The sequence below is a fragment of the Aulonocara sp. 'chitande type north' Nkhata Bay genome, linkage group LG10 (assembly GCF_057382095.1).
Source record: "Aulonocara sp. 'chitande type north' Nkhata Bay isolate Kocher_YH1m ecotype deep benthic linkage group LG10, A_spYH_male_GT1.1, whole genome shotgun sequence".
Taxonomy (NCBI): domain Eukaryota; kingdom Metazoa; phylum Chordata; class Actinopteri; order Cichliformes; family Cichlidae; genus Aulonocara; species Aulonocara sp. 'chitande type north' Nkhata Bay.
This window is the reverse complement of record NC_141353.1, coordinates 30,001,868-30,248,212: the sequence shown is the minus strand read 5'-3', so window position 1 is coordinate 30,248,212 and position 246,345 is coordinate 30,001,868. Positions and strand designations below refer to the sequence as shown.

Genomic DNA, 246,345 nt, shown 5'->3' with positions numbered 1-246,345 from the left:
TGATAGTTATGCTGTAGTGAGGATGGCCTAGGAGCTACAGTCTGTAACTGATAATGGTGGTGTTTTTGGTGCTGTGCAGAAAGCACTCGATGTTGTACTGAAGTCGGCAGGATCGGTGACGTGATGGAGCACAGTCTGCACACGCTGAAGCAGAAAGGGTAAAATCCTGAATCTCTAACTGCTCAAATATCTGATCGGTAATCATCTTTATAAAATCTGTCTGCAGTAGTTTGCTTAGGAAAAAAAACTACTACATTTTATTACAATCCCTCCTGTGATGGCGTGATGAAGTGAAGAGCTCCATCTGCTCATAAATACATACTAAAAAGAGGAATCCTTTCTCTAGGGCCTGAATGCAACATAATGCATAAAAGTATGGAGGTAAAATGAAGGAAGGCGTCTAATAGAAGATGAATGATGGCAAGATATCTAAGCGAAAAAAAAAATCACCTGTGTGGAAAAGATATGAAGGCACGGTATGATAACTTTAAACCTGAGCACTGGAGGAACTGCGCCTCTCCAAATACGAACCACCGTCTTATCTTTTGGCATTGTCCACAGATGCTGAGTCACTGGAAACAAATATTATTAGTATACCAGTAAGAATGATTAGATTTCAGGAGAGTTGACCAGACCTGCGCAGCAGGATAGGGGCTGGGTTTGAATCCACGAGTCATTTGGGGTCTTTAAGTGTGGATTTGCATCCACCATTCTTCCTGTGTCGGAGTGAGCTCTCTCTGGGCCTCCTGCCACAGTCTAAAGACGTGCATGTCTTTAGACTTTATTAGTTACAGCTTGCCAAGTTAAACCTCATTTTGCTCTCATGGCTGCCTTAATTTCTTATGGCACAGATTCAAGAAGGTGCCGGACACATTCCTCATCATATTGACATGATGACATCACACTTGCTGCACATCCATGACGTGAATCTTCTGTTTCACCACATCCCAGAGGTGCTCCAACAGATTGAGAGCTGATGGCTGCGGAGGCTGTTTGAATACACAAAACTCAGTGTTATGTTCAAGAAACTAGTTTTAGGTGATTTGAGCTTTGTGACACAGTACTTTGTCTTGCTGAAAGCAACTATCAGAAGAAGGGTGCACTGTGCTCATAAAGGGATTGATTGGGTCAGATACATGCCAAATTCTGACCCATCCATCCAAATGTTGCAGCAGAAATTGAGCCTCATCAGATCATGCAATGTTTCTCAAGAATCTTCTATGATCTAATTTTGGTGAGCCCGTGTGACCTGTAGTTCCAATTTCCTGTTCTTAGCAGACAGTAGTGGCACCCGGCGTGGTCTTCTGCTGCCGTAGCCCATCTGCTTCAAGATTCAGCCTGCAGAGATGCTCTTCTACATACCACAGTTTTTAAAAGTGGTTATTTGAGTTACCGTTGCCTTCCTATTAGCTTGAAGCAGTCACACTGGATGCTGGATATTTTCTCTTTCTCGAATCAGTCTCTGTAAACCCTACAAATGGTTTTGTAGCAATCCATGAAGTACTCAGACCAGCCAGTCTGTCACTTAAAGCCACTTGAATCACCTTTCTTCCTCATTCTGATGCTCAGTAGGTCGTGTACATGCCTACATGCACTGACTTCCTGCCGTGGGATTGGCTGATTAAATATTTGTGCTAACTAGCACTTCAACAGGTGTACCTAACAAAGTGGACAGTATTTTATTTCAGCTTACTAAAACATTGATGACAAACGTTGTACCTACTGTAAATAACTGGGTGGATGTAACGATGTAAACTAGATGTTTATCAAAGCTCTGATTCCAGACCTTTAAAGAATTAAGGGACTTTTCTGCCTTCTCTATTTTCATTTATTTATTTCCCATTTATTTTTCTCATATATGCAAGTATGAAATCTCACTTCCCCCTCTGGATCCACGTGGTTATGAGAGGATTTTCCGATTGTTTTCTGCAGGGAGAGACCGTGATTTAACTTAAATGAAAGTAAACTGAGATTTAATGTTTCGGGTGCAAAGCCTCGTCTCCTTTTTCTCGTTCTCCAGGAAAATAACAAGAAAATAAAAGCTCAAACTGTGCACTTGAGTCAGTTTTTAGTGGCTAATTGAGAGAAAAGTGCAAGAATAAAACCTCTGTCATCATATATGAGTCATCACTTGTTTAGTTTGTAAAATGTTATACAGCTGCTGTAAAAACTGGTTACAAAAATGACCCAAAATCCAATTTTTTAAATTAAGCATCATTAAATTTAGCAGTAAAAATTCAAAATTAAAGTGCACTTTGAGTAATTAGTTATTATTTACACTAAAAACAAGGTAGCAGTAGGCAGTGAGAGCTTTTAGACCAATTTCATTTAAACATTTACTTATATATCCTTTTCTTTTTTTGACATTAGATTTAATAAATAAAAGTCCAATCTGTGAGGACCAGCTGAAATCTTCAGGGAGAATCATCTCATATTAACGTCATATGACACTATAATATAATAATTGTTATAGACAAGGCGTTTTTTGGTCTTCATAAATAAAATTCAAACACAATAAAGCTTTCAGAGGAAATTATGTCCAGAATTCACTTTGTAAACTCAGTGCATTCATCTCTCACAGGCCTCAGCTCAGGGCTTTCCTTAACCCTCACAGATCCAACGAAACGTGAGGAAATGTTTGACATGCAGGCTGGAAAATACAAAAAAAGTCATCAATATTTCCTCAAACCAACCAAAGCTGCTTCTGCGTGCACTCTTTCGACATCTTTACTTCTTTTACAATGGAAGAAAAGCTGTCCTGCATCATAGTTTCCATGAACGTGAAGCTTTGCGTCCAGCCTTTTCATACCAGTCCAGAACATCGCACAGCGAGCCAGCTCCGGGAAAATCATTTGCATCTTTAAAAATAATATGTAGTTGAAGCAGTGCATTCATTTTCTTTGCCAGTAAAGTAAGTAAAAAGTCTCCTTTGAGTCATCTGAGAAAACCAGTTTTTCCACATTTTCAGTTTTAGCCATATTCAAGGCACAAATGCAGACTTAGACACACGTCTTCTGACTCACATGCTGCATTTTTTTATTTTGAAAGAGGCTTGAAGATAAAGAGCAGCACTGTTTTACAGATCAGAGCACTAATAGCTCCTGATTAGCAACTTCTTATGATCAAAAAGTCTGGATTAAAAACGATGAAAAAGAATCTGCAGTCAACTGTGTGACATCTGACAGCTTTATCACCTTCTAATCCGGCCTATATGACAATCCGGGGCATGCAAAACAAAACAGGTTTGAACCAAAGCTTCTACATTTTTATGTAAAAGCTTTATCTTACTTTCTGTGGCTTTCGAGATTGGACTTTTCTCACACTTTTCTCTTCTCTCACTCTGAAAAGTTCTTGTACTTTGTTTTAAATCCTTAATTGATCTTTCCTTGTACTTTTTCAAGCCCTCAGGTCATATGACCAGTTCCTCCAACCTATACAGAAATCTAAGCGCAAGCTCAGCTGGGGGACAGAGCATTCTTGATTGCTGCCCCTCCGTTATGGAATAGATCACCTTTGCACAGTTGTCCATTTTTGAAACTCTGTTTTGATTATAGTTGTTTTTCTTGGTGTTTTCAGAGTTTTTAGTGTATTAATTCATTTTTTTCCTGTGGCTGTTTTAAAGTGCTTTTTAAATAAAGTTGGTAATTTTAGTTTTCTTTATGATTGTTGGTTGTATTTCTAAGGGTCGAGATTTAAGAAGTCTAGAATAAAACTCCTCGTGACGGGAACACATCCACCTCCATTCATCCATCCGTGTAAGAGCCTTTCCAGTTCAAGCTCACCACTCTGGAGTCTATCTCAGCTGTTATAAAGCAAGAGGCGGGGGTACACCTGGATCTGGACAGGTGACGTCCATCACAGCATGAAAATCCCTGTCGTGACAGAAAACACATGAACCAAAGCCTTCTGATGCTTGTTGACAAATTTGAGCAACTTTAGTAAAGTCTCATGTTAGAACTACTTTTACTTCAGTGAGTTAAAATGTTGTCTCACAGCTGGTTTTAGTGTACTAGTCAACTATAATAGCCCTGGTTGGAACCTCATAAACAGAAAGAGACTAACAGTGATGTAGCTGCACACTGCACACTCAGAGCCTGGAATGAGGTGAGTGCTTTATAAGTGAACAGAGCAGCGTGCCGTGTGGGCGGCACATTGATGTAGTGGTTAGCACTGCTGTCTCACATCAGGGTGGTCCTAAGTTTGAATCCACCAGCCAGCGGAGGCCCTTCTGTGTGGAGTTTGGATGTTCTCCCTATGCCTACATGGGTCCAAAGAGCATGGAGACCAGCTACGAAATATACCCACTTGTCCAAAAACCTCTGACTGTCAGTAGTAAATCAACAGTTTGGGTCACATTACAAATTTTGTGGAATGTGTCTGAGATGAGAGGTGTTTGTGGATGTCCCTCCAGGTCGCTTTCAAAGAGAAAACTGAAGGGACGTAGTTTAAATTTGGAAGCGGCGGTGCACAGTTTCTGGCAGTTTGCTCCTGAAAGGCAGTTGAAGTGCTCGCAGTTTGTCGTTCATGTCAAAAAAAATCAACATGACACTCTTTTACAGTGAAGCAAACTGTCACTCGACTTCTCGCCGACTTCTGTCAGTTTTCATGAAAGCAACACGATGAATGTCTTCCAGCAGCAGCTGTCAGAAAGTGTTAGCAAATATACCCGTGTGTGAAAAGCACAAACGGCAACAAGACACAGACTTTAAAGAGAGAAGAGATGCATGCATGACAACCAGACCGTTTTTGAACCACACTCTCATATCTAAAGAGATAGAAGATAAGATAAGATAGAACTTTATTAATCCCTCGGGTGGGTTCCTCTGGGAAATTCGACTTCCAAAAAGCACAGCAACGACCGAAGTTACAGTTACAGAATTGTTTTATATATATATATATATATATATATATATATATATATATATATATATATATATATATACATACATACATACATACATACATACATATACATACATACATACATACACACATACATATACATATATACACACACACACACACACACACACATATATAAATACAGAGACAAATATAAATAAAATATACAAAGGGGATAAATAGAATAAATAGGAATAAAAAATAAAAATACAAGTGAATTGCACATTTCAAGTATTGAGTCTATTGCACTGTTGACTATTTACAAAAAGTATTGCACAAGGTATTGTACAGTGAGGTGAAGAGGCACTACAGCTTAGTTGTTCCCCCCTCCTTTGTCCTCCTGTTTCCCCTCCCTCTCCCCTCCAGAGAGGAGTTAAACAGTTTGATGGCGTGTGGGACAAAGGAGTTTTTAAGTCTGTTAGTTCTTGTCTTTGGGAGAAGCAACCTGTCACTGAACAGACTCTTCTGATTGTTTATGGCCGTGTGCAGAGGATGCCCAGCATTGTTCATAATGTCCATCAGTTTCTTTAATGTCCTTTTCTCTGCCACTGTCACCAGAGTGTCCAGCTTCATGCCGACCACAGAGCTAGCCCTCCTGATCAGTTTCTCCAGCCTGGATGAGTCCTTCTTTGCTGTGCTGCTCCCCCAGCACACCACAGCATAGAAAAGTACTCCAGCAACCACCGACTGGTAAAACATCCTCAGGAGCTTCCTGCAGATGTTAAAAGACCTCAGCCTCCTGAGGAAGTACAGTCGGCTTTGGGCTTTTTTATACAGGTGCTCTGTGTTGCATGACCAGTCCAGTTTATTGTCCACCCACAGCCCGAGGTACTTGTACTTGTTGACCACCTCCACCTCCTCCCCCTCCCCCTCTATCTGAACTGGCAGTGGACCTTCTCTGGACCTCCCGAAGTCCACAACCAGTTCCTTAGTCTTTGAGGTGTTGAGTTGCAGGTGGTTTGTGTGACTCCATGCGACAAAGTTCCTCACCAGACTTCTGTACTCCTCTTCCTGATCATCCCAGATCAGAATGGGTTTATTGCCAGATGTTGAGGTTTACAACATTAGGAAATTGCTGCGGTGCTTCAGTGCAGACAATAAGAATTAAAGTGCTATGTAGAAAGAAAGATAGATAGAAAGATATGTGCATGAGATATACATGAGATATATACATGAGAATAAGAATTATGAGTGCTACGTAGAAAGATATATACATGAGTGCAGGTGGTGATCAGTGCCAAACATGAAATGATGCAGTGACACAGCGTAGGGTCATGTGTTAGTGGCGGGGACAATCATGTAGTTATTATTCATGTGTCCAACAGCAGAGGGGAAGAAACTGTTCTTGTGGCGAGAGGTTCTGGTGCGAATGGACCGGAGCCTCCTGCCTGAGGGGAGCAGGTCAAACAGACTGTGTCCAGGGTGAGAAGGGTCAGCTGAGATCCGGGCTGCACGCCGCAGTGTCCTGGAGGTGTACAGGTCCTGCAGAGATGGGAGTCTGCAGCCAATCACCTTCTCAGCAGAGCGCACAACACGCTGCAGTCTCTGTTTGTCCCTGATAGTGGCTCCAGCGTACCACACGGTGATGGAGGAGGTGAGGATGGACTCGATGATTGCAGTGTAGAACTGCATCATCGTCCGTGTTGGCAGGTTGAATTTCTTCAGCTGCCTCAGGAAGTACATCCTCTGCTGGGCTTTCTTGATGACGGAGGTGATGGTGGGCTCCCACTTCAGGTCCTGGGTGATGGTGGTACCCAGGAAGCGGAATGAGTCCACAGAGGTGATGGGGGTGTCAGTCAGGATGATGGGGGGGAGTGGGGCTGTGTGCTTCCTGAAGTCCACAATAATCTCCACTGTCTTCTGGGCATTCAGCACCATGTTGTTGTGGCTGCACCAAGACACCAGACGTTCAACCTCCCTCCTGTTCAACCCCATGATGGCCGTGTCATCTGCAAACTTCTGAATATGGCATAATTCAGAGTTGTAGCAGAAGTCAGAGGTGTACAGGGTGAAGAGAAGAGGGGACAGCACAGTTCCCTGTGGTGCTCCTGTGCTGCTGACCACCGTGTCAGACGTGATGTCCTTCAGCCTGACGTACTGTGGTCTGTCGGTGAGGTAGTCGGAGATCCAAGCCACCAGGCAGGGGTCCACCTCCATCCTGTTCAGTTTTTCCTGAAGCATACAGGGCCGGATGGTATTAAAGGCACTGGAAAAGTCAAGAAACAGGATCCTGACCGTGCCTTTTCCCCCATCCAGGTGTGAGTGGGCTCTGTGTAGGAGGTACAGGATGGCATCCTCCACTCCGACACCCGCCTTGTATGCAAACTGTAGTGGGTCCTGGGCATGTTGTACCTGTGGTCGGAGGAAGTTGAGGAAGAGCCGCTCTAGAGTCTTCATAAGATGTGACGTCAGTGCCACCGTCAGTGCCACCGGTCGGAAGGGGACCTATTATGCTTTTATTTTCTCTCGTACTGTTATAATGATGGATGCTCATATTAAACACATATTTACAAGCTCTAAACACACCGTTTCTGGCAGATTCGTCTTGTCTTGGCTCGGTCTTATGTCATGGTCAGCCTCACCCACCTGCTGCTCAAAGCTGGCAGCAAATCTGAAGAAACAGTGGCACTAAAAGATCTCATTTCAAACAAATGCAGATAGGCACTGTTTAAGTCGAACAAGTATTATTTTAATCATCCAGTCATGCAAAGCTATCCTACTCGGGCAGAGTAGGTAACCTTTAAATCTGCTACTAATGGTGGGCTGTGAACTTTGTAAATAAATCCAAGTGTTTGTTCTCAGCTTTTCACAGCAGAACTGTGACATTAAGCACATTTGAATGTCAGATACTCAGAAGTGTTGAATAAGGTTTGTCTGAGTCTGAACATTTAGAAACGAGAGTTCATTGGTTGGAGAGTATACTGACTGAGAGGCTGTGTGCTCAAGTCCTTTTTTAATCTGATGGGGACCATAATTTACAAAAAACTAGTGAGTGAAACTGTAAACTCATCAGGAAAGTGTTTACTGAGATGAAAGGGACTGAACGTTTATTTTTCCATTGATTTCAACATTAGGCCTCAGGTTCACGCAGGCCTAGAGACTGATAATGTAACAACCACCAGTTGCTAAAGAAAAGGCTTCCACAACAGGTTGCCGAGTGATTGCAGAAGGTTGGTGGCGGTCTCTCTAGGCCCAGTCATGCAGGCTTAGAGACCAGTGGGTGACGCTCTGCTAAACACTGGGTGCTCTGCAACCTGTTGGAAAATGGTTGCTGGAGATTGCAGGCAGTTGCTAGCCTGAAATTGATCTTAAAAAAAAAAAACAAAAAACAAAAAAAAAAAAAGAACTTCCTTGCGATTGCTTTGGTCGCTAGCAGATTGCCGTGGACGCAGTAGTTTGCATGGATTAACACCGGCTTATCTGCAAATAGTCGTCATTTAAACGTCATCATTTGCAACAAGTAGCAACCTCCAACAACTACTTGCCAACTGGTGTGGAAACACATTTTTACCTAGAGACCAAGTCGCCCCCTGCTGGCCATTATGAAGACTGCAGGTTTTTTTTTTTTTCCTTTGTAGATGTGGCAGCTAGTGCTAGCATTTATACAATTTTGGTCGTGTAGAACCAGCTGAAGTGATTTTTACTGACTGGTTTGGTGTTCTCCATGAACAATTGCAGCACCTTCATTTAGTTATTCTTGTTTTGTTTTTTTTACCCAATTACACATGAACCACAGGCCACTGATGGTTAGCCTCTGGTGCGCTGAAGTCCTTAGAGAGAAAGACCCCGACACTTAAAGGTGATTTAATTTAATTAGTAGCTTCAGAGACAACAGAATCCTCGTAGTGATGAATGAACCGTTTCTTTACGCTTTAGAAAAATCACTCATCGTGGGGACATGTCTGCGTGCCATCCATCCATCACACCTTCAAAAAGCCCGCGATAAATTAAAATCTTCAGATATACATCAAGGAAAGTCAAAAAAAGAAAAGAATACCAGGAACAAAGTGTGTGTTAAAAGCCATTACTTTGCAGTTTTAATTCTGTAATTTCCCTCATCACCTAAACATCCGTTTACCTGACATGACCTGGATTAACTAGTGTTTCTTCTTTTAATTTTTTTAAACATGTTGAGAAACACAAGTTTGAACGTGACTAATGTTTCTTCACTGTATTTCTGCAGCTTTAAAAAAAAAAAAAAAAAAAAGGTTTCTGTGAGACACTAAAGAGCAACAAACAGAGCAAAAACACAGCAGAGGGTGCTGAAGACATGAAGGGTATTGCTCGCATTTTGTTACGTTCCTTATTTTCTTATCCCAGTTAAATTATGTGCAAGTATTTTCCATCCTTCATCGTGCTGCTGTCACAGAGTTAAAAATGACCAGAAGAGGGTTGAAATGTCACAAAGAGAAAAAAAAAAAAAGCAAGAAAACTGGAGGAAAAAGGAAAAAAAAAAAAAAAACCCAAAACAAAACACGGAAAGCACAAGCAAGAGGAGAAAGGAAGCCATTATCAACCGCTTTGAGAACAGACGGAGGAAAATTTATGCATCCAATTATTTTCTATTTACCTGGAAAGAGAAGTCGCAGATGAAAAGTGCTTCAGAGGACGACAAACCTTTTTTTGGTCGAGCTAATACAGACAGTCGTATCTACAGTAGAAACGAGACAGACAGAACCCACAGGGAGAAGCACCTCCGCCCGCTCCCTCCGTCCACATTTAGTTATTTACATTTTATTTTTTTAGTAGTGTTCTTCTTCATTATTCTATCTGTGGTGTGTTCAGAGACTTCTAATGTACACAAAAGGCCATGAGCTCCTCATGCCACGTCTGTCCATGTCTCTCCAAACTCTTCCAAGGTGGTTATGGGGGAGGAGGAGGAGGAAGAAGAAGAGGAAGGGTCGGGTAATATGTTACTGGGTCGGTGAAATAGAAAGAAGGGGAAATGAAAGTGAAGGCAGTTGTCCTTCAGTGGTATCATGTGTCTGGAAGCTGATTGATGTCAGTCAAGTTGGTGTCATTGAGGATTACTTTGATTCGATCCAAGGAGTCCGCCTGTCGTATCCGCTCCAGCTGTACCTGAGGACACGGACAAACGGCGATTAATTCTCTGACACGGGAGGATTTCTCATACAGCACTTTAATGCTTTAATAATCAAATATCATCTGAAGGGAGTTCTCCACATAAAAAATGCAGAAAAGTTACTTTTTAAAAAAAAATTCCCCTCCCCATTTCTTTCTTCTTTCTAATTTTAGTACTTTTACATTTTGTTTTCTTCATTATATGTTATTTTTGTACAAGGTTTATTAGTCTTGTGACCCTTTATTCGCATATATATGGTTCATGTGTCTATTTTATAAGGGTTAGTACCTTGCATAGCCTCTCAGATCTCAGAACATAAATTAATGCAATTCTGTGAAGGTCTTTGGCGTGGATCATTTATGAACAAGTAATCCCTTTGTGGTGGAGCTTGATGTATTTAGTTACATCCTTTTATTGGACAGGACAGAGGACGCAGCAGACAGGACAGAGGGGAGAGAGAAATGGTCTAAGGTAGACTTGCACTGAGGCCTACAGAAGTGCTGCAAGTTGTCATTTTTAAACATGAACAGCAGCTAATGTGAAATAATGTGTTTATTAAAGATTAAAAAACTCTATTTAAGCCTTTAAAATTTAACTGACAAATAAATCAAAAGAAGAGTAAAGTAGCTGGTGAGTGTATATTTGAGTAAACTCAATATTTTGTGTCTTTGAGTAAGTAATGTGTTGTCCAAAGTGTTACAAAGTCACCAGTTCTTCTATAGTTTGCTGTTAAATTGACAGTGACGTCACTAAAACATTTTTTCCCCCCTCTTAGTTTTACCGAAACAAAAATATTTGCATTGTTAAAACTAACAGATGAAGACTGTGACTGAAGCTTGTGTTTTGTTTTTTTAAATAAAAATGATAAAAAATGACTAAAACAGCTCGGTTGCTTGAGGGTTAAATATATAACACAGTGACTCTTTCCATTTCTTTGCATGTAATCTTAAAACCCGGTTAAAAGCAGCTGTGTCCCTTCTCCTTCATAATGCAAAGTCATTTTATGGTTTTACACTTTGGTCACCTCGGCCATCTAAAGCTTTGCCCTACATGTGTTTTATTTATTTTGACTTTTAGTTTTTCCATCCCTCCTGTAGCGCCCTTAAACGTGCTTCTTTTAAATGTTGTGCTACTTTAATAACTCACTCAGCATCTGGCCTGGGACAACAGCTGGAAGGCAAGCATTTGGAATATTTACAGCGGTGTTACAGTTGTGATACTGCAGTGTCTTGTAGCGTGCAATAGACCGCTGGTTGCGACCACAGCTACAGTCACTGCTCCCTCAGTTGTGGCTGCACCGGCTCAAGCCTGCACCGCTGTGTTTAGAAAGATACGTCGAGCAGCTAACTCTCGAGCTCTGTGGCTGACCACAGCCGGGACTGACTGCAGATCTGATTGTGACTGCAGCCAGATGATGACAGCTGTCCCCGCCGCTGTGGCTGCTTTGTTTGTCATGACTCAGGCTGTGACACGCCGACTACATGCAGCATCAGAAGCTGTACTGAAGCTACTGCGCTCATGAGGTCCTGTGGTGTGTTTGTAATACATGTGCTACAGACAAACCACAGTTTACTCAGCAGAAACACACGTTCAGAATACCACAGATTCACACCAAGCTACATTTCAGGCAGGTAGTGTATAAACCCACCAACTGTACACATGAGGTAAAACACAGGAGGGGTCTGCAACAACCATGAAAACATTCCCCGTCATGACCTTTTGGGGGCTCTGAAGATTGTCAGAATATTTGCTGGTAAAAAAAATTTGATGTAAATCGGGTAAACTTCTTAACTACAATATTTTCAAATAAAATCTAAACATCCTGCATTAAAATTAAAGACAGTATTCACTCTTTGTGATACATTTTCATAATGGTTTGGTATATTTACTGGCTTGTTGTGTTTTATTTCTGTGTTTTTGTTTTTAAGACAGTTTTTATTAATAAATGGACGCGTTCCATATATTTCTCCTCTGATTTTTACCTGTTATAGTCGACTGAGAAGCTTCCAATACATATACATAAAGTTGTGGTCAGAAGTTTACAGATGTTATTTATATGCACAAACAAAGAACCTGAAGTCAACAAATAAACTCAGAAATTTTTGGCTTCACGGTTCTTCTGTTTGGTTGAATGTAAGCTGAACAACTCTAACTGGCTCGTTGTTGACCTGGTGGAGGTTAAACAGACAGTCGCTGCTTACCTGAAGGGTCTGAGAAAGTTTCACAAAGTCCTTCTGAACCTGCTCGCTGACGTCCAGCTCGGTCTGCAGCCGCTGGGCTTTGTCTTTCTCGTCGAGGACTTGATTTTCAAGTGCACTCTACAAGGACATGCGCACACAGGTTCGTTCAGAAAAGCTACACAGTCTCAGTATTTAAAATAAAATCCTAAAGTGAAACAGAAACATCACAAAACATCTGCTGAATATTTTTACGGGTGCTTTATTTTATATCAAACAGACAGGGCCTCATAAAGCTGTCAGTAAACTGCTGTCGTGACACGAGGTTGGGATTTTACTGATAAACTGTATAAAATCCCACAACAGCCGGGTTAGATGACGATGATGATGTTACTGATCGAGTTAAAGTGACTTTTTGGACAGGGGTGGTTGTGGTGGATCAGCAGATAAATGTGCGTGCCAAACACGGACCTTTGCAGTGGTGAGCTCTTTGAGCTGCTGCTCCAGGCTGATCCTCAGGCCCTGGAGGCTCCTCAGTGTCTCAGTCTTCTCGGCCAAACTGCTCTCCAGCTACAAAAACGATGTAACGCAAATAATCAGTCGACAAATAAATGAGATGCAGAGATGTTGATAAAAGATCAAGGCAGATTCTATGAGCAGTGGTAAAATTAATAATACGGTTTAAAGGCTTTGTTCATGGATTTTTGCCCACTGTAAACGACATCTGACTATATCATATCAGCACTGCATTTTATTAAGTACGTAAACTTTATAGCTCTTTATCTCAAAAAAGTCCTACATGTGCAATAATTGCAATGACTGAACAAATGATAATTTCAATAAATGCAAAATAATGTGCCACCTACAGGACTTGAGTGTCTCAGTGGGAAAGTACAAAGACATTTGCTGGGTAGATTAGTGGCTTTATGTGTTGAGGCTTTTTTGGTCTCTTTAGGGCAGGGGTGGGGAACTCCAGGCCTCAAGGGCCGGTGTCCTGCAGGTTTTAGCTGTGTCCTTGATCCAACACAGCTGATTTAAATGGCTAAATTACCTCCTCAACATGTCTTGAAGTTCTATAGAGGCCTGGTAATGAACTAATCATTTGATTCAGGTGTGTTGACTCAGGGTGAGATCTAAAACCTGCAGGACACTGGCCTTTGAGGCCTGGAGTTCCACACCCCTGCTTTAGGGGATTCCTATTGGCCTAACATTGGTAGAAAAGAGCTGCTGTGCAGATTTTTTGATTTAAACATGACCGTGCCTGGAGAAAAAAGCCTTTTTTCTTTTCTTTTTAAGAGAGTGCTTCTTTGATGTTTGAAAATATGTGTTTCGCTTGGAAAGAGCAACTCAAACAACAGTTCAAACAACAATTCCTGGAAGCAATCTTATTACAGGAAGCGCTCCTTCTTAAAAAACGGACCCAAAACAAATATTTATCTTCCGTCTGTGTGTGTTATTTCTCAGCTAAGTTTGTTTTGTCTCACGGGGAAAACAACACCAGTTTGCTGCTAACCTCTCTTTGTTGTGTCACCCCATTTGCAAGATTATAGACCAGGGGTGGGCAACTCCAGGCCTCTAGGGCCGGTGTCCCTGCAGGTTTTAGATGTCTCCTTGAACCAACACAGCTGATTTAAATGGCTAAATTAGCTCCTCAACATGTCCTGAAGTTCTCCAGAGGCCTGGTAACAAACTAATCATGTGATTCAGGTGTGTTGACCCAAGGTGAGATCTAAAACCTGCAGGAAACCGGCCCTCGAGGCCTGGAATTGCCCACCCCTGTTATAGACCATATCTGCAGGGTTTCCCCCCTGTGTACGATCTGAGTGGACTAATCGGTCAAAGCCGATTCTCACCATCTGGAAATCTTTTGAAATATGAATTACTGTAAAGTATTTTCTTTTGATATACAGCGATATCCAAAAGTCTTGAGCCACCCCTTATTTCTTTATAGTTTGCTGGGAAAATGAGAAATAGGTGCAAACATACCATGTAAATACAGTAAATACAGTACATAAGGGACATTCTAACTTTCTGATAGCTTCAAAGTCAATACTTGGTGCGACCACCATTATTCTTCAACATAGCTTCAACTCTCTTAATTTCTGTAACTAGTCTTCGGGTGTCTTTCTTTAGGCTTCTTGAAGGACATTTAAAGCTGTTCTTCGAATGTTGTCTTCCTTTTTTTCTATGCAAGATCCTCCATCTTTTTTTAGACTGGCCACAGAAACTTACTGCATATAAAACCTCATCACTGATTCTTAGTCCAGTTCTTTTGTCATTTAGTATTCCTCTGTCTCAAATGCATCTCAGGTCCTGTGTTAAGGTCTTTGCTGGATTTGGATATGACTTTCAGATATAAGACATGCTGTGGAGGTTGTTTTTTTTGGCCTGTCACTTCCTCTCTTGTGCTCCATTTGTCCACTTTCCTTAAATATTTTAAAGTACACACTGCAGACAATCCTGAGATATGCCAAGTTTACAAAAAGTACCATTTTATGTCTGTCAAACTGTTATCTTTGGCATTTTTCAAAGAAAATATGAAATGGAAACAAATTTGTGAAAAGCTCCTTGCAACAAAAGGCTTGAAGACAGAGTAAAACTGGATCTCTGTGAAGTTGTCTGTGCACACAACACTCATTCATCCGTTGATTTAGTTTTAATTAAATTTTTTATACTTTTTTGATTTGATTTTTTAATGAATCAAATCATTCCTTTGAAAATGATCAGGTGCAAAGACAGGACAAAAAGTGGGTGAAAAAGCAGCTAATATCCAACAAAAATTTTGAAAAACCTTCAGAAAGCCCAAAAAACGATTGTGCAAAATCCCTTGAAAAATAATTCAATGGAAGTCTCCATGGAAGCAAAATACAAAGAAACGAGAAAGAAGAAGAAAAGGGAAAGACCATCTCTCAACCATATCTCAATCTTGAGTGACAAGATGCAAAAAATTCAGCTAACGTTTGCTCAGATTGGTTAACTGCAGTAAACTAAGGCATTAATTTTAATCCCACGAGTCCACAGAGTGAAGCAGATTTCCTCAGTCTGCACGCCACGCTGCAGAATCCGAGTTATCTACAGAATCTGAAGACAACGTTCATCTCTGCTAATCCTTCTTGGTCACAGCACCCAGGCTGAATGACTTCATAGTGTAAAACCCCTAAATACCTATTTTATACCTTTCTATTTTTTAAAACGTACTTGTTTATACAACTGTGACGATACACAGTTACATTGCTGCAGTTAAACAAAATGCAACTGATACTAGAAGTCCTATGTACTTTGCAACAGCTAATTTGCAACCTTGACCTTGGTTAGGGTTAGAAGACCTTAACAACAAAAACAATGACAGCAATAATAATAAATAATAACAGTAACAGCAACGACTATAAATAAATAGAGACATTTAAGAAAAAACATTAAGAATGACAAAAAAGCCATTTCAGGGATCACAGATTTGCTTTTCTTTAAGTCATAATTTTGCTTTTGCATTAAAAATGTTAAAATCAGTTAATATTTTTTATTTAAAAGAAGACTGACCAAATGTTTCTTTACATTTTGGTGACGAGGTTTAACTTACAATCCTCATTAATAGTTCCCCTTGTGTTTACTTCCTGTTTGAGATACTCAAACAGGAAGGTCAGTTAAAAGAGAGTTTCTCACAGTTTTTTCACTACACAAGTTACTCCAGTAAAACTGGAAATAACGTTGAGTTTGGTGAGTATGAGTCAAACAGCGAGGAGGCTGGTGCCCCCTTCTATATCATAGTCATTTGATCCAAGTATTGATCAGTGCAGATTTATTTATCAGGATGAGGAGAATGACCTTCTCTGTCCACACACAGGTTAGATTAAAAGAGTTGCAGGTACATGAAAAAATAAAAACCTGTGCATTTCTCCCACATCTACATTAGTATTTTGATTTTTAGCATTATTTGAAGCACATTATCCAAATCTTTTTCCTTCACTGCATGACAATTTCACAGAAGACGTACCTGTTCCTTCTCCGCTTTTATTCGCTCCAGCTCCGTCTTCAAACTGGAGAAAGACGCTGTGGGAAGAAGACATCATTAGAGGATCACACGGCGCTCATCTGAATCTCAAAGCCCGGATATTCTCTCAGGAATTATTACGAGATCCCCTGAAAGTTATGAATAATGCAACAAAGCTGCTTTGCCCGGAGCTGCTGTGTGTGTTGAGCTCAAACGAGCGCACAACTAAAAGAAACAAACAGCACAAGCATGAAACACTCCAGCTGTTAATGACTACACTGACTCACTGGCCACTGACAACAGAACCAGCACCAAAAATCATCCATCAAGTGGAAGCACTTGTGTTTAAATAGAGATAAACCTCCTGGTACGTTGTAAAGAGTGTGTACTTTCTTCAGTCAAAATCTCCCAGAGAGAGAAGTCTAAAGCAGCGCAATGCAAACAGTTCGGTTTTACAACTAAAACAGGACATTTAGTTTTATCAGTCATCAGAAAATGAATTAACGACGAGCCCTTTCATAATGTGTACATGAACCAGCTGTTAATGCAAACAAAATAACATGATTACTGGGTCTCTTGCTCTAAAGCATTAAATCAGATGTTAAATATCTCCTTAACCTCTGAACTTAAGCATGACAAGGGATAAAGGATCCGTTAAAACACACTTGGGGGGGAAAAAGCAGCTGTCATATAAATGTACCGTATTTTTCGGACCATAAGGTGCACCAGATTATAAGGCACATTAAGCGAAACAACAGTCAGATAAGTCAAACTTTACTCAACTTATGATTGTTTTTTTTTAAATGTGCTTATCATTCCTGCACCGTTTCCTTCATCTATGAAAGATATTCTAAAGCCGTGACTTTATACACTCTTTATGTTTATGGAGTTTGTGCAGACAGCTCTACCAGATATTTATCCTGTAGTTGGCTGGTTTAAAAGGGAGGTATTCCCTGAAACTGCATACAGAGTAAAGTATTACGAAATTAAATCAAATGAAAGGAAAAGCAGCAGGTTTGTCCACAGCCTGTCACAGCACATACCTCATGATAACTCTCCTCTTTGCTCAAGGTCTGTTAGTTATGACTCACTGCAAATCATCACAATGCTATGGCTGCAAGTAGAAATCCCGTTCATGATAACATGTATAACTTCTAATGCGTTATCTTGTAAAATGAAAGATATAGCAACACAAGGTGTTTACATTCCCTAGTGCAACAACAAAACAAGCACAGACACATCTGAGAGGGAGAAGAGCCCCTCAGCTCCCAACGGTGACTCCCAAAAAGAGCTGCTTTATCTCTGTGAACGTTTTTTGTAAGAAGAAAATGGTTTCTCTTGAAAGGTGGAAACACAACAAACCTGTCTCACCACTTCAGCCCTAGTGGGAGTCGTCCCTTGAGAGGGTCGTTGATTTATCATGTGCCTCATCACATGAGCCAAGGTGTGGGAAAAACAGGGAGTGGGGCATTATCAGCAGAGGTTTCGGGTGAAACCATTGTGAGATCTCGCCTCACCCTGTTATGTGACTTGTTGAGATCAACTGACACAAGATGTGAGTGGGCGTTAAGTGTAACCAAGGTAACATCCGACCCCACTTTCTGAAATCCATTTATTGTGGCGGGAATGAACTTTGCATAACTTCCGGGTCAATCTGCTGCATCTTCCCTGCGTCACCGCTGCTGCAGTCTCTGTGGTTGGCGTGCTTGTCAGAAGTTGACTAATTACTGACGCCATATTGCTTGACAGTGTGAAATAACCCGGCTGATTCATTCAGCGTTGTGCCTCCACTTGATGGCGAATCGGTTACTTTGTTTGTTTATTATAATAATGAAAATGCGGAGCCGCAGTCGCGCAGTCGAAACACCGGTAAACTAACACTAGGCCAGTGAAGCTCAAGTTTAATTACTGGTTTTATTTATTGAATACCTGTTGTTTTTGGTTTTTCACTATGGGCGAATGTTAAATGAACATTTCCAGAGTTGAGTCAACGATTTGATTTTTGTCCATTTTGGATGTTTTTTGTTACTTTTTTAATTGAATGCCAAAACAGCCTATGGGACTTTTGAATTGACTTAAATTCCTTCTAGATTATTGAACTTGTTGCACAACACTTGAAGGTTAGACATCCTAGTTTCAGTAAACTAGGCGGTGCGCAAGGTCAACACACAGCAAGGTACATTTTTGAAATAGCTTAACAAAACAGATAAGGCCTCAGTCACACAGGCCTGCAGACCTGTCAGCAACCATCTACCAACCATAAATCACAAGGGAAAAATTAGTATCCTCAGACCAGTTGCAAGTGGTTGCAGGAGGTTGTTGGCAGTTGCTATAGGACGTGCACGGTGGACGTGCACGGTGCTCCACCAAAAACCTCCTTGCAAATGCTTTGGTTGTGGTGACAAGGAGTTTGCATAGAATGAAATGCAGACTTGTCTGCAAACCTTTGCAAACTACTTGTCAAGCGGTGGTGAAATTGTGAGAAGTGTGACGCAAACCTTAAGCAGAGAGTATTTGCCTTCAAAATAAAAGCTGCATCTTCTTAAATGTTTTGTTTGGTCAGGCACAAATTTTACGTGAAGGTGGATGTTTTCCGTTTTAGGTTTTTTTGGTACACCACCCAGCACAATCACCAACCTATATCAACCACTTGCCAACCAGTCGGGGGACTGGAGGTTGCTACAAAGAGGCTAACTGGTCTCTAGGCCTGTGAAAACTACATTAAAAACATGTGAGGGGAAAGCATCATGTTAAATGCTGACTGCATCATTAGTCTGCCAACTAAGTCATCAACGCACACACATGCAGGCAGCTAAAGTGAGCTTGTTCAAACTGCTGATCATACCTTCCAGGATGTCTGAATGACAAATGGGGAAAAACAAAAAGCAGAAACGGAAGATCGTTTAAAAAGGTAGCAGTTAAAACACAAATACACACCCTATAGCTGATCAATGATTTAAACACAAGTTGATCGTTCAGAGTCTCACCTATTTCCTCCTTACATCCCTCGATCTCCAGCTGCAGAGTGTCCTCCAGGTTCTCCTTCAGGCACTGCTCCGCCTGGATCTGCTCCTTCAGAAATAAGATCTCAGCCTTCAGCTTCTCCTCCATGTGATCGGCCGACGTCCGTAACGCCACCATGTCCTCACGCAACCGCAGCACCAGGCCCTGGAGCTCCTGAAGAAGAATCAACGAATAACTTTACAACCACCAATGTTGACATCCCCGTCACCTCCGTCGTATACACAACATTTTCTTCTGATGTGATGCGACTGTTCTGCAGGAAATGATCAGAAAACCTTAAATATCCAGGGTACCAGTACGTACTTCCATTCATGTCACAGACATTAAATTAGTGCAGTTTGCTGTTAAAAATATAATATATATATACACTCTGCAATATTGATTCGGCCTTTATATTAAATATGGCTATCGTCTGTATAAATTAAGTTACGAGAGCTTAAAATGCTGGAAAAAATAAAATTTCAGTCACTCTTATGTACGTAAAACATGATATATGTAGGATGAAGGAAACCAACTGCATGGCTTCGCTTAAACTAAAGTTATTGTGTATAAAAAGTGGGCCAATTCTGATTGGGTTAGATGGGAACTTGTTTTTATATTTGGTTGATTTTATATGGAGTTACTCAGCAGTAGCCAGACAGAGGCATACTCTCCAGGGGGCCAATTTGTAACCCGAACACTGTATTTCTACCATACTTTGCTGAGTTATTGTGTTTGAAAGGACTCTATTTCACCATGACAAGTTTTATAAACCTCTTTTGGAGTACTATAAACTGCTGTGGCCTGTTTTGGTTTCTGAGAAATTACTGAACTTCTTGGATCATATTTCTCATTTGACAGGTACCCGAAACAACACCTGTAGAACACAAATTTATCCAAGCACACACGAATGATTAAAACAGATACCTGTACATGGTCATAAGCCATCGCTTGACGTCTAAGACTGTTTACATTTGCAAGTTATGTGACAGCTGGGAGAGAGAACGGGCAGTTAAATGACTCAGAGCAGCGGTCTAGACGTCCAGCTGTCAAAAAAGGAGACTCAGCTGATGTGGCGCTGATGGGGTATGCGCTCAAAAACCACTCAGTTATTGGGTCACTCCTCCCAGCCCCCCTCCGTTAATGGTTTTTGACTGGATGGTGCTACAGATGTTTCTGATTGTCGAGGTTTTTTACGAGATAAGACACGTTTATATTTAAACGATGCGACTGAATCCAACTAGTAGTTAGTGCAAATTAACGATTGCAGTAATGGATATCCACGAGGCTTTTGAATGCATAAATCTGCCTCTGCTCGCATCATGATGAATGCTTAGAAGCACATTTAGAAGTGGAAAACCACTGAATGAATTGCCCATCACATTAACACGATTTCTGGTATCCAACAGTAGCTGAAAAAGAATGCACACCTACTATAACTGGAGGAGTTCTGGCTCTCACAAAGCAGATTTAAACGATTACGTTTTAACCACCAACATGTTGCGAATGTCACAAGATCATCAGCCTCCGCTAAAACATGAGTCCGCTCTCTTTTGTAATGCTGAAGAGTAACTCAGCGTGAGGCTGAGAGTAACAGTGTGGGAGGAGATGTGTGTTTGAGGCGGGAGGGCAGCCCACAGACGTATAATAGATTTATGTGTGCAGCAGACTTTTTTTCCACCTCATCAGATCAGCTCAAAGTAAGCAGCACTGCTGTTAATCACCGAATGTGAGCTGGTGGAGCCACAGAGGTGTTACCACTGAAGCAATTAGCCGAGCGCTTCACTGCAGGGATCAGTCTGTGTCACTTTTATCGCTGTCTGTGGCGTGAGAGCGGACAGAGCTGCTCACGCTGCGACAGCTTTTAAATGAACAGTTGACTCTACTGACCGAGAGCAGCAGGCTGTGAAGGTGCTTTTATATTTAAACCCTGCATCATCTGTATTCTTTACCAGCTCAGGCTGGGTGGAGATGATTTACTTAAAAGTTGGAGAAACCCGGCGTAAATGTGGAGGAACTTTATACAAGGAAAATGCTTGTATAAAGACAGACTTGTCTTCTTAAAACCTGGCACAAAGTTTAGATTTGAACATCAAGCAGCATCATCCAACCTGCTGATGTATTAAGAAGCATCGTCCACTAAAAGCACTTAACAGAAAGGCTTGCATATGGGGCTATCGAAGACAGGCTCAGATTTTTACAAGGTGATTTTTTGGAGGGGATTGTTTTAATTATTTAGTCTTTTGGTTTAATAAGTGCAGTCGAACTAACATTCACCGAGCTATCTGGACTCTTCAGATTTCAACCCAATACTTTTCCTTGCACAGAAACTGTCTTCAGCAAACCAGCAGCGAATGGGAGCAGGTGATAAGGTTGTTCCATCTAAGCACAAGTGCAAACTTCCCTCATCCCGGCCTCCTCTTCTAATCCTCTAGCAAATCCTGGGTTGTCCTCCAGGGTCCTCTCCCAGTAGGACATGCCCGAAACACCTCACGATGAGGCATCCAGGCATCCGGCGCTATTCCCTCTTGAATGCCCGGCTCCTCACCTCATCTCTAAGGAAGAGTTCAGCCACCCTTCAAACTAAACTCATTTCCCCTGCCCCTGCATTTTTCAGTCATCACCCAGAGCTCATGATGGTAGGTGATGGTAGTGATCTCGTTTTAGGAGCCAGAGAAATACTGTTTGTTTGTTTGTTTTTTTACTTAAAGTCTATCCAAGTGTAAAGAACTGCATAAAAGCTATAACCATGAATAATTTCAGAGTAAACAAAACTACAAATCTAGACTTTAAACTGGTCTTTGGACGCCTCCTTTCAGACACATTTCAATAAGTACCACTGAAGTGTTATGGATGGTGCTGAGGCTGCACGTACTTGAAGAGTAGTGGGCATTTGGAAGTCTTCTTGCTGCTGCAGTTCTAAATGCAGCCTGTGCTTCCCCTGCAGACTCTCGTTATCTCTCTGTAGTCGACTTAGCTCATCTGCCACCTGCTCCCTGGACTTCAGCAGCACCGCCTGAAACAAACAAGCACAAAGAATAAATCCTCTCGTCATGTGTCACTTTTTTTTTTTTTATGGCGCCTCCTGCCATATGAAACCATCAGCCCGTGAACATATGTGAAGAGTGACTCACAGGCCAGTGTCTGCTTTTAGAGCCACCTCCACCTAAATCTCCCTGCAGAGCTAATATTCAGCTAGGTGTAGCTCTATAAATTAATTTATGACGCTACGACTTCTGCACATCAAAGCCACCAGAAGCAAAGGGGATGCCTCTCATCAGTCGAAGACAAGACTGTTTGCAAAGTCTTTCAAGTTACTTTGATGCCTGTGCTGATGCAGCTTGCAGAGGCACATTCATTATTGAGAATGCTTCTGTTTCAGGTGCTTCCTGCTTTTCCTTTTGGACAATAAGCTCGGAGAAGAAATGTACCTTGCTTAGAAATGCACTTCACATATTGACACAGAGATTTTTTGCAAAACCTCTGTACAGGAGCTGATATGTAGATTCGGACAGATGTATTTAAATTTCCTTTATAGAAGACTAAATAACTGCATCTCAACTGCAAATACGGAGGTAGGGACGACAACTGATGTTGCATGTTTATTCAAATTTACTTACAAAAAAAAAAAAAAAAGCAATATGGGAAAACATCGGGCTGATTTAATGACTTTTCAGGGTTTCCACTTGTGAATATAATGCTCCAATATGTGGATCGGATATGAGTCTGATCCCGACCTAGAAATCATTGACCATGGGCTAACAGAGCAGAGAGCTAACAACAACTAGACATCAGTGTGGAGATATTTTACACCTGCTACACTTTTTCTTTGTATGTTTTTTTTAATTAACTGCAAACTGTGGTCAAAGTGAATCAACGTGAGTGACAGGCTCGGATGAGACAATGCTTTCTCTCACACTCTCATCACGTTCATGTAACACTTGCAGGAAGCTTTTAGAGCGCTGACAGTAACATAACATGCTGTCAGCACCTCGCACAATATTTCACTTTACTTTCTTGTGTCTCTTGTCATCTCCGCTCCACACACGGTGCATTGATAAGGGCAACGAAAGAAGAAACTAACAAGACTGTAATTAACATCCGGATTCAGTTCATTAAAAGATATTATACTAAGAAATACGCACTGATTCAATTTTATCTGCTGACATGGACTCAGTCAGTCTTAATGTTTAAAGCGACACCAGTCTGAGACTCAGCAATTCTTCATAAAATAAAATCAACCATAAATACATCAAATAATGTAAATTTATTGAGTTGGGTTTTATTAGAGAGAATAAAGTGCAGTAATAAATGACAACGGGCCCAGGATCCATCATAATTCACTGGTTATTGTAAGGTGGGAAATGCAGAGAGACAGTGGTAAGGCTTTTTGTCACTGGTTGGCTGTATTGTCAACAATTAATTCTATCTTGAGCACAGTTTGGGTGATCATTTATGCCAAGGTCTCTAAAATCTGATCGATGCTGTAGGAGGAGCAGCGATTCTTGTGAACTGTGGAGGGTCAGATGGATGCTTTGCCACAGTACAAGCTCATTACGCTCGTTATGCTTTGCAAGTGCTAATTTCACCGGGATTCTACACACTGCTGTTATTTACAGTCACACCAGCGTCTCAGTGTCCTGCACATCCTCACACACACACGCCGGCACGTGGAGCTGACAGAGAGAGCAGAAAATAAATCATGTCAATCAAGACAACGACAACATGTTTGTTACCTAAGTGTCGTAAAAGGTTCCCAGCAAGCAATACACAGAACCAATGTAACCAGAAAGGAAAAAGCGTAATTGTTTTCAGTCTTGTGAGTTCACTGTGACCACAGTTTGCAGTAAAGTAAAAAAAAATGCTGCAAATACACAAATAAAAGCTGCTGGTGCAGCGGATGTGAAATACCACCAAACTGTTGCTGCTTGCGGCAGATTGTCACCTATATCTGATCCAACCTTTTGGATGTCACGTTGGACAAATATCCAGTAAAAGCCTGCTCAATTGTGACCAATTAACACCTTGAATACATAATATTCATGTGCTGACATTTCTTAATCATTCAAGATTAAACTGGTTATTAAATAAGCCATTGGGTAGTTAACTGGTTAGTTTAACTGATAAATGTTGTGCTGTACTTCAAAAACACTAAAACTTTTAATATTTTTGTGTTTTTGACTGTTTTAAATCAAATATTTTGGAGCTTAGCACTGTTTTTGATTGGACAAATATTGGGTCTTCTTAGGATTCAGTGCTGACTTAACACTCTTTAATTTTACTTAGTAATGCAAATAACATTTTCTTCAGCTGTGCACTTTTGCTGCAGACAGGAGCAACTTTTTGACACTGAAGCAAAATATTCTTTAGCCACAAGCTCTGTCACATCAGCAAATATTTGTAGTGTGGGAGGAACAGTGAAGTTACTTCTGTAGAGGCAGAAAAATGCAAATCCAATCATTAGTGCCTCTGAGGTGCAATTCAGTCTGGCAACACGTCGAATAAGTGACCGAGAGTCTGTTATCTGAGCATTTATTTAAATATGTGCAGACTTGCCAGAGCTGATATTAAGATCCAGACACAGCTGGCAGGAACAGGCGATACATAGCTCACAAATGAATATGCTGCTCACCATCTGTTCCTGTGTGTTCCTCTTAGCGTCACTGAAGGCTTGCTGTAGTGTGCTGAGCAGTGTTTCTGATTCCTGGACTCTCTGCATGAGGCCAGATACCTACAACACACATGCACAAAAAAACAACAACCCATCAATAAGACAAAAGCAAGCAGGCCACAGTTACACAGACATGCAATAGTTCTGCATAGGGCACAAATTACTTGAAATAGTGAGATCATAGGTTCAGGAACTAGTACACTAGTTCGAGCCAGCTGTGGGCAGTGCTGCACTAAATTAACTTCTGGTTTTAGAAGTGACAAAATGCATTCACACACTTTATTTTTCTTTTTTTAAGTTGGTGGTCAATGTGACACGTTCTGCAACAAGAAAATAATGAGGTTCATGTAGGGGCAACACAGAAGCAACATGCCGCTCTCAGGTACGCTGCAGGATGGCTGCACAAATGCAATCAGATCTCAAAGAACATAGAAAAAAAAGTATATTTCTCCAGTACTTTCTGCAAGAGAACTGCCTTCCCTACAAACTGCATTTTTTTAGAAGTAAACCCAATAAAACACCTTCATACTGAAGGCAGACAGTGCATTTTCATGACTCTCTGAAAAGTGCATATGAGTGTGCAGAGAGCATGACTGCACAGTTTGTTGAACTGATTTGCTGGAGGCCTGAGCTGCACCCTGGGGTGTGCAGAGCAGCAGCGTTAGATAAGAAAGAATCCGTTATCACACATCATCCTGTGGGCAAGTTAGCAACAACAGTGTGTTCGAGGATATTAACAATGAAGGGCGATCACATCCGCTCCACTCGACACTTAAAAGCTTCCCTTTTCTCATTTGGGCAGAGACAGTTAAGTAATGAAGCAGATTCTGGGAAAGCTTTTCTACATTACCGCTCTCATGTTTTCTTAAAGTGCGAAAATATTTGTCTGAACCAGTGACATCTAGTGATGTGTAAACGTTTTGGACATACTGGATGCTTCATTTCTACAGAGCCTAACTGGTAACACGGGTGGAAAATCTAAGTGTAGAAATTAGTTCAGTCAACGTGTTTGTGAGGCCACAATATGCAGAATATCTGCAGGGCTGTTATTACTCATTAAGCAGGGATGAAAGTTGGAAAACGTGCCGTTCACAGTGACGCTGCAGTTTTAAGTAAACAAAGGAAATGCACTCGATATAACAAGTGTTAAGCCATATCTATCACTTATTTAATTCAAATGTGTGCGAACGCCTCTTTAGATGCATGCAGACATATTTCGATGCAGAGGCTACCCAATCATGTGATCAGTGATGATTCTCAGGCAGAATAGGGAAAAGGATGAGTTGCTGCTTTAACTGGAGGAGTTTAAGTATCTCCCAGGGTGTTCCTCACAAGTGAGGGAGGGATGGAGCAGGTAAGCAGCAGACTGATGGGTGTAGCATTGATGAAGATGTGTTGTGGTGAAGAGAGAGCAGAATAAAGGCGAAGATGTCAGTTGATTCAGTTACACCTGTAGCCACAAGCAATGGATACTGAAGGAATCAGATAGTGGATAAGATTCCTCTTACAGGTGGCTGGGCTCTCACTTACTGAGAGGGGCAAAAAAAGGCCAGTAACCACTGGGTAATTAATATATAATGCAACAGCACAAGCATAAACGCCGGTTACAATGTCGGCCGCTTACGTTGGTTACATCGTAGGCTCTACAAAGACAACCCAGAGTTTGTTTAATATACAGCACCATGAGGCGACTATTCGCAGAAAAAATTAGTGACTGACCGACTGAGGTGTTCCTCAGGGCTCAATAGAGTCATACCAAAAATTTCCCCTATAATTGTAATGTCTGTTAAATTACCCAAGAAAATTATACAGAGAGCAATAAGTGTTAAGAGATGTAACTGCCAGCTCTGCAAACCACCTGTAAACCACCACCTCAGTGTTGTAAAATCAAAGATGCAGTTGTGGTTCTTCTCGTCATCGCACTCACAGGATTGAATAAAGAGGCTAAAAGCTTCAGGCTCACAACTGCTGGCCATGCTGCTGTTGCCCTGGTAACAGATGAGAGAGCTGATGGGACTGGGCATATTGACGTACAGATGTATAGGATTTATTTGGTCAACGGGGCGTCTACAGGTATACAGAAGTTAAATTTAGGACTTTTTTGGATCTTGTACATGAACAGACAAACACGTATGAAACTGACTTTCTGTGGATCTGTGAATGAATATTAATCAACTACAGCGACAGCAACAGTCAGTATGGGTGCCCTGGATTGAGCAGGTGCACGGTGCTAAACTGTTAAAAACTGTGTTTCACCGTTTCATTGCCGGTTATTTCTCCTCCCGCTGTGGCAAGTCATCTAAACATCAAAGCAGTGCTGAGGCAAAGCTGCACCACCTGCACACAGATGGTGCCCATTTTATCACACAGGATGCCAGCACCTTCACATGTATCAACACACTACTGTTCGGAAGTACTAAACTTCCTTTCCACTGAGCCAATGCACTACACCGAGGAAGACGGCCTTAATAATTACACAGTAACAACATTTTTGGTGGTGACACTAAATAATTTGAATAACTAGCTTCACCAAAGGCCACCAGTTGCCTTGTTCACAGTAGACCTTTCGTCTTTCTTATAATAATCACCTAAATCAGGGTCACTAGTTTTTAATTACTTCGGCGAGTTCCTGTTTCCAAAAGTTGCTTTCTGAAGATATTATTAACTTATATTAATACGTATTTATTGAGTAGATCCATAATTTTAATTTAATAATTTGCTTTACTTTTTATACATTTTCTTTCTCCCACTATTCTGAGTGGTAGCCTGTAACCTCTGAGTAGAGCCCTTTGCTCTCACATTGCAGGTTTACTCGTGGTTCAAATGGTGTTTACCTGATAATACAAAGTGTCTAAAAGTGACTGCTGTTGTGATTTGATCCTACTGAATACTTCCCGAGTTGCTCCGGAGGAGATATCGGGGAAAAGCCAAGAGTAGGAGATAAGAAGATAAACTGTTCCAGCCATTGTTAGCTGAGAAAATGGGTCCTTTTACAGTAAGACGGATGGAGAGCTAACACTGTCAAGCGTGTCTGATGTGTTTCATGGAGATGTTGCTAAACTCACACTTCCTGGACAAGCATGTGACTGTACCTGGCTTCAGGGCTTTTTTCGGGTGGACAACGATGTTAATTTGAGCGATGAAGCACACGTCATCTGTGGCTATGGTGAAAGCCTGTGGATAATGAGTGGATCTGACAACTCTCTGCACCACTTACTGGATGTGCAGCAGAGCACACAACGCTCTCTTCTCTTTCCCCTCACCCCTCTAGATGGCTACCCTTCATTGAGCGTGCGTCGTGTCATCTTTGAAGTCTCAAAAAGACAAAAACACAAAACAAACAGCAGCTACGTGTACGCTGAGTGCTGACTGGCTGAAAAGTTGGCTTGAACAGGAAAGAGATTAAAAGTGTTGTTCACCACAAAGAGGAAGAAGTGTGGAAAAACGCTACCAATAAGCTCAGACAGACTGTGCAGTGGGAAGTTTTTGCTAGAAAGAAATTTTTAATCTATTATAACTTAATCTAAAGTTATGTTTTTGGCACTGCCTCCAGCTGACCTCACACAGCCACCGCATGTCGACGTGTGTTTACAAAGCTCGGCACAGCACCAGTGCCATGCTAGGACAACTAAACTGAAGAACTTGCTTGAGCTGTTTTAGATTTTTCTTGAGTATGGCAGCTGGGATAGCCTCCAAGACGATGGCTGGATGGAAATCCAATTAAAGTAACGCGTACGTGAGCGGTTAAGGCATGAATATTTTATTATGTTTATTTGCATATGTGGTAAATGTGGAAACTGGCCAAATCTCTGCTCCGTTGGCTTTGTCTCTGAGAAATAATCCGCCAGACCTCACACCAAATTTAACCAACGAATGAACAAACATAGCTAAAAGCAACTCAAATAAATCCCATTAGACTCCAAACGAATGATTTTTCTACAGTAATTATTCTAATGTCATCAACTCTGACTTGAGTATGACACACTGGAATAAAAAGTGGGGGTTTAAAGTCTTTAAATCCACACGGACATCAGAACCAAGAGAACACGTGGTCCTGACCTTAGCAGCGGTTTCCTCGTTTCCTGCTTTGACTGAATCTTCCAAATTCTGCTTCTCAGTCATCGTCCTCTCCAGCTGATCGTTGGCCTGACGTAGCATCACCTGCAGCTTCTTTACCTGTAGGACAGTAAGAAATGAGAACCCCTCTGATGAACATTACAAGTCAAACCTTAAATATCTGCTTGATGTGATTAAAACGCAATGGCATGAAAAAGAAAAACCCGAACCTGATCTCTCGTCTCAGCCTCCTGTCCTTGGATGGCCTGAAGCTGCTTCTCATAGTTTGAGCACATGTCGCACCTTCGTCCGAGCTTCCTGCCAGCATTTTTCAACTGGCGACAGATAAACAAGAAACCCATGTGATAAAAAACTACTTAATACTCAATAACGATGCTCAGCTCTAGGATGTAACAAATTAAGACTTTGTTATGACTGAAAACATGAAAAAATGAGTCTTGCAGATTTCGCAGAGGGAAAGCGCTAAGAGAAGGAGGCTGATCTCCTGATATCCGTCAGGATGATTCAGTCGGAAGCTGTTTTCAGCTACTCCCTTATTCACGAGGGGTCGCTTCACGGCTGGTAGCTTTCATGTATGACTTGGCAGATTTTTACACCACATGGCCTTCAATGCCCAAAGGGATCTGCCAGGGATCTTTCACTCGTTAGGCGGCTGTGTAAACGACTGCACTATTGAGCCACAACAGACTAAGAAACTTAATTAAGACCATTAAAAATATATCAAGCAGGTGACATGGCCACACTACTCATCTGATATTTGCTGTTCTTGTTTTACTACTACATTTAGTCAGCCATGTTCACTGTGTTTAGCGTTTATTATATTTCTGTATCACCATCATTTTACTTTAAGCCACTTTAAGCTTTCCCAACTTTGGGGAAAAATTTGAAGAAAAAGGAGGAAAATGTGTTTTCTGTTCTAAATGCTGGTAAATAAAAATGAGAAACACTCAAAATTGCACTACAACGTGCATATGCTGCTCTAATGTTGAGGTACAAAGAAGAACTAGTCAGGAAGTAAAGATCCTAAAGCGAAGTAAAAACCTTTTGCGCTGTAAAAATGTTACGTCCAGTCATAACCATTAAACCCTTTGAACCACCTTTGACCCCTGCAGTGCTCAGACCATTAAAGCTGTTGTAAAGCCTTGGTTAAGCACCTCTTGCTGTAGCAGGTTCCACTCGCTGTCACTGACGAGCCGGTAGCCGGCAGGCGGTAAGTAAGCGGTGTCTGGGGCGTGAGAGATGCTGGACAGCAGCGACGCCGTCTCCTCCTGCTCTGGGGTCATGGCTTTGATCGCCTTCTCCTGGTCTTTAGTCAGCAGGAAGTGACTTGTCGGCAGCTTGATTGAGCTAATTGAAGCAGTCTCTCCAAAACTACTGTCTGTCACCCCGCTGTCGGCCCCAACCAAGGGCCCAAAGTCCGACTCGTCCAAGTGGCCTGCTGATTTGGCCTTGTGGTTCTGGCCGCCAAGACCCTGCTGGATGGACAGCGAGGAACCGAGGCTGTCTGTGGACTGAACTCGCCGCAAGTTGTCCTTGTAAGGGTCCATGGGGCTGCCCGTCACCACATCAGTGTCTAAGGAGTGCATAGAGCCGTGGGCGCTGTGGTTCACATGGGGCTGGAGGAAAAAGCGGAAAAAGGCATCCTCAGGAAAAAATCTTTCATAGTATCAGATTTATTTAATAAGTGGGATGAGCAATGGGCAGACAATATTTTTTAATTCACCTTTTAAATATATAATTTACAGTAACACGCCAGTGGTTAATGTGTTAGTCTCCCGAGTCTCTCACAGCGTGGGCCTCTCAGTGCCCACATCCGCACCCAAAGACCTTTCCACGTGGTGGCTGCTGGCTAGCAAAAACAACATGATCCCCGCCTGCCTCCACCTCTTTTGATCCACATTTATTTATTCATTTTCATTTGAATAATAACTCAAGTTCAAGGAAATCCCCTGTAAAAATGTTGCCATTTTTAAAGTTCATTGTTACATGTGCCCAAGTCTGCCACATATTCAGCATCTGGTCATTTTCTATCATTGTTATTAACCTGCTTTCCTTCTCTGGTTCGTTCTTAATGAGAGTTGGCATTGGACGATCACTCGCGTGCATATAAAGCTATAATCATTTTTCTTCTGTAGCTTTGCTGCTTATTAATTATTCACTTTTTAAGGGGGTGAGTGTTTGGTTTTACTGGTTTAGTTTCCCAGTGCAAGATGAAGTGAGAAACCTGATGATCAGAGGTGTGATCTTCCTCTTTTGTTTGTTTTTGCCAGCATTTCCTGTTCCAAAATTTGTGTTCGGCTTTACAAGTTAAAAATAAACCAAAAAAAATTAAGTTCCTTGAACAGCAGCAATGTGGCATTTCACATGCTGAGCAGTTTGGGAAGTAAATAAATAATCATGTTGGAAAAACATGAGACTATTGACAACATCGTGATTTTAAAGTCTGATTTTTGAGCGGCCTTACAACACGGACCAGTCAACTGGCACTTTATCCACCGACAGCTCCAACAATATAAAGATGGCTCAGATGCTGATTTTTATCACGATTCTGTCCTGATTCTGCTGCAAAGTTAATACCATTTTCTTTAAGATCAGCCAGGCTGCAATGTGTAAAACGTTACTAATGCGAAGACAAGTTTCCCGACAATCTGACAGGTCTTTGGAAAACGAGCTCAAGCTGCTCAAACTTTAAACAGTGATCATAAATTTCTGACGTCCAACAGATTCTCTCCAAAAGCAGATCAACTATATATCACAACTCTCGAAAACTGCAAAACGAAATCCAGATTCAAACTTATTCCAGTGTCTGCACAGCTGATGTAGGCCGAAGGCATAAAACCATGACATCGTTACAACAAGACTTACAGCATGTCTCAGTAAACATGTTTTTCAGAAACGGGGATGACTGAAATCGTGCAATCAGATCAAATATTTACACTGAGATTAAACTGAATCATAAATGTATATTTCTCAGAAGATATTGTTGCCATTTCTCCCCAATTTAGGAACGATAGAGACACAACACATAACCTGGTACTTGAATGTGAAGATGGCTCAAAGCGAATATATTACAGACTGATCCAATTACAGACTGCTCAGTGGGGACGTATCAGATTACTCTCTGCTCTTACCTCCTCGACGCTGAGGCCGAGGAATAAGTCCTCCAAAGGCTCGGTGTTGTCTCCTCCGTTGTCCTCCTGCAGGTCCTTCACTTGACTCAGGCGCTCCTTTTCGTCATCCTCCTTGGATGGAGAGACAAAATGTTTGGTCACGTTTTGTTTTACATCGATTAAATTCCCACTCAGTGGACACTTAAATAGATACTCCTTTAAAATCTTAGATTCTACCTTAATAAATAAAATAATACTGAGTTTTACTGACATCATCATCACATTTTATTGTTATAAGGATATATTTGTTTCCTTAGCACAGTCCTAAATCCTATAGTGTGCTACACATGACCACCACAGCCCGGTACGCAGCTAGTCTTTTATGTGGTGCCAAAAGCAGCTCAGTTTTACCAAAGTGTGGACTCCACTACCTCTTTTTCAACAACACGGTGCCCGTGATGGCGCACAACCACTTCTGCTTTCGTGCGTCATGGTGGACAGAATCTGAGACGCGATGGTGAATTTGTTCCTACGGCAACTCGCAACAGTGTTGGCTCAGCAGCTTTGTGGCGTCGTGCCCGCGTAACGTTTTTGTCACCAAAGCCATTTTTCTAGTTGAAACACATGCAACTGGTTCTAGATCTATCTGGACTATTCCTGCTTTAGTGACAAAAGGCACAGAGTGAGGTGAGACATTTAACAGACGCTTGATTTTAAACGTGGAAGCTGCAAGTCGGAGCCAGCTCCTGACCAAGAGCATCCTCAAAACCTTACATCAGCATCCACCCAAACTGCCCAAAACTATTAAAGATGGACTGTTATGATCACTCCCAGTTCCATGTTTTAATTACTGGAGTAGCTTTGCATGATGTAGTACTGGTATTTGGTGCAGACGCTCAGTTTATCTTCTCTCTGAAACAAACTGCCTGAAACTGAGTGTTTAGAGCAATCTGAGCCTCATTATTTGAAATGTTGGCCATGCTTAACATCAGCATGCAGATTTATAAATGTATATATTTAACAGAAAATAAGGAAACACATAAAAGACCTCCTTTAAAAGGTTGTGATTTGGGCTTTTTTTAGTCCTCTGAGCTACAGTTTGTGAACACTCTTGTTCTTGGCAACTTTTTCTGGCCTGTTTGGCCTTTCCCCACTTCCACAGGAGATAAACCCAATAATTCTATTAACTCTAACCACTGCAAAGACGATTATGCTTCCCAAGTGGAAAGCCAAGCCTCTTTAAACTATCTGCAGAGACACTGTTGTTAGGTTATGTTATGTACCTGGTCTTTCTTCTTCATCTCCTCCACCTGGCGGAGCTGTTCTGATGACAGCACGCTCTCGATCCTCTGCATGTCCCTCATAAGGAGGCGGTGAGACTCCAGGAATTGGTCGTTAGCTCGCTGCCATGTGTGCTTCAGCTGGTTGTGCTGCTGCCGCTCCAACTCCAGCTTGTGACAGACTGAGGTCATAAACAGCAGAGAGAAAGGCGAAAGACAAAGTTGGAGCTGCAGACTAAACATGAACACACACACACACGTCCTCCATGGAGTCTGCAGCTATACAAAAGTCATATACAAAACATTTAAAACCCTTTTACTGGCATTTTAAATCAAATTTAAGACCAAATTTGCAATGGAAATGCAAACTGGCATCAGTTCAAAATGAACACAATGGTAAAAGGAGCTTGTGAACGTTTATTAATGTGAAAAGCAAACAAAGGAACACCTTTAAGCTACAACACAGTTTGCTCTGCAAGCGTTTCCAAGCACCAGCTTTAACCAGAGCGTAATCATAACTCTCAAGCAACAACAACAACGAGCAGCCTGGCTAGAAAACCTTTCTGCTTCATCATGTTCAGGGTTTCCATCGTTGTACTGCAAGCACTAAGTCCAGGGGCCAGAACCGGCCTATAAGAGGATCAGAGTTGGCCTTCCAGCTGGATGGCCTTGCTAAGTGTGAAAGTTGCAGTGAAGTTATGAATAAGATCAATTATTGGAGTCATCCAAAAACTCCGCATGGGAAGGTTTTCCACTTTTCCACTCCATCTCTCAGTTGTAATGTGCACATACTTAGAGCAGAGTCACTGAATGTGGAAAAGCTGAAATATATTACTGCGGTTTATTTTTCTAGGGACATCTCAGGCTATTTATCATTTTTTTATAAAGTGGATGACTCAAACATTTTTGAATATTGTTCTTTACGGTAAAAGGAGGAAAAATTAAGAGAGTGTTTTTGTCACCTCTGTCATCAACATGACTGTTCGCTGAATATGAGCACTGGGGAAGTTTGTATTTTTTTGACTTTTTAACAACTCATATTCACTTGCCACTTCATTAGGTACACCTGTTCAACTGTTTGTTAATGAAAATATCTAATCAGCCAATCACACTGTAGTAATTAAATGCATGTAGGCATGCGGACATGGTCAAGATGATCAGCTGAAGTTGAAGCTGAGCATCAGAATAAGGAAGGAAGCTGGCTTAAGTGACTCTGAACCAGATGGGCTGCTCTGAGTACTTGAGAAACTGCTGATCTGCTGGGATTTTTCCCACACAACCATCTTTAGGTTGAAAGAAAATTGTGCAGAAAACAGAGAATATCCAGTGAGTGGTAGTCCTCGGGGCAAAAATATGGGAAAAAACAAAAAACAGATTGCTTCAAGTTGGTAGGAAGGCAACAGTAACTCAAATAACCACTCGTTACAACCAAGGTATGCAGAAATGCATCTCTGAATGCACAATAAATCTGGAGCCTTGAAGCAGATGATCTACAGCAGCAGAAGATGCCACTGCGTGCCTCTCTGAGGAACCTGGGGTTAAAATTTACATGCCTCACCTAAATTGGACGCAGAAGATGGGAGAATGTTGGCTGGTCTGTTGAGATTCGATTTCTGCTGCGACATTTTGATGTTTGGGTCAGGATTTGTAGGAAACAACATGAGGCATGGATGCATCCTGTATTAACAGTTGAGGTTGTTAGTGGTGTAATGGTGTGGGGGATATTTTCTGAGCATCGTTTAAACACCATTGCTGACCATGTTTATCCCTTTTTGACCATACTGTACCCATTACACGTGGTAATGCAGTGAACTTAAAGTAAGTTCGCTGTACTCAAATGAGCTTCACAGTCACCAGCTCTCAATCCAACAGAGCATCTTTGGGATGTGGTGGAATGAGAAATTACCATCTTGGATGTGCAGCAGCTTTGTGATGCTATCATGTCGATATGGACTGAAATCTCTCAGGAGTGTTTCCAACACTGTGTTGCTCTCTGCCACCAAGAATTAAGGCAGTTCTGAAGACAAAAGGGCGTCCAACCCAGAAATAACAAGACGTTCCTAATGAAGTGTCCAGTGAGTGTAGGTTATTAGGCTACAGCTACTGTTTTACATATATAAAAACACATTGACAGAGACAGTCGAACTATTATTTTAACCAGGTAAAGTTCATGAATTTCTTTAATGTTACCTTTAAGTTGTCCAGCTGATATGTCCAGACTCGCACGCTCACTAATTACAGCAGACTAGGGCTGCTCAATTAATCGAATTTTAATCACGATTACGATCTGGGCTTTCAACGATCATTAAAAATGACTGAGCCGATTATTAGCCCCTCCCTCATTTATCCGCGACACCTTAAAGGCCGGTCCGTGAAAATATTGTCGGGCATAAACCGGTCCGTGGCGCAAAAAAGGTTGGAGACCGCTGATTAAGAGGACCCGAGGGAAGCTCGGAAAGCTAAGCAGAAGTTATTTGGAGAGTGACTGCCGTTGGTTGAAAAGAGAGTTTAAAAAAAAAAAAAAAAACTTCAGTGGTGTTGCACACTATTTTATATTATTTTTTTAAAGTCATTGTTAACCCTTTAAAGCCGGTCAGAGCAGCACGCTCCGTTTTGCGTAACTATTTTTAAATCCCTGTAGAACCTGAACCGCTAAGCTAGCGCAATAATTTGTTTTGCATATGAAACCGGAGGAGTTGTACTTACATCTTATGCCATCAGCTTGTCCTCGGTCACGGTTTCGTTCCACATATAGCTTTGCAAAAATTGCATAAAAAGCGCTTGCAGGAACAAAAACATAATATTCCAGAAACACGCTTTGCCGTTCCTATCAGCTGTTCGTAACACTTCCCACAGTGAAATGATGCACATGCTGTTTTCTTTGCAAATTTGCATCATAGGATTGTTTTTTGTTTTTCCTGCAGTGTATATAAAAATTGGTGTATCTCCAAAATAAAACTATGAAGACACTCAAAATAAATTTCCTGTTGTTGTAAACTATTTTTTGCAACTTTATTGTATTTAAAGTTTTGAGGGATAAACCTCTTAAATTTCTCCAAGTAGAAATATATGTAAACAAAACAAAAGCGATTTTCAATTTTTTTTGTAGTTTATTGCACTTTTTTGCAATTTATGTAATTACTATGGACTTAATGCATACATATTATTAAAATATGGGCTATAACAGTTGTATTGATGTATAGCAACTTGAAATGCTCCCACAAATGGCACTACAGCATGTAAAAAAAATAATATAAGCTCTGGTGGACTTGGTTCTATAGTAGGTCTTAAAGGGTTAAATAAATATCGTCAAATAATCGTGATCTCAATTTCAGTGAAAATAATCGTGATTATCATTTTTGCCATAATCGAGCAGCCCTACAGCAGACTAAATCATTCAGCGCTGTTTTTGAGAGAGGTTAATCGTGATTCGGTGCTTTGCTGCTGGAGTTTAGCTCGTTTCCAGAAAAGCACGTTTGTCTTAACGATGCAGTCGCGACTAAAGCGGCACTGCGTGCAGAAAAATAGGCATGAAAGAAAAAAAAAAAACACATTTCCAAAGTTAATCAAAAATAATTAACTATTTTTGAAAGCCTTTTATTAGTAAAGTGTTTTCAGAACATTTTACTGACTGGGGGCCACCCTGCCTTTAGCAGGACCTCTGAGATAAGCTGTTGTGTGACTGCTGGCATGATATGACTTCACAAAGCATCTAATTTTTTTAATTCGTCAAGCAATTTCCACAAGAAATTACCGTCATGAAGCTCCTTCCGTAGTTTCTCCGCATCCTCCTGCAAGACGGACTTCTGCGTGTTCAGCACAGCGACATACATCTCCAGGTCCGTACGACACGACTTCTCAGCCTCCAGAACGTGATTGAGCTCCTTGACCTGTGAAAGACAACGAGAAAAATAATTTATACGATTGAGAGCACATAAAAAAATCCTGGAATATAAACAGGAGCTGAGAGTCTAATAATCTAAGGTTACAACAATTTTAGCTGAACACCAGAAATCAGCTAAAAAGTCCATTTTGTCAAAACAAATTCAAATCTACAAACTGAAGCTACTGTTGTCAGCGGACATATCCAGCAGATATGGAGCTTAATTTCTTCAACTGGGTGAGAAACGTGTTGGTTTTTCAGCATTCTCACCCCCCTTTCAAACACTTTCGAAAGCTATAGGGATTTTTCTTTTTTCTTTATTTGTCCTGAATCAGTAACTTCTGTTCCCTGAATTTCTGTGACAGATGTGAGAAGAGTAAAGCTAGGATGAGCCACAGAGACACAACAGCTGCATCAACGGGAGATAACACAGGCTCAAATAAACTGGAATTACATCGTCTGACCATAAGAAGCTGAAATACTCCATAGACTCAGTGGAAACTGCAGAGCCAGTGATAAGTAAGAGTACAGCAGTCATACAGCAACCACAGCCAACCCTGTGTATGAAAATTTCAACTGGCAGTTGTTGGGTTTTTTTTTTTCCACACCTTTGACTGCTGAGTACTTATTACAGGTGCTGTACAATTTCATTTCTCTTTTTGCTACTGTATACTAAATAAAAATCTCACTTTTTATGTGAGTGCAAATTAGGGACCCTCCAAGGTAAAAACGAAAGAAAACACCAATCAAAATCAATTAGTCTGAAAACACTGAGAAAAGACGAGGTCAAACACTGCCCACATAAAAATGAGCCATTAAGACAATTAATCAAAAGCGTCACTAATCAAACAGTGTTTTAAATGTCGCTGAAATTTGTGATGCCATGTATACGATAGCACACACGCACACAGTCCATGACTGTTTTTTATATAAAAATAATAATAGTTTGGCCTAGGGTAGTCAACATTAGCAGTGCTAGCAGCAGCAGTAGCCGTCCTTCCTTGTATATTAGCGTCCACACATCTGTGCTTTACAGATGGTGCAGGTTATGCATCCCTCCGGTCGAGCAGTTACAGCTGACATACACCCACTCAGGACCTACATCACTTTACTGCAGCACCGCCCTGATTTGCACAGCTGTCTTTCACGCCTCAGGTTTAAAGTATGAATGATTCTTTTAACCACAGAGTATTTCTATTGCCGACTAGTGAGAACAAAAACGCTCAATCGATTAATCAACTGGCCAATATTGAAAACAGTGAAGAACACTCTCAATACTGAATACTGAAGATAAACTGGTTTAAAAAGCAAGCTGTGCTTATTGACATGAGCCATTTCAAATTAAATTCACTTACAGAGTGCTTAATAAGATGTCCAGCTAAGCACATGCAGAGTTTACTTAAAGCAACAATTATCCGTTATCTTACCAAACCAAAGTCTGTGCTTTCCCCCCCCCCAAAAGTTATTTAGAAATTATTTCACAGCTTAAAAATAAACAGTTATTAATGTCTTTATTACAATTTTTGTGATTCTCCCCTTTATGGGGGACTGAAACCTATTTAAATAAAAGCAAAAAACAAAAACAAAACGCAAAAGCATCAATTTCTTGCTGACTAACCTTCGAGGCCTCCAACTCCTTCACCTTCTCCTCGGCTGTGGCCAGTTTGGCCTTCAGGGCTGCGATCTCGTGCTCCATAGGCATCACTACGGAACGCAGCTTCTCTGAATCCTCCTGGGCCTTCAAAATAATTTGCATAAGATAATTATAAATGTGCACACATGGAAACATCTGGAAACATTATTTCCTTTAAACAGCAGATCATTAGTTAGATCTGTACATGTAGATGATAAAAGAAGAACCAGAGATGGAGTGTTGAGAGGCTGGATGATTATTTTTTTTAGTTTTTGTTGTTATTTTGATACATTTTTGTTCAATTTGGTAAATCATGAACCTGTTTCCTAAGACTGTACAAATCCACAGTAATTTCACAGACACTTAACACACACACAAATACACAAAACAATATAGAAAAAATACCCAATCAACAGGAAATACAAAGTACAACACCTAAATTCGTGAACTTCAATGCAAATAAAGCCTAAAACATCAGCTTATTTGTATCACGCTAAAGAACACAGTAATATTTTAGGAAAACATACCTGCCTCCAGGTCATTTAAAATTAGCTTTAATTTGTTCCAATAAATCAGCTCCTTGAGTTTTAGCTATTTTCAGCTCTTCAGCTTTTAGACATTTAAGGGCTCAAAGCAAATGTGTCCATAATCTGATTAATAATCTGATCCAACCAGATGATCAACAATTCAAAGATTTGCATGTTCCTGCAGCTATGTGCTCCTCAGATGATCACGACTCCCAAGTTGGGATGTTATTCCTCTGAAGTCACAAAGATTTGTTGATGAATTTGGACATTACAAATATGATAACATATATTTTAATGTTAAAAAAGAGATTTGAAACACATTCATTTGCACTGTTAACCAAAACCTTGTTACAATAAATGAAGAATTATTACCAACTCTTCACCTCAATGACTGAACTCTCATCACTGGGAGATATTTATCAGATTTCACAGCTTCCTCTGCAGCTACAAATGGCTTAATAAAACTTTTAAATCACAACAGCAGCACAGATCTTGATTACAGAGCTCTTCTTAAAAATGTTTCCCTGTCTTAATTAAGATGTCTCTTAGAACGTGGGTGAGGGAGAGGGCCAGCAGTCCTCACTCCATTTTTACTAAGCATGGGCAGATCTTTAAGACAGCCAGTCAAAACTGCAGCATGTGAAAATAATGCTACCGTTTGGATGAATTTTTCTTCCTGGCAATGAAACACAGTTGAAAATGCATCTGACAACAAATGACACACAGTCCCAGCCATGAGCAGTGTGAAACTTGAAAGCTCTGATATGAATTTTGGAACTGGCCTGCAAGACTCAGTATTGCTTAAGACACAGGAAGGAGTCCAGCTGGCCGAAGCATCTGGGACATTGCGTTCTGTTCTCTGGTATCCATCTTGTATTTTTATTTTTTTATTTTATTTATTTATTTTTGGGGGGGGGGAGAGAGACTTGAGAGGAAACAAACAAACTTCAGAAAGTTAAGATTCCATATTAGCAGAAATTAAGGGAGCAGACAAAACTTTGAAAAATGCACGTAGCAGACATACTTTCTTCATTTCATCCTCCAGGTTCTCCTCCTCCTGACCCTCGGAGAGCCGGCGCCTCAGCTCGCCCAGCTCCCTCTCCACCGCCTCGCGATACTGGTTCCACTGGGCACGCTCCTGCTCCAGGCGTTGGTGGAACTGGACCTCATACTCACACACAGTGTCTGCACAGGGAGAGGAGAGGAAGCAGGCGATGAAACCGAACAATAGCACATCCACATCGAGTCGTGCAGTCAAGCGTGAATACATAAAAACAGGAACAATATTTCTGATATAGGTGGGGGATAATTTTCATTTCAAAATGTTTTTGTGATGGTTATTCATGATAAACGAGTAGACAACAGATTTTTAGGGTTGCATTTATTTTTTTAAATCAGTTAATCTTTCAACTATTTTCTTGGTTTACCGTCTTAAACTAGTTAAAATTTACTTACAAAAAGTCTATAACACCCTTGTTTTGTACAACTCATTTCAAACTGGTTTCTTGAATTTGACAGGGAGTTCACCGTACTCAAATGACCTCTGCAGTCACCAGGTCTAGTCCAATAGAGGACTTTTGGAATGCGGTGGGCATTCACATCCTGGATGTGCAGCCGACAAATCTGCAGCAACTGTGTGATAGCACGTGAATGATCTCCTTTTTACCTACATGTTTAATAGAAAGTTTATCATCTAGCCAAGATTCCCTCCATGCCGAAAAAAATCTTTTCGCTACAGTCCTCTGATCTGACACTGGCCTGGATCAGAGGGCTCAGTATGAGTATGAGCCAGCAGATGAAGACACTACACTACACACAAGCGTCACAGGTAGTTCTCACTGTGAAGTTGAGATAAGTGAGTAAAAGAAAAATTGTCTCAATCTGAAGAGACAATTTTCATATTTGGCTGAATTTATATGGAATGACTCAACTGTTAAATGATTGTTATATGACAATGTCTGTAATACTGCAGTTATTAGAAGTTTTAAGTGTAACCTTTCTAAATTTGTTAATAGCGCACTAAAAATTAACAAATTATGTGTAAATAACATCCTTTTTCTTAGAGTAGCATCCCCAACACTGTCTGAAGATCACTTCCTGTAGTTTCAGGAGTTGTTAGTGCACAGACTTTGGTCATGCTTCCAGTGTGAATGCAGAGCAATGATGACATGATGAAAGACAGGAGGAGATTTCTGATTGGTTTTTACTACTGATGTGCAAATTTGGTTCTATGAGGTGCAATGTCATCATATTTGTTGAATTTTTGTTTGTAAGGACTACCCGGGGTGTTCTTCAGTAAGACACAAGGAACATCAACAGAGGCAGTTACACCTTACTATGACACCCGATTATGCCTACATAACTTTTACAGCCACTTTTAAGGCCACCAGACTCCTTTACAAAAAGTGGAACTTCGCTTGACAGAAAACCAAAACCAGAATACAACTTTCTGGTTTTACCTCATTGATTCAAATGTCAAAAGACGCATAAGAAATCAAGGAAATCAGCTGTGGGGCAACAAATTAAGTGAGCTGAGAATTGTGTTAAATTACTGCTGTAATCCAAGGAGACTGAACAGTATAACAGTTCCCCCTCAAAGAGAGCTGTCTGGCAGCACAAAGATAAAAAATATTTTTTAATCAATAGTTACTTATTCACATTTGTTTATGTTAACCATTTGTTATGGTTTCACTGCGACCTCACAGTTAATGTAGTGAACAAACAGCTGAGACAGCAAGCCTAGTCTAACTGGTTTGTCTGCCTGTGTACAGATGAGCTGCACACATACCACTTCAGTCAGGCTGAGGCGACAGATGAGTTGAAATTGTATGCAGTGTATGGATTGTGTGTGTGTGTGTAGTCTGTGTTTCATAAAAACCCTGGCAGCTTGGGTAACATTAGAAAAGACCACCAAATTTATGGTTGTGTGCATTAGAATTATTCCAAATAAAGTTTGAAAATGAGTTTCCCAGTATAGCGTGTTAAAGTATGGGAAAAACCCTGGAACAACCAGAGTGATGGAGTGTAGTGGTTTAAAATATTCATCTACAAATGCAAAGGTCCCTAGTTCAGTTCCAGGGGTTGACACAAATCCTCTGCGTGTTGCATCAGTAAGGCCACTGGTTATAAAAATCTGCTTGTGAATTAGCAGCTTTTATACGCCACTGTCTTCATGCCTTTACAAATCAAATGATCATTATCTACCTGAAGCCTCGGTCCCTCCCTCTTTAATTACATTAAGCACAACGGGCATAAGTATGCACTGTTTTCACAGTTAACAGCTTTCATTCACACTTTACTGCTGCACAAACAATCAATCACAGGACAGCTTCATTCATAATCACAAATATTCAGAGGATCTACTGGAGCTTATTTCAGCATGTTGATAGTACTGTTCTGGTTCAATTTACTTTAAAATCAAACAAACTTTCAGTGCATCTCACATTGGATCCATCTAGGCGCTAAATTAAAAGTTCTATTGAAGTACAACTAGACGTTCCTCAAATTACATGTTTTTTCTTGGTGTGTACAATGGATTATAGGAACTTGCCTCACTATTAATGACATTTTGATACTTCTGCAGCAGTAACAATTACTGAAAATGAACTGTTAAAAAGGTTAAACATGTATCAGTATTACATTGTATTAAAAGATCTATTCCAACATACATATAATGAATATTTTCAACATTGTTTTATGTTTTAAATCAGTAAAAATCAACAAGTGCTAAAAACAAGAAAACTGGATTAAATCAATTAGATTTACTTCACAACTAAAGAAAAAAGTCGAGTCAAAGATTAAAACGAAAATGTAAATATTCCACAAAACTTTAGGAGTGCTTCTTGTGACCAACAGCACATCGAGACTGAGTTTAAGCACTGATTATATCATCTCATTTTAATTTTGGAGCAGCGGTTAATAACCCCACTGTGACTGCACTACAATCAGGTCATGTTATTCTACATTAATCTTTATTCCTATTACATGCACAGCTCTCATGCACAGGTTGGTCCCTGCACGTTGCCGATATGCTCACTTTAATTTGTTTGAGATATGATCGTAAAATGTCAAAGTCAAAGTCTGACTAAAAGGTGTCTGATGTACCACCAAAGATCACGCTCTAGAACAGGGGTGGGGGAACTCCAGGCCTTGAGCGCCGGTGTCCTGCAGGTTTTAGATGTGACCTTGATCCAATCACAGCTGATTTAAATGGCCAAATTACTTCCTCAGCATGTCTTGAAGTTCTCCAGAGGCCTGGTAATGAACTAAACACTCAGGTGTGTTGACCCAGGGTGATATCTAAAACCTGCAGGTGGTTTACAACAGGGACGCTGGTTTTAATACTCTCAGTGGAAGTCTTGTGTGTGGCCTTGTACTTGTTCCTCTAGTCCAGCTGGTGAGTAAAAATTGTTTTAGTATGGCCAAAAAAAGATTTGTCTGAGCCAGCATTACATGGCATACACGTGAATCATGAACTTGTGGTAGAAGTCCACGTTGACAATCTGAACTTAGAGGATGAATTCACAGAGCATAACCTGATGAACGTTTTTAAAGAACGAACAAGTAGTTTGCAAACTGTGGACTTGTTGACTGAAAATCACAGAGTCATAGGGGGAGACCGAGTCACTTTGAAACATAAGTTGATCCCAGGCTGCACAGCGCCAAGTGGACTTCCAGGGATTGATCTATGAATAGAAGCTGCACTGGAAGCCAACCAGACATGAAGGGGACCTTGAAGGTGAAATCAACAAGCTTTAAATCAGGTAGAGCTTTTGTTTTTGTTTTTTGGACCTGCCTTCAGAAATGTTTTCATCACACCACTTAAATGTAAACAATCTTTTAGAGAATATATTCATAGTGTTATCAATCTAAGTAAATACCCTCCCAAATAATAAGCAAAAGAGCAATGATATTAGGAATAGAGGTTTTCACTGCTCACATAGCGTCAGGCTCCATTTACCTTTCATTATGGCCTGCAGGGAGGCCACCTCCTCCTGCCATTGGCTGCGGACTTGGTCGATGGCTTCCTGTTTGGTGTTTTCCGACACGGTGGCCACAGCTTTGATGGTCTCTATCTCAGCCCGGGCCTGAGAGAGCTGGGTCTGGATGGAGCTCAGCTCGGAATGGGCGTCCTCCAGTGCAGCTGTCTGCCTCTTCAGCTCCTCTGGAGAGAGGTGAGACATGAAATGAATGATGGGAGGAGAGAGGAAAAATGCACAATGTGACACTTGTGTATTTCAGACTTTTTTCCTTATTCAGCACAGTTTATTACAGAAAAAAAATTGTTTATACATTTTAAAAGAAGAACCTCTTTCAGTGTTGCACCTCAGCATGCACGAGTTCAATTCAAACAGACAGTTTAAAAGGCCAAAGATGCTCCACAGCTATGTCCAACAAGACACTTTACATTGTGTAGAGTTTTATGACCATCCACACCTTCCTTGGAGAGGTAAAGCTCTTTGAACTTGGCCCGCTTCTGGTTGAACTCCACCTCCAGCTGCTGCTTGAGTTTGATGAACTCGGCCCTCTCCTGCTCCAGAGCTGCCACTCGCTGCTGTAGCACCGCTGAATGATAATGAAGGAGGAAAAAAAACAAAACAAAATTAGCTGCTGATTACATGTAGCTGAAAAGAAATCATTCAAGTCAAAGGGCAAACATCCACAAAAATCAGTGCACTCATTACGTCGTTTATCTCATTACTAAGGACTCAAATCAGAGGGTGAATAAAAGCTAACAAGCCCTAAAATGATATGAATACAAATTATTATTGATGTTTTTGGGATAAATGTGGTTCTTAGAAATTATTTCAATTTTATGATTAAATATATCTAATATAATCGAACCAATAAGTACAACGATTAAATCCCTGAATTCCTTGTATGGTTCAGCCATAATGGTACGCAAATGTTAAATGTAATTAGGCTGAAATATGTGTTATTACATCCAGTACTATCTAATCTACTGATCATTAATGTAATAATGTGACAAAACAGTACAGACTAAATGTCTCTGGATAGCGATACAGAAATGAAAACATTAACAAATAATTTATTATTACGAAGTAGCAAATCTGCAAAATTTGGGAACTTGAACTACTTGGGAACTAAGACTACTTTTTACTTTAAACAAAAGTTCTAAATGGTGATTTTTGCAGATTCATTTATTAATATAAGAGATCTCATGTGGTTTCATGTGGTCAGTTACTTAACTTTTATTATACCAGCAAGTTTCAGCTCGTGACACCTTTAAAAACAGAGTAAAGTCCACCAGTGGCCTCTTTTACAAGGCTGTCAATAGTCAGCTAAATGGAAACTTTTTCTTAGATAATTTTAAATAACTTCTAGATATATCATATGTAGAAGCTCATAAGAGAAGTGTGAGGAAAAATAAATATAATGTATGTGGCATTAGTCGTTTATAAACATTTCATAAACAATCACATTTACTGATTGTTTTTAACCTTTTAAACTTTCCACGTGACCATCAACAATTTGACTGAAAAAAAATCCATGGGAAAGATACACTTCTTAAATGAAATGATGAAATATTTCAGGTCATTACGGTCACAAGTTTTGTAGTATCGTTTTAAAATTTTCAATATGGAGAAAGCTACTTACTATTTTGGGGGGTAAGGATCTAAAACTATAGCTTTATGAATATGGACTATCACGATACTGTGGACAAATAAGTATTTAAAAAATGTATATGTAGAAAATATTTAGAAAATTTTGAATGTAAAGTTAACAAAAACTTGGTTCTTTCTAATAATAATAATAATGAGTGGTGTCATCCCTGTTTTTCAGATAAATCTGGTTCTTATTAACTATGAAAAACATCTTCACATCATTTTATCATTTAATATATCTAGTATAATAAAACCGATAAGTACTCACCTTTATTACTTACACACTTGCATTTAATGAACCATCATGATAAACACCCACATTTAAATTAAAAACAGCACATCTTATTACATGTGTGCTACAATGCACAGTGGATCTACGAAAGCACAAAACCTTCAGCGTCAAATGAATAACATATTTTACTCCATTATCAAACTTTAACTCAAACTTGACAAGATCTTCAAATGCTTTTTTATTGTTGGCATCACCTCACCGAGCACTGGTACGTGCAGTGCAAGATATTTTAGCCATCCACTGAACTGCTGGGACGATTTTCATGATTGACATGATTAAAAATCTTGCTCTGCTTAACTCGGATGAGCTGGATATTGAAGCGTTACAAACACATGCTGCCATCAGTAAAGTTGCAAAGTGCAGTCTTGTTCTTGTGGGCAAACTATCCAACATCGAGATGCAGAACCTAGTTAAAGGGCCTTTCTCCTCTCTCCTTTGTCGTGTTTGTTTAGCCAGCCATTATAAATAGGTCAATACTAATATCAGCTGATAAATTGTGCCCACCAATATATCAGTCAGGCGACGCATAAAATGAAGTATAAAAACCTCCCGCCAGCAAACACAACCAGACACTGGTTTTCCTACGGTCCTACATTTTCCTACTTCTTCATCTCTTATTTAAAACCGCAGCGATACAGATAAAATCCTTAAAGCCAGACAGCCAAACGGAAACATTTACGAGCAGCCGGACGGTTCAGCTCAATTCCACCATGGTCATGTGACAGCCAAACAAAAGGAAACACTAACTCCATCGCCACGTATTCACAAGTTTGTGTTGTATTCAAGCACAGCATATATCAATCTCCTTTTCTCACACTTACCTCAGCTCAAAAGCTCTGCATCTTTTCCTTCTTGGTATTAAAATAAAAGCTGACTGCTCTGGTGTGTAACCGATCACGTCAGGAAGCCACAAAGATCACATGATAGAGCGCATAAAGAAAGTCAGTAATTAACCAATTTAACAGCAACGCCAGTTCATGATGATGCAAATATAACAGAGGCTCAACCTCACAGCAGCGTTTTTGCCTTTGCTTGATAAAACAGTGACGGTTTGAGACAGAAAAGTGGGGACAGAGTGAGGGAAGGCACACAGCAGAGGGCCCTGGGTTGGACTCAAACACCAAGCCTAGCGGCATAAGATCATCTGTCGAACAAGGTGAGTTAAACCGACGCCCGGCAACAGATTACTATTGTAAAAAGGAAGCACACCCACTTTAAATTCTAAGAGATTAACAACAGCATGTGACATATCACACCATTTCTCTATCTATTTGTTAGTAAGTAAGCCAAAAATGCAGAAGCAGGCATCAGTTAGCACCTTAAATGTTAAAGTTCATAATAACATAATTAGAAAAAAAAACAGGCCAAATATGGCTTAATTGAAAGGGCTGCCAGTAGAAAGTGTCTTCTCACCAAGAAAAAAAAAAAAACATGGCAGAACGGCAAAGTTGTATCTGACCAAACGACAAGACTTCTGGAAATCTGTCCAAGGCTAATAGGACTAAAGTGGAGATGTCCGGTTTCATTTTCAACAGTTTCAGTCAGGTCCACGCCTTGCTTGTCACATCCATGTTCAAAATGCCAAGAAAGCAAAGGCAAAAATGATCAGGGCTTCATAACCAGATCCCACACAGAAGGTGGTTGATATCATGTGACACCGCAAAGGAAGGAGTGTTTAAGAAGCAAGTCTTGATGCAGGGGTACTGGAAAAAAGTGACATTTAATAACAAAAAATGTAATAACACATTACAGGAAGCTGAAATAAAGTCAAAAGACAGCCTTGCAGCAATCCACCACTTCATCTATTTCGTATGTCTCTCCAGCCCAGGGGTGGGCAACTCCAGGCCTCGAGGGCCGGTGTCCCTGCAGGTTTTAGATGTGTCCTTGAACCAACACAGCTGATTTAAATGGCTAAATTAGCTCCTGCAGTTCTCCAGAGGCCTGGTAACGAACTAATCATGTGATTCAGGTGTGTTGACCCAAGGTGAGATCTAAAACCTGCAGGACACCGGCCCTCGAGGCCTGGAATTGCCCACCCCTGCTCCAGCCTCACCTGCATCCTCCTAAATAAGCACAGGTAAACAGGGTGGTAACTTCCTAACCTGTGCTGAGTAACCCAAAATATAAACACACATAAGGCTATAATCCTAGTTCCTGCTGACATACAACTTAAGTTTTCACAGTACTCTAAGCAGTTCTGTGAAAACCTAAGTTTGTCCTTACTGCTCCACAAGTTTAACAGGGTAAGTAGTAGCCAAGTACCGCTAATCAAATGCAGTTGTTTAATTGATCAGCAGCATGTGTGACAACTTCTATAAAAGACTTGGCCGTTTGCTGGTCTGTGGTGTTCAGGTGTGTGTTAATGCCATGACATTCCAAGGGGTGGACGTCCCAGCAAATTCACCAAACGTCAAATGGTGGTGCATTTCTCAGAGAAACTGCAAAAACACCCAAGAAATACATCTCAGACTACAGGGCTCAGTTAGCATGTTAAATGTTAATTCATAACACTACAATTAGAAAAAGACTGAAGAGGTATGGCTTGTTTAGAAGGGTTGCCAGGAGAAAGTCTCTTCCTAGGTTTGCAAAGCTGCAAGAATAATGTCCTTTGGACATACGAGATCAATGTGGAGGTGTCTGACCACAATGAACAGCGCCACATCACGCCACATTACGGTGATGGAGGGGTGATGATTTGGGCTTGCAATCCACCATGATAATCCAGTCTTCTCTGTATTCTAGAGTCAGATGTGATGGCATCTAGCTGAAAGTTCAAACTTGACTTAACTTTCCTGCAACAGGAAAATGATCCCAAAAAAGCAGCAAGTCTGTAAGAGAATGGCTGAAAAAGAAAATAATCAAGGCGCTGCAACGGTCCAGACCTCACAATGAAATGCATTGAATTAATTCCAGCCACCTCAATTCCAACCTCAATGGACTGACGCAACATTGAAAAGGAGAGTGGACCAAAAATCCTCCACACCACAATCAGAGACTGATACAGTCACACCAAAAACAATTACTTCACGTTAATGCTGCTAAAGGTTGTTCTGCAAGCTACTGAATCAGGGTGTGTACTCAGTTTTTCACACACTGCTTCTGCATTTATGCTGTTTCTCTCAAATAAACATGATATGATGTCACATGATTATATTTAAACAATTCTAGAACTTGGTAAATCAGAATAAAAAAAATAGTTGCTAAACCTTTAAAACAAAACTGAGTAAATGCTATCTGTCCTTGACTCACCCTTTGCATACAGTTAGAAAACAGGGCTTCCATTCATATTTTAACTATCCAGACTGTTTAAATGTTAATTTCATGTGAAAATATTTTCTGGTGGGGAAAAAAAAACTAATCATTAGTGAGCCAGTCTGCTTCACAGGTGAACTGATGAGTAGAAACACTGTCATTGGCCAGTCAACTTGCCAAATGTACATTTTTACTGTTCCCATTCCACTAAGCCATTATATCGAACCCTGATACACTTCCACAAAACTTTCTATTATCTTACCCACACTAGTAAACCAGTTAAAGTCACCCGAGGCACCCACATTGGCGGTCAAAGCTATTTTATACCAGTTTCAAGTTAAACAGGCCCTGCATTTTCAGAAGTAAGTAATTCCCTCAAACCTCACGACTGAATGAAGGTAGGCCCGTTACTAATTACTGTTTCAAATATTCAAATCCTCCTCTTTTACTCACTGCAGGCAGCGCTTTGCACTTTGAACAGACACCGTCTTTTCTCTGGCTGCTTTTAATATATATTAAGATAAAAATAAAACCGCCACGAAGCAGTTTCTTTCAGTCTATTTTACCACCACCCTTTGTAACCCACTCCCACAGCAACTTTTGCTCAACAGGTGCCATTGTCAAGAAGTAATGACATGTGTATGACTGCTCAGCTCAAAGCAGCACCATTACTAACACCTGGCTCTCCAAAAATCTACAGGTATCTGCAGCTCAGTGGGTGAGCAGGTGACCATAGCCCTTTGCTGCGTGTCTTTCTCTCTCTCTCTTTGCTTAAAGTCAAATGCCAAAAAAATAATATTGAAAAAAAAAAAACAGCTTTGTTGAGAAGTCATTAACACAACCAAAGCAATACCAACAACACAATTTTGCATCACACCACATGATGCTGAACACAAAGTGCTTGTACGCCAGCGAATATGCAAGAACTTCCCATTATTTGTAGAGGTGCATGTGTGCCAAATTAAATAATAAATAAAAGAGGCACCTTTTTTCAGAGGCTACATTTATGAGTCGTCACAGGAGATCATCTGCCCCCATCTCACCCAGCTCCTAGTACTCTGCTCTGTTACACCAACACTCTTCATGTCCTCCCTCAGTACACCCATGAAACATCTCTTTTTGTCAGTCAGCATGGTCATCTTGTAAATCTTCCCCTTCGCTCTTGCTTTTATCCTTCTGTCAAAATTCACTCCCACCCTCGTCTCCATCGGCACCACCCTTGTTGCACTCTCATCTTCATCTCTCGTGTGTACTGCTCATTGTTTTGGATTGTTGATTCCAGGTAAACTCCTCGACCGCCACTATTTCTACTTGTTGCATTTTCATTGTTACACCTGTCTCCCTCTCATTCACATACAATTTCTATTCCTTTCTCTCCAGAGCATACCTCCACCTCTCCAGGCTGCACCCTATTCTCCTTACAGATCACTATGTTGATCTGTGGCAAACATCACAGTCCATTGAAAATCCTGCCCGACCTCATCTGTCAGCCTGTCCATCATCAGAAGCAGCTCAGAGCATATCCCTGATGTAATCCCACCTTGAACCCATCTGTCACTCCTACCACACACCTCACCCAGTGCCATCTTAAAACATTATGTACAGGTCTATTTATAAGGCATAAAAACAAAGGTAACCACTAGGAGATGCTCCCATCCCTCGATCTCTAATGTGTGTGTGGATTTGTGACAGACTCTCAAGCTACAGAGTGTCTGTAATATTACCTCCGAGGACGCATAAAGCTTAAATTGTTTTGCATGTATTACCGTTGTCGCAGTCTATTTTGTTTAACATAAACCTGGACTGGAATTCTTCACACAGTTTGTAGAAAGTGGGAGCCCCACGTTCAGCTCCTGAAGCTCCAGATGCTCTCAATGCCGCCTCTGGGTCCCTGGACCTCGGCTTGATAACCAAAGGGAAAGCCTCCTGCAGGATTTGTCAGTATCCCGTGCACACCACAGAGCACGGCCACCGATGCGACCCATATGACTGACCCTGTCAGTGCAGGGCCGGACTGCCAGAGGCCAGAGCCGACCTTTAGATCAAATTAGTCAGACTAGCCAGAGCTAGGAGCTAACCAGCTAGGTGTAACATTACTAAAGAGACAACCACGTTAGCTTGGATGTGTCACACATGCACCTCATGTTCAGCTATACAGAGCTTCAGTAAGTTTCCACAAATTTGTGAACCACTGCGCAATGTTAAATGCCCAGCATGAGGCAGTGACACGTCGCATTGAGGATGCTAACTAGCTAATGTTGCCAGTGATGCAGAGGCCGTCGCTGGCTTCGCTGCTCCCAGCCCCTCAACACACCCACCACAAACCGCCAAAGACACAAGAAATTTACCGTCATGTTGGGACGACTGAGGGGATCCCGAGGCCTCCGAGGCCATGGTTTCCTGAGGGGGGCGTGAGGCAATTAGCAGGGCGGTGAGATCAGAGCTAGGAGCGTCCAAGAAAACAAGCTAACATCACAACTAGTGTCAAGCTAGCGACGAAAGAGTGCGACTTCTGGTTTGTCTTTCAAAATAAAATCACCACTTGTGAACTCTCCAAAAGGCCTGCGTTTATTCGTAATGTAAACCAACATAGAAATAAATACAAGACAAAATAATCATATATCTACTTATTTCGAAAGTTACTTTCATATCTGTCCACCACTTAGCAGTTTTGTGCTAATATTTTGAAAGCACAGAGTCATTTTCCTATAAGTAAACAGCGTTAGTTTCCCAATTCCGGTGTCACCTTTTTGAAATAAAATCGACTTGTTTTTTTCCCCCAAACTAAATCTCGCTTTCAACAGTTAATTCTTAACAGAAAACAAAAGAGATATTTATCAACAGATGATATAAATCCCAATTATTGTGAATGTGCAGCTGGACAGGAAAACACCTCCCTAAAGATTACACTATGATAAACTGATGTAAAGTCATGATATATAAGAGGAACTGAAAATGTGAGAGAACTACACAAGAGTCCAGTGTTCAGTGCTGACACTGGCAATGTTTGTAGTTTAAGGAATATGTATTAAAAATGTTAATTTGAACCTGTTTAAAATATCAAAATCTGTCATCTGTGATGACATTTCTATTCTGACCAAATAAATAAAACAAAAACAATTTTCTCCAACTGAAGTATTAACACAGATGTGTAAATTTGTCATGCGTGTCTGACTCTTCTTATAGCCTCACACAAACACCCACATGATTTGGTCACTGGTGCATGACAGGGGGTGGGGATAATCCAGTCTCAGCCTTCATGTTTCTTTGGTTAGGTAAGAAAATTAGACGATGGCATGCAAAGATGCAGCACATGATGAGTCCTGTCATATCTAGACACCATCCGCTTTCACCTTCTGTTTACTGAAACTGCTGTCCTTCTTTAACCAGAGATATGGAAGAAAGGTAAGGCACTTATTTGGAGTATTTGGAAGTTGACATGTATTGAAATAACACTTTAATTGCATTTTTTTGTGATAAAAGTCATTCTATTCTTATCCATAATTAGAGATAATACTTAAAAAGTGGTTATCAGGTCTAACTGCAGTGAAAGGCGTCACGTGTCAAAGCAGACAGTAAACTGTTATGTGCTTTCATGTCCGAATATCACTTTATCTTGCATGGCTGTATTCTGAATCAGCAGTATTTGTAACTGGAAGTTGGCAGGAAGCGGCTGTGTAGAGAGGATGCCGGGCATGAAGATAAACGGGGGAACGAGTATTTATGTCATTCCGTTCACAGCGATAAAGGCACATAAATACATCCGTCCAGCTGGAGTAAACAATTCACTTTAAAGCTGACCTTCTCTTTCAACTTTAAGTAGCTCAGATACTTTGGCTGAGGTTGTCTGAAGTGAGAACAAAAACGGAGACGTTTTGATGGTTGGCAGTGCAGTTGGCTCAGAAGAGTCCCTAGAGGTTATTGAGGTGCCTGTTTGATTCTCAGAATGCTAATCTTAATACAAAAATAACCCCAGGACTTAGTCAACACAGAAAAAAAGAGGAAGTGGTTGAATGGCCTTCTTTCCGATCCCTAGCTCTGTGTATACTGAAAAGCAGCGGCTCAGATGTGCTTCTCGTGGTGAAGTGTTCAGACTTTTTTGTTTCTTTTTTAAATCCTTCAAACAGTGCGATCATGGCGTTTATCCGCAAGTACCTATGGTTATGGGTGGTCGTTGGCATGGTTTTCGTGTCTGTGGTGATCAGCATCATCTTCATGTTCATCTGCAAGTGCATATCAAGAAAAAGAGGTAGGTTTGAATCTCTACAGCGCACCTGCCACTAAGTACTGAACAAGCCTTCATCTGCACATCAACGACATACATTTTTACCGCTTTTTTCCTGTTCTCACACAGATTTATTCTCTTCCCCTTCTTATAGCAGAAATGTTGAATTGAAACCCCGATAAGCGAAATGTCAAAACATTATGCAACAAGTGTTTGGGAGCTTTAGAGAGTGCGTGAAGGTGTTTTCCTGTAAGTTTGTGTAGAAAAGTTCATTTCAGGAATGGTGTTTGTCCATTTGGTTGTGTGAGCTGTCAGACAGCTTTTTTAAGGTGTGGACACACTGAAACTGGTTGCGTGGTTCAGGAACCGATGCCTTTTTTTCTGTATACACTGTGTACACCCTGTAGCCAAACAGTCCAGTATTTTTGTCATTCGTATTTGCTTTTTTTAGGCATGACTGCTATTTTAAGCCATGTATGTTAAGATTTTTACCGGTATTAAAACAACTTAAATAATTTCTTGTTATTCTTTTTAAATTGCTGATAAAGCTCATAAGGTAACACTTAAAAATGATGCATGTGCTTTTAATTTTTTTCCCTGTCACAAGTAGAAAGATCTAATTTCAGATGTGAGCATGTGCAGAACCCCACCATTCTGCAGTGTTAAATCGCTTGAGAGGCTTTAATCTGTGGTGGCCTTAACTCTGCTCGTGAGTCTGGATGTTCACATATGACATTATTTAACTATATATGCACAGCAAAATGAAACTTACTAAAAGTATTTTTTTTAAAGAGAAAAAAGAAAAAATTCCTAGAAGTAAAGCAAGATTGGGAAACAACACCTCAATATATTTTGCATACTGGTGTCATTTCCAGTAATTTTATTTGCACAAAAAGTGTTTTTAAAATATGTTCGTTCAGCAACCTTAGAGCTTAGTTCAGTTTGTGATTTGGAACAAGCCAGAACAAAACAGAATAGAGCTAAACTCACTTTCTAGTCTTAAGATGCTATGTGATGACAGTGAGAGGAAACGTTATATGGCACTTACTGAATTCAAGACTGATACAGTAATAAGATGCCATCATTGCAACATGTCAACCTGTGAAATTTCTTCCCTGCATGATCAGTTGTAGGTCTTATCATTGCAAGTATGACACCATCTAAGAGCCTCAGCAATGCAGCCACAAAGTGGCAGACCACATACATTTATAGAGTGTAGTCACTGAGTGCTGAGGCGTGTGGTGTCTAAAACTCACCAACGCCCTGCTGATGCAGCCTCTTCAGAGTGTCCCAAGAGCTCCATGTCATGGGGGTGTCCATGGCTGAACAGCTCCTGTAGGTGTAACGTGTAGGTAGCCCTCTACTTTTGTCCATATAATGCATCCTAATATGGTCATCTAAGGCACATAGCTCTACACCAGTGCTTTCTGTTTAAGAGGGGCAGTCAATCAGAAGTAGGATAACTTAAAGAGAGAAGAGTTAAAATGCCTTATTTAAACAGAGGAAATAACTAAGGGACCGTAAGACTGGTCGGAATGAGATTATTTTGAGCTGTGACTGGTGCAAAGTTACTCTAGTTCAAAAATAAAAAATATGGAGTTACAGGAATCCCTGTATAATAATGCATACACTATTTTTTTTCTGATACTTTAAATGTGTTTTTGGTAGCACTTTCTATTACAGCATGGTAATAAAGGGGTAATAGTAGGGTAACAAAGGGGAAACGAGAGGGTAATAATGTGGTAATCTCTAAGTTATTGCTATGCAATTACCAAAGTAATAACCATGTAATATCCAAGTAATATTACATGGAAATTTGTGTAATTGGATAATAAGGGCCCCAAAACTGTGGGTAACAATGTGGAAATAGAGCTCGGTAATAAAGTGGTAATAGTAAAGTAAAAAGGAAGTGACAATGATGTAATAATGTGATCATTTATAAATTATTACCACTTTACCTGCGGTAGTTTCTGTGTAATAAGCACAAAACAGAGCTGCAAAATGCAAAACTGTCTGCATCTATTTAATAGCACATCAATAACCTGTTAATAACCTATTAATTAAATGTGTTTGATTGTTACCTGGAATTAATATTATGGAATTATTATGTTATTAAATAGAAACGAGCAGTTTGCATTTTGCAGCTCTGTTTCCTTTTTATTACACAGAAACTACCTGAGATATTTCTAGGTAATAACCACACTTCTTTAAGTTAGCTTTAATAGGTTATTCATATGTTATTAAAGAGAAACAGGCAGTTTTGCATTTTGCAGCTCTGTTTCCTGCTTATTACACAGAAACTACCATGGGTAATTCAGTAGTAATAACGTAGAAATTACCACATTGTTACGTTCTTCTTTCTTCCTTGTTACCCTACTATTACCCCTTTATTACCGAGCTCTATTTCTATATTATTACCCCCAGTTTTGGGGCTCTTATTATACTATTACATACATTTCAGGATAATATTACTCAACTGTAATCACTATTGCTACCATGATATCACTTGAATATTACATAGTTATTACTTTGCTAATTGCATAGTAATAACTTAGAAATTACCACATTATAACCCTCTTGTTCCCACTTGTTACTATTATCCCTTCATTACCGAGCTGTGATAGAAAGTGCTACTGTTTTTTTACTGTAAATATACTGCTTACAGTATATTTACAGTATACTGCTTGTCCTGTGATGGTATTGTACGGTCTCACCTCTGTATTATGCCCTCAGGTAACTGAGGTTATGAGCCCACGAACCTCTCTCAGTGACCTGGGCTTTACTGTTATTTATCCTGGACTTAGGAATAATCTTCCTTCCATATAAGAATCTGCCCACCAACTGGCCGTTTTGAATCACCTTCCTCTTTTTAGTTCCTTTTAGTCACTCATGGTTTGGTATTTTATTTGACTGTTTTTTTTATTTTTATTTTATTTGACTGGCTTGTTTTTTCTTTTTAAATAATTCATTTCTGAAGATCTGGCATTGCAACCATCTCCTGTGGGTGAGAATAAAATGAGTTTGAAATGTACACTCTGTACATTAGGTCATGTTGTGTGCCTGTCTGTTATGTCAGAGACATTCATAAAGTTGCTTCTCAGTGAAGGAAGGTTTTTCTTTATCCAGGTCATGACTCATGTACTGTACAGACTGTAAAGCAAGTCTGGAATTTTTAGGCTTTATGAATAAACACCCGGTTCAGAAAAACGTAGCTCCTTCCAGAGAAAGCTGCAGTCAGATTTGTGGAAGTTAAGAGTTGAAGCCACTCATCTTCAGGCTTGACTCACCAGAATCACGCAGAACATGAGGGCAGCGTTGAGACTTTGCCATTGGAAATGCATTGCATCAGTGTTGAGGCGAGAGATCCAAAGGCAGGACCTTCCACAAATAACAGCAAACCTTTATTCATGCTGAAAAGTCTAACACAAAGTACAAAAAATGTACAGGCAGAAACCAACAAGTCCTCCCTGTAACAAAGACTAAGGAGAAGGACAGGGCTATATATTCAGATACAGTCAGGACGAACTGAGCAGAAGCAGGAAAGGAGACGTTACAAAATGTTTTGCAAAAAAGAAATGATGAAACCAGAAACATACAGAAATTTTTTTTTTAAACAGAAATCACTAGAGTGTATGAAATGTTTATTTAGCTCCACTAAAAGCAGGTGTCAGGGGGTTTGACGCTGGGGAAAATCTTGGACAGATGGACAGTAGTCAAAGAGCTAGACAAACTATTGGTTTCTTTGTCTTTTCTAGTTCTTTGTGGTTTCTAGTGATATTTTGTCTTTTATTTGTGATATGAGGTGATCAGCAAGATTGAAAGAGGCAGTTTACATGACCTGCTGTGATGTGAGGTTTGCCAGGCAGGAGTCAAAGAGGAAGCCCACAGATGAGATTCATGGATGTAGTGAAGGAGGGCATGGGGTGAGGATGTTAGGGATAGGGTGAGATGGAGGCAGATGATCTGCGGTCATGACCTCTAAGGGAGCATCTGAAAAAAGAAGTTTCCTCTGTGTTTCACTGTCTCATCTTTTGTTAGCACCTGTTCCTCTGCCTCTGTGGCTGCTGTGAGCTTCTTGTCCCTGTGTTTAGCGTTGTTTCGTTTCCTGTGTCAGTTATGTTTCGTGCCGTTTGGACCATGCTGATTGCTTTCACAGGTGTGTTATCCCTTTCCCCCCGTGCGTCTCATTTTCAGTATACTGCATGGTTTTTGTACACATCATTGTAAAAGTAACTAAGCTGTTACGTTATTATAAGTGTCAAAATGCAATATTGTTTAAATTCTAAAGCCTAAACCCCCCAGAAATCAGAGAAAGTAGCTTCATAGTATCTAAATCTAGTTTTGCAAGTTCAGTGTCACTAAACGGTCCACCTAATGCTAAGTCCTGTGACCTGACATTGTACTGCAGAGATAACTTTTTTTGTTCTCAGCAGTTTTATGGGGCCCCTCAAGACAGATCAGAGTGGTTATAAGATCTTATAGGAGGTAAATGTTATCTTGACAAGAAGAAAAAATAATGACATCTTTGCATCAAATGTCCTCCATTATTTTATGAATCCTTTCATGTTGTTTTGTTCTGTGATGGGTTTCAAGCTGTTGGCGACCAGCATCATTAAACAGAAATCTGGACACCTGACACACAGGATTGGTTCATTCCACTTATTTACTATACCCTTAGGTGCAAAATAAGTTAGAGCAAACTGAAATGACCGTCAGACACCAGTTTCATTTTTAACTCAACTACCTCTTTTTTTTAAAACTCACTGCTAAACCAACACATGCACGTGTTCACCACAAATCATAAGCCAGAAAGGGAAGAGAAACCAAACCATGACACACTAGAAGCTAAACTACTTACTTTAAGGGTTTGTTGCAAGCCAGAAGAACAACTATTATAATTGTATGAATTACTATTATTAGGGGGTGCCCTCTGGATCTGATTAGCTTAGATGAAACTTTAATGATCCCTGTGGGGAAACTGGGCTGCATCACCACAAAGCGGGGCTTCGTGCTGGTTGAGCGTATGCACATGTATAAAGAGCTAATAAAATACAACACAGACACTAATCATAGGTAACAGCATGTGGAGATAAAAGAACACTGTGCATTTGAAAACAGCAGAGTTGTTTGTTTATTCATTTATGCATTTAAATATGGTTTGTTTAGATGCTTTAAACATACTTAAAAGTACTTTTTTCCCCATTTTATCCTATTTAAATACTCTTATATCATATTTGCATTTATTTTTCTCCTTTGTTTGTAGCAACACAATCCAAATCTGTTCTTGCTGAGCTGTGAATAAATCCATTTAAATGGCCTTTAGGTGCAAATATATTGATCTTTTTTCCTAATTGACTTTGAATTAACTGTGTTTTCTTTTTTCCCCCCCAACAGGCCAACACAAAATCCCCACTGTGAAAAACGAATTCAACTTCAAAACTGAGTAATGCATAAATGTATACTTATCATATAACAGTGAATGTACACAATGGATTGTACTATACTAAAAACAGGCGCAGGTTTACATTTAAAGAATCAGACTTGTTGTTTTTATTGCTATTGTCTGACTTATGCTTCAGTGAGAAGTCTATGTCGCTTCTATGTTTATTGTATTTATTATTAAGCAGTGTTTTTATCAAACGGGGAGCTATTTCTCCCATTTTCATTTGCAATGCTAAGCTAAACTAACCAGAAAAAGGGCTTCAGTGCTGAATCATGAAATTCCCAACACAGCTGATGGTGTTTTCAACAAGCAAAACTAATTTTAAACCAACTTTATTAGCACAAATTGTTATATATTGTGTGTTTAAATTGACTCTGCATAGCTAGCTATAATGCTAACTGTAAGCTGCATTTGTAACAACCACACAGTATATATACAGTCTATAGCAAAAACAAACTTTCAGACATGAGTTCTTACTGAAATACAGCTGTTTTAATATTCCTTGGAAAAAAAATCACAAGCAAATATGATAATACATACAGCAAACATGCTAAAAATAGTGTATTAGCTAAACTACTTCCACCATTCACTCTGTGGGCTGTGATGTTCTGACACATCCAGGATGTAACCAGTATAAAAATATGATACATTATAAATGTAGTTTTTTTTGGGGATGAAAAAACTTGGCTGGGCAAGTATAGTATCAAAATCATTTTCCCTGTTCCCTGACATCTGCGTAACCATTCATGTAGCGTAATAGTAACATACAAAAAGTAACCAGTTCCCCACTGCAGTACCATCCACACATTCTCTTCCTCTTATCCTTGTTAGGGTCGCGGGGGGCAGAGCCTATCCCAGCTGCCATAGGGCTACAAAATATGTCAGCATATGTTACATTTAGACTTTAAAAGTTTATATGTCACATTTATGGTGTTCTGTTACATTTTTACAAAGTTGCAAAAAAATCTCTATGTGGTTTGGTTACTTTCCAAGCACAGCACTGTAAAAGCCAGTAATGTAAGACCCCCCCACCCACCCCCAAAAACAAACAAACAAAAAAAAAAAACAACCCAAAAAACAAAACAAAAAACAGTCTTTTTGTGTTCATAGAGATGAATTTCTTGGGTTTTTTTTTATTGAGCTTGTAACTGATAGATTTCAATTGCGCTTACATGCAAACATTCCTTGAGAGTTGTCATTCATACTAGACATGATACAGTCAGCGGTTGCTAGGGAAGTGTGTGCCTTCTCCAACCGGTTAGCAGTGGTTCTTTGAGGTTTCTGGCTGTCACTGGGTGAAATTGATTGCAAACATGTCACTGAAACCAAAAACCTCCCAGTGATTGTTTTGGTTGCTAGCAGATTTCCATGGTTACCTGTAATTTTTCATGTCAAGGATGACTCTCTAATACCAAGGTACAACGAGTTACAGTAATCCAGCTCAGTTGTAATAAAAGCATACATTACTGTTCTGAATTTATCTTTTGACAGGATGGGTTTTGACCAGTTGCCTCAGATGAAATAAGCTGGATTTCACTGCTGCTCTGACTTGACTGTCAAATCTAAAATCCCTATCCATTTTAAAACCCAAATTGGTGACAGTGGGCATACTGTGCTACACTGTCCATGTCCACAGGAAAGGACTCACTGGTGACACCCAATAGAGCCATGGGGCAGGAGATATAGGGAGAAAACCAGAGGTCAGAATCAGAATACTTTATCAAACCCCAAGGGAATTATGGGGTTATAGTTGCTCCAAGACAATAAGAACAGTAGCAGATTGAACTAAATTACAAAATATAAGAAATAACGGTAATATATACAAATAACACAATTATAAATATCCAGAAAATTACAGCGATTTAATATATATGATTGACATTTTACTCTAAACAGTAAAACTTTGTTATTTTCACCCTAGAGGATGTGTAACTATTACACTGTGTACTGTGCATTAGTTGGAAGTCCACATATTGATCAGCATAGGAGTGTTAGCATAACATGCAGTATATGACATTTATGTTGTACTATTTGGAAACTTTTTTCTGCAAGGCTTCCAAAAAGTCTCTGTGTGTCTGTATATTTTACGACCACAGCAGTGTAACCAGTTGATAATGTTACAAACTTGTGACCAAATGTAACACTGAACTAGCAGCTCACTCTTACCACAAAACTTAAAATGACAGCAAGACTTTGTAACTGATATATTTCAGTAGAAAGTATAATTCATGTCTGCATCATGTATCCAAACCAAGAAAATGTGAAAAAAACAAGGAACCAGAGCTTTAAAAGTACTATTGTGTTAAACATTATATTTTAACCCAAACACTGATTCTTTTCTAAACCTAACCAAATAGGTTTAATAGGCAAAGGTAAGAAAGTTGGTTATATAAGTAAGTTAAAAACAGTTATGTGCTAAATCTCAGCAGTTTTAATGGCTAAAATTTAAAAATGGATAGTTTTTTCACTTAATAATAGATTTAAAAATTAAATGAGTGTGAAAGTCTGTGACATGCAGTATTCAAAGTTGGGTCTCTAGTGTGCACAGCCAATTGGCTTGCTCCGCTACCTATCCCTCCAACCTACAAAATTTGTGCAAGTGAAAAAAAAGTATAATTTTGTTCACATGGATACAAATCAGATTTGGGCCAAACCAGAAAAGTGCTGTTAATTCACAAATAAGTCCAAAACAAAGAATTCTATTGGCTCTTTAACAGCAACTGTACCACAAATCGTGAAGGATCTTTTAAAGCAGCAGCAGCTGGCTTTTCCACAGACAGATGGAAAATCATGTTCAGTGGAAAGTTCATGTCCAAAAGCAGGAATTAAAAGTTGTGACTTCATGAACTACCATCAGACTGTGTTGGGCATTTTGTGTTTTGAGTTTCATTTATAATTTCTAGTTCTTTATGTTATTCACTCAGCTTTCTCTCTGTTGCCACATTTCAGTCCGTACAAGTCATCCCATATACATTATTAATATTAATATTATTATTATCATAATCAATATTCATTTAAACAAATGATGCATTTAAACATTTATGTTTCCCCATATTTTCCATATACTCCATATATATATATTTAAGGGACCATGTAGCTTAAACATGTCTGTTGTACCAAAGTAAGCTCTGCAGACCTTACACTACTGTGTGCTCACATCCAGATTCAGACATTGCAGACTTTACATTCTTTAATGTAGATTTTTTCGCTTGACATTTTCTCTTGTCTGCAAATTTGCAGGAGCAACAAATACCAGCAGAGAAACATTGAAACGGGCACTCCACCTCTACCGCCGCGGACACAGTTTCTCATGGCAGGCAAGACTTTATTATATCTCTCAGTGGCTCCTACAGATTGCCCCTCCTCTTATGAAACCACGCTTCCTTCTCTCACTTTCAGATCTTTGAAATTAAAGCCTCATCCAGTCTGCCATTTGACCATAAACCACAAACTAAAGGGCAGCGCGTGTTCACCAGTTTACATGGCAGTGACAGTTTTATGCACAAGATTCAGATCCAAGACAGCACCACATATTCTGATCCAAGCTAAGGTTTCAAACTTACTAAGAAGTGTTTATGATGTCTGTTTTGTCAAGGATTTGGGCCAAACAAGGAAAGTGCTCCTTATTTTACAAGTCAGACCAAAACGAAGAGTATTTTTGGCTTGATGTAATTGTAACTGTACCACAAACTGTGGAAGGATACACAGCAGTCTGCTCCTTCTCATTTTTAAATTCAGACTTATTAAAAGTAGAATAGGAGTCAGAGCCTTCACCTTTAAGACCTCAGCTCCCAGTTTGGATTTGAGAGACGCTACCTTTAAGATAAGGGTTAAAGCGTTGTTTTTTGATAAAGGGTTCGATCAGGGACCATCTTTACCTTCTTGATAACCCTTTCAGGCGGCTGTTGCTGTGAAATTGAACTGAGCTGAACTGAATAACAGAAAACATTTATGAGTTTTAAAAATGTAAAGTCAAACTGGTGAACTTCACAAAACAAGTAGTAACCTCAAGATGTTTAGCCCAGCCAGCAGCTGACAAACATCAATAATATGACAAGCTCAGGCAAGGAAGAGAGAAAGACTTCTATTTTGACTTGCTATGCCTGCCTTAGCTGTAATGCTAAGCTACAGGAAGCACAGCTGTTTATTACAGTTTTTTCTGAATGCTTAAACCCTAACTGTGATTCCTGTAGCACAATCTCTAAAACTATTCAGACTTATAGCAAAACCACTCACTGAGTTTGCAAAACTAAAAGCACAAAAACTGCTTTGCACTCAGTTTGCAATTTTGTAATACACACTTTGCAAAACTGTAGGCACAATTCACTGCACAACACTCAATTACCAAATTTCCAACACACTCCTAGCAAAAGTATACACATGTATGGCTATCATTAACACTAACTTGCCAACTGTCTGGCACACTTTCACATGTGAAAACTTTTTTAGATAATTAGTTCACTTTGCAATCAGCCTAAGCACTATAATACAGGTAAGCTGTGTGTGCGGAGTACAATGGAGGGAGCAGAAAGAGTGAGAAGTAGAGGAGGCCGAGGAAGAGGACGTGGAGGTGAAGAAGTAGGATGAAGAGGACGACAAGGACAAGGAGGAGCAAGAGGAAGACGAGGAGGAGGGAGAGGAAGATGAGGAGGGGGGAGAGGAAGGGTAGGAAGAGTAAGAAATAGAATTGCTGATGACATCAGAGCTACAATAGTGGACCATGTAATCAACCGTGGAATGACCCTGAGGGTAGCTGGCCAACGGGTCCAGCCTAACTCGAGCCGCTACACTGTAGCAAGTACCATAGGGACATCTTGAAATGAGAATCGGTTAGTACAGTCACTTCGCACAAAGATTTGTAGCACTGCCATATGCCAATGAGAAACACACCAATACCATTGATGTAAAAATACTGAAATTGTTACTTTACAGAATTGCTAGATGACCAGATGCTGGGGCAGAGGAAGCATGTTCACTGCAGACCAAGTAACCCATATAGTCATTATGGCGGTTGCAAATAATCCTATACTTGGAAATGAACACTTGTGTTTGTTTTGATGTGTTTGAATAAACACCAGTACTTGAAGTTTGGATCCCTCTATGCTTATGGATCTATGACAGAAGTATGAGCTCAAACTGACATAGCCTACCTTGTGCACAGAGAAAGCAAAAGCCAGATGTGTTTTGTATTCATACCATCAGTGTGCAGTTGGCGCATTGTGTGCTTAGTAGATGATGGCCTGTGTGTACTGTTTGATACGGAAACACCATTTTTACGAAGGTGTGAAGAGTTAATCTAGCTGTGTTTGCTTTTGCAAGAGAACTACAATGTTTTGATTATTGGGTGACAGGTTTTCTTATTTGTGTGAAGAGTTTTGCAAAATTAGCCACTAGTTACAAAAAATGTGCTTAAGCAATCAGAAAAAACTGTAAGAATGCCCCTTCACCCACAACAGCAGCAAGAGGTGGTGCACAGAAACAGCCGTCTTACAGTTTTTACCGAATGCCTAAACACTAACTGTGAATCCTGTAGCACAATTTCTAAAACTAGTCAGACTTACAGCAAAACCACTCACTGAGTGTGCAAAACTAAAAGCACAAAAACTGCTTTGCACTCAGTTTGCAATTTTGTAACACACACTTTGCAAGACTGTAGGCACAATTCACTGCACAACACTCAATTTCCAAATTTCCAACACACTCCTAGCAAAAGTATACACATGTATGGCTATCATTAACACTAATTTGCCAACTGTCTGGCACACTTTCACATGTGAAAACTTTCTTAGATAATTCGTTCACTTTGCAATCAGCCTAAGCACTATAATACAGGTAAGCTGTGTGTGCGGAGTACAATGGAGGGAGCAGAAAGAGTGAGAAGTAGAGGAGGCCGAGGAAGAGGACGTGGAGGTGAAGAAGTAGGATGAAGAGGACGACAAGGACAAGGAGGAGCAAGAGGAAGACGAGGAGGGGGCAGAGGAAGATGAGGAGGGGGGAGAGGAAGCATATTCACTGCAGACCACGTAACCCATATAGTCATTATGGCGATTGCAAATAATCCTATACTTGGAAATAAACACTTGTGTTTGTTTTGATGTGTTTGAATAAACACCAGTACTTGAAGTTTGGATCCCTCCATGCTTATGGATCTATGACAGAAGTATGAGCTCAAACTGACATAGCCTACCTTGTGCACAGGGAAAGCAAACGCCAGATGTGTTTTGTATTCATACCATCGGTGTGCAGTTGGCGCATTGTGTGCTTAGTAGATGATGGCTTGTGTGTACTGTTTGATACGGAAACACCATTTTTACGAAGGTGTGAAGAGTTAATCTAGCTGTGTTTGCTTTTGCAAGAGAACTACAATGTTTTGATGATTGGGTGACAGGTTTTCTTATTTGTGTGAAGAGTTTTGCAAAATTAGCCAATAGTTACAAAAAATGTGCTTAAGCAATCAGAAAAAACTGTAATCACAGCTCCGCTAACCACATAAAACACAGAACACATACAGCTGCAGTAATGTTATACACTAACACAAAAATGGCTAATCAACACCGGATAACTGTAACTGCCGTATAGCACTAAAGCCTAGAACACATAAACATCACGTATACAGTCCCATAAGTCATCGGGTCATTTATGTGACATCAGCAGTTTACAAGTAGTAATATTTAAGTATTACTAGTATTACAGTTTTTGCCCGTTGCTTGAACACATTTGGCAAAACGTCGCTCATTGTGCCAAAACTCTAAACACAAGTAAACACGACACAACACTGGGAAATATACCATACACATCTGTGCCAAAATGAAACTCCACTCCCAAAACCTAAACTCTGCTGTCAAAACCTAACATTCCTCTGTCAAAATGTAACTCTGTTGACAAAATGACACATACTTGCATCATATGCAAACACTTACAGATCAGGGGGAACACACTAGTCTTCTTTACATAAAACACTGCAGTCCTTGATTTCCATTGTGTATTCAGAAGGCACATTTACAGGAGACACATTTCCAAACAACCAAAAACGCAAATAGACCTACTCAATAGTGTACATCGCAGTACCATGAATTCAGATAAAGCAAAAAAAACAAAAACAAAAAAAAAACCCATAATACAGTAATAGAAAAAACACTATACTGTAAACAAAAAATCATGACAATTGTGCATACGTGGGCTCATGGATCCCGCCGTCTGTTGGGGTCTGGCCACAGGACCTCATCAACATCGCAAGCAATGTCTTCTCCCGCTGGGCACCGGGGAAAATATCCTCTTCCATGTCAAAACCATCCATGGATTGCTGTCACCTGAATGTCGCCGCATTGCTCAGGTCGAATCCAGCTTCATCAATGAAAATGTATTCATGAGGCTGTGCAGCTCCATCCATGGCCAAGATTCTCTGAAAAAAAGGGGAACATATCACTGTACTACAGTGCTACACATACAGCACCCTCACCCCATCACACAGGTACCTGTGTAGCTCTCAGAATAGATCCATGTGGTACTGATATGGTACATATTCAGCTGCTACTGGACTTCACCAATACTCTATTGTAAATGTAAGGGACAGTTACACGTACCCGTACATATTCAGCTCGAAGTCCTTTGACCCTGTCACTGTTCCTCTCGAATGGGACTCTGTAGAGCTGCTTCATGGTGATGCTGTGTTTACCCAAGATGCCTCTGATGGTGGTGATGCTCACATGGTCTATGTTGCTGAACACTCGCCTGTCTGCAAGTATTTTCCGTCATAGCTGGTGGAGACGGATGGCATTGTCTGCCCTCACTAGGTCCACAACAGCAAGTTCCTGCCGTTGTGTGAACAGGCGTTGGCGTCCTCCCCCAGAAGGTCTTCGAGTCATTCTAGAGAAATACAACCACATATTGTCATCGGTTTGCTTATTTTTCTTACAGTACTTCACTGTATATACTGTATCATCCACTGTACAACACTGTACTTCAATATAAGTAATCATGGTATGTTTCACAGAAACTACCACTTTGGCTGCAAAAGGAGCATTAGCACCCTGCAATACCCTGTACACTTGATATGGTAACTGTAGAACAGTACTATGAAAACCATCTGAGTAGAGTAGAAGGCAGTGAGATGAAGACAGACCTGTTTTCTAGTCGGAATTTTCTTATTACAGATGCCACTGTGAAGCGGCTTAGATGTGGGTGGACTCTCTGCCCAGCTTCCCTCATAGTCAGGCCGTGGTTGATGACATGGTCCACCAAAGTTGCTCTTATATCATCAGAAATATGGGTCCGTGCATGGCCTCTTTGACCTCCTCCTCCTCTTCCTCTTGCTCTCTCTCCATCCATGCTTGCAAAGTTCTTGAATTGGCTAAACTGAGGGCTTTTTGTGGTTGGCTAATTGGTGTTCAGTTTTGCAAGTAAGTGCCTTCAGGTGTATATTTGAGTGGTTGCAATTACCCGATGTGTTTTGTATTTTGGATACATGTGTTTTCCAAATGGCACCCTGAAATTTCATTTTTGAACGAAGTGTCTTATGTATGAAATAGAGTGTAGTATGCAGGACCATGTGTGTTGTATAAAGGAGTAAGTGTGTTGCATAAAGGAGTAGGAGTGTTGCATAATTGGTACTGGGGTGCAAAGCAGTGCTTTTGTTTAAGGTATGGGTACATGTGTTTGAGGTATGGTAACAAAAGCTTCACGTTGTGTTACTTTAGTCTGAGCATGGGTTTATAGTGTTCAAGCAACGGGCAAAAACTGTAAAGTATTAACAAGAATTGCACTTAAGAAAAAAACTGAGGGGTCAACAGAAAGTTTTCTCTTTAAACAAGCTGAGAAAGTTGATTCTGTTGATCTGAATGCAGCGTTTTCAGCAGAAGAGTGACTTCTTCAGTCTTGGCTAACTGCAGGTTTCCCCAACCTTATAAAAATTTTCATAACGAACAAAACTAGCACCTTTGACTAACGATGGGCTGTGAGGTCGGTTTCATTATGATTGGTATGCAGTGGCGGTCCTAGCCTGTTTGGTGCCCCGGGCGAACACTCCCCTTGTTATTGATCCCTTTACCCCGAGTCCTAAAGTGTAGATTTATTTTCTTACTCTTCTTATATTTATTGTTTATTTTCTTGCACTGCTGTAACTGGAGCCTCGTCGTCTCGTCTCTCTATATGCTGGACTGTATGTAGTGGAGATGACAATAAAGTTTACTTTGACTTCAGCAGCGAGCAGGCGCACCGAGGGCTCTCGCGCTCACTTTTCGCATATAGAATTTCGAAAAAACATCGGTGCAAATTATAAGTCTGTATCATAATGTCTGGTGTTTTCGTGTTTGTTGTATGTTTTTATTTTATTTTATTTTGCGAGTTGGTTATTAGATGCTCACGGTGGCACGGTGTTTAGCACTGTTGCCGCACAGCAAGAAGGTCCTGAGTTCAATTCCACCATCAGGCCAGGGTCTTTCTGTGTGGAGTTTGCGTGGGTTTCCTCCGGGTACTCCGGCTTCCTCCCACCGTCCAAAGACATGCAGCTTGGGGATAGGTTAATTGGATAAATTACCACTAGATGTGAATGTGCGAGTGAATGTGTGTGCGAATGGTTGTCTGTCCCTGTGTGTGTTGGCCCTGCGACAGACTGGCGACCTGTCCAGGGTGTACCCCGCCTCTCGCCCTATGACAGCTGGGATAGGCAATTTTGGTTTTTTTGCCGATGCCCGTGATGCCGCCCTCCACCACAATGCCGCCCCGGGAAACCGCCCGTGTCGCCCGTATCAAAAACCGCTACTGTTGGTATGCCAGTCGTCATTACCGTTGCTCATGACTTGCTCATCATTGGTCATCAGTACCATTCACAGAGAGTTAGGGAATGACTGCAATCACAGCAGTGTAGGATGGTGAAAGATGAACCCTTCTGTTTTTCTGGTTGCTAAGTCTGTGAAGATGATGTTGTAACATCCTGATGACACGCAGTTTGTCCTCCAGTAGATGATGAGACTCAAACTTTAAATACTGATCAGTATTGTTGGTTTATGGTACACACAGACTTTCAAATGTCCCCCATTGCTGATGGAAAGATCACCATCTAAGAAAACTAGCCTGTCATTTTTTTACTCTGCTCTGGAGAACTTGATATGTTTGTCCACCAAGTTAATGAAATCAGTGAATCCTGATATGTGCTGAGGTTTGGTTTTCAGCCAGGTGTTGTCCACATACCTGAACTAATGGCTCAGTGGTGTTCCAGGAGAGAATAACAGAGCCCTATTTTCTACTTTTTCCATTTACAAGTTAGCTACACTGAGCGAAACTAAGGAATCCATGGTGCACCCATGTTCCTGCCCATAGTACTGGGATTGAAGATGCTGCGTTCAGATGAACAGAATCAACTTAGTGGAGCTTCCTTACCTTGATGATAAAGCATTCATCTTGACAGACTTTACTAGCTTAGTTAATGTTTTATGCAAGCTTGTTTCCACCACTGAAAAAGTCCTTTTTTGGCATTAGCAAGTCAGAAGTTGAGGTTATTTTGTTTAGTGAGCCTAAATTTCAAGATTAAAACCCAAAAATCTATGTTATGTTCTGTTTTGTTTTTTCCAGTGGTGGAAACAAGCTTCCATAAGGAGTCGATGGAAACTCATAGTTTTGGTTTTTAGCCACAAAACCAAACAAACTAGTCAAACATTTTGCTGAGGCTGTCAGTAACTTTGCCCAGCTTTGTTCATATTCAACTAGAAGGGCTTCACTAAATAAAACCATAGGTAGTGGATAAGATGGATGTAGTCACTCTGGCAGTTATTGGTTGATAAAGGAGTGTTGAAATTGGATTTTATGTATGATCTGATATCTTTGTGTTAGTGGTTTTCCTGCATTATTATAATAAATGTTGGTCCCGAATCAACACTGCCATAGACTGGTCAACTGTTTGGAGAACTCAGTTTGCATTAACCAAGAAGTTAGCTAATGCAATTGAAAGGTATCACGAGCAAGCTAACAGCAAGCTAACAGCAAGCTAAACTTTGTAATATATTCATTATAATGCATAAATGAATAAAAATAACACCTGAAATCCTTACTGTTTGCTCCAGAAGAAAGGTCTATGTAGACAACAATTTATTTATTTTTTATTATTAAAACAACAACAACATTTTCCCTACTTTACAAAGCTTTGACATCATGATTGGTCAATTGGATTGTTGATCCTAGACTAATATTAATAATGATTATGCAGGGACAACAGCGCCTGGATATCTGATCTGATTCTGGAACGGTACATGTGTGATTGTTAGCCACTGAGCACATCTTGAATAATCCCTTCTTCTTACTCGTAAGCCTCAGTTATACTGTCCATGTTTGCAAGTCCCAGCGTCCAAGGACCTTTGGAGTTTCCTGCTTTAAACCTTCTTTATCAAATTATCAAAATGCTTTCAAAAGTGTCTCACTTGCCAGCATGAGAGATAAGAAAGCCTCATTACATTAAACCCACGTAGCTTCCTCAGTGAGTTTTTAATATGTCCAAAAGTAGTCAGCTTGTATTTTGGTTTATTTGTTCATATTCTTGATGTGCTTTTAAAATCTAAGAGTAACCCCTGAATATTCAACTACGTGGTCATTTTGTTTGTTTGTTTTCCATTCAACATAAATATTTGCCTTTTGTTTAAACTTCATAGCAACACTGTACGTTTTCTAAATATTCAATCTGAGGCATGAAGGTTTAATCTTCATGCCATCTTCAGGCGAGTTCTTACTGCTGCACTGCCATGTTAAACTCATCTAGTAACTAACTTCTAACACGATCGATCAGACAAAGACTGACTCACTGGTTCCCTGTTTAATCCAGAACTGAATTTAAACTCTTCTTCCCATATGCATAGTACAAAATAAACATATATTAAATATCATATTATCCAACCAGAGCACTTTACTCTCAGACTGCAGTGATACTTTTGGTTACTCAAGTCTTTAAAAATAGAATGGGAGTCAGAGTCCTGAGCTATCAGGCCCCTCTCCTGTGGATGCAGCTCCCTGCTTGGCTTAAAACTTTCCTTTTTGATAAAGTTTACAGTTAGAGCTGAATCAGGTGTCCCTAAACCATCCCTTAGTCGTCACTCACACAGGCCTGGAGATCAGTTGGTATCCTCTGGTTGCTAGGGGAAAATACGTATTTCCTGATTGGAGGTTGGTTGCTGAAGGTTGTAGCTATATTTACTGCAGCAAAAAATAATTTTACCTTGAAGGCTAATAGTCTTTGTTTTCAGTATTTATTGTGCTTTTCAACATTTTACTACTGTTTGGTGAGGAGTTTGTGCGTATTTGCATGCAGGTCTTCCATGCAACTGTGGTAGCCTGCTGGTGGGAGGTTTCCAGTACACCACTGTATAACTCTTTGCAAATAATTCCACTTAGCAACTTCCAGAAACTGCTCATCAGCTGGTTTGGTAACATACTTTTCCCCCTTGTGACCTCTAGTTTCCAATGAGTCACTGACCAGTCCAGTCTAGGCCTGCATGACTAGGGCTGAAGCTAACAATTTTACAGCGACTGTCAGCAACCTCCAGCAACCACCCAGCAATCACTGAGGAATAGCATACTTTTCCCAGTGTGACTGGGGCCTTAGGTATAGCCTCAGGCTGCTGGGAGATGTGCAACAATGCACTGACCATCTCTTCTCCACCCCGTTGTGTTTCTTCTGCCATCACTGTAGGGTAACTTTTATTCTTTTTCTTTCCTTGTTTTTGGTCTCTCTGTGCTCTTCTTTTCTGTCCTCTCTTTCCCCTCACCCCCATTGCTTCCCACAGCCCCTCCCTGAGTATTTTTTTGTTGAGGGTCTCGTCCTGTTAAAGGAACGTTCTTCCTCCCCACTGTTGCCAAGTGCCAAATCTATCTGTAACAATCTTCTACTGACCAGCTACCTATATGCACTGCAACAATAAAATTAACCTTAAATATGGAATTTGCTGTTTCAGAAGCCCAAAGCTACGAGAACCTGGCTGAGGAGAGCCAGAGCATCCACGACTACGAGGATGGCAACTGTGAGCAGAATGTAAGCAACCACGAGGAAAGCATCCACGACTACGAGGATGGCAACTGTGAGCAGAATGTAAGCAACCACGAGGAAAGCATCCACGACTACGAGGATGGCAACTGTGAGGAGAATGTAAGCAACCACGAGGAAAGCATCCACGACTATGAGGAGAGCACAGAACTCCAGGCTGACTACATCAAGATGGAGGGAGACATCATGTTTCCTCCTCCTCCAATCTTCAACAGCATGAGCGGTAGTGTTTTGGAGGCCCAAAGCTACGAGAACCTGGCTGAGGAGTGCCAGAGCATCCACGACTACGAGGATGGCAACTGTGAGCAGAATGTAAGCAACCACGAGGAAAGCATCCACGACTACGAGGAGAGCACAGAACTCCAGGCTGACTACGTCAAGATGGAGGGAGACATAATGTTTCCTCCTCCTCCAGTCGTCAACAGCATGAGCGGTAGTGTTTTGGAGGCCCAAAGCTACGAGAACCTGGCTGAGGAGAACGACTATGTGGAGAGCGTGGACAATCAACCGGACTATCTGAAGATGGACAAGGAAGATCAAGCAGGAGACAACACCTCCACGGAAGACTATGATGACATCGGGGGTGAAGAAGACGATGAGGAGGACTATGATGATGTGGGATAAAACCCAACACAACGAGATGGAGACAGTTTTGAATTCTGCTGAGCAGAGATTATCCTTACTGAAGATTTCTCTTGTCTTTTTGTATTTTTTTAATAACATTCATTGAAAAAAAGAAAATAATTGAAGTACTGAAGACACTGAAATCTGCCGAGTGGTGTCGAGACAACTGGTTTGATCTTTAAGACGGTGATTCTTTTTAATATATCGAAAAAATTCTGTTTTTCATCTGAATGTTGGAATTGTTTGTTTTTTTACTGAATACATTAACAAGCAGTGACTTGCACAGGGTCCCAGATTAGGATGATATCTGGATTTGCAAACTACACATGAAAGCAATCAAACTATATTTCTTTGTCTTCTTCTGACTTAAATGTCAGAAGAAACTCTTTAGTTTTAAACATGAAGCTTTTGCATATATCATGTGTAGATCATTCCCATGGTTTTTGAGAAGGAACAGACTATGTTGCTGGTGGCTTTCGTTATGCTCAGTTTGGTGAGATTTGGTACTTTTTTAATGAGCTGAATCAACTAGATCAACAGTGTAAGTAAGGTTTTTGCTGTATGAAACACAAAAAACTATTGGAGCTTCAAATTTGATTCTAACTAAACATAAGACATGAAATCTGAAAGTCTGTAACTGCAACAGCCTGAGATGTTTTTCTTTCTTTATGTGTTTGTTGATTTATTTATACACATGAACATTGATATAAGATTAATATGTAATTTTTGGGGGGATTTTTGCTTCTTTTCTAAACTAAATATCAGTGTAAAGGGGGTCTCCCCCTGTCCAGATCCCAAACATTATCAGTGAGGCGTCTGACTATCGATCATATGGTGGGTTTGTTTACTTTTGTATATCAGTTGGTCCGTTTGAGTGGTTAATAAGTGGGCAGTGATGACATGTTTGCATGATCAGATCCCGGGCAGTGAGTGAGTGGGGCACAGGGGCAGTGATTACAGTGGTTGGTTATATGTATGCACAGTATCTATACAGTCCTGTGAAAAACTAAGGATTGATTTGTGATTCAGTAGCTTATAGATCCACCTTCAGCAGCAATAACTCAGAGTAACTGTTTTGTGTATGACTTTGTCATGGTTGTGAAAAAACGTTGCTTCACGTCTTTTGTTTACGTACAGCTCTCTTGAGGATGCGCCACAGCATTTCAGTCGGGGTCAGGTCTGCACTTTAATTCTTTTCTTTTATTCACCATGATGTTGTAGATTTACTGCTGTGTTTGGGATCATTGTTCTGCTGAGTCAGCGAATTTGGGCCACGCTTTAACTGCTGGACAGATGGCCTCACATTTGACTCTAGAATACTTTGGAAAATACTTTGGCACACAGAGGAGTTCATGGGAGACTGAAAGGTGTCCTGTGACTGTGAAACAAGCCCAAATCATCATCCCTCCACCACCGTGCTTCACAGTTACTATAGTGTGTTGGTTTTTGCCAGATGTACTTTTGCACAATGTCCTTACATTTGCAAAGACATTGTTCTTGAAACTTTGTAACCGTAATCCATGCCACCATGTTTAATTTAGACAGAAGAGACTTTCTTCTGGCAACTTTTTGAACAAACCATACTTGTTCAGTCTTTTTCAAACTGTAGGCAAGGCAAGGCAAGTTTATTTATATAGCACAATTCAACAGCAAGGCGGTTCAAAGTGCTTTACAGAGACATTAAAAAACAAAAACAAATAAAAAGCATGATTTAACATGAGAAAAAAAAGGAACAGTAGATAAAATCAGTAGTTAAAATGTACGTTTTGAAATTTAAGCTTAAAAGTAAAACAGTGTGGATTTGGTGCTTTATTCAAATGCAGCTGAGAACAGGTGAGTCTTCAACCTGGATTTAAATAAACTGAGTGTTTCAGCTGATCTGAGGCTTTCTGGGAGTTTGTTCCAGATATTTGGAGCATAAAAGCTGAATGCAGCTTCTCCGTGTCTGGTTCTGACTCTGGGAACTGATAAAAAACAGGATCCAGATGACCTGAGGGATCTGGAAGGTTCATACTGGGTCAGGAGGTCACTGATGTATTTTGGTCCTAAACCATTCAGAGCTTTATAGACCAGCATCAGAACTTTAAAGTCTATCCTCTGACGGACAGGCAGCCAGTGTAAAGACCTCAGAGCTGGACTGATGTGGTCCACTTATTTGGTCTTAGTGAGGACTCGAGCAGCAGAGTTCTGAATGAGCTGTAGTTGTCTGACTGATTTTTTAGGTAGACCTGTAAAGATGCTGTTACAGTACTGTACTGTCATGAACTTCAACATTTAACATGCTATCTGTCGCCCGAGATCTGGCACTGGGTTTTTGCGGTTTCATTGAGCATTGCACCGTGTGACCCTGGCTGAATTTCCTGGGACGTTTACTTCTGGGAATATCATGGCGTTATGTTAACACATATCTAAATGCTCCAGATCAACAAACTGCCAAATCGTCTGCTTTTGTAGAGGTGCTCACTCTCTTGGCTGTCTATTAACTGGAGTTTCCCCTGATACATCCAATGGGATGTGAGTGTGTGAATGTTAGACAAGGTGTTTGGGTACAGAAAAAGCATGTGTGTGATTGGGTGAATGAGGTAGCAAAAAAAGCACTTTGAGTGCCCAGTTACAGTAGAAACGTGCTGTATAACTCCATTTACCATTTGATTCATGTGGAAGCAGTAAAGATTTACTCAGTATCTCACAGGACTGCTTAGAGTCCCACATGACTGTGTAATACCTACCCATATTTAAGCTGTATGTCAGCAGGAACCAGGGTTATAACCTTATGTGTATTTATATGAGATGATGATGAGATGAGATAGCCTTTATTTGTCAGTTGCAGGTCTTTTGCCCACAACCGAGGTGACAGACCTTGCCGACCATACATACAATACAAACATCACATTGGGGAGACAGGTCAGGCCAGGTAGCGAGGAAAAAAAACATTGAAATGTGCAACACAAAAGGATAATACAGGAATGCACAGGTATCAACACACCATAACACAATAAACACAGACAAGCAACATGGGAAAGAGTTCCAGTGTGTACATCTGATCTGGGACCGCTACAATCTTTCGACTCCGCCGCCAGCTGACCCGATGTCCACATCATGTCCACACCTAACCCCCGATGTCACATATTTTGGGTGACTCATCACAGATTAGGAAGTTACCAGCTTCTTTACCTGTGCAGGTGGCAAGAGGTGCAGGTGAGGCTGGAGAGACATGAGAAACAATGAGAGGAGGTGGTAGATTGCTCTCCATCCTCGTCGAGAGCTCTTTCTGCTTATGTTGATTCATCTTGTAGATTGCTCTGAGGTTGCCTTTTGTCTTTAATTCATTGTCATTTGTTAATAAGATTTTTGTTAATAAATGTCACTTCTTTGCACACATTCCTGCCTCGAGAACTGCTTCATAAACACTCCTTTAAAAACTTTGTGGTCTCAACCACCTTCTGCGTGGGGTCTGGTCTGTCAAGGCCTATTATGAAATCTCAGGTGTTTTTGACTTTATAATCTTGCTGTTTTGAAACTGGATGTGACGACCGAGCAAGCTGTGGCTCTAACTTTTAAACTGAACCCTCACTGACTAACAAACCTGTCAGCCAATGCCCTGAGTAATCCTCCTTTCTAAAACTTAGAATGACTAAAATGTACAAAATGGACTCAATGTTATATCCGATATGATCTGTAATGACTGAGTTTTTATCATTATTTTGTGCTACGAAGCTTCAGTTTTATCAAAAAACTATTTAAAATAACCAAAATGGTAAGCCACACTGTTACACACACGCTGTGGTTTGCTGCTTTAAATACTCACTTGAACATGAAATAAATACATTTGAAGACCAAAAAAAAAACCCCGCAAAGAAGTTTTGATGAAAAAAAGATGACAATACTGAGCTATTGTTGGCTTAGAGTTATACAGCACAGGGAAACAGCAGCAGTGGTGGCATTTTAACTGACATCAACAAAATAACTTGTAAGTAACAGACACATGATCAACGCAGTGGTCAAAGTGAAACTGTAAGTTTAATTAGAGTTACTTTTACAGATGGTGTCATACTGTGCATGCTGGTTCCCTTTAACCCAGACTTTTGGATAACTAATGCCTGCTGAGGATTGGAGAAAGTCTGTAGGAATTCTGGTGTATGCTTCTCCCCCTGTAGCCACACTGCCCCCTGTGGGGAGGTTTGCCTTAGCACCTAATTGACTGTAAATATAATTTCCTTACAACCCAAAAAGATATAGGGCTGAAGGAAGTAACATAAAACTAGATGTGGGAACACGAGGAGGCTGTTTGGGTCTGTTTGAAAAGCTTTATTGCCAAGATTTTTACATTTTTCAAAGTCATTCAGAGGAATGACCTTGAAAAACTTATTCATGCATTTATCACCACTAGACTGGACTACTGCAACTCTCTCTACTTGGGCCTCAGCCACTCTTCTCTCTGTCATTCGCAGCAAAACGCTGCTGCACACCTTTTAACTGGTACTAGAATGTATGATCACATCACTCCAGTTTTAGCTAACTTGCATCGGCTCCCTGTCAAATATCACATTGATTTTAAAATCCTCTTTCTTGCTTTTAAAATTTTAAACTTGGCACCTAGCTATCTAACTGAACTCCTCTATTTGTATAACCCCAAAAACGCACTAAGATCTTCTAGTCGTGGTCTCGGCTGAAGTCCAGAGGTGATCGTGCCTTTGCAAATGCAGACTCTGGAATAACCTTCCTGTTGATATTTGTACTTCCGAGTCTATTCAGTCTTTTAAATCACGTCTTAAAACTCACTTTTTAACTTTGACTTTTGAATAAAACTGGTTTGACTATCATCCGGCTTGTTTTTTTATGTTTGTTACCTGTGTTGTTTGTTGGTCTGTTTTGTTTGTTAATGGTTTGTTTTATCTTTTCATTCTCTTTTTGGCTGATTGTGAAGCACTTTGGTCAACACTGTTGTTTTTAAAATGTGCTATAGAAATACATTTTGATTTGATTTGTGTTAGGGTGCCTGGGTTGTTGACCCAGTGTTCTGTGTTTTTGGTTCTTTGATTATGTTTATTTCATTATATTCTAGCTTTCTTTGTTTTATGGGTTATTGGATTATTCTAAGTGTAGGTTGTCTGTGTGGGTTTTGTTAGACTTTTAGTCTTCTGGTTTTCTGTCTGTGATCCATAGTTGCTGTCTCCCCTGTCTGATGTCTCCCTGTGTCAAGTCGGCGTCATGTTTCCTGTTTTACTTTGAAGGTCTGTGTCTTATGTCTCTGGTTTTGCTTCCTTGGTCTCGTCAGCCCTGATTTATCCCAGCTGTGTTTCCCTCCTGTCTCTCATTCCCTGATTGCTCCCTCTGTATATTTAAGCCCTGTGTTTTCCTTTGTCTGTGTTGGGATTGCCATCACCCTATGCTGTGTGGGCTGGCCAGCTGCCTGCCAGTTTCTTATCTGTATTTTCAGTTTGTTTAGTTTTCTGTTCGGCCTCTCATCCAGCAATAAAGCTGAGTTTGAGTTCACGTATGCCTCCTGGAGTCTGCACATTGGGTCCTCCATTTCACCTCATTTCACATAACAACCGATTAACAGAAAGATTACAAGCCTACACCTCAATTCCCTATAAACTTCCCCAGGTTACAGTAACAGAAGGCAAAAAAGGGCAAATCAATCAGGTTAACAATGAAAATCAAGCTAGCCAGAAACATAAGCTGAACGAAAAGCAGGCAAGCAAAGCTAAGGTTAAACACTGATACTCTGACAACCATAAAAAAAAATGGCCGAAGGCCCTGAAGTGTAGCTTCAGTCAGCTTATAGAGGCCCTGGAGAGCATCCACTGGCTGCAGGACTCGGACCTCAGCTAATGACATGAAAATCAGGATCAGCAGGAGGGAAGTGTGAAAGCCAGGCGTCAGGACCTGGAAACAGCATGGCTTTACATCGTTTTAAAGGAATGTAGCACAAGGTGGAAGTTTACTTTGTTTTGTAGCTTTTTGCCCCATTTTGCTTTCCTGTTTATTTAAATGAATAATTTGCACACAACTTTTGTTCAAGCTCAGATTTTTAGCACTTAAGTTAAAATCAGTGATGTGTGCCATGATTACTTCAGTGTCTGTGTGATTTGGGGTGTTATTATGAGTAAAACAAGCCACTATTACACAATTTGGCTATTTTCTGTACAAAGCACAGGAACAGGGGACACAGTGAGAGTCAAGTCATCTCACCGAAGGCGTAGTTCATCTCTCCGTCCACGGTCTGAGCTTAAAGCAGTTTGAAACTTTGCAAATTTAACTAAAGCTCTCAACAGACTGTGAACAAATGACATCTGTGGCTGCACGTCCAAAATATCTTTGCACTGTGTTGAGAGACATTCACTGAAGGTGAGCTAAAGCCAAGCTGTACTTTCCAGTAATACCAGTTTGTTCCACAAGATGGTGCAGTGAGTCAGGCAAAATAAAACACACAGTTCTATGCAGAAGTCTTGAACCCAAATTTGAAATATTTCAATATAAACATCATCAGTAAGTACAGAGGAGGAGAAAGCTACAACAGTGAATGTCTACAGCCTTCTGTAAAGCACGGTGGAGGCTCTGTCATTCCGTTCAACCACTGCTGATGGCGATCTTGTCAAAAATGAGCATCAAATTTTGACCCACCATCGAATCGCAAAAGACTTTATATTACTGCATGGCAGCAGTTCCAAACACACTGTCAAAGCAGTAAAAACATACCTGGAAAGAAAAACCTACAATGAAACACTACCAGTTCTGGATTGGCCTCCCCAAAAGCCCAGACCTCAACATTTATATGCATTTGCATATTTAAAGTAAGCATTGCATCTACTTTCCATAGCAAAACATAAAGAAATGAGGGATGGCTCAACACTTTTGGATAGTACAGTATCGTTTCATCACTGAATTAAATTCTTTAATTATTGTGACCCTTAGCTTTTGTTTAATTTTTCCAATGCAAGGAATGAATGGTGAGTGTATGTGATGTGTTGGTTGTCTGTTTGTTTGTTTGTATGGACATACTGCAAATCAATTTCCCGTCAGGGACAATAAAGTTACCATTGACCATTGAATACGTTTTTATGACTCTTGCACCATACCAATATATATATTAATGTAAATGCAATTTATTATACTTTAAAGAAAATAAGTTCATAATAAGGATTCAGCACCTTTTGCGACGAGTTTCCTCATGCAGACAGTTTTCCAGTCTGTTCTTTCGATGATGTATTATGTTCAGTTCACAAAAACTGTCCCTGAAGTGTTTTTAGAACCCACAGGTGTTTGTCAGCAGGTGAAGGAACTTTAGCTGGACTCAAGGAACTGTAACATATTCTCAGGATTTAATAGGAGGTCCAATTAGTTTGCTTGCTCTTCTCCAACCCCTCTCCTTTTATGTTCTGTCTCTATGTAGATGAAAAGTAAAGCAGAAACATAGAATTTAGCAGGCCTCTAACAGGCCTTTGCAACACAGCTGTGAGCTAATTAAACACACAATAAACACACTTCTAAAGCTCAATGATGAGACTCCAATGACAAAGTTACTTGGTTGGAATTATAAAGGACTTGGTCAGCTGAAGGTAATTAGCTTATTAACTTATTAACATCAACTAGACTTTATGTTTTTTTTATTCAGTTCAATTCAATTCAATTTTATTTATACAGCGCCAAATCACAACAACAGTTGCCTCAAGGTGCTTTATATTGTAAGGTAGACCCTACAATAATACATACAGAGAAGACCCAACAATCATATGACCCCCTATGACCAAGCACTTCGGCGACAGTGGGAAGGAAAAACTCCCTTTTAACAGGAAGAAACCTCCGGCAGAACCAGGCTCAGGGAGGGGCCGGGCCATCTGCTGTGATCAGTTGGGGTGAGAGAAGGAAGACAGGATAAAAGACATGCTGTGGAAGAGAGACAGAGATTAATAACAACTACGATTTATATGAGAACCTTTATAAATGATTACACAATTAACCGAATCTATGTATTTTTCATATATTTTCTTCTTTCTTGCATATTAGGACCCCTCAGATTCCTCTTGTGACTCATTGGAGGGGCATGATTCATAGTTTGAGTACACTATGAATCATGTACTCATGTTAAGTGGTTTAATGTCACCCAGATACCTCTGCAACATGCTACATGAACCCTGATCAGTGAGCATTTTTATTTTGATTAAATATCACAAGTCGTAAAATGCCAGCAGCAGTCATGAGTGCTTTTATTTTGACACAGTACCTCAAACAACAGGTTTAAATGCAGTTTTCTTTACGCTGAGTTCTTATTCACTGTCTTATTCTTTGCATTTTATGCAATTTTGATGTAACCCCCCCCCCCACACACACACACACACACACACACACACACACAGAAAAGCCCTCAGTTTGACCACTCTGACAGCACTTTGATATTGATGAGTCAGGAAATGAGTTTGGTTTCACTTTGCTTTCTGACATTACAGTTGGCTGCAGCAGGCTTAGCGTCACCACTTTTGCTGACTGTTGCGCCATTTGTTGCCAAACAGCGGTTTTACGCATAAACTTTGGTTTCAGTGGACAAAGCTCATGCGCTTTTTTTTTGTGGTTTTAAGAAAATGTGTCGAAGACAAGGCAGCCACAGACAGAAAGCAGTTATTGTTTCTCTCAGAAGGATCATAATCAGTGCATCCATGCAGGAGAGCTTGACGATGATGAGCCAGCCAGGTAGATTTGGTCTGCAACAGAGGGTCATCCATCCACACATGCACATTTTCAATAAGATAAACATAATACAATAGACTGAAAACACATCATTAAATAAAATAACAGAGAGGCCACATAGCATTATGCCGCACAACTATGATTTCTTTATTTGACTGATCGCTGCTGGAACAAAACTCTATTTAAAGTTTGTTGTTCTCTACTTTGGGACCACAAAACTTTATCCAAAAGGAAGAAAGTGAAACTCACCATGCAAAGAGTGGCAGCCAGCTACCGTAGCTGTCAGGAGTGCTGGGTTCAGCTGTGACTCTTCAATTTTGTTGTAATTTCTCCTGTTTTGTCATGGCTAACAGACCTAAACTACTGGAAAACATCTGGAAAACAAGGAAGAGGCTCTGTCAAGGTTTAGGGCTGGATTTCAGACAGTGCCGTTGGACAGCTCGTCAGTATTGATGGAAATATGAATACGGAAAAGTACCATCCGATTTTGATCTACTGTGGATCTGGAAAGCTTCAGAGTGGCATCGACTCTATTTTTCAGCATTGACTGGCATCCCCGGAGCCCAGACCTCAACATTATTGAAGCAGTGTGGGATCATTTTGACAGAGAACAGAACAAAGGCAGCCAATATACAAAGAAGAGCTTTTAATGTCTTTCAAGAAGCCTGGAGAACTATTCCTGAACACTACGTGACTATGAGAGTTCAGACTGTGCTGCAGAATAAAGGTGGACATATCAAATATTGACTTTAAAGCACGTTAGAATTGTAAAAACTCTATTTTTGGATTAAGAAATTTATTCTATGTATGTTTGCAGATGTTTCAATGAATCACTGAACTCTCCTAGCAAAATATGAAGAAATTAGGGAAATGAGAGATGGCTCCAGACTTTGCAGAGTACTGTAAAACAAGTAACTTAAAACATCACAATCCAGGCACTAAGGATAGGTTTGTAAAAGTATTGAAAGACCTTTATTTTTCACGAGCTTGCAGAGGTACAAAGAGCTTCTTGATAGCCTCACTCACCATGCCTGTGCTGCACTAATCACATGCGCCATTTTTCTTCAGCCTCTAGGGGCAGTGGTGAGCATAGCATTTTTCTAGCCTTTCAGGAAGCACATAGCCCTCTGATAGGCTGTTTATTTTAACATACAGTACTATCGTAGGGCTTTGTACTTCCTGGGTGAAATACTTACTTTAACCTCAAACGACCCTGGTTTGTGATTTTAGTAAGTAAAGGGTTCGGTCCCTTAAAGGTTGAAAAGCATTTTTAGATCAAACTGTCAGCTCTTCCTGATGATTTAAAGCCTCGCTTTAAAAGTGACTCACAAATGATCTATAACGCACTACTAAATGGTTTACACACAGTTATTAAAGTGACAAATTAAAATGTCTATAAGACAGTGATTACAGTAATTACCAAACAACGCAGACTTACTTTTTGGGCTTCATAGTTTTTTTTAAAGAGTAAGTAATTTTAACCTTGTTTAACCTTCAAGTTTTTATGCAGCTGAAACCACGAAACAAGTTTATCTGCAATGAAACCGCAAACAACACACAGACGCTGATATCTCAGACATCAGTCACTGCTCACTTGTTGTCTCAGATGTTTACAGGATCTTAAAGGATGTGGTGGCACAAACAGTTTATGAAGGGAGTAAAACAAATGCAGAAAAAAAGCTTCTGTATAAAGGCCAAATGCAAGATGCAAGTCTTTCCTGTAAAATCATATTTTGTTTTAGAATCTTACAACTACAATTATTTAAAACACCTGGACTAACACTGCTTTTGCATGCTATAAGCTCCCATATAGGTATTAGTGTTTATTAATGTGTAGTGTTTGTAAATAATTTTAATTTCTAATCTACAGATACATTTTATATCTTTATCACACTTTTTTGAGTTGATATTATTAATTTTTCACTTGTCCTTTCAAAGCAGATGTTATAGCTGTGACGTTAAAAATTCATCTGCTCACATCTAATTTGTAGTGTGATATAAATCCTTTACTAAAAGCTTTGACATAGATTTATAAATCATAAATAGATCTGATTAAATATATGAAACCCAAGTTTAATGATCTGGTCAGAGACGTGTTTGTATTTTATATGAAGTTTGTCATTGTCGTCCATAAACGAGTAGCTTTTATGTTGAAAGGTCTGAAACGGAAGTTAAATCAGAGCTAAACACGCAAGTTTCACACAGATAAATAAGACACAATTTTGGAAGAAAATCATATCAAATTGAGGTTAAAGGTTGTTTTACATTTAAAAAGTATATATTAATATAGTCTGTATACCAGCTCCTGGGAAACACAACCAAGTGAAAATTATTAAAACGTTTAATCAATAACCAATGAAATGGTTTATGCTTCTAAATGTGCAAATGTTTTTTGGCAAAGTGCTGAGTGGACTAGATAAAGTGTTTCTGGATGTTCTCATGTTGCAAAACTTGAGCCAGCTTTCTTTGCAGCAACACTCTGCTTTTCATTTTATTTTCTAACAGAGCCCTTTGCGTCTGCAGCGCTCTGCTGCTCCAATGCAGAGGGTTCATTAAAATGAATGAGGAGGAGGCCATGTTTCTACGTGCAGTGCTTGTGTCTTTTGGAACAAAGTGATAAGGTGGCCTTCAGCTGCCTGATATTCAGGCTGTGTGCCAAAGTGTAGCTTTAATGCCCTCATTATTTCATTACGATTCTACTTTCAATTATTTCAAGGGTTAATTGATTGTTTTTGTATTGATTGTATTGTATTCTGAATGTGTGCTTTTTACGGTATCTGTGCATGCCAGGTGTGCTGTTTGGCTTTGGGAGACTGCACACTCTGGTAAACAAACTCTAGTTTAAGGTGCAACAGGCAGAAATCTATTCAAACCACATCCATCCCACTCTCCCAGGTGAAACACCACTGCTATAAATCCGTCTTATCTGAGCTTTTTCCTCTAATATTGTTTATGCTGCTGGATTCTGCTCCACAGAGTCTCCTGTCATGGATAAATCCTCTAAAGCCTAAAAGCTCACAAGAGGTGCAGGAGTCTAGTTCTCTTTCAGACCACTCGAACAAAAATGAGCTGAAATACTATTAAGGATTTTACCCGAGCAACCACACCTGAGCTGATAATAGGGCTGAAACATGGATGGAGTAAAAGATGGACATAGCCTCCAGCTCTCAAAAAAGCAAAAGCCAGCACGGAAGTGAATTAAACATGCATTCTTTTTAATGGCCAGCATGAGGCGACTCATCTGGTTGCGAAAATGAGTCATATTCAGTAGAGCACAAAGTTCATTATGTTCCTTTGGTTCATTCTACAAGTCAGAAAGGAGGATTATCGAGGGTGGGCTCAACAGTGGTAAAAACTCTCAGCTTCAGGCTCCATAACGAGACGTTATAACAAGTGTGTGATGCTACGTCCATCTTTTATGCCATCTAATGCCAAAATTCTGCCACACTTCCTCCTTTTCTTACAGAACACTCGTGCTACAGCATATGAACTCTGGTCTCCTTTTGATGTACCTTATAGTGGAGACTTCCTATAGGACCTACTTATTAGGGGTGCAACAATACTGGTATCGATATTGAACCGCTCATACAATGCTTTTGGTTCGGTACGCATATGTATCGAACAATACAATTTTTTTAAAATTTATTTTATCAACTTTTCTTCTGACGACGCTGTCTGTGTTGAGCGCTCAGTGGATCTGCGTTCGACTACTCCACCTAGGCTGCACCGTCGAGTGCAGATCCACTGAGCACAGCGCAAGACAGAAGCTAAGCTCATTGCAACATGGCAACTGCCTCAACCTACCCGAAATTGAACCTCCCCCATCCTCATTCAGATTTGGCATTTGGAACTATCTTGGTTTTCATGTGAAGCATGACCCTGTTGGTAAGCGCGCCATGGACAAAAGTAAAACAGTATGTCGGATGTGCCACGCAATGCTCAATTGGTGGGAACTAGTGTGTTAGCGCAGTTAGCTTGTTAACTGTTGACGCTGTCCAGCCCCACGCACGGGGCGATCCGCGGTAGCTCGTTAACTGAGATTTGCCGTGTTGTGGCGTTAACGTCACTTCAACAAGATTACCGCTGACAGCACTAGTGGGAACAACGAATATGACTGCACATTTATGCAAAGACAAGTGGAAGCAGACAAAAACAACAAGCACGCATGCTACAAACTTTACCCGAGACAGCCGTTAGCACATGATTCTCATTATGGGGACTTGATATGTTTAATGTGCTGCTGAGAATATAGCCCAGAAGAAGGGTATAGCTTTTATTTTGGAAAGAGCCATTTCTCTTTTCCAAAGATGAGTGATTTCTCAATCAGATTTATTTATTTTTTATTATTTTGTTGTTTCAGCAACATTAAATTTAAAAACTGTACTTTTGAGTTAAAATATATATTTATAATTTTAATAAATGACAAATTAAAAAGGCATGAACATTTTTTTGTATAGAAAAAATATCAAACTGTGACACCAAAGTATTGAACCGAACTGTGAATTTTGTGTATCGTTGCACCCCTACTACTTATGTGTTGTTAAATTAGTTCATGTTTAATCTGATTAATGATTAAGCTGGTCTACCAAAATTAATCTAATTTTCTTTGGAGGTCCCTTGTGCCACCCCTTGTAAACGCCCCTGATGTCAGTGCGGTGGAGGTGTTTTATTTTGAAGGAATTGACAGGAAGCGTGACGGCTGTCTGGTAGACGCTGTGTGCGGGACGGTCGCTGTAGCGCATTCCAATGTGAGCAGAGATGTAACCGCTGTGCGGACTTTATGTTTCCCAGCCGTGTTCAGCCGCAATTTCAAGGAATAAAATGTCCAACTTGAAGGAGGCCAGCACTTGTCCTGACGGCTACAGGGCTTTAAGCGCGAGTGAGCTGAGGGAGCTTTTACAAAACGACGACAAAATGGACCAAATCATTCGCCTCAATGAGAAGGTAGGGATCCTCCGTGCTCCCCCCAAGAACCAAAGTGCCGAGAGTAATTTGCTCTGTGTTGGCGCTTCGTTAGCAGTACCTCCTATTTTTTAGCACAGTTTTTGGGGGTTTGTTTGTGGTCATTGCTGAATATTCTGCTGTTTGTGGTCCTCATATTTGGTGTGCGGTGTGTGAAACAGCCCAGCTTTCAGTGCACGGCTCATCGATTGTCTGCGTGGCGAGCGGTCGGATTTCCAATTCGTTCTCATTAAACTCCGCGCTATTAATATTTGCGGTGAATGATTAATTACTGAAGCGAATGTAAAACTCTGGGATATCTCTGTGTTTGGTTCGTACAAGTGGTTTATTTCAGTCTGTAAACCTTCTCACTGGACAGGAAGCTTCGTATCGTGGTCTTGAAGCCCCCCCACATACGCGCCGTCATGTGGCTTGAGTCCTCGCTCCGAATTCCCTTTGAGAAATCTCGCATTGCAGATTTTTTTCATTTGCATGTGGGGTTAAACTCGAAGTGGAAGATGACTTTAAGAGAAAAACTAAAGTAATTACATGCTATTAAGTTCGGCGATATTTTAATGTACATAACGTTACACATCCGAGTAAAATTCCCACTTTTAAAACTGGATATGCTTAATCTTTTCGCTCAAGAGACACAATTGTAAGTTAAGCGGCAGTACTTCATTAAAGAGTTGTGTTACTGCAGTAAACTGCATCTTGGTGTATTGCATTCAAGCCGAATTGAGGAGTGGTAGCCAATCTTTAGAAAACGCCCGAAGTCGTGTTTGTAGGTTTTTGTAAATTTGCGTGGAACCGTGGTAAATATAAATTGGACATTTTCTAAAGGGAGTAACCACTCTGCACTTTAGAGAGGCGCATTTCCAGGGGGGTTGCATGGTGATTTTTGTGGTGTCAAGCGACACCACATCTCTCTCTCTCTCTGACACTCACACACAGACGCACGCTCATACTCATCTTTCCATCACTTAGTTATGGTAAACCTCATGTACACCTAGCTAGCGCGTCTTATCTTACCCAAGCTTTCAAGAAATCCGCATATTCAACACAGTTTCGCACCAATTCCTGAAATACTCGTGACCTGTAATGTATTGACCTGTGTTTCTGAACATGCATTTTCCAACATTATTTTTTAAGACATCTGATCAGTCTGGTATGCAATGATTTGTGTCCATCTACATGACATTAACATTTTCCCCTAAAGGTCAAAAAAGTCCACACTCGGAGGCTGGGTGGTTTGGTTGGTTTAGTGAATCATTTACAGCTCACATCAGAGACCACCATTTGAGTCCCACATGTCAGAGTTTAACACTATTAATATATGGAAAAATGAATTATCAAATAAAACATGCTTTTAATTCTCACTGAAAACTACTCTGTTAGGGTTAAAGACTTAAATAAAAATAAACTCTGTAGTTGTTACGGAACAGCTAAAACTGCTGTTACACTCCTTTGAAGTCCACTGCCTGGGGCGGATGCTTATTTGGTGCATTGTAATGTAAATTCACCATGGACAAAACACAGTTACCCTCTGAAGACAAAATTTTCATTGCTCTGACCCAAGCCAACCATTCGATGATTCACATGGCTATTAAAGCTGTTCAGTTTAGGCCTTACACACTAGTAACGTTTAGGATATCAAACCATCTAGGTTTAGAGATGACCAAGCTGCTCATTTTAGTTTAGAATATAAAAGAAACTGGATCTTAATGCCTAAACACACCTATCTCTTAGGTTTAACAGACTAAATACTACTCCTAGAGCTGGTCCCAAGCCCGGATAAATGGATAGGGTTACAAACATGCAGATTGTCAAAAATTAGATTTCTGTACCGGATTGAGGCCTGGGTTAACAACCGCTGGTGCTGCTGTCCAACAGGGTGCCGGTGGAAGCTGTGTTACTGTTGGCTGAAGACAAAGGAAGCGGAAATGGGGAAGCCGTGTTAGAAGGCAGCGAGAGAGATGGGGGTGAAAGTGGGGCTTTAACGGGAAAGAGCTGGCTCATGTGATGAAAGGTAGGTAGATTAGGGTTAGGTGCAGGGACCAGGTGTAAGGAAAGCAAGGTTTGGAGACTTGGTGGCGGAAGGCAGCTTGGTTTATTTTAGGGATTAAACACTAATCAGTTTAGTTTAGAAAAAGAGCATTGGTTGGGTTAAAGCCAGTGGTTGCCATGGAGAGTGTGCATCCATAGCCCAGTTGTTTGGGGTTTTTGTGTGTTTTTCTGTGAGATCAGGCTGATCTACTGAATCAGACACTTGCAGACAGATCTACACCAGTTGTAACCAGACGTCTTTTTCTTGGGCCCCATTCGGATGAGTTTTGCCTTGGGGTTGCTCAAACAGAAAAGGCTCTCAGTTGGGATGCTGCCCTCAGGGAGAAGGTACAGGTCTATACAGGCCAGAACATCCAGACTGGCCAACAGCCTGTATCCACAGGCTGTGAGGCTCCTGAACTCTCTGCCCCCCTCTCACGGACAATAATCATATCCAACTTCTTAATAGCAATGAACTGGTCTGCATTGGTGCATCATATCTTTATTCTCTTCCCCCTCCTGCCCCCCCCCTCTTTCTTAAATAGATAACTATCATATCTGATATCATATCTCACAGTACAATAATATTGAATGGGTTGCATTGTTGTATTTTGTCATGTTTCTCAGGTCTTTGTCTGAATTTCTACGAACATTATTGCTAAGGATTGTCTTATTGCATTGGAGTCACACTGGGTTAAATATGTACACTTGGGTTTTAAGGGGTATTTATTATTTTCTTCTTTTTTTTTGGGTTGTATGGAAGCCCCAAACGCAATTTCATTGTTCTTGACAATGACAATAAATAAATAAATACTAAATACTTGGGATTCAGCAGCTATAGAATTGCAGTGCTTTTTCACAGCCACGGGTAGAGTAACAACAACAGCGTGTTCACTGAAACGTAACCATTGTGGATTAGTCATCCTCAAACACTGCAAGTGTGCTTAAATCGATGGAGCTAAATAATTAAGAAATGCAATTATTTTGCATTTTGTTTGCAACCCTCTGCATTGTAGCAGCATAAAACACAGTATTACTGAGACAGAAGCATGAGAGTCACATCATTAGAAACGACCCTGGCTCTGTGTCGTAGATATAATTAAAACCTGGAGTTTTGAGCAAGTTGGTATAATGAAACTAGACTCGTGCAACAGGTCTTATTTCTGATGCGCTGTTAGACAGTTTGACTTTGGGAGGGCTCTATGAGAGTAGGGTCACTTTGGGAGCAGCCTCAAGTGGACATTAGAGGAACTGCTGTTCGGGGTATTTTTGGGGTTGGCTTGGTTTTTAAGCTCTGAACGTTGCTGCTTCACTGATGTATGGGATTAGTTAATAACAATAATAATGCGGAGCTTAAATTGGTTGAAAAAAAAAAATGAGCAGCTACCAGTCTACCAGTCAGGTTGACATCTGTGAGAGCCATTCATTCCTCTTTTGTTCCTGCTTTTGTTTTGTTGTGATACGTGTTTGAATACCAGCTGTGTAATGCATTACTGCAGGATGCTTAACAGTTTCTGACATATTCAGCAGGAATTAGAGCACCGATGTTGGTAGGCTGAACAAGACCCACGTGTGTCCAACTGTATGACATAAAGGAGAAACGACTGCAAAGATGTTCGGAGCGCACAGCTTGTGGGAACATCAGAAATCGCTCACACGATATGACAACAACACAGCGACCCACTGGAAAGCTGATAAAATGTCAAAACATAAACTGTAGCCTACACATGCCGTAATCACTGCTTGCTGTTTCATTAACCCTTATCAGTGAGGAATGGTATCTGAATCACTCTTCAGACTAAATGTGGGGCGAAGGTGGTGTTTACGTGGAACCTGAGGGGTATGCTGCCAACATAGTTCAACAAAGCCAGGCTTTCTTTGCTTTAGCTGGCTCTAGCTGGACTTTCTGCTTCAGGGTCTGTGTACGCTCACATAAAAAGGGGTGTGTCATGCATCACATGACTCTTCTTCCTCAGAAAATGATCCCCGCGAGAGATGTTATCAGATTATGATGGTGATTTAAAAATCTGTAAAGAACATGAAAAATGTAACAGTGAAAAGCAACAACATAGAAAATGAGACAAGCTATTAATGCTGCAGAAGGTCATTAATCTGGTGATTTAGCACCCAGAGTGATAAAATAAACAAAGAAATCAAGTTTTCTATGTTAATGCTGATTTTTATCAGTGCTGCTGTTTTATTTCTAAGATGACAGCTGCACATTAGAGCTCTGAAACTTGGGACTGGACACATTTAAGCATTGAATGTTACTGTCTCATAGCCTAATAGAGGAGTCATGGAAATAGCTTTTGTTTCCTGGCAGATCAAAGTGAAATTAATTTGAATGATTACACAGGTATTTTCACTGTGTGTCTATGTGTTCTTGTAGCTGCAGTTCAGAAGTGTAAAAGGGACCTCGCAGCAGATTAGAACCGACTATAAAGACTGTTCATACATTTTCTACATCACAAAATTAACACAAACACAATCCTGTGATAATGTTACGGATTTTGCATTTTATCCAGCGGGTTTACTCAGGTACAACTTAGCAGCTTGCACATATAAAACATATTTGCCCAGCAGATTATCCGTATTACACTTAAATCATGTTATAAATAAAAGAATCAGTAAAAAGCGTGACGCGTTCAGCCAAGACTTGCAATGCAACCTGCTCCTAACCAGGTTGGGTGTTCAGCACGAGTTGCCATGGTGATTTAGACACTTTCATGACACAGAACTTAAATAATCGAATCATTAAAAGAAAACAAACATAAATAATCAGTCTGACATTTTATTTTACTGCCATGCATCATCTGTTGAAGCCTTAAAGTGTGAACCTGAGCCAGTCTTTAGTGGTTAGTTCAGAGGAAACTGCTTAAACAAATTCTTTAGAGTCATATCTCAGTTAATGTAATATCTCAGCTGGTGTGAAGATTGTATAGAAACACATTTTAAGCCTGTCTTAGGGGTAGTTTGATCTGTCCAAATAATATAATGTTAAAGATATGGCATTGAGTCTTTATGGTCCCGTGCAAAGACTCAGAACACCTTTTCCCATTTACAGCAGTTATTTTAGTTATGCATGAGAAATGTTCACTTTAAACAAGAGGACACAGGATAAAAATGCCACTCAGTCCCACATGAAATGGGATACCTGACCACTCTATTTATAATCAGCCACACAACAAGCTTCATGCTGTGTTGTATTTTCAGTTGCGCTTCATTACTTCATATTCGGATGTAGTTTTTTGGTGTCTGGAGATCTTTCCACTTTGCTGGGCTCTTTAATCTTGCAGACTGGTAAAAATCATCCTCGGAGGGGAAACCAGGTAGAGACAGACCTCACGTAACCGCTAAACTTCAGATCTAGGTCATCTTCCCAGTGATTCTGTGTGAACATGAGAATCACAACTAGCTGAAGACTTGGGGGAGGGGATGAGAGCGGTACATTAAACATGGGGGGTGGGTTTATGTCGTGGAAGCTGTCAAGTACTGAGCGCTGGCATCCAATAGATTCATTTACCTTCTTTGTCTTTGAGTAAAATTACTCAAAATTTGCTTGACAAAATTTCATGAAAATTGGTGAGGAGGTGGTGTTTGGGTGAAGGAGTAACCCATTACATTTTGGTGCAGACTGGATGACTTGCTCAAGGTGAACTGCTCTCCCTGAGAATCCTCCTAGTTCTTTGATGAGAGAAGGTTTGAATTTTAATCTCCATTTTGCCTTTTTAAAGGCTATTGAGGGTTTTCCTGGCTCAGAGTGGGCCTTCAGTGGAACGTCATTAAACTCGGGTGGTCTGCAGAGAGTCTGCATTGTTGTTCGACAGAAATCTTTGCATTTCCCCTTAAATCAAACCACAAATCCCACATGATAAAGTCTTAGTAAAGGAAAAGCTTCACTGTCAGTACATGAGTCATAGGTTAAAAACAGAGGTGTACAATTGTATTTAAAAATTCAAACGCTTTAGAGCCCTCTTTTGTAAATAAAAGGAGGGCTTTTTAATATCTCGTGTACTTATCATTTACACATTCTTCAGGGTATTTTGGAGAGTGCTGCTAGTGCTGGTTTGAAAGCTTTATTGTTTAATCTAAAAGCTTAGTTTCAGCTCCTCTTCCTCAGAAAGTTGGTATGACGATAATGCTGCATTGCTGGTGTAGACCTCTAAAGTGCCATCAACCGCGAAGCATCAGTGTAGCTGCCACCATGTAGCTTCAAACTTCCATTTAACGCATTAATATAACTGAGAATTTTTTTTTTTTTTATAAAATGCTTTTGTTGGGTGATAAAATCAGGACTTTAGCTATGATTTTACATGACTCTTAATGCCCATGCAGTCATCTGAGTAGGAGCGAGGCAGATAGATGTAACGTTATCCCCTTTATCTGTTTACACCAAACACACACTGGTTTCTCATTTGTTGAGGAGATGTTACTGTTGGGATTGAACCATAATTCACTGCATCATCACTTTTTGGGATACTGGGATACAATCCGGACCTGCACTGGGTATGGTTGGGTTAATGCTTGAACTGATGCTAGTACCTGGAATTCAATGCTAGTACCCTTTAGTATTTAGTATTTTATTTAAGTTCAGACCTCCCGCCCCCAGCCACCTCCTCCAGCTTTATCAGAGGGAATACTGAGGTGTTCCCCAGCCAGCTCAGAGATGTAATCTGACAGCCTGAAGAAGAAGATGCCAATGTTTCACTAGCTGCATCATGTTCATTCATGGATTCACTTTTCAGGCTGTGAAACGCAGTACACTCTTCACCTTTTGGTTAGATTTTGTTTGATCAGGTGTCTGATGTGCTGTCAAGACCAGCTTTGCAGTTTGTGTTACAAATTTTGCAGACGGCATCATGTAACCTCGCGCAAGATTACTTTGGGGTTGCCGCAGCAACGATTGCAGTTTGTTTGTTCGTCAGCACGTTGCAGGAGTGACGTCACTAAAAGCAGTTTTTTGTTGTTGTTTTTTTACGGTTTATTAAATGCATGACATTTGTGAAGTTAATGAATAAATGAGAAAATAACGGTGATTTTTAAAAAAAAAAAAATCAAGCAGCGTTATTTGATATTTTTCTCCTACATGTGGAGATTAGTACAGCTGCCTGCTGTGACCAAGAAGAAAAAAAAAACGCCCGCTGTGAGATAAGTCAGAGTCAAAACAGTTTCAGGCAAGACAGCCAAACAATGAGCTAGAAGAAGATATAAAGCTCTGAGAAGAGTGGGCGAAACTCGCAGTGGGTTCACAAAATCTGCAGGGGGGCGACGCCACATTACACACTGTCGTTTGATCCATTATTGTTTTTATAAAAATATTTTTCTATCTCGTTTATGAAAGTCTTCATAATCATACAAGCTGGCTCCGTGACAGGAGACTGTCAGCGCAACACTGCTTCCTTTCTTGCAGGTACATACTCGGTGTTGCGTGAAGAATTCTTTAATGGAAAAGACTTTTAAGGCCTTCAATTTCTTCACAGACTGAGTTGTTAAATTGGCGGCTTGAGCCTCGTTTAAGACAACAGGAACACCTTTTTTATTGCAGTTTACGTGGCAGAAGAAAACAACAATGCGTCGCCTCGTCTTCTCCAGTGCAGAGTTCCTGACTCTGAAGTGTCATTTGTCTTGGGCGGTAAACACCGCCAGCCTATGCATCGGAATACAGAAAGCACTCCCTCGCTGAAGACTGCAGCAGTTGTTGTTTGGTAAACTGGGCGGACCAGCCGAGGCAGGAAATGCGTCCGTTTGGATTCTTGTTTAAGGAAAGAAAGGAGCTTTATTGGAGTGTGAGTGTGAGTTGATCTGTATTATCTTTTGATTTCTGAGAATGAATGAAAAGAAGATCTGACATCCTGTTTTTCAGCAGCTCAGACAGTCATCCTTCTTTCGACCTCAGGGCAAATTCTGCAAATTTTTTTGAGACTCATCCATCCTTTTGATGACCCGGAAAATGCGAGACAGATGCACCGTGCAGCATGGACTCATTGCAGAGGGCTTCAGGCCCAAAGAGGCTGACCGCTGAAAGTGAGCAATTGAGCAAAAAGAAAGTGGCGGGAATGTGTGAAACTGACTCTTTTAACTTTGTGAAACTCACAAAGTGGCATTGTGTCTGTGTTTGAGACGCCAGCTGCTATTGCTGGGACCAGACTTAAAGGGAGTGGCTTTGAGTTTAATAATTTATGGTGGTCTCATGCTCCAGTGACAATATCACATTTACCACTCCTCCTCCCCATTTACCCAGATCTTACTCCTTTATCAACATTACGGCTGCAAACAACAGCATTTTATAGTTATCACACTTGATGTTTTTTTGTTTTCTTTTAAACCTTGGCATTAGCTTTCTTTTATGTTCCTCTTTCTTTACACAGCAGTTTTTGCTGGTAGCCATTCGTTGTGCTTGCGATTAGTGATAGTGTGAGTGGCTGATCCTCGCTTTTCCCTCATAGCACAAAGAAACTGTAGAGGAAGAAAAACAATATACACTGTTCAATTTAAAAAAACCCAGAAAAACATGAACATTAGAAAAATATCATGTTTTCTTTTTAATGAGAGACAGTGTAACAATATTGTGGTGAAATAATGAACATGTGACTGAAATGCATCACTTTAACTGTTTAGGAATTTGAGGCATTTTTATGCACCGGCCATCATTTTCAGGGACTCAGAAGTAGTCAGACTAATAACTGATAAGCAGCATCATGGCCACAGAAGACCAGTCCCCCCATTCTGTTAATTCATGACAAATTAAGTCGATTTCAGGAGCTGAAATTGCAACAGGAGCGCCAAAGGGATGTGAATATATGTGAAGGTGGCCATCAGGAGACTGAAGAGCCCAAATAATCTAGTTATTTAGAAGGAATCACAGAAGACAAAGTGGATGATCACAGAATTATTATTTAAATTTCTAAGAAAAAAACCTTCACAATATTTAGTGTGTTGTCAAGAACACTTGAGATAATAGGTGTATCATTTTTAAGGTCCACAATCAGTTTCTCTCACTGAAGTGTTAAAAACATCCTTCTAGTTAAATTTTTTGTCCACTTGCTTCTGAGCCTCTGAAAATGAGGCGCTATGTATAAAAATGTCTGTAATTCCTAATGCAGGTGATGCAGTTCTTTCTTGAATTACAGCACAAAGTCTGCAATTAGCGTTTTGATGGTTTATACACACCACAGTCAAAGTCGGAGGCAAAATTGCAAGAGATGTGTCATTGCCCAAATACTTTCACTGTTCTGTGCAGCACTGTGGCTGCACAGCTGTTCATGAGCCGGTTGTCACGAGAGTCTTTGCATGTACGAGGGAAAAATATCAGCTAATTTAACACTAATTGTTTTTCTTTCCCCTCACAGTTTCAGGAGCTCCAGTTTGACAGGGAGATGCTGCTGACCTCTAACCGGAGTTTGGCCGAGGAGAGCCTCGCTCGGCGACCTCGCCTTAATAACGGCAAGCTCCAACTGGCGGAGAAATACCGGGAACTGTCCAACCTGGCAACCACATGCTGGGAAAAACAGAGTCAGCTTGGTAAGTTTGCCCCCACCGCCGAGGAGACAAAGACGGGGAGGGGGGAAGGCCAGTTTTGGGTTTTTCTTTCTTTCTTTTTTTTTTTGGGTGGATGGGGTGCCAGCGCAGAATCACTGTCAAGACATAAGTCAAGACGAGTGTGGTTGTGATGACAGGGTCACTGGTTCAGAGTCCAAAACCGGGTGAGTAAATATGGGCTTTCTAAGTGAGAGTGCGGCACTGAATTTTTCATTTTTCTGATGATAGCCTCAGAGATTTCAAAAGGTTCAACCAAAAGAAAAAATTCCTCAAATCCAAAGGAAAGGTTTCATCCCAACCACTTAAGGTTTAAACTAATTACACACGATAACCCACAGCGGCTCCTCGTTGTCTCTTCCCCATGTGATTGCACTAAGAAACACACACTCGCTGTTGCACACTTTGAGACACAGAAAGCAAAACTAAATGTAAATCACGTTTGACTTGAGGCGACACCCTCGCTGGTTCAGAGGATGAGATGATGGAAGTTTCACGTCGGGAGTGCAGCAACGCTTCAGAGTGTCAGCGAGACGAGCCTTCAACCGCCTCGGCGTGACTGGAGTTCGGTCATGGGAACGAAATGGAGCATATCAAATGCCAGCAGGAAGCTTGCAGCAGTTGTCAAGGAATTTGTGGGGTGAAAGGGGCCTTGTCTTTGTTTAGGGAAGTCATGCTTTTGACGGCGCGGCAGCAGCAGAGGATGTCCTCTAAGCCATGCTCCTAAATTTTTAAGCCTCGTGAACGAGTTTAGACATTCCTCCAAGAACAGTTGATAAAATAAATCCTGCTGCATGAGTTTCCATAGGTAATGGCGGCTGCTGCTGCTTATTTGTAAACCTAATGTGTGAGTTTGTATGGATCAGGTCTAGTGCGTGGTTTCTGACACAGCTGCCGGCCAGCGGTGGAAGTTGGAACTTGGGTGGAATTTTAAACTTCCTGTCAATGTGTTCACGTTATTACACAGATGCTATCCCACCTCCCCTGCAAAGCAGGATGGGCGGGGGTCCGTACTTCCTCTCCAAAACATCTGATTCTCATTTGGTGCTGGAGGAGTGTGTGTGTGGGGGGGGGGGGGATGAATGAGGCGAATAATCGTAGCGGAGACAAACGTCGGAGTGGATCAAGGCAGACAGCTGTATTGTTTAATACATCCTGCAGTTTGGTGTAGGGAACGCTGGCCTGGGTGAGCTGTAGTTGTAGTCCCCGGGTGGAGCTGAGGCCTTGAGTGTTTCTGCTTCAGTTTCTCACAAATATTATTGGCATTGTTTTCCACTGCTGCCTTCTCCTGTTACACTAGAAACCAAGAGCTCTGACTTCCATGGGATGGAAACCCACTAAAAACATGAACATATTGTGGCTTGTTCAGAAATATTTGTTGAAGATGTTCTTTTATGACAACCATCAGGTTTCTAGAGAAAAGGAGGAACAACACTAATGACCGGGGGGAAATAAATGAAGAGAAACTTGAGATCGCTGGAATGTGACACAAAAGAGGACTATGTTGCCAAAAGAGACTCCAAAGCTGGGATTAATGTTCGCAGATCACGCCAACTTAACTGCCTAACCAGACCAGTAAGATTTACTAGTTGGACCTCTTTAAACGGCAATATTTGTAAACATAAAAGTTACCTGTGTGTGTGTGACAGGTGTGGAGGTGAAAACTAATCTCTGGACCAGTCTCCAGTTGCACTGAAAACACAAATTAGCCCAAATAGAAACTAGTGTTGGTGTGACTTTGCACAAACTGGGTAGTGTTTAACTAGTAAACATTGACAAGGTACACAGTACTGATGGGGTACTTATAGATGGCTGCTCACACTCAATCAACAGCCCTGTTTCAAATTTAAAAGTAGTCACCATGAAAGAGAGGGAAAGAGAGAAATTACGGCTACTAGAGACCACTACTCTACATCATCCATTGGTTACTGAGGTCCCATTGTGCAGCCTCAAGCTGTTACTGTGTTAACATCATAGATCAAGTGTGCAGAGGGTCAGTTTACCACTGCCTTTTGTAGCCGGAGGAGTTGCCCCCTGCTGGTCAGTAGAAGTAATACAGCTTTAACCCCTTCATTTAACAAACAATTCAAGCCAAAGGAAACCACAAGGCTTGGTTAGGTTAACACATTTCTGTTATAGAATTTCCTTTTGGGTTTACCAATATAGGTTAAAATTACATATTAATCAGTATACGTGAACCCAACCTTAAACAGGTCACTGGGAAACTTGCAGATATTTAGAGGTTGAGCCACTCATGTGTTAGACTCACTTTTCAGACTGAGAACCTCTGACCTTGAGGCCCAACAATAAGACATTAATGCATTATTTAACAAGTACTCAGCACTCTGTCTGGACCGCAACCGCGTTCGAACTCCGCCTTAGTTTTGATTTCTGTTACTCGATTTCTGCTACTGTATCTGTGCACAGACAGGCAGGCATGTAACTAGAGACTATCTTCTGATGTGATCGCTACAGCTGTGGCGCCACTGACTTCTCATATTTAGATGCCACATAAAGAAACTTTAAACGGACACTTGGATGCATTCAATGTACGTAAGAGTTGGCGACTGCCACCCTCTGCAACCCAGATAAGCAGCAAAGGTTGGATGGATGTATAAAATATGATGTGAAATATAAATAATGTGGATCATGGGCGTAAACACAGACCCCTTGGCTGCCTCCTCCTTCCATACCCATTTACTCACTACTTTAGTAGCCATTTTCACACAAACCTTTATTTTTCCCCAAACTAAAAACCCACCAAATTATTAAAAAACACATTTGTGGCCAGTTTTTCTGAGCGTGTTTTCCATGATGAATTTCTTGTGGCTCAGGAGATGGAGGGAGTTGTCAACTACTCTAAAGGTCAGTGCTTCAGTCGCTCGCACCTCCATATGAACACCTGAGCCGAAAAGGTCTGTTTGCTATTTACAGATAATTAAAATGACAGCAGCTTCAATCGGTCACGATATATGGAAGCCGCTGTAACTGTAAGTTGTTTTTAGTTGGAAGTCGGTCCACAGTTACAGGCGCACGCGTGAAAAGAAGTGGTATCTTTGCTATATTTTACTTTGAAAAGGATTCTTGGACAGCCTATTAGCAAAGCAGAGGAAGTCCAGCTGAGGCAGGTAACTGTACTGAACAGCATTTCAAACTTTGGATTTCTCAGTCAAGTCACATTGAAATCAAGCTCAAACATCAGCTGATAGCATTTCCAATTTCCTGGATTATCGATTGCATCTGAGGGGAACAAATCTCTGAAACTGTCGATCGGCTGTGTTATCAATTCTCTTTGTTTGGGGGTTGGGGAAGAGGCTTCTTGGGCTGAATCTCATAATACTTAAAATTTTTTTACATTTTACAGTCTGGATGCCGCTAGTTTCATGTCACAAATTTGCTCGATTAACTGCATCGTTCTTTCAGTATCCTCATAGTCTTTTGTTAATGAGAAAATAATTACTGCAAGGAAACGCTACCTGGTAGTGATGTTCCCTTCGCCCTGCCTTTGTTTTCTCGGTTTTTCAAATGAGGCATTAAAAGCTTTGCTTGGGTATCACAGCAGGGAAAGATTGAATTATGGGTACAATAACGTGGACGTTTGACAAGAGCTATATTTGTCCTTATTGCTCCATACTGCTCTACATTGAAACACAAGAACAATGCTGTTTTCTTCTTCTGTGTGGGTCGTCAGCTTTTGAGGAGGCTGATGTTTGCCCGAGGCACATTAGCTCCAGTCTTATAGAGTGGTATCATGTATGTAGCCATCGAGTGCATATTTAATTAACCTTTCAGTGGTTTTCCCCTGGGTTGACAGCTTTGCGGTGGGCCTCAGCTAGGGAGTTGGGGGTGGGGTATCTTTTGCCTATCAGCTGCTCTTTTTTCAAATTCAAAGCTGAGCAAGAGTCACCCCCCCATTGATTTATGTGGTTTAACCCATATATGGAAGACTTTATTGCTCTTAGAGCAGTAGTTCTCCTTTTTTATAGATGCCTAAAGAATTCAGACCCAATGATTTTTAAATTTAAATAGTCTAAGTTGAAATTCACATTAAATACAGGTTGTTGCAATTGCCAAACGTCACCAAACTCTTGTTTCACCTTATAGTTTTCATCCAGTTGGCCTTAACTGACCTGCAGTGGCTCAACAGTTTGCTGGTGGGGCCCATGGTTCATTTTGAGAAACACTCTCTCCTACAGTAACTAGGGCTGAACGATTATGGAAAATAATCTAATTGCGATTTTTTGCCCCAATATTGCGATTGCGATGCGATATGCGATTATTTTTTAAGGTCTTTGTCTTCTGTATTATTAAACAAAGACAAGCAATACATCATATAGTATGGCCAATACTATATTACATTAATTTTAAACTGTTCTTTCCTGGAAGACAGACCTCTGTTATGATGACATGAGGTGATGCATGAATTGATGACTGACATTTTTATTTAACTTCTTCAATCACAACAGTATATTTGAACATACACAATAGTTTATTTTTAGCTTACAAACATCTGAGCATAAAGTGCTGACAAGGAACCCTGGTGTAAACATTAAAATGAAAGTCAGTACAATGTGCAGATTGCAGAAATATACATAAACAAAATCAGTGGCTTTACCACACTCAGTTTTTCGACATCTGTGAACTACTAGACAGTCATTCAATTAAAAAATAATATTAAATAAATAAAACTAATAAATAAAAAATACACACATCTTACTGATCTCTGCAGTCAGTAACATTACACATAAAGTGCAAACATAATAGCAATTGTATAAACACACACACAAACACGCCTTTAAAGTTTAAAGGCGTGAAATTGGACGGTCTAGCCTTCTGATTAGCTAATCAGAACTAGCCTTCTGATTAGCTAATCAGAAGGCTAGTTCTGATTAGCGTCACCGCTGTCTCGGTGGAGTTTAATAAACTCGGCCGTCTGCTTCTTGCTATCTAAAATATAACCAGACACTGGTGTAAATTCTCGACTGTCTCATATTTCTGTTTAATAAGTTTTCTGTTTGACGTTTAGTCAGCTGTGTGAAAACCAAGGAGGAACCCACCCGGGGGATTAATAAAGTTTTATTTTATCTAATCTAATAACTTTAATCTCAGCCAAACCGATTTACTCACGAACAAACAAAACACTGAAAAAAGCCCAACAATAACATTTTTAGGTTGTCTAAGTGACTTATATATTACGTTTAACCCGAGCAGCGAAACTCCGCGGTGATCTGAAAATTATGTGCCGGGAGTTGTGCCGTTCTCGGCCGCATCAGTAATCCTCGAGCTCCCGGCTAGCTGTCGAGCTGGTGGGTAGCAGACGCCTCTGAAAACGTCGAAGCACTTTTGCAAATATGGGATATCTTGATAAACCGAGCAGATATTTGATGTTTACACAACTACTTTCTCGCCTGAAAATATGTTAAAAGTTTATTTTGTGACCCAGAAAGATTAGTATGAGTAATTTTAAAACTTAGTAGCGGCCGCCATTGCTGGAAACTGGAGTTTGGCTGGGCTATGAATTCTGGGATATGGTAGTAATTTGGACAGCCTTATAATCGCAGTATAATCGCAGCCTTTGCGGTTAGAAAATTGCACTTGATCATGTCGCGATATTATCGCAAATGCGATATATCGTTCAGCCCTAACAGTAACACAACGAGCTGTCTTCATTTAAAATAACCTTGTCTTTATGTCGGTTGTCTCTGCTTCCTGCTTGCCTCTACTGACTAGAAGCACAGAGTGAAACAGACATGCGGTGAAATCGAGAGCACAGGAGAGACTCTTGTATTGCGGTGAAGTTAAACTAGTACACAAAGAGTATAAACGGTACACATGTAATATGTTATCTTGACTTCCGTGATAAAGACAGAAAGACGGCGATAAAACCGAGAGCAGAGGAGAGAAACTGTAAACGAGGACAAAACACATTAGAGACTCAACCCTGAAACACAATCCTGAAATTAAACTAGTGCACATGTTTAAAAAAACAAACAAAAGTAATGCACAGTCTTCACATGAGAAACGTGGTGAAACCAGAAGCAGAGGAGAGAAACCAACTGTAAAGACTGTACTAGTTTCATTTCAGGACCGTGGAAGCAAAGTGTATATAAAAAAACACAAATCTAACATTTTTGGTGTCTCTATGGAGGGGACAGTCTGTCAGTAGTTGGTGGGAACATTTGTGTGTATATTTCTTTATTTTTCAGTGATTTCTGTTGCGAACATTGGCAGTATGCAAGTATAAATGGTTAGAAGCTGCTTTTGTCCCTTTCTGGAATCAAGGGCCCATTATTTTAATGATTACTGATTGGTTTCACAGTAGATCTGCCACCTTAATTACTGCAAACTGGAAATATGTTGTGTAAGGTGCCAAATCTTGACTTGTAGCAATAGTAAATGAGGAGCACATGAGGACAAAATGGCCCTCTGGAAAGCGATGGATGATCTCATAGTCCTTGCCTGTTGCAACTGGGAACCATTTTACCCACTGTTAAAGCTATAAACTATGTAGACTTCATATGAGGTTTGATTTTGAAGAGATATCAAAACTTTTGCCATAGCTGAAAACATGAAAATGAGGCATGGCAGCTTTGTAACGCCGCTTGTCAGCGCTGCGAGCGGAACGGTTGCTGGCACCAGTTTAATCAAACCGTTGTAGGTAGTCGGATCGTTGCGGATCGTTTGAGGCCATTGAATGTTTCCAGCTGTTTGAATTCTGTGGTTTACTAACAGCGACCTGACTGCACCTTTCTTTTATATCCACGTGCCGATCGCTTTTTTACGTTTTTTAAATTTTACAGAGTAATAAGAATGAAAGTGCAGATATTAATATCCTGTCATAAAGCAATTTATAAAAGCAGTGGCCTCTCAATAAGTTCTCTTTACACCCACATGTTCAGGACAATCAGAGGTCAGCATTAGACGGGACTGTACTTGCTGTGTCTTGTTTCATACTTGTAGCTGGGTGTGGTCATTAAAATGGGATTATTGGCTTTCTTGTTGCTATCATAGCAGATCTAAATGAATGGGAACTGTGAGACGGGGCTTTTATGTTCCCTTCCTTTGTGGACCCAGCTGACTGAGACTATCCAGCACCTCTGCTGCTGGAGAACAAAGTGCCTAACCAAGCTTTTTGTTCGGGACTTTCCATACTCTGATTTAAATAAAAAGGATTACACCCTCTGACTGAAAGTCAACAAGTCACTTGTGGGTTTGAATGATTTAAAAGAGCTGAACGTTTCTTCGGGTTTCTCTGCGTGTGGATTTAGACATTTATGAGGCACTTGGCCTTCTGATATCATTCACTTTTTGACTGTGTTAGTTGGCTCAGTGTCTGTTGCATATTTTAGAGATTCAGAGTGAGTGAAGTGGTGTCAGAGGAGATGCAGAGCAAAGTGAAGATGCTGAGCGTGTTGCACTCAACTTGGGTGCATGTTTCTACCTCCGCTTTCAGCTCGAGGGCTGCACGTGTGAGTATTTAATCCAGGCTATCGGTGTGACCGTTGTTGGCTGCTTCACCACTTGCCCTGTACTGACCGGGTGGTGTTTAAACACTTTCTTTAGCAGCTCAGATATAACTTAATGTGCATATCGATTTTCACAGGGGCAGCACTTTGAGCAGAGATATGCAGACCTCCCTTTTCCAATGCACAAAGCAAACAGCAAACACAATGAGGGAATCTAACTGTCAACAAAAGACAAGTGGGAGCAAATCACAGGTACAGACGATCAACCACAGTTGGAGAACAAATGAGGGCGGAGCAGACGGTCACAAAGGAGGGAAAAGTTAGATTAGACATAAGAGAAAACTAACCTTCAAAGTAGAGCAGGAAATGACGAGGGAACAAATGCCACTAATTTCAAAACAGAAATCATCTCAAACACCCAGGACCCCAGAAATAGGAGCTAAAACCCGTCACCAGGCACCCACCCATGGACCTCGGTATCCTGTCCCAGGATCTGGCCCCTAGGTTATTTGTTCATAGGGTTTTTTATTCTTTTTTTCTTTTTTTCTTCAAACGTGTTCAGTCTGGCCTCTTATCCAAGACACTTTGCTTTGGGCCACTAAGGCTTCTGGGAAAATTCAGCACCACCACATTGTGTCCACCACAGTGAGCTGGTGATTTTTGGATGTATAATGGTGACACTAGTGGGGACAAATCAAAGCAAACATCATCTTGTCTTCACTAAAATTAGAAACTAGTGACCAAGCCCACGAATGCTCATAAGGAAGGTTACTGAGGTCATGAATCATGAAAGCTGATGGGTCAGTTTCTCATAGAGGTCTATATGATTGGACCTTTTTGCTGGTGGGGTTTTTGCTGGCACAGATTGGACCTTTGTGGGGTGACTAGGCACATAAGCACAGTGAGTCTGCAGACAGTAGGAGTCAGAGTTGGCTCATCTGACAGACATTTTGGGCCTATTCAACAAAAGTGATTTAAAAACCTATTTTGTCCTTGCAGGCCATCAAATGCAGTTTTAGATTGTCTGTCTGCAGGTGGATCTGATTCCTGTTGGGTTTGTATTTATTAAAAAAAAAAAGGCATCTGTATCATTGTAACAAGAAAGCAAGTGCACAGCAGCAGGAGTGTTCGAAATGGGCAAAATCGAAAAATAGATTGAATATGAAGCTGCGAGCGGAGGTCTTCAACTTGTCGGGCTCCAGCATTAGAGAGCGGTCTTAAAGCCAAGTTTAATCCCATGAGCTGTGCTGACCGTGGAGGCTGGAGAAACATCGTTAACCCTCAAAAACTCAAAGAGCAGAGAGTGAAGGGGCAGGGAAAAGACGTGATCGAAGGGCCACAGCAGCAGATGGGAAAATCATCTTTACACTTCAAATCTTGTTTCTTTGGCTTTCAGCAAAGTGCTAGTTTCTGTTTTGAGCATTTTTAGAAGAAGCTGTGAAGCTGTTATCACACTTGTGTAGCAGTTTGTTGCATTAGAGAGGACAAACACAAGGCTGATGTGCTGCAGGCGGTCTAATTCACTGCTGCTGACTTGCTAGTTAATTTTCAATCCTCTGATACATGCAAGTCCTGCAAGGGCCCCATCTGCAATACCGTGACCTATTTGTGTGTGATCGGCGACAGATCACTTCCCCGACATCTTGAGCTGCGTTTCTTAACTTGATTTCTTGTGTCAGTGCAGCAAATTTAGCAACCTTCGAGGGGAAAAAGATCGTTTCCAGCTGCTGCTCCATTAGTCGTACTCATTGATATTCCGCAGCCTTCGACCCGAGAGGACATTATCAGCAGGACAGGCGTGCAGTGTGCGAACGTGTCGTGCTTAAAGGCATAAATAGACTCTAATAAAAGCCATTTCTGTTGGTCATACAGAGTAAATCGGTTCACTGCATTCCCAGTTCACTGATCGGCCGAGCTAACGTATCGCTTTTCGGCATGCACACCGGAACTATGAACAAATTTATTTATTTATTTTTAGCATGGTTCACTGGGTTTTATTCATTTATTTCTGGGGATAAAAGCAAAGAAATAAAGGTTAAATAGAAATCATCAAAAGAGAATAAACACTGTAAAGATAAAAATGGAATCTGGCACAGCAAATAAGAAAACTGCATAAATAGGATGATGATAATATTCATTTAACATCAATAGCAGTTACATATATACACGCACATGCATGGACATTAAATCAGCCCTGACAGTCTCACAGAAGTCTCTGTGATGGAGTTGCTTTAAAATCGATCTGAGAACAATCCCTCAAATATGAATCCAGCACTTTTCAACTACTCGATGTGTTTAAATCATCATTAACCATACCAAATATGTGATTGATTGATTGGCAAAATCACGTATAATCACTTTTGATTCTCCAAAAAATGATTTACAGTGCTTAGAATCAAAGATTGCGTTTATGGCATGAATTTAAAATAAAGATCAATCTGCATAAAGATCAGTCTGATCTTTCAGTTGAGCGGACTGACTTAAAGTGTAGGTAAAGCAGCTTGTTTCAGATGGTGACATAGCTGCACTGGTGCTTATTATAAATCAAATTAGGATTGTTTTGTACTGTGAATCATACTAAGCTACTCTGTTAGACGCCCAAGATTAAAAATATGAAGCAGAAAAGGGCAGAATCATGATCTTCCGACTGCACACACACCTCCAGGTTCACTCCCGCCCCCCACACACACCTCTACATGTGTCCGATGGGTAGGTTAGAGGAGCAGGTGGGCTTTTTGACTCACTGCTCTTTCAGAGCCCACGGGTCTTTTGCACTTTGCCCTGGTGCACTTCGTCGACCAAAATAGAAGATGCTAATCGCACCCACAATACCAGAGCCCAGGACCTACCACAGATCACTGTGCTTGTGCAGCAAGAGAAGGGACTTTCTGACTTTTGGTTGCCGCGATGCGTTATATCATACTGGTGTTGCTAACGATGCACACTTGCGGTGTCTCCTTGAAGGCATCCTTTTGTGTCACACTCTGCTGTAGACGTAAAGAGTGTCAGAGAGAAGTGTGAAGTCTAGGTTAAATGTCTGATCGTCTCTTTCAGAGAGTGAAAACAAGTTTCAAGGTGAGGAGAGATAAAACTGATCTCTCATTTTCATGTGCAGCGTTAAGGATGTTTCTGCCTGCCGATCACAGCGGGGACCTGCACTGCAGCAGTGCTTTTTGTGACTGCACACTTGTCTGCAGAGAATTGACTTCACAAACTATACACGCACCCAGCCCGTGGACTTCAAAGATGTATAGCTGCTCTTAAGATCTGTTAATCTGTTTAATTCTGTTAATCTGAACGTTTTCAGTTGGAGAAATGTTCCATCACTCATCTGTGTGACCTTCTCAGTCTCAGCTGAGCGCGACCTTATAGATGGCACAGCTGCAGAACGACCGAAACTAGCACCACCGACTAACCATGTGCGATGAGTCAGTTTCACGATCGGTAATATGGAAACTGTCACGACTATTGATCAGTGGCTGTGAGTGCTATTCACAGAGGTTTGGGCAATGGCGGTTGAATGGTTATTACATTGACTTAGGGCTGGGCGATATATCGAGTTTTTTAAAAATATCGATATATTTTCATACGAGATATAAGATGTGACAATATCGTTTATATCGATATAGTCTATGTTACGTTGTGGAGCCGCAGGTTTGCCTCTCTTTCGTCCACTTTTGTCTCTACGAAACGTTACTCGGCCTCGCCTCTCCTTCACTGAACACAACTCCGCCTCCCCCATAGCTTCACCTGCAGGCAATGACAAGATGAAAGCGGAAAATCTCCGTTAGCGAGTTACCGCAGATCGCCCCGTGCGTGGGGCTGGACGGCGTCAACGTGTTAGCGAGCTAACCGCGCTAATGACATGCAGCCCGAAGGGGCTGCACGGCCTAAAATCCTTTCATTTTCTCAAAACTCGACAGTGCGCCTTATGTATGAATTCTGGTTGTGCTTACTGACCGCGAACCGATTTTATGTGGTGCACAGCGCTCAGCAATCTGTCAAAAAATGTTTTAATATGACTTTGCTAAGCTACGGAGCTGCACCGCTTGATGGAGCCGCCTCGCGGAGTGATACGTACTGTGCTTCAACGTAATATTACCGTACTGTGTGTGTATAAGGACCACAAATGGCACCTGTTCAGAGACGTGGTGCAGCTGTGAAATCTGTCTCTTTGTTATTATGCTCAGCTTCTATTAGTTTACATTTTGACTGCACAATTGTGAGCTTTTTGTTATGCACAAAAACAACATTGTTTTCTTTTATTTATGGACCATGATTATTTAATAAATGCTGATAATTTATTTATGAGTAATTTCTTCATGTACATCTACGCTGTATGTAAAGAAAATGCCCGTGTGACATCTGGGACACAGTGTGACTAAGAACTCTCTTTTTGTTCTTAACTTATGGCTTTTTAAAAAAAAATATTGAGATATATATCTTATATCGCCATGCAGCTAAAAAATATCGAGATATGAATTTTGGGTCATATCGCCCAGCCCTACATTGACTGCCTACTCAAACCAGCATTTCTGTCCAGGATGTGCACACAATGACTGTAAAGAGCCTGTGGGTGTAAATAGAGTCCTGGCCTGATGCTTAGCCAGAGGTTGTTATAATTCACAGAAGTCCTACTTGCACTCAACAGCGTACACTGTATTGCTCTGTTTGCACCGAGGGACCCGATCCCAGGGGTGGTAGCTTGTGTTGGGGTTTGAAAGACACAGAGACACAGTATCTCAGCTGTTCTCATACTCCTGACACATAAAGGATCATCACTGGTTTTCGCCTGGGCAGCAGTTATCCTTCTTCTCTCCTGATTCGCCTCGGGCGTTCGTTAAAAGTGTCCTCCTAGCAGGTTAGGTCTGCAGTATAAGATAACACAGTGAAAAATTAACCACCTTCATTATACTGAAGGTCGAACTTGAAGTTAGCTTACTAATCCTCTAATCCTACTGATTTCAGCTTCTTCCTCCACTTTACGGGAAAGATTTAACTCTGTTTAATGTACCTCAGTGCTCGGCGGTGCCTCAGCGGGGTCTGTTAACATGTTGACATCAGCTGTTTGCTGAGAGCTTGTTTCTTTGCCTTCACGGTAACTGTCACACCGATCAGTGTTCCCGCAGCACCAGGCCGATAACAACACGATGCTGGTTTTGACTGCACATCATCTCAGATCAGTGTAGAGGATTTTAATGCTGACTGCGAACCTGCCCCGACTCCGTGGGCGTCCGTGTAGTCGGAGCTTTAAGGGGCATCGGTGCCTGACGAGTCGAGTCGATCTGGGTAATTTGTTTTGGCTGTTGAACTGCAGACCAGTCCAGACCGAATATAAATAAATAAAACGGTGATTTTTTTTAAAACGTGTTCAATGCTGCGTGTGCAGACGGAGCCGTGACACTGTGTGGAGATGAAATATGATGCTGAGAACAGAAGATTCAGTTAAATGTTAACCTTCATGCGACCAGGAGTCATTTATATCTTTGACCATTAATTCATCAAACCACCTCTCCTACAACTTCCCATAGTTTATTTTACAGGATTTGGCCCATTGATAAGAGGATAAACTTTTTTATGTTTTTATTTCATTGATATTTTCAATTTTCTTTTTTTGTTTCTGCACAACATATTTTAAATATCATGTTTGTTTAGATTTAGTAATTTTGAAATGGACCATTTTGCCACAAGCAGCAGACATGGCTCTATTACACAGTCTTATTCAGCTTTCAAACTAAATCCAAATCACATCAGTTAAAATTGCCCGTTAACATTTTTTCCAGATTCAAAGCTCACTATAAAAATGCTTTTTTTTTTTTTTTCCTCCCCTTGTCTGGCCTGCAGTTTAAAATTCCAACCGTCTAACTTGCTTAACGGAAAAAGAACAAATTATTAACAAATTAGAACTGGAATCAGATATTTTTAGGCATTTTAATTAATGACTGATTGCGTCCTCAGTTAGCGATTAACCCTCAAGCAACAGTCCTTATTTTAAAGGCTCTTGTTTGTATTTATCTTGCCCGCACATATTCAGAAATTATTTGATGTAATAATCGTAGTTTTCAATCATTTTTATGCATAATGGCGTTAACGAGACAAATTCCAACATCAGCTTTGTTGCTTTCGTTCACTTGGGCCATGAAGTGTCTGCCTCAAGGCCTCTGCAGCCATAAAGCTGCCAACTTTAGCTCTGTTAGCCTCGGTTCACTGCAGAATATCGCAATGCACAAGGAGACGTGGAAAATTAAAGGCTAATGTTATAAATGAAATCTGAAATCTTAAAATCTTAATCACAACTCAGCATTGGCGAAAATGAATTTTCTTCAACTTTAATCACCAAGTAGTTTTATCCTTAGTGAAAAGTGTGCTTATTCCTTTTTGTCTATAAGTAGACTGTCTGAGATTTCAGTCGCCTCCCCGATACAGTGGAAGTGAAGGAAGTTTAATCCTGACACCACAGAAAATGACTCCAAGGAAAAATTTTAAATTCTATCTCCTTAATAAATGAAACCAAAATTGCCTTGAATGTGTATTTCTTCCTTTGAAGAAGAGGGGAAGTGTAATCTTTGTGAACTGACCCTTTAACAGCAAAACGCCAAAGCGAGGTCATGCCATCTGTGAGCCCAGTGCTCTGTTCACTCGCCTGTTCCCAGAGGAGGATTTAAAATGTTTTGGTGACCTGCTGAACTGTGTTTACGGTTCAACTAGAGACTCTGCTAAGAAAGAAATGTTTAGTTTAAAGGTTTATCTCACTTTCTGCTGTGTTTAGTCTAATTAGGAAGCAAAACTTGATTTACGTAACATTAAATTCCAGATGGAGCACAGTGTGCTGCACAAAGTGTGAACTACCACTGAGCATGCAGGAAAAAAATAAAAGAAGTGAACCTTTTCAAAGCCTGAACGTTAAAATAATTATTTTTAAAATTTAGTGCTTATTACACCTTCAGACATATTAAAAAATGAAATGAAATTCAATTTGCAAATATTGGCTGAAGTATAAAGGGTAAAGGCAGCTTCACGTTTCCAGAAACAGTTTCAGTAGAGCACAGTCGCAGTGTTGAAGTAAAGAAATCAAAACACAGAGTGATTAAAAATGAGGGTTGGGTTTTTAAATTGATCAAAGGGACCGCGAATAACTTCAAGGAGATCATTTTTAAAGTCTTTTGAGTCTTTTACTTCCTGCTTTTGTCTGCTCCCTCCTTTGATTGTCTGCCTCGCCCTCATAACTCACCTGCGTTTAAGTATTTCCACCTCCGCTTCCTTCCTGTGGATCAGCCCCTCGCGCCTCAGGCTTCTTGTGCCAAAACAAACAAGACGGCTTGTTTCAGACAGGATGAACTGAAGTCCAGGAATAAGACAGACAAGGATTATTTTGAACTCTGAATCATGATCTACTAGAATCCAAGAATTAAAATATGGAGCTGGAAATGAGAGAAGTAGAAGTAGACAGAGGATTAAGAGTTACTATAGCAGAGCAGTCACAGCAAATACACACTGCTGTATTCACATGGTTACATACAGCATCTGTACTGAGGTGAACCCATGCCAGGCGATGCAAATGGATACAAATTTGCAATCTGCATTTGCTTCACGCTGGGTCTTAAAAGCCCATCAGCTTGGATTTTCCCATAGATTGTCCTGACAGCGCGGTTAAGGACAGTCTTGCTGTTTATGGGCAGCTGGGTGTGAATGATTCAACTCCACTTTTTATAGAAACATTAAAAAAGAGTTAGGGCCTAGAGAAACAGAGAGCGACATCGTGGGAGTTCTTGGTAACTTCTCAAAAAATGTTACGGTAACCTGAATTCAGCTTTCAGTTGTACTCCTCTAAATGCTCATCACGCGGTGTTATGAGTGAAGAGTAGAAGCTAAAACGACATCATTTTTGAGTTAAACATACTGCTCCTTTCTTTTTTTCTTTTTAGCTTTGGGAAGAAGATGTTCACCTCTGCGCTTCCCTCTATTAACCAGCCTGACCTCTAGGGCTCTTACATGTTAAATTGCTTTCAGGTTTGTGAGTGGGAGTAGGAGTAAAATGATTTTCACTTTCAGCCTGCACTCCTAAACGTCCCTTTCAGCAGTTTGATTTATCTCAGATGAAGCAGCATCCACAGATGACACTGAAATTCCTGCAAAGTGGCGTTTCATAATTGAGCTGTGCACTGACAGAGGTATGATTCGTATCTCTGCCTTATCGCCATTTTAGCTGGAAGAAATTTGGAGACATCTACTAACAGATGGCATGATGTCGATTTCGGAGGGACTTAATTTTACTGAAAATTGTTTGCGGCATCACACAAGATGAATAGTAGATAGACGGATTCTGTTTGCTTTTAGTGTGAAGCGTCCACAGGAGGGCAAAAAAAAGGGAGGCTTGGGAAAAAGAGTCACAGTGCGACTGCTTCGGCGCCTCATTGTCTCAGATCAGCTCCCAGGCAGGACGTGCGACTCCATCGTCGATAGCATTCACTCTTTAGTACAGCTGACAGCAGCCTCCAGGTCCACTCCCGCCCCCCCCATCAGCTCCTGAATGTAAGCCACATACAGCTGCTCTAAGAGCATTTGTTTGCTTGGCTGTCACCTCTCATTGCACCCCCATCTCCCAGCATCTGCAGCGTGGGGTCAGCTGCAGGGCCATGCCTGCTTTTCACTACACCTGAGCGGATGTTTGTGAGCACTAGAACGTAGCGTGGCGTGATAGATTATTAATGGGGAGGTGACGGTAGTATCCGTCTGTTAAGCGATGGAGTAAAGACCCCGTTTTCAGGTCCAAGTATCTCCGGTGATGTTCAAACAGTTTAAGACTCAAGCGTACTTCATACTTCAGTAGGACATCTTCAGCCTAAAAAGAAAATAGTTGCTCTCGGGCCAACTAGGTTTAGAATCTGGACCTTTTCACTGTGAATAATCCAAAAACATGCCGAAAAACAGTTACTGACTAACCTCATTGTCGATTGGCTCAGACGTCCTCTTGGCCTGAAGTTTCCGGCGTCGTCTTCCTGCCATATGATGGCATCTCTCTGTGCCCATTTGGACTATTTCTAACCATCAGAAGTGCCTCACCATGTGTTTGCTTTTGGGAACTCAAGGAGTGTTTAGACCTGGAATCAGCTAATAGTGCCAGCTTAGCTCTGATGAAGCTTTTCATATCAGAATCCCAGTAACGATGATTATCGCATTTAAAGATGCGTGACTGACTTCACTGCTTGGGTGCTGACATTCAGTAAGAGCAAGCGAAGGGGAAGCGACTGCCTTGAACGCATTGTCTACTACTCCCTCCCCCCCCAATACAACTAGATGGGGGGTAGGATTTTCCCGAGGGGCTCAGAGTTATTACTGTGACTTTTATTTGCCCCTTGGTTTCGACTGAACCCGGTCTGACTTGTGTGGGGGGGGGATTAGCGTGGCTGTCATATCGTCTCTCGGAGGGACAAGACACTTTGCAGTCAGCTGGGTCAGTTTGTTCGCAGTGACGACCGACTGTGATCCCCAGGAGGTGAACACATGCTGCGAGAGCGGCACTACATGCATATTTATGTTTGCACGCTGTACCAGTTTGTGATGATGGCCGGCAGTTGGGTGTACCATTAGGGATACTTTCTCTTTTTTAATTACATAATCAAATTATATTAAATCAAAACTCAAATGGAAACCTCTAATTTGAGAGTTTTTAGACATTTTTGTGTTTATTACTAAAGGCATCTTCAAATAAAACGAGGAGTTTGTCTGTGGGATGCGATCTGAACCTCATTTTGTTTTCATTTGGGCAAATTGGCACCGTTAGAAGTGCGGCAGATTAGCTGTTTGCAGTCCTTGTTTACACTAGGCTCATAGACATGCAAATGGCTTTGATGCCAAAGAGAAATGATTATTCTGAGGCAAGTGCTACAGTTATGAGCCTCTCGTTTTTTTCTTTGATTTCCAGGAGATTTAAGGAGTTTTATTCACAATCGGCTTCAAAGATAATGACATCCTCTGGCAAGTGAGAGTCGCGCCAAATCTAAAAATAAGTGTATCAGTTCTGTGTGTTCAGTTTTGACTGCGAGGAGTGTCGTTTTATGCAGATTTTGGCAGCTACACTCCCAAATTCCTGAATTACCTCCGTCTGTGTCACAACCCCTGCTGTTCAGAGGCAGGGGGAATCATTTGGCACAAACTACAATCAGTAACCAGTAGCTGGTTTTAAAGCGTCTGCATGCACATTTCCTTTTAACCTCTGAGTAACTTTAGCTCATAAGTGTCCATCACAGAAGGAAAATGTGAGCTTTGCCAGCCAAAAGTTGGAAACTGGAGGAAATAAGAAGATTTTATGGACAACACTGTGCAGAATATGTTGTAGTTTTTGGAAGCTCAAGGCAAACAAACCACACAACTGTGTAGCCCTTCAATAACACAAGAGACATTAAAAGAGAAACGGGGGCACTGAGAGATTTATGAGTAGGTTTTCTTGTTAACCAAGAAAAAAGACTTGAATGTTTTACAAGAGTGTCCTGGTCAACAAAGACAGTAGTACAGTCATAAATATTATAAATTAGTAGGATGTATGTCCACATTCAAATCTATACACCACTTAAGTACAGGCAGTAAAAATGAAATACAGCAACTATCAAATTTATGACCTTCAGTGTTGCTTACTAAGTTATTCATTTTTAATCACGACTTTTATTCCAGAAACAACAGTGATAATATTCATGCAAAACATTAAAAGCCTGGAGTAACTACATCCAAGTCACTTAAAATCACCTAAAATTCATTGAGATCAGTTCCTTCAGTTTTATTTCATTCTGCAGCCGTTTTTTCAGATTTAGTGTCAACCTTTGGGACAGAGAGAAGAAATGAGTGAAGGAGTCTTTGGGGGGAGTTCAGCAAAGCAATAGATGCTGCTTTATGAACTCCAAACTGAGAAACGTTTAAGGTGATTGTGATGATGTACTGATTCTCTGGTTTCCTGTTTGTAATGTGGACAAGCATGGCATTTGTTCAAGTCATAAACAGTGCTGTAAAGCTGCATTTTTATTTTATTTATTTATTTATTTTTCAATGGCCACCAAGGAACCAGTCATCTGGATGGAAAAAGACTGCTGTCAGTGGGAAAAGCTTTCTTCATGAGTTTCTTAGTCTTTAATCAGAAAGGAAGAATCCTGGGGGCGTGCTGGTTGGCAAGTAGCTTGTTGGTCACAAGATGTTTGCCCATTAGTTGGGTAGCCGCCTCTGAGAGCCTCTCAGAGCCGCCTCTGACTTGATGTGAGGTGAAAACACCAAAATGGAAATGCAGAAAAAGCACCGCTGGTTTTTAATCACTTTGTTAAACTTTATAACTTTGTTATTCGTTTTTTATGTGCACAAAAAAAAAAACTGGTAATGCCAACCAAATGTAACAGTTGTACATTTGGTCTTGAATATATGCAGACTACTGGCTCCAGTATAACCACCATGCTGGTCTTTGGAAGTCAACGGCGACGTCACCACAGCTGTGTACCATTTATACCAGCACTGGATTATGAATTATGGAGTTTTCAAACTGTTGCAACGTTTCCCGCTGTATAATCTTTAAATCTAAATATCAGAGCTTCTGTGCTGATAGATGATTTAAAATGGCAGCAAAAACTGAACCAACCATACCTTTTGTATATTCAGCGGCAGCAGCACAATGTGTCACGGCGAGTGAGATGAGCCGCGTGGAAGAAATAAAGGAGGATCCGAACGCAGGCACTTGTAAAGGTGTGAGGGTGGTTTATTAAACAGAAAGTAAAAATGGGCAAATGGAACAGAAGGCTATCTAAACTGAGAACAACTAAACTAGTGAACACAAACCAGGACATGAACATGAAGGCGGATGAGCGGCGGAGAATGACGACGGAGAACACACAGACGAACCAGCGACTATAATGACAGAAGACACGACTTAAATACACTCAGAGAAACACAGGTAGATTACACACAGGTGGGGGACACAGCTGGGAGTAATTAACGAGACAAGACAAGGGAGGTAAACAGAACACACTCACATGAGACGCAGACCTTCACAATAAAACAGGAAACAAGAAATCACTACACAAAGACGCAGACTCGACACTGAGAGACAGACAGAATATAACACATGGAACCTTAACTAAACTAAACGTGAGACACAACCGAAGAACAAATCCTTAAACGTGAATAAACAGAAACATGGAATTCAAATAATAACCAACAAATCACAAAGGTAACAAAACGATCATTCAAGAATAAACCAAAAATATAATAAACACAGAATGCTGGGTCGAACCGACCCAGAACCGTGGCAGTATGTGCCAGGTTACAAAAATCCAAGTGGTCGACAAACCCCCAGAACAATACCAAACCGATGGCTAGTGCCAGCAGAGGTTACCCTAACCCGTACAGAAGAACAGCGAGCATAATGAATCTTTCCCTTGGGGAGCAACTTGTCTCTCTTTGCTCTCTGTCCGAAAAAAGGAAGCAGACGTCATCCTTCCACCCACCAGTCTGGTGTTCGTGATAGTTTCACTCGCATGACTGTTGCGCAGTGCTGCTGTGTCATCACAGCACTGTCTCCTTTCATTTTTAAGGTTGTAAACATGGTAATCTTTTCCCATCTCTGCCTTTCAAACGGGTGCACGACGTGAGCGTGGCACCACTGTGGTTCATTAGACACTCGCCTTCACCTTGAAGTCCATATTAGTGATTTAGGCCTACAACCTGTCCGATCATCTGACTTCGTCATTGTTGAGATTTTTCCAGATGTCAAACCATTAAATTAGAGCGTTATTATTAGATTTTTAACATTAAAGGAGTGTTGAGCATTCATCAGCCTCTGACAGTTTGCTGACACGTTAAAATGTCGAAACATAATCTTGTCAGCCATCACGTCGCCGCTTACTCGCTTAGATGCGATGCTGATGTGAGCCGGTTTAAATCCTTTGGTGGCATTTGCATTTATTTGTGATGCAGTTCTTACGATTCTGTGAGCTGCTGTCTTCGTCTTTTTATTTAAGAGTTTCCTGCATTTGTTTTTATCATATTGACAGAGACTTAAATCATTTATGTACTTGTCAATAGTAAATGCAAATGAGAAAATGAGAGACTGGCAAGAATGAGCCCCCGGATCAGCCTGACCTCGTGGTCAAACCAAACTGCAACCGGTTTCCCAAAATAGCTCAAAGTAGAATATTTACAGCCCCTGTTTCCCCTTTTTACTAGCCAGAAAACGCCCACCCCATCACCAGCGTCTCCTCGTCAGCACATACCCTAAAGGCTCTTTGTGATTTGGAAAATAATTTTCTCTACTGTGGTTTCTTGGTTTCTGGATCTTTTTTTTTCTTCTTTTCCAGCTCCCTTTAAAGTAATCTTCATGCATCCATGTTGTTTCTCTTTGTCGTTGCAGAGGCTCATGTGCAGAAGCACAGCCTGCAGACGGCGCAGAACCTCCTGCAGGAAGAGGTGGCACGTGCAGAGGAGCATTCAGAGGTAAAAACACACAGACGCGCAAAAGCTGTGAAAACTGAGCTGGTTTCTCTTGTTCTTGCAGAGAATCAAACAGTCTTTCATCACGTTGGCAGCACTCTTGCGGCTGCCTCTCAAAAGCCTTTAGTCTAGCTGACAGCCCACCCTCTTCTGTACAGTCTGATCTCGAAAGCCACGAGGCATGCTGTACATACAGTGAGCTCTACCCACTTCACCAAAGCAGCCTCAGCAGCGATGCCCCCACGTACACGTGTTTAGTCAGCACTGCATTCAAACTGCTGCCTCTCTGTTAATTGCCCTTTTTCTGCAATAGCTACCAAGTGTCCTTGCACCATTGAATTCTGAAGACAGGGCTCAAATCCATTTAGCTGCAGGCAGAAAGGAGGGAAGAAGCACAATATCCTAGATGAGAAAAGACAGAATTTAGCTCAACATAGATCAATGTGAAGATTAATGTGAGGCTTCAGAAAGCGATTAAGGAAAGACAGAAAATGTTTTTATCTTTCCAGACTTTTCTCCCGACCCTCTTGTTTATCCTAACCTGACTGTCATAGACTAGAATATGCAGTCCATGCCACTGCAAAACAGGCGGTGTCTCGATCCCTTTCTGGAGATTTGCAGAGATTTTTTTTTTAAGTTAAGGATTAAGAAAACAGAGCAGACATGTCTGCAGGAGACGTACAGGTCTGTCTCACCTCAGTCCATCACAAATATACACCTAAACCTATCATGTATGATCACTGGCCACTTTACTGGGTACACCTTTAGCATCTTTTCCAATCACCTCAATGTCAACCCTTGTCGTGTTGTTTGTGTCGCATAAAAATTACATCACAGGACTTTTGGGCCACCCACATCGAGGTGGCACTGTCACTACCCGATCCGTACCGGAAACCCGATCGGTACCCCGCATGCGCAAAAGGTTTCTACTTCCGGTCGTAGCGTTTTACGATAGTTATGGGTCAGAGTATCTGTTAAGATGTTAAGAATAACAAGTATATCTTAAAATGTTTGCAATAATGAAGCATTTCAGTACAATGTAGACAAAAACGAAAAATAAAAAGATAGTTACGGATCAGGACTCTCCGATCCTTACTGCGCATGTGTAAAGTCTGACCGTACAAATCGGGTCTACCCGATCCGTACCGCGCATGTGCAGATGTTTTCTTCTTCTTCTGTTCGTTTAATGGCAGTTTACTCCCCAGTGTACGAGGATACCGCCACCTGCTGACCGAGCGAATAAACCCTATTATAAACTGATTTATCGTCATTACAAACGTGTGTTAAATCTGATTTAGCGATAGTCGAGTGTGTTTATGCTTGTCTGTGAGGAGAGGATTGTTGGAATAGTGATGATGATGTGCGCTATCACTGTCAATTGTCAGTAAACACTTCATCTGGCTGATGAATCTACACGTGAGATATTACAAAGTCTGCATTATTAACTCTGTAATTAGGCGCCATTCTTCTTATTTTACGGCGCTGTTGCTCAATCGGGGGACGCTCTCTGTTGAGGAGAAAAGCATGAATTTCTTTGTATACGGATTATCCATTGTTTAAATGTCCCGGGCAGTCGAAAAGGAGGCAGAGCTGTTGAGAAATGCTAGGAGCTAACTGGGCGCTAACCGCATCATTCAAATATATTGAATGTCGCAAAGAGAGGAAGTGACGTAAGATTTGCGCATGCGGGGTACCGATCGGGTTTCCGGTACGGATCGGGTAGTGACAGGCACTAAATTGTAATGGAAAACATCCAAAACTCAAACACTGCTAGTGGAAAAGAAGCATGTGATAGTAACGTGTTGTCTTCAGAATTGCCTTAATTAAGGCTACGTTCACACTGCAGGCGAAAGCGCATCAAATCCGATTTTTTTTTTGACCCTATGCGACCCATATCTGATCATGGTATGACAGTGTGAACGGCACAAATCCGATATTTTCAAATCCGATCTGGGTCACTTTCGTATGTGGTACTGAATCCGATACATATCCGATGTTTTAGAAAGCGACTGCTGTTTGAATGGTCATGTCGCATTAAATCCGTCTTTTACGTCACTGACACGAGACAGACGCCAATTATCAGCGCCAGAGAAGACATCACGAACGCTTCCTGGCCATCCAGTGTAGATATCAGTGAAACTGTTGGGAAGACAATGTTGGAGAAACATGAACATTTTATTTGTACTGTATAATCTGCAGATTCTGACAGAAATCTACAGCTATCCTTTGAAGCACCACTCCTCTACAACAGCAATAAGGATCATTATTAGGTTATTTACATTATTATGTAAATAACAAAATGACTTAAAGCAAAAATTGGGAAACGTAAAGTCCGAAGTCTTTATATTAACGGCCATTAGTCAAACAATATTGTTTGGTCTGGGTCTAAACAGAGCGCGCTGTGTGTGACGTCTTCTTTTGCGCACGCGGGCCGCTTTGAGCGTTCACACTAGAGCGCGTTTGCTGTCACATTTTATTTGTAGTGTGAACAAGCAGACAAAAAAAATCGGATTTGATCAAAAAATCGGAATTGAGCATCAAGACCTGCAGTGTGAACGTAGCCTTAGATTCAACAAGGTGCTGGTAACATTTCTCAGATTTTGGTCCACATGGACACGATAGCATCGTACAGATTTGTCAGCTGCACATCCATGATGTGAATCTCCTGTTCCCCTACATCCCAGAGGTGCTCTATTGGATTGAGCTCTTGTGACTGTGGAGTCCATTTGAGTACAGACAACTAATTATGATGTTAAGAAACCAATGTGAGATGATCTGAGCTTTATCACATGGCATGCTATCCTGCTGGAAGCAGCCATCGAAGATGGGAACACTGTGGTTAAAAGGTTGGACGTGTTCAGCAGTAGTACTTGAGTAGGCTGTGGTTTTTAAACAATGGTCAACTGATACTGAAGGGCAGAACGTGTGTCAATAAAATATCCCCAGTGTTCTGTCTCCTCCAGTTCTAGTGAGCCTGTGTGAACTGCAGCATCAGCTTTCTGTTCTTCACTGACAGCAGTGGCACTCGTGTGGTCTTCTGCTGCTGTAACCCATCTGCAAGTTTTGACATGTTGTGCATTCAGAGATGCAGTTACTCAAGTGTTTATGAGTTCATGTTGCCTTTCCCTGCACAGAAAGTCCCAGTAAATCAGCCAATCACCAATAACCTTTCTGATGTTCAGTTTAAACTTGAGCAGGTCGCCATGTTATTGGCTGATTAGATATTTGCATGAGCAATGAAGAGATATACCTAATGAAGTGACCAGTGAGTGTACGTCTGTTCCAAACATAAGGGATCAATCTCCTTAATTGCCAAAAAGTTGATGCGCCTTCCTACTTAATTCCTTACTGTGCGTGGCCAAATCCTATGACTCACTAAAATGTAAATAGTTTCCAAATAACTCTAAATTCCCTCTGTGTTGGTGGGGTGATCCCAAACAGCTGCCTGTTGACTTTAAAAGGAGAAATGGGCTGTCTTGTAAATTAAACTTGATAAATATTTGTAAGTAAAAACTTTAGTTTAAAAGATTCGCCACATCCAAACAAACCACACACGCCTGCATGAGCCGCAGAAATGAGACTGACAACAATGATTTTGGACAGTCTGATCACAGCAGCTCAGGACACTCCACAGCCACAACTGTCTGTAATTGACTGTCCACTAGAACAGCGATCCCCAACCTTATTTGCGCCACGGACCGGTTTATGCCCGTCAATATTTTCACGGACCGGCCTTTAAGGTGTCGCGGATAAATACATCAAAATAAAACTAGTACCGGTACCAAAAAAAAGAAAATTTATTCATAACACACGTGAATAGACCCAGGAAAACCGAGTTAACGATAAAAACGATAACAAAATAATGCTGAAAACTATACATTTCACACCTGAGCCTAAACTCTCGCGGCCCGGTACCAAACGACTCACGGACCAGTAACGGTCTGAGGCCCGGGGGTTGGGGACCGCTGCACTAGAATATAATTTAGCCAGTGCCTTTGATTTGTTCTGCAGGAATAAACCAGGCTGTGAATGGATGATCAGGATGAGCTCATCACTGTAGTAAATAATACCTGCATGTAGGCCTGTACTGTGTAATTCCCATCATCCACTGGCATGACAAATATCCACAGCCCAGTGAGCACGTTCAGCTCATCCCATCTTCATGACTGTCCAATTTAAGATGATTACTAAACAGTGGACAGTGCCGTGCATGTGCTGGGTAGATTTTTGGAGTCGTACTTCTCTCGCCTGCCTGGCCGGCTCATCGTGGATTAGTGGAGGATTTTTCACAGGCAGTGTTTATCAACAGCACATCGGTCATTTTTTAAAGCCCAACTGGAATTAAACTGACAGGCTTTTTCTGCTTTACGCACACAATTCGAATGGGGAAGAAATAGCTGGACAATCGGCAGACAGTTTACATAGAGGCAGAGGAAAAGAGAGCTAAAGTGGCTCATTTTAGATGGAGGATATAGCTTGAATACGTAGAATAATATAGTATGGTAAAGAGTGAGAAGCTGCATCAAAGTACAGTATGAGGTAAATAAGGATTAGTTTGAGGTATGAGTTACCAGCTGCACTGGTATACCAGTGATAATCTCATGCATTATAGAAATTTATTCTAATACAGTAATACACCATAAAACCAGCCATGCGTGCATTTTCTGATTCATATCTGGGTCTGGGCTGTGTGGGCAGCAGTCCCAGCAGAAAGGCCCAGACCTCTTCCTCCAGCACTTCGGAGGTATTCCCAAACCAGCCAAGAGACATAATCTCTCCAGTTTAGCCCGGGTTTACCCCGGGTTTCCTCTTGGTACGACATGCCCAAAACACATCAGCTGGCTCCTGTTAGTGTGGAAGGCTTTTCAACAACTTCATATGCACTGCTCAAAGAAACTTAAAGGAACACTTTTTAATCATGTTTCATTTCCATCAAACAATATGGCATCCTTTCCTTCCTAATACATTATCGAGTACGTATCAGTGTAGATATCAGCGTGATTTTTATTTTTTTAATTGCGACGTGATGTTTTCAAAGTGTTCCTTAATTTTTTTGAGCAGTGTATTTGGATTCTCATCTTATTTCACCAAACAGAGTCAAACTGATTTAAAAAAAAAGGTTTTCTAGCTCTTCTGGTTGCTGTTTAGTTGGAGGCTTGTTTTTCCTTTCCCCTTCACTTAGTGTGAAATTAATGACCAAATCTTTGATTATATGACTGGTATTGGTCTTTTCTTTTAAAGATCTTACTTTACTTGTAGCGCCTAAACATTTGCACAATCCTGTATAAACTATGAGTGCTTGGAGTATCCAAAGTGTGCTCTGTGTAAACATAAAACACTTATAAGTAGACTGGAGGAAGGCCTTTGCTGGAATAAAGCATCAGCAGCGATGTTTTGACATTTATCTTTGTCATGGCGGTGTGCAGCACATACACAACGTGCCACGATAACACAGCGGTCCTGTTTAAATCCTGCACGCTCCTCTGGCCTCAATCAGGACTCTGAGGGAGTCTCATCCCCACCTTCAAACCCACACGTCTGCACCCGGCTCAGATTGATCCGCCCAGCACGCCTCCCTCCCCCATCTCGTGTGGCTGCAATCAATACCAGCACGACTCAGTCATTGGATCGGCTGCTCGCTGATTGATTAAGCAACACCCAGCACAAACCAAGCAGCCTCACTGAATGAGAAAGCACACCTGAGAGCAGACACATTGGTAAACATCCCGGTCTGCTGCTTTACAAACAGCCTCAGAACAGCTTCAGCTGACGGGATTTTAAACTATTTGGCGACACATGAAAGAATTTGTAAAAATATTCAAGTCGGCATTTAATAAAAGTTGTACAGTTTACTGGGCTCGAATCCATACACATGAAGCTGTTTTATGTCTCCACGGCTATCTGTGTGGATCTCATTTCAGATTAAGCCCTCACAGAGCGGTCGGTTCAGTGGGAAGCCATCTTGATTTTCATGGTCGTTCGTCAGGAGAGCTGACATCAGATACAGCTGTTTCCCAACATCATCTCTCAGTTTAATTCACACTAGTCTCTCTGTGGCCTTAAAACTTCTCAAAGCTTTTTTTTTTCTTGGCCACCATGACAAACGGATCCCAGCCCTCGAAGACTCTGCACAGCATCATCTTCTTATTTTGTCGCCTTAAGTCAAACATTCTTCCATATAGGGAAGATTCCTCGTCAGGTACCGACATGAAGATGGATATCTGATGAAGGAAACAAAACCCAAACGTGTGTTTGGCTTCCACGCTCGCATAGATTAAATCACCTGTCAGCCTCCGAGCTAACCTTGTTTTACTTGCTGAGCTGAGGGAACACAGCGCACACTGGTTTGGGATTTTTCTTTCAAGTTGACAATGCTAGTTCACAGCTCCATTTTCCTAAAGGCCTGCTGGCAAAGTGTAAAAGCTGTCAGACAAAAGCCCAGAGGGAAACATTGGTTCTTGTCATGTTTAGTCTTTGTCATACAGACCAAGGTTATTATTTTTTACTAAAACAAATGAGAAATAAAAATTACCTAAGCAGTATTGTGCTGTTATAAAGACTAATACATGATAACAACCAAAAACTGTGCATTCTATAAGGAGATGTGGCACCAAGGTTATTACATTAAACTAAAACTCAGTGTGGCAAACATTTTAGACAGGAAAAAGGAGAAAAGTGAGCAAATTCGTAGGATTTGAATTCCAGCTAACCCTTATCATTGGCCCAATGACTACTAGTGGCAAATGTTTGTAGGTTTCCATGTCTTACCACACCATCTGTACTTAAAAAACAAACCATAATTCCTGTCACAGGTACAGATGTTGGATTGAAATGTGTGCCACAAACAAGGGGCACCTTCGTGAAGGTGCAAACTACTGGGCTGAGACCATTAAGAATACGTGATTGTCACTTTCATATAAAACAAACGGCAGCAAGTTAGTCGCACCTGAGAAAAGTAAGAGCAAGAAAGGGAGAAGCGCTGGCTCAGCTATGTTGGGGGTCCGACAGGTGCTCAAAAGAAGACTAAACAAAATTCACATAAAAATGTATACAAGCCTTGTCTGCCTTTGCACGTCTATGATGTCGACCAACTGCAACTATGATGGCTTCAACTCTTCTGGAAAGGCTTTGTGCAAGGTTTTGGAGTGTGTTTGAGAATATTTGTAAGATCAGACACTGATGTTGGACTAGAAGGCCTGGCTCACAGTCTTCCCTCTAATTTGTCCTAGAGGTGTTCTGTTGGGTTGAGGTCAGGACTCTGTGCAGGCCAGTCAAGGTGTTCCACACCAAACTTCCTCAACCATGTCTTTGTGGACCTTGGTTTGTGCATTGCTGCACAGTCAGGTGGGAAGAGTAAGCGGCCATCCTCAAATTGTTCCCACTAAGTTGGACGCATGAGTTCTATTCATTGGATCTAAGGTTCCAGGCCCAACTCCTGAAACCCAACCGTCAAACCCAGACTCGTGCATCAGACTGCCAGACAGAAGTACGATTTGTCTTTCCAGAGAACGCGTCTCCGCTGCTCTAGAGTCCAGTTGCGATGTGCTTTACACCACTGCTTCTGATGCTTTGGATTGCTCTTGCCGATGTAAGGCTTGGAAGCAGCTGCTCGTCCATGGAAACACATTCCATGAATCTCTCTACGTTCAGTTTTTGAGCTAATCTGAAGGCCTCGTGAAGTTTGGAGGTCTGTAGATAACGGCTCTGCACAAAGTCGGCGACCTCTGTGCGCTATGTGCCTGAGCATCCACTGATCCTCCGACTTTTACATGGCCTACCACCTCGTGGCTGAGTTGCTGTCATTTCCAATCGCTTTGACTTTGTTATAAAACCACTAACATGTGACTGTGGAATATTCACTAGCGAATACATTTTATGACTGGACTTGTCGCACAGGTAGCATCCTAGCACGATAGCACGCTTGAATTCACTGAGCTCCTGAGAGCGAACCATTCTTTCACAAATGTTTGTAGAAGCAATCTGTAAGGCTAGGTGCTTGATTTTATATAACTGTGGCCATGGAGGCTGTTCATGTGGTTAGAAATCACCCGTTGTTAGTGTTCAACGGCTAAGAAGCTGGGAACACCAGGAAAGATGCCAGGCTTTATTGTAGATAAGTATGCACTCATACGTGATGTTTGACTTGCGTGTTAGTCAAAGTCGTGGCTCTTCTTCCTGTCCTGACTTTGGTTTCTGGACGTGTGCTGCTCAGTATGAACATTAAACTAAAATGTCACGTATAGTTTGCTCACTCCGGATGAAATTAAAAGCACTCTGCCTGTAGCAGCTGTTGTTTATTGTCAGAAAGGCCAACGTATTCTTGGGGACCGGGGCTCTGTTTGTTTCACGGTGTCCACGCCAGATGGAGAACCTCTCACAAGTCGCAGTGGGGGGAAGACACAGCGGGAGGAAATGTAATAAACCCAAAAATCCACCAGTCACATGACGGTGACTGTTAATGGAGGGTACTCTGCAGGAGTATAAACATCCGCTTTAACAGCTGTTTTTGTGATTTAACCCCTCACTGTCACAAATTCATGCGCCTGTGTATCAAACTCTTCTGACCCACTGAGAAAATCACTGTGAAAATAATCAATTAAATACAGTGTTTATGACCCATTTTTAACCCTCACGTGACCAAGCTGCTCTAGCAACTCAAATCACCAACTTGGGGGTCAATTATGACCCAGTTATATTTCATACAGGAATATTTCTTTAAACGTTGCCTCCATGCTTCAGTTTCTTTCTGCTTTTACATCTTCTATTTCAAATATTTTGTGCAGAGACTCTAAAAGTGAAGACTTCTGCAGCAGTCAATGCTGCATCTCTAACAGCAAAACATTTTAATACAGTGACGGCAAGTGGCAAGTTAGAATAAAATCAAAACCTATGCTATTTTATGATTATAATGATTAAAATAATCCCTTACTGTCTTCACTTTTATCCAGTCAAATAGCAATAATAAAATAAACTTTATTTACACCGTACATTTCTTAACAAAGTACTTCACAGAAGTGTAGGGGTTTATTTTAAGTCCGCAAAAAACTTAAAAGTTAAAAGAAAGAAATAAAATGAACAAAGCATAGAAAACCCTGATGCACATCATTCAAAAATACTATTTTATTACTAAAATGATATTAATGTCTTATAATACACAATTTGCTCCAAAGTACCTTCAGTTTTATTTATTATTATTATTAATCAGATTTAGTTTTGTTTCTTTTTGGGAGTTTTTTAAAGACGAGACAAGGATTTTGTGAATAAATCTGCTTTATTCTGCTACTTTAGGCCTATCAGCCATGGCGTACTACAGAGCATGACAATATAGTGATCAAAAAATGAAAATGAAATTATTCAGCTTGGTCACTTTCAAATTGAACATTTTAAATCTTGAAAAGTTTAAAGTTAGAGTTAATTAGAATAACATCAGCCTCATCTGTCCATCAGTTCACTGGTGACTCCACTTCTTCCCATTCTTAACCTCCTAAGACCCGAACTCTTTCATGGCGTGCGTTTTTAATGTCTCTTTTCTATTTTGGCTGATTAGGGGCTCATGAATGTAAAAACAAAGAATTACCTTTGTTTTTTTGTTTTGTTTTGTTTTTGTTTGTGTTTTTGTTTTTAAACCTGATTTTTGTTTCTGAAAAAAATTACATCCACATATGAGGACATTTGTTTTAAATTTTGATAGAACAGTGGTAGTATAATGTCCTCGTAGGTGCATATCAGGCCCTTGTAGAGCAAAACTTTGTATTTTGGTCTAGACAACCCAAAATGTGATGTCCGCATATGTGGACGCCAGGTCCTAGCAGGTTAATGCAAACCATTTAGGAAAAACCAGGATATCGATAAAGGAGGGAAAGAAATAAAAGCGGGACATAAAGACAATATGAGACAAGAAAAAGAGCCTTCAAAATAAAATTAACCGATAGACAAATATCTAACATTAAAGTATGACAAAACCAACAAATAAAAGAGGAACTAGACAACAAATATATCACAGTATTAAGGATAAAATAATTATACGAACAACAATTAAATTGGCAATTAAAGGCTATAAACACCAGGACCATCATAGCAGTACATAATTGTACTACTTTATTTTCTTAGTCCAATTTTTAATTTTTTTTAATGCACAACATACCAGCAAATAAAGAAGAACATGCAAATACCTGATAATAAAGATTGCAGGTTTTGAATCAAAAATCAGGTTTTATTGAAGGTTTTATTGCTGGTTGATGTCCAGTTAGTCACCCTGTGCTCTCTGCATCACTCTGTGCTTTGACACATGTGGCAGAAACCAGGTCAGTGGTAGAAATCAGGTTATAGGGGACATCAGAGGACACATTTAGACCTGAAAATATCCATCAGCCACCTGACAGCGAAATCTGGCAACAAATTTATTAACAAATTTAGTTTTCAAGCAAAAAAAGCGAAACACTTACCAGATTCAGATCTTCAGATGTGACGATTTCTATTATTATTTAATTCCAGGGGTTTTTTTTGCGGTTTGTTTGTTTGTTTGTTAATTAGTTCACGGTTTTAAAGCCAATTAAAAGAAAACAGGGGATTTATGAGGAGCTTTGTAAGATACAAGGATTATTTTGATCTTTGGATCATACCGAGCCACTCTCGTAGAGTCAAAGAATAAAGACATGTAGCCAAAAATTAGTAATCAGTCCCTGAAAACAGAAGTTCACTGTTCAGTCCTCACCAAGCTGTGAGTTTAACTCTAGTTTCACACTGATCACACTGATCTTCACTATCATCTGACCACACTCCTCACTGCTCATTTGTAGCTTTTGCCATGGACGTGTTTAATTAAAATCCCATTTAGAACCTGATTATTTGTATACGTGACCATGGAAATGACCTCCACCTTTATACCGCTTCTATGAAAATGCAGTTAAAGGACGTGTGCGTGTGTGACAGAGAAGTCTAACAAATGTACAGTATCCGTATTTACATCAACTTTAAACGCTCAAAGCTGCATGGAGCAGGACGGCGTACCAGAGGTATCTGAACGTCTTTAAGCACCTGAAAAACGTATTATGTCCTAGATTACATGCACGAAAGTCGAATATTTTCTCTAGCTTTTCTTAGACAGTGGCGTCTGCTTTGTGTGATTTTTTTTTTTTTTTTTTTTTGTGTGCTCTCAGGAGACAATAAACACCTACAAACAACCGAGCGTGGTTTGACAGTGGATTGTGTGCGCACGCTTTCAGTTTGCACATCAAACACTGTCAGCTGCACAGCCGAATGAGCTCAACAACTTGAAAGGAGGAAGTGTCAATTTTAGCAAAGATTTGAGTCAGTGAATTCTGTGTGTGTGTGGGTGTGTGGAAACCAAACGGGAGTAACTCCAGGCTTGCAAAGAAAGTGGGTAAGCTTGCTTTTAATCGTTAAGTTTTAAACTTAATTTGGTGAACTCTAAAGAAGCTACGTAAGTATTGTGGAATAAATCTGAGTTTTGGTTTCCGGTATGTGTAAAAAAAACCCAAAAAAAACCAAAACCTGACTGTGATTAATTCAGTGATTACTCCATAAATAAAACTTCTATTGTCAGTGCTCGGTTCAGCCAGACGATGCTTGTATGGTGCTGAGAACACACACACAGTCTTTGAAGCTTTGCCAGAAGTAATAGTTGTAGGACATGTGTAGTAGTATTAAATTTAGTTGCAGTGAAATATTGTGTTGGACAAAGTTCACCGGTAAACATCCCTGATCAGATTGAGCTTGTTTGAACGAGTCCCGCTCTGCTTAGTGTGACGTCCTGTCTGCTAATGCCGCTTTATTTGTCTACCCTGCTTCACAGGAGCTCCTGGAGAAGTTCATGGGGGGAAACGTAAGCCTGGACGAGTTCTTGGACTCCTTTCAAAGCTCCAGGAAGACGTATCACATCCGCAGGGCTCAGGCAGAGAAGATGCAAGAGCTCGCTCAGGCCAGGAAGCAGCAGGGGAAAACCAAGAGAGCGGAGGAGTGCAAAGCCCCGGAGGTAAACGACTCGGAAAAGCTGCAGGAGCCTCAGCGGCCGAACGGCTTTTTAGCGCAGGGACCTCTTAGAGTGTTCCAAGTGCGCTATGGCCTCACGCCTGCCATTCTACTCCCTCATTACCCTGTTTCCCCGCCCGCCTCGGCGCCATGCCTTCAAAGTAGCGCCCCCACCACTGAGCCCCAGCTGGGACAGACCCACATCCTCAGCCCCAGCGCCCCACTTCCAGGACACGGCCACGCGGTGGGCCTCAGGGTTATCGGACAGCTATCGGGAGGCTGGCCGGCTAACGGGCGGCCCGTGCGAGTGCAGCAGCTTTACAGGCCGAACCCTCAACAGCCCGAACCGCCGTACCGATAAGCCGGAGGAGGAGGAGCAAGGGGAGGATGAAAAGCCGAGAGGTCTTCCGAGACGTTGGAAGCAAACGGTGGCTGTCACAATCATGTAAGCAAAGACTGATCGAGAGACGGGCAGCGCTGCAGACGTCCGTTTCTGTTCTCCATCCATGACACTCAAACGTAACACATCGAGGGAAGGCGAGCAGAGGGAGCGAGGCGGGGGGGGCTAGGATGGGCTGTGATAGCTGGTAAACAAATCTCTCATTAAGCCTTTTTTTATTAAAGAACAACAAAAGCAGAAAGAGGAGCCGGCTGCAGATTCAGCTGGAGGAAAACTTGATTTGATGGGGGCTGAAATGAAAACTTCGGCGTTTGTTCAAAGTTTTAGCTTCACACTCAAACATTTTCAGGTTCTTATCCAAAACTTCTCGTACTTTGATTTTTTTGTGCCAAACTTTCTAACCCTGTGAGACATAAGTAGCCTAACTCTGTTTTAAAGAAAAAACTAACAATAATTTGTTTTCTGGGTTTTTTTTAAGCGTGTTAGGTGGTATATTTGTTTTCTCCCACCTGCTGGGATAACAATTTTCACAGGCCTTGACGACTTGGAGATCTACCCAAGTCACTTGAGCAACTGCAAAAGTTTGCAAGAAATTGCTAGATTGAAATCGGCGAGCCTAAAACAATTATAAAAATTAATACTGTGCCATCAACAAGCTGTGTTGAAAGGTGGATGATAGGTGCTTCTCCCCTTCACAGCCGTAGCAACGAGTCTTAAACCTGGAAATGACTTTGCACTTCCGGTTCTTTGTAGCTCAAATTAAGGCGCGTGTTTTACGTGAGCTTTACACTTTCTCCTCGTTTTGTTCCACAACATAAAAGATGCCAGTGAATAGTCCACTCGTGGATTCTGTGGAAGGGCACCAAACACCCAGCGAGCTTTAGCGGTGATAGCGTGGTGTTAAATCTTTTATAGCCTAAGATTATGTTGCTCAATAAAACATGAGCTTTTCTCTGTTACAAATCTTATTTTTCTGGCGTTTTTGGTTGTTGAGGCACATACGGCGACATGAACTTCCTGCTTGGCCTGCAAATTATGTCGTCTTTTCAACTTTCTGTAAAAGAAATGTCTGAAAAATAGAGCCAGCAGCAGAGCAGAGGGCGATCGTGGATAGAGACCTGCAGGAAGAACACGGGCACCAGTTAAAGTGTGATATTCGATATTTTAAACTCTGATTCGGGCTGAAGCTTGCAAACAACACCAGTAAAACTACACAGGCATACAGTCCAGTACAGTTTCATGAAAGCTGTGTTAGCATCATGTTGTTATAGTCTCGTATTTACCTGCCGGACTTGTTCAAGTTCAGCTCAGATGAGTGTTTTTATCCCCAGTGATCCGGGCCACTCGTGAATTTCGCTTATAAACAAACATATTTATACGACAGGCCGTTCTCTCACCTCTGCAACGCTCCAGCGTGGAGTCGGTGCTGTTTTTTGCCTCGTTAAATCACCCCGAGCGTTTTAGAGTCGCTGGTGAAGTACAGTAGCCTGCAGCTTTTAATTAAATGTGTCACATACATTTAATTAATATTTCATACTTTATGCTGCTCGGCTCATGTTTATTTAATCAAGCTGCCACTAAAAACAGCAGCTTTTCGTTACTGGAGATCTGACACTTGAAATGCTATCCAACCCCGTCCCTAGTGAGAGTTTTAACTGTTATTTTAATATATTTCAAAGAGATCGAGGTGAAGCACAGAGTTGCGAAGCACATCTACAAGCCGGGCGAGACGGACGAGTATGTCGTCGTTAATTTGTACAGCCGAGGACAGACGGAGACGCTCTGTCACTGACGTGAACGATGACATCAATAAAATGGCGTTTAATATAAACTCTCGTCATCCGTCGCCTCATCGAATAAAGCGACTTTCATTCTTCGCGACCGCCGAGCAAAGTTTGAACAAAGGCGCAGCGCAGACCGGAGCAGGTGGTATTTATTAATAATTCCCAGACTTGAACCTCGCAGTGTTATTTGCAGTGTCATGTGTGTTAGAATCACAGACGATTACCCAAAGCCTTCTGCCTCACATCAGTGAGCGATTTATTTATTCATGTAAATCCTATTTTAAATGGCTGACTTCAAAGCTTCTTGTTTACCGTGCTAAATGAGGAGCTGCTTCTCCTTTTCAAAGCAGCCCGCTGTTTTCATTTTTGTTGTTGTTGTTGTTTTGTTTTTTTTTTCCTCTCTCTCCGTCAAACTGAGCTGCAGAGTGAGGCAGACTTGATCTCTATGAGAATGCGAGCCCTCAGTAAAATGAGAGGAAGTTTCCTTCTTCATTCTCTCATCACGCCATTTTGCATCATTTTTAAAGGAGGGAAAAGCTTTGCATTGTAGTTGTAATGACTCTGCTCTTCAACATACATTTCGCTGATGAATAACTCATAAGTACGTGCTTACTAAAGCCTGACGAAGTACATGAAAATGCCTTTTTACAGCCCAGCGCCCAGTTACATGCAGCGTGTCACAGTATGGGAAGAGTCGTTATATACACTTTGCACTAGAAGTGTGAATGGATTCCAAGGCTCTGAGTTCTTTAACCTTCAAGTGACCGAGTGCTGTGTATTTATACATGTGTGGGAAAACAAGTTCGTCCATCTACTTCTGCAACTTTTCATTGTTCTTTATTGGAACTGGTGCTGCAAAGATGATGTAGAGTTCTGTTTTGCAATGTTATTTGTTAGAATTTTTCACTTTTAATCTCCACATTTTTTTTTCTTCCTCTCTTTTTGTTGTGGCTACTACTAGTGACTTGCATTTTTGTAAGTGGATAAAAGTGATTTAAAACCATAATTATTATTAATTATTAGAAAATTTCATCACAGGTCAAGAAAACCCCACAAACTTGGACAGAGCCGTACAAAATGTGTTCCCATGTAGTTAAGAGCTTGGTTGCTTGAGGGTTAAAGGTTGTGTGTTTTGTTTTTGTTTTTTACATCTTTTACATTATTTTTTGTTTTTTTGCACATCATTTCTGTCCGCTAGCATTCAGTTCAAAAAAGTCGACTCCTAAGATCTGAAAACGGTTTTATCTCACTACAGAGAAGCAGGAATGTTGTGGTGTGTTTGGGGTAAACGCAAAGCAAAGTTTGCACCCTGTAGCGCTCAGAGAGGCGAAAATACGTTCTTGTATGTTTGTAACGGGCATGCTAGCGATTAATCAACTAGATGTGTAAGCGTCGCCACCCTTGCTGTACAACAGGATTTGCCCGCTGGTTCTCGAGGGGCGTCCACCCAGGAAGCGACTAGCAGCAACGTCACTGCGACCAGAAATCATAAAAAGCCACTTAAACTTAGAGATACCAGATCAAAGCTTTTCTAGGCTTTGCAGTCAAGGCAAATTGAAGCAAGTACTAATAAGAGTAAAGGATACTGTTGGTTGACATGAGGAGGTGGTACATGCAACCGGAGCCTGGACCGCACCCTTGCAAGCAGCCCTTCCTGTTTGAAGGCCCCTTAAAACTTAGCAGATCTTTATGATGGCGAAAGTGTAAACAAGTGAGCCAGCGTCAGTTCTGCGGTACTTTAACCCTCAAAGATGAGGACTGTAATCTTAAACACTGTCCATTAAAGCAAATTTTAACCCTATTTGTTCGACCCCTCCCATGTGCTCTCCTGATGCCACAAGTGATCAGAAAAGGAGGAAAATCTAATCGTTTGTGAGCATCTGGAGATTCTCTTTTATATATACAGAAAAAAGGGAGGGATCTGTATCTGCTGCAGTCTGGATAAAAGTAGTTGTCTTGCTTGCTGCTAGTGGCCACATTGTCCACATAAAAAAAATAATAAAAAGTGCTAAAGTGACTTCATTCATGAGGCAAAACCTCGCTTTGCACTTACTCTGAACACACCATTAGACTCAAAATGTCTGGGTAAAAAATACCAGTCATTGATTTAAGAGTGCAAACACCTTTTGTATCCTGAGATCTTAGTTTGTTTGTTTTTTTTAAATGGTTTAAAAGGTTTGCTTTTGTATTCCTGCTATTAAAAGGCAACTTGCAGATGGCGCATTACATCTGATCTAAATGAACCTGCCTTTTCATTTTAATGTTTGCCTTTTATGAACTAATGTGTGTCTGTTTGTTGTTTCCATGTGTCTGTGTTTCTGTTTGTTTTTTATGCTGTTTGTGTTTTTATTTATTGTTGGGAAAACAATAAAGTAAATACAACAAACGAGAAGTCGGAGAAAAACACGAGCAGTCACTCTGTTTTAACCTCACGTGTTCACGGGTCTTATGTTGTTGTTGTTGTTGTTGTTGAAAGATAAAAATCGTGGGAATAACTCAGATTTTTATTTTAAAGTCTGTGTTCAGGTGTTCAAACATCCAGAACGATCTGAAAACAGAAAAACATAAATATTTAAAAGATGGACCCACCTAAAACCAGGATTCTGTTTTGATTGTTGATTGGATGAATCACACCTCGTCTTTCCATTACTTCTTTTTTATTTTTTTTCCACATGTGACTTCATGCCTTGGGCCACACCAACTTAAATGACAAAGTATCCTGTTAATGTGCACAAATAAAAATAATAAATCACAAATTCCTTAATAATTAGAAACTTTTTTAATTACTTTTTAATATGCTGATATGCTTTCGTTTCAAGTTGAGATATTAATCAAATGTCTCTATGATCAGTGTAAAGGAGATGGTTTAATCCCTCTCTGCGGTTTCTCCTGCAGAACTAAGAATATGGAAAAAGCCTGAATTGTTGAAACCTTCCTTTAGCTGCAACATTTACAGAAAATTAACATCTGAAAAACATCTGAGCATAAACTACTGATGTAACTGGGCGCTGGCTTCAACAAACATGCAGTTGTGTGTCCACTCAGGGTCTTTATTGGGGGGCGGGGCAAAGTGGTGCTGCTTGTTGAGCTTTAGCACAGATGGACCCAAGGGTCCCTTTCTACGGCAGTGGTTCTCAAGCTGTGGGGCGTGGATGTCCAGAGGGGACGTATGGAATGAAACTAAATCAGGATGATTTTTGTAGAGAAAATAGAAGTATAGTAGTATAGAGTTTATTCTGATATTCAGATTTCTACTTGAGTTTCTGGACACACATAATTTTGGTTTGGGGGGCGTTTCTTATTTTTATGTTTCTAATTGCAGTTTTTCATGTTTTCTGTTGTTTCAGAATACAAACTTTCACATTTTTTGTTTTGTTTTTTGTTTTTTTACATTTCTGTAGACTTTCACCTTTAATTTTTTTTCCCCCAGTGTGATTCTACCGACAAATTACATAATACAAAACACCAACAATTAATATTTTTCACTTTTAAAGGGTGAAAAACTCAACATTTGAAGTTGTCCGCTGTAGCTTGTGACATGGGGCCGTGGGCATTTTTAAGATGGGCATGCCATAAAAAGTTTGAGAACCACTGCTTTACCAGATCCGTTCCCCCATCCATAACCAGAGCAACGATACCAAATCACCTCCAAGCACATCCCATAGTTGCAGTAAGATTCTGGGGCTTCAGAGGCTTAGAGCCCCCCCCCCCCCCCCCCCTTTTTTTTTTTTTTTTTTTTTTCCCCCTCTCTGTCTGAATCCCCTCAACCCTCCAAATTCACTGGGATTTTATTCATGCTGATGATTTGTGTAAGACTGGCTGCTTAATGTGTTTGGAGAATCCTCAAAAACGATGTAAAGTGCTTGTTTTGTTGTTTCTGAGCCCGTGCTTTTTGTTTGTTTGGTTATTGTGTGTCTCTTTTCTAACTCGGACTCATCCCAGCAGCCTTTCCCAAAAAAAACAACAAAAAAAGAGAGTAATAAAACAGATAAATGAATGTCTCTTTATAATTTAAATTATGAGCCAAACGGCCTCAAAACATTTCAGATGATTTGCATCGCAGCATCCGCGGTGGAGGAGCTGTGGCTGCAGGCGCTTGCACCAGATGATTATGAGTGACGTCAAAGCTGATCAGCGCCACAGTGAGTGAAGATGAGCTAATAATATCCAAGTTGAGTCATTTACATGCCTGTATCAGCTTATGGTACAGTACAGTATGTGTGACTGGATCCACGTGGCTGTCAGAAGCACTCAAAGAGCTGAAAGCTGTGAATGTCACCTTACTGAGGAGAAACAATAAGAGTGTGCTTTAAAAATAACTTCATCCTTTGAGTGATTTCTGAGGGTCTTTTACTTTTCAAAATAAAATGACAGCAGAAGCCTCATATTTAAACTGTGGGAATACACAACAAAGCATGTCAACTCCCACAGCAGGGAAACAGATGATGATTCAGATACTGAATCATTATATTCATGTTAAAGGGCAACATGCCATTAAAAGTCCTGAGTCTGGGAGAAAAGCTGTGCCATTTCTGTAAATACGTTTTGTCATTTGAGTCCGAGCTTGCTTCGTAAAATCTCCAGAGCAGGTTTTGTGGAGCACACCACATGGCTTTAATTTGCTGTGACAGCTACTTTCCAACCCAAAATAATTGAGCCGAACGATCTAAAGACACAATTTTATATTTTCCAGCCTCTCTGGAAGCTTTCAAGTCGCAGCAGCTTGTCAAAGATGGAAACGTTTCAGTCCCCTGCGTGATGGATGGAGCTGTGACGTTTCAACGTTATGTTAAACAGAAATTTCTTGCATGGATGCGGAAACTTGAAATCCAGACTCTTTCTTACAGTTGGAAGTGAGTACTTACTTTGAGTTGTTCACAGAAAGTTAAGTAGGTTACAAGCACACAGGAGAAGTCAAGTATACCTCAGAGCTGCACAGAGGAAACGGGAAAAACATTCAAAAAATGACTAAAAATAAACGAAACAAAAACCCAACTGGGAAGTAGTAGAGTGACAGTGGTTCCCAACATGTAGGTCAGAACCCCACACGTGGCCACAGTTGAAGGGTCCTGAGGTAATAAAAGCCAAACTGTTTTTAAGTGAAAAGAACAATTCTCCCGCTAAACAGTTAGTTTGAAATGCCATATAAACATCAGGTTTCACTTTCTCTCTCTTAAGGGTTTGGTACCAAAACATCCTGTTTTAGAACAGTACAAGGTAATAGTTCAGGTTAAAAAGCACCTGGTTTGTAAGATACCAGGATAGTGGATTCCACACGTGTTCATCTTAGATGTATGTATTGACATAGCCACTTAACATCACCATAATGAACAGTATAAAAAAATGAACATAGCTATGGTGGTATTACCCATCGGTTAATCCAAGCAATTTTGCTGTCGCCATATTGGAGTTTTCAAACCAAGGCATGTCTGAAATTTTATAAAATGTGCTTAATGTTTTAATTATTTTGACCTAAAATGAGCGAGATTAGAGCTGAGGGCTGTTTTCCCAAAAGATATATACAGGACCAGTCTTTGTGCAACCAGAGGAGTCCCCCCTTTGTGGCCATTAAAAAGAAGGCAGATTTGAGGCACCCACTTTGGTTGATGATAATACATCTACACCTTAACTTGTAGTACAATGGAGGAGGATGGTCTCAGAAGAAATGCTTGTATCCTGGGATTAAACTAGGCTCAGAGCTGATCCTGCTAACCAAAGCTGCGGTGTTGGTCACACAGCAGAATAACTATTAATACCTGTGCGACTCATTAAAATATATTTTTCTAAACAACAGGTTTCATAACCCAGAAAACTTTTCAAAGTCTGATCTTTCCATCAGTTGCAGCGACCTCCCACTCGGTGCTTTTTCAACACCAGGTTACAAAAATTTGCAAGGTCTGCAAAAACATTCAAACTGCCCGTAAAGTTTAAAGTTCCACCAAATGCACCACACCATGTTTCAGAAGCAGCTGTACCTTCAGCCCTCGTTTTAGCGACTCAGTCTGTTGTTTTTTTACGGAAATAACGTCATACTGAGCAGAGCAGCTGAGGCGGGAAGGAAGTTGGATGCAAAAACAACATACAGGGACCTGTTAGACTAAACATTTTGCTTTAGAAACGGTTCCAGTGTGATAAGCCAAAACCACATATGAACCCATTGTGTTCCTGGGTGAAGTCCTCCAGAGGGAGCACATGGATGTATTATAGGACCTGGATAATTGACTCAGAAAAGCTTTAACCGTCTGCATTTGCAGAAGCTGTTGTTAAGTGTCTCCAAATCAAACAGCTACTAAATTTTTAAGTTTTATTTTAAAACTAAATTCACCTCACTGAGCAGTTTCAATCTCGCCCTGATGACCATGAAGATCTAAGCGTAATTCCTTTGCAGGGAAGGCAATCTATAAAATGAGAGACTCTGCTCCCCATTAGTTCAAAAGAATAAAGGCACCTATCTTAGTGCCAGCAGGTGTGTGACTGAAAGGTCACTGGTTTATATCACTGGTCCACCTGGGAGAGGAAATACGGGCATTCATAAATCTTTCTGTTAACTGCCGGGCAAAAAAACGAATAAACTAATGCCTCAAACCAAACAATGATGCATTATAGTTCGCTTTTAAATCAGTCTTTATGGCAAAGCTGAGGAAAGTCATAAATTATTTACATCAAATACATTAGGCCATACACAGCCTCTCTGTTCAGTTGAGGAGCTGCTGAAACATGTATGTGATGAATATTTTTGCTGGCAGTACAGCTGGTCGACTGAGAGAGGCTGTCTGCACATCTGATTTGCTGAAACACAGTGAGCAACATCCCTGTTGAATTTGTTTGGTGAAGGCATAATTTTAGGAATGATAGCATAAAAGCTCTGTGCATCATTTTCCTCCACCTGACACTGAGATATCACAATCTCTTCACTGCAGTTGTGACATCTGGATTTAGCACACCAGCCCTCGAGGACAGCTTCTAAAGCAGAAGCAGCTGCTCCACTCATGACTCCTGCATCTTTTTTTGGAGAGAGTGTCACTTAGGTCATATTTAAACTTTGTTTAATCAGTATTTTTAGCACATTAGCCACTCTCACTCTGGGGATCGGTATGTTTGCTGGCTGATCCAGCATTTTTGGTCCAGACTGAAATAATTAGGTTGATGACTTGCAGACTTGCTAATAGTTATACATAAATTCAAGTCCCCTGAAGTGAAATCCTGAATTTTAGCGGTCCCTGACTGCTTCACGAGGTTCACTATGAAGTTTTCTCCTGGTTTAGAGATTCAATTCCCCTTTTGATCTCCTAACTTTCATGTAGCACCACCATCAAGTTTAAATGCAGACAAAAAGTGGATGTTTCCCATGGCTTTAGCTTTGTGTTTGCATACTGAAACAGTGGAATAACATGGTGAGCATGGTAACCATGGTTACCTTGGAAAGTGTCTGCCTTTTAGCAGTGTTATGATGAACAAGTAATTGATAAATGTAGATAACCTACGCTGCCATTCATTCCAGCAGTGTGCCAACCACGGGCTGAAAAATGAATCCACCGCAAAGTATTAAACACTGCAGTTCCTTTTATGGCCACTTGAGGCTGCGTCCAAATAAAGAATTTGCAGAATAAAAGGTTTTGGTCTATATGCACACAAAACACACACACACTCCATCCCCACTGTCTGGGCTTCCAGGGACAATAGCTACAAGATGACAGTAATACAAACGACAATGCAAATAGCAGCTTTATGGAAGGGCAAGCAGGGCCTGTTTTGCTTGCCCTGATGAAATGCCACTGCCTTTGATTGGCAAGATTGTGAAAAAACCTGATGTGGGGTTTAGATAACAGGTTGAGTAGGTAAAGACTGTTTGTCTGTGATGTGTTACTAAAGCTGCTGGGGTCCCCTTTTGCAGCTGCTTTTATTTGTTTTAAAAGAGATTAAAGGTGCTGTAAGCCATGCTGACAATGACAATAATCCAGATGTCACAAGGATGTCCAATTTGTCCGTCCTTGTGGCATATTTCAGTACCAATCCAAATTTATTGTATAGTAATTTCTAAAAAAAAAAAAAAAAAAAAGCTTCCCAGGAAATTGATTAATTTCATAGTATATTCTTTTATTTTACAAACAAAAGGGCTTGTGTGGAGGATTAGGCGTGACTCTCCTGGCCCTCCATAGTCATAGGTGATGAAATGAAAACTTCACTGACAATGTTTTTCAGGAGAGCCAACAGATAGTTTCAAATTATGAACATGTAGCTCTGCTCTCAGTTTTGTTGGAAACTGAAGGTGGCGAAATTAAATCACAGCTGTAATTAAAACGCAGAAATAGGTCCTAAATGAAAGGCAGCTCCATCAGCTTCACTAATTAATTAGTTCTTAAATAGTTAATTAAAAGGAAGCACACTTGCACAGTGGTTGGCACTGATCACATAGCGAGTAGACTGACTAAGGTGTCGGAGTGCAAGTTGCTCATTCTGTTTCCTCCCACAGTTCAAAAGCATCAGATGATGGGGCTTCCTGGTCTCTTTACTGTTTATGAGCTGTATTTACTGACCATATGAGAGTCTCTCAATCGGTGGAAATACATCTATGTCTACAACAGAAATTAATACAGAAGTCAACTCTTTCATTAATTCTTTTTTTAAAAAGCTTACAAACATGGTTGGAAATCAGATTTCTGAGTTTAACAAGAATACTGAGCCTTTTTATCAAATCAGTATCGTGACTGTCCAAATGTGGGTCATCTTGACTTAAACAGTTTAATTATGAGGCTTCTGTTGATTTAAACATAATTAAATAACTAAATGTTCTTTAGTAAAGGCTCAACCATCCATATTTTTTCTCCGACCCAGTTTTTTTCATTTCATCCAGTGAAATAAAGGCTGCTGGGAAAGTTCTTGTGCATGCTGAGCTTTACATAAGAAATCTACTAATACGATCGTGCTGACATACTATTGAAGAATTTCAGTGGGATGACATCTCTTGTTGCTACAGTGTGTTTCCTGCCAACACTCCAACATCCAAGTGACCTTAAACAACATGTTTACATGTGAAATGAATTCCATTTGCTTCCCACATGAATCCAGAGGAGTTGACAATAAAATACATTTAACATTCGGAGTGAATCTGTCCTTCACTTTATTACTGTTTAATTACAGTTTCTTGAATTTCTTTTGTTGTGCTTCATTGACTACAGTCAGAACATTGAATTCTTTTGTGCTAACAGAATCCAGATTGATGGTGGAATATTGGATCTATTGTTTTGCATCACAGCAAATTATAGCATAATTAGAAAAAAAATGCAAATTTTAAAAGAAATAAATCAGGACAAAAGATGAATAAAGCGAGCATTACTTATGGTTGTAGAAAAATGGGTCACATCTGCACATTGTAGCCAGTCTTGAATGTAAATTTGTGATAATTCATATAAATAACATCACTACCGTACTCTCAAAATATTAGGTGCATGTGTTAACTACTAAAATAACGACCCACACACTAAATAAAACCATAATTTATCAAATGAATAGAAAAGAAAAAGTTATTTTAAAAGGTTTTGCCATAGATTTCCATAGAGCTCAACATTGACCTCCCACTTTTTCAAAGGCTACATTCTGGTATTAAATTTTCATGTCATTTTCTTGAGAAAATCCCTATATAAAGTTTTTATAACTTCACTGCTTTCTCAATGCATTTTTTTCTTACTAGTCTGATGTCAGTTAAGCCCCGCCTCCTACTGTATAAATATGACCTATCAAAAATAATTAGGCATCAAAGTACTCTTGGGAACAGCTGCATGTTCTTAATTCTTATACATCATTTAAAAAACCAAAGATTAATGAGAAAATATATAATGAAATACTTAACCTCCTAATTACATTTTTAAATCCACCCTCCAACTTGCATAAGAACTCCAGCAACAGTTAGCCAAATGTATGTTAAGCTGATGCTAACAAGCTAACAGCCCATTGATAACATTAGCATTTTGTGTTACATAACTTTGTGATTTTACAGGTTATATTTGAATGTCTTTGCATGACTTCCTAAGCTTGTAGGAACTGAGACTGTTGTGGAGGACGGCGCCAATGAGATGAGACTGGTAAGAATAAATGTTACAATTAGGCAATGATGAAAATGTGAAACAGCTATTGTTAAAAATGCCAAAATTTTATCACTATTTAATCAACAATTGCAAAAAAATTGTCCACGTTTTGCAAATTTTAATAGACTTTTAACTTTATACAAGTGCTTTTACTATTTTGTCTGTAGTTTAATTGCTTCTGCAGGTCTTCACTTCTTTTTTTCTTGTTCGGTTAGAGAAATGTAGCCTATTTGGCCTTGAACAAGTGCATTAAAGTCAGATTCAGTGTCAGGGACAACCAAAGGGCAGGATGTAGCTGTACAATACCCAGGTCTGGTCTTAAAGCCTTATGTAGGTCTCAGAAGTTCTAGAACTTCAAAGTTCTGTGACCAGAACTTTAAAACAACATCCTCTAAATAAAAACTAGACAAACATAGCAACAGTAACCAAGGAAAGCAGTGCTTTTGTGTAATTATTCCATCTCCATGGCACTGGGGGATAAAGTGCGTCGTTATAAACGAATCAGGCCTCTACCAGATTAACAAAAGCTTCTGCACCTTCCACTCAGCTCTCTCATCTCTGTCTACTTAATTTTTTCTATTCAGCTGCTTCAGACTCACTGTGCCGATCTCTTTCAGCAGTTCTGCTCATTGTTATGCAGATGAAGCCCAGTAAACTTGCCTCTGTAAATCCAAATGGGATGAAAGCCATTTCAGAAGTCTGTCACTTCCTCACTGACAAAAATGTCGAATGCCGGTCTTAAATGAACAGCCTGCCTTGCTGTTGGAACACCTGCAGAGACGCGGTGCTGCCATAACAAGGTCCATCAATCCACCCCGAAACGGTGGATGAATGTTATCAGATGTTGTTTTGTCGGTTCTGTCTTCTGCCATCAGTACACTGTGGGGCATTGGGGAAAAGTGTGAACATCAAAAGTTTGTTGTATGAACCTTTTCAAACATCCCTGAGAATATGAGAGACTGCTGGCAGAACTGGGACAGTTGGGAGAGAAAAAAACAACAAAAAACCGTCTTTATTGCTGAATGAATTCTTTGTAATGTAAGATGGCACTGATCCTAGCCGTGGTCTGATCTTCTTTGGTGGTTCGGCCAGCTGTCTCAGCTTTTTTGGCATCTTTATGTATTGTTGAAAACAGACATCAATTTAGGAGAACATGACTATGTGACGAACATCTTATACAGAGTCATCAGGATGAGTCCTCATTGCCTCTTATGTTTTACATTTCATTTATGTTTCATGAAATCTGGGAAATAATCCTTTATACTCAAGCTAATACTATACTAATACTAATACTAATGCAGAATGACTAGCTGTTGCAATACAAAAAAGCTTTAATTTTTTGTCAGCAAATGATAGACATCCTATATCCATCCAGTTTCTGGCACTTACATGGGTCTGGGTTGTGAAGGGGGAGGCAGTCGACACTCTTCTCGGGGGACACTGAGGTGTTCCAGAGCCAGCCAAGACCTTTCCAGCATGTCCTGGGTCTGCCCAGCGGGCCTCCTCCTGGCTATATGAAAGACCTCACATGGGAGACGCCCCAGTCGGGTACCAGAACTACGTTAGCTTGCTTCTCCTGTGGACCCGTCACTCATAGGAGGGTATAAGGCCTCCTTCAACTGTGGATTGGGGTGGCACTCAGGGGCAAAGGTCCTGGGAGTCCGATCACCAGCTCCCAAACTACTAAGGGTTGTCCTATCTCTGCATGCACAGTACTGCACAATGCATCTACTACATGATACACCCATTTCGCATAAATCAGTCAATTTGAAGTTATATTATCTACATCTTTGTGGTATATTTCAGTTCTGTTTATAGCACACTCTGATGAAATATTCAATGTGTAAAGTACAAATTGTGCAATAAAATCAAATGTAAGTCAGTGAATTGTGAAAAAGCTTTTATTCCAACTAAGGATGTTACTTTCCCTGAGAAGTTAGCGTACAGCGTTACACAGGATGATCTACAAAATGTAGACTGGTCACAGTTAAAATCCCAGTTTCCTAATTATTCAGGCATACAGGATCTGTCAAAATGACAAAAAACACCACAAAGTTAGTGTTGTAATAGAAATAATATGCAAACTCAAAAGGCACTACCTTTTATTTCCTCCTGCAGCCTTTAAGGCACACACTTTTCATTATAACAGGCTCAGGTCCTAATCTTCTCAAGAAGTACCCACTGTGCATCTGCTCTTTTACCCCCTTTCATTTTCTGTGCGTCAGAGCTACAATCCATCTTTCTGACGTTACCTATTCAAAGTCCCAACAGAGGTTTGATTGCAATGAGCAACTCCCACTCTGTCTGATTTTTTTTCAAACAGTTTAACAGCTGTGGATGTTCGTTCTGTTTAAGGAAAAAGAGCTGACAACAATTCAGATGCTGAATGGTTCACCGTGACCAAATATTTATTCGCCGGTGCAGTCTGACTTAGAGTGAAACTGGTTCAAAGGAAGTGATAGGCGCCAGCTTTTACCACTTTACTTCCCACATTCTGATTCACAGTTTCAATGAAAGCGTAGGCTCCTTTTCTACCAGCTCACATTGTAGTGACATCCACAGAGTCATGTATGTCAATCACCTGAAAGCCCGGGTTATCAATCCCCCTCTTTAGCTGGTTATTGTGATTTTCTTGGCTGTGGTTGTTGTGGTTTCTCTGGTCTACGTCGGCCTCAAAGCAGTGGACGCAGTGTGGAGTGGTGACCCGGACGCTCTTGGAAAAGTTAGAAAAATCCACATGGTACTTTCCTGTCTTGGTGCGGGAGATAATCGGCAGAAAGCTGTATCCCCACTGGATCTCCTGTGGGATGTAGGAAGTTCGGACCTGACAGGAGGAGCTGGTGGACTCGGCTGTCCCATCCAAAAAGACCACCAATTCAAAGTCCTGCTGAGGAAGGGTGTCAGCCGACAAATCAAAGAAAGGACTCGATCTGTTAATCACATGGTACAGGGTCAAGGGGCAAACAAAAAACAAGTTATCCTTGCCAGCATCAACCATGAAGTCAATATCCACCTGGTCCAGGATGATGGTCTCGCCATCCGGTGTGGTCGTTGTCCTCAGCAACTTCCCATAGATCTGGCTTCCGATTAGTAAGGTCTTTCGAAGGTTGGCCACTCTGATCAGGAGACACAGACTTCCTTTCTTCAAGCAGATGACAGCTGTGTGGCTGAAGGTCACAGTCTTTGCCCTTTTCTTTGGTAAGGAGATTTTAGCTAGGATGATACCACACATGAAACAGTTGATGAAGACCCCAACTAGAGACTGGATGACAATTAGAGCCACCGTGCCAGCACAGTGGCCAGTCAGTGCCCTGCCTCCATACCCAATGGTGGTCTGGGTCTCTAATGAGTACAGGAATGCCGTTGTGAGCCCGTTAACGTTGTCTATACACTGGATGTGTCCTTCAGTGTGGTTCTGTCCAGCCAGATCCCCGTTGCTCTTTGCAATCCAGTACCACAGCAGGCTGAAAATGAACCAGCTGCCTGTGAACACAGCCACAAACAAAAGGAGAACAAACCGCCAGCGAATCTCCACAAAGGTGGTCCAGAAGTCTACCAGGTACGCAAACTGGTTACTGTACTCGATGTTCCCGAACTCAATGTTGCAGTGCCCGTCTTTGGTGACCAGGCGGGTTCTGTGGTTTCGTTGTCCAGCTGGCTGGTTGTGACCCTGGAGCAGCTGGAACATCCTGGAGCTGGAGGAACAAATACAGTTAAGTATTAGAGAGTACAAACTCTCCTCTAGGGAAGTTAATGCTTGCAAAATCACACATGCAACACCTACACATTCAGAAAAAAAACCCTCTCAGTTTACATATTTCTACCTTTATTACCGCTATGACCTTTAGTACCTTTAGTCTTCTTTCAGATAATTCCACCTTTAGTACCTTTATTCTACTGTTTGATAATTCTACTTTTATTACCTTTGTTTTACGTTTGTCAGGGGTTGTTTTTAGTATTGTCTTTTGTACCTTAAAAGGTCAGACTTGTATTTAAATGAACTAGTTTAAAAATTTGCAAAATCAGGTACATGCTGCCCCTTATTTTATAATATGCTTTTTTTCATCTTACTGATGGCTCAAAGCTCCCACAACTACAAAGCAGATACAGAATGAAACTTGTCAGAGTGTAAAATCTTAAAATCTAAGCATTAAATGTTTTGTATTTGACCAAACAAAGACTCTTTCCTGATATTGCACCTAAAATCTAGAAGAAATGGTACTGTACTAAAAGGTACACACAGTTACTTTAAGGTAAAATAATTAGACCAAGAGAGTAGATTCACGTTCACTGTTCCGCTGGGACAGAAACTGAGTGTACTATCGTTTAACGTTATCGTTAGAATGAGGAGAAAGTTAGCTGAGACCTTACACAGATAATATTAAAAAAAACATTTGACAGATTTAATGTCCACATAGACAAACAGGGCAAAAGTCAGTGTGTTACACTAGTGATCTGTGTTTCCATGCATGTCTAACTACCAAGAAAATCTAATTTAAAGACTAAAACAAATAATGATTCGATTTTGATTAACAAGTATTTTCTGCGCTGGCCTGTTGCTCATTCCCGTGTGACACGGAGCTCCATTATCATTATAAATCTATTAGAAACATCAATTAACCACTCAGTTTATTACCACAAACACACACACTACATTTAATTTAGATTTAATCACACATACACATGCCCTGCTGCTGTAAATACTAATTACAGGAATTTGTAACTGAGAATAGTCCCTCCACAAATCCACATTTACACCTTTAACTGTTTAAAAAAAACTATGATGCACAGCAAACTACTGAACCTTTTTTTAAATAAAAGTGTAATGCATCTTATGGATTTTAGTTTTGTTTATGAAGATTTACAAATAGAGCAATAAAAAAAAACAGGTTTTGAGCAGAAATATATGAGCAATATGATCATACAGTTTTAGCCAGTTTTGTTAATTAAGGCTTTGTGCTCAAATATGAGATATTATAGTATTTTTTTTTTAAATTGTAAAAAGAAAATGTATAGATTCCTGTCAAGTAAGGTGACCCAGACTCATTTCTTGCACTGTAAATTACATTTTGGCCCCCCAATGTTTTCTTCAGTAGAAAAAAAGACCACTCACAGATGCATTGTTCTGGTCTTCTTATAAAACATGTAAAACCTGCACCAGGCTTGTTCAACCTTGACCATACAGCCTCAACCAGTAAACAAATGTCAGAACAAGACAGAAAAGGGGGACTAAAATTTAGAGATCGAGGGTATAACAGGTAGAGAATTTCCTTTCTTATCATTAGAATAGAAGTATTTCCAAGATAATACATAACCTATGTATGCACAAATACATTGTACTTATTAACTGATCTGAATGGTCGTTAAATAGCAGAGTATGTACCGTGCAGCGTGTACCGCGTGGTCCACTTTGAGTGTTGCATAAGACGTACTGAATAGATTGCAAAAAGGACCCAAAACTTTAAAAGTTACATATTTTTGGACTGAAGTTTACCCCAGATTGAAAATAACCACAGGTTGTATCTTAAGAGCTATTTGTTCAACATTTAACCGTTTTAACAACTGTTTTTTTTTCAGTCATTCATGGAGGTGAATGACTGAAAACGGAGGTAATTTTCTTCCAAGCAGCTACAGTCGCCCTAAAAACACTATGGATAATATATATATATATATGTGTGTGTAAAATAAGTAAAGCTTTAGATCTTCAGTTTTGTAGAAAAATAGAAAAGTTTTGTTGGGACATACCTGCTCCGTGAGACCATGGGCCCAAAGTGCTCACTGGATCTCTGCAGGACCTTCAGACTCCTTTCTTTCAGCAAGTGGCCATGGAGGCGTTGGAAAGATTTTAATCCACAGTGAAATTTCCTAATCCCAGCCACATGCCACCATGTACACTGGCTCCATACACTCAGAAGAGCCAGCCAGGGAGCTCCCAGTGGCCGTCAGTCCTCTGAGACCGACAGAAGGACTCTCTTCTTCAACCCATCAAAAAAGTTTAATAACACAACCTCGGGCTTCATCGGGAGTGGGCTCGCCTCGGCTGCAGCAGCTTTTGACAGTGTAGATTTGGGGACCAGCACGAGGAGGGGGGAATGTTCGGGAAGTTTGGTGTAAAAGGCCTCGACGCCTTTGTGTGGCTGAAGGTGCGTCTATTGAAGAGGCCTCAGTGACCGGTGCAAGCACTCATGCTGTTTTGTTTTCAGCCCTGAGAACATTTGAGATTTACGTCAGGCCTCACAAAGAATTCCCTCAGTTGCATTTCCCCTGGTTCCCCTCCCCCTCTTTGAACCTGCAAGGCTGCCTCCCATTTACATCAGAATGAAGAGCTGCAGGGCAAGAGTGTCTGCAATATTCTGCTGGCTGCAGGAGGACCATTTTCATATCTGTGGAGCAGATTACCATGATCTGTGATGCTGAATTGATAAGCCCACCCCAACCCCAGCAGTGATGAATATAAATGCCACAGCTGCATGTAAGTAAAGGGAGAAGGAAGTGGATGCAGAGGGTCTGCAATTCAGATAGAATCTTACAGGCTCCTGTGGCAGCCTAATTTAAAGAAAGTCATCTCACACCCAAGTGTGTTTAGCTCCAGGCGCTGTGCATTTCTAAACGTGCTGGCAGAACACATCTGCACATCACACTCTGCAGGTTCATTGAAGGCAAAGTTCAGCATTTGGGGAAATAAGCTCATTAAGTTTCTTGCCAAGAGTTAGAAAAAGCATGTCTGTATGCTCGATATGAGGGAAATACGACCCTCGACTGAGTTAGCTGTGCAAAAAGAATGGAAACGGCAAGAGGAGCACACCCTGGTTTAGTCCTCCACATCTCACTAATGAACGTTGATTCATACAAAAGGAGAACTGTGTGAATGTGAAACACTATGAAGCAAGCTGAGGTTAAAAGGTGATATATAAGTGCAGACCATTAACAATCATCACATTCTCCCAGCAGGACTCCAAGAAACTGCTGTGACCAACAAAGTCAGAGCACGTCAACTACAACTGTTCAGAGAAAATACTTTATTTTTATAGGTTTTATTTTTATTTTTACACCATTTTTCACTCTAAATGTGATACAAAGTGGATCTTTGCGTGAAGAGGGGGGAAGAGGAAGCAGAAAGAGTTCAATCCAAATCGCTTATCCAGGCCGAGGTCAAAGACACAAAAGTTCGTTCCCAGTATGCCCACCTGTGCAAATCAGGTAAATCCAATGATGACGAGTTCAAAGGTAAGGAAGCAGCAAAAAGACACAAAATTCAAAGAAAAGACGTGACACTTATTTTTTCAATGCAAAGGTTTCAGCCTTGTGGCCTTCAACTGCCACAGGCTAAGGAGGAAAACAACACTTTACAGTTCCTCCTGAGATATATATAATCTCTCCAGCAGGTTTAGGCCCTACCCTGGGGCGTCCTCCTACTCGGATTTGCCTGGAAAACCTGGACACATCCAAGTGCGGGACAACATTGCTTGGAAGTGGGAAACCGCGGTTTCCTCTTGGAGCCAGAACTAGGAGGAGAGCATTTAAGGCAGTGTCTAATGGCCAGGCCTGGATGGAGCCGTGGACCCTGTTCACCACCCTCCAGGACAGGCACTGGGGTTGGGTGCACAGCGAGCTAGCGAAGGTTGGAGCCTGGGAGTGTTGATGGTCACATTGTAGATAGCTGCCTCTCCTTGAGCGTGGATCAGCTGGAGGTTTCTTCCTGTTAAAAGGGAGCTTTTCCTTCCCACTGTCACCAAAGTGTTTGCTCATAGGGGGTCATCTAATTGTTGAGGTTTTTTCTCTCTTTTCTCTGTATTATTGTTGGGTCTTTAGCTTAAAATATAAAGTGCCTTGGGGTGACTGGTATTGTGATTTGGCACGAAATAAATAACATAAAATTTAATTTAATTCAGTTGAAAGGAACCAAAACAAGACAGACCAGACCAATCAGAATGGAAAGGAGCACAGACAATCCAAATAAACCATTTAATTTATTTATACTGGGTTCTGTGTCTGCTTTGGCTTTCCACATAAATTATGACAGATTTAATGAGCAGCTTTCTCAACATCCCTTAACTGTAAAATAAACCCCAATGGTTTTAATCGTGTGTACCCTGAGCTGATTTGATGACGGAGGGGGTTAAGTTCAGCCCGACAGCTCACTCATTACCATCTCTGTGATGAAAACATGATCCACTTTCAAGGCAGTTTATGAATTGCTTTCCGGTAACTTTGGCAGAGGGGCTTTTGTCGTAGCTCTGCTTTCATACTTACCTCAGAGGCAGTGAAGGAACCTGTTGGTGGGGTTTTGCCGGTGACTGACTCTGCCGTGCAAAATGATTCATTCTTTGCTGGTTTGCTGCATTGAGCGGCAGGAAGCTGAGATGTGGAGGATGCGGAGGTGTCTGGTCTGTGGGGAGCAGGGTGGTTCATAAACTCCTCTGAAGTTGCAAGGCGAAACCACAAATAATGCAAAATTGTTTTTCAGCGATGGAAGGCAACACTTGCAGGTGCAATTAGTCCCAAACTTGTCGCTGTGTGCTGCTCGTACTTCTTCTGCAGCACCTGGCAGTCCTCTTCACTGTTTTTAAAGAGGGAACAGCTGTGCCATCCTGAACGATCTGGTGCCTGTCTTAGGTGTGATAAATTAACCTAAACTTGTAGAGTTTTCTGTAATTTAAAAATTATAGATGGACTACTATGTGGGAACAGTGGAGCCCTGAAGTCAATCAGGGCCCTTCACCAGCACGTTTCTTAATAATTAGTGTCACTTTTGATCAAATTCACAACATGGTCCAATGGGGAAAGATATTGTATCATTTTTATGACACACCAAAAAATACATTTTACATGTTTTACGTGATGGCAAGCTACATTGTAGCCACAGCCGCCCCGGAGCAGCTGTGGCTACAATGTAGCTTGCCATCACCAGTGTGTGAATGTGTGTGTGAATAGGTGGATGACTGAATCTGTAAAGCGCTTTGAGGTCCTTAGGGACTAGTAAAGCACTATACAAATACAGGCCATTTACCATTATTGTATTTACGTAAGTGATCTCTCTATCACTATCTCTACCACTAATTGAAAACAAAAAATGGTTCACCTCATCTTCAGTTTCTTCAGTTCTAAAACCACAAGATAAAGAGTCCAAGGTAGTGGGGGTTGTCCCTTAGACCTACTAGGGCCAGTTTTCGCCTTTTCCCCTTCTTATGCACCTCATCACTGTGGTGTACATCCTTCTTCCTAAAAAGCATTATTGTAGCCAGTTAATTCTTTCCCCTGACCTTACAGCAGTATTCTTTTTTTTTTATCATCCACACCAGTGTGACATTTTCCAGTTTGAAAGGTTAATTTTTGAATATATTTAGAATAAACAGATCCAGACTTGGTATGAAAAATGAAAAGTCTGTTTTGAAACGTTCAGACTCCGATCTGGCATCCAGACCGCAGCTCCTGCTGCCTACATGTGTGCCCCGAAGAAATATTAACTCGCATGATAATCACAGGCAAAATATACAAGTGGCAGCTGTGGTACTGACTTGAATTAATCACCTAGCTCTGGGTTCTAAATCTATACAGAGTTTGCATGAAACATGTCAGAAGCGATGACGCTCCAAGCTTAAAATTACCCACTGAAATGGCGCCATCTGCTGCATGTTTTGTGTAAAACACCAGGAACTCCTGCATAAAAGACTATTGTTTTGTTTGCAGTGCTCGATAAGAAAGTAAGGCGGATGTTTTTAAGAAATGAAATGCTTTGAGAGTGTCTACATATAAGGTCTTATTTTGAAAAGGTTCAGTATCTGTATATTTATGATCGTACTGACCACCTGCTGTGCCGCCTTTTATGCGCTTTTTAATCACACAAATTCAATACAGAGTAAACATTCTGACAGTAAATCATACTGAGAGAAAGCAGATAACACCACCTTATATATGTTTACACATTTAAGTGTATGACAGATATAGTTTTTCACTTTCAGTAAGCAGATGATTGTCAAAGACATTTTTTTAATGATGTTTTTTAAGACATGGAAACTGCAAAGTTCAGCTTACACAGGATAATCCGATGATCCTGTCACTAATTAGTTATTTGGAAAATTAGCTTTTCTTCTTTCTAAAGTTAAATGAGTCACTGCACCTTTTTTATGCCTATTCCTTCTGGAGATTTAAAAGAGGAGCAGCGGCAACAAATGAAGGAAACAGGAAGTCAGGCAACAACTCCACGTTTTTCTTGAAAAATTGTCTTACTGATAAAAATGTAATTACACTGATCAATACAACACAATTACAGTATATTGATCAAATTAGAAAAATACACAAAAAGTATACAAAGCTGTTAAAAGTACCACAGTTAAACCGTTGCATGGGACAGCACATATGCATCTGATGATGTTTCACTCTAAATTTGCACGTTCCGACTGCGTAACGGTACCAAACAGCCGAGTTCAGTGGAAATCTGGAAAGCAGAAGTTATTCCTGTTACTCTGTATCAGGAGTGAGTCAGCTGCTGGCTCACCTCCATGCATATTTTTTGTCTTCTAATGAAGAAGCATCTCTTAGTTCCACTTTATTCTCAGTGGTTCCTCCTGCTGATTTCTTTAGAAAGGAACATTATTGCCTCTGAAATCAGACTAATAAAAGATACTGGTGCTGCCAGTAAGGTTCATTATTAAATGAAATCAAATGATCATTTAAAAGAATTAAACTCTTGATTTAAAACATGTTCTATATGCACGGAAAAAGTCCAAATTAAAGGATAATTCAGTTCACCACACCTTTGGTCTCATCACAGCAATAAGCGGGGCGTGGCCACGTGACCGGCTGACGGTGCCCACTCAATTCAACGCTTGATAGTTTACCAAATTGAAATGCACAGAGGAGCCAGTCAGTTTCAAAATGAAAGACCCCGAGCAGAGTAGGTGCTCTGAATCTGAAGCAAAATCTTGTAGGAAGTCATTTCCAGGGTTGTTATATTAAATATGACACTTTTACTATTATGGTTTATAACATAGTCTGAGCAACAGTTTTACTGTTTGCCTTTTTTGTGTTTAATGTCTTTAAGATCTTAAATAGTGTTTTCTGAAAATTTGTGTGCCTGAGAATTGGAAAAAATTCAAAATCTTTAAATATAATAAAGAAATGTATCAAAATCCAGGCTGAAAAAGTAAAATTTAGGGCATACTGACTCATTATTTTTGGTAACATCCATTAATACCCTAATTTATTTGTTTTTTGTTGTTGTAATTTTTAAAATTGAAAAAGTGGGATCACTAATACATACATTTTTTCCTTATTATCAGATTATAAACTACAACAGAAAGTTGTAAAATTGATTAACAATATCAGCTATCATCACCATTTGGCTGTGATAATTGTGTAGTGAAGATTTGAGGCTGTGACAGCCAAATAATTTAATTTTAATAACTAAATCACACGTCAGCTACACATCAGAAAAAGCAACATATAAATACCTTTAAGATACGGGACTCATTTATGTCTTTCAGTGACACATCAGAGAGATCACACTATGAAAAATCTTATTTAAAGAACCAAATAAATGTTCTCTGAACCTGCTGTTGTGAGAACTGTGTTAAAATCTTTAAAGACGAATCTTTTAAAAGGCCCTTTCATTATTTTGTCACTACCTGGCAGGATGTCTAATAATAACCTGAGACATCTGTCCACTCTGACCTCTTTGCAGTCCCAAATGGTCAGGAGACATTATTCCCGCAGCTCCTGAAGGCTGGAAATGTGCCGTATTCGGGCCTTTTCTTAAATCACTGAGGTTTTGCTTTTGCTTATCTGGATTGTAGAAATTATACTACCCAGATCTTATAAATCAATTTGTGTCATTAAAGTTATGTTTCCAGCTACAAAAATAAGACTTAGGTTATAATAATTTGGCTTCGGCAGGATGTGAAAGATATGATTTCAGGGTTCGGCTCAGCTACACGATGTTCCTCTCCAGCTTTGGTTCCTGCGTCAGAATCCGGTTGAAACTGAAGCCGCTCAGGTCCAGCGTTTTATAGTTTCCATCCAGAATCAGCTCCGCCACAGCGCGACCCACCGCAGGCGAGTGCTGCAGGCCATGGCCGCTGAAGCCCGTGGCGAAGTACATGTTGTTGATCAGGGGGTGCGTACCGATGATGGCGTTCTGGTCAAAGGTGTTGTAGTCATAGAAACCTGCCCAGGCACTGGTCACCTGAGGGGAAGAATGTGAGGACAAATTATGTTATTGTAAGTGATAAAGAGAGATCATAATCATTGTTTTGTTTTGGAAAAGCCCATTTCTGTACCAAGTTTTTAAATTTAACTCACTTAAAATATGGATACAATAAAATTAATCTGCAAGCTTCAAAATAAAACCAGTTCTGGCTGATAATAATGCTGTAATGCTGGCAGTAACCATGACGTGGGTGACCACACTTTCCCAACTGTACCTTAAGTTTCTCGAAAGCAGGAACTCGAAAGGCCAAATGAGGCCAGACATTCTCCTCAAAGAAACTGTGGTCCACCTCTAGATTACTGGCGTCTGGCTCTGCCGCCTGAGGACACACAACCAGTGCAAACAACGACATGATTTGCTCAGCTGTTGAATGTTAACATAAGGAAACAGCTCAGACGTCTTGATGCATTCTCAATCATCCAGGAAAGTAAATCTCCAAAAGTTGATTCTGTTCATCTGGACGTAGCATTTGAGTTCCTCCAGGGAGAAACGCTGGTGTGAGCGCGGAGTCAAGGAGGCCATTTACGTGAAAAGGGAAAGACCATCTCTGAATCGAGGAGGGGGCCTAAGGGTACATCTGTCGCCGTCTTACAACGCTGTGATTGCAGCCATTCCCCAACTCTCTGTGAATGGTACTCATGGCCATTGACCAGTGGTTGTTGATCAATGGTCATGAGAATTTGCATAATTACGATTAAGTAACTGACCTCCCAGCCCATTGTTCCTTCAGTGGGCTGGTTTCAGTCATTAGTTTATAAGATTGGGAAAACCTGCAGTCAGCTGAGACTGAAGAAGTCACTTGGAAGAGTGACGAAATGTTTCTCCCACAAAACGCTACGTCCAGATGAACAGAATCAACTTTTGGAGAAACAGCTCAGAGATAAAAACCAACCTCCTCTGGCGAGGCCCCGGTGATGTAGTTCCCACCTAACCCCTCTCTCCTGACGTAAACTCCTGAGTAATCGATTAAGAAAGGAGTGTCTAGACCGGGACCATCAGGACAGCGGACCACATACACATACCTGAAAAACAGTGACGAAGTAAACAGCTCAGAGTCGTACATCCAGTATGATATTATATCAGCTGATATTTCATTTCATGCCAAGATGTAAGTGAGGTTTCTCTGGCATGAACGTGATCAGACATTTACTCTGTTCTGCGTGGAAAAGTGTCTACAAAGAATTATCCAGAGAGCTCAAAACTCTGTCTTATAAAATGTTTATGTGATGGTTTGACAGCCGTTCAAGGCGGCACGAGGAAAGATTTAGTGGAGGTTTAAATAAGGCAGAAAAATGGGTAGCTTTTCAAAACACAGCCCACAGCTTAAGGTGAAAGTTTAATTTAACATGTGGCTTTTCTGAATTCATGCCAGGTAACCTTCAATACCTAAAAATACCATGCCCCAATGATTGCTTAAAATGTGGGTGCAGGAAAGCAAGGAAGCAACATTTGGGAGTTTTAGAAGAAATAGAAGAAAAAAGTATCAAAAAAATCCGTCTCTTGTTTTAATGACATCGAATTTTTAAGGGTGTGGGCTATATTATAGACTATACTAACCTTTCCTTCTTTAGTTGTAATTACACAATATTATTAAGGATACACGTTATATTATAGACTAGCCTAACCTCCTTTTTTTAGATTGCAATGTATAAATGAGGTAGGTAGGCTTTTTTATAATACGGTCTGCACTGTGTTGTATATTTACAATTATAGAGAAACCTAACGTCTCCTTACATTATAATTGTACAGCAGTATCAGGGGTGCAGGCTGTATTATAAAGTATCCGAACTTTCCCTCTTTACATTTTTCTTCTTTCGACTGCTCCCTTTAAGATTCAGCACAGCAAATCATCTCCCTACATCTCACCCTATCCCGAGCATCCTTTGTTCTCAGCTAACAGTAGCACAGTTTCCATCAGCACTCTGTTAGCCAAAGCCAATGGAGGTGGTCTTTGTCAAGCCGAGCTCAGACCGATTTGGTATGGAAATCTCATTTTTTGATTTAATGGTGAATGTCCTTTCGTATTAAACACACCCATTTATCCAAGTTTGGGACTGGCAGTAGGGGTGCAATGGCTCTACCTAAATCTAAAGCCACCATTTACACAGAATGCTTGAGTCTGATGGCATACATACTCAAACAGTCCAGGTCATGCCGACTAAAGTTATGTGACTGACTCGCTTGTATCCTACTTAGATTCATTTTTATCTGTAGTCTAAATGATGCAGAGCAAGAGTAAAATGAAAAGACTGCAGATGGTAGACGCTGACAGGCAGCGGCATGAAGTTGGTTTTTCAATTTTCGGGGTGCAGAGTCTGAAAAAAGCTGTCTGGTATTGATGCGGTTCGCTGTATGAGGCGCTGCCTTTCAAAGAAAACTCTAGCAGCCCCTCGAGTCAATAGCCTACCTTTTCCGTGGCTCAACAGGCAGTGGGATTCCAGCGATGGACTGCTTGGGGCCAAAGCCAATTCCCAGCATCTCGGTCAGTTTACCAGAAAAGGCTCCTGCTGCATTCACAACAATAGCGCACTCCACTGGCTGGTACTCCAGGCTGTGTGGCATCTGCACCTGCTCGACACAAGCAGACATCCCATCATCAGAGGTGGGAAAAAAAAAAGAAGTACAAACTTTTTACTTTTACATTTTCAAAACAGGCCCATTAATTTTGGTTTGACGTACTTGAGAGGAGTTATTTTTTCACGGCACTGTGAGCCTTCAAACATCAAACCGATTTGAGTCTGAGCAGGAACACATGAAAGGCAGCCCTGCACGTGTATTAATCACCAGGAGATGTGGCATAAAAAGAGATGAAAGAGGGGGAAAAACTGTGTGGCATAGTTAAAGAGGTTAAAATGGGACGGTGTTTTTATTTATTTATTTTTTGGCACAACACCGGCATGACTGCAGGTGTCCATAAGTCGCTGTACTTCAGCATCTCGCTAGCCACACACAAAACAAGCATGCATAAAGATCTAACATGTTGCTTCAAGTTGATAGCTAAAGGTCCAGCTGCCGTATTTCACAGGGAGAGACAAGTACAGAATTATGTACTTTTACCTCCTCTACCCATCATGCACGTTTGTGCTTTTTCTGATTCAGTGCACAGTTTTAACAGAAGTATTTCGTGCCAATCAGTCAGCTGGAGCTTGAATTCCATATTTTCATTCTTGGACTCTTAGCAGAGTAGCTCAGCATATTTCACAGATCAAAATAATTCTAATGTAAAGGTTGGCCGGTTAAAGAAATCCTTTTTTAGCACACAATATTTGTCAAATTGAGATCAAAATTCCATAAACAACATACAACCGTACTAATTATTTAAAATAATATCCCAGAAAGGACAGCACTGTTTCAGCTGCTCAAGAGGACACCAATAGCAATAGCTGTGAAGAGTTTTAAAATGGCTGATTGTTGCAAAGCAGTATTGTTTAAGGGAAGAGCAAGACCTTCACCTGAGGTAACAGAAAACTGCAGAGAGCTACTTGATGACCTCTGGGAAATATGTTTCCAGGTTTCTTCAGTGAACATGCAGGAAACGTTGGTTAATGACTGATTAGTCTACAGATTATAATAATCCTTTGGTAATATATTGTGCAGTGAAGGATCTCTATGCTGATGGTAATATTTCCTCATCTGGACAGATGTCAGACAGTTTAGTCGTCCTAAGACACATTTCTAACGACGTAATGCAGCTCACAAGTTTTATGGCTTCCCTTTCTGACTCCTTCCTGCCTGCACTCCACAATCCCTCCTGGATTTAGTGCTCTAAAAAAAAAAAAGGTATTAAAAGCACCACAAGACAAATTTATGAGGTACTTAGTGCCAGTAATCAGGCGGTGTGGGACACATTAAACAGGACGAGGTCACCTGGGAAGAAATTGCAGTTAATATATGGTCTGAAGGGATTTGAAGAACATGCCATCCATCTGTTGTTATTCAGACTTCACACATTCATTGAGAATCAGCAGAGCTTTTGTACGCAATAATTTTAGTATATTTAATGATACAATAAAGTTTTACTTGAGCAGTTGAAGACACTGCACTGCACAAGTGTCACAGCAACTGAGAATTCCCCTCTAAAGCTTAGTAAACATTAACATAAGTGAACCAAACCGAGGGAGGTACAAGTCAGAGACTTCTCTAACATGTTAGCGATCACACAGAATAATAAATAAACAGCTTTATACGCTTCGCTAATCTCACAGACATTCAGCACTTGCAGTTCCACTTACTTTGACTGACTTTATTCTCCTCAGATCCAGCTTTTCTCCATCAGTTGTCGTTATCACGCTTGTCGTATATTTTAATTCTGTGTGAGAAACACATTAAAACCAATTTTCAACACAAAGAAAAAGAAGAAGAAGAAGTTACTTTCAGCTGCTCCCTTATTCACAACGGGTCACCACAGCAGATATTTGATTTGGCAGATTTTCACACCCTTCCTGAGACAAAACACGGGGGACTTTTGTCTCCTATTGGGATCCAACCTTTTGCTATTTAGGCGAATGTAGGAACTGAAATACTCATGTACGGAAGCCCGGAGTTGCCAAACAACTAGTTGTTGTTTTCTGAGATATGTTTTTCTTTCTTTTTTTTAAATCAGCTAAATTATTTCAGGGCTGCCAAATAACACCAGATTTTCAAAATAAAAATCATTTTTTTCAATCAATCAATTAAAAGAAGGGTGGCATGTGGAGCCAATGGGAACTCACTAACGGAAATTTGCCACATTAACGCGCTTATGGCGTTAACGTCATTTTAACGAGATTAACGCTGACAGCGTTAAAATACATTTAAAGTTAAATTATATAGAATAAAAGAGAATACATTGTTGGATCATTCATTAATGTGTATATGACTTTAACGATGCACATAGAGATGATTTTAATTGCTTATTTACCGCCTCATAGCTTATCTATCATAAACATATTACTTTATTTATGTTTTAAAACTACAAAAAATGGTGAGTAACTACAGTTTTAAAGCAAAGTTTAAATTTCTACATCCTAATCTTGTCCCTCCACTTGTTCTATCAGTCCTCTCATCCAACGAATGATGTAAGATTAATATTTCTCTAAAGCCATGAAGAAAACTGCCTGAGGAAATCAGGTCAGCAGAGTCAGAGACTTCCTCTCTTCTTAAGACAGAGAAAACCTCTGATTTTATTGGTCTGCTCTGTGTGAATATGTGATACGAGTGAATTCTTTTTATACAGATGCCTGTGTAACATAACAGTTTTGTAAAACACAACCTCAATCTCTGTGTAACACACAAGGTGTCCTTTGGTGCCTTGAGGCTCCAGCTGTGGCAACATCAGTCACCAAGGGATAAACGTCCTGGTTTAGAGACCTACAAAGCCTGTGCTAAGCAGCTGGAGGGTTTTTTTGTTTTGTTTTTCTTATTTATTTATTTTTTTGAGGGGGGGAATACGCTCCAGATTTAAAAGCAAGGAGACAGCGTTTCACTTCCCAGTGGGATCACTTTGTTCCCCCTTTGTCACCCCCCTGGTTCTGTTTAGGCACTAAAAACTACCCACTGAGCTTTAGGAAAAGATTGTGGTTTTTTTTTTTTTTTAAATCCACCACTTCATAATGGTGAATAGTGAGTTTTTAGACTCGTCTCACTTATGCTAGAACAAGGTGAGTCGAGGACAGTGAATCCCTATTAATGGAAAGAGAACGGACCGGTTGCTGTTGATTTTGTGGTCTGTTTGTTTTGTTAAGAGTGCTAGTATACAGTGTTGGGGAGTAACGGAATACATGTACCGCCTTTACGTATTTAAAATACAAAATATGAGTAACTGTATTCCGTTACTGTTACCGTTGAAAAAGGTGGTATTCAGAATACAGTTACTTTGTTGAAATAAATGGATTACACGGCGGTACTTCCCTGTTTCATATTGTCGCCGGTCAGGACTGTTTGGGTTTTGTTTGACAGCTATGTTCTGTTGTTCCAGGCGGCAGCGTTACGGTTGCCATGGTTACAGGGTGACGCTCTCTCTCTGCGTGTTTCCTCGGTGAGAGAGCGCCTTTTTGTTGTTGCTGTGCTAAGCTAATAGGCAGAATGCTACAGGTATAGCTCTAAAGAATGTAGCATCATAGGCAGTGTAGTCCGTGCTGCAGGGAGAATGGACTGCCATACCCGTTATGTGTCTGTGAGCGAGGGAGGGAGAAAAAGGAAAAGTACGAGTTGTCATCGAGCAAAGACGGGAGCTGGAAGCATGTAAATATAATAACTAGAAAGCGAAAATTTCAGAAGAAATTTTAAGTGTGCCTATGCCGCTGCTAATCAGTGTAGTTTGCCATTCATACGGCTACAGAGAACAAAACTCAGCAGAGCAGCCATTCTCCACCATGAACTATGGTAAAAACAAACACTGCTCACGCCTCACAAATGACAGCTTACAGTTTTGTGTAAAGATGAGGTGACTTCGTACAGCCCCGATTTGAAGACGCTGTGCACACAGGTTCATGAGCAGAAGTCCCATTGTACCACAGCAGACCCAACAATGTTTGCATGAACACGCTTTGAAGCATTACGTTATGGACCAATTTTCACACATGGTTGGTGTACCCACACAGAGGGCTGTAGCTTTTCAACTCACAGCCCAACACACAGCCAAAAAACAGCCGAGAGAGCATAGACTTTACGCCCGAGAGACGTGATTGCAGATGCCGCTCAGGTGGGTCCACCTCCCCTGCAGCGGCACTGCAGACCACGCCCCGCCACATACATCAAACACGTAAAATAAATATTTATGCACTTTTGCATTCACTTTTTGTTTTTGTTATTTTTACACAGTGTTCTGAATGAATAACAATGGTCTACAGCCAGTCTTGTGTATTATTATACAAACTTTGGTTGTAAGATTCAGATAACTATTTAATAAAAGCTAAATATTTTATATGAGAGTAAGAAAGAAAAGTATATCTTTGTGCCCCAGTTACCAGCTGTCAGCTGCTTAGAAAAGGATCCTGGTGTTATTTGTCTCTCAGAAACAGTTCATAACTTCCCTTCAACTCATTCATGTCACCTAAAAGGTAAACCTGTTTCTCCATCACCAGTTCAGCTCTGATGATTCAGTAAGGACATCTCCTGGTTTCGACCAGCCGTTTTTACAGCTGTGGCTCCAGCAAACATCAGCTGATACTATAAATTAAAATCAAATGAATTCTAACAACAGCTGATCAAGCTTAAACGCGCTGCTGTTGTTTAGCGCGATAAACAAACAAGAGAGAAAAGCCGATCATTGATCAGTTTCATATTTGAAGTTGCAACAGGCGAGAGAATGACAGGAAGACTCCGCTCTGCAGCATAACGACAGAATAAATCCAGCTTTGTGTCTTTTTCCATTCTACCTGAAGTCCGGGACAAACTGCGTTTCTTTTTCAGCTCAATACGAAACGCATAATATTTTCTCTGAATGCGGGACGATTCCGTTTGTACGGAACGGTTGGCAACTCTAAGAACTAACCCTTATGAATAAAATAAAGTTCAACATCAGTAACTTAGCACGCACACAGCTGTATAGAAACTCCGTCGTGCTAGCTAGCGCGCAGTACGAGTTATTGTAACTGAAACGAAACGAGTGTGAGTCGCCTCACTGAAAGCCAAGCCCGGGTGCTTTTGAGCGAAGCCGCGCTAGCTAGCCGGCTAGCAGCAACATCGTAAGAGAACTGTTGCTACTATGGGATGTCTTGATAAAACGAGCAGATATTTGAAGTTTACACAGCTACATTCTCGCCTGAAAATATCTTAAAAGTTTATTTTGTGACCTACAAACACTAATAAAAGCAATATATAAAACGAAGAGGTAGCCGCCATTGTTTTACTCGGCAGAGGTGTGCTATGAATTGTGGGATATGGAGTTTTCCACTAAGCATACACCCTTGCAGTTACCGTAACTATTCAATGGTTCGCGCAACCTTAAAAATTCCAATGGTTACTGAAAGCAGCGACGCTGTGCGCGCCGTTGATATTGTCGTCATTACGGTAATCCAAATAAGGGTAGACAGGCCGTACCACTCCCGGCATACCACTAGAGAGAGCCAACACACCACAAATGAAGTTTGAAATTTGTTTCAGTGGGACCAAAAGATGGAGCCAACACACCACAAATGAAGCCTTCCCATTCATTTCAATGGGCAAAAACTTGCATTAAAATATTCATATTTAAAAAACTATAGAATTAATAAACACCAAAAGTCATGAGTTACACGGCGAAATTTTAGGCGGAAAAAGGAAAATAATAAGAATAAGAATAATAAATCCGACGAATAGTAATAAGTGTGCCTCTTGGCATAGGCACACTTAATAACCACTGCAGCCAAGAAGAGTGCCTGACGAGCCCAGTTGTAAGTAAGCTATTAAGACTCAATTGTACACTGTGTTGTGTTTTCCTCCGAAACAATAAGTTCAGTTGGAGCAGCCTTTCAACGCCTCTCTCTGTAGAGCAGAGTTGACCCACACAACAAAGTAAAGCTATTTTTTTGGCTATGAGCCCGACACAGAACCCTGCGTATTAGTCAGAGGTCCCTTTACTACAGTTCGGAGCCGCGGACCTTCAGTAATAGTAATAAATCACAGCAATAGTACATTCACGTAGTTGTAAACAGCATGATAATATATTAAGTAATCCAAAGTATTCAGAATACGTTACTCTCATTGAGTAACGTAACGGAATACGTTACAGAATACATTTTGGGGCATGTATTCTGTAATCTGTAATGGAATACATTTTAAAAGTAACCTTCCCAACACTGCTAGTATAAATGAAAATGACTGGGTTGTGTCCCCAGCTACATGCCTATGGCAACAATATTATTAATACTGATTCATTTTTTTTTTAAATTAGAAACACCTAAAATACACTCTTACAGCTGCTCCACAGGCAGTGCTTCCACCCTGTTTAATTTAAGCTCTGTATAAGTGAAGATTCTTATTAATTTTATAACTATTCTTATATTTTCCAAATTTATAAGACTGATGTCGCACAAATGAAAACCCTGATTTGTCCAAAATAATTCAAAAACAAACATTCGGTTTATACAAAAACTATAAATCAAAAGTCATGAGTTACACGGCGAAATTTCTTCTTAGCAGACGTATTTCCCCTGTGTGTGTGTGTTTGTTTGTTTAGTTGTCAGGACGCTGTAACGAACCTGTGACTTCCCCACAGCACTGAATGGCTCCCATGGAGATGGCCTTCCTCTTAAAGGCGTTCAGCAGAGTCCATGGGTCAAACCAGCCCTCATTCTCCAGCCCTGCATGACAGAAGATCAGACAGACATTCACAATGGTGCGCACGATTACTGAATATTACAAGGAAATCATGAACAACTGGATAAAAGTACTAAAACTGGCACATTTTCTCTTTTAAATAATTCATTTGATAAACACCATTAGCCACTTGAAATATAACATTTCTGGTTTTCTGGTTATCGATAAGTGATGCCAGACTTCAGGGAATAATACTTATCGAATATTACAATACTATTAGTACTATAATATGCCATGACTAATAGTAATAATTGAGAGAACTGCTGGAGCTCCTGAGATGTGAATAGTTTCCGTTTCTTACTGACTGTGACAAAAGAAGACAAATCAGGATCTAAAACTGGGCTGTCAGAGAATAATTAGGCGACTCCACACCACTATCATCTAATATTAGCAGATGGAAAGAACTGTCAGACGCCCTGATAAGTTAAATTACTGTTGGCTGCAGCTTTGCATTACTCAGATTAGTTTTTCTAAGGTCTTAAAACGAGAGTGTGTCATAGGCTCATATATCACAGTTAATCTTCTGCTTAAGTGTTGCAGATTTCTTAAAAATCGTGACCCAAATGATGGTGTTGGGGATTTTTGCCTGGATGGGAATCCAGTGACGTAATTGGGTGTGCAAACACAGATTAATGAATGCTTTTGCGCCTATTTTTCACTTATATATTTGGTGTGTATTTGTTACACTGGTTGTCCCAGGACAGAGCTGCAGACTGTTTTCAACATTAGTGGAAATTCTCTCCAAGAAGAGGAAGAGGAAGAGGAAACTTTAGTTAATAAAAACTCTAATGGGATTTACAGGTGCCACGAGCTAAAGCACTTTAGCTTTAGTCTGCAGAACACGAAACAGCAGCAGAGAAAGTCACACTGTAGATATCCAGCTCAGTTAAATACAAACAGATAAGAACAAAATTCAGAGCCAAATATACAGTTGTGGTCAGATGTTTACACATGTTCTTCATGGGCATGAATGTCATGGTAATTTGGGGCTTTTAATGATTTCTTTGAACAGTTATTTTTCCAGTGTGTGATGAATGTACAGCACACTCCTTTAAGAAATTTAAAAAACAAGAATTGGGTGCACAGATTTTTATTTATTTTGGATTTCATCAGGTCAAAACCTCTGCATTCATGCTCAAATATATACATGCACCTCCACTAATATCTGTTTAAATATCCATTAGCAAGTTGTACTTTAACCATCACAAGCTTCTGGCTGGAGTGTTTCTGGTGTGTTTCCTAGTAAAGATGTGCCTTTTAAGCACAGTCCACAAATGTTCAATAAGGTTGAGGTTGATCTTTGGAAAGGCATTTCCAGAAGCTTAACATTCACCTGCTTTATCCATCCCAAAACCAGATGTGAAGTATGTTTGGAATCATTTTCCTGTTTGAACATCCAACAGTGTCCAAGTTTCAACCATCAAACTGTTGATTTGAGTTCAAGTTGAAAAATTTGGAGGTAGTTCTTCATTATTCCATCCGGTTGGTGTAATAAAACAGCACCACTGGCAGCAACACAGCCCCAAGTGATGCTACCACCACCGTGCTTCACAGTTGGTACATTGTTCTTTGGTTTGAATACGTCGCCTTTACTCCTTCATAGATGTGGCCAGATAGCCTAACCTTTGTTTTATCTGACCATAAAACTTTTCTCTAGAAGGTGAATTTCAAATTTCAGTTGAGCTTGAAGGTGTCCGGTTTCAAGCAGGAGCTTCTTTCTTGGTCAGCACCCTTTCAGTCCACGGTGGCGTAAAACTTCCTCTACTATGGACAGTGGCGTTTGTGTTCTAACAGTTTCTGGTTTGTAGCACGTTCGAGCCTGTTTGGTTTTTCCAGATCTTGGTAAAGTGGTGACACATCTGAATAACTTGGACTTACTTATGAAATGATCTTAGACTTGTTGTTTAAAAATAGGCTTTCCAATTGTTCTGAGTATCATCAGTGCTACCAAACAAATTCTTTTTATGCCAGAAAAAATAAAATAACAGCTGCATTCAATCATGATCAGTGATGAGAAGCTAACATTTCTTGACCTTGTCTGGTGTGGCTGCTGATAATCATTACAGACCTTCAGTTCACATTTTATTTGCACTCACCGTATGAAGCAAGAACCACACCCTCTGTGTTTACCCACGGAAACTTCTCCTTCAGTTGTGTCGGAGACAGAAGAGACACTTTGGCTCCAGCGTACCTGAAATGTGAGTTAAATTTTAGCTTCCTGATATCCCAAAAACTCACAAACTTAGCAACTAATATGTAACTAATCACAGAATAAGATGAAAAATGTCCTTAGTGTTTTTATTGATTCATTCTAGCACCTTACAGAAATCCTCTAGGACAGAAAATGGAAAAATGTATAATTTATAAACCCTATGGCTGTTTTATGAGTTCAGTTTCTTTCCAAAATGTAAATATATCAGGACATTTTTAAAATTAACTGCAACTCTGAAAATTAATAATGGCAAATGACCGTTCACGGCCCTTCACGTTACACACTGTGGGTTTTTACTGTGGTATGAGCACTGGTTTCTTGAGCCTGATACCTTTGGGTGCTGTAGTTCTCCTCCATGATGTGAGCCACCGCCTCACTGGCCAGGAAGAGGTATCCCGAGTGGTTAAACTGCAGGTCTATGGGGTCTTCGTTCAACACACCGAGATGCTCCTGACGGGATTCAGAGGTGTGACAGTTTGCACTCTTTAAATAAAACATTTAACTGCATTTTGTATTTAATATCAAAATTTGTTTGATGATCTGAGACATACAGGAAAAATCAGGAAGGGGGGGAATTTTTTCACAGCACTGTATGACAGAAAAAAGTATAATAGGTCCTCTTTGATCTCATCTGACATGGCTATAAAGTGTTCACATATTAACAAAGCACATGTTCTGTCACATTTAATGATTAAAAGCCTCATTGTTCATTTCCAGTGACCTACATTGATGTTCCTTATGAAGTCGGCAGAGGCCAGGGAGAGGTGGATGTTCTCCGGCAGGGAGAACTGCTGTCGGATCCCCCCAGCAGATAGCACTGTGGAGGCCTGGGAGTACTGCGAACAGTCAGGGGGAGCAGTTTATGAATATGAGGAGGAAAAGGCAGAGGATTAGTTTGAACAGCAGTGAGGACATGACTCATGAGCACAGTATGATCCTTTCTCCTGACACTTTGAATAGATTTAAATCATGCAATTTTTTGAAAGGAATAAAGTGACACTGCTAGTCTACACTCATTATCTCTCAGTCCCTCACCGTTGGGTCCTTTTCCACAACCAGGACCCGCACCCCTCCGCGCACCATCTCCTTCTGTTTCAGCCAGTAGGCGATGGACCAGCCCACCACCCCGCCTCCCACGATCACGATATCCGCCCTCTCTGGAGGAAGGTTGGGGTTGATTTCCAGAGGAGTCCAGCTGCTCCCAGGAAGCGCGTCCATCGCCTTCTTCCGCATAGCTTCCATATGGGTCTCCAGATCTGAGCCACAAAACCCCAAACTTTACACTCTCTCAAGGTTACTTGCAAATGTTTACCTTCAGCTAAGAAATTAAAATGATTCCCGGTACTTTAGCTATCACTCTCAAATACGGCATATAAAACAGTTTATAAATTACAAACACTTTAACGCAAATTAACATGCATGGTTGTTCCTTTTGAATTTTCGGCCAAATCGTTTAGTAGTTTAGTGCAAAGAACTATAAAAGTTGTTATTTGAAACACTGTATGCAACCGAATTGCAGACAGGCTTCTAGTAGCTTATTAAAACTGTTTAGCAGGATCCTAAAAGTTGCACATATTTATAGAAACACAAACCATTGGATAATTTTAGTATTTTTAAATGTAAGCTGGTTTGCTGAGTTGCACAACAGTCGTCCTGGTTACTCCCACCTTTGAAGAAGTCATTTCGTAGAGATGTGCCTGTGCTAAAGCTTTGACACAGAGACAGATGTCCGTTCAGCCATGTGGATCGACGTGTAACCTGTGTGGAGGTGAGTAATCCACGAGCCGGCCCCACCTTCACCTGCAGCCGCCGCCACATGGCAGACATGGCTGGGCTTCAGTAAGCTAATCGGCTAGCTAAAGTGAAACACGATGCAAACCAAAACAAGAGCAGCGTGAGCAAACTTTCATTCTTCCTCCATCACAACAGCACTAACGGTCTAACCTTGCAGCGCTGCTAACAAAAACACGCAGCACGACCGGTTTCACTTAGGCGTCCTTCAAAATAAAAGAACCAATCTGGACCATTTAGCGGATTAGTGTGTGAAGCAGTGATGCATTCACCTTTTCTGACACTTCAGAAGCCAGAAATCCGCACCTAAGCAACCATTAACAATAAAAAGCGCTCGAAGTTGAATTGTACTTAAAGTAAGGGCAGTGCAATAGCTTTAAAAACTTTTATTTTGCCCCCCTTTTAAAAAAATCACACGGATTAATTTCATATCTTCCAAACTGTCCCACAACTGGAGAATCTGATTTGTACTTTTTATTTGTGTATGTGTGTAGATATATATGTCCAGATTTCACCCCATATACAAAAGAAACAAGATGTATTTTGCAAAGGATGCAAAAAATAACAGTAGCAGACCCTTTTTTTTTTCTTGTTGGCTTCATTGTTTAGCTCCACAACACAGGCATAAAGTGTGATATATTTTGGAGGTCCAAAGGAATATAATTTAACTGAATAAATTCAAGATGAATATGAACCGATGTCTATTTAAAGAGGGCGTTTCCACAGCAAACTGATGCTGATATCCACACACTGCAGCAGAAAAAGTCACTGAATCCAGGAAATGTGCATGATGCTGACATTTTCCTGTGTCCAGTGTTTAAATGAACCCATGCACACATGAATATACAAACTTTATATAGCTTTTATGCCAGCTAATTATCCCCTGCTGATAGTTAATAAGAACTTATGAAATATTTTTTATGTAATTTTTTGATTCAGTCAGTGATCCAAAACACAAAAATGTAAAATATAAAATGTACAATGGCATAATCGTGTTCTGATCAATCTATTAATTAACTGACCGCTTAAATGCGATTCTCAGAAATACATGCTGGGGTCATCACTGTTAAGATACATTTAATCAGTAAACTTTCAAATCTTATGTTTTCAGCTTTTTTGTGTAGAAAAATGTAAAATCATAAAGAAAATATTTACTAAATAACTGAATAGATTTATCAAATTTATTTAGGCATACACCTGTTTCAATGAAAGAAACACATCTCATTTTGTCTTAAAATAAATTTTAATGTGAAGCATTCCATGCCTATACAGTATTTAATTTTTTAAATACATTTTAATTATGTTAAAGTCTACATTGATGGTAATAATCCAGCCTGATGCGCAGTATGTTGGTAAAGAATTTTAAATACAAAATGTGTATGTTTAAAAAAAATGTCTCACACTCAGGAGCTGGAGGGCTTTTAAAACATATATTTCTTACACATTTTATTTCTATACCAAGTTTTGCTTCGTTTTTGTGGATTTTTTAAAACATTATCACTTTTAAATATTACTCCACATTTGTTTTTATATATTTATATATTCGTTCTTATTTTAAAATTCATAGATTACTGAAGCTGCTCCTACAAAACGTGGTGCATGAAAACATGATTTTATTTTGAAAACTTCACAGGAAATCGCACTTATGATCCTGCAGGCGCGATCTTCATCGTCAAAGAGGCAGTGGCTTGCCACGTGAGTGAAGAGGACCAATCAGAAAGGGGAGTGGATCCATTTCTTCTCCTTGGAGCGCATTCTTATATCTTTTTTATTGGCTGCAAGACAAATTTTGGGATATGCGAATATCTTTGCAGCATATTAAAGCTTATCAAAAGTTTTACTTGAAATTAATTAGACTAACAATGGAAACATTATCTTCCTCATGAATTCTTTTAGAATATTTTGTAATTAGACACCCCCCTTAAGCCAACACTGTTTTCCTTCTCTGCTTTAATCTGCTTTTTGGCTGCTTGTTAAATGAAACCATATTCTTAGTATCAGAGATACTAAACCTAATTTACAGGCCGTTATGGAAAATGTCTGGCTTTTGAACCCTTAATTCAGCTCCTTACCGGAAAAGTTCAGTTAAAGTGAAATTTAATTCCTTGCTATTACAAAGAAATGTCAGTTTACAAAGACAGTTCTCTAGAGCCTTCAAACCAGCTGTTGCTACTAGAGATGGACCGATCCGGTATCGATCCGATACTGACCTAAATTACTGGATCAGATATCGGAGAGAAAAAAAAGAAAAAAATGTAATCCGATCTGAAGTATCACAAAATCACCTCACAAAACGCACTACTTAGCATAACCCAGCTCAGCGCATCAGAGCAGTATTTGTCACGTGATAGAGCTGTTGTCTGCCAGACCTGTCAGCGGGCTGTTGGAGCATTTGGAGCCTGGCCACATGCTTCCTAACCGCTGCATTTCATCTCGGCGAAAACTATCCCATAGAAGTAAAGCAAGTGTGTAAGTTCATCCCTGAATGTTTGCATAGTATTTCCACGTTAAGCTTAACAACTGAGATATTGAGCCACAGCTGGACTGGCCATCAGAGTTCCATATTGAGGTGAAAAGGAAGCGATTAGACACAAAGCTGGAGTTATTCTGTCTTTGCTGCGAGGTTGCATCTACTTCGCTCATTCTCTCTCCCTTCCTCTCCTGTTATTACTTCAAACATGAAACTGATCAATGATAAGCTGATCGGCTTTTCTGCCGCAAGTCCCGTCTTTCTTGTTTGTTTATCGCCCACTTTGACCAGTGGATAAACAACAACAGCAGCACGTTTAAGCGTGATAAGCTGTTGTTAGAATGTATTTAATATTACTTTCTAGTAACAGCTGAGGTTTGCTGGAGCCACAGCTGTAAAAGCTGCTGGTGATGATATCCGTTTGGATATGTGGTGAGAGGGAAACATGAAGATGAAAGATCCTTACTAAATCATCAGAGCTGAGCAGGTGATGGAGAAACAGGTTTACCTTTTAGGTGACATGAATGAGTTGAAGGGAAGTTATGAACTGTTTCTGAGAGACAAATAACACCAGGATCCTTTTCTAAGTAGCTGACAGCTGGTAACTGTGCAGGGGCGGATCTAGTAAAGCTTTGTTGGGGGCCAGGTAGGCCATTAACAGGGAGAGGGGGGCACAAAGAAATATTTTTCTTTGTTATGTCAGTCAAAAACTTTGAATAAATAATTATCTGAATATTACAACAAAAGTGGTCATCTGATTAAATGTATAGAAATCCATTATTGTATATAGTAACTAATAAGTCTAATATACACCCTAGTAAGCTATAGTACTTTTTCCTTTGGGAAGGTACCATCTGTGCAGTCTGCAATTCTGTTGAAGAAAGATGTTGAATCTATTTAAATATTGTAGAAAAATAATTGATTTCTGTGGATTTGTTTTACACTTGCATTAAATTAAAGTTGATTACATCGATTAAGGGCGGGGGTGGTTCCCTAATATTTTTGCTGGGAGTCGGCAACCCTATTAGTTAGGTTGTTTAATATTTCCACTAAGTACTCTTTAAAATACCAGAATAGGGAGGATGGTGTAGGTTTAAATTTATAAGATTGATCAGTGTTGCTAAACCATAAAATGTTTTGGGTGGAGTGTATTTTTTGCATACAGGTATAACAGAATAGCTTCAGTCTCTTGTTTTTTAAAACTTGAGTATGAACTTATACAAAATGCAGCAAGATATCTATAAAAAACTGTTTTATTGATTACAAAATACGCTATATCGGATTTATATCTGTATCGGCAGATATCCAAATTTATGATATCGGAATCGGTATTGGACATTAAAAAGTGGTATCGTGCCATCTCTAGTTGCTACACAAATATATAATTATATGCTTGTAATCTTATTATTAAGTATAATAATAGTTAGAGTACAAACTGTAGTATTATTTTTAAGAATTATTTATTGCAGAAATTTTTTTATAGCACAAGCACGAATAACTAGATAGATAAATGGATAGATACCCCTATCTATCTATCTATCTATCTATCTATCTATCTATCTATCTATCTATCTATCTATCTATCTATCTATCTATCTATCTATCTATCTGTCTATCTATCTATCTATACAAAAATATCATGTTCCCATGTATAACGCGCCTTATGTGTTAGGCATGTGTTAATTCGTTACAAAATAACTTACATAAAACCTTAGAATATCTGTTCAAAACCACACTTTGACCGAGCGTGCTTTTATTTTCGAGATTCTGCACGGAAGTAGCCTCTATGTTTCCCAGAACCGGGCTCTTATTTCGAAAGTTTGTCGGGAAGTGTGTCTTAATTGCGCAGGGTTTGATTCGCTGCAGTGTTCTCTGCGCCCTGGGGCCACAGTGTTTTCAACGGGACTCAACTTACTACTTGCTGGACTCGCCATGGCCGCTTGAGCCTGCTGAAATATTCTTCTTCCGTTATCATTTGGTCGTAGCGTTTGGATAGACTTTTTTTTCAGACATACTTTCGCCTTCTCTTTCGTAGTTTTTATGTCAAGGAACAAGGATGCAGCCTCCGCCGAGAAAGGTGAGTTTTTGCCGTTGTAGCCCCCTGAGCTAACGTTACTTCGACGGACTGGTGCATATTTAATGGTTGGAAATTTATGCTTTGTTGCTCTTCGCCCGGTTTAAATGAAGAAACTCCCCTTTTATTCTCCAAATATGTCCTTGTTTGTTTGCTTATACGTCGATTTTGCTTTCATTACCTCTATAAATACCACCACAAGAGGAAAACTTATTTTAAAAGACTCCCATGTGCCACTTTTTTAAGGGAGAATAGCCCCGTTAACGTGCCCCGTTCCCTCTCGAACGGAGAAAGAGTCCTACTAAAGTGACAGCTAAAATTAATAAATGCATCCGCAAAAGTGCGCACATCTTAGAAAAAGTTTATTTTGTTTAAATAAATAATATTACGGAGATTTTGTTTTACATCGGCTCAAAACTGATCCAGCTAAGCAACGCTTAAGTTCAAGTAAATGCCACTTTGGCTCCCTCCTGTCCCGCTGCCACCCGCTAGTTAAGAGGAGCAGAGTTGGGGGGGTGAAAAGCTGGAAGAAGGTCCTCATTTTATCCAACGCAGATACAAGTTGTGCTTTTATGTGTGCCGATTTTAAGAGGAGGACTAACCTTATTGTAAAACTTACAAGTCAAGTTAAGAACTGTGATGCAAATATTCCTGTAGCTCCGGGAGAGTCAGTTGACAGATACTAGTACGGAGTTTTGTGGAATTTTTTTCTCTCTAACAAAAAGTCTGTGTGCGGAAGAAAAGCACTCGTTGGCTTAAAATGGTGTATTTAAAGCTTAAAACAGCTCAGTAGGTGTTAAAGTATAGATTAGTTCTAAGTGTTTTATTACAGAAATAAGCATGAAAGCAAACAAATCTCTGCAAAGTCGGCCTCTATGCGAAAAAATGTTCTTGTGGGATCATATTTCAATAACAAGACTCAACAGCAGGGCAGTTTTTTTAACCACAGGACATTTTGTAAATATAAAGCTGTTAGGTTTTGGTTAATTTTTGTTTTGTATTTGGAGCTTTATGGAGCGTTTAAAGATTTTTTTAATGTGTTTGGACATTTTGCATGACCCCCATGAAGGGTGATGTAATTGTAAAAATCTGTGTTTTTCCTGCTGATGCCCTAGGGAAAAACTTTTTAACTGTTACACAAGCAGTCCGTTTAACATACTGATAGCTTGAAAATATAATTTACAGTGGCAGCAGTGTTGATTATTTTGGATTTTTTCTATGTTTTTGCAAATTGTTTATTAAGGTAAAGCATCTTTGACGACTTTTTATCTAGTTTATGTTATTTTAGCTGAGGTTCCTGGCCTCTGTACTCGCTCATGAAGGAATAAAGGCACTGCCTGCTCTCCCTTTTATTGTACTTAATAGTTTCGCGCCCAAGGATCAACCTAAAGATACTGAATCATATCTGTAAGAAGATATTAATTAATAACAATGATTTATTCTCACACAGCCACAAAATGTATAATAAAACAAATTTAATTCTGCTTGTAATTGTGTTATTAGCAGATTGTTTTGACATTTTTGGACAAACAAGACACTAATGAGGCTTTGCTTTCTATCTTGTGTTCCTTGGACTCTTAGTTAGCTAAAAGTTTATCTAAAGAATTATCTTAGACTAAAGACACAACATTGATTTCTTTATTGATCAGTACGCTACCTTTGTGTGGTACTTTGGTCCATAAAGCATTAAAAAAATCAAAAATATCCATCAGAAATGCCTTAAAGCATACATTGTATCATTAGATTGCTTATTTTATTCTCTCTTTGCTCGCAGACTAAACAAAAATAGATCATCAGAATATCTGATTGCTTTTCGGCCTGATGACTGGAATAGTTAACTAATTTCTCCACCTTTTACTAGCTCTCAGTAAGTCATTTCTTTATAATTAAATTGCAAGATGTGTTAAGCATCGTGTTATTAAACTTACTTATGATATTTTCAGTTATTTGTTTTTGTTATAAAATGAAAACGGGGTGATGGATCGTGTGAATTATGTGGGATGGGAATGAAACACACTATATTTTGAGTTAAGAACATATATATTTTTCCTAAGATGTCAGCTAAATATCCAGAAGTGCACTGATGGTGAGAGGATGAAGTGGTTATTTCAAAATTTTGGTTTTTGCCTGTGTTTTAGAAGCTTGGAAAACACATCAGATTCGACATGGCCAGGCTTTATTATGCATTATCTGGTTCGACAAAACCGACACCCCTGGGCGAAAGTAATTGGCGTCACAATGGTGGTTTAACTTTCTCCACCTACATCAGTCAAACATTATCAGAGGAGCTGGTGATAGGGATCTAAGACAATACGCCACAAAAAAATAAAGCTGTAATGAATCAGGAAAGAAATGTTGCACAAATGTGTCCAGCTGTGTAAAATAGACCTGCAGCAGATTAGAACCAAGCATGAAAACATTCATTTTCTGCATAACCAAGTGGATGGATGCAGATTCCAGTGACTGTGCGATACATTTTTATGCTGCAACTTTACAGAACTGCATTCCTCCATGTGTTGTTAGTAAGATACAGCTCAACAGGTTGCATGCAGTCCTGCAACAGAGAATCTATAACACACTGAGAACATGCTGTAAGCTAAACACCCACCCCCAAAATAAAAAAAAAGGTTTTACACCAAAACTCTGAACATAACCTCTTACGGAGTAGGTTATGCTTTCAGTTGTCATGGTGACCTGGCCAGGTAAGAAGAGCTCTCCGAAAACGCTGACTTTAAGCAAACGTGTGTTGCTAACCCATTGATCTTGCTTCAGGTTTCTTGTTGTTGCTTTCTTGTATTTTGGCTGGGCATATTGTTTTGAACATCATACAATGTTAAAATAAAATGATCATATTTGATTTTTGATTTGTTTTGTTTTTTTTAACAGATTTTCACTTTTGAGTTGTAATAAAAAAGTGGAAAATTGACCAAAATAATGAGACAAAACCTCTAAATCAGTTGATATTAATAAGTTCATTTCATATGTATTCATACGACAAGTTCAAAACACTCCTTGTGGTCAGTAATGAGACTCTTGGTCTTTTGATTCACATCCAATTAGAAACCCAGAGAGACCAATTCTCACCTGGTTGCAGGTACTGCTTGATAATGATGGTTATCACTTCCAGTAATGCCTATTATGAGCTAAGCTGAATCAGCTCATAATTAACTCATTCACTGCCATTGACGTCTATAGCCGTCAATTGCAGTGAATGAGTCAATGGGTTTAACTCATTCACTGCCAATGGCTGGCAGTGAATGAGTTAAGCTGAATCTACCCTCTAGAGGTGCTCCTGTTGTGATTGTGCAGGATGAAATCTCCTTGGTCTACCTGTATGAGGTTAAGAAGAAGAAGAAGACAGCTTTAAGGTGTTTCTAATGAGCCTTATTCTGTTCCCCTGTTCAGGTCCGGGTCACCCAGGAGTTGAAACACATTCATGCTGAGCAGATGAGCAGATTACAGATCAAACACCAGACAGAGTGTGACCTGCTCGAAGACCTGAGGTAAGCAAACACAGGTGCATCACAGGGTACCTATTAAATGCCAAGATGATTTTTCTGAAGAGGTAAAACAGTTTCAGACTGGTCCTCATATGCAAAGCTGTTCGTCTTCTAAAAGTAATTAGAGCATTTCCATGAACATGGCCATGAATCTTTTAATCTAGTAGCTGGAGATCAAGCATTAACCAAACACCTCATGCTCTTTTCCATCAACCTTAGAAACAGCACAAAAAATTCAGTAAACATGATCACAGCAAGTGACAGCACTCAGTTGAAAAAGAGGTATTTTATTATGATTTGCTAATTGGAAGCTATTGCATTATTCACGAGAGAGCTGCTGCTGGGAACAGAGCTTCTAACATCCTTGCCTGAGTTTTGGGGTGTGTTTAAATTCCAGTATTTAAGGGTCAAAATCTTTGGCTTTGGTTGTAGCTTCTCCTCTGCTCTCTGCTCCATATTTCTCTATGAAAATGACAACAAAGGAGGGAAACTAAAAGACTCACTGCACTGAAATAAAATGAGTTTGTATGAAATAGTGAAATAGGAGTGTTTTGCACACACAGACTTTATTTGACCAGGCTGCTCAAGTATGTCTGGGGATATATAGTACCATATACTCAAAAAACACATCATTTTCTCACTGAAGAGTCTTGATATTTGAAACAAGGACACAGGTTTTCCTGCTATGTGTATCACAATTCATGGAGTTTATCTTAATTGTCCACCATGTGGATGATTCTCCAATTCATTTGTTCAACGTTTACTTAACAAAAAATTGTAGGGAGTTTAGTCGCGGCTAAACAGCTTGCTGTGACCTTTCCCATCTCTTTTTTCCTTAACATCTGGCTCATTTGCTGTTATGGCACTCCTCAGGTCCTCAGCTTCTTAGCTGCTTCTCCAGCAGGTCTCCCATTCTTGCTCTACAGCTGGTATTGGTAGTCCCTCTTATGCCCTGAGATTCCTTCTACCACCACAAGTTCAAGCACTACATTAAAAACACAAATTTGCATTGTATTTTTTTATTTTTCCTTATAGTTGTTCCTGGCACGCAGGATTGGTTAGTCAAAGCTGGTGTCTATAAGCATTAAAATTAGACTGTTTGTTGTTATGTTTGGACAAAGTGAAGCTTTGTGCTTAGCTAAGTTAGCAAACTTCTGGCTTCATGTACGGGCTACAGCAAAAACACATAACTGTAAGCCATTACTCAGTGCCGATTCAGGCATGTGCTGTTGTAAATATGTGAATGAATAAGTGTCCATAAAAAGTCAGTCAAAGCTCCTCAGAATCAGCAGATTTATTCTGAACAATGACCTTTTTGTGGGATGCAAGTTTTCTTTTTATACTATGAACATTTTAGAAATTACAGTCTCTTGAAGCACAGAGGGGTGGGCCAAAATGTGTTGCTTTTCTTATTTGCCTTTTTTTCATCTTTTTTGAGCCCTCAGAACACATTTAAGCACATTTTAGCTCTGCCAAAAGCTGCAACTAATTTAAATCAATTTATAGCCAAAGACTAGTTTTTGTTAATCTTCTCTTTCTTTTTTATTTAATCTCTTGATAATGGCACATTATCTACCTACAAAATGACAATATGATGTGATTTTATTCTGTAGTATCATTCTCATGTTTTCGTTTTACACACCTTAAAGTAGAAATTAAACCAATTATTTCTTCTTACGTTTTTCTGAGGCTATTTGAAGGTTGTTTTTCACTTTTTTAAAGAAACCAAATCCAAAAGTCAAAGTGGATTAGTCTATAAAACTGAGGATCGGGCCAAGTAAACAAATAGTGACACAGAGAGCTCTGTGTTCAGATGCGTAGGCATTTTAAAAGTTAAAAGCCAAAGGTTGTGGTTGTATCATGAGCCTTAGATTTGACAGCCTACTGGCTCCCCGCTTCCTGTCTGTGGTTGGTGGTGGAGCTGTGGACCTCCAAACAGCTGGAAGTCAAGGTCACAGAGAGCTGCCAGATGTTCTGACTACCCTGAACCATTCGCTCTGGGAGGGTGAGCAACTTTACTCAGCCAGGAACAATGTGAAACTCTGCTGGTACAGATTTTTTTAAGGGTCGCTCCTCAATCACTGACAAGAAATGATTCAGCAAACTTGAAATTACGTCTGGCTGTCAGCAAAAGCTCTGGTTGGGAAAATGGCAGGAAGTATGTGTGGGGGTCAGTAGATAAAGGGAGCCTTGGAAATGCAGTGAAGAGGAAGAGAGGGAAGCTCCCAGGAAGTACAGCAGATTGTTTGGAGGCAGGGTGGAGCATGGAAGTCAAGTCTCGACATGTTTAACGACTTAATGATGATTTTGCTTCACTCGAATTTTTCCCAGGGCACTGACCTCTCTTCTTTTCTTAGACTTTGCATAAACTTAAGTTGAATTGTGATTAACTTCCTGTTATTGTGAGTAAAAAGTGCTGGTTTTCCACGAGCATCTCACAGAAAACCATAATTGAAATGGCAATAAAAAAAGAGCGGCGCCTCTGATATGTAGGATACAAATGTAGGGCTTCTAGATGGTGTCATTAGAAACATCCATGTTAATTATCACAGAAAGAGGGCGGCAGCTAAGGGGATGGCGTGGAATGGGGGGAGTAATAAAAGCTTAAGAATAATCAGGAAGCGTGGTCATTTGGTTTTAAGAGTGTTTTTTTTAATCACAGTATGTTTTCAGATTCTGGTGGTTTCTGATGTTATTGCCACTGTTATCTTTATATAGGTTTAATGACTTCTCAGGCAATTATGTTACCATTTCTTGTGTAGTATCACAAAAGAATGTTGCTTTCACACATGGATGACAAAGTTCACCATATCCACAATCATTTTTCAGTACTGAGGTCAAAAATTATCAGTGCTTTAGTCTGTAATACCTCCCTAATACCAGGTTCCTGTACCCAACTTTAGTAATGCGGGTATAAAATACCTGAAAAATGCTAGATGGGATAGGTTTGTGTGGGATACGTGGGATATGTTTACATCAGCAGATTCTTAATGATTTCTTGGACCTTTATTGTCAAGTGTTGCCACTTTGTCTTGAACAGGAGACTGGTCGATTAAACTGAAGAAAGAAATCAGTCAACTCATTCAATTGCAGATGTGTACAAATATTGCATGTCTGCTAATGTTAGTGTGGCTAAAATTAGCAGGTCTAGTTGGACTTTTTTTTTTTTTTTTGGTTTTCGAGTGAACTTGTCTGATATATCTAGTAGAAACGTGTCTTACAACAGTAGAAGTTACGTGATGTTTACATTATTGTTTCTAGATTTTAAGGTGCAATATTAAGAGAGTCTGTGTTCTGCAAAAGTAGGACGCTCTCATGACTCATCGTGTGACGCCACTGACTAGCCAATCGGTGGCATGCGTTCTGTTGTCGCCCGATCTGGCAAAAAGGCTTAGAATGAGCAGCAAGTACACCATCGCTTTGCCGTCCTCCATTGTTGTGACTTTTGGCTGCGTTGCTATTAGGGCTGCCACAAACGATTATTTTGATAGTAGACTAGTCACAGATTATTTATGCGATTAGTCGACTAATCAGATCATCATCCACTGGACGTAAAACTACAGCTTATTGCACCAGCAGCATCTGCTCTTATATAACTATCATTAGCTTACAGCTTTAAGCTTTTAAGGTGCTAACTAAAAATAAAGACAAAATGATAGTTTATTCAATTTTAATGAAATTTGCAGATTGTTTCGGTAAAGTTTAATAAACTCCTTGCTATCTAAAATATAACAGGACACCGGAGTATATTCTCCAGCATCTCACACTTCTGATAATCAGCTGTCTGCTTGATGTTTATTCAGCTGTGTAAAAACTATAACTTTAATCTCAGCCAAACCGATTTACTCAGGAACAAATAAAATACAAAAAAAAAAAAAAAAAAAAAGCCAAACAACAACATTTTTAATTTATCTAAGTGACTCATATATATTTAACCTGAGTCGCAAAAGACGGCGGTGGGTTTGAAAACAATTTGCCGGGAGTCCGGTGTTCTCACGGCGCTAGTGACCTAGCCCCCGGCTAGCTATCGAGCTAGTGGGTAACAGACGTCTCCGAAAACGTCGGAGCGCTTTTGAAAATATGTGGTGTCCTGATAAACTGAGCCGATATTTGAGGTTTACACAGCTACATTCTCGCCTGAAAATATGTTAAACGTTTATTTTGTGACCCAGAAAGAATAATAAGAGTAATATTAAAACTAACTAGCTACCGCCATTGTTGGAAACTAAGCTGGGCCGCGCTATGAATTCTGGGACACAGCTGCTTCTTCTTCTTCGGGGTTTAACGGCAGCTGGCATCCTTGTACATGCTGTGCTGCCATCTTCTGTTTCAGTCCGTTATTACACTCTTAAATCCTGCTATTATTCCTGCGTCTTTTGCGATCTTACAAAGCTTCAAACGACACGTCGACTATTAAATCAGTCGTCGACGATTTTGATAGTCGACGTAATCGTGACTAGTCGACAAATCGTGGCAGCCCTAGTTGCTATGACGACCCCATCCACCTTGAGGTGGTACTCAGTAGTAATGGAAAATGACTGAAACCGAGTCAAGCCAAGCCGAGTGCTTACTAGTGGAAAGGATACCAATATAATACCAATATATAGGCGTATAGCTAATATCAGCCAACATATTGGCCATGCTGATTCTTTCTTTTGTATATCCAAAATCCAATAATACTTTGTGGTAATTCCCACTGTAGTAGGTCTCTCCAGAACATTTTGCCACAAGGACAGGTACATACACTCAACAAGAAGAAGGCATATACCTCAAAGTGTCATTCTGACCACGCTATGAAAGCAATGTATGTCTGTGTGTTATTAGATGACAGTGAAAGATCATTTTGACTGGAAATCTGTATAGACTGGCAAGAAAATCTGAAGTTCAAGTAAACACAACTCATATTGTCTTTGCAATCCTGGTTTTATTTATGGATGCAAACAGTAGATTTGTTGTATGTTGTCTTATCCATAATTGTGCTGTGCTGTTTTACAAATGTACTCCCTTTTCTTCTCTTTAGGACTTTCAGCCAAAAGAGGGCAGCTATAGAGCGGGACTACGCCCAGGTAAGTAAATCTCTTTGTCGTCTTCTTCACGCCACTACTGATGCTCGTTAGCATCGCTGCTGTGCTGCCTTGTCATTTCTGTTGCTAAAAATATGTTTATTTGTTACGATGCAGCCCACCAAACACACCATATGACAGTGAGGTTGAGGATGTGGCCCTAAGAAAGCTTTTAGTTCTCATGTGGCCAGATAGCTCATGAATGGAAACCAGCCGCAGAAAAAAACACCACAACAGAGAGAAGAACGGCATCCACCAGCCATCCGCTGGCTCGTTTCCTCCTTGCTCTGTTGTTTTTGCCTGCAGCTTCCTAGAGACGCCAGTCGAATGTTTGAAAATCCCCTCTCTGTTCAGGTCTTGCAGCCCTGTGAGGAATGTCCACCAGCTCTGTGAAAAGAGGGGACTCATCTGTAGTTATCTAACCAGCAACCTTACATGTGTGTTTGCCCATGTGTGTCTGGTGCTCAAGAGGTTTATTGTGAAAAGTCAAACAAACGGAAACAGGATTAATCTGTTTTATAAGCCCAGCTGGTAGCTGAAGGGAAAGAACATCAGCAGAAGAAGAGAAAATGAATGCTTTTCTGCAGTGTGTATATATCTGTTCCTGATTGTTCTGTCATGCTCAAGAGCTTATCGTCCTTACAGAGCTTTGGTTAACATTCCACTAGACAGTGCAGTGTCAGTATTTTATGTCAACTTTACTAGCCTTTTGTTTAAGAAGCTAATTTCTTTTACTTCATACACTGTTGGGTAAAATAAGCTGATCAAGCTTTGAAATGAATACTCCGTGCCCCTTTTTTTGACTTGCAGAGAGGATGGACACTGTTAGCCTGGAAAAATTACAAGGGAAATGCCAATGAAAGTGATCGTGGCAATCTAACCAAAGACTGTTTTTCTTTTCCCTTAAACTCCATTGAAAAGTTGGTTTTATTAAGAACCCCACTGGCTTTTTATTAACAGAGGTTTTGGTTGTGACCACAGCTGTTGTAGACTCTAGAAAAGTGTTTTCTGTCACTCCAACTGGGTTCGTTGTTGTAGTTGTGCTGTTGCATCTTTGCTGCTCGCTGTATGTCAGAGATGAGAAGCTGCAGATCCTCGTTAATCTATGAAAGTAACATCTTCACTTCAGCTGTGATAGCAGCTTTTTCCTATAGATAAACAGGCTAATAAGTTTTTTTAAATAATATGTGTGGGCGTGTGTGAATAATTTTATTCACACATGCTCTTAAATATGTTTTACAGTCTCAAATGAAAGTGAAATGCTGCATGACCGGAGTCATTGACCATGACAATAAGAACGTGATTTTTATTACCTGAAATGCTTCCTTTGATTTAAATGACAGCATTGACAGCCAGAAAAATAGCATTCATCTAGCTGTTTGTCTCACATAATTGCATTTAGTGGAAACAACATCACTGACCCAAAAAACTATTTTTTTTACTGGCCATCAGTTATGTCAAACTCTGTAGAAGGAAAAAACACTCTTGCAGCCAAGGCTGTTCAGTTAATTGAAATATGTGAATCCCGCTCATTGCCTTTGCAGAACTCCTGGAGGGGTCATAGGAGTTTGACTGTACAGTTTGCATGCGTTTTATGGATCTGTGAGGTTCCCCAGGCAATCCTTTTGGGAGTACTGCGGGGCTACAGGGTACTGGGGTCAGTGTTACACAATATCAGTCTTTGTATAACTTAAGTGTGAGCTGTGTTGGTGTCCTTGGCACAGAGTCAAGCGCATTCTAACTGGCTGTTGGCCAGTTTCACCCCCTTGTCTCCTGTATCCTATTTGTGATCCTCAAGGAGACAATCAGAAGGTGTGAGTACTGAGATCACAATGTTTAATGCTCGATTTTTGTGTTGACCCAAAAAAAAAAGAAAAGAAAAGAAAGTTACATTTAATCTTTATTATTTGGATTTAGATTTTTCCCATAATCAGTCAACCCTACCTGTAGCTCTCCCCTTAATTAATGTGCGTACAAATGAGTGAATCTTGACCTTTGGCTTTTATACACATTCACTCGCAAGTGGAAGACCTATTTTTGTCTAGTAATGCTGAAAATGTGTAATTTACCCAGCCTTTAAGATTTTAAATGGAATACAGGTATTACAAGTATAACTTACTGGGATCCTCTGCAGATTCTTTAATCCGGTCAGATTGGCTGAGGCACATAAATGCTTGATTTTATTTAATTATTTATTTATTGCCAGATTAATCAATGATTGGTTGGACTTTAAAGTTTGAAGTTTTGATTTGTGTGGGTTTTTTTTGTTGTTGTTGTTGTTAATTAGGGCTGCCACAAACGATTATTTTGATAGTCGACTAGTCACCGATTATTTTTGTGATTAGTCGACTAATCAGATCATCATCCATTGGACGTACAGCGTACAGCTTATTGCACCAGCAGCATCTGGTCTTATATAACTATCATTAGCTTACAGCTTGAAGTGTTTGTGCTAACTAAAAATAAAGACAAGATGGTAGTTTATTAATTTTTAATGAAATTTGCAGATTGTTTCGGTGAAGTTTAATAAACTCCTTGCTTTCTAAAATATAACAGGACACCGGAGTATATTATCCAGCGTCTCAAACTTCTGATGATCAGCTGGCTGCTTGAAGTTTATTTAGCTGTGCAAAAACTATAACTTTAATCTTAGCCAAACCGATTTACTCAGGAACAAATAAAATACTAAAGAAAGCCAAACAATAACATTTTAAGTTATCTAAGTGACTTATATATCATGTTTAACCTGAGTAGCGAAAGACAGTGGTGGGTTTGAAAACGATTTGCCGGGAGTCCGGTGTTCTCAGGGCTCTAGTTAGCCTTGCCCCCACCTAGCTAACGAGCTAGTGGGTAACAGACGTCTCCGAAAACGTCAGAGAGCTTTTGAAAATATGTGGTGTCTTGATAAACTGAGCAGATATTTGAGGTTTACACAGCTACATTCTCGCCTGAAAATATGTTAAACGTTTATTTTGTGACCCAGAAAGAATAATAAGAGTAAAGTTAAAACTAACTAGCTGCCGCCATTGTTGACAGCTGCGCTATGAATTCTGGGACACAGCTTCTTCTTCTTCGGGGTTTAACGGCAGCTGGCATCCTTGTACATGCAGTGCTGCCATCTTCTGTTTCAGTCCGTTATTACACCCTTAAATCCTACTACTCATTCCTGCGTCCTTTGTGATCTTACAAAGCTTCAAACGATGCGTCGACTATTAAATTAGTCGTCGACGATTTTAATAGTCGACATAATCGTGACTAGTCGACTAATCGTGGCAGCCCTATTGTTAATGCAGGTCTATGGACCAATTTCCTCCATTGATGCTGTCAAAACTTCCAGTGTGGGTACATAATAGTTGCTCGATTGGCTTCACACAATTTTTTAACAATGCAGAAGTAAAAAGGGACTTTTGTGGAGGAACTTGATTGTAAGAGGCATGACAACAGGACCGGGGTAGTGTGAAGGTGAATATTTTTGTGGTGAACTAAGAGAAATATTTATTTAAACTTCTTTGAGAGAGACGAGTATTTGAAATAAGCTGTTAAATAAGCCTGACTTAATAAACCAGGTTTAAATGTACTAGGTGTGTATGGGCCACACTGAATTAGACAGCTTCAATACCCGTCATGTGGACAAAACACACACACATTCAAATATATTGTTCTTTACAGATTGTAAAAGAGGAAACGTCACCTCACATAAAATACATTTTCCTATACCAAGAAAATAGCAAACTTCAAAACCACTGAACAACAATAGATTAATGTGTCTCCAATTATAAATTCATCTATAACATCACAAAATGAATTTGGGCTTATAGCCTCATAGGCTGTTAAAATTATGTGCATGTGATATTAATATTTAAAGGTACTTATCAGCTGATCTGTAGGTAGACTAAGAGGAAGTAAAGCTTTTAAATAAAAATCCCTGTTGACACAAATGCAGAGAGGACATTCAAATAGAAACGTGTGAGTATCCAGCTGAGAGTTGAGCTCAGGCTGCAGATGAGCTTCAGTAACCCGGTGCATGTGTGTTTTATTGGATATGCATGCCACAACGTTTCAAACATTTTATCCTCGCATGTTTAATAAACACGAGACCTTGACAGATCTTTGTCAGATGAGAGCACATCAGGTGGTCTTTTATAAGATAACTGTGAGAAAGTATTTTGATTAATAATGAATCACCTGGGTTTTTAAAAACTTAGTTGTTCCAGATTCTCAGGTGTGCAAAGTTCAGGGGTTTTTTTTGTCTGATATTTGTAAATATTATGGCAGTAAGCTAAATGTCTTGGGCTTTAAGTGTTTGATCAGACAGAAAAAAGAGGTTGGATTAATGTCTGCGTGGGAATCGGGCATTTATTTTTTGCTGTATTCAAAGATTTAAAGGATCAGACGCTTAATGAAATGTTACTTTGAGCCATAAACAGGAGAACAGTAATCAAACCCAGTCTGTTTGTAGGGGAGTAAATTATGGCGTCCGTGTTTCCAAAATGATAATCAGTTGTTCTTCACTAACTATATGCATGATCTGATTTTTCTCAGTTTTATGTTATTTATCAGCCAAAACTTGGCAAATAAGACAACTGACGCCATCATATTTTCCTTTATTTGAGTATTTGATAAGTAGAAATCGTTTCCTTGAGCTCTGAGATGATCTGATAAGCTGTTTTTCAAATTTTCAGATGTTTTACAGGCTAAAGGATTAACCAATTAATGGGGAAAATGATCCCTAGATTAACTGATACCAGAAAATACCACAGCACAAAACATCCGTAATCAAAAGTCCAACGTTTTGTGACCTGTTTAAACATCATATGAAGTTTCTATGTTGGCTCTTTTGCTTCTTTACATGTCAAAAATGAGCCTTAAACAGAAGAAAAATAAGTTGACTAAACACACTTAATAATATCGTCTCGTATATGTATTGTAAATTTGGCAGACTCATTAATCTTTCGTTGCAGGCCTGAAATGAAGTAAATGTCTTCATTGAGTGCTGCATTAGGTTCAAAGGTGTTCTGTGTGCCTGGGTTGGGCTGCCTCTCAGTTATGTGATCAGTTAGAGACCCGCTGCCAATGGTTGAATCAAAGTGGGTCAGAGTGTCTCTGGATTTCTTGTTCCTTTTGGTAACACCCCCCTCTTTCCAGTTTTTTCTACCAAATCTCTTTTCTTTATGCGCCTTTTTCTTGGTCCCTTACACCTGCAAGCTGCTATAGCCATTAGCCGATTGCTATTCAGACCACACGGTGTGATTTAAATGTCCCCCTCTGTGTGGCTCTTCCTCTGCCATCCTCACATCCCTCCTCCTCCTCCCCTGTCCTTTTTCCCATCACACCATTCAGGCGTGTCTGCGATGCTAGCTCAGTAGGCGAATCTCTCTATCTGCAGCTCACAATGGCCTGGTCTGTAGTGCCTTTGAAGCTTTGGCACCAAGATCACCAAGACCAGTGGGTTCAGAGTCCTGGCCTAGCCTGCCTCAGGAGCGCATGACAGGGCCTGTCTTTTCACAGTGGACAGAGAGAGGATAGACGGGCTCACATTCTTGATAGGCACGAGTTAAATAAAAAGAAAATGTTGACATGAAGTGGAAAGTCAGTTTGTCTGCACCCAGATCTATCCACTCTAAATTCTGTTCTGGTGGTATTGTTCCCCAGTTTAAGCCCGGTAATCCTCACAAAATAAGATGTTTAAATGAAGTGAAGCCAATCTGTTATTACTATTATAACTGATCTATAAATGAAGTTTTGCTGCTTTTTTTTTCTCCTGGTGTTCTCACATGCATCACTATATTGAATATAATGAGTTTGATTCTGGCATGAAATTAATACAAATAAATTTTAGGTATTTATTTTACTTTTGTGGGATTCATATATTGCTGTATGAGATAAATGTCTGCACATACCATTTGAAAACAGTAGCAAATGCTTCAAGCACACCACTAACAGGCTACCTGAGGCTGTTATCTGGAGACAACAGACAAGATTTGGGTTTTCATTTGTGTCCAGGGTGAGATTAGATTTGTTTCCCAGGTTGTAATTTGGGAAATGTGTTCCCTTTTCTGCTCTCCACACAAGTGTTTACCTACATGGGACAAAACCGAAGCCTTGGAGTACAAGGCAAGAATTGGGGCTTAGTGAAGGTAGCTTCAGGTGTAACCCTCAGTTTTCAGAAAGCAGCTCACTTTTTTCCATGTTAGATCGCCATGATAAGCTCTGTTGCAGACCTAACCTGCTGTGGAACAGGTTGTGTTCAGGATTAGAGGTCAGCAGGTACAAAACCACCTACTACTGACCAATAAAATCTCTGGAAAATATCGATCCAATCCAGGAAGATCTCTCAGACCACTGTGTGCAGATAGTGAGAGGTTCTTTCCCTGATGAGCATCAGCATGAAACATGAATTATTCTTCTTCTTTTATTCCTCTCATACTCCTCTTGGCTGCAGTTTGAAAACAGTTTTATTCTATAAGCCTCATAGCTCTTAAATTAAATTTGGAAGCAGTCTAAGCCTGTGTTTTAATGTTGTTTTCTATTCTTTACTCTGTGTCAGACTGTTAAATGCTACCGAGCTGGAAGATTGAAATGATCTTACAGTCGTGTAAACATTAATTTAACAAAATAAAAATTGTAATTATACATCAGATTATCCATTGCCTTTAATGACAGAGCTGTGATAAGACTGCTAACTTACACAGTCAAACACTTTTCCAGCCTTACTGATTAAGGCTTACACACATTTAGACAACATTTTTAATAATACGCTTTCCCTCTAAGTCATACTGCTGCTTTGTCTGCAGCAGCTGTGCTGCTTTCAGCCTGTATTATGTGTTATACTGCCAAATATTTTTCTAAAATTACAGTTTTATCTTTGTTTGTTTAAAAGAATACAATAAAATAAATATAAGCCCAGTAGACATATCCATGTTTCTGCTGCCAAAAGCGCCTTTTCCATCTTAACTCGCTTGTAGCCAAATTGGGAAACATTGCATTGAGTTATTCAGTTGATAGCCACCTACATGTGACCACTTAGCCTGATTCATGATGTTAGGTTAAGGGAAGCCAGATAAGGTGACCTGGATATGCTGAATTTCCTTCATATTTCACTTAAATGCCAGTTTTCAGTGTAGCTCAGGCTGCTACTCGCCTGCAGATTCTCATCACACAGATATGTTTGTAGGATAAATAACTAATACTAATACTCCAGCCTTTTTATTTAAAGCGTTGATTATTTTTAATACGAATACTGTCGCTCCAACATTATATGTCTGCTGCTAAAGATTAGGGCTGCCACGATTTGTCGACTAGTCACGATTACGTCGACTATCAAAATCGTCGACGACTGATTTAATAGTCGACGCGTCGTTTGAAACTTTGTACGATCACAAAAGACGCAGGAATAAGTGGCAGGATTTAAGAGTGTAATAACGGACTGAAACAGAAGATGGCAGCATTGCATGTACAAGGATGTCAGCTACCGTTAAACCCCGAAGAAGAAGAAGAAGAAGAAGAAGAAGAAGAAGAAGAAGCAGCTGTGTCCCAGAATTCATAGCGCGGCCCGGCGCAGTTTCCAACAATGGCGGCAGCTAGTTAGTTTTAATGTTACTCTTATTATTCTTTCTGGGTCACAAAATAAACGTTTAACATATTTTCAGGCGAGAATGTAGCTGTGTAAACCTCAAATATCTGCTCAGTTTATCAGGACACCACATATTTTCAAAAGCGCTCCGACGTTTTCGGAGACATCTGTTACCCACTAGCTCGTTAGCGAGCCGGGGGCTAGGCTCACTAGCGCCGTGAGAACACCGGACTCCCCGCAAATCGTTTTCAAACCCACCGCCGTCTTTCGCTACTCAGGTTAAATATATATGAGTCACTTAGATAACTTAAAATGTTATTGTTTGGCTTTTTTTTTTTTAGTATTTTATTTGTTCCTGAGTAAATCAGTTTGTCTGAGATTAAAGTTATAGTTTTTACACAGCTGAATAAACGTCAAGCAGACAGCTGATTATCAGAAGTGTGAGATGCTCCAGAATATACTCCAGTGTCCTGTTATATTTTAGATAGCAAGGAGTTTATTAATCTTCACCGAAACAATCTGCAAATTTCATTAAAATTCAATAAACTATCATCTTGTCTTTATTTTTAGTTAGCACAGACCTTAAACACTTAAAGCTGTAAGCTAATGATAGTTATATAAGAGCAGATGCTGCTGGTGCAATAAGCTGTAGTTTTACGTCTAATGGATGATGATCTGATTAGTCGACTAATCGCAAAAATAATCGGTGACTAGTCGACTATCAAAATAATCGTTTGTGGCAGCCCTACTAAAGATATTCATGTTTGCTTTTCGTCAGTTTATTCAGGTTAGCGCACCTCTCTGACATACCAAACATACTCAGTCTTCTCCTGCTCTCACCCTGTCCTGCTATTTTGGCCCTTCAAAGGTTAACCTCACCATTGGCTGAGGTGGAGGAACCTAATATATCTCCAGGGCTGAATGTGGTCTAAATAAATTACATTTTTCTGCTAAAAAAAAAAGAGCCCACGTCAGCATAAAAACCAGCAAGTGAGCCAGCATCCAAACAAGGCTCTGGCTGACAGGTGAACGAGTCCATGCACTGTGAAGTCATTCCATAGAGAACATACTTTATAGTGAATGTGGACAGTTTCATATGGCTTACTTTTATCACAGCTGTTTTTACTGAGTTTACTCTATCTGTGCCTGAAGGGTAGAGTAGAGTTTGTCTCTTCGTGCTCTGCCCACCCGCTGGTTTATAGGACAAGGTCAGGGAGGGTCACAGTCCTCTGAGTGCATCTTCTGTGAAGAAGAGACGTGTGAAATGTGGAGTGGTGTCAAAGGTGAAAGGTCACCGCTGCTTTTGTTTTTCACTTCCTCTTTTGCAGGCCCTGCAGAAGCTGGCAAATCAGTATTTAAAGAGAGAATGGCCAGAGACAGAAGAACCGTCAGACCACAGGTAAATTCCTTCTCCAAAACACACAGATGCTGCTTTGGACTGTTTATTGTTTATTGATTTTGTTTATTGTTGTTGTTTTTGTGTGTGTGGGGTTGGGGGGGTTAAGCTGTGGTGAGGGGTCCTTGTTAAAATTTTGTGCACTCTCAATCACATCAAGAAAAGATAAAACATGGCACGTTCATCTCATACTATGACAATAATTTCTCTTGAATTTAATCTTTTCTGGTCTCATTATTATTATTATAGACATGCACAAGTACAACTTTTTCCCTTTCTGCAACGATACCAGCGCCTCGCTTTGGGTATTTGATCTAAAACTAGTGCTAAGTTGTGAATCACTCCTTTACATGTAATGCAACGTAAAATGGCTTTCCTAACTTGGTAAAATAAGATATGACTGAACAATACATCCAACTATATAAAATTAATAAACAGAGAGAGAGAGAGAGTCATCAGGCTGCTGCACACTGCTGTCATTTACGGTCACACGGTTTCTCCCTTTCCTGAACTTTCTCACATTCATGCGTTGGGTGTGAAGCTGACAGACACAGCTGAAAGGAAATAGCATTAACTGAGGTGACAACATGTTGTCATACAGTAAGCGCAATAAAAGCATTACAACAAGTGTTACAACACGCCAAGGTCTTCCTGGATTCTACCTCTGACATTAACCCTTTGATCTCAAGTCATCAGTGGAAACACTAACTCTGTGCAATCAGAATAGGACATTTTTTTTCCCTTTTATGACGTTGTCTAGAATATAGTCTAGAGATAACTTCTACCTGGCCGAACACAATGACAGTGAAAGTAAACTAGGGAGAGAAGGCGAACCAAAGCATTGTTGTCACCAGATCTTTTACGTCGTGTCAGCTCACTTCGACCACAGTTTGCAATTAAAATTTAAAAAAGAGAAATAAAATTTGTTGGAGCAGGTAGGAAATACCTGCAGGTTGCCATGCTGTGCTTCCTCCATCCTTTACTCAGCACATAAAACAAAGAACAGCATAGAGTTGAATTAAATAGATCTGACCATTGTCACTGATACTTGATCCAGCTTTAAGAGCCAGCCTCAGACTCCTATTGTCACAGTTCGGCTGTGTGGCAGGCAGGAGAGGACCCAAACGCAAACTCACAGAGACAAAAGGTAAACTCAAAAAACACAGCTTTATTGCTGGCGTGAAGTGGGACACGAAAAACAATACAAAATAAACTAAACTGGGAAAACTAAAGCACAAAGAACCACAGGGAAAAATCACACAGCTATGATGGAGGACGCAACACTGACAAAGAGAAACATGGGGCTTAAATACACTGAGGGATAACGAGGGGGAATGAGCCACAGGAGGAGAGCACAGCTGAGAGTAATTGAGCAGGACGAGGCAAGGGAAGCAAAACTAGAAACATTAACATAGAACAGACTGTGAAAGTAAAACAGGAAACACACTGACGGAACTCAAGACATGTGGACTTAACAGACTGGGGGAGACAGAACATAGGGATCTGAAACATGGAACAGAAAGGCACAGTAGATCAACATGAACATAACAACGCCACAGGGGAAGAGTAAAACTGAACACGATGAACACAGAAACACCAGACCTCTTCACAATAAAACAGGAAACATAATGAGACGTAGACATGACAACCCAAACTTCACAATGTAAGACACAGACATGAAACACATGAAAAGCAGGGGAGATTTACCATAGTTGGAAACACGAGGGGGAAATAATAAGAACTAGAAACACTTAAGCATGATAACAAATGAACTTAGGAACCTGAAGGGCTTACATAAACTAAAACATCAAAATGAACTAAAACTCAAAACACTGGGTCATAAGACCCAGGATCGTGACACCTATTTCCATCCCTTTGGTTTAGATTGCTAAACTGTCTTTACTCTACTTCATAACTCTGAGAGAAGATACAGAAAAAACACTAAATATGTTTCATTTTTGCAGTAGTTTATTCTGCTCTGAGCTCAGGGTATCAGATATATCACGAGCTCTCCACCTGCTTCAGGTTGTAGTTAAAGTTGTTCCTCCTTTATTTGACGGAGGACCACCACAGCAGTGACCTAACCAGCATTCCAACAGCTTGATAGCAGCGGCTGAACTTTCAAAGTAAAAGCAAGGGTATTGTTCGACAATAAGTCAATGACGATGTTATCTCGGGTGATTGAAAAAAAAAAGAAAGAAAAAATGTATTTGGGTGGTGGTTAAAACAGCTGGGCGTCTGAAACACTGAAATCCAGCTTGTCAAATGTCACATAACAGTGAGCTGATTATATCGGGCATGGACGTCATTTTGGCCTGTGGGAATTTATAACATGCATTTCTCATTAATCACAAACAGACTAAACATCTAGTCTTAAATAATTATGTTAGTAAATAATGAAGCCTAGACTTTCCATCCTTCCTGTATACAGGTTGTTGCCCGTATTTACTCACACATTTATCATTGTTGGTTCAAATCAGGGAGAATTTTGGATTGTTTGCTTGTTTGCAGGGTCGTCATACATTTGAGTTCACGCAATAGCCCGATGGGACGTCAGACCATATCCTATTTTGTTTAATAGTGCATCTCTAGCTGTTTAGTTACTCACTTACCATTCGTTATGGCGAAAAATGTCTCACTGCATCAATCTTTGTTTGTTTTTAGGAACATGTATTGTGTTTGGAGGGCCTATTTGGAGGGTATGGTCCAGGCAACGCAGTCCAGAATAAGCACCTGCGACAACTACAAAGTCCAGGTGGCCGACGCAGCCAAGACAGCACGACTGCAGAAGGAGCAGCAGCTTAGGAAGGTATTGCAGGTCTCACTTCTGTCCTTACATTGACGTGCACTGCTGTACTGATGCAATGCAGGGTGTTTATCTTGTTTCCCCAAAGTGAAAAAGGGAAGTTGATGGTTTTAGAAGCATGATGCTCACATTGGTTACTGTTTAGACCTTCAGACACTAAATGATGCTGTTTAACCAGATGTTAATGGCTCTCGTGAACTAAATCCGAAGACGCCTTCTGTCCTCAAACAACCACCTGAAAATTGTAACAGTGGAAGCTGAAGTCAAGTCGGCTGGCTTCCTATTTCATGCACACCAACAGGAACAAAGTGGCTTTTATTATTTTTAACACACAACACACAAATGGTGTGACATGCCCACACACTAATGATAAAGTTCTGCTTTTCATACTTGCCTGTTTCTGTAAAACAATGATGAAATCACAGACTGCTCGACTGCAGTTTTCCCTGATGTCATTTTTATCTGCCCTTTTTTCCATTTCGTGTAGTGCTGTCATCCCCAGATAGTGTGCATCAGTTATGATTGCAGCACAAAATGGGAAAAAAATGTTGTGATAAAGTTGTTAAATTGCTATATAGTACTAATTATCCTGAAAAATAGTTTAAAAATATGATGTTAACCCCAGTTTGTTTATGTACTTTCTGCATGGTGGGGGTTATTTAATTGTGACACATGAAAGGCCCTGTTTAACATCAGTAAGGTTGATAAGATGGAAAATGAATCCCTTTCTTTTATGGGCAAATCAAAGGACAACATAACACCTAAAGCTTCCTAACGTTTGGCTTCAACAGCCCTCAGCCCAAGTGTCTGGAGAAGTTGGCTGACGCCAACATTAGGTTGTGGTGCTACAAGCTAAATTCCACTTCTGAGAGAACCATGGCCGACTTCAACAGAATCTGTCAGACTGTTTGCATTATGTGAAAGTTTCTGATAAGGAGCAGGCATCGGTAATTATCAGTTACCAGTGGCTGAACCTGTGGCTACACACAGGACCACACAGATGTGGTTTAAGACACACATGGGTTTGCCCATATGGTGACCATGTCAGTCCAGCCCAAACTGAAAGAAAACATAATATAAAATAATCATATTGAACTGTGTCGTTGTGTAAACACTAAGTCAACATGCTTATGAAGTGTGTAGAAAAACTAAGTACACTGCGTGATTCGGTAGCTGCTAAAGGTGGATCTATAACTTGAAGTAATTGTTTTCTGAATTATTCAGTCTCTCACATTATAGGGGAATTTTAACCCTCTCTGCTTGAAAAGTTGGGATTTGCAGGCATTCATTTATGTGCAGCTCTATTAAGCTCCCACCACAGTTTTTCAGTCAAGTTGAGGTCTGGACTTTGATGGGCCATTCCAACATTATGATTAATTTCTTATTAAGCCATTCGATTGTAGATTTACTTCTGTGCTCATAATCATTGTCCTGCTGCATGATTTAAATTCAGCCAAGCTTCAGCTATTGAACAGCTCTAAATCTAGAGTACTTTGTTATACGGAGGAGTTCTGGAAAGTGCCCAGTTCCTGTGGCTGCAAAACAAGCCCAGATCATGACCCCTTAACTGCTGTGCTGACAGTTGGTTTGAGGTGTTTGTGCTGATAGTCTGACCTTGTGGTGATTTTGCTGGAACACTGACTCCTGGTAAGTTTGGGGCTTTGTGTTATTACACACCTGAAAGCTTCAGACCTGAAAACTTGCAAAAACTTCTGCTTTAATTGAGGTGATCACAGTTGATTAAGTAGCACCTGGCTACTACTTACCCTCTTAATTCGCACAGAGGAGGTAAGGGTGTGTTTAGATCTTTTTAAATAAATGACAGTGGAATATGTCATGTGTTATTATTCATCTGAGCTTGTAATTACCTAATTTATTAGGACTTGGTAAGGACCAGATGATTTTCTTAATTTTTGTTGTGCTCTGATACACAAAACTTTGTATTTTCACATAACTTTATGTATTCCTAGTTAAAGTTTATTTTGAAAGTCAGGCAGTTTTTGAGACGAGAGGGTGTATGTACTGAAAGGAGGACTGTTCAAGACATACAAAATGAAGGTTAATGAGAAAAGAGTGCTCACAGGAGGGAGCAAACATCTGAGCAGGCGAGTCACTAAAAAAGAAACTTCATAACTTCAGACAGGCTTGCCGTTATGGTGCTCCTGGAACGCAGCGTCACTTTCTGGTAAAAATCCATCACAACGATGACGTTGCAGAGTAGACATAGTCACATCTTCCTCGTCTTCAGGTCAGTGTTACTACCCAGTGGAAAGTGCAGGTTCTTGTAAACGGTGTAATAAACAGTCAGCCTTTGAAGGGCAGAGTTCACAATACTGTCTCCTATTATCATTTAGAGTTGCTATCAGCTCTGCAGTTAGCTCTGCACGTCTGGAGTTTTTTTCCTCATCGTAATGTCTGACGCCTCTGTGCCACGTTCTGGTTTCTAATGGCCACGTTCCAATGCCTGCAGCCTACAGTGCTGCTCTTGTTGGGCCTCACCTTTTTGGGAGTTTCCATCAAAGCTCCTGTATGTAGCGTGTGCCATGATGTCATTACTCACTCCATGTGTTGTATAGATATGCCTGAAGGGTATTTGCATATTTCTCAGTGGTTGCATGTAGATGTAAAAGCCCTTATTTGTTTTGTTTTTTGTTCTCGATGTCTCCAATTTGATGTCATCAGTGTATTGAGCAGCTGACTGTGGTCCAAGCTGAGCTGCAGGAGTCGGTGAAGGAGCTGACCAAGAGCAGGAAGAAGTACCAGGAGGCCGAGACGATGGCGCAGGCAGTCCGAGAGAAGGCAGAGCTGGACGCAAAGTATGATCCAAATTACTCTACTCTCTTTGTTAGACTATTCTAAAGTAAAAACCCTACAGTTTAATGATAAGTATTTGTTTGTGGAAAATGTCCTCAGTAGCTCAGGGTAGTAATGGTAAAATGGTATCTATCTTCTTTTCTGTACCAAAAATCAGACAGATTCATGACTTTCTGTCATTTATTTTGAAAAACTTTCACCTCTCTCTCTCATTGGCAGCACTTCTAACTGTAACGTTTGATCCACACATGGCTACGGGAAAATGTCCCTTTGGTCTGTGACCTCTGTAAGCACTTTCCTGACAAGTTTATGGACTCAGTGTCTAATTTTAGATCACACTGAATGAAATAAAGTGCATTTGGTAAATTACAGTGATCCTAAGAGTCAGAAAGAGGTATCGTCATGGGCTATCCGCTTTTTTTCACAACCTGTGAGCCAATATGTGTGGAGTTTCTCAGTTTCTCAGTCAGATCAGAAATAAAAACCTCTTGTGTATTTTTACAATTATTTCTCCGTGACTAAATTGAAAAGTGTCTTGAAGTCACTCAAAGGGAGTCAGAAAAAGCAGACTGCCATGCTGGACTGGAAATAAACTGATTAATAATATGACGGTGATGTTGTTGACGCCTGTTTGCAGATCAGTTAATTAGAACAAACTCCAGTTTTGCTGAAAAGCACAGCAAACAATTATAACTTGTATGTACTGGGGTTCTTCTGTAAATTAATTGATTTGCCTTCCTTCTGTCACTGAAAACTCCTTCGTATTAAAAACTTGCAAAACTTCGACATAATCTCTCCTATTTCACTGAAAACAAGAGAAATTTCCGAGGTTTAAGTTAACAGAAATAGTTTCCAAATCAGATGTCACAAATCAGCTCTTAAATTCAGATCTGAGCACATTATTTTGCTCTGAGTGGATCAAAAGTTCCAACGAAAATCAATTTTAGTCGAGAGAAGAAAATTCTAAAAAAACAACATTTTTTAGTTTTATCAAACAAGCAGCTCTCAGGCTCTTTGCATGACTCGATGGAGGCACTTTGGCCTGGCACGACATGAACAGCTGGCACTTTGACTCACCACATAGCAGACATTTTTCTGCTCATCAGGAAAGTTTATTACCAGGCTGTCGGAGAGGATTGATAGCTGGGCCACCACTTACAAATAATACTATAAATGCTGTGTTTTTCTGGTCTGTCGTGTCCACACACGCACACATTCTCAGATGACTCCTCTGAGGTTTGCCTTTTGAAAATCTGCAGAATGAAACACTCCAGTAAGAAGAGAAGACTAAAGTTTAATAATTTCACACAAACTGCTCTGCTCACAATTGTTTACACTCATGCAGCTGTTATTGCACATCGTCAGGGTTTAAATTGGAAGCAGCAGGTCTGTAATCAGTTCCAGCCTTTGCTCAGATTTATTTTTTTTATCAAAGTGGATCTCTTATTATCTTAAAGGCATTATGATAGCAGCTTGGTTTAAACATTCAGCAGTGGAAACGATTATTTACTCTTCTTCCTGCCGTCGTTTCATCCACCCTGCGCATGCATAAAAATCAAATGAGAGACCTGGTTATTTGTATATATATCGTGTTATTCTCCAGGAGTTAAACAGGTGATAATGATGTGTTTCTTGTTTACAATATGTCTAAAGTTGGGTTCAAACTATAAATCAGAGGAAAAAAAGAAGCAATGTGAAATGACTATAGTGATATCTTTGTTCGTGGTCACACTGTGGAAGGGAATCTCTTGTAGTTTTCGACATTACTGCAGGTGTGCCATGAGGTTAAAATTCCAATAATTATTTGGAAATAAATATTGAGGCTCAAACTGCATTAGATAAAAGTCATCTGACTGAGTTACCTGATTAAACAAGAGCATGGATTTTAATTTTTGATTTACTATAGGTGGACAAAGGTAATTACCATCAAACATTAAACAAGCATTAAAATTAAAAGGAAATATCATGTTCAAAATGCACATATGTTAATTTTGTAAACAATCCGCTTCCAGCAGAGTAACGTGGGTATTAAATGTGTCACTGTAGTAGTGTTAATGGTCATTACACAGATTCCATTGTTTTGATTGTTCTGCTGTCTTTCGATTTTTACTTCCTTCTAATGTAGGTTTTAATTTGTCATAATGAGACAAATAAGATACAACGCTATAGTTCATGAGCTGCTCCTGTGTCTCTCAAGCAGACATGAAGCAGATTTGATAAAATTATAAAACGAAAGGCCTCTCATCCATGACCACAGAGTATAATCTCCTTCTAGAGTCAGGCTCGTTTCGTAGTTTATCAACACTCTTCTGTTTCATTAATTACTTTACTGCAACCTCAGCTTATCTACACACTTGATGGCTAACTAATGTAAAGTGCCATTCGCAGTTTTTGCCTCTGTGGGTATTTTTCCTTTTCCTAACAGCACAGAGAATGAGTTTTATTTTGTTTTAATTATTTATTTGTTTTGTGAGTACCTGGCTATTGGATTTAGGGGCGTGGCCTGTTTGATTGATAGATGTTTCTACATGGGCAGTTGTTGGGCTCACCTTAAATAACTGTCCCTGAACTTGACCTCTCCTCCATGTGAGGTATTGACACCTTTTGGTACATTCTTGTACTTATTGTAATTGCACATCCAACTGAGGCTCCTTTTTTATGTTGTCAGCCTAAATTTGATTACTTGGTTAAACTGGAAAAGGCAAAACATTGATGCTCATGTTAAAAACCAAAGAGAAATGATTTTGTATCTTCTCTGCAGGTCAAAGCTGAGTCTCTTCCAGTCCAGATCCAGTCTTCAGAGGGCCAGCGTAAAGGTATAAGATCTTGAGTCCACGAGCCCAACGTTTAGTGGTGTTTTTGTTGTATGAGCTGTTTAAACGTTTCTTCCTCTTCTAGCTGAAAGCAAAGCGGAGCGAGTGCAACTCCAAAGCCACGCACGCCAGAAACGACTACCTTCTCATGCTTGCAGCCGCGAATGCGCACCAGCAGCGCTACTACAACACAGACCTCATTGACTGCATCAAGGTGAGCATATATACATCTGAATTGGTGGGTGAAAGGAGACGTGGTGTAAATCTAAACACACCTTTCTATCACTGTATACAGATTTTAGATGGGAGGATCTACGAGCAGGTAAAGGATTACCTGGTGTCACTGTGTCAGACAGAGCTAGAAGCCTACCAGGCTGTCCACAACATCTTCAACCAGATCCTCAACAGCTCAAATGGGGTGAGTCTTAAAGCCTGCAGGACATCCACCACCTCACACCCATGTCTGTACCAAATAGTCAGGTACAGAGACCCGTTTGTAGTTAATTAACCTGCTTAACCTTAAAGCTGAATGTGGAGTAAGAGAGCATGGTGGTGCTGTGATTAACCGTAACACTGTGGTTGTAGGTGTGAATGTGAGAGTGAGTCAGATGTAACAGCTAAGCATGCGTTTTTTAGGTAGACTCCAAGTGGTTTGCAAAAACTCGACTGGACTGTACTGGACTGTCAGCCTGTCCAGGGTGTAACCCCGCATCTCACCCTGTGACGGCTGGGATAGACTCCAGCCTTCCCACAACCCAGCGTTAGTTAAGATAAAGCGCTGTGTCAGAAAAAAGGGTGACTGTGGCTTGTAGTGGGTCAGTAAGACCAGAAAATCACACTGTAAATAAATACATTTTTAATTTTATCCTGAAATAAATGCTTGTACCAAAGATATCAACGTATCTTCATGTGTGCAGCTGCATGTTTGTTTTGTTTTTCTGTAACTTCAGCTGTTGTTTGAAAGGCCTGGCCGCTCTGGTTGTATGTCATTAGAGTAAGGTTTAAAGTTACCGCTAAGGACTACAGACTGATATTAAATGAAAGATGAGTCAGACTATATTATAAACTGTGTCCACCACATTTTCCAGGAATAAAGCTGGAACATGTGCAGCACTTTTTTGTGTATAATAGACTGGGTTTTGTTAAACCACTTGGCTTTCTGTGTAAAAATATTTTTGTCAGTCAGTTTATGCTGTAAGGTGTTTACTGCATCTGGTCCTAAAATTCAAAATTTACTTTGGACACAAACGTAATTTTGGCAAAACCAAAACAGTTTTTTCAAAAATATGCATAGTTATGCTTGAACAAGCTGTGTTTGATACAGCTTTGCAATAATGACACTTATGATGTAGGAGTAAAATAAACACTGGCACTGGTTATGCCTACTGTTGACACACTGAGAAGCTCACCAGTCATGTCACAAGGTTGTTGGAGTCAGTCTCAAAGTAAATGAGTCAGTCCCCATACACTTATAAGCATGTTTACAGCCTAGTATATAAAGTAGTTTGGTCTTTATGGATAGTTTCTCCTTTTCTAAGAACTCTGGGAGGGATGACTTTATTCCATAAGCCATCCATGTAGAGACTGGAGTTGACTGTGTTGTGACTGGTTTGATTGATGTTTAACCCTAACACAGACCATCCAAGAAGTCTATACTTCTATAGTTTTTAATCTGCCACTTAGCAGTACATATATATACATATATATGCATGATAGCAATCCACCCTCTCATCCGAATTTGGTAACTTCTGGCTACAGAAATGTAACGTGGCAGAGGGCAAAAGCTCACTTTGAGTCCATCTCTCAGATACCATCTATGTTTTTGACCTTTCTCTGATGGCCCAGTTTTTTATGTTCATGCAGTCCTATTGTTGATCCCAGTGCAGTGCTGTAGTCATTAGGTCTGTTATTGTAAATGTGGATCAGTCCTTCTTTTGATCACTTTTGGAGGGCTCTAAAAATTCAGTAACTTGCTTTGCGAACCTTAGAAGAGCTGAAGTCGAGCGCCTCACCAACTGCTAATTAATTTAAATGGGTTGAGTTACGTTGCCGCTCCTTGGTTACACGCTGCTCCCGTTGGCCTCTCAGGTCACCTTCAGAGGGGCATCTTGTTGCTGCTCAGGCCTGAATCTGAACAAATCAGAGGGAAGAGTGAGGGAAGCGGTGGGTGCAGCGGTTTTCGGCAGCGCTCACATTACAGCCCATGTGCTTCCTGTGTCAACACAGAAACAGATCTTATGTGTGCTCTGCGTAAAGTGACGTTCTGATTTGACTGGACGAAACTCTCATGAATGTTTTATTGTTTGTTTTGAGTTCTGTGGTCTAAATATACCATAGGATCCAATTTTTATTTATAAAGCACTTTAAAACAACAGGGCCACACAATAAAACCAAACATGAAAGACAAACACAGGCCAGAGAGTAAAAGATACATAAGAGATGTAGACGTTAACAATAAAGGACTGCTTAAAGAGAGAGGTAAGGTCACAGTCAACATCTCATTTTTAATAGTTTTTCCCCATTTTAATGGGGCATAACTATTAAAAATAATGTAAGTGTATTTTTAAATTAACCTTAAGCTAGTAAAGGGAAGCCAAAGTTGGCGTGATGTGCTCTTCTTTACTTGTACCTGTTACAAATCGAGCGTCTGTAGGTCAGCAAAGGAGACCTGGCTTATTCCAATAAGAAGCATATTGCAGCAGTGGGAGGAGATTATTATAAGAGCAAGCGTTACTGTTTTAAGATTGCATTTAAAGAGAAGCGTCTTAATTTTGACAGTATTTTACCACTGGGTATCATCACCCAAATATGTAATGATGGTCCATCTCAATGTCAATAAGGAGGTCAAGGTGAGGCTGAACAGGGAACACAGCAATGTGCTTTACTGGGAAATAAACTTGACAGTCATCCTTGTAACAAGGAAAAGAAATGCCGTGTTTCTGAAAAATAATAAGAGGCAGCAGGTACAGAGAGAAAAGTAGAGGTCCAAGAATTCAGCCTTGTGGCCCCCCACCCCAGGGATGGGAGTAAAGGTGGAGGTAAAATCATCCGTGCTGACACAGAAACTTCTGTCAGAGAGGTAGGACGTAAACCACCAGAGAGCTTAGCCAGTGATGCCCACCCACCACACCAACCTATAGATAAAGATCTCATGGTCCATGGTGTGTCCATGGCCCAAGGCAGGTGTTAAGTCCAAAAACACAAGCAGCACACAGTCACCCGAGTCAGCTGCTAAAAAATGTAATTTAAAAAGTCTTAACAGAGCGGACTCAGTGCTGCAGTGAGTTTTAGTGCCAGATTGGAACACTTCCAAAATTGCTTGTTCATCCAGGAAGGACTTCATTTGGGTCTAAAAGGTTTTTTTTTCCAGTTTAGACTGAAAAGTTAGTCTGGAGTTTGGTTTGACATTTCACAGAAGAATCTAAGCTTGGTATTTTAAAGCAGGGGTTGCACAACAGCATGTTTAAAGTGAGTTTAAATTGTATTCTACGGGTCTGATGGGAGGAAAGTAATGCCTCTCAGATAAATACAATTGTTGAACTTAGATTGCTATTATCACAGTTTGCTCCCAACAGTGCATTAATGTTTCATTTTTTATACTCCAGTTCTTTCTCCTCTTTAGTTTCAGTTCAGTAGTAAACTGAGAATGTTGTGTATACACCGCCTGCTCTGTCCAGATTTGACCCAAACTGTGACAAATGACTGTCCAAATGCTCCTTTTTCCTGTTTATCTGGAGTTTGGGGGCCAAAAAAAGCTGTTGTTGTAATCTCATACTGATATGAGAAAATATAATGTAATGTTACTGTGTGGAGATAAAGATAAAAGTAGATAAAGACCTTAATATGAAATATTTGTCATGATACATCAGAGATTTTGATTTAAAGAATATAAAACTGATATTACTAAACCTGATTTCCTTCCATCTATTTTCTCCTGCTTATCTGAGTCCGGTCATGGGGCAGCAATCTAAGCAGATGCCCAGACGTCCCCCTCCCCAGCCACCTACTCCTGCTCTTCCTGGAGAACAGTGAGCCGCCACTCTGGTGCCTTTCGGTGTAAACGAGTAGCTTTCCAAATAACTCAGCTGTTCATCATGTTTCTAAGGCAGAGCTCAGACATCCTTCAGAAGATGCTCATTTGTGTCAGATTTTAGCCATAGGTAAAGGTATGACTGTAGACTGACGGGTAAATCATCAGGGATCAATACCCTGCTCCTCTTTTTTCCGATACAAGTTCCTCTATCAAATCATTTTTTGACACTTGAGTCAGCAGTCCAAGCAGAGATGTCCAGAAGTTCCTTTTCCCACTTAAGTGGTATTTATGGTCACACAAATGCGTCTGACAACAGACAGGCAGCGAATACTGGGATACCACGAGATACATAATGTGTCCCAATGTGTCCAGTGTGTGTTTGGTCTGCCCTTACCAGCTCGTCTAGGAGACATTCTGGAGGCCTCCTATTTCAGATGCCAGTCAAACCACCTACACTGGCTCCTTTCCTTTCTGTGAATGATCACAGTTGAGGAGGAGAAGCTATGCTGTCCCCTGGTATGGTCTCCCCAAGGCAACTGGTTCTTGATGAGGGGCCAAACTTAAGTACAATTCAAAAGACCAAAGTTACCAGCCTGGGACCAGTACTGGGGAGGTTTATTTTTTTTCCAGAACAGCTGATAGCTGTGCCCCATGAGTTCAGCTTAAAATATCCACACAGGTACTTCGTCCTCCCTCGGGTGGGCAGAGAGCTTTGTGGTCCAGGTGGTGGTCCAGTCCCCGGCTGCTTTAGCTGGCTTTAGAAAAAACCTGAAATTAGAATTAAAACTGTTTGTACCTTCACCTGTGTTACTTACAGTGATATGTTATGTAATTTGTTTACTGTCTCTTTAATCTTTCAGCAGCTGGAGAGTTAAAAATAGTCTGTGTGAAAATAGGCAGGCGGTGAACTCGAGCCTGTGATACGTTTTTAATGTCAGGCTGTGACCACAAACACCAGAGTGGTCATCAGCATTCAGATCAGCTGATAGTAACCAGAAACGGCTTTATGGTCATTCTCTTAATTGTTATTGGCGTTTTCTTTCGTTTGACTTGTGTAAAATAATAAAAAGCTGATTTGGGTTCATTTTATAAGCAAATCAAATAACTTAATACAGCAGAAATAAACTGATGGAGTACTGGAAAATAAAAAACTATAAATGTGGCCCTAAGCTACACGGATCACTGGCCACAATTCATTCAGCTGGAGGTCTTTTTTTTTAAAGTTAATTTTAAATAGAACAAGAAATTAAAACTAAATAGGGAGCAAGCCTGAACCCTAAAGGCTTTACTAAGTGTTAATTATGCAGGTTTAGACATGGGCTGATTTGTAAGCTTGTGATAAACCTTAAATAAGTATATATGTATATTTTTGTCTGTTCCCTTGAAACACATGCAGGTTCTGCAGGAGTTTCACCAGCAGCTGTTTGTGCAGAAGAACATGGCGTTCCAGCAAGCACCAGACTTGATGTTCCAGCCTGTCGACTCAGACACGGTAAATACTGATGTTTTTCTCTTTTTATTCATTATTAAATGCATAAAATATCACATGCGATTGCTTTTAGTGATTATTGGAGAAGATAAACTCGTATTTATTATGCAAGGAATAAAATCCCCAACCTTAAAAATCTAGAACTTAACATGATTTCTCTAAAATGTTCAAGTAAAACTTGAAGAATAATTGTTGAAACGATTAAAATCCAAGGGCAGCACGGTGGCACGGTGGTTAGCACTGTTGCCGCACAGCAAGAAGGTCCTGAGTTCAATTCCACCATCAGGCCGGGGTCTTTCTGTGTAGAGTTTGCATGTTCTCCCCGTGTTTGCGTGGGTTCTCTCCGGGTACTCCGGCTTCCTCCCACCGTCCAAAGACATGCAGCTTGTGGGGATGGGTTAATTGGTTAATCCAAATTGCCACTAGGTGTGAATGTGCGAGTAAATGTGAGTGTGAATGGTTGTCTGTCTCTGTGTGTTAGCCCTGCGACAGACTGGCGACCTGTCCAGGGTGTACCCCGCCTCTCGCCCCATGACAGCTGGGATAGGCTCCAGTGCCCCCCGCGACCCTGAAAAGGATAAGCGGAAGTGAATGGATGGATGGATGGATTAAAATCCAAATCTCAAAGTGTTTGGGTTGCTTTTAATACAAATTTTGTAGCATAAAATAAGGTTCGTGTTTGACTAATTTAGTTTGCAGGAGGTGTTAATCAGTTTACTGGAAAATCAATTTCTACAGAAAAGTGAAGTGAAATGTGGATCCTTCAGGTTTGAACTGCACAGGTTGGAAACCACAGATAAAATGCTGTAATGAAAACAGATCAGAGGAGATTGTTGAGAAGTGGAACAAAGCTCAACAGATGACAGTTTAATTTGTTTAGACAACAATCAATACAAAATCAGACGAGTGGAACAAGCAGCTCACGGGCATCCTGAAAGCTGAGCTGGCCGTGGCCACAAAAGCCCGGACTGGACTCGGCTCAGGACCTTGATGCTCAAAGCGGCTTTAGGCAGAGCAGATCCACCTTTTTGGTCCAGAGTTAAACATCTCAACAATACCAGATGCAGAAAAGATTTTTTGTTTTTAGACATTCATGATCACTGGAGTATGAAGCTTGAGAAGCTGGGGGATGACTTTTCCTCTAAATTGATACACAAGCAGGAAAAAATGTTCAAATTTTTCTAATTTTCTAAAAATTTGTAAATAACAGACAAAGTAGCTCCATTGTTTGAGTGTCAATAATCTGTCTGCACTGAAATAAACGACTAATTTAAATATATTTTAATCACAAAAGTGCTGCACACACATTATGGAACAGTCTGGGTAAGAAGTCAAAGCAGGAAACATAATAAGTCCTGCGTGATTGGTCTTTATCTTTGTTAGTCTGAACTATGAGCCTGAAGGCAGAACAGTGAACTCTTGACTTTGTACTGTACTCCTCGCCCTGCACAGGAACTTAGATTATTTCCCATTTTTAGTTTTTATTTACAGATGTGTCGTCTCATTTCCTCACCGTGGGACTATTTCCAGCTCGTGTTTGTTCCGACTTTATCAGACTGTTTATCTTCCTAAATAAATGCACAACCTCTACTTTTAATTTGCACTTCAGTACACACACACACACACACACACACACACACACACACACACACACACACACCTTTTAAAAAGCATATCTTAACTAGTTGCTGTCCTAAACACAGAGGAATATCTGCACAATATAATGACATTTTCCATTTTTATTGTTAATGCACACCACGCACTTATTCCTCTGAACTTCACACTTCCAGGAAGTGTAAACAGATAAACGTGTGCTTTAAAGATTGTCTCAGCTCATTGTCCTCACTGCTAAATGACCTGTGATTATAAGACAAGATACAGACACAGTAATCTGGAAAAGACTGTCACTGTTTTCCATTTACTTTTGCTTCCAAGCTCTCGTTTTGTCTTGTGCTTTAAATCAAAGAGTTTCGCCTCGTTTTAGAAGTCCAAACACTTGTTGTTTATTCATCTTGAGCCATAAGGTTATGAAAAGAGACAGAGTATCTGCAGTCTTCTTTATCTGCGATTACCTGGTCTATTTCAGTCATTTTAGAGGCCATCAAAATCCATCCGGCAGCATCAGGCAAAATCTACCTAACTGATATCTGACAGATGCCAGCTAGAAGATAATCCTGGTATAAATATGGAGAAGTTTCATTTGCACTCACTTGGTAGCACACGTGTTAAGAGCTTTGAGAGTTTTACTCAAAATGCTGTATTTGCCGGTGAATTAATAGAAAACACACAAAACATCCGGCAGCACTGATGTTTGCTTCTGTTTCTCCACATCATAGAGATTAAATTGGTGCAGGATTTCTGTTTGAAACTACTTGAAACAACTCAAAGTTGATTAAAGGAAACAAGATTTTGGCTTTAGATTGTGCCATGTGGGTTAAAGTTGATTGTTTGCAGTTTTTTTTTTTTTTGTTTGTTTTTTACCAGAGCTTTAATGTGTTTTTCCAGCCCTGTTAATTTCACATAGATATCTCCTGTACTTATAAAATTATGAATCTTCAAAAGCGCAGTTGAAAAAGTTTTACATTTCAACCCACCACTATGCACTTTCTGCGCCTATAATTCATAAAAATGTACTAAAGTTATTACACATATATATTCAGCTGATTGTAACGGGGTCATGTGGGGTCATGTGTGTGTGGAATGACCCAGGATTTTTATTTTATAAAACACCCGCAGGTGTGAACCTCCCTTTCTACATGATAGCCCTGTGCAACAGGTCATGTAACATGTAACAAGCCTTTAAAGTTAGGTAAGAAGTTTACAGAAAATCAAATGCTGCTGTTCACCTCATGATTGCCACAATATGGCTGGTGAAATGATGCTGCTGAGATAACTTTCCAGAGTTGCTAAATTCTTCCTTCCTTCCTTCTTTGCTTCCCTCCGACTGTTTTGCATCTGTTACGCTCTCAGCTTTATGGATTTCTCAGTTCAACTTGACTGCCTGGATCGTTTTTCAGTGCCAGTTCAGGTCTGAAACCTCTGCTGTGGTCAAAATCTGCCCTGGGAGCTGCACTTTAGGTGATAAAAGTAGATATGCGTATATAAAATACACATCCTAAACTCCTTTACGAGTCCCATTGCAGACATGGGTGCAATTCAGGTGCACCTGCTCATGAAGCCCACAGTGTCTCCTTGTGGCCTTAAGTCTATTTTAAATAATTTTACAGCCACATTTGGCTTTTATTGGATTCTTTGCCCACTATAAAAATTAATGTAAATGTCGGCTTTGGTCCAAAAATATTTTCCTATCAGGCTGTAAGGTGACGCCGCAGGTCTGCCAAGCGATGTGTTACGACTCCCGTTCGTGGATGTAAAAGAGTCCGATTCTGCCGCCCAGCTCCGCCGCTCCTTTTCTCCTCTGCCCCGCCGGACAACACTAGACAATTTGTTCAAACTGCAAACGCTGGTGTTGTTTTCATTGGAAGTCAAACAAGCAGCAGCCTGTTCCTAAAGAAAACATTAGTGGTGGAGAGCCTCCCCTGCCTCTGCACCCACCCCTGCACCCACCCTTCATACCACTTGCACCAGACGGAGGGATCCGGTAAGGAATAGAGCTGAGTTTGGGAGGGAGGGAGGGAGGGGCAGGAGGTAGGCCGGGCCCTGTGAACAGCCCATCTGTGAAAAGGAGGCATTGTGAGCGGGCCTCACCAGAGTGCACTGACCCCCACACTCCCTCCACCCAGCCTCTCCCCTCCATATTCAGACACACAGCTGATGTCATGTGGAAATGGCTTAACTCATTTTGTCGGGGTTTAGAAGAAAATAAAAACTGAAGACCGTCACACCTTAAAGTCAACAAATATAAACCTGGCTCGTCAGAAGTCTTGAAACTCACCAGCCATCCTGGAGCAAATCAGGGCAGTTAGTTTAAAGCCTATATCTGTATCATTGGGGAAAAAGCTGTAACTTACATTTCAGTGATGACTGGGATTTAAAAAATATTTAAAATTCACTGAAGAATAAAACACTTCAAAAACTGTCTGAATGATAATACTTACTTATTAGTAAAAACATTCTTTGTTATACGCTGGTGTGTTTGCCTTCGCTGTAGGTGGTGCAACTGCAGAAAGAGAGCGGGACGGCAGAGGAGCACACTCTGGATAAGGAGGCGAGGAAATGGGCGAGCCGCGTGGCCCGAGAATACAAGAGCATCATCCACACTCAGAAGGTGAGAACCTCATCAAACACAGACAGTTTCTGCAGGCATCAGGACAAAGATGGTGTAACCATGTCAGTCTGTGTGTTTACTGAAGTACTTTATTTTCAATGTGCACATATCCAGTGCACAACTTCTCCCTGTAATACAATTAGTTCCTTATATTACAATAAAACAATAAGTACATAGGGTGTCAATATTCTGTTCTGTATGCATGTGGTGCAAATGGGTCATAAAATGCAGCGGGGGGGGGAGGGCTGAAATTGTTTAATTATATTTATTGATTAGAAGAAAATAGAAACAAATATAACCATGTTGTTCATGAGACGACTAAGAAAGGGTTTATAATGCTGACATGGTGTAACAGTCCAGACACCGTGCAGTGAATTAAGTTACACATGGTGTATGTAAATGATTAAAGCACGGTGTGGATATTTGAAAACACAGCAGGTAACACTGGTCCTTGTGCTCCGAGTAAAGCGTGTGATCGTTATTCACAGCGATCCAGTAACCAAATTAGTTCAAATCGAATCAATCAGTCAGTCAAATAAGATGTTATATTTAAAACATCAGACACACATAGGAGATAGGGATTTCTTTATTGTAATGACATAAGCATGTTCTTTTCTTGTTGTGTAAGAGACGATTTGACTGGATGGCTGTTCGACACAGAAACGTCCTGAAAGTCCATCTGTTACAATCCGGTCAGTGCCAGCGTAGCAACAGAAACAACTTTTCTGTGTTTTGTTAGATTCATAAAGCGAAGCAAAGAAATTGGCAAGTTCAGGTTTTAAACATAAAACACCTTTAAAAAAAAGGTCCCACAAAGTTGATGTTTAAATTCTCTTTTAGGTAAAAATCTGCTAGTTTTAGAGCTACAGATTACTTGTTGAGCCCTCTATTGTTAAAAATAGATCCTGTAGCTTTTTTGGAGAATCTGTGGATTTAAAAATATGTTAAAATTAGCTGGTCCATGTTTTCATATTGAGAAAAAATGTAATGCTAGACCTGCCCCCATCCTGCAACAGCAGCAGTTGAGGCAATATATTTACCCATCAGTCATGTCTAGGTAGCTCTGGCTCATGTTACTGCAGCCTTCTAATCAAAATCCATTTGCAATCTCTATTTTAAATTTTATTTTATTTTTTCTCACTGCCTTGAGCCTCTTCTGTTTAAGCACATTTTGCATGTAATGAAATGTGGTCTATAAATAAAATTGCCATTGACATAAATTTCTATGCCTATCAAAATTATATCCTCAGCAGTTAAAGGTATGAGTGGTGGTCATTTTTGTTGCTTTTGCTTTCACTATATAATGAATAAACCCATATAAGGAAAACTCATGAAATATGATGATCATGGGATTTTAATTTAACAGTTTTTACAATTCCAGAGGAGTCAAAATGACCCTTTGAACATGATGAGTGTGACGTTCTGCAAAGAGAAGGAAATCCTGTGGGAAGTTTAAGTCTCTGAATCTAAACGTGCGTGTTATGTCTGTGTTTGGGTTTGGAGTTATTCTGATGTGGTTTGTCACCCCTTACTCACACAATCCCTGGAAAATCTTTGCAGGAAGTGTACAAAATGCACTGATGTGTCACTTTTTTCCATTAAACTGGAATTTGGCCTTTAATGCAGCGAAGCCGGTCAGCTGGATGATAATAATAAACCTCGGCATCATAAACTTCTCCATATTTTACTGTGGCATGAAAGGATAAAATTGATAAGAGCTCCGTCTCACTGGTTTATTGCGAAAGCTTGTTTAAGATAAGTGAGCACAGCTCGTGCAGCGACCTGTTTCCAGATGTCCCTGGTTATGTTGATCGCTTTATTGTTGGACCGTTTCCATCTGTTCCATGTGTTCCTTTGTATACGTCACCACAATAGTTGTAATTGTTTTGTTTTCAGGCCCTGGAGGAGTACGGGACCCAGGAAGCTTCGGAGCCAAACAACAGCGAGCTGGAGATCAAGATGGAGGTGGCCAGACAGAGTCTCCGGAGGGCAGAGGTAACCTTTGAACTTCTAGATCAGCGATTTCTCCATCTTCTGAATCAGTTTCTCCTTATTTAAAGTTGCCCCAGTGCGCCACCTGCTGGTTTGAAAGGTGAAGTGACAGATTTAAAGGATTAATGTTCTGTTAGAAGAGAGCAGAGGTGTTTAAAACACACTAAGTATTTATTTTATTTTCATACTAATCTCATTGTGTTTTCTTTATTCTTTGGGGGGTGGGGGGCTTGTCAGTGGGTTGTGAAAGTCTGGTGGTCTTTAACTCACCTTTATTTTTTTTTTGCTGCTAGACGGTGAAAGCGAAAGCCGAGGCCCGGCTGGACCTGCTAAGGGAGGCGGGAGTCCCGGTTGAAACGTGGCTGAAGAGTGCGATGAACCAGGTGATGGAGGAGCTGGAGAACGAGCGCTGGAACAACCTCAGTACCCACGATCCTTCACTCTCCGTAAGATGAAAACTCCAATTCCACAGTGCTGTAGTTTTGAAGTATATGCGCTGTAGATTTGTGCCCTAAACGCAGATGTCGGTCTAACATCCGTAGGTAACAGCAGATTTGGAGCGAGAGGATGAAGAGGAGATGGAGGACAGCGGTGAAGTGTTGGATGACAGCAGCTCCAGCCCCTCCAGCACCTTGAAAAACTATCCACTCACCTGCAAAGTGCTCTACTCCTACAAGGTAACGACACACGCTTAAGCAGGGTCGTAGCCGATGAGTCGGTCAGTGTCCAGAGAAATGGTGACATCTACAAAGCCTCATGTGTTTGCAGCGAGTCGAGTCTTGAGTTTAGTCTTCTAAACAATCAGTGTCGCTGCTCTGGAAAAAAACACTGTTTGATTGCTGTTGCAGCATCTCTGCGCTTTCTGTATTCATAACTCGTTAAAATACGTGTAGAGGCCGGCCTTGCCTCGAGCTCGAGGCACGGGGAGTGCGTGTTGGGAGTTACAGAAGCAGTCATTATTAGAAAATGCAGGAAGCTGGCGTAGCTGGATATTGATGGATGAAGATTCAGGAGCCACAAAAAATGTGTTTTTAGAAGAACAGTGACTTGCAGAGTTACACTTTCTGTCCTCTGTAAACCTCATTTTCATGCAGAATACATAAAACAGCTGGAAGTGAAAGGAGAAGTATTTTTAAGATTCTGTAGGTTTAACCATATTTTCTGGTAATTATATGATTAATATTTAAATCTTTTTAAGTGTCTTGTCATGTTCTCCTGTGCCTCTGTGGTTCTCTCCAGGTTCCTCCTTCATTAAAATACAAACTTGTTAGATTAAAGCTTCTGTTACTGACGCAGACAGCTGGAGACTCATTCCTGTTATATTTTCTGAAAGTGTGGTTGAAGTCTGCCGTCTGTGTGGTGCATTATAATGTGGATGCTCACTGTGTTAGCCTACAAAGCTGGCTGGGATTTCCTCCATCCCTGCTGGATGGATGTTGTCATAAAATCTATTAAGATGTAAATACGGTTAACCTCTCCACACATGATTTAAATATTTGGATTGGACGTGGATCTTTAACATGTCACCAATTATAATTCTGATTTTGAAGTAAAGCCACTTTTTGTTTTGGCTGTTTTTAATCAGTTCCAGTCGTGTTTAACCCCCATTTAGATTTACTTTCCCAAACTTTGTGGCACTAATGATTCTGTGTCCAGGTTTAAAACACCTGCTCTCTGAATTTGTACAGAAATTCTACTGTAAGTCTGAGTTTTGTGCTGCTTTGGAGTATCAGTTGTTTTATATTAACTGAGTCCTGAGTAAAGTGTGGTATTAATGCAGGCATGGTCTCAGTGTTTTCTTCAGCGTTCTGGCTGATGTTATTGAAGCCACAGTGAGCATTTTTGTCCGTTCACCAGTGTGGCGGTATTTGAAAAATATACATCACGGGTGAAATGAAGATGGTTAAACTGTTACATCGCAGCTTTAATTTGAATTAACGTGTTTGTCTGTCTGCAGGCTTCTCAGCCGGACGAGCTGACCATCGAGGAGCAGGAAATCTTGGAGGTCATCGATGATGGCGACATGGAGGACTGGGTCAAGGTACAATAATAACACAAACACAGTTGTGTAGCAGAAGCACTCTCCTGTTTGAGGGTTGGTTGTTTTGTGTATTAGTTCACTCTCTGGCTCTTAGACTGTTTGACAAACATTTAGTTTCAGTTTATATAAGAACTCGCACCGGTACAGACTATCTACTGGACGTTTTAGTGTTTCTCTGGGATCAGTTGGTCTGATGTGGCTTCAGGAATTAGAATAATTCAACTAAAATGCGTGCGGTGCATTGAGGCAGGTCAGGTTGGCCTGGGTGGTAGAAGCTCTGCTGAACATAAAGACAAATCAAAAAATGTACAAATACACAGTTCTCTGCTTCTTTTTTTGGCCTCACAGCCGTAAAGGGCTGATGGGAGATTCTCGTCACCCAGCCGGGCAGGCAGGTGGGCGGGCATGGCACCCAAGTTTGTGAATGCAATAATTCATGAATGAGGCAGTTTTTAAATTCATACCTTAAGTGCAGCTACTGAAAATCTGGGCCAAATCCTGATTGATGGTGATCCAATCCTGCCTCAGCAGCGCTCCGGTTCGATCACAGTTTGTCAGCTTCTGCTTTTTAACAGCGGTTCGTGGACTCTTGATCAGTTTTAGATCTGCGGAGTGACCTGGTCATGGATATAAAATGTTAATTTCATGATCTCCCAGCTACTTAGTTATCATTTTCACTTTGTTTGTCACAGACTGTTACAAAGTTGCTCCTGGACCTTTGGGAGAAAATTTGAGAAGTCTTTGAGGACATTTTTCGGGTGGTCAGTGGTGTATACTTAAATGTAGAAATGTCAGCTGTGGATGCTCCCATCATTGTGTGAAGTCATTCTTTTATAAACGCCTCTGCAGAGCTGCTGGTGTGTAGTCATTGTGTACTTTGTGTGTGGTTGTTTTCAGATCATTTCCCTGAAGGAACATTGTGCATTGTTGCTGTTTTACTTTTGTTTATTGTGTAAGTCTGGCTTTCCTGTGAGCCATTGTGCAAATGTTCCACGTGTTGAGCCAATATTTTATGTATATTTACTTAGGTGATTATCTTTTCATATACAGATATAGTGTTTTAATGGGGTATTTATTTTAATGAATATAATCATACATAAAAATGTGAGCAATATCATTTATATAGATCTGTTTTAGTGCTGTGATTCCCCACAGCATGCCCCAAAAGAGATCCCAATACCTCTGAGTGTTTTCAATCTGAATGAAAATAAGTAAGCAGCGGGAGGGGAGGCCACCGGTGTTCATGAAATCAAGCTTCATGAATTCAGCAGAGGCTTGTTTAGGATTTTAGATTTCTCGTTAATTCAGGAAGAGAGAACAAAAGCTCTCCTATTATTCTCTTTGTGGCTGTTATTAAATTCTGGCGACGATGCAGTGATATTGTTACAGCCCTACTCTTTACATCTGACTTTATTTTTTCTCAGTAGGAGTTTTCCTGTTGAAACATTTTTGGCTGTTGTCATCGTCTGTGTGCATTGTCTGTGTTTCCAGGCCAGAAACCGTAGCGGACAGGTGGGCTACGTCCCGGAGAAATACCTGCAGCTGCCCTCCTCCAACAGCCTGCTGAGCATGCTGCAGTCGCTGGCCGCGCTGGACGCCCGATCCCATTCCTCCAGCAACTCCACCGAACCTGAAACCGAACTCCCAACCGGCTCCGTCAACGGAGACTCCAGTGGTGAGATCCGCCTCCACCAGATAATATCGGAGTTTTGATTTCCTGCTTTGTTTAATACCCTCGTTGCCACTGTCTGTGTTGCAGTTTCATTCGCAAAGGCTTTGTACGACTACGCGGGACAAACGGAAGATGAGCTGTCGTTCCCAGAAGGCGCCATCATCCGCATCCTCAGCAGAGAGACCCACGAGGACGATGGCTTCTGGGAGGGCGAGTTTAACGGCGTTGTTGGTGTGTTCCCCGCAGTTCTTGTGGAGGATCTCACCGTGACCAGCGAGAATGGAGATGGGCAAAGAGACGGCAGCGCACAGGTAGGCTCACGCTGACTTAGCCGCTAAATTTCATGTTCTACACAATTAAAGTTCTTCTGGTTGAACGCACACACACTGTGTCCCCCCCCCTGGATCAGCTGCCTCTACATCAGCGCAGTACGAATCTACTGTAGCAACTTATTTATGACACTAAGTCCTGTGTTGTTAAATAATTTATTTCTTCTTATTTTATATAAAATATTAAAGTTTGCACACCTGTCCACTGTTTGTGTTGAAGGCTTCCCCGTCCACACTCTCTCAGTGCGACCGCTCCCCTCGTGGTCCCTTCCAGCCGGGACCTCTCCACAGCAGCCCCCTTCAGACCCCTACCGTGTCCTCTCCAGTGTCGAGTCCCTGCAGCGCCACAGCCTCTCCCATTGGCCGACCACCCTCCTATCACAACGGACACCACAGAACGCCGCCGGCTCCACACAAAAGCCCCTTTCACAGTAAGAATCTCTGGTTTGTCTGTGAGTGGTTATCTGTAAGAAAAAAGGCCGGTGTGAATAATAATCTGCCTTTTCTTCCCTCTTCAGGTCCAGCACAAAGCTCCCCCCAACCCCCCAAATACCCGGAGAGCGGCGGTGGCACCATCCGACCCGTGAGTAAAACCTTCTGTGGTGACGTAAACGGCAGCAGACTTTTTTTATCTTCATTTTAACTGAGCCGGTGGATTTTTACAGGTACGTGCCGCACCTCCGCCCCCGAAGCAGCATCCTCGCGGGCAGGTGAAGCGGCGAGAGGAGGTTGAGATCACACTGGTGTGAAGGCGGCACCCCCTCGAGCAGGGACTCGTAAAAACACTCCCAAAGGAAACCCAAGGAAACTTAAAAACTCCTGAAGACGCCTGGAGACGGAAGAAGCCCCCCCACTCGGAGAAGGAACACCGCTGCGCCTTTTTCTTTTAACTTCCCGTTCAGTGTTCTTGTTTCTCAACACTACTTTACCCAGAGTTTGTACAAGGCTTCATTCTCACCCCCGAACAGTTAATAAGGTGATAACGAGCAAAAGAAGTTGATAGAAAAGTTAACATCATTTTATCCGTTAGTAAAAATCAGTGTGTTTGGACTCGCTGGCTGATATTTTAGGGAGTCGAGCTCATTCGTTCCCTTGCAGAGAGCTCAGTGTGGTATCATTCATCAGTTCGAGCAGCCAGTTTGGTTCTAAAGAACATGCAGCTGACTGAATGAGGCGTTTCATGATATTTAACACACCGACAGCATAAAACAGAGTCGTTAGCTGATGAGCAGACCCTGGATTTTCTGTTGTTTGAGACTCGGTCAAAGCAGCGTTTCATGTTAAAGTAAAACATGTTAGACTGGACTGACCTTGACCTTTGAGAGGTCAAACTGAAGGAAGCGTTTGTGTTTTACCTTCATTTTTCTGTTTACGAACAAAGACACGAGTCTGCAGAACATATCGTCGATCAGGCCTCTGTTCCCTAGATTTAGACACATTTCACACCCCTTCAGTGAGTCTTGATAATTTCAGCTGTGTTCTGAAATGAGAAACTGAACCCTTGAACACATCAGGGAACTGTTCACAGAGGTCCCAGAGACCTCTATAGGACCAGAAGTCTTTTGCAGACGCAGGGGTCGCCCCCTGGTGGCCTGTAAATAGAGTACAGTTTTTTTTTGTTGCTTCACTTTTCCAACCTGGCAGCTGTGTCAATGTTCTGATGTCTGTGGTCCTTTTTGGCAGTGACGTCATTCCCGAGTTTGTGCATTCCAGCAGGAAAGTCAGAAAAGCAAAGTAAGATGGGATTTATTTTAGCTGCAGCACGTTCATTGATAGAATGTGGTAAGTGCTTAGCGTGTGACTCATATCATGAGTCACAAATACAGGTGAGTGACAGAGCAGATTATGTTTATGTTCTCTGTCACCATCTTGGATTGTTGAGGCTGCTCTGACTTTCCAAGAAGGAAATACTAGTTGATGAAAATTACTACTGGGAGCTCAGGAATTCCGACTTCCGACTCAATCTGGAATGCACCGTAAGCCAAGGGCCAACAAGACAACAGCAGATATTTTGACGTCGCCCCCTGGTGACAGGACAAGGTTACAGCACCATTGTACAACCACACCGCTGCCTTCAGTGACCTTGCTTTTTAGGTGTAACCACTTTTCTGTATCTCTGTTGACACTTAATCGCAAAAAAAAAATGTTGTTTGAAGTCAAAATACAAAGAAATTGTGAGCAGTAATCAGCAAAAATAGTCTGATTATCGCTAATTACATCATCAGCAAACCATAAATCAATTCTCTGTTTTCACCTGAGCGATCTTTAGGCTGCCCGTGCTCCACACGGGTATTGCACATGTTTTCACTTCTTTTTTGGCTTCATTAGTCGATTATGTTTAAGATAAACTGCCTCCTGGCTCTGGTTTCACATTAAAGTCTCTGCAAGAAAACAGATAAGTTCTTCCTTCAGCTCGTCGGAAAACATCACTTCTAACTGATCGTGTTATGGATGCCTTAGCTGCAGAATTTCTCCTCGTTTATGGATTGAAGAAAGAATTTTTTATGTTATAGTTATGATTTCGCCCCCGTTGTGTCTCACGTCATAGCTCTTTGTTACCACCATCAGATTCACGTCTATGCAACAGAGCTGCACTTGTGAGCAAACCAAAAGTCTCGAAAAGAGGCTGGTCCTCTCCGCCGACACACGTGACCGCTCGCGGTTACACAAACAAGGGAAAAGTGGCAATTTTTACCTGTGATTGTTTTGGATCCCTTATCTTTTTTTCCCCTTCTAATGTTTAGGAAAAGTTTAAAGTGGGAAACATAGCACTTAAACACACAAACACACAGTCTAACTCTTTTGTTTTTATGTTGCATAATACAGAAAAAAACTGTTTTTACGACACTAATGATGCCAGTAACAGTTGCTGTTGGGGAGGACAGTTTACACTGAGCATGTGCAGTTTAAAGATGCCTTTTATTTTTAAGGAGGAAACCATCCTGAGCTGCTAGCTGTCCAGTTTAAAATCTATAGTGAAGCACTTTCTGATGTCTTCTTATTCCTTTTCAGTATTGTGGATGTTTTGTTCAATATTTCCTGTTTGATGTTTGTTTACCAGCCGTATTGGTATCAATACTTCCTGTTATTTAGCCGTAAATAGCCATTGTAGTGTCTTTGATTGAGATATGACTTATCGATCGTATTGATAGTTTACGGAGAGCTTAGAGATGGATATCTGTGCAAGTAATGGCACAGCTTTTTTCCCCTTTTTTGTTTTTAGAATTAGGATTTTAAGAAAACAAAAACAATTAAACTGTAGCTGAATCTGATCAGAGGAAAAGAGGTATCCGTCAGCCGTGACGCTGCGTTCTCGTTGATCTCCTTGAGATCTGAATGAAATCAAACTTATTTTTGAAGTTTGCATTTACCCTGTTGTATTAAAAGAATAACTAAAGTTTCTTTTCCATTAGAGAATTTTTTGTTAACCTGTTTACTGGTCTCGATTATGCATCAAGTCAGAATCTGAAATTCATTTTCTTAAAGGACGTAAAAACTCCCACGTTTTACAGCGTCGGCTATGCGGAGGCTGCCAGGCGTCGTATTTACACACCCATGGATGTTTAACTGTATTTATTGTGTACAAATAAATGTGAAATAAAGATAGCTTAAATGGAACAAGACTCTGTTTTAACTCTTAATTCCTGCATCCACCTGTTTAAAATATATTATTTTAAAATAATGTGTTACATGACTACACAGGATGTTTCAGCTCAGTATATAGCAAATATAAAAAATATAAATAATTCTTAATTTTAAAATAAACATTAATCTGATTATTTTAAAAAATTATTGGACAAAAAGTACATGGAAAAAAGAACTCGGTGAAATAGAAAAAATAAAGTTCAATATCTTGAAAATCAAATAGAATACAAGCTTTGCTTTCTTCTTTCTTTTCTGTATTTATCTGTTTGTATAAGACAAAAAGTTTATCATAAGTAACTGAAAGTCTTTCGGCTCTTCGAAGAAAAACTGATGGGATCCAACAAATAAACATAACTAAAAACTGCAGCCTCAAAAGTAAAACTCATTTGTTGCTGAAAACGAACGCAAATCCAAAGTGTTGTTGTTCCCACCCCAGAGCAGCAGGTGGCAGCAGCACGATACAAAGGAACTGTACTGTACTGGGATTTCTGTTCGTTTTTGTTTGTTTTTTTTCCAAAAAAAGAAGCCGTTTTTAACGTAAACTGTTGATTAAAGAGTTTTTTGTTGCAGTTTGACCTTCAGCTGAACTTAATGTTGGGTTTCTATTGATTTTAGAGAAGCTATTCGCTGAGAGGTTGTCATAATTCATGGATGAAAGGGTTAAAACTTATCCTTTGTTTCATTTTTTAGTGAAACTCTGGTAGAGTAGCTTTGAAACTGATAATTCAGCATATACTAAAAAATAAAAGCCTTTTCTTACAGTATATTTGTGTGTATTTTATTTTGCAATATTTCTAATTACCACACTTAAAAGTGAACAGCCTGTAATGCTATCATGACTCATCACTCAGATGCGTTTTCGTTTGAAAACGCATCTTTTTCTCTCCGTTTTGGCCTTCTGTCCACACTGAGACAGCGTTCCCTTTCAGTCGATTCACTCGGTACAACACATAAGTATGGGATATCACGCCCTCGCGTGTCCTGGCTGAAGAAACCTTTATTCACGCCTTTACGGCAGATGACGTGTGATGACACGCGCAAGGCCCCGCCCGCACATATAGCCGCTGCCATCACCGTCATCCCTCAGTTCTTACGCTCTTCACCTCGCTGAGAACACCTCTGCTGAGTTGGGCTAGCTAGCTACTGCTAGTTAGCTCCGTTGTCTGCCAACTTGAACCTAGCTTAACTGCCCCTGTTGGTGTTAGCCTCCACCGCCCAGCTGGTGCGCAGGCTGCCCGCGGAGCGCTATTTTCAAGTTTTTCTTGTGCAGCGTTTCGCTTTGCGTTTTGGGAATGGACTCCAAACCGAAGCGAGCAAAGCAGAAATCTTCTGTTCGCCCCTGTCCTCAGGGATGTGGTTTCTCTTTGCACGACAGCGACCAGCACGATGCCTGCCCTGTCTGCCTGGGGATCGTCCACGCTAGGAGAGCGTTGACGGAGCCCGAAGCTTGTGCGTTTTGTCGCCAGCTCCGACGCTCGACCCTGGAAAGACGGGTGACGTTTGTGGAAAGAGTGCTGGGACGCTCAGCTGTCGCACGGCATGACCCTCTTCTTTCCGAGTCTGGAGCCCCGGCTTCGTCCGAGTCCGAAGACGAAAATTTTCAGGTCGATGTCCCCGCGATTAGCTGGGCTGACCACATGGAATACGTTGACGGGTTAGCCGATGACGGACCGGAACCATGCAGGAGCGCTGACGGGCTTCAGCCTGGGTTGAAGCCCGCCAGCGCTCCCCAGGAAGACGATGACGTGCTGGACATCGGCCTGGACATCCATGGTTTGTCGGAGGATGAGCAGGAGAGCTCATTGTCGACCCAATATGCCGCCGCTGCTGCGCCGGTCGGCCACGATGACACCTCTCTTTTCTCCCTGTTTCGCCGTGCCGCTGAGAAGCTGCAGGTGGACTGGCCCTCTCCTCCACCAGCTCGGAAGCCGTCGCGGTTTGCGGGTTTTTTCCTTCCACCGGAGCCCGCAACGGCCAAAAACTGCCTCCCCATGTTCCCAGACTTTCTCTGCGAGCTAACAGCGTCATGGGACAAACCTCTGTCTACCCGCGTCACTGTGCCCGGCTATGGACAGTACATGGAATTGGACGGCGCCGAGGGAGCTGGTTTAGCTAACCCACCCCCTATGGAGCCGTCTCTGGCTGCTTATCTGGCCCCGTCCCATAACCATGGTGTCGGTGGCCCCGCAACTCTGCCGTCCAAGCACTGCAGATTCTCGGCCTCGCAGCTGGAGAAGATTTATCGGGCTCAGGCCGGCACCGCTCGAGCCATGAGCTCCGTCACCATGCTCCAGACGTACCAAGCAATGTGCCTGGCGGAGCTTGGATCGCTGGTTCCGGAGGACAGCCCGCTGTCACCTCTTCTTAACGAGGTTAGAGTCACCACGGATTACATCCTCCGTGCGTCTCGCTGTGCAGCGCTCTCCCTGGGCAGAGGGATGGCTTCGACAGTGGTGGCGCAGAGGCACCTGTGGCTGACCCTCTCCGACGTCCCTGATAGAGACAGAGCTGTGTATCTGGACGCACCAGTGTCTGCGGCTGGGTTATTCGGACATTCACTTGAAGCCATTCAGGCTAGATTCGATCTGAGGAAGAAGCAGACGGAAGCTCTGCGCGACATCATCCCCAGACGCCAGCCCCAGCCCAAGCCCACTGCTAGCTCTCACAGGCCCGCCGCTCCTCTGACAGCTGGCAAGAGACCGGCGCCCACTGCTGGAGTGGGAGGGCCGCCGGCGAGAGCACGTACTCCGGCCCGAGCTCCACGCCAGTCGGCCTGGGGCAAAGGCCCTCCCCCGGGCCCCCGACGGGACCCGACGCCCAGGAGGAAGAAGCCTCAGCCCTCCTAGCTGTGATTGCGAGTGGGGAAGGGATCCGGCAGCAGGGAGACGCTGCTCTTACCCCTCTGTTGCCGCACAAGAGGTGCCGCTTAAGTTCTGTTCAGGTTGTCAGCCCCAGAAGGCGCTGCACTTCCCTATCGCGGTCTCCCAAGCACATAACCCCTGCACACGGTTCAGATGTGTTGAATGTTCAAGCGACCACATCGAGTGTTCCCGCTGTTTTTCATTGTTATGCCCCGGAAAAGGTGCACCCAACAAAATGTATAAATGTACATGTTCCCATGTTGCAATCAATAAAGAGTGTTGTTTACTCTCAAACAATCTCAAATGCTCAACCTGCAGGCGAAATGAGCCAGGTCAGGCAGGGGATGCAGTCCCCTGCAGACACACTGGGGGGCGACGGCGCCCCGCCGTCAGTGCTGCAGGCCAGCCGGCTGGCTGCTCACTTCCCTCAGTGGCGCGCTTGCGCCCCCTCTCCGTGGGTGCTGCAAACCGTTGCCATGGGTTACCGGTTGCAGTTCCGGGTCAAGCCGCCTCGTTTCCAAAGAGTCGTGAACACGATTGTCAACCCCGAGGCAGCCTTGGTACTCAGAGAGGAAATACAGGCGCTATTACAGAAGAGAGCAATACGGGTGGTCCCCGCTTCGGAGACGGACAAAGGTTGGTACAGCCGTTATTTTGTCATTCCGAAGAAAGGGGGAGGGCTTCGTCCCATCCTCGACCTGCGAGTCTTGAACACGTACCTGCGAACGTACAGGTTCAAGATGCTAACACTCAGACAGCTCCTGAGTGCAGTCGGCCCGGGAGATTGGTTTGCGACAATCGATCTAACAGATGCTTATTTTCATGTCGCTATACACCCGAAACACAGGCAGTTTCTGAGGTTTGCATTCGAGGGCGTAGCCTACGAATACCTAGTGCTGCCGTTCGGGCTGTCGCTCGCTCCCCGCACCTTTACGAAATGTGCCGAGGCAGCGCTAGCGCCCCTCAGGAAGAGGGGCATCCGCATCTTGGCCTACCTGGACGACTGGGCTCTCGTGGCTTGCTCCAGAGAACAGGCGGAGACGCAGCTGTCGCGGGTTCTGTCACACATTCAGACACTGGGGTTCTCTGTGAACTTTCAGAAGAGCTCGCTAATCCCAGGTCAACAGATCGCTTTTCTCGGTCTGGAAATATGCTCTCTTTCCAGCCGCGCACGGTTGTCAGAGCACAGAGTGGCCGCGTTTCATCGCTGCCTCGCTCAATTTCAGCTGGGACGCAGACTGCGTTTCCAGACGATATTGCGCTTGTTGGGCATGATGGCATCTATGATCGCCGTAGTGCCGCTTGGGCTGTTGAAAATGAGAGCGTTTCAACGCTGGACTCTCTCTCACCGTTTGTGTGCTTCGCGTCACCTCCGGAGGAGGCTGCCGGTAACTGCGTCTTGCATGCTAGCTCTCCGTCCTTGGAGGGAGCCCGGGCTACTGCACCAGGGCTCTCGGATTGGGAGGGTGTTGTTTCGCAAGGTGGTGTCCACAGATGCTTCCCTAAGTGGGTGGGGAGCGCTGTGCGAGGGTGCGTCAGTGAGAGGGATCTGGTCCGCGGCTCAGCGCCAGCTGCACATCAACCACTTAGAGCTGTTAGCAGTGTTCTTAGCTCTAAAGCGTTTCCGTCCAGTCCTGCAGGGCCAGCATGTCTTAGTCAGGACGGACAATTCAACAGTGGTGTCTTATATAAACAGGCAGGGAGGAACACGCTCTCTTCCCCTGTTGCAGCTGTCTCGCTCTCTGCTGTTATGGTGCAGTGTTCATTTTCTGACTCTAAGAGCCACCCATGTCCCGGGCCACCTGAACCTGGGGCCGGACCTTCTCTCCAGGGGGGGTCCTCTGGTGAGAGAATGGAGGTTACACCCTTCAATAGTGGCTCAGATTTGGGATCTATTTGGCGAGGCGCAAATAGATCTTTTTGCTTCCAGGGTGAATGCTCACTGCCCCCTGTACTTCTCCATAATCGACCACGATGCACCCTTGGGCTTGGACGCGCTAGCGCACCAATGGCCAGACGTGCTCCTGTATGCATTTCCCCCAGTGGAAATGATATCTCCAATTCTGGAGAGGGTGCGTCGGCATTCCCTCTCTCTGATCCTGGTGGCCCCTTGGTGGCCCGCGAAGTCGTGGTATGCAGAAATAATCAGCCTGCTTGCAGCAAGTCCTTGGCAGCTTCCTCTCCGCAGGGATCTCCTCTCTCAGGCGGGGGGGGAAGTGTTTCATCCGCGCCCGGATCTGTGGCACCTTCATGCTTACCTGCTGAGAGGTTAAACTTGGTTGCTAAGGGTCTGCCACCTAGTGTGGTAGCGACGATTCAGAGCGCCAGGGCCTCGTCTACTAGAGGCTTGTACGCTTACAAATGGCGAGCCTTCGAGCGATGGTGCCAGGACCGCCACACTCTCCCATTTCAGTGCTCTATTGTGGATGTTTTGACATTCCTGCAGGAGCTGTTGGATAAAGGCCTTTCGTTTTCGACGATCAAGGTTTATTTAGCGGCTATATCTGCTTGTCATATCGGTTTTGACGGGGTGACACCAGGTGCGCATCCCCTCGCCGTGCGTTTTCTGAAAGGGGTTCGCCGGCTGAGGCCCGTGCTTAAGTCCAGTGTCCCGGCTTGGGACTTGTCTTTGGTGCTGGAGGCCCTTTGTGGCCCTCCGTTTGAACCCGTTGAGTCGGTAGATATGAAACTTCTTTCGTATAAGACCGCATTACTTCTCGCTTTGGCCTCGGCGAAGCGAGTGGGGGACCTTCATGCGCTGTCTGTGCATCCTGCCTGCACACAGTTTTCTCCTGATGGCCGCAAGGTCGTATTGCGTCCGAATGCCGCCTATCTTCCCAAGGTCATGCCTGCATCTTATAGTTCAATGGAGTTTGAGTTGCTGAGCTTTTGCTCCCCTCCTTTTGAATCTGAGGAACAGAGGAGGGTGCATTCTCTTTGTCCGGTGCGTGCGCTACGCACCTACATTGAGCGCACTCGGGATGTGCGTTTGTGTGACCAGTTGTTTGTCTGCTTCGCTAATCCGAATAGAGGTAGAGCTCTGTCCAGACAGAGGCTGTCCCACTGGATTGTAGAAGCTATCTCGCTGGCATACAGCACCGGAGGTTTTGCGTTGCCCCACGGGGTGGGAGCTCATTCCACCAGGGGGATGGCGACCTCATGGGCTCTTTTTAGAGGGGTGCCTGTGGCTGATATTTGTGCAGCGGCTAATTGGGCGTCGCCGCACACTTTTGTGCGGTTTTATCGGTTGGACGTTACAGCCCCTTCGGTGGCTCATGCTGTCCTTTCTGCTGGGTCTACCACTCACTAAGGATGTGGTGGTCCCGTTCCGGTTCGGTGGCTGCTCTGCGGGGCGTGTATATAGGTCCCATACTTATGTGTTGTACCGAGTGAATCGACTGAAAGGGAACGGTTAGTTATGTCTATAACTTCTGTTCCCTGAAGGAGAGGAACGAGGTACAACACAGGGTGGCCCCACTGAGCAGTTGGCTCGGTGAAGAGCGGCTATCGAACTGAGGGATGACGGTGATGGCAGCGGCTATATGTGCGGGCGGGGCCTTGCGCGTGTCATCACACGTCATCTGCCGTAAAGGCGTGAATAAAGGTTTCTTCAGCCAGGACACGCGAGGGCGTGATATCCCATACTTATGTGTTGTACCTCGTTCCTCTCCTTCAGGGAACAGAAGTTATAGACATAACTAACCGTTTTCGGTCAAGGAAAGCGCAGCGTTTTGAAAACGCTCTCCAAAGCGTATACATTTGACGCCGTTTTCGCGTAGCATTGTGGAAAGTGAACTGGAGCCTTTTTAAAAACAATGATACATTGTAGACTACGTCCACACGTACACGGGTATTTCTGAAAACTGAGATTTTTCGTTTTGTTTTAAAAAATCCCATCCACACCTCAACACCAAAAACGAAGGAAAATGCTGCCAGGAGCATGCCAAAGCAACAGGTGGCGATATATTCCTAACCGTGTAGAAATGTTGTCCAATCAGATGTCTAGACGCCTGGGCGGGAAAGGGTAAACAAAGATGGCGGCGCAAAGAAGCAGAAGTGAGTCCTATGTATGGAGGGACTGTAACTGTCTGTGTATGTAAGCATTTAAACACTACAGAGAGTAAAATTAACAGTATTTTGTCTAAGTCCGCCATTGTAGAAATTAATTTCACCGAAACAATAACTTGGCGCACAGTGTGACTGCACACCTTTGACCCTGCGTTTTCTCCGTTTTCCTTGTCCATAGTAAACGCAAAAACGGAGTTCTTGAAAATCTCCACCCAGGCAGGAATTTTTAAAACTCTCCGTTTTCAGTGGCCGAAACGTGTGGACGAAAGGTACAAACGCATAGAAAAATCTACGTTTTCAAAAATACCCATACATGGGGACATAGCCTAGTCAAGTGATGCAATCATGTGATAAATTGTGACAGCCCGTTAAAGATTAATATCAGTTTGTACATGCTCCAGATAGCTTTTCTTCAAATTCTTTAATTCTCAATCGCTTTTGCAACTTTGTACTTTTGTATTACTCGCAGCAACAACTCCACCTCATTGTTAGTCCATTTAAAAAAACTCGTCGCTTTTCCTCGAACTTTTTGCCGCGATGTTTCAAAGAGCCGGAAAGTAAATAAACGGCAGACAGAAATGAGGCAGGTCGAGTCACCTTGCGTTTCACGCATGCGCAGTACTGGAACGTAAGCGTTTTAGGCAGTTTCAATGTGGACGCACAACTCTGTGAAAACGGTAGTTTGGACACGGAGCGTTTTTAGACAAAAACGCCTTTTTCAAATTTATCCGGGCTAGTGTGACGTAAGAACACAGGCCGTTCCAATGACGTCACCAATCACCACACTTCAAAGCACAAAGCCTGCGTTGTCACAGTAACGCATTCTGCGATAGGAGGTCATATATAGGAGTGAACTTGACTCTCACACAGCCTGAACTGTCTGCCTGTCCTCATGTCTGCAGTGCTGCTGTCTCCTGTCACCCTGCATGTTAGGTTAGTTTTCTCCATATTTATGTTGTTCTTGTAGTTCTCTTTCATAGCATTCGCTTCGTGTCTCACTATGGGAACGCCTCCTGCGTGACCAGCCCTTACAGGCTGGCTAGGTGGCCAGTGCCTCCCTATATAATAGGCTGACATAGCGTCAGATGTCATTCAAAAACCTCTTCTCGCTTCTCACAGAAGCCTGTAGACAACTGTGCTATTGGGTGCTAAAGCTAAACTGTCCACAGATTCGAGTGAACAACTCGGTCGCCGGGCGCTTTGTTCCCAGCTTTTCAGTTGTCCACTAGCATACAAGCAGTAGCAATACTGTTCTGTAGCTAGTGCTGGTGCCAAGTAGCAATACTTTCCGAAAGCGAAGTAGCAACACTTTGCTAATAAAGGTACCTCTAGCTCACCATCAGGTAGCAATACCCTTCGACGCTAGCGGCTTTTACACATTAGGTAGCAATACCTGTAGAAAAGTAGCAACACTTTTCACCCCACGTTAGCGAGGAATAGCAATATTCTCCGCACTCTGTGTCAGTCTCGCTAACGTGCGCAACCCTCTAGCTAACCATGGCTACGACGGCCAACGAAGTTGCAAAACTTGGTCCTTGCGGCAAGAAGATTTCTGCCTGGGATACACACCCCGTGTGTGCGGCATGCCTGGGTTTATCTCACGCTCAGGCTGCCTTGACACCCGCACAAGACTGTATCCACTGCGCGGCTTTCCCACGCAAACTACTCCGCCGCAGGTTAGCTCGCCAGGCTAACCTGTCGGGTGGCGACCCTTTGCTGTGTGAGGCTGCTGCGGCGCAAGGAGAAATTGAGATGGCCGATGATTTGGCCGCAACGCCAGGGCCGAGCTGGGCAGAGGCAGACCCTCAGCCCATCGCGACCGCTTTCCCGTCGCTGGAAGCACACGGAGATCGTGTGTTTTTCCCCGATGCTGGAGTCACCTGGGGAGGAGATGCCAACAAGGACGGAGATGAGTCGGCTGACTCTGGCCAGAGTGAGGGGGAGAAGTCACTGTATGATCCTGATAGCCCCGCACTGGCCAGGGAAGCACTGGCTGGCGGTGATTTTTCAGCAGCTGTGCTTGGCCGTTACCACTACGCAGAGACCTCCTGTCTCAAACACAGGGGGGAGTATTTCCCCCCCCCCCCAGAGAGGCTAGCTCTGTGGGCTTGGCCCGTGAGTGGTTTAACCTGAACACAGTGGGGCTCCCTCATAGTGTTATCGACACTATTCAGTGTTCTGGAGCATCTTCTACTAGGACGCTATATGAGCACAAGTGGCGTGTGTTTGAAAGCTGGTGCTTAGAATCACAGGCCATCCCTTTTCAGTGCTCTGTGGCTGTGATTCTGTCATTTCTTCAGGCCCTGATTAATAGGGGTAAAGCCTTCTCCACCATCAAGGTGTATTTGGCAGCAATTTCAGCCTGCCATATTGGTTTTGAGGGAAAGACTGTTGGCCAACATCCCTTAATATGCCGTTTCATGAAGGGTGCACGGCGTAAATTGCCTACGTCTAGGCCGTTGGCTCCATCGTGGGACCTTCCCACAGTGTTGGCTGCGCTCTCCTTTTGCCAATTTGAACCCCTGGAACAGGTTGAGTTAAAATTTCTGTCCTTGAAGACGGCTCTATTAATTGCTTTAGCTTCTGCTAAACGTGTGGGAGAGATCCACGCTCTCTCAGTGCATCAGTCATGCATTCAGTTCTCCTCGGATAATACGAGGGTCAGTATGCAGCTCAACCCTGCCTTTGTCCCGAAGGTTGTCGGCACATGTTCACCTATAGAACTGCCGGCCTTTTGCCCACCGCCTTTCTCCTCATAGGAGCAACAGCGGCTGCATACCTTATGTCCAGTCCGTGCTCTGCGCATTTACATGGACCGAACCCAGAGTGTCAGACGAAGTGACCGGCTGTTTGTGTCCTGGGCTAAACCACATATGGGAAAGCCTGTGTCTAAACAGCGCCTCTCCCATTGGATTGTAGGAGCAATTGCCCTGGCCTATACAAGCAGGGGCCTTCAGCCCCTTGCTGGCTTACGTGCACATTCCACTAGAGGTCTGGCGACCTCATGGGCTCTCTTTATGGGAGTTTCTATTCAGGAGGTGTGTGCAGCTGCATGCTAGACTTCACCTCATACATTTGCTAGGTTTTACAGGTTAGATGTGACAGCACCTAACCTAGCGCGTTCAGTCCTCAGTGCAGGTTCTTCCCGGGTGGGGGCCTCTCCCCTGTGAAGTGCTGTTGGGGACAGTTGTCTTCTTAACAGGCATGTCTGGCAATCCGGGAGTCATTATTTCTCCCATAGTGAAACACGAAACGAATGCTATGAAAGAGAACTTAAGGTTATGTATATAACCCCGGTTCTCTGAGTAGCATGAGTGAGTGTCTCACCAGACCGCCCTCCTTGCTATGGAAGCGAGGAAGAGGTGGGCTTGTTTTGAATGACATGTGACGCTATGTCAGCCTATTATATAGGGAGGCACTGGCCCGTCCTGACATGGGCGTCACCTAGCCAGCCTGTAAGGGCTGGCGTAATGGTATTTGACCTTCTGATAAGGTCACGCAGGAGGCGTTCCCATAGTGAGACACTCACTCATGCTACTCAGAGAACCGGGGTTACATAGATAACCTTAAGTTTTTAGCCTCTGTTTTTTGTCCTCAGATCTCCCGACGCCCCTCGCGATGCCCCTCCTTCTTCGACTAACCCTCTGCATAGGAGCCGTGAGAGCCAGGAACTTGTGAGTTTTGTATGTCCACTCAGGCATCATTCATACCTGGTGTGTAGGAAGTTCCTGTCAGAAGGAGGGGGCACCGCGAGGGCGTCGAGGGGCGGAAGGCGGTGCCTTAGTGCCTCCCTCCTTCTGACATTGTAAAGGAACCCTAACTTTATTATTTTTTTAATAGTAAGATATATATATATATATATATATGTATGTATATGTTTTTTGTCCTCAGATGAGGTTTGAAGTGTCTGTGTGGTGCAGCTGGTCTGGTCTGTCTCTGTACAGTCGAGGCTGCACCCACCTATAAAAGGTGGAGGCTCACCAGGACATGCACACCTCACAAGTTCCCGGCTCTCTCGACTCGGTTGAAGACGGGTTTCTTGGAGAAGGGGAGGGCAGTGAGGCACAGTCCCCCGTCCCCCGACGCCCCTCGCGATGCCCCTCCTTCTTCGACTAACCCTCTGCATAGGAGCCGTGAGAGCCAGGAACTTGTGAGTTTTGTATGTCCACTCAGGCATCATTCATACCTGGTGTGTAGGAAGTTCCTGTCAGAAGGAGGGGGCACCGCGAGGGCGTCGAGGGGCGGAAGGCGGTGCCTTAGTGCCTCCCTCCTTCTGACATTGTAAAGGAACCCTAACTTTATTATTTTTTTAATAGTAAGATATATATATATATATATGTATGTATATGTTTTTTGTCCTCAGATGAGGTTTGAAGTGTCTGTGTGGTGCAGCTGGTCTGGTCTGTCTCTGTACAGTCGAGGCTGCACCCACCTATAAAAGGTGGAGGCTCACCAGGACATGCACACCTCACAAGTTCCCGGCTCTCTCGACTCGGTTGAAGACGGGTTTCTTGGAGAAGGGGAGGGCAGTGAGGCACAGTCCCCCGTCCCCCGACGCCCCTCGCGATGCCCCTCCTTCTTCGACTAACCCTCTGCATAGGAGCCGTGAGAGCCAGGAACTTGTGAGTTTTGTATGTCCACTCAGGCATCATTCATACCTGGTGTGTAGGAAGTTCCTGTCAGAAGGAGGGGGCACCGCGAGGGCGTCGAGGGGCGGAAGGCGGTGCCTTAGTGCCTCCCTCCTTCTGACATTGTAAAGGAACCCTAACTTTATTATTTTTTTAATAGTAAGATATATATATATATATATATATATATGTATGTATATGTTTTTTGTCCTCAGATGAGGTTTGAAGTGTCTGTGTGGTGCAGCTGGTCTGGTCTGTCTCTGTACAGTCGAGGCTGCACCCACCTATAAAAGGTGGAGGCTCACCAGGACATGCACACCTCACAAGTTCCCGGCTCTCTCGACTCGGTTGAAGACGGGTTTCTTGGAGAAGGGGAGGGCAGTGAGGCACAGTCCCCCGTCCCCCGACGCCCCTCGCGATGCCCCTCCTTCTTCGACTAACCCTCTGCATAGGAGCCGTGAGAGCCAGGAACTTGTGAGTTTTGTATGTCCACTCAGGCATCATTCATACCTGGTGTGTAGGAAGTTCCTGTCAGAAGGAGGGGGCACCGCGAGGGCGTCGAGGGGCGGAAGGCGGTGCCTTAGTGCCTCCCTCCTTCTGACATTGTAAAGGAACCCTAACTTTATTATTTTTTTAATAGTAAGATATATATATATATATATATGTATGTATATGTTTTTTGTCCTCAGATGAGGTTTGAAGTGTCTGTGTGGTGCAGCTGGTCTGGTCTGTCTCTGTACAGTCGAGGCTGCACCCACCTATAAAAGGTGGAGGCTCACCAGGACATGCACACCTCACAAGTTCCCGGCTCTCTCGACTCGGTTGAAGACGGGTTTCTTGGAGAAGGGGAGGGCAGTGAGGCACAGTCCCCCGTCCCCCGACGCCCCTCGCGATGCCCCTCCTTCTTCGACTAACCCTCTGCATAGGAGCCGTGAGAGCCAGGAACTTGTGAGTTTTGTATGTCCACTCAGGCATCATTCATACCTGGTGTGTAGGAAGTTCCTGTCAGAAGGAGGGGGCACCGCGAGGGCGTCGAGGGGCGGAAGGCGGTGCCTTAGTGCCTCCCTCCTTCTGACATTGTAAAGGAACCCTAACTTTATTATTTTTTTAATAGTAAGATATATATATATATATATGTATGTATATGTTTTTTGTCCTCAGATGAGGTTTGAAGTGTCTGTGTGGTGCAGCTGGTCTGGTCTGTCTCTGTACAGTCGAGGCTGCACCCACCTATAAAAGGTGGAGGCTCACCAGGACATGCACACCTCACAAGTTCCCGGCTCTCTCGACTCTGTTGAAGACGGGTTTCTTGGAGAAGGGGAGGGCAGTGAGGCACAGTCCCCCGTCCCCCGACGCCCCTCGCGATGCCCCTCCTTCTTCGACTAACCCTCTGCATAGGAGCCGTGAGAGCCAGGAACTTGTGAGTTTTGTATGTCCACTCAGGCATCATTCATACCTGGTGTGTAGGAAGTTCCTGTCAGAAGGAGGGGGCACTGCGAGGGCGTCGAGGGGCGGAAGGCGGTGCCTTAGTGCCTCCCTCCTTCTGACATTGTAAAGGAACCCTAACTTTATTATTTTTTTAATAGTAAGATATATATATATATATATATGTATGTATATGTTTTTTGTCCTCAGATGAGGTTTGAAGTGTCTGTGTGGTGCAGCTGGTCTGGTCTGTCTCTGTACAGTCGAGGCTGCACCCACCTATAAAAGGTGGAGGCTCACCAGGACATGCACACCTCACAAGTTCCCGGCTCTCTCGACTCGGTTGAAGACGGGTTTCTTGGAGAAGGGGAGGGCAGTGAGGCACAGTCCCCCGTCCCCCGACGCCCCTCGCGATGCCCCTCCTTCTTCGACTAACCCTCTGCATAGGAGCCGTGAGAGCCAGGAACTTGTGAGTTTTGTATGTCCACTCAGGCATCATTCATACCTGGTGTGTAGGAAGTTCCTGTCAGAAGGAGGGGGCACCGCGAGGGCGTCGAGGGGCGGAAGGCGGTGCCTTAGTGCCTCCCTCCTTCTGACATTGTAAAGGAACCCTAACTTTATTATTTTTTTAATAGTAAGATATATATATATATATATATATATATATATATATATATATATATATATATATATGTTTTTTGTCCTCAGATGAGGTTTGAAGTGTCTGTGTGGTGCAGCTGGTCTGGTCTGTCTCTGTACAGTCGAGGCTGCACCCACCTATAAAAGGTGGAGGCTCACCAGGACATGCACACCTCACAAGTTCCCGGCTCTCTCGACTCGGTTGAAGACGGGTTTCTTGGAGAAGGGGAGGGCAGTGAGGCACAGTCCCCCGTCCCCCGACGCCCCTCGCGATGCCCCTCCTTCTTCGACTAACCCTCTGCATAGGAGCCGTGAGAGCCAGGAACTTGTGAGTTTTGTATGTCCACTCAGGCATCATTCATACCTGGTGTGTAGGAAGTTCCTGTCAGAAGGAGGGGGCACCGCGAGGGCGTCGAGGGGCGGAAGGCGGTGCCTTAGTGCCTCCCTCCTTCTGACATTGTAAAGGAACCCTAACTTTATTATTTTTTTAATAGTAAGATATATATATATATATATATGTATGTATATGTTTTTTGTCCTCAGATGAGGTTTGAAGTGTCTGTGTGGTGCAGCTGGTCTGGTCTGTCTCTGTACAGTCGAGGCTGCACCCACCTATAAAAGGTGGAGGCTCACCAGGACATGCACACCTCACAAGTTCCCGGCTCTCTCGACTCGGTTGAAGACGGGTTTCTTGGAGAAGGGGAGGGCAGTGAGGCACAGTCCCCCGTCCCCCGACGCCCCTCGCGATGCCCCTCCTTCTTCGACTAACCCTCTGCATAGGAGCCGTGAGAGCCAGGAACTTGTGAGTTTTGTATGTCCACTCAGGCATCATTCATACCTGGTGTGTAGGAAGTTCCTGTCAGAAGGAGGGGGCACCGCGAGGGTGTCGAGGGGCGGAAGGCGGTGCCTTAGTGCCTCCCTCCTTCTGACATTGTAAAGGAACCCTAACTTTATTATTTTTTTAATAGTAAGATATATATATATATATATATGTATGTATATGTTTTTTGTCCTCAGATGAGGTTTGAAGTGTCTGTGTGGTGCAGCTGGTCTGGTCTGTCTCTGTACAGTCGAGGCTGCACCCACCTATAAAAGGTGGAGGCTCACCAGGACATGCACACCTCACAAGTTCCCGGCTCTCTCGACTCGGTTGAAGACGGGTTTCTTGGAGAAGGGGAGGGCAGTGAGGCACAGTCCCCCGTCCCCCGACGCCCCTCGCGATGCCCCTCCTTCTTCGACTAACCCTCTGCATAGGAGCCGTGAGAGCCAGGAACTTGTGAGTTTTGTATGTCCACTCAGGCATCATTCATACCTGGTGTGTAGGAAGTTCCTGTCAGAAGGAGGGGGCACCGCGAGGGCGTCGAGGGGCGGAAGGCGGTGCCTTAGTGCCTCCCTCCTTCTGACATTGTAAAGGAACCCTAACTTTATTATTTTTTTAATAGTAAGATATATATATATATATATGTATGTATATGTTTTTTGTCCTCAGATGAGGTTTGAAGTGTCTGTGTGGTGCAGCTGGTCTGGTCTGTCTCTGTACAGTCGAGGCTGCACCCACCTATAAAAGGTGGAGGCTCACCAGGACATGCACACCTCACAAGTTCCCGGCTCTCTCGACTCGGTTGAAGACGGGTTTCTTGGAGAAGGGGAGGGCAGTGAGGCACAGTCCCCCGTCCCCCGACGCCCCTCGCGATGCCCCTCCTTCTTCGACTAACCCTCTGCATAGGAGCCGTGAGAGCCAGGAACTTGTGAGTTTTGTATGTCCACTCAGGCATCATTCATACCTGGTGTGTAGGAAGTTCCTGTCAGAAGGAGGGGGCACCGCGAGGGCGTCGAGGGGCGGAAGGCGGTGCCTTAGTGCCTCCCTCCTTCTGACATTGTAAAGGAACCCTAACTTTATTATTTTTTTAATAGTAAGATATATATATATATATATGTATGTATATGTTTTTTGTCCTCAGATGAGGTTTGAAGTGTCTGTGTGGTGCAGCTGGTCTGGTCTGTCTCTGTACAGTCGAGGCTGCACCCACCTATAAAAGGTGGAGGCTCACCAGGACATGCACACCTCACAAGTTCCCGGCTCTCTCGACTCTGTTGAAGACGGGTTTCTTGGAGAAGGGGAGGGCAGTGAGGCACAGTCCCCCGTCCCCCGACGCCCCTCGCGATGCCCCTCCTTCTTCGACTAACCCTCTGCATAGGAGCCGTGAGAGCCAGGAACTTGTGAGTTTTGTATGTCCACTCAGGCATCATTCATACCTGGTGTGTAGGAAGTTCCTGTCAGAAGGAGGGGGCACCGCGAGGGCGTCGAGGGGCGGAAGGCAGTGCCTTAGTGCCTCCCTCCTTCTGACATTGTAAAGGAACCCTAACTTTATTATTTTTTTAATAGTAAGATATATATATATATATATATGTATGTATATGTTTTTTGTCCTCAGATGAGGTTTGAAGTGTCTGTGTGGTGCAGCTGGTCTGGTCTGTCTCTGTACAGTCGAGGCTGCACCCACCTATAAAAGGTGGAGGCTCACCAGGACATGCACACCTCACAAGTTCCCGGCTCTCTCGACTCGGTTGAAGACGGGTTTCTTGGAGAAGGGGAGGGCAGTGAGGCACAGTCCCCCGTCCCCCGACGCCCCTCGCGATGCCCCTCCTTCTTCGACTAACCCTCTGCATAGGAGCCGTGAGAGCCAGGAACTTGTGAGTTTTGTATGTCCACTCAGGCATCATTCATACCTGGTGTGTAGGAAGTTCCTGTCAGAAGGAGGGGGCACCGCGAGGGCGTCGAGGGGCGGAAGGCGGTGCCTTAGTGCCTCCCTCCTTCTGACATTGTAAAGGAACCCTAACTTTATTATTTTTTTAATAGTAAGATATATATATATATATATGTGTATGTATATGTTTTTTGTCCTCAGATGAGGTTTGAAGTGTCTGTGTGGTGCAGCTGGTCTGGTCTGTCTCTGTACAGTCGAGGCTGCACCCACCTATAAAAGGTGGAGGCTCACCAGGACATGCACACCTCACAAGTTCCCGGCTCTCTCGACTCGGTTGAAGACGGGTTTCTTGGAGAAGGGGAGGGCAGTGAGGCACAGTCCCCCGTCCCCCGACGCCCCTCGCGATGCCCCTCCTTCTTCGACTAACCCTCTGCATAGGAGCCGTGAGAGCCAGGAACTTGTGAGTTTTGTATGTCCACTCAGGCATCATTCATACCTGGTGTGTAGGAAGTTCCTGTCAGAAGGAGGGGGCACCGCAAGGGCGTCGAGGGGCGGAAGGCGGTGCCTTAGTGCCTCCCTCCTTCTGACATTGTAAAGGAACCCTAACTTTATTTTTTTAATAGTAAGATATATATATATATATATGTATGTATATGTTTTTTGTCCTCAGATGAGGTTTGAAGTGTCTGTGTGGTGCAGCTGGTCTGGTCTGTCTCTGTACAGTCGAGGCTGCACCCACCTATAAAAGGTGGAGGCTCACCAGGACATGCACACCTCACAAGTTCCCGGCTCTCTCGACTCGGTTGAAGACGGGTTTCTTGGAGAAGGGGAGGGCAGTGAGGCACAGTCCCCCGTCCCCCGACGCCCCTCGCGATGCCCCTCCTTCTTCGACTAACCCTCTGCATAGGAGCCGTGAGAGCCAGGAACTTGTGAGTTTTGTATGTCCACTCAGGCATCATTCATACCTGGTGTGTAGGAAGTTCCTGTCAGAAGGAGGGGGCACCGCGAGGGCGTCGAGGGGCGGAAGGCGGTGCCTTAGTGCCTCCCTCCTTCTGACATTGTAAAGGAACCCTAACTTTATTATTTTTTTAATAGTAAGATATATATATATATATATATATATGTATGTATATGTTTTTTGTCCTCAGATGAGGTTTGAAGTGTCTGTGTGGTGCAGCTGGTCTGGTCTGTCTCTGTACAGTCGAGGCTGCACCCACCTATAAAAGGTGGAGGCTCACCAGGACATGCACACCTCACAAGTTCCCGGCTCTCTCGACTCGGTTGAAGACGGGTTTCTTGGAGAAGGGGAGGGCAGTGAGGCACAGTCCCCCGTCCCCCGACGCCCCTCGCGATGCCCCTCCTTCTTCGACTAACCCTCTGCATAGGAGCCGTGAGAGCCAGGAACTTGTGAGTTTTGTATGTCCACTCAGGCATCATTCATACCTGGTGTGTAGGAAGTTCCTGTCAGGAGGGGGCACCGCGAGGGCGTCGAGGGGCGGAAGGCGGTGCCTTAGTGCCTCCCTCCTTCTGACATTGTAAAGGAACCCTAACTTTATTATTTTTTTAATAGTAAGATATATATATATATATATATATATATATATGTATGTATATGTTTTTTGTCCTCAGATGAGGTTTGAAGTGTCTGTGTGGTGCAGCTGGTCTGGTCTGTCTCTGTACAGTCGAGGCTGCACCCACCTATAAAAGGTGGAGGCTCACCAGGACATGCACACCTCACAAGTTCCCGGCTCTCTCGACTCGGTTGAAGACGGGTTTCTTGGAGAAGGGGAGGGCAGTGAGGCACAGTCCCCCGTCCCCCGACGCCCCTCGCGATGCCCCTCCTTCTTCGACTAACCCTCTGCATAGGAGCCGTGAGAGCCAGGAACTTGTGAGTTTTGTATGTCCACTCAGGCATCATTCATACCTGGTGTGTAGGAAGTTCCTGTCAGAAGGAGGGGGCACCGCGAGGGCGTCGAGGGGCGGAAGGCGGTGCCTTAGTGCCTCCCTCCTTCTGACATTGTAAAGGAACCCTAACTTTATTATTTTTTTAATAGTAAGATATATATATATATATATATGTATGTATATGTTTTTTGTCCTCAGATGAGGTTTGAAGTGTCTGTGTGGTGCAGCTGGTCTGGTCTGTCTCTGTACAGTCGAGGCTGCACCCACCTATAAAAGGTGGAGGCTCACCAGGACATGCACACCTCACAAGTTCCCGGCTCTCTCGACTCGGTTGAAGACGGGTTTCTTGGAGAAGGGGAGGGCAGTGAGGCACAGTCCCCCGACGCCCCTCGCGATGCCCCTCCTTCTTCGACTAACCCTCTGCATAGGAGCCGTGAGAGCCAGGAACTTGTGAGTTTTGTATGTCCACTCAGGCATCATTCATACCTGGTGTGTAGGAAGTTCCTGTCAGAAGGAGGGGGCACCGCGAGGGCGTCGAGGGGCGGAAGGCGGTGCCTTAGTGCCTCCCTCCTTCTGACATTGTAAAGGAACCCTAACTTTATTATTTTTTTAATAGTAAGATATATATATATATATATATGTATGTATATGTTTTTTGTCCTCAGATGAGGTTTGAAGTGTCTGTGTGGTGCAGCTGGTCTGGTCTGTCTCTGTACAGTCGAGGCTGCACCCACCTATAAAAGGTGGAGGCTCACCAGGACATGCACACCTCACAAGTTCCCGGCTCTCTCGACTCGGTTGAAGACGGGTTTCTTGGAGAAGGGGAGGGCAGTGAGGCACAGTCCCCCGTCCCCCGACGCCCCTCGCGATGCCCCTCCTTCTTCGACTAACCCTCTGCATAGGAGCCGTGAGAGCCAGGAACTTGTGAGTTTTGTATGTCCACTCAGGCATCATTCATACCTGGTGTGTAGGAAGTTCCTGTCAGAAGGAGGGGGCACCGCGAGGGCGTCGAGGGGCGGAAGGCGGTGCCTTAGTGCCTCCCTCCTTCTGACATTGTAAAGGAACCCTAACTTTATTATTTTTTTAATAGTAAGATATATATATATATATATGTATGTATATGTTTTTTGTCCTCAGATGAGGTTTGAAGTGTCTGTGTGGTGCAGCTGGTCTGGTCTGTCTCTGTACAGTCGAGGCTGCACCCACCTATAAAAGGTGGAGGCTCACCAGGACATGCACACCTCACAAGTTCCCGGCTCTCTCGACTCTGTTGAAGACGGGTTTCTTGGAGAAGGGGAGGGCAGTGAGGCACAGTCCCCCGTCCCCCGACGCCCCTCGCGATGCCCCTCCTTCTTCGACTAACCCTCTGCATAGGAGCCGTGAGAGCCAGGAACTTGTGAGTTTTGTATGTCCACTCAGGCATCATTCATACCTGGTGTGTAGGAAGTTCCTGTCAGAAGGAGGGGGCACTGCGAGGGCGTCGAGGGGCGGAAGGCGGTGCCTTAGTGCCTCCCTCCTTCTGACATTGTAAAGGAACCCTAACTTTATTATTTTTTTAATAGTAAGATATATATATATATATATATGTATGTATATGTTTTTTGTCCTCAGATGAGGTTTGAAGTGTCTGTGTGGTGCAGCTGGTCTGGTCTGTCTCTGTACAGTCGAGGCTGCACCCACCTATAAAAGGTGGAGGCTCACCAGGACATGCACACCTCACAAGTTCCCGGCTCTCTCGACTCGGTTGAAGACGGGTTTCTTGGAGAAGGGGAGGGCAGTGAGGCACAGTCCCCCGTCCCCCGACGCCCCTCGCGATGCCCCTCCTTCTTCGACTAACCCTCTGCATAGGAGCCGTGAGAGCCAGGAACTTGTGAGTTTTGTATGTCCACTCAGGCATCATTCATACCTGGTGTGTAGGAAGTTCCTGTCAGAAGGAGGGGGCACCGCGAGGGCGTCGAGGGGCGGAAGGCGGTGCCTTAGTGCCTCCCTCCTTCTGACATTGTAAAGGAACCCTAACTTTATTATTTTTTTAATAGTAAGATATATATATATATATATGTATGTATATGTTTTTTGTCCTCAGATGAGGTTTGAAGTGTCTGTGTGGTGCAGCTGGTCTGGTCTGTCTCTGTACAGTCGAGGCTGCACCCACCTATAAAAGGTGGAGGCTCACCAGGACATGCACACCTCACAAGTTCCCGGCTCTCTCGACTCTGTTGAAGACGGGTTTCTTGGAGAAGGGGAGGGCAGTGAGGCACAGTCCCCCGTCCCCCGACGCCCCTCGCGATGCCCCTCCTTCTTCGACTAACCCTCTGCATAGGAGCCGTGAGAGCCAGGAACTTGTGAGTTTTGTATGTCCACTCAGGCATCATTCATACCTGGTGTGTAGGAAGTTCCTGTCAGAAGGAGGGGGCACTGCGAGGGCGTCGAGGGGCGGAAGGCGGTGCCTTAGTGCCTCCCTCCTTCTGACATTGTAAAGGAACCCTAACTTTATTATTTTTTTAATAGTAAGATATATATATATATATATATGTATGTATATGTTTTTTGTCCTCAGATGAGGTTTGAAGTGTCTGTGTGGTGCAGCTGGTCTGGTCTGTCTCTGTACAGTCGAGGCTGCACCCACCTATAAAAGGTGGAGGCTCACCAGGACATGCACACCTCACAAGTTCCCGGCTCTCTCGACTCGGTTGAAGACGGGTTTCTTGGAGAAGGGGAGGGCAGTGAGGCACAGTCCCCCGTCCCCCGACGCCCCTCGCGATGCCCCTCCTTCTTCGACTAACCCTCTGCATAGGAGCCGTGAGAGCCAGGAACTTGTGAGTTTTGTATGTCCACTCAGGCATCATTCATACCTGGTGTGTAGGAAGTTCCTGTCAGAAGGAGGGGGCACCGCGAGGGCGTCGAGGGGCGGAAGGCGGTGCCTTAGTGCCTCCCTCCTTCTGACATTGTAAAGGAACCCTAACTTTATTATTTTTTTAATAGTAAGATATATATATATATATATGTATGTATATGTTTTTTGTCCTCAGATGAGGTTTGAAGTGTCTGTGTGGTGCAGCTGGTCTGGTCTGTCTCTGTACAGTCGAGGCTGCACCCACCTATAAAAGGTGGAGGCTCACCAGGACATGCACACCTCACAAGTTCCCGGCTCTCTCGACTCGGTTGAAGACGGGTTTCTTGGAGAAGGGGAGGGCAGTGAGGCACAGTCCCCCGTCCCCCGACGCCCCTCGCGATGCCCCTCCTTCTTCGACTAACCCTCTGCATAGGAGCCGTGAGAGCCAGGAACTTGTGAGTTTTGTATGTCCACTCAGGCATCATTCATACCTGGTGTGTAGGAAGTTCCTGTCAGAAGGAGGGGGCACCGCGAGGGTGTCGAGGGGCGGAAGGCGGTGCCTTAGTGCCTCCCTCCTTCTGACATTGTAAAGGAACCCTAACTTTATTATTTTTTTAATAGTAAGATATATATATATATATATATGTATGTATGTATATGTTTTTTGTCCTCAGATGAGGTTTGAAGTGTCTGTGTGGTGCAGCTGGTCTGGTCTGTCTCTGTACAGTCGAGGCTGCACCCACCTATAAAAGGTGGAGGCTCACCAGGACATGCACACCTCACAAGTTCCCGGCTCTCTCGACTCGGTTGAAGACGGGTTTCTTGGAGAAGGGGAGGGCAGTGAGGCACAGTCCCCCGTCCCCCGACGCCCCTCGCGATGCCCCTCCTTCTTCGACTAACCCTCTGCATAGGAGCCGTGAGAGCCAGGAACTTGTGAGTTTTGTATGTCCACTCAGGCATCATTCATACCTGGTGTGTAGGAAGTTCCTGTCAGAAGGAGGGGGCACCGCGAGGGCGTCGAGGGGCGGAAGGCGGTGCCTTAGTGCCTCCCTCCTTCTGACATTGTAAAGGAACCCTAACTTTATTATTTTTTTAATAGTAAGATATATATATATATATATGTATGTATATGTTTTTTGTCCTCAGATGAGGTTTGAAGTGTCTGTGTGGTGCAGCTGGTCTGGTCTGTCTCTGTACAGTCGAGGCTGCACCCACCTATAAAAGGTGGAGGCTCACCAGGACATGCACACCTCACAAGTTCCCGGCTCTCTCGACTCGGTTGAAGACGGGTTTCTTGGAGAAGGGGAGGGCAGTGAGGCACAGTCCCCCGTCCCCCGACGCCCCTCGCGATGCCCCTCCTTCTTCGACTAACCCTCTGCATAGGAGCCGTGAGAGCCAGGAACGTGTGAGTTTTGTATGTCCACTCAGGCATCATTCATACCTGGTGTGTAGGAAGTTCCTGTCAGAAGGAGGGGGCACCGCGAGGGTGTCGAGGGGCGGAAGGCGGTGCCTTAGTGCCTCCCTCCTTCTGACATTGTAAAGGAACCCTAACTTTATTATTTTTTTAATAGTAAGATATATATATATATATATATGTATGTATGTATATGTTTTTTGTCCTCAGATGAGGTTTGAAGTGTCTGTGTGGTGCAGCTGGTCTGGTCTGTCTCTGTACAGTCGAGGCTGCACCCACCTATAAAAGGTGGAGGCTCACCAGGACATGCACACCTCACAAGTTCCCGGCTCTCTCGACTCGGTTGAAGACGGGTTTCTTGGAGAAGGGGAGGGCAGTGAGGCACAGTCCCCCGTCCCCCGACGCCCCTCGCGATGCCCCTCCTTCTTCGACTAACCCTCTGCATAGGAGCCGTGAGAGCCAGGAACTTGTGAGTTTTGTATGTCCACTCAGGCATCATTCATACCTGGTGTGTAGGAAGTTCCTGTCAGAAGGAGGGGGCACCGCGAGGGCGTCGAGGGGCGGAAGGCGGTGCCTTAGTGCCTCCCTCCTTCTGACATTGTAAAGGAACCCTAACTTTATTATTTTTTTAATAGTAAGATATATATATATATATATGTATGTATATGTTTTTTGTCCTCAGATGAGGTTTGAAGTGTCTGTGTGGTGCAGCTGGTCTGGTCTGTCTCTGTACAGTCGAGGCTGCACCCACCTATAAAAGGTGGAGGCTCACCAGGACATGCACACCTCACAAGTTCCCGGCTCTCTCGACTCGGTTGAAGACGGGTTTCTTGGAGAAGGGGAGGGCAGTGAGGCACAGTCCCCCGTCCCCCGACGCCCCTCGCGATGCCCCTCCTTCTTCGACTAACCCTCTGCATAGGAGCCGTGAGAGCCAGGAACTTGTGAGTTTTGTATGTCCACTCAGGCATCATTCATACCTGGTGTGTAGGAAGTTCCTGTCAGAAGGAGGGGGCACCGCGAGGGTGTCGAGGGGCGGAAGGCGGTGCCTTAGTGCCTCCCTCCTTCTGACATTGTAAAGGAACCCTAACTTTATTATTTTTTTAATAGTAAGATATATATATATATATATATGTATGTATGTATATGTTTTTTGTCCTCAGATGAGGTTTGAAGTGTCTGTGTGGTGCAGCTGGTCTGGTCTGTCTCTGTACAGTCGAGGCTGCACCCACCTATAAAAGGTGGAGGCTCACCAGGACATGCACACCTCACAAGTTCCCGGCTCTCTCGACTCGGTTGAAGACGGGTTTCTTGGAGAAGGGGAGGGCAGTGAGGCACAGTCCCCCGTCCCCCGACGCCCCTCGCGATGCCCCTCCTTCTTCGACTAACCCTCTGCATAGGAGCCGTGAGAGCCAGGAACTTGTGAGTTTTGTATGTCCACTCAGGCATCATTCATACCTGGTGTGTAGGAAGTTCCTGTCAGAAGGAGGGGGCACCGCGAGGGCGTCGAGGGGCGGAAGGCGGTGCCTTAGTGCCTCCCTCCTTCTGACATTGTAAAGGAACCCTAACTTTATTATTTTTTTAATAGTAAGATATATATATATATATATGTATGTATATGTTTTTTGTCCTCAGATGAGGTTTGAAGTGTCTGTGTGGTGCAGCTGGTCTGGTCTGTCTCTGTACAGTCGAGGCTGCACCCACCTATAAAAGGTGGAGGCTCACCAGGACATGCACACCTCACAAGTTCCCGGCTCTCTCGACTCGGTTGAAGACGGGTTTCTTGGAGAAGGGGAGGGCAGTGAGGCACAGTCCCCCGTCCCCCGACGCCCCTCGCGATGCCCCTCCTTCTTCGACTAACCCTCTGCATAGGAGCCGTGAGAGCCAGGAACTTGTGAGTTTTGTATGTCCACTCAGGCATCATTCATACCTGGTGTGTAGGAAGTTCCTGTCAGAAGGAGGGGGCACTGCGAGGGCGTCGAGGGGCGGAAGGCGGTGCCTTAGTGCCTCCCTCCTTCTGACATTGTAAAGGAACCCTAACTTTATTATTTTTTTAATAGTAAGATATATATATATATATATATGTATGTATATGTTTTTTGTCCTCAGATGAGGTTTGAAGTGTCTGTGTGGTGCAGCTGGTCTGGTCTGTCTCTGTACAGTCGAGGCTGCACCCACCTATAAAAGGTGGAGGCTCACCAGGACATGCACACCTCACAAGTTCCCGGCTCTCTCGACTCGGTTGAAGACGGGTTTCTTGGAGAAGGGGAGGGCAGTGAGGCACAGTCCCCCGTCCCCCGACGCCCCTCGCGATGCCCCTCCTTCTTCGACTAACCCTCTGCATAGGAGCCGTGAGAGCCAGGAACTTGTGAGTTTTGTATGTCCACTCAGGCATCATTCATACCTGGTGTGTAGGAAGTTCCTGTCAGAAGGAGGGGGCACCGCGAGGGCGTCGAGGGGCGGAAGGCGGTGCCTTAGTGCCTCCCTCCTTCTGACATTGTAAAGGAACCCTAACTTTATTATTTTTTTAATAGTAAGATATATATATATATATATATATATATATATATATATATATATATATATATATATATATATGTATGTATATGTTTTTTGTCCTCAGATGAGGTTTGAAGTGTCTGTGTGGTGCAGCTGGTCTGGTCTGTCTCTGTACAGTCGAGGCTGCACCCACCTATAAAAGGTGGAGGCTCACCAGGACATGCACACCTCACAAGTTCCCGGCTCTCTCGACTCGGTTGAAGACGGGTTTCTTGGAGAAGGGGAGGGCAGTGAGGCACAGTCCCCCGTCCCCCGACGCCCCTCGCGATGCCCCTCCTTCTTCGACTAACCCTCTGCATAGGAGCCGTGAGAGCCAGGAACTTGTGAGTTTTGTATGTCCACTCAGGCATCATTCATACCTGGTGTGTAGGAAGTTCCTGTCAGAAGGAGGGGGCACCGCGAGGGCGTCGAGGGGCGGAAGGCGGTGCCTTAGTGCCTCCCTCCTTCTGACATTGTAAAGGAACCCTAACTTTATTATTTTTTTAATAGTAAGATATATATATATATATATGTATGTATATGTTTTTTGTCCTCAGATGAGGTTTGAAGTGTCTGTGTGGTGCAGCTGGTCTGGTCTGTCTCTGTACAGTCGAGGCTGCACCCACCTATAAAAGGTGGAGGCTCACCAGGACATGCACACCTCACAAGTTCCCGGCTCTCTCGACTCTGTTGAAGACGGGTTTCTTGGAGAAGGGGAGGGCAGTGAGGCACAGTCCCCCGTCCCCCGACGCCCCTCGCGATGCCCCTCCTTCTTCGACTAACCCTCTGCATAGGAGCCGTGAGAGCCAGGAACTTGTGAGTTTTGTATGTCCACTCAGGCATCATTCATACCTGGTGTGTAGGAAGTTCCTGTCAGAAGGAGGGGGCACTGCGAGGGCGTCGAGGGGCGGAAGGCGGTGCCTTAGTGCCTCCCTCCTTCTGACATTGTAAAGGAACCCTAACTTTATTATTTTTTTAATAGTAAGATATATATATATATATATATGTATGTATATGTTTTTTGTCCTCAGATGAGGTTTGAAGTGTCTGTGTGGTGCAGCTGGTCTGGTCTGTCTCTGTACAGTCGAGGCTGCACCCACCTATAAAAGGTGGAGGCTCACCAGGACATGCACACCTCACAAGTTCCCGGCTCTCTCGACTCGGTTGAAGACGGGTTTCTTGGAGAAGGGGAGGGCAGTGAGGCACAGTCCCCCGTCCCCCGACGCCCCTCGCGATGCCCCTCCTTCTTCGACTAACCCTCTGCATAGGAGCCGTGAGAGCCAGGAACTTGTGAGTTTTGTATGTCCACTCAGGCATCATTCATACCTGGTGTGTAGGAAGTTCCTGTCAGAAGGAGGGGGCACCGCGAGGGCGTCGAGGGGCGGAAGGCGGTGCCTTAGTGCCTCCCTCCTTCTGACATTGTAAAGGAACCCTAACTTTATTATTTTTTTAATAGTAAGATATATATATATATATATATATATATATATATATATATATATATATATATATATATGTATGTATATGTTTTTTGTCCTCAGATGAGGTTTGAAGTGTCTGTGTGGTGCAGCTGGTCTGGTCTGTCTCTGTACAGTCGAGGCTGCACCCACCTATAAAAGGTGGAGGCTCACCAGGACATGCACACCTCACAAGTTCCCGGCTCTCTCGACTCGGTTGAAGACGGGTTTCTTGGAGAAGGGGAGGGCAGTGAGGCACAGTCCCCCGTCCCCCGACGCCCCTCGCGATGCCCCTCCTTCTTCGACTAACCCTCTGCATAGGAGCCGTGAGAGCCAGGAACTTGTGAGTTTTGTATGTCCACTCAGGCATCATTCATACCTGGTGTGTAGGAAGTTCCTGTCAGAAGGAGGGGGCACCGCGAGGGCGTCGAGGGGCGGAAGGCGGTGCCTTAGTGCCTCCCTCCTTCTGACATTGTAAAGGAACCCTAACTTTATTATTTTTTTAATAGTAAGATATATATATATATATATGTATGTATATGTTTTTTGTCCTCAGATGAGGTTTGAAGTGTCTGTGTGGTGCAGCTGGTCTGGTCTGTCTCTGTACAGTCGAGGCTGCACCCACCTATAAAAGGTGGAGGCTCACCAGGACATGCACACCTCACAAGTTCCCGGCTCTCTCGACTCTGTTGAAGACGGGTTTCTTGGAGAAGGGGAGGGCAGTGAGGCACAGTCCCCCGTCCCCCGACGCCCCTCGCGATGCCCCTCCTTCTTCGACTAACCCTCTGCATAGGAGCCGTGAGAGCCAGGAACTTGTGAGTTTTGTATGTCCACTCAGGCATCATTCATACCTGGTGTGTAGGAAGTTCCTGTCAGAAGGAGGGGGCACTGCGAGGGCGTCGAGGGGCGGAAGGCGGTGCCTTAGTGCCTCCCTCCTTCTGACATTGTAAAGGAACCCTAACTTTATTATTTTTTTAATAGTAAGATATATATATATATATATATGTATGTATATGTTTTTTGTCCTCAGATGAGGTTTGAAGTGTCTGTGTGGTGCAGCTGGTCTGGTCTGTCTCTGTACAGTCGAGGCTGCACCCACCTATAAAAGGTGGAGGCTCACCAGGACATGCACACCTCACAAGTTCCCGGCTCTCTCGACTCGGTTGAAGACGGGTTTCTTGGAGAAGGGGAGGGCAGTGAGGCACAGTCCCCCGTCCCCCGACGCCCCTCGCGATGCCCCTCCTTCTTCGACTAACCCTCTGCATAGGAGCCGTGAGAGCCAGGAACTTGTGAGTTTTGTATGTCCACTCAGGCATCATTCATACCTGGTGTGTAGGAAGTTCCTGTCAGAAGGAGGGGGCACCGCGAGGGCGTCGAGGGGCGGAAGGCGGTGCCTTAGTGCCTCCCTCCTTCTGACATTGTAAAGGAACCCTAACTTTATTATTTTTTTAATAGTAAGATATATATATATATATATGTATGTATATGTTTTTTGTCCTCAGATGAGGTTTGAAGTGTCTGTGTGGTGCAGCTGGTCTGGTCTGTCTCTGTACAGTCGAGGCTGCACCCACCTATAAAAGGTGGAGGCTCACCAGGACATGCACACCTCACAAGTTCCCGGCTCTCTCGACTCGGTTGAAGACGGGTTTCTTGGAGAAGGGGAGGGCAGTGAGGCACAGTCCCCCGTCCCCCGACGCCCCTCGCGATGCCCCTCCTTCTTCGACTAACCCTCTGCATAGGAGCCGTGAGAGCCAGGAACTTGTGAGTTTTGTATGTCCACTCAGGCATCATTCATACCTGGTGTGTAGGAAGTTCCTGTCAGAAGGAGGGGGCACCGCGAGGGTGTCGAGGGGCGGAAGGCGGTGCCTTAGTGCCTCCCTCCTTCTGACATTGTAAAGGAACCCTAACTTTATTATTTTTTTAATAGTAAGATATATATATATATATATATGTATGTATGTATATGTTTTTTGTCCTCAGATGAGGTTTGAAGTGTCTGTGTGGTGCAGCTGGTCTGGTCTGTCTCTGTACAGTCGAGGCTGCACCCACCTATAAAAGGTGGAGGCTCACCAGGACATGCACACCTCACAAGTTCCCGGCTCTCTCGACTCGGTTGAAGACGGGTTTCTTGGAGAAGGGGAGGGCAGTGAGGCACAGTCCCCCGTCCCCCGACGCCCCTCGCGATGCCCCTCCTTCTTCGACTAACCCTCTGCATAGGAGCCGTGAGAGCCAGGAACTTGTGAGTTTTGTATGTCCACTCAGGCATCATTCATACCTGGTGTGTAGGAAGTTCCTGTCAGAAGGAGGGGGCACCGCGAGGGCGTCGAGGGGCGGAAGGCGGTGCCTTAGTGCCTCCCTCCTTCTGACATTGTAAAGGAACCCTAACTTTATTATTTTTTTAATAGTAAGATATATATATATATATATGTATGTATATGTTTTTTGTCCTCAGATGAGGTTTGAAGTGTCTGTGTGGTGCAGCTGGTCTGGTCTGTCTCTGTACAGTCGAGGCTGCACCCACCTATAAAAGGTGGAGGCTCACCAGGACATGCACACCTCACAAGTTCCCGGCTCTCTCGACTCGGTTGAAGACGGGTTTCTTGGAGAAGGGGAGGGCAGTGAGGCACAGTCCCCCGTCCCCCGACGCCCCTCGCGATGCCCCTCCTTCTTCGACTAACCCTCTGCATAGGAGCCGTGAGAGCCAGGAACGTGTGAGTTTTGTATGTCCACTCAGGCATCATTCATACCTGGTGTGTAGGAAGTTCCTGTCAGAAGGAGGGGGCACCGCGAGGGTGTCGAGGGGCGGAAGGCGGTGCCTTAGTGCCTCCCTCCTTCTGACATTGTAAAGGAACCCTAACTTTATTATTTTTTTAATAGTAAGATATATATATATATATATATGTATGTATGTATATGTTTTTTGTCCTCAGATGAGGTTTGAAGTGTCTGTGTGGTGCAGCTGGTCTGGTCTGTCTCTGTACAGTCGAGGCTGCACCCACCTATAAAAGGTGGAGGCTCACCAGGACATGCACACCTCACAAGTTCCCGGCTCTCTCGACTCGGTTGAAGACGGGTTTCTTGGAGAAGGGGAGGGCAGTGAGGCACAGTCCCCCGTCCCCCGACGCCCCTCGCGATGCCCCTCCTTCTTCGACTAACCCTCTGCATAGGAGCCGTGAGAGCCAGGAACTTGTGAGTTTTGTATGTCCACTCAGGCATCATT

General features: G+C 41.8%; 6 protein-coding genes across 6 annotated transcripts; 3 read left to right on the top strand and 3 right to left on the bottom strand.

Annotated features, from left to right (window-relative positions):
• Window positions 1-8,770: 8,770 nt before the first annotated feature.
• Window positions 8,771-51,992, bottom strand: rabep1 (rabaptin, RAB GTPase binding effector protein 1). The gene is made up of 18 exons (XM_086309468.1): window positions 51,853-51,992; window positions 44,771-44,899; window positions 44,295-44,498; window positions 40,359-40,519; window positions 38,793-38,912; window positions 37,046-37,181; window positions 33,295-33,473; window positions 32,033-32,143; window positions 30,056-30,517; window positions 29,111-29,215; window positions 28,884-29,000; window positions 24,786-24,884; window positions 22,029-22,169; window positions 19,138-19,327; window positions 16,154-16,209; window positions 12,634-12,732; window positions 12,187-12,303; window positions 8,771-9,981 (listed from the first exon to the last, which is right to left on the bottom strand). Exons 1-18 carry the CDS (start codon window positions 51,896-51,898, stop codon window positions 9,880-9,882), a joined length of 2,574 nt encoding a protein of 857 aa, XP_086165594.1. The 5' UTR covers window positions 51,899-51,992; the 3' UTR covers window positions 8,771-9,879.
• A 743-nt stretch (window positions 51,993-52,735) lies between these two features.
• scimp (SLP adaptor and CSK interacting membrane protein) lies at window positions 52,736-74,524 on the top strand. The gene is made up of 5 exons (XM_086309470.1): window positions 52,736-52,909; window positions 53,632-53,753; window positions 59,124-59,172; window positions 62,413-62,489; window positions 72,108-74,524. The coding sequence occupies exons 1-5, from the start codon at window positions 52,899-52,901 to the stop codon at window positions 72,818-72,820; spliced, it is 972 nt and encodes a 323-aa protein (XP_086165596.1). The 5' UTR covers window positions 52,736-52,898; the 3' UTR covers window positions 72,821-74,524.
• An 11,701-nt stretch (window positions 74,525-86,225) lies between these two features.
• On the top strand, window positions 86,226-140,247 carry vps37d (VPS37D subunit of ESCRT-I). Its single transcript, XM_086309467.1, has 4 exons — window positions 86,226-86,455; window positions 95,848-96,019; window positions 116,885-116,967; window positions 128,780-140,247. The coding sequence occupies exons 1-4, from the start codon at window positions 86,333-86,335 to the stop codon at window positions 129,314-129,316; spliced, it is 915 nt and encodes a 304-aa protein (XP_086165593.1). The 5' UTR covers window positions 86,226-86,332; the 3' UTR covers window positions 129,317-140,247.
• A 2,918-nt stretch (window positions 140,248-143,165) lies between these two features.
• kcnj1b (potassium inwardly rectifying channel subfamily J member 1b) lies at window positions 143,166-144,912 on the bottom strand. Its single transcript, XM_086307557.1, has one exon. The coding sequence runs from the start codon at window positions 144,910-144,912 to the stop codon at window positions 143,764-143,766; it is 1,149 nt and encodes a 382-aa protein (XP_086163683.1). The 3' UTR covers window positions 143,166-143,763.
• Window positions 144,913-151,197: 6,285 nt separating this feature from the next.
• On the bottom strand, window positions 151,198-166,876 carry foxred1 (FAD-dependent oxidoreductase domain containing 1). Its single transcript, XM_086309466.1, has 11 exons — window positions 166,591-166,876; window positions 165,959-166,179; window positions 165,649-165,759; window positions 165,255-165,373; window positions 164,808-164,902; window positions 162,594-162,695; window positions 157,665-157,741; window positions 155,840-156,000; window positions 154,325-154,454; window positions 153,647-153,751; window positions 151,198-153,408 (listed from the first exon to the last, which is right to left on the bottom strand). The coding sequence occupies exons 1-11, from the start codon at window positions 166,748-166,750 to the stop codon at window positions 153,154-153,156; spliced, it is 1,536 nt and encodes a 511-aa protein (XP_086165592.1). The 5' UTR covers window positions 166,751-166,876; the 3' UTR covers window positions 151,198-153,153.
• A 4,164-nt stretch (window positions 166,877-171,040) lies between these two features.
• Window positions 171,041-216,628, top strand: LOC147321158 (F-BAR and double SH3 domains protein 2-like). Its single transcript, XM_086309457.1, has 20 exons — window positions 171,041-171,261; window positions 174,664-174,761; window positions 179,779-179,824; window positions 188,723-188,793; window positions 191,455-191,599; window positions 194,279-194,412; window positions 197,172-197,226; window positions 197,309-197,437; window positions 197,519-197,641; window positions 202,653-202,748; window positions 206,857-206,973; window positions 208,870-208,968; window positions 209,259-209,411; window positions 209,508-209,642; window positions 210,923-211,006; window positions 212,498-212,681; window positions 212,766-212,989; window positions 213,228-213,438; window positions 213,526-213,590; window positions 213,673-216,628. Exons 1-20 carry the CDS (start codon window positions 171,241-171,243, stop codon window positions 213,754-213,756), a joined length of 2,274 nt encoding a protein of 757 aa, XP_086165583.1. The 5' UTR covers window positions 171,041-171,240; the 3' UTR covers window positions 213,757-216,628.
• The last annotated feature ends 29,717 nt before the right edge of the window (window positions 216,629-246,345 follow it).

Bases quoted from the DNA above. Each gene is read 5' to 3' on its own strand.
- rabep1 (XM_086309468.1), bottom strand. From the start codon at position 51,898: ATGGCCTCGGAGGCCTCGGGATCCCCTCAGTCGTCCCAACATGACG. The intron at 37,182-38,792 runs GTTAGTCAGCAA...TGTCTTTCACAG, and splicing joins AGGAGTTGGAGGCCTCGAAG to GTCAAGGAGCTCAATCACGT. The intron at 33,474-37,045 runs GTAATTTCTTGT...TTATGACCTCAG, and splicing joins ACGGAAGGAGCTTCATGACG to TCTGTCACAAGCTGGAGTTG.
- scimp (XM_086309470.1), top strand. The intron at 53,754-59,123 runs GTAGGTTTGAAT...CCCCCCCAACAG, and splicing joins GTGCATATCAAGAAAAAGAG to GCCAACACAAAATCCCCACT. The intron at 59,173-62,412 runs GTAATGCATAAA...GCAAATTTGCAG, and splicing joins GAATTCAACTTCAAAACTGA to GAGCAACAAATACCAGCAGA.
- vps37d (XM_086309467.1), top strand. From the start codon at position 86,333: ATGTCCAACTTGAAGGAGGCCAGCACTTGTCCTGACGGCTACAGGGCT. The intron at 96,020-116,884 runs GTAAGTTTGCCC...TTGTCGTTGCAG, and splicing joins GGAAAAACAGAGTCAGCTTG to AGGCTCATGTGCAGAAGCAC. The intron at 116,968-128,779 runs GTAAAAACACAC...CCTGCTTCACAG, and splicing joins GTGCAGAGGAGCATTCAGAG to GAGCTCCTGGAGAAGTTCAT.
- kcnj1b (XM_086307557.1), bottom strand. From the start codon at position 144,912: ATGTTCCAGCTGCTCCAGGGTCACAACCAGCCAGCTGGACAACGAAAC.
- foxred1 (XM_086309466.1), bottom strand. From the start codon at position 166,750: ATGTCTGCCATGTGGCGGCGGCTGCAGGTGAAGGTGGGGCCGGCTCGT. The intron at 157,742-162,593 runs GTTCGTTACAGC...TTTCTCACACAG, and splicing joins GTGCTGTGGGGAAGTCACAG to AATTAAAATATACGACAAGC. The intron at 154,455-155,839 runs GTAGGCTATTGA...ACTGTTTTTCAG, and splicing joins CCTGTTGAGCCACGGAAAAG to GTATGTGTATGTGGTCCGCT.
- LOC147321158 (XM_086309457.1), top strand. From the start codon at position 171,241: ATGCAGCCTCCGCCGAGAAAG. The intron at 171,262-174,663 runs GTGAGTTTTTGC...TCCCCTGTTCAG, and splicing joins TGCAGCCTCCGCCGAGAAAG to GTCCGGGTCACCCAGGAGTT. The intron at 194,413-197,171 runs GTATGATCCAAA...TCTTCTCTGCAG, and splicing joins AAGGCAGAGCTGGACGCAAA to GTCAAAGCTGAGTCTCTTCC.